The sequence below is a fragment of the Protomyctophum parallelum genome (assembly GCF_964188405.1).
Source record: "Protomyctophum parallelum genome assembly, chromosome: 23".
Lineage (NCBI taxonomy): Eukaryota > Metazoa > Chordata > Actinopteri > Myctophiformes > Myctophidae > Protomyctophum > Protomyctophum parallelum.
This window is the reverse complement of record NC_139715.1, coordinates 16,672,305-16,960,662: the sequence shown is the minus strand read 5'-3', so window position 1 is coordinate 16,960,662 and position 288,358 is coordinate 16,672,305. Positions and strand designations below refer to the sequence as shown.

General features: G+C 43.1%; 6 protein-coding genes across 6 annotated transcripts in view; 4 read left to right on the top strand and 2 right to left on the bottom strand.

The window, feature by feature from the left end:
- LOC310853820 (semaphorin-5B-like) overlaps positions 1-90,810 on the bottom strand; it is a 104,318-nt gene extending 13,508 nt beyond the window's left edge. The window contains exons 1-17 of the mRNA XM_083758295.1: positions 90,709-90,810; positions 56,068-56,180; positions 51,231-51,468; positions 47,461-47,560; positions 47,111-47,156; positions 38,813-38,875; positions 38,198-38,296; positions 36,228-36,441; positions 34,118-34,403; positions 27,402-27,537; positions 26,034-26,244; positions 24,363-24,591; positions 14,394-14,511; positions 12,518-12,702; positions 6,851-6,994; positions 4,087-4,234; positions 12-237 (exon numbers count right to left, since the gene is read on the bottom strand). Coding sequence (XP_083614421.1) covers positions 12-237; positions 4,087-4,234; positions 6,851-6,994; positions 12,518-12,702; positions 14,394-14,511; positions 24,363-24,591; positions 26,034-26,244; positions 27,402-27,537; positions 34,118-34,403; positions 36,228-36,441; positions 38,198-38,296; positions 38,813-38,875; positions 47,111-47,156; positions 47,461-47,560; positions 51,231-51,414 — 2,389 coding nt within the window. The 5' untranslated portion in view covers positions 51,415-51,468; positions 56,068-56,180; positions 90,709-90,810. The remainder of the gene's footprint in view (positions 1-11; positions 238-4,086; positions 4,235-6,850; positions 6,995-12,517; positions 12,703-14,393; positions 14,512-24,362; positions 24,592-26,033; positions 26,245-27,401; positions 27,538-34,117; positions 34,404-36,227; positions 36,442-38,197; positions 38,297-38,812; positions 38,876-47,110; positions 47,157-47,460; positions 47,561-51,230; positions 51,469-56,067; positions 56,181-90,708) is intronic.
- Positions 90,811-108,307: 17,497 nt separating this feature from the next.
- Positions 108,308-129,908, top strand: kpnb3 (karyopherin (importin) beta 3). The gene is made up of 26 exons (XM_083758778.1): positions 108,308-108,512; positions 111,640-111,720; positions 112,762-112,954; positions 113,457-113,559; positions 113,812-113,908; positions 114,258-114,362; positions 114,688-114,810; positions 115,368-115,488; positions 116,013-116,100; positions 116,677-116,783; positions 116,934-117,058; positions 118,085-118,174; positions 118,451-118,624; positions 119,676-119,894; positions 120,441-120,524; positions 121,058-121,190; positions 121,815-121,936; positions 122,368-122,464; positions 122,849-123,021; positions 124,041-124,152; positions 124,793-124,848; positions 125,327-125,449; positions 126,218-126,437; positions 127,620-127,848; positions 128,092-128,233; positions 128,785-129,908. The coding sequence occupies exons 1-26, from the start codon at positions 108,435-108,437 to the stop codon at positions 128,869-128,871; spliced, it is 3,282 nt and encodes a 1,093-aa protein (XP_083614904.1). The 5' UTR covers positions 108,308-108,434; the 3' UTR covers positions 128,872-129,908.
- Positions 129,909-140,657: 10,749 nt separating this feature from the next.
- LOC310853926 (putative ATP-dependent RNA helicase DDX4) lies at positions 140,658-150,116 on the top strand (the record flags this gene model as incomplete). Its single annotated transcript, XM_083758400.1, has 19 exons — positions 140,658-140,681; positions 141,077-141,124; positions 141,479-141,538; positions 142,194-142,280; positions 142,533-142,574; positions 142,675-142,710; positions 143,423-143,458; positions 143,550-143,585; positions 143,679-143,718; positions 143,806-143,948; positions 144,039-144,191; positions 144,747-144,901; positions 145,250-145,379; positions 146,114-146,280; positions 146,369-146,579; positions 146,948-147,039; positions 147,143-147,395; positions 147,503-147,610; positions 150,111-150,116. 19 exons carry the CDS (start codon positions 140,658-140,660, stop codon positions 150,114-150,116), a joined length of 1,827 nt encoding a protein of 608 aa, XP_083614526.1.
- A 101-nt stretch (positions 150,117-150,217) lies between these two features.
- LOC310854222 (ubiquitin-protein ligase E3A-like) lies at positions 150,218-164,221 on the top strand. Its single transcript, XM_083758779.1, has 11 exons — positions 150,218-150,498; positions 151,821-151,865; positions 152,291-152,598; positions 153,070-154,334; positions 154,982-155,126; positions 156,295-156,500; positions 157,592-157,756; positions 158,824-158,979; positions 160,143-160,216; positions 160,604-160,747; positions 161,258-164,221. Exons 1-11 carry the CDS (start codon positions 150,419-150,421, stop codon positions 161,376-161,378), a joined length of 2,709 nt encoding a protein of 902 aa, XP_083614905.1. The 5' UTR covers positions 150,218-150,418; the 3' UTR covers positions 161,379-164,221.
- Positions 164,222-165,613: 1,392 nt separating this feature from the next.
- LOC310853925 (cyclic nucleotide-gated channel alpha-3-like) lies at positions 165,614-170,271 on the bottom strand (the record flags this gene model as incomplete). Its single annotated transcript, XM_083758399.1, has 7 exons — positions 165,614-166,962; positions 167,065-167,171; positions 167,926-168,027; positions 168,312-168,512; positions 168,723-168,776; positions 169,457-169,624; positions 170,246-170,271. 7 exons carry the CDS (start codon positions 170,269-170,271, stop codon positions 165,614-165,616), a joined length of 2,007 nt encoding a protein of 668 aa, XP_083614525.1.
- A 24,730-nt stretch (positions 170,272-195,001) lies between these two features.
- Positions 195,002-243,620, top strand: LOC310854210 (transmembrane protein 131-like). Its single transcript, XM_083758758.1, has 41 exons — positions 195,002-195,236; positions 197,614-197,675; positions 200,296-200,330; positions 205,482-205,550; positions 207,024-207,144; positions 208,773-208,889; positions 209,058-209,180; positions 209,954-210,034; positions 210,744-210,894; positions 213,775-213,831; positions 214,114-214,175; positions 214,310-214,418; positions 214,618-214,726; positions 216,016-216,169; positions 220,444-220,614; positions 221,105-221,215; positions 222,983-223,117; positions 223,243-223,347; positions 223,771-223,857; positions 224,639-224,791; positions 225,144-225,219; positions 226,401-226,527; positions 227,077-227,227; positions 228,184-228,293; positions 228,985-229,051; positions 229,800-229,951; positions 231,700-231,842; positions 232,943-233,129; positions 233,574-233,759; positions 234,039-234,200; positions 234,875-235,206; positions 235,560-235,732; positions 235,863-235,984; positions 236,080-236,210; positions 237,172-237,330; positions 237,937-238,078; positions 239,244-239,365; positions 239,971-240,052; positions 240,165-240,259; positions 241,112-241,287; positions 242,027-243,620. The coding sequence occupies exons 1-41, from the start codon at positions 195,116-195,118 to the stop codon at positions 242,447-242,449; spliced, it is 5,451 nt and encodes a 1,816-aa protein (XP_083614884.1). The 5' UTR covers positions 195,002-195,115; the 3' UTR covers positions 242,450-243,620.
- The last annotated feature ends 44,738 nt before the right edge of the window (positions 243,621-288,358 follow it).

Sequence of the window (288,358 nt, the reverse complement as noted above, 5' to 3'; positions counted from 1 at the left end):
CCCTGACTCACGGTCAGTCTCGCAGGCCCCGGAGCCGTCGTTGGGACAGACGCGGGTCTCCACCTTCCTCTTGCCCAGCTGGAGCTGGTGCGGGTCGGGGAGGAGCGCGCGGCAGGTGTAGCGGGACCTCTGCTCCTGGCGCGCCCCGTCCTGGCTGACGTTGACGGGCATCCAGGGGGTCCAGGGGGTGTTGCGACGCACCTCCGAGCAGGCCTCCAGGTTGCAGGCTTTATATTCCTGGAAGGTGGGTGGGGGGGAAGGGGGGGAATCAAAGAAAGAACCCATTAATAATTCACTTTCCCTCCCATTCACGAGTTACACGAGTTAATTGATTGTAGAACAGCTTCCCTCCCAATGACGAGTTACACGAGTTAATTGATTGTAGAACAGCTTCCCTCCCAATGACGAGTTACACGAGTTAATGATGACGTCATCAGAAAAACATCCTTCGCACTGACATGCAAAGGGTTCTGGGAAATTGAGGCCCAATGCATTGCAATGGCGGCGGAGGTGTGCAGCGGGCGCGGTTCTCCTTAACGCCACTTTGGATTATTTTTCAACACTACGACAAGCGATTACACCATTTTAATTTTTAATTTTCATGAAAAGATCATGTCGGATTTTCATGAAACGATCATGTCGGCGTGGTCGTTCTATCAAAGGTTAGTGAAATCCAGGCATTGCGATTTAATTAATTCCGCAGTCAAACTGTAAAGTCCTGAAGCTGATTATACAAATGCCTTCTAAATCAATAGTTCTCAAAGGTTTTTTGCCAAGGATCCCCCAGATTGACAAATCTGTCATTACGGCGGCATCAAGGCCCTCCAAAATAGTCGACTAAAACACGTCGACGACTAAAACTAGACTAACACTAGACAACATTCCAGGGTGACTAAAATGACTAAATTAAGTTTCAGTTCAAAGACTATGACTAAAACTAAAACAGAAATTTGCTGCCAAAAACAACACTACTCCGGAATCAAACTTGTTGTAATAAATACATAATAAATTACACAAAACGTACACTGTGGGCCGTGTATAAAGTTAACAGCATGAAAGGAAAGGAAAACACAAAAAGCTCCATCTTGGCTATTATGACAGTGGAAGTGGAAGTGTAACAATGGACGTGCCCGCGAGAGCACTTAGAACAACATTTACATAAGAGAGCAGTTGGATAATAGCCCATAAAATACACCGTAGACACGCTTAGCATAAAATGGGACGATAAAAGATGCTCATATTAAAATGTATTCAATGCTATGACATCATTTGAAAAGAGAACATTTCATTTCACTTCGGTGCAGTGCTCACAATGTTGCCGCCAGTAATAAACGACACGATGAAAAGCAATAAAAAGGGCGAAACAATGCATTTGATACTCGTGTCATGGATAATGTAGAATCCCCCCTACCAAATTTCGGACCAATCAACACTGACATCCAACACCCACGCAGGCACAAACAAAATAGTCCAATTTACAAATTGGTGAGCTTGAATGGTTCGCAATATATGAAACCAACTGTACTGAATGAAGAATAACCATTGTCACACTTTGACTCTGGTGCAAACAAACCAAAAAGCTCTCAGGTATTGGGAATTGACAGGGCGTGTAAATGACCATTTGTCTCTTAAAACACATTTAGGCCTGACGTCGAAATTTGAAAAGAAATCTTCTAAATCATGACAGTTTATCAGTGGTGCTCATTATTTCATGTCAAGGACCCCCAGAATAATCTGTATTTTGCCTGAAAAAAATGTGTGTTTTTTAATAGATGTTTTAGTATTTCAAAGTGTCCATGATGTCATGGACGTCCTTCCTGGACTAAAATAGTAAAAATACCCATAATGCTTTGGTGCACTGCTCCTCCTTGTGGAGAGGGCTGTCTTACGGAGGCAACATCCAGTAGTCTAGGAAGTAATGTCCATGACATCACAGACACTTTGAAATACTAAAATATCTAAACACACATATTACCCACATATAAAACCCCAGGAAAGTGTTTCTTATCTCCCAAACATAATAGATCTGGTTGCAAAAGGGGAGAAGTGGCCCTTTAAGAGTGGTCGTACCTAATGTTTGACCACTGAAGGCTGTACTCTTGTATCATGAATATGTTTGATCCTGTTACTTGGTGACATTCATGCTTGCCCCTGGGCTTCTGCAATATAAAACCTGCATAAAAAAGAGTTTGAGAAGAAAAGAAAGACGTGTTGTGAACGCTAGGAGATTGTGAAGCACTTTGGAATGGATAAAGGCGCTACATAAATGCACCATGGCATTTGCCATTACTCTGTGTATAAGCGTGGGTGCGTGCGTGTGTTTGTGCGCGGCTTTTCTCAGGTCTAAAGTGGGTTAATTGGCAAGTCTTGCATCCCCCCCGTTGAGAAGCTGTGTCTTATAGGGGCGAGATAACGATCGCACATAATATACCTTTTGGCGCGGATCGTTTCCAGAAAGGCTACAATAATAAAGAGTTCAAACGAGCTCACCAACAGCAGGTGGTCTCTCTCATTTAATCGAAATTTAATACATTTTAATTGAAATAAATAAAAAAACACTTCAAAAGAGAGGTCAACGAAATATCATGCTGTATATATATCTCGGCCGTGTCCTTCTGGCTGCTCCAGAGTATGGACTGAAGGCACAGCGTGACATTTTGAACAACTTGAAAAAGTCAGTATCCTCTTTGAAAAACCAACCTCTGTAGACTTGCTTTCACTGGTTGATTTTATATTTAACTTGATTATTATGATTTAATATCTATCTATCTATCTATCTATCTATCTATCTATCTATCTATCTATCTATCTATCTATCTATCTATCTATCTATCTATCTATCTATCTATCTATACATTTTATTACATTTAAACTTGCCGTGTCTATATTCTAGAGTTTCCATGCGAGAAGTTGGGCAGATTGCCGCAGCCTTGGCTAACAAATGACACCATAATGAATGTAACTCTGAGGCAGGCTGGTGGCGGGGGAGTCATAATGGGACCTTTATCTTCATTTTCCATTTTTGGGAGCTGCTGAACTGTATTATTGGGCTCAGTGAATTAGGAGGGCGGGTAAAATAGCAGGGACACAACTAAGTGGTTTGGTGCCTGAGCATAAGTTATGGAAGGAGAAGACAAAGAAGTTACAGAGAAAGGGGGCTGAATATATTGGCTCTCACTCTGGAAGAGAGAGGCTGTGATGAATGGACAAACCAATGTGTTCTGATGTTGTAATCGATCGTAGCAGTAGCAGCGGTGATGTTTTTAAGCATTCAATTGACACGGGTCTCAAAGTGTTCTGAAGGTATCAGCGTCGCCTCAGTTGGATAATACTGCAGGAGACAAGTTGTTTGGAATAAATGCGCTAACGAACAGCCTGAGTGTATTTCTATTTCTATTTCTGTCATGCTTTTGTATTTTTCCTCCATTGCAGCTTTGTTACTAATTTTATGATATTTTACTTGCTTTTGCAAAGGCCCAATTTCTAATTGAGGATTAGTGAAATTCTTTAATTTCCTGTCCTGTCCTGTCCTCTCCCTGCAAAATATGATGAGGTACAGTATCATTCGTTGCTGCCGGGAGGAAACCTCATAACTCAATTTTTGAGGTTTTAGATTTTTTTTTGGCATAAATCAGTGCTATTGAGCACTCTTTACGTATGTGTGTTGTTTCGAAAATATTGAACCAATGGAAAGTAGTAAAAAGTGTTTTGGTCAAAACTTCTTAACTTTGGACCCTCAAAATGTCTGCTAAAGCAACCAACTCCACTACCTCTCCCCCTCTCATGGAAGCAACTGACAATACATAAAGTTACAACACCAACTTTGATGAGGCAGTATTGCTTTGTTATAAAAATATAAGGTTTTCTTAATTTCCTGAATTTTTTTGAAAAACATGTACAACATGGTACATCCTGGTGGTGAGGTGTAATATTAATACCATGGTACATCCTGGTGGTGAGGTGTAATATTAATACCATGGTACATCCTGGTGGTGAGGTGTAATATTAATACCATGGTACATCCTGGTGGTGAGGTGTAATATTAATACCATGGTACATCCTGGTGGTGAGGTGTAATATTAATACCATGGTACATCCGGGGCAGCTGTTTCCGTTCTCACAGGTCCTGGTCCTGGAGTGGACCCCTCCTCCACAGTCGGCACTGCAGCGGGCCCAGGACCCCCAGGACGTCCACAGCACGGGCTGGGGACACGGGACCTTCTCGTTGCACAGCCTGGACACAAAACACACGCACGCGCACGCACACGCACACGCACACACACACACACACACACACACACACATGGAGGGAGGGAGGGAGGGGATGGGCAGACAGACAGACAGACAGACAGACAGACAGACAGACAGACAGACAGACAGACAGACAGACAGACAGACAGACAGACAGACAGACAGACAGACAGACAGAGAGACAGACAGACAGACAGACAGACAGACAGACAGACGGTTAGGGCAGATGGAGAGGACGGAGAGAAGACGACTCCTTACTTAAAGCTGCAATCCGAAATGTGTTCTCCCACTTGAAAAAAAACAACCTGGGAGCAAATCCCAGGTAGGTTTTCTTTTTACCTGGGATTTGAAGTTGAACCCAGGTTTTTTTTTTTCTAGCGCGAGAACACATTTCTGCCTGGGCCAGAGGATGAATTATGCTTATGTGCTTCAGGCAGTACTGCTTGTAAACCAGTAGGTGTCCTACCAAACAGAGTAGGGAGACCACCACCACCTGCTCCGACCACTGCAGATGTGGTTACAGGAGAATTCCATGCTAGAAGGCTTTCTTACCTTTATTTGTATAGTTGTTATGTCCCCACCAAAGAGGTCCAGGGGTTATTTTGTGCAAAAGCCCATTATTGGCCATTTCCCCTACCATAAGCCCTCAATGAATTGCATTGAATTGCATTTAATTTAATGGGGCGTTGTGCTAATTCGCTTATTTCACACAAAAAAAAGAAAGTATATCCTCTCTTCATAATGTAAATAGTATCCCAAGCGGCACACTTTACTACTAATTGCGATGGAAATAAGCGAATTAGCACAAAAACCCAACCCCCATAGAGCGTCGCAGTCCCGCCGAGAGACACCCGGAAAAGAACTCCCAGTTCATTTTCCTCATAGACTTTTCAGAAAGTATTTATTTAAAGACGTTTACGCCGCGGACAAAGCCAACTCTTGTCGTGACAAATCATGACAACAAACAAAAAAATTCGGGCTGAACAAATAATTAGAAAGAAGAAGAAAACGGCAGGTTACAACACTTTTTTGTTGTTTTTCTTCTTTGTAATTATTTGTTTGGTCCAAAATATTGTGTTGTCACGACAAGAGTTGGCTTTGTACGAAATAAGGTCTTTAAATAAATACGTTTTGTAATGTCTATGGGAAAAATGCATTGGGAACTATTTCCTGGGCCTGGTGTAGTCATGAAAGGGGGCGGGACTGCGACGCTCTATTGAGGGCTTATATTATTGAAAATAGCCAATAATGCACTTTTGCACAAAATAACACCTGGACCTCTTTGGTGGGGACGTAATAATAATAATAACTAGAAAAAGTGCCCTTCTGGGCACAGGTCCACCAGGATTCTTCCTCAGCCTAGTGGGAATATGCGTGCACAGTTTTATCGCAATCGGACGCTGCGTTGAGGAGTTGTGGCGATTTGTACAAAGCGGGCTACTCCTGAAAACTGTAGGAGCCAATCGTGGCCAATCAGGATGGAATATGAGAAATCAAACAAACCTGTCTTGATCACATGACTATGGAGATCATGTGTACCGATTTGCGTGAAATTTGGATAAAATCTGAAGGAGTAATAATAGAAAATGTGTTTTACATATGTGGGCCTCCTGGTGGCGCTATAAAGAGCAGATGTGAAAAATTCCAGACAAAGGTTTTTCCTTGGCCTCTAGGGAGTTGGCATACAAAGTTATCCACAGATCCGTGCAGTTAGAGGTAAAAACACTTTTTGGCCAGTTATAGCGCCACCTTGAGGCTGAGTTGAAATTGTTCATGTGGCATTTCGTCCTCGGCCTAGTGGGAATGTGGGTGCACAATTTCACGGAAATCACGCGATGTGTTCATGATTTGCAGCATTTTGTTTGAAACTGAGCACTCCTGTGAACTTTGGAAGCCAATCTTAACCAATCAGGATGGAGTGTGAGAAATCTGAAAGACCGGTTTCGTTGAATGGCTCTAGAGAGACTGTGTACCAATTTGCGTGATGTTTGGACAAAATCTGTAGGTGTACTGTGCAAAAACGTGTTTTGCACAAAGCGGCCTCCTGGTGGCGCTATAACAGGCCGTTCTGGAAAGTTTGGGGCAGAGGTTCATCGTTGGCATCCAGGGAGTGTGTGTGCAAAATTTGGCATCGACCGGGTTAACGGTGCCGGAGATTAGCTGCTCACGGACGGACGGACACACACACACACACACACACGGACGGACGGACGGACAGAGTGCAAAACATACTCTCTCCCCATGCCTTCGGCCTGGTGGAGACAATAATAATAATAAACTTTATTTATAGAGCACCTTTCATGACAACTACAAATAAAGGTAAGAAAGCCTTCTAGCATGCGAAATTCTCCTTTAACATACTCATCCTTACATATTGGTCAAAATAACAATAAATAAATAAGTTGTTCAACAGATTGCAATTTCAAACGGAAAAGTGTGTGTACCGCTCCCATATTTGCCTCAAGATGTGGCTTTTGACCTTTGAATGAAGTTCAATGGTCAACGGCCAATCTTGACCTGAGCGGTCAGGAGTCACAGTTTCTTCATTGGCCTCAGCATTTGGTGGAGATGCAAGCAGCGGTCAACGGTGTTCTCTCACCTCTCCTCTCGGCCCTGGCCCACGCAGACGCGGCCGCCGTGCCGCGGCGACGGGTTGTTGCAGGAACGCTGGCGGACCTCGAAGCCGATGCCACAGCTGGTGCTGCACTGGCCCCAAGACGACCACGGGGTCCAGCCGCCATTCCTGCAGGGTTGGGGGGAAGAAATACAGAGAGAGAGCGAGAGCGAAGTGAGAGCGGGGGGCATGAGAGAGGAGAGATAAAGAATGAGAGAAGAAAGACAGAAGAGAGGGAGATAAGAAGCAGAGAGAAGGAGAAAGAAGAGAGAGAGATATGAGAGAGAGAGGGGGGGGGGGACATAGACAAGTGCGAGAGGAGATAGCGAGGGTCAGGCCACAGGGAGTATAGGAAGGAGACGGGGAGAGAGTGGAGAGGGAGGGGGTGAGGGAGGGAGAACAAGAGAACAGAGCGCAATTACACCACCAACACAGACAGATCAAGTATGATGGAATGCAGAATCGACCCATGTGTTCAATACACTGACTGAACAAGAGCAGACAGCGTATTATTCCCTCTGTACTTGTATTGCAGCGCACAGTGTCTAGACTCCTTAACGCATTTAGACCTGAGGCCCATTCTACAAAATGCCTTCTAAATCGGTAGTTCTCAAACGTTTATTTATTTTTAATTTTTTGTGCCAAGGACAGACAAAATGGTATGTATTTGAATGCTGAAAGTGTTTTGTGCCAGGAGGCAGGGACCCCCGGAAGAGGTTTGTGGGAAAAAAATGACATTATTTAAAAAAACTCTTTCAAGATTTTACAAAAATAGCACGGCACGAAGTGATCTCTGTGAGCTTGTATATATCAATTTCTATATAATATATAGCTCAAATCTAGAACGACACAGATGCTTTCCCGGATTTAGTGGGTTAACAACTTGACTTTGGTCCAGAGAAGGACAGAGCATTCGACTATTAGTTCTGCGCTCTAACCACTGCCATATGGGTATATTAATATTCACAATGTGTCCCCACGTTTATAAACGAGGCCCCTGATAAGTCAGCTTTGTACAAGTTTTGGGACTTAACCTGGAATCACAAGGCTGCAAAAAAAAACTAAAAATAACAACTGAGCAAATATACGAGGTGCATTTTTAGGGATTAAAAGATAAGACGGTATAGGATGGAGTTCTTCGTCCTTGGGGCTGTGTGGAGTATACATTAAAGATCTGGCTGTGTAATCACAGCAGTCTCCTCTCCACTCCCCCCCCTTGGCTTCACTCCCCATGAGCCGTAAAGCTGAGGTAAAGTCAGGTGAGGACCATTCGTCTGTCTGCCCCCCTACCAGTGGTGTTTTTGGCAGCAAATTTCTATTTTAGTTTTAGTCATAGTCTCTTCAATAGTTTTCATTTAGTTTCAGGCACATTTTAGTCACCTGGAACGTTTTAGTGTTTAGTCTAGTTTTAGTCGACTAAATATCATATGATTTTTGTCGGCTAAATCTACAGGTGATTTAGTCGACTAAAATGTATTTCGGTGGGCGTTGATGCCGTCGTAATGACTGTTTTTACACATCTACAAGCTGATATGCTATTTTCAGCATGCAACCAAGTGTATAATGACTTAAACTGGATCTCTTGTCCACTAGTCCCTTCCTAACATTTTAGTCTAGTTTTTATTTGTTGACGAAATCGTCAGTATATTTAGTCATAGTTTTAGCTTAGTTTGCATTTAGTTTCCATTTAGTTTTCGTCAGTGAAAAAAGGTAGTCAAAAATAGCAGATACTATGTGGCACTTTAGTCACTTTGACATGAAAAAGTTTGAGCACCACAGATTTAGCACCATGTATTTGTGACCAGATTTAACTGAGGGGCTGCCATCGTGCAGCCCCCAGCTTTTTATCCAAAATGAGTTAATGAGCACAGGCAGGCTCTTCACAGACTAGAGCATGTCTGATGTCCATGAAATAAATGCTTAAACATGTAGCTAGGTGTAATTTACACAGAAGTGAACCTTTCAAGCCTGTTTTTTCTCAACTCGCTGTTTTCTGCAAGACATTATTCCTATAATAAGCCATATCTCTGAACAACCAATATGTCAATGTGAAGCTATGATTCCCTGCTTTCATATGACGAAAAACGAAAATGGAAAAATAAAATCCAATGACTTAGACCCGGTTAAGCAGTGTCAATAAATATATTTGCTGTAGCATGTGTGGACCTCAGAAAGAGGGTTTGTTTTCTTACCTTGTTATGAGCAAACTAGTCCATTCCATGAATTATTTCGCTCCGTTGTGCAGTTTAATGAATAGTAAATATTAGAAATAAAGATAGGCTCTCATAGACTTCCATTGTAACGGGGAAACAGCTCTCAAAGTCACTCTTTAGCACATAAGCGACCACAACAAAAGCTGATTCTGTCAGGAATCAGGAAAACTCATTGAAAACTCAACAATAATACATTTCAACGTTGTATTGTTTTGACTAGTTTGTGTAGAAAGAAGATAATGCCTACGCAAACTTCTGTTCGTGTTGAGTAAAAAACGATCTGATTGGTCCAAATCTGAAGCGTATTATTGGATGTAAACAAACGTATTTGATGTCGTCCGCCTGTCGCTAAAAACCATACACAATGGACGTGTTTGAGGGAGACACTTTAGAAGACACTTTAGGAGAAATGTCTGGGACTGCTCGTCTGCGAGGCTGCAGCTGGGTGCATCTCAAACAGTGCCTTTGCCTCACTGTTGGCCCTGTATGAATGAGTGTTCTTATCAATAAACAGAAGATTTTTTTTATTTTATAAAATATAACTTGTTTACAAACGAAACCTCGCAAGCTTGTCCCCGCGAGAGTGGTACTGCTTCAGTATATCTCCGACCAAAATAGACAAAAGATCAAAAGACAAAAATAAAACGGTGTGAGTTTTCCTGATGTCATAAACTGTCACAATCAGCTTTTGTTGTGGTCGCTTATGTGCTAAAGAGTGACTCTGAGAGCTGTTTCCCCGTTACAATGGAAGTCTATGAGAGCCTATTTTGTATTATTTACTATTAAACTGCACAATGGAGCGAAATAATTCATGGAATGGACTAGTTTGCTCATAACAAGGTAAGAAAACAAACCCTCTTTCTGAGGTCCACACATGCTACAGCAAATATATTTATTGACACTGCTTAACCATTTTGACCAGCATTGAAAGCTTGACCAGGATCCTTACCTAGTAACCGTCGCTAACGTGGTATTGGCCAAGAACAGGCTAATTAGTCACATTTGTAGAATTAGCCTCAGTTCTTAATGGGCAAGGATGGAAAGTATGCACTGCAGTGTCCAACTATTTGCACATGGCAGCGAGGAGGTTTCTGAACCAGCCAACATTTCTACATCTGTCAGACGTCTTCGTCAGGTTTAATTATGGATTCTTTGGTGAATCGTTGTCCGTTGAATCCATTATCACAGTAAAGAATCACTGTAGGGAAATTATTCCTATATTTCAGAGCAGTGATGAATGGGGGGGCATTAAAAGAGCTGGCAGGTCAGTCCGTGATGCTTCCATTGGAATATTCGAAAAGGCACATTTGAACGTTGGGAAAATTATTCTAAAGATTAGAGATGATTGAGATGATTGATTCGCTGTATACTTAAGGCTGTCAGGGGAGTCGAGAAATGTCAGGAGATTCAAGGAATATAATAGTGTAAAAGACTAAAGGTTATTAGAAGATTGAACGGATTCTTTATTCTTTATTAGAGATCCATGTAGAAGAGATACAGGAAACCAAGGATAGAGAGAGGGGAGTGACATGCAAGACGAGACAGGCGTAGGATTCAAACTCTGGTCCTTGCCGTCGTGACGAGAAGCATATGGTCTGTAGGGCCTACAGTGTGTACTAACTGGCTGAGCCATCAGGCATCCATTTAGCACAGCTTTATAAAAGGTCATGTCAAGGACCCCCAAAGATATATGTAATTGGCCGTTGACCCCCCCATCTGAAAATATGTTGTTCCAGGGAGGGACCCCCTAGAAGCAATGAGTAGAAGTAGAAAGTACTTATTGTGCGGAATGTCCCATTTGAAGAGTATGGAAATCTTTTGAAAATAGCAGATTGAGCGATTTGAAAAATGTAGCGTGACATTTATTCCTTGGCCAAGTTGTTTTCATGACTTGAGGCATTTTGTTCAAAGCTGGACCAAGCTGGAAACTTTGGAAGCCAATCTTAACCAATCAAGATGGAATATGAAAAGTCTGACACAGACCCGTTTGGTCTAATGACCACAAGGATACTGTGTACCAATTTGTAGTGGTGATTGGACAGGCCTTCGGCCTGGTGGAGACAATAAGACATATACTAACCAGTGGAATTGTACAGAAATGGCCCTTGTTAGATGTGGGAAACGTAAGAATAACAGATATTCTATTGCTGTAGGTCTTGTCCAATCACAAATAATTAAAATGACCATCATCAAAATTCTACAGCCATCGCTCTCATATCTTTCCTCATTGCCAATTTGTCTGCGGAGCCCCTGTGCTGCTCACTCAGCTTTGTAATTGATAAGAAAGAGGGGGAAAAATGCTCAAGAAGCGGAAAATGAATGTCCCAGGAATCCAAATACAGTATTATTATTATTATTAATGAGACGTAGCTTGCAAGTCAGTTCAGGCAGACACACTCGAGGGGGTTCATGCCATGCTCAAAGGCACATACTATACTCAAGGGGTTAACATGCTGCATTATTTGTGGGCGTATAAGTGTGTGCAAGTCCCACACGTCATTCGCCGATGCGGCAGTCAGCTGACCAATTGGGCAGGCTACTTAAGCTCACTAGACTGCATGCTCTTCCTGCCTTCCTCTGCTCATGGTTCCCGTTTGTATGTGATGTTTGCTCCCACCACCACCCCAGCACCATCGGTGGGCTCTGCTATTTATGCTCCCCACAGGGGGGGTTATTGTATATCTATCTCCCTGCTCTTTATGTTTTATGTTGTTGCTTAATCGTGCCGAGCAGGGAGAAATCCAGCAGAGCCGAACGCCAAGTAAAATATCATATGCACACTTGTTACTCATTTCGTAATAAATATTGGTAAATCTATTCGTGAGTTGTCTGACTGAATAATTATTATTATTCCACAGTGAGCCTGTTCCGCCATCACAGTAGATAGAAGCTGTCAATAAATGAGAAACGGAGAGAAACAAAGACTGCCAAAGCAGACAAAACCGCAACACTCTAAATGTATATTACCGTATATCAACCTTCGAGATACAGATTCTGAACAGGAACCCCGTTTGGTGCATTATGTTTAGCTTTCGAAAAATAGCATATCTACAAGCTCGTAGCGCTCGTAGTGCCGCGCTACGAGCTGGAACACATATTGAAAATGTACTTTTGATAAATCGTTAAAATGTGGCACAAATCTTTGAATATATAATCTTTCACAGCGAACGTTTTTAACACAAATCTTTGCTTCTGGGGGGTCCCTGGAACAACATATGTTCAGATGGGGGTCGGCGGCCAATTACATATATTTGCTCCCACCACCACCCCAGCACCATCGGTGGGCTCTGCTATTTATGCTCCCCACGGGGGGGGTTATTGACACATGGGGTTTTTCAGAAAACTGTCAGGATTTAGAAGACATTTTGTATAGAATCGTTCTCGGGTCTTAAACGTGTTTAAAACATGGGTGTGTGTGTGAAGTGAAGTCGAACCTCACCTGGAGCAGTTGGCCACCTGGATGGTCTGACCCGTACAGGCCGCCCCTCCGCACTGAGCCACGGGGCTGTCACACGAGCGAGCACGACACATGCAGCTGCTGCTGGAGCCCTCGCCGTCGTCATGGTTACACGCTCTCCACGACGCCCAGGGGCTGAAGTTGCCGTCCTGAGTCAGGTTCCTCACCTGCGGAGGAGGGGAGGGGAGGGGTGTTAAGCATTATGTTATACTTTGGCAATTTTTTAAAAATCTTGCAAATGTGGCACACATCTTTGAATATACATTATTTCAGAGCGAATGTTTTTAACTCAAATATTTGGTCCCTGGAACAACATATTTTCAGATGGGTGTCGGCGGCCAAATACAGATAATTCTGGGGGTCCTTGACGTGAAAAACGTTGAGTACCACTGACATAGAAACATAGGTTTTTTTTTAAATCCTAAATGGGTTAATCCCATGGGAGAAATTCACTTTGTTTCACCCAGCTGATCGCTGCTCAGATGGTCATGATGAGCATTGGGAGGTTGTTACAGGTTAAAGGGAAACTTTTTTGCAAAAAATATATATGTTAATGACGTTTAGAAGATTTAGAACACTTTCCTGGGGTCTCTATGTGTGTAATATGTGGTTTTAGATATTTTGAGATTTTCAGCAGTGTCCATGATGTCACAGACACTGGGATCACTTACTTCCTGCCTGGACTACACGTTGTCTCAGTAAGACAGCCCTCCCCCCATCCACAAGGAGGAGCAGTGCACCAAAGCAGTATGGGAACTGTAGTCCAGGAAGGAAGTGAGCCCGCAGTGTCCGTGACATCATGGACAATGCTAAAATCTAAAATATCTAAAACCACATATTACACACATAAAGACCCCAGGAAAGTGTTCTAAATCTTCTAAACGTCATTAAGTGTGTTGTGCAGGGACACTTCAATGAGATGGTCTGTATGTGGGCGTATACTATTTTTAGAGTACCGCGCCAGCGTCAATAAGTGTCATTGTCTATTCATAGCTTCAGCCGTAATTCAATGTGTCCTGTCAATGGCTTTATTTATATGGCGTGGCTCTGCAAGAAGCTAGCCGCCTGTGTGCGTGCGTGCGCGTGAGTGCGTGCGTGTGGGTGCGTGTGTGGCAGGGCCGGATCTACCATATGGGCACTTTGGGCACCCTTTTTTTCCTTTTTTTTTCACAGAAAATGTCCCTGCTAATCAGAATGAAATAAATGGTGTCTAAAAAGATTAGTGTTTTATTGTTGCATTTGTTGGTGAGAAGGGCAGCTGAAAAGTGCAAATTGTGTGTGTAAAGCAGCAACAATGCGCTAGATTGGCTGTCACTCTGGGGGGGGGGGGGGGTAGGCGACCGGAAATAGGCCAATATAACGGCATAAAACCGCCCCAAAACGGCTCCAAAAAACAGCAAAAATGTTGCGCGCGGGTGAAGGGGGGGGGGGGCCTTCGAGCTTCAGTGCCCAGGGGCCCTCAGAGGTGTGTGTGTGTGTGTGTCTGGAATTATCTGTCATAGACGACTGATCTCATCTGGGAATTCTGTCCCAGATGCACATGTGACATCAGTCGCCAATTTTTTGTTTTTGTTTGCATTTGTTTAAAAATAATTCCAAGAAATTTGACATTTAGGACAGAATAATTTAGTCAATGTTGACTAAACATCACTGAACTGAAAAATTGTGAAAATGTGCCACAAATCTTTTAATATATATTCTTTCAGAGCGAATGTTTTTAACTCAAATATTTGCCCCTGGAACAACATATTTTCAGATGGGGGGGGGGGGGGGCGGAGGCATATTACATATAATCTTTGGGGTCCTTGACATGAAATATTGAGCACCACTGATACAGAAACAAAGGGTTAAGACTTACCGGGCACTCTGTAATGTTCTGGCTCCATTGGCTCATGTTGGAGCTCTCCTCGATGGTGGTGCATCGCTTCTGCTTCCTGTCCCAGCCGCAGTAAGGGTCACGCGCTCCAAGACAGTCCCTGTACCACCAGGGAACACACTGACGTTATCTACTGCTCCAAGACAGTCCCTGTACCACCAGGGAACACACTGACGTTATCTACTGCTCCAAGACAGTCCCTGTACCACCAGGGAACACACTGACGTTATCTACTGCTCCAAGACAGTCCCTGTACCACCAGGGAACACACTGACGTTATCTACTGCTCCAAGACAGTCCCTGTACCACCAGGGAACACACTGACGTTATCTACTGCTCCAAGACAGTACCTGTACCACCAGGGAACACACTGACGTTATCTACTGCTCCGAGACAGTCCCTGTACCACCAGGGAACACACTTACGTTATCTACTGCTCCAAGACAGTCCCTGTACCACCAGGGAACACACTGACGTTATCTACTGCTCCGAGACAGTCCCTGTACCACCAGGGAACACACTGACGTTATCTACTGCTCCGAGACAGTCCCTGTACCACCAGGGAACACACTTACGTTATCTACTGCTCCAAGACAGTCCCTGTACCACCAGGGAACACACTGACGTTATCTACTGCTCCAAGACAGTCCCTGTACCACCAGGGAACACACTGACGTTATCTACTGCTCCAAGACAGTACCTGTACCACCAGGGAACACACTGACGTTATCTACTGCTCCAAGACAGTACCTGTACCACCAGGGAACACACTGACGTTATCTACTGCTCCAAGACAGTACCTGTACCACCAGGGAACACACTGACGTTATCTACTGCTCCAAGACAGTCCCTGTACCACCAGGGAACACACTGACGTTATCTACTGCTCCAAGACAGTACCTGTACCACCAGGGAACACACTGACGTTATCTACTGGGTCACACGCTCCAAGACAGTCCCTGTACCACCGGGGAACACACTGACGCTATCTACTGGGGGTGCATACTTAGTTTAGACTAGTCATTGGTTAGACATGGGTTAAGGTTTGGTTTAGGTGTGCTGCCCCGTTGAGATAGGTTGTAGTTGTAGGACTAATGACTAACCAAATGACTAGTCTAAACTAAGTACTGTCTGACTCGCAGTCAAGACAGGTAAATTAGGGTATTCACTTCTACTCTTTTACTAGTTGACTAGTTTACTAGTTGACTAGTTTACTAGTTGACTAGTCGACTTGTTGTTTAACTACCTATTATGTAAAAAAAAAATATATATATATATATATTTTTTTTAAACTGTGTACATTGGTGACTATAACTATAATCTACCTGATCTTGAGGCCTACAAAATCGTGGGGAAAAATAATAAAAACTAGACAAAGTGCCAATCGGCACAGGTCTCCACCAGGGCAGGTCAGGTTGTGGCCTCATGGTGGCGCTATAACAGGCTGTTGAGGAAGATTTGGGCCGGAGGTTCGTGTTGGAGGGATGCAGGTACAATGTTTTTCCATGTGTGCATACATAAGTTGTATACAGATCGATGCAGTTATAGCTAAAAACAGGAATTGGCCTGTTATAGCGCCACCGTGAGGCAGATTTTGAGGTAAAAGCACTTTTCAGCCAGTTATAGCGCCACCTTGAGTCTGAGTTGAAATTGTTCATGTGGCATTTTGTCCTCGGCCTAGTGGGAATGTGGGTGCACAATTTCACGGAAATCACGCGATGTGTTCATGATTTGCAGCATTTTGTTTGAAACTAAGCACTCCTGTGAACTTTGGAAGCCAATCTTAACCAATCAGGATGGAGTCTGAGAAATCTGAAAGAGCGGTTTCGTTGAATGGCTCTAGAGAGACTGTAGCAATTTGCGTGATGTTTGGACAAAATCTGTAGGTGTACTGTGCAAAAACTTGTTTTGCACAAAGCAGCCTCCTGGTGGCGCTATAACAGGCCGTTGTGGAAAGTTTGGGGCAGAGGTTCATCGTTGGCATCCAGGGAGTGTGTGTGCAAAATTTGGCATCGACCGGGTTAACGGTGGCCGATTAGCTGCTCACGGACACACGGACGGACGGACGGACACACACACGGACGGACGGAGTGCAAAACATACTCTCCCCACATGCCTTCGGCCTGGTGGAGACAATAAATGTTTTCTTCTTATCAACTAACTAGTACCAACAAGGTCGACTAGTGGATTTACTAGTCGACTAGTAAACTAGTTGCTTAATGCCCTAGTATAAATACCAAGTTTCTTCGTTCCATGGTCAAGTTTTTAGAAAGTAGTATAATTCTATAATGAAAAAAAGGACTCTTATAAACCAAGCTACATACTGTACCAAAATGGTTGCAAATTAATCGTTTCATCATTACCTAAACTTAAGTGCTGTTCATATAAATATTTCAAATGTTATTCCAAAGATAATTTCCCAATTGATGGATATGTAGAACGGTCGTATAAACATGGTAGACGTGTGCTCATGCGACACGTCGTGCGGAAAACACCCCCCCCCCCCCGTCCTTTCCATTAAGCTGCTGCGACTTTAACGAAGTGAAAATGAGTTGAGCCCTGCACTAGTAAACAGATTAGCCAGTCACAAGACAAACACAGTCTGGCTGCAGAGGGTCATTAAATCTATAAACCCACACTGAGAAAGAGGTGAGCTTGTCAGGGTTCCAGGAAAGCCCCTCAGTGGCAGTTGGAGGATGGAACTTTATCGGAAAAAGGCACAGCCTTATAGCACAGCCCTGCCTTGCAAGACTGTAAAAGGGGTCTTTCTCCTGTTGTGATTTGTTTATTGTGTGTGTGTGTGTGTGTGTGTGTGTGTGTGTGTGTGTGTGTGTGTGTGTGTGTGTGTGCGTGCGCATGTTTGTACATGTATGCAATGTGCACATAAAACTGCCTATACATATGTGTCTGTGTAGAAAGTATGTGCGTGCACACGTGTATTTACGTGCGTGCGTACGTGCGTGAATATACAAAAGACTGTCTAGATATATACAAAATAATATGCACAGAATATCAATACAAAGCAACTGAAAAACACGTCATTTCATTGGTAGTGGATGGAGAGAAAGGGTTTTTGTCCAAACAAAAAAACGGCAACCAATGCATGGAAAGAGGGGCACAACCAGGGGCGGGACTTGACAAAGGATGAATTTCTGTTCAGAGGAGACAAAAGACAAGTCACCACACTCGCCATGAACACAACACGGACATGCATGAACACAAGCAGTCAGCCTGTGTTGTGCAGCTTCGCCACTGAATACCACATTGTGACAAACTGCACACAACAACTAACTACCCAACTATAAAACAAACATGGGGAAATTCTCATTCTACTACTCTGCCCCCAAAATGTGGAATTCCCTGACACCATCAATTAAACCGTCTTTCAAAACTGGCCTGAAAAACTATTATTTTTTTATGCTATTCTTTTTTTTTTTTTTGCGGCTTACGCCTTTTATTGATTTTTGAAGGGACAGACAGTAGGCTGACAGGAAACGGGAGAGAGATGGGGGGATGGCATGCAGTAAAGGCCGTGTCGGGTCCGGGAGTCGAACCCGCGGCACACTGCGACTGGATTACCAGTCCGGTGCCCAGACCGTTACGCTACGGCCTGGGCCTTTTTATGCTATTCTGATTAATTGAATACATACAGTAGGACCACAATGGAAACAAGTCGCAAGGACCTCACGTCGCGTGTTTACATTTCTGACCAATGAAGTATTCCATCACTCAAATGTATAGCAGAGTGGCCACACTATTCAAACTATTAGAGTATATTGAAGTACATTTACTCCATGCTCTAAGATGAGTAAACTTGAATGGATCATGATTCTATTATCATTATTAACCCACCTCTGAGTGCAGGAAGTGTGTTTGTTGGACAAATGCCCAGAGAGGGTGTAGTAGTGCTTTTATATATTATAATGAAGCATTATAAAACCCCCCCAAGGGCCCTGCCTATGGTCTTACCACAAATCCTACCAGAGCATGTGGATCTTCCTCTGGGCTACGTACTCTACACCTTCTTCTACCGCTTTTTACGATGCCACACAATGCCATTGACAACTACCGGTATGTAGATAACGTTCCCCTCGGGGCACAGGTCTCCACCAGGCCAGGTCAGGTCAGGTTGTGTGGCCTCCTGGTGGCACTATAATAGGTAGGTAGGTAGGTAGGTGGTAATTATATTTATAAAGCGCCTTTCAAAACAGTTGTTACAAGGTGTGTACAATAAAATAATAGGAATAAAACAAGAACATCACAATCAAAGATAAACCAACAATGAAATAAGAAACAGAGCAGCAAAGACAGTACCTAGAAATAGATTTAAAAAATATATAAGTCTTTTGCAAAAATCCACTTGTTGGTGGCGCTAAAACAGGCCAATGTGAAAAGGGTGGGATATATTCCTCAGTCTAGTATAAAGTCTGTGGAAGATTTCACGTAAATTGCATGCTGCTTTTTGTTCAAAACGGGCCAATCCTGCAAACGACACACACACATCACACACACACACACACACACACACACACACACACACGGACATACTCTCTCGGAGTCTCTCCCCATGCCTTCGGCCTGGTGGAGACAATGAATGGAGAATTTATGTCATATGTGTCTGAGCAAATCGGCTGTCGTTATGTTGGTGGAAACCCTTGGCCAATAAGGGACCACCATTCTTGGTGACGTAACTACGGTATGTTTCAAGGTTGGTATACGGTCAATAATTGATTAGAGCGCCCCTCACTTCACACGGATGTGATTGTTTTTTCTCCACATACTGTATATTTTTACTTTATACATTCATGCAATGTATAGATCCTGAGATCAACATAATGTCCAAAATTAGAAAAACGATACGGCCCAAAGCAATGTGGCAGAAGCAATGGGTAGAGGGGGAAGCAAGAAATAAATTTCCTGGTCAAAACAACAGTGCGTATATAGAGGTCAAGGTCACTTTACACTTGAAACCATCCATGCTGGCCACCGGTCAGTGCCTTCTCCATGTGGCGTCTGCTTCCTTGCCAGCACCAGAGTCGATGAGGAGGATGAAGGGATAAGGAATTGCACACTGGCTAGTTTTGGCACGGAGCCACAAATTAAAGCAATTTCCAAGGCCACATTTCTCATTTGGAAGCAGCGTTGAACAAACCACAGCGGATAGGACTCTCACCTCCAGAACCTGGGCCACGATCAGATTTCTGCCAAAGAGCTCTCTCTTTCTCTCTCTCTTTCTCCTTTCCCCTTTCTCTCTCGTTCACTGTCTTCCTCTTAGCTTTCCTGCTGACTAACTCGATAGACGAACAGAACTAAAGTACAATTCCAATGCCAACTTGCACCTTGCACACAAGTAGGCCATGTATGGCCTACTTGTGCGCAAGCGACTGCTGCTCTGAGTCCTAGAGCTCTCTGCTGTCTGTCTGGGTACGACTGCTGCTCTGAGTCCTAGAGCTCTCTGCTGTCTGTCTGGGTACGACTGCTGCTCTGAGTCCTAGAGCTCTCTGCTGTCTGTCTGGGTACGACTGCTGCTCTGAGTCTTAGAGCTCTCTGCTGTCTGTCTGGGTACGACTGCTGCTCTGAGTCCTAGCGAGCTCTCTGCTATTCTAAATACTTTAGACCCGTTATTGACCTTGAAACGTGCCTTAGTTACGTCACCAAGAACGGTGGTCCCTTATTGGCTGTTGGGAGGACACCGACATACATACCATGACATGCATGCATGCATACATGCATACATACCCCCTGTTGACCTTATACCAACCTTGAAACATGCTTTAGTTACGTCATCAAGAACAGTGGTCCCTTAGTCCTTATTGGCCGGTGGAGTACACCGACATACATACATGCATACCCAGCTGATCGCAGTACTTGCACGCTCTGCTTGCGAAACTAATAACTAAGCAGCGGTTATTGCTCTGTCAGTTCTCTGCTCGTGTCAAATAAGGACAGCAAAAAGTATACAGAATAACAACACCCCCCCCCCCCCCACCTTCCAAACAAAACAAAAAATCGTACATCTTCCGAACCCTCCTTGTCTCCAATTTCTAACACCCTATAACACACCACTCTCTCTCTCTCTCTCTCTCCTGCGATATAAGACAGGTGCAGTGGTATACGCAGGGACGCCGGCTGCACTCAGCTGCATTCATTCAGTCCAATTACCCGGCGAAACGCTGACAAGCGTTTAAGTCTGGGCCGTTGGAAAGCCAGCGACACTTCAGGGAGTCTGCCAGATGATTCGCCACATGAAAACTAGTTCTTCTTTTTATTCTTTCATTGCCCCCCCCCCACGAATGTGCCAGCTGTTGAAAGGAAGAGCTCACATTCAACCTGGGGAGCCAGTTTGTCCTTTTTTTTCCTCCTAGGACCAGACGGACGGACGGCCAGATGGATGTTTAAGAGTCCCCCCCCCCAAATTCCCCCCCTGTTCACGTCAAGCAATTCTAGATTTCAATTGTCGTGAAAGCTGTGAATTGCGTCGAGGGAAGAAAATGAATTGAGGCTCCTTAAAGGAGACCCCCCCCCCCTCCCCACACACACACACACACACGAGTGGGCCCTCTGAATACATTTCCGCAAGAAAATCTAACTTTGCTTTCCGCCCCCGCCCAGAATGCTCTTAAGCTGAGATCTAAGGATTTCCTGGAGATCATCAAAGAGGTCAGTAACACATACAGCCTGAATACCAAAGCGACAACGACTACGGCCGAGGACCTCATGTCATTCTTTCTTTCTTTCTTTTTATTTGTTTCGAACACCATACAATAAAACATCACAATAAAACAATAAAAGTAAAGATACAAAATATCTTTAAATATATCTTAAAAATGCTTTTCTTATATTGATGTTGTTTAAACTATGGCATACTATTGTTTTGTTTTATCTCTTCCGGAAGTTCATTCCATAAAGTAAACCCTGCAGACTGAAATGCACATACTTTTTAGTAGTGCAGATCCAGAGTAGACCCCCCCCCCCCCCCTTCCCCCCAGGCACACTTCCCCTCAGAACCGCCATGCTGGCTGACTGGCGGCAGCCACTGGCCATAAAACCCCCGCAGACGAGAGGCTTCCTGGGGAGTGGAGGAAGCCCTATAACAAACAACATGCTTTCAGGGTTTGCTTGTGGCCCAGGGGGCAGGGTCCTCATAATAAACAAGGTTGGATAGGTCTGGTTAAAGTTATGTTGAACTTTTGGTAGAACCTTGTTGTATACTGTTGTATACTACCTGGTCATCTGAATCTGAACATTGTCCATCATTAGTTTAATAGTTTTACTGCTAGACCCGAGTTTCCCCCGACTTTATCGATGAAGACCTCGACCGAGTCATGTTTTATTTGTTTTATTGACCGATTTCGGTCACTTTTAAGACTTTTTCGGGGCCGATACTTTGTGTGTGTACATACAGACTTCTGATATTCCACAACGAATGGCTATAAATGGCTTCAAAGGTTTGCGGGAAAGAAATCATGAAGGCATCGGCTGATGAACCCCAAATTTGAATCACGTGGATGGAGCTCTACACAATGCAGAGCCCAAAGCAACTTCACTTCCACAAATGCAACAAACGCTGCAAAAACATGATTTTCTCTTTACCAGTCAAAAAAACAGCGATATTCCAGACTATTAATCTGTAAATTTGCCACCGTGTGAGTGACATGTCACTATACTGCGGTATACAGTAGCCAATCACGCCAATCCTATATAATATCCCCCTTTGCCCCTAATTCACTCACATGCTTACACGGATAGACGGATATTATGCACAAGCGTGACAAAAAAGTGAATCTGATCTGAAGCGAACGCACGCGCGCACACACACACACACACACACACACACACACACACACACACACACACACACACACACACACACACACACACACACACACTTTGTAGTAAAGTAAATGTGAATTATTGTTTCTGCCAAGCATTTCCCGTTGCATGAAATGTGCCACTCTCTAATTAAATAAACTTTTGACTTGAGTGGAGTTGCGGTGGTGTGAGTTAGGGGGGGGGGGGGGGGGGGGTCCGGGCAGGGTGGTTTGTGAATTCTGCTGCGTTGGCTCCAAATGAGCGATGGGCATCCATTGTCCTTTTGGCTTCAATCTGACGTGCTTTATAGCCAGGGAGATGTTTCTGTTAGGCTCAGCAGGCCTTAATGGAGACTGAGTATTGCGAGTCTCCCCGGCCCTTTGTTTCATCACTGAGCTTTTTTGTCTCGGTATGTTTTCAACTTTTTCAAAGTTACACTGTACCCATTTTGGCACGGTCCTTGTGACAAAAGATAACAAACAAGGCTATTGATATGTGATAACGACACGATACAACTTCATTGTCAGCTTGCACTGAAATTTGTTTTGCGTCCATGACGTCACCGTTCAAGAAACAGACAAGACATAGACATACATTACAAAATGGTAGACATTACAGGACAAAAATCACAGAAACAATCAGGAACGAGAACATATCCACTGGTTTAACGATGTTGGTTTAGAAGCAAGACAGACTGGTGTACAAACGAGTTCTTTAGTCTGTTTTTCTTAAATGTAGGGACTCTAAACCGCCTCATGGAGGGCAACAGTTGATATTCATCCTTTAAAACGTGTAAGCCAAGGGGTCAGAGGAGATACTCTTCGCAAGTATAAGCATGCTCTTGGTCTGGGCCTCATGAACAAAATGAGCATCACAATCTACAGTATAGTATGCGTATATATTCGCCACATCAGTGATTGATCTCCTGAGGTGTAAAGAAAGAGTTGAGAGAAGAACAACGCTTCGGTTCCTTTTCTCTAGACAGACGCTCATGGACTTTGACTCTGTTTTAACGCACAGCTTCACGCTGCGGCAGGCTGACGGCGCGTAGCGATGTGAAAGCAGTCCCACAGCTCTCCTTTGTAATGTCAGGATGTCTTCACCGCTTATCCTGATGCTCTCTGCCTCGTGAAGGTGACGGATCACCAGCTAAACCTCTACTGGCAACGTACACGGCTGCACGCACACACACACACACACACTAGAGCCCTGCAAGTCCGTTTTGCCCGGGCCGTTTCTGTACCTGACCATTATGAGCGTTATATTAATTTTGCGCAATGAATTTTACCCAGACTGGACTTGCTTCTGCAGCGCGGCATGCCGGCATGCACGCGCTGCTCCATAGTTACGTGACCACGCACACTTTATTACACTTATTTTGGGCTCATGCAGGGCTCTGTGTGTGTGTGTGTGTGTATGGAGCATCTCTGATCACTCTCGTTGGAAGTTGTGTTGAACTATCGAGGCATGCTCATCCTCTGCCCTCCATCTCTCTCTCTCATCTCACCCAATGCTGTTTACAAACAACTCCTCCAGACAGCTGTCTGTGAGTGCTTAGCGCACTATTTGAATTATTTATAAATGAATGAACTCATCTTGATGCCACTTCAAGGGCATTTACAAATTAGACGGAGCCCTCTCCAGCTTGCTGGCATGCTAGGCGTTCTGCGTAGTTCAGTTAACCCATTTTGGGCGGGAACCCCTTTTGGTGTTAGCGTTATGTTATGCTTTAGCTATTGAAAATAATGCTGTCCTAATGGCTCATTTTACACTTGTTGAAAATAGCCGATCTACAAGCTCACAACGCGTCGCAGCCCATGCAACCAAGTGTAAAATGACTTATACTGGACCTCTTGTCCACTAGTCCCTTCCTTTCATTTTAGTCTAGTTTTTATTTGTTGACAAAATCGTCAGTATATTAGTCGTTAGTTTTAGTCGTCAAAGCTTAGTTTTCATGTAGTTTCCATTTAGTTTTCGTCAGTGGAAAAAGGTAGTCGACGAAAAAAAATCGTCTTAAGTTTTAGTCGACAAAAACAACACTTGCTCCCGTGTTTGTTCTACTTCTGCCTCGTGTGCCTGCATGCTTGCTTCGGCAGTCTCATCTGTTCAGAGATCTGATGTAGTGGGGGAGAGTCCTACCGTTCAGACGCGTAGCTGGAGCAGCGCTCCAGCGGGATCTTCAGCAGCCCGTCGTCCAGCCCCACGAACAGCGAGCGGTCGCCCTGGAGGATCTGCAGGCTCCGGATGTGTCGTCGGCCACCACCCTCACCGCCGCCATCGTCGTCGGGGAAGAGTCTCATCTCCTCCAGGTAGCAGCCCCCCAGGCTCTCATTGGTGGAGGACAGAGCCTTCAGGATGGTCCCGTGCTCTGGTATTGGTCAGAAGAAAGATGTATAAGCAATGAGATTTGTAAATGGTCCCAGTCAGAGGTCATCAAACTAAGACTAGTCACACTCAGAAAGACACCTATGATGGAACAAAGGAAATGCAACATGATGGCATAGGTGTCTGTAGTACTGGACCTCTTTGGTGGGGACGTAACTATACAAATAAAAGGTAAGAAAGCCTTCTAGTATGGAATTATCCTATACCCAACACCAAATGTGCTAGTTATATTGTATTTCCATACCATAGAGATTGGTTACAATGTTTTATTCATTAACATAAGTTCTGGAATGCAGCTTAAAATTATTCTGTAGATTCATTTTTGACTTTGCTTAATTTCTAACTGCGCTATTCAGATGATCATGAAGTGAAATAACTGTCCTGTTCTGTCTTGTTATAGATTTGAATCCAATTTAGGTATGCTCGCCGCTCACAGGAATGCATTGAGGGGGTTAATACTAATATTAAAGGCTCCCTTTCAACAGAGGTTTTGCCATTTATGGAAAATAAATCAAAGTTAGCATATCAAATGCACATTGCACCATAATTACTAGTACAAAATACTACCAATTTGTACAATAAAATCCCATCCCCAGCGGGACCCACTCAGTCACCATGCAGTGGGTGACCAGAAGTCCCCCTTTGTGTGGGCCAGTCCCTCATTTCAAAGATTTTTCAGGCGTCCCACAAATTGAGACACTGTCCCACATTGTCACTGGCAGGCATCATCAGTGTTCAAATGCTCGAATAGTTACCGTAACCGCTGGATTTTTCTGTTGTAAAGCTTTTCCTCACAGATGTGTTTTTAAGCTATGCAGTTCAAATAACATGATTAATATCCCCTAGGCTAACCCTAAGTAGCAAGTTGGCCATACCACCCATGACAAAATAAATCATAATTTTAAATACAAAACGCCAGAGGGGTATAATAACAAAAAATCGAATATGACATCAAGGCATTTACTGTAACCCATTTAGGCCTGACATCGAAATTAAAAAAAAATCTTCTAAATTCTGACAGTTTTCAAAAATACCTATGTTTCTGTATCAGTGGTGCTCAATATTTCATGTCAAGGACCCCACAAATGATATGTAATTGGCCACCGACCCCCATCTTAAAATATGTCATTCCAGGAACCCCTCAGAAGCAAAGATTTGAGTTAAAAACGTTATATATTCAAGGATTTGTGCCACATTTTCACGATCTATAAAAAATAGCAGACCTACAAGTTTGTGAGCTTGTAGATCTGCTATTTTTCAATAGCTAAAGTATAACATAATGCTTTAAAACACCAAAAGGTGTAGTAATAAGTAATAAGTTGCTGACCCCCGTCCGTCCCATCCCCCCCTGTCCCACACACAAACAATACGCCTGTCCCCTCTCAAATGAACAGGTTTGGATCTGGTACTGTACGTCACCCTCACCGGTGCCGATGTACATGACGTGGTAGAGGGCGTCGCGGCCCTGCACGATGTCCACCACCAGCTTGGAGAAGCGCACGTTGTCCTGCGCCAGCAGCGGGTCCACGCTGACGGGCTGCACCACGTCGTTCATGAGGAAGAGGCGCTGCGCGTCCTGCAGGCTGCGCTCCGTCAGGTTCTTCTCGCCCGGCTCGCGCTCCTCCAGCGTCCCGCACTGGAGGAGGAGGAGGAGGGGGGAAGGTTATTTATTAACCCCATTCATTAGACCTGAGGTCGATTCTTTCAAAAAATGGCTTTTAACCCATTTAGGCCTGACGTCAAAATTTAACTTTTTTCTGAAATACCTCATGTTTGTATATCAGTGGTTCTCAATATTTCATGTAAAGGACCCCGAAAAGTATATGTAATTGGCCGCCGACCCCCATCTGAAAATATGTTGTTCCAGTGACCCCCCCCCCCCTAGAAGCAAAGTTTTGAGTTAAAAACTGAAACTCTGAAAGAATATATATTCAAAGATTTGTGCCACATTTTCACGATTTTTCAAAAATAGCAGACCTACAAGTTCAGTGTCGCGCTATGAGCTTGTAGAATGTAGATAGTCAATCAGATAGGACTTTTCTGTTTGGATGTATGTGCTGTCAATGGGAAATTGCTGCTAGTTACAACCCTGCCATTAACACCCGAATGCCCAGGGTTATTTAATCCATTAAAACATAGCGCCCAGTGTATAGCAGCAGAGCACATTTAGCGACGGACAGGAAGCTATCCCGGATTCACGTTTTAAGATTTTCGATCTCGTCGGCTAAAATGGGGGGGAACATTTTCGATGACGTCCCACCGGAAAATAACATTGAATGTTGCGCAACAGACACTCCCAGTCTGTGGAGCAATGTGATCGGTTTTGATATCAATAATCTCCGTCCTTTTGATCAATCTCTGTCCTAAATGCTGGGCGTTACTAATTGATAGGGTGGAGAACTTCCTTGCCACTCCCATTTAGACCTGAGCTCGATTCTACAAATACCTTCTAAATCCTGAAAGTTTTCTGAAAAACACATGTTTCTATGTCAGTGGTTCACAAACAGTTTCATGTCAAGGACCCCCAAAAATATATGTAATTGGCCACCGACCCCCATCTGAAAATATGTTGTTCCAGGGACCCCCCCAGAAGCAAAGATTTGAGTTAAAAACGTTCACACTGAAAGAATATATATTCAAAGATTTGTGCCACATTTTCACGATTCTTCCAAAAATAGCAGATTTTCCAATAGCTAAATTATAACGTAATGTTTAAGACACCAAAAGGGGTTTCCACCGAAAATGGGTTAATGGCAAGATATTAAGGTCAATGGAGCCGGTCCAAGGTTTTACCTGGAAGTTGGTGATGGGGTTGGGGGTGGACTGCCATGTGGTGCGTGGATTCTCCTGGTGGAGGAAAGGCCCGTTGAATGCCTGGGTGATGGCGCTCAAGTTGAAGGCACACACAGCGGAGGCCGAGATGCTGTTACTGATGGGGGGAGAGAGAGAGAAAGAGAGATGCATACATTTGAATCATTTGCTGCCATTTTGTCCCACAAAATGCTATACCACGTGAATGCAAAACATGGAAATACAGCTGTACAGCAACTTGTTTCAAAGGTTTTATCCCAAACTAACCTTTCCTATGTTTGTTTCTGACAGCAAATGCACTATTGTAATTCCTTATGGTTTTAAGTAAGATAGTTTTCTAAGTTGCAATGTAACACAACTCTATTTTCACATTTCTTTATTCCATAAACAGTTTTTTTTTTCCTCTTTTGCTTTGGCAATGTAAATGTTATGTTCTCATGCCAATAAAGCCCAGCTGCATTGGATTGAATTGAGAGAGAAAGAGAGACTCCAAGTGTTTTCATTGTGTCAGGGGGCTCTACTGTACTACTGTATTATGCTAGCTCAGTGATTTTAAACTTGGACCCCCAGTTTGGTATGCATTAGATTAGACCATGGAACAGGACAACCATACAGACCAATGAGGGTCCATTTGGGTCCTAGAACTATCAGTCATTTAGCTGGGGACCCCCCTGGAAGACGACCAAGGACTGTTTAGGGTCAGCGGTCCGGTCCCCTCTTTGAAAACCACTGTGCCAGCTCATTGGGCACATCGTGGTGAAATCCTTGGCGCAAATCGGGCACTGAAGCTGTGCCCCCCCCCCCCCTCCCCTTATCACCCCTTCCCTCCCCTGTCCATCTCCACTGTAGAATCCAATAAAATGTAAAGAGCCTTAAAAATATCCCATAAAGTAGTTAATCATGCTGCCCTCGTGGGTTGCATTCTGCAGATGGACCTGCAGGCAGGTCGAGACTCCTAATGAGGATAATAAAATGTACTGCAGATATGGAAGGAAGAGAGAATATACTACACGTGTGTGCGTGTAATTATTTTCTCATACAGTAGTCAGTGTTAAAAGACCACTACATGACTTCACAACTTCCACGTGTCATATAGAGCCTTCTTTTATGCTAGCGGCTTAATGTTTTGATTTGCATTGGTTTGATTTACATTTCCTCTCTAGTCAATAATCACATGGCCGAAATAGGGACGGTTAAAATGTTTAAAATGTTACTGAACTTACCTGAATAATTAAGGTATCTTTAGCTAAACCTTGCGGTTAAAATCGCTCAAATACAACAATAAAATGGCAGACGTTTTCAGGCATATTAAAGTCCTCCTTAACTTTCCTTTGGCCTGTACTGTAGTACAGTGAATTATTGTGGAACATAAACAGCACTGTGGCTTTCACAAAGCTTAAACAGCTATGCCAAGCAAGTTTCAAGTCTCAGGGGCAAATTCACAAAAGCCTTTTGCGGTAGCTAAACCCACACAAAAAAGACACTATAATAATTCCAAAAGGACCAGCAAAGTGTGAAATGCACCCCTAAATGTGCTGCCAAAAAAAAAGCTTCTTGGTGCTCCGATGCTATTTTCCATGTATTTAATTAAAATAGGTAATCATGCATACATTTGGGACCATATTATTATCAACCCCTTTCTTTGCGATGAACAGTTATTATCGTCTTCAGAGAGTTGGTGGCAACTTAAGTGCATTTAAAAGGAGTGCCACATCCAGACTTTCCAGTGAGGATCATGGCAGTAGTGATTAGTTGCGAACGCAGTGAGCCACTTACTATGACAGCAAGGGCTGAATGTCTGTGTGTGAGTGTGTGTGTGTGTCACGCTGTTACACCACCCGCCCGCCACCAGAGGGCGCAGCTGTAGCACACACACACACACACACACACACACACACAGGGCGCAGCTGTAGCACACACACACACACACACACACACACACACACAACCACACACACACGAGCTGCGTTCGCTTCCCGCGTTTGCGCGTCTTACTTGTGATAGTAGTGCCGCCCTACTGCCATAGGGGGCAGCAGTGGCCGGTAGAGCAGCTGGATGGGACCTGTGAGGTTCCCAGTTCGAACCCAGGGCTCCCCCAGAGTTAGGCCCAATCCGCTCCCTTGCTGACTCAATGAGCCCTCACTGACTTAGCTGCGCGTTCATGTGAAGTCTGCGAGGGCTTGAGGGTATGTCCCATTTGAAATTGGAAAGTCAGTGAGGGCTTAGCCCCGCCCCTTTATGTGCCCTTTGCCAAAGTCAGCGTCAATGCTGACTTTGGCTGACTTTGGCAAAGAAATTACCCACAGTTCATAGCGTTACCAGTGGAATGAGGGGGATCCTCCAAACGTCAATCATTTAAGTATGCAAATTAGTTATGTATCACGGTTAGAATGTCAACAAACACAATGCTTTCTCACTGTTCTCAAAAGGAGACGGAATGAAAGGATATAGGCTATATATTTAATAACAATAATAATAATAAGGGAAACATGATGATAAATTACTAATGAGCAAAGTAAAAGAATATGGAAATGAAATGTATAATGAATATTATTATATATGAATATTACAACCCATATCACACAGGAAAGTGTATTTATGAAACTAATAATAAAACGATCAGCTTAAATACTAAAATAGACGTGATAGACATGTATAAATAGGCCAAGCATAGGTAGGCACTGGCTGTGAATAAGGACAGTTTTTATAAAGTGATGCAAAGTGTCATGAATGGCGGACTCATCTTCAAAGTGCTGTTCCATTTCTTTCACAACAATTTGAAGCCCTTGCAGCCTCTCACCCTCAAGCACTTACAGCTGACGTCATTAAAGTCAATGAGGGTCCAGGGCTCAGGGCTTGAGGGAGTCAATTGGGATTGGGCCTCAGTGTCGAAGTGTCCTTGAGCAAGACGCTGAACCCCTAATTGCTCCTGATGTGCAGGTTGCTGCCTTGCATGGTTTTCTCTGCCATAGTAAGCAAAATGTATATAGGGCTGGAGTGGTTAATGGATGTTTTCTAATCAAAATTACAATTTCCAAAGTAACTACTAGTAACTAAAGTTTTCAAATTAATGTAGAGGAGTAAAAGTACAATATTTTGATGTTTTTAGATGTAGTGAAGTAGAAGTGAAAGTATTGGAAATTGGAAATACTCAAGTAAAGTACAAATTCCTCAAAATTGTACTTAAGTGCAGTATTTAAGTACATGTATTTAGTTACTTTCCACCATTGCACAACAAGAAACAACTAACGACGAACCGAAGGCAGAATCTGCCATGGTGGAAGTAGAGCTCGGCGACATCATGATTATTTAAAACCTTTGGCTCCATTAGTGAAGACAGCTGATCTACAAGCTCACAAAGTGTCTCACGACACTACGCACAGAGAGCTATACAGCTATTTTCACTATTTCTGTAAGCGACCATTGTATGAGGATTAACGTAATAATCAGACTGATTGCTTTAGTCGATGATAAAAAAATCGATTCGTTTTTTTTGTGACAATCTGTTTTATATAAGAAAAACATCAATATCAATCTCAAAACGAATTGCTTCTCGAATATTTGACTAACATACAGTATATGAGCAAGATTAAAGGTATATTCAGTGATTTCACTCAAAAAACCTTAGGTTTCGTTTTTGGCTGTGGGACCCAGCCTTTCGTCCAATCAGGATAGAGAGTCAAAAACAAAACCTAAGGTTTTTTGACCCCCAGGGGTTAACTGGGGACAGGGAGGAACTCCTTATATGGTCAGCACACTCTATAGTAGGGAGGATTATCACAACAAAACAAAAAAATAAGTGATATTTGAATTAAGTGAAATCACTGAATATACCTTTAAGTCGGTTATTGCTATTGGTTTAAAATGGTTTTGAGATAGCAAGTTGCAGTGGGAATTGGTCCCTTGTGATGTACATGCCAAGTCCCAGTCAGCTTGTCAACTCTATGCTTTCAAAGGTAAAGTCATTGTCTCCACCAGGCCGAAGGCATGGGGAGAGAGTATGTTTTGCACTCTGTCCGTGTGTGTCCGTGTGTGTGTGTGAGTCCGTCCGTCCATCTGTGACCAGCGAATCTCCGGCACCGTTAATCCTGCAAATCGTTACACACTATCTCTATAGTCATGTGTTCAAGACGCATCTGCCCGATATTTTATATTCCATCCTATTTGGCTAACATTGGCTTTCAAAGTTTGCAGGTTTGGCCCATTTTGAACAAAAGGCCTCAAATCATGAACGCAGCATGTGATTTACGTGAAATCTTTCAGAGACTTTCCTACTAGGCTGAGGAATATATCCCAGTGTAAGAAGAAATGGCACACTTACGCCAGCCGTCCGGGCCTGCATTTTGATGCTCTCATCTGAAGGGTTAGGGTAAATATGTTGTTCCAGGGACCGCGCTATGAGCTTGTAGATCTGCTATTTTTCAATAGCTAAAGTATAACCTGCCCTAGAGTGTATTTCACACACAGACAGAAATAGAAAAAGGCGCAGTCCCATTGGCTTCGCCGGTTAAGTCTTCCAAAACCATTTCAATTACAGCTTTTCCTGGGGGTCAAAGCTTGAGTTCAAACTCGCTTCAGATTGAATGTCTCGTACCATCTCTGTCATGCCGCTGTTTGTGTGAGCACTATACCCAAGAGAGAGGCTCCATTTCTATTTTTAGGTGACAGAGAACAGGCCGAAGGAAGTGTAAACATCGACTAACAGCCTGAGGCAGCAGAGTAGTTGGTGTGTGAGGTCCAGGGCTCTGCTCTGCTCCATATGAGTGGACTTGCTGGGATATATCGATACTAAAAGGAGAGCTGCAGGGCACGCACACACACACACACACACACACACACACACACACACACACACACACACACACACACACACACACACACACACACACACACACACACACACACACACACACACACACAGTCACACACACACACACACACACACGCGCGCGCGCGCACCGACACTTGTCAGTCGGGCATAATGGTCATTGGTCAGTAGAGTAAAAGCATCACCAAAAGCCATTAAGAAAGTTAATCCCTTGATCCTTGATTTCTCAAACTTTCTCAAAATTCTCAAATTGCAGCTATACGCACGGCTGCAATTCAAAACTGGCCCCCGTAAAAATACAAGAAGTCAGAGTCTGCAACTAACCCTCCCCCATACTGTACATGTTTTGCCCTTTATTTTACTTTCTTTATATGATGATTTCCTGTTTTTTCTTTCATAGAAGTTTATATCTGTAAGTCTTTTTAAATGTTCTGATGAATTGAAAACGGAGGACCCTGATGCTTCTCGCTGTCATCCTCAAAGTAGCAGTTTTTTCATTTGTATTGACCTGTGCTTTCGTTGTACCCATTCTACATACTGTGAAATAAAATGTTCAATCAATCAATCAATCTCTCATGATGATGCAACAAGGCAGCTCTCCTCCGCACCAGCCTTCAGACCTCCAGACCGGCCTCCCTTCTCTCTCTCTTCAACAGACCAATTTCCACTCTGCCAAGCATAGCAGTGAGTGTGTATTCATGTGTGTGTGTGTGTGTGTGTGTGTGTGTGTGTGTGTGTGTGTGTGTGTGTGTGTGTGTGTGTGTGTGTGTGTGTGTGTGTGCGTCCATGTGTGTGCGTGCGTGTGTGTGTGTGGTGATGGTGGGGGTCTTGGCAGCATTCAGGGAACAGGCAGGCTTGAAATGACTTGAGCTCATTGCTCAGCAAGCTCACGCTCTCCACTTTTGTAATGCGTTTCCTCAGCAGTGCATGGCAAAATAAAACCTTCGGGGCTCCCCCAGGGCTATACAGTCAGGTCAGTGAGTAAATAAAGAGAAAAAACATAAAAATAAATACGGAAAAAGGCTGGAAATGTGCCGGGGAGAGTCTCTGGAGAGAGAGAGAGAGAGAGAGAGTCTATTTTGCGGTAATGAAGGTAAATGGTGCGTCATACCGTGCACTAGCTTTGCTGCTTATGCGAGACTCCTTCGGTTTGATTGGTTTTGCAGGAGCAGCCGTTACTGTTCCCAAACCTTCATGGGGAATCTGGGTGCACTTCAATTAAAATGTCCTTGTGTCTTGGCAGCAAATTGATCTAGTGGGGAAGTGTAGACTGACTGGTCGGACTTAAAATTACAATCATGTTCTGACGAGCCCAAAAACATCTTCTCCTTTGGTTTCATTCAGAGAGTAACAAGAAAGGGAAATGAAGACGGAGAAAGAGAGACAAAGGAGAGAAAGTGAAAGGCAGAAAGACAGGGTCAGAGTGGAACACAGGGTGAGAAATAAATAAATAAAGAGTGAAAGAAAGAAAGACAAACAAATAAATGAAGCAGAGAACGAAACACATGGATGAAAGCCCAGGAACAAACAAAAGATGGAATGAAAGGTAGACCGAAGGAACAGTGAAAGTTGCCCCCCCCCCCCCCCAGAGCAGTGGTGTAATGTAGTATAAGTACAATTTTGAGGTATTTGTACTTTTACTTGACATTAGTATTTCCAATTTCCAGTACTTTTACTTATAACTCCACTACATTTATACATTTATTTGAAAACTTTAGTTACTAGTTGCATTATTATTACCAAACATACAGAGAGAGAGAGAGAGAGAGAGAGAGAGAGAGAGAGAGCGAGAGATAAGAGATGAAGAGGGGGAGAGGAGAGAGAGAGAGAGAGCGATAGAGAGCGATAAAGAGGGAGAGGATCAACTCACACGTTGGTGGTGAACACGCCATAGATGAGGTCCTGCTCGGGCAGGTAGAAGGTGCTCTGCAGCTCGTTGTAGTAGAACGGGATCTCGCCCGAGCGCGAGCAGTTCAGGCGTGCCTTCATGAAGGTGGTCCAGCTGTGCTCCAGCAGGAAGTGGCCGCCCACGTCGTTCTTGCAGAGGCGCGCCACGCGCGAGAACACCGTGCGGCCGCAGTCGTGCTCCACGGCGTTCTCGCGCAGGAAGATGTAGGCGAAGAGGCCCACGTCGAACATGGACACGAAGTGAGGCTCTGAGGGGGGAGCGGAGTCGATTGTTTTACTTAAGTAAAAGTATACCAATACTGCAATTTAGAACTACTTCGTTACAAGTAAAAGTATACGGAATTTAAGATGTACTGTATTTGAGTTAAAGTACAAAGGTATCGGCATCAAAATGTACTTAAAGTATTCATATTGCAGAATGTCCCATTTCACAAGTTCAAAATGTGTACAAAATCTATTGAAAATAGCCGATCTACAAACGACGTATTGTGAGCTTGTAGATCGGCGTTTGTCGGGGTGGGTCACATACAGTATACTGTATATACACAAAATATATTATTTTGTGTATAATATAGAGGCTGGCAGAACCTTCACTAAAACACACAGGACAACGCTCCACACGTCCCAGACTCTTCTCCCTTCTGGCTCCAAAACTATGGAATGAACTTCCCATTGTTGCAATCAGAACTGCAGACTCACTCCCAATCTTCCGTCGTAGTCTGAAAACCCACCTCTTCTATATTAGCCCGTAGCACTTGCACTAGCCTCGACGACCTTACAGGCGTATAGGCAAAGGCTAAACTTATGTAAATTAGATAGCATTTTATGTAGACATAGCAGCAATCTGTTTGATTGTACAGATATTCTACTGTTAGTCGGATGTTCATCATCATCATTTTTCGACCGCAGTCGAGATCTTACTAAGCTGGGATGACCAGATCTTATGCATGTCATTGCAGGCCGCTGACCAGGACATACCCTTCCTAGTTTGAAAGTCCTTTTGGGAAGAAGATATATATGAACTCAAATACTTGTAGTCATCAACCTGTTTCAGAGGAGTGTTGTTAAAAACAAAAGAAGCCTGCCTGCCGGACCACTGTGCCTTTTCTGTGTTTCAACATTGCTGTTGTCACCGCTATGCCCCCATGACTTTCCCTCCGGGGATCAATAAAGGTTTATCGTATCTTATCTCGCATGGTCCTTGTTGCTACTAAGCCCCACCCTTCATGGTCAGTGGAAGGTGTAAGACGACCACATGCCACCTCTCCTTTTCACTTGACATTAAAGCGGGGAGTTTTCCTCAGGAGAGCGTGACACATGAGGAACAAACTCAGTTCCACACCCTGCCGAACAGGCTCCCAAGCAGACCTCCCCGGCAGCCAATACCAATGCCAAGAATTATGTAAAATTAGTTTGTGTTGTTTTGTCCAAAGACAGAACTTTGTATTCATCACTTGTCACAATATTGTATTTTTTTCTTGCCTGTGCAAAAGCAATAAGAGCACATTCATGCTCCCCAAAGATTTTGGTGACCCTTATAACCTTTCCTCAGTCTAGTGCCACCCTTGGATCACACTATCCACTTGCACAAAATATATCTAGTGGGTAGAATGCTATGAAACTTTTGGAGTGCATTCATGCACCCGGAGGATAATGAATTGCATTTTTATAGCGCTTTTCCAAGTGCTCAAAGCACTTTACAGTGGTTCATTCATTCATACATTGGGAGGCGAACAGTCGAACGTCACTTCCCACATTCACACACCAATGGTGGCAAGATAACACCGACTCATTGGAGGCAATGTAGGGTTCAGTGTCTTCCCCAAGGACACTTCGACATGTGGACAGGAGGAGGAGCCGGGATACGAACCGCCGACCCACGGATCATTGGACGACCTGCTCTACCTCCTGTGCCACAGCTTTGTAGCTTTGTAACTGCACTTTAAAGCTTTTTGGGGCGTTAGGGACGGCGATGTCAGTCGGTTCAAACCAGTTTGGTCTGGCTCAGGTGCGACGAGCAGCAGCGTCCGCTAGCGGGGGGGGGGGAGTCGGGGGCATTGAGAGTAATTTACCGTAGAGCCATTTGGAGTTATATTGGACGGTGCGCAGCGGTGGCATGTTCCCCAGGCTTCGGTAGATGATGGGGTCACGGCTGGAAAAGTCGGTGACCGTGGACGCGTACAGCTCGCCTTTCTCCGTCATCATGGCGGTGGAATTGTGTCGCGGATCGAACGGGCACCGCGCCAAGCCGTTCTCTGTGTCCAACACCCGGCTAATGTTGCCAATCTATGAGAGAGAGAGAGAGAGAGAGAGAGAGAGAGAGAGAGGGAGAGAGAGGGAGAGAGAGGGAGAGAGAGAATGCAGATCAATAGCAGTTGAATAAAGGAGGGATGGAGATAACAATGAACTACGGAAAAGAAAGAAATGAAAGGCCTCTAATGATCAGGTTTTGGATTGCATCTTTGATCCGATAATGGTTCCTTCCTCTTGTACAAAACGATGCTTCCTTTAGTTGCGAGGAAACCTTGAGAGACCGAGGCACTTAGAGACTACCCAATGTTCTGTCTGCGAGTTTCACACAGGCAATAGTTTCTCTCCATCTACGTCTTATCGCCAGAGCGGGCGGCAGAGAGAGAGAGAGAGAGAGAGAGAGAGGGAGAGAGGGAGAGAGGGGAGGCATTGCAATAATGAGGCATACTCTACATTTTCCACCTGCATGGCCAGTGCATTATTCCCCCCCTCTATTAAGAAGGCCCTGCAGAAAGATAATGCTACTTGTTTTAGTTTTCCTATAAAACAAATAAAACTATTCTTAAGTTTTAAGGAAAATCTCATGTACTCATTTAGGTATATGAAAGGATGGATGTTTCTTTCTTTCTTCTAAGGAATAAAACATATATCTTCTTCACAGAGGACTCTGTGTGCCGCTAGGCCTCCTATAAGCAGCTATTAGGGTAAACTTCGTCCTACACAAACATCAAATTCCCATTGACAATGAATGGACAATTTCACGTCATAGTGTCTTTGAGCAAATAGACATGTTACGCCATGATGACAAATTCCCCATAAGAACCTCCCGTCACTTCACACTGATCTTTTACTTTTTAGACTGACCACACCTCCAATTCATCCGTCTATTCAGACCTGTCCATTCAGCTGTGCGTTGAAAGGGGGCAGGGGGAGTTTGTGGGCATCTTTTATAATCTACGCCCACTTCCCCTGTGATTTGACAAACACTTGATTTCCCAAGTCGTTCATCATGTGTTCTTGTATTGAATTCACTTTGTGAAGAGAAAGGGTGGGGGTGGGGGAGGGGGGGAGGAGGATCATGCGAGGAAACAGTGTTAATTCGTTTCTGGCCAATGAAATTGAGAGCTGCCTTGGTGGCAAGAGTGCAAGGGGAAAAAGTCGCAGGTCCCCTACTTGGAAGAAGAACAAAAATGACTTCTCCCCCCCCCCCACCCTAACATGATTTTGGTATTTAGTTTTTTATCCCAAAGTGGAAAACAAAACAAACTAGATTAGCCTATTGTTCCATGCCCCTTTAAGCCATTGAGACCTGAGACCAGATTCTACAAATGTCTTCTAAATGACATGACATCATGACATTTCTCTGAAAGAACTATGTTTCTTTGTCAGTGCTTCTGAAACTATTTCATGTCAAGGACCCCATGTAATTGGCAGCCCGACCCCCATCTGATAAATATGTTGTTCCAGGGACCCCCAGAAGCAAAGTTATGAGTTAAAAACGTTTGCTGTGAAATAATATATATTCAAAGACTTTCACAATAAAATAAAAGAAAAGTGGTTAAAAGCAACAGACCTTGGCCCAGGCCGTAGCGTAACGGTCTGGGCACCTGACTGGTAATCCAGTCGCAGTGTGCCGCGGGTTCGACTCCCGGACCCGACACGGCCTTTACTGCATGTCATCCCCCCATCTCTCTCCCGTTTCCTGTCAGCCTACTGTCTGTCCCTTCAAAAATCAATAAAAGGCGTAAGCCGCAAAAAAATATCTTAAAAAAAAAAAAAAAAAGCAACAGACCTGTCTGGTGGTGCAGACCGGGGTGAAGGCGTTGGTCCCGCAGGTGAACAGCTTCTTGCCGCTGATCAACAGGACGCGTATGTAGTTCTGACAGTCCTCCTGTGGCCGTGAACAATGGAGGTCAGCACATTACTCACTCCCCATGACGTAAGATACTGCAATATCCCTTATATATATACCGGGACTGGGACGTACAGCACATGCAGATACAGTAGTGAATCTTACCTGTGTGTGTGTGTGTGTGTGTGTGTGTGTGTGTGTGTGTGTGTGTGTGTGTGTGTGTGTGTGTGTGTGTGTGTGTGTGTGTGTGTGTGTGTGTGTCGCGGTTTGAAAGTACACTATACTAGCGGTTAGGCTTAACTCACAGTGAATTAAGTCACTTCAGTAGGAAATTATTTGCTGAAAAGGTTTAAGTATACCTAGAATTTGGCTAGTTATCCATTCCTCTGTACCAGTTAGTTGTGTGAACAATGTATACATCAGCTTGCTGAAGTGAAAACCAACAGAACTCCAGAATCCCCATATGGACCATCATTGGAGAAAACAAAGCCTCTGGTATGAATGGGAGTTGTAGTTTTGAACAGACACCCTCCTACCCTGGCAAAAGAAACCTACCTCAGTTTTCCCTTTGGCCTGACACAAGCTCTTGGTGAAGTCGCTAGGGCTCCATTCCGTCGCCTGCATGGGAATGAGAGCGAAATCACAGTCGACGTTGAAATGTTTTAAATTGGTTGACATTTGAACAAGGTAATATCACTCTGCAGATATCTGAAAGACATGATATAGCACTTTAGAATAATGTGTAACCACATAAAGCACAAAGCAATCATAATCCCAAATCCCAGTTTGAATTTAGAGGCAGTGAACAACAAAGGCAACGTGGAGACGTTGTGCTCACAGCCGGCTTATATCCCTGTAAGCACATGAGGGGGATTTAACAAGAAATGCCTGTGAGTTTGGGGGGAAATAAATAATTCACAGCTACAGTATACGGATGAATGGTGTTTTCACAAGACAATGTCATCCGTTTAGTTTAGTTGCCACACGGCATCTTTTTTTTAAACTTAAACTGATAAATACACAAGTTCCACATTGAGAACCTGATCAAAACAGTATACTGTATGCTTCGTTGACCTGCAGGTCCAAAGGGTCAATATGCTTGGCCTCCTCCTTTTTCTCATTACAGCAAATCTCAAGCGAAGAATTGCTTGTCCAGCCCAGTGTCCAGCCCAGAATAGGGACGCAAAGGTTCAAGTGCCTGCCACTCTTGAAAAAAAACGCATGGGGCCTCGGTACTGTAAGGCGTCACAGATCAAGATATCACGCCAGTGACATATACAGTATATTATATTGGATTGCAGGGGAAAAGACAGCAATGTCATTATTCATAGTATAGCAGCCCTGGGGGCGTATAGCTGCAGGGGGATTTATGGAGCGTGTTCTTTTAAGTTTGCTGGCACAGCCCGGTATTCCATTCATTCCATGCCGTCCTTCCTGTGTGCCGCATGTTGTCTCACAGCTGCTGCAGAGGTTTAAACATGCACGGTGGGACTCATAAACGCCTGCGGAGTCCCAACCGCCGCACGGTGAAATACGGCCGAGTGGCGATTTCGCCCACTGAGATCATAAAACGGGGTCATCGTTTCGTTGCGAAAAACAAAAGAAAGAAAAAAATGGTGGGGAAATCTGGATCAGCGAATCCGTCGGGAGAGCACTTCAACATAGAAGGGTGGGAGAGCAGAGCGATCCAAAATGCAGGACAAGTGCTACAGAACCATAAAACCGTGACAATGTAGAACCGCATGGCTCATCTTTACTTCAGAAGAGCCATTTATTTGGACTCAATGTGATGCAAACCTGGGCAAAGTGACGGTATGAGTAACAACTACATTTATCTGAGCAGAACTAATATAATGGCTTTGGTCCTTAATGCTGGCCACAGTCCTGAATCTGAACCTGTCTCCAGTGGAGTCCAGTAAGCGCTAATGGAAGTGATGCTCAATGCTCTGTGCTGCTCCGTGCTAATGTTCATAGTTGGTCATTACAAAAGGCATTGAGGCTTGAAGAACTTGGTCCATTTATTCATTACTCAGTGTGTGGATATTTCTTTCATCATTTCTTTCATCCGCAGCTGAACCCCAGTCGGGGTTAGACGTACACACATCAGCTCACCTGATTTAACGCAGCTGGTATTTGGTAACGCCATGGTGTCACGGTCCGTGACATGTGTTGAAATTGTTTCTTGTGTACCCTGTTCGTGGTTTTAGTTATTACCTTTGTTGTGTTCCTGTGATTTTGAAGTATTTTTGTTTTCCTTGTGTCTTTCCAGTTTTCTCTACTCTTGTTTTGTAGTTTAAGTTTTGTTCCTAGTGTTTCCTGTCTGCCTTGTTTTCTGTCACCTGCCTTGTCTCACCTCCCTGTATAATGTAACCCTAGTCACCTGTGTTCTGTTTGCCTGTTAGCCTATCCTAGTGTGATTGTCAGTTGTGTTCACCTGTGTCCTGTTTTTCCCTGCCTTTATATACTCCCCTGTTCTGTCAGTTCCTTGTCCGATTATTATTGTAAGTCTCGGTGTGTTCTGTTCCTTGAGTCTTTGTTAAATAAATCCGTTGCATTTGAGATCTTCTGCCCCTTGCCTTGCCTACCCTCCTGCCCCGCACACGTGACACATGGAAGATGCTAGCTGCTCATTGGTCATGATTCACTCTCATGGTTTTTTACAGGTGGCTTGACAAGCCAGCTGTCAACCAAACCCCCAGAGGACTAGTGGTGATGTACTGTAGTGGCGAGAATTTCATGATTGGATGGCCTTTTAAGCAATGGGCCAATGGGAGTCTAAGCCCTAAACGCCTCGTACAGGCCAAAAAAGCCTTTGCGCCGCTGAGACAAGCAGCCACCTGTAATTAAATGACATTCCATTTCTTGTTTTTGCCAGGGCATACTCTTTACAATTTACAATTTAGGCATTTAGCAGACGCTCTTAATCCAGAGCGACTTACATTTAAGCAAGAACAAAAGCATGGGAATACATCACATAAAAGCATTTATCAATATCATGAAAAATGTGTAAGCTAGGAAAGTAACAGTGGAATATCTATATAATGAAACTATACATACACTATACATATAAACTATACTCTTTGTCAAGTCATACTCTCTTTGTCAAGTTATACTCTCTTTGCCATGTCATACTCTCTACAATCACCAATATGTTAAAGGGATATTTCACTTTCAAACATATTTGAAAGCGAAATAATTCCGGACTGATGACATGTTTGTCGGCGTGCTTAAGGGCTTGATATACCTTTTGTGTACATGCAGTGTTTGTGGTCCGAAAATAGAAGATGTACAAGCTCACAACACGTTGCAGCATGACACGTTGGGAGCTTGTAGATCTTTGGTGCACAACAAACACCTGCGGAGAACTCTGTACTGTATATAGCCCAGACTTTACTCTTGTCAGTGGTGGTCTGAGAGTGTAGGAAAAAGCTTTCGCACACCTAGAAGAAATCAGGCGTATGTACAGGTGCGTATAGGCCAGTGGACATCAATGAAAGGAATGAAAATACACCCGTGTATCTGGGTACACTGTGTATCTGCTCGGTACATGAGTATTTTCTTTTAAAAATGCAATGTTTCGGTCCCTTCTGACCTTCTTCAGGTCTGAGAGTGTACAAATTGACCCAGATGGATCAATTTGTACACTGAGAGTGTACAAATTAAAAACATTGGAGAACCACTGACTGCTCTACATAAAGCATTGCATACCTCAACATGAAGTGAACCTATTTACATTTACATTTTGTTCGACAATGCCCCAATGCCCAGTTTGTTTGTTTGATTTTTACAGTTGTTTAGTTGCATCTCTGAGTCTTGTTACTTATAATTGTATGCTTGTTCAGTGAATTCAGCCCGGTATACAATGCATACTGCTTTGTCTGATGTTTAAAAAATAAAAAAAGAGAACTAATCCTGAAACTTCAGGATAGAACTAAAAAAATGTTCCAATTACACTATTCCGTGGTTTCCCCGACAACCGTGAACACAAAGGAATAAAAGACTCGTTTGTAAGGCCAAGTTTTGCGAGGCAAAAAATGAATGGCGGAAAAAACGCCAATTTCTACTGTGTCACAACAATGGGCACCGTGCACCGTCGCGAGCAGTTGATTAAACAGGGGTCAGCCCGTGGACGCGTCTTTAAGGGTCAGCCCCCCGCTGTGATTGGAGACAAATTGCTTTCAAAAGTCCTCAATGCGAGAAACCGTGGCGATGGAGCTCCTCCCCCTGCCAGGGATGCTCTATTCACAGAAACACTGATGGATGGGCACTGGTGGAAGAAGAGCTCCAATACCTTTGACTTAAAAAAATACTTACCGGTACTTGACCCATTTAGTCCTGACGTCGAAAAAAAAAAAAAAAAAAATTCTAAAATAATATATATTCAAATATTTGTGCCGCATTTTCACGATATTTCAAAAATAGCAGACCTGAGCTTGTAGATCTGCTATTTTTCAATAGCTAAAGTATAACATAATGCTTTAAAACACCAAAAGGGGTTCCCGTCCAGAATGGGTTAAATACTTTAACTTTCACCTTCTAACCTGAATTTGAACCCGGTTTGTGGGTGCTGACATTTTATTTCTCACCATTAATCTAATAGAGCCTGCCTGCTTGCACAAGGGATAAATTGAATCTCTTGGCAGTCTTGAGGTCAAAATTAGTGTCAGATCCCTGGGTCTTGGTGAGACATGACCTTTGACACGATCTAAATGTATCCATAGAAGAGCAGGGAGACAAAATACAACCAACAATATTGTATAAAGTATGTATAAGATTGGACAAATGTACAAAAGTAATGAAATTACAATATTTTTCAAGTACCAATAGTAAAAGTACCCATTATGAAGAATTATTATATATAGCTGAAGTTGATTAATGTACGTTTTGTAATAATAATCTGCAATAACTTAAATAATTGTAGTGGAATAATAAGTATTCGCCACGGACATTTACTGTAGTGGAGTGAAAGTATAAAGGATTGGAAAATGGAAAGTAAAAGGACATCAGAATTGTACTTGAGTGAACGTTCCATCACTGTGGATGAGCGCCGCGACCAATATGTCCCCTGATGTAGAGAAGAGCAAATTAAATGTCTTGTAAAAACAGAAAAAAGGGGGAGATTGGAATGTCTGTTCTGTAGCTTAGCTTTATTTATTGCTTCGGGGGTTGACAGGCAATGTCCCGCTTTAAATCTACGTGAGACCCATGTTGATTATAGATAGACTCGAACCCGCGACACCAGCCTATAGGTGCCTGGACCGCTCTGCCGGCCCAGGCCATGGATAGACATATATATGTGTTTAAGTCTAACCACCTGGATTCAAACCCTGGTCTCCCGCATCATCCGCATGGCCCCTGGGGGGGGGGGGGGGGGGTGTATTGGGCTTCTAGGCTACAGGCAGGGCTATTCTGCTCCGCGAGCATGGATTTCTTTCCGGGTTTGCGTAAATGACGCCCCTATAAACTGTCTGTGTCGCCACGCAGCAAGACAGGATGCAGTAGCACGCAGTGTCACACACACACACACACACACACACACACACACGTGCACGCACGCACGCATCCTCCCCCTTGGGTCACTCTTAATGATGACATGCCACCAAAGTTCACAGCTCAGAAATACATTTGTCAGAGCTAACCCCCCCCCCCCCCCCCCACAAACACACACACACACACACACACACACACACACACACACACACACACACACACACACACGACAAGTCAAACAATGACACGAGTTTTGTGTGCTATGGGGGGTTCAATTTAGTCAGGTTGGTGCACTTCAACACTGCTTCCGAAAGACTTCTACTAACAATTCCATGAGCATCCTTTTCCAGCAAGACGTGTCGTTTGCAATGTTGGCAGAGTGGAAAAATAATCAGCTCTCTCAAATTGTTTTCTTTTATTTGCCGTCGTCCTATCTTTTCATACAGGACTTTCTTTTATTATTTTTCAGACACATTGCTTAAAGCAAATGACATTTCCGTGGGAGGAAATAGCTCTCCTATTGACAGCATTTGAATAATTGCACTTTCTATATCTTTGAACATTTCAAAGAGTTGCTATAAATGCTTAGTACAAGCAAGCAAACTTAAAAAAAGAACTCCAGCTAGTTCTTCATTTGGTATCCATCAAGTCCACAGATATAAAAGTATGCATGGGCCATAATTGCCCTACTGTACTTTACTATTCATTACTATATACTACAGCTCTCTACATCTCTGAAATATCAGTATATATATTCTCCAGTGCAATTGTTTAAAAACTTAAGTTACTTTGTAGATGTAGATGGATATTACAACCTTTACCTTTACAAATGAAGCCCTATTCTATACTTTGACACATTTTGATGAATATAAGTACTTACAGTACTTTGGTGCCAAGTATATTTTGATGCAAATACCTTTTTGTAAGTAAAGTTTAATACAGGCCTTTACTTTATAACAGAGTATCTATATTATGAATCACAATTTGTGATTGCCAATTGGCAGAGAGAGATATGGTGTGGAATGCACATCGACTAAATTATCAGTTTAGTGGTTTGACAGATGCATCATTGCATCATGCAATTTGGAAAAGTTACAGTAACCCTCGCAAAAATGACGAATGAGGAAAGAAAAAAATCAATGAACATACTGTACTATACTTTACATCTCCCTGTGAAATACTAACACTCCAATTTCACCGGAATAATTCAGGCAAAGACGCAAAACAAGGGTAACCAACGATAGAACTCAAGACGGAGGTACAGAAATCTATGGTATGCGTCCTTCCATTTCAATGAGTTTTACCTAAACTTATTCAGACAGAGATGCGGGACTGGAGAGGAAAAGTCTGCAGAAGGAGAAGGGGAGAGGAGGAGGGGTAGGTAGAGGGAGAGGAGGGGAGAGGAGAGAGATCTCGTTCCTGTGTGATGTTGGCGCATACAAACAGCAGGCCAGCTAGCCCAGTGAACTGGTTGGTTTGTGGACACTGCTGCACCACTATAGCCTTTTATGGTCGCTTTCCTCCTACGACTCTTTTAGAGACCAACTCACACTGACTACACCCACAGCCTTTCTTACTGCCACCTGCTGGACGCAAAGCCAACCTCAGACTGCCGAGGGCTCCCGAGGCGAGTTAGAGGGTGAACAGTGAACACACAGGACGGATATCCTGTTGTGGGCATCCATCTTGATGCTAAATAAATAGCGTCAATGCTAGCGAGCTAAAATAGCCATCCTTGCTCTAGAAAGTGCCAATGTTTCCATCTAGACCACCGGATAATCAGCAAAGACCTCCGAACATCGCACGTTTTATCCAAACCGCGGAGAGCTCGGTAGATTAGTTATTCAGCCTTTAGTCAGCCTGTATAATGTTATGCGGGTGGGGGTGAGGTTGCCCAACCCGGTCTAGGATCGCTAAAGAAGGAAAGGCCAAGCCAAAATAATAATTATTTTCAGCTATCCGGTTTGATATCAATAATAAAGCTTATCGGAGCATTCCGCCAGAAGCGGAAGCTAATTAGATTCCTTATGGCAGAGCGTTACGTCACAAGCAGTAAGTCTGTTAAATGTTTTACCATTAATGGTAAAATGTTTATTTTAATTTTTTTCACTGTCCTTCAAACCCTCGGTCTCAGTCCATGATCTTGAATCTTGTAACAATTTGCCACAAAATTGCTGAAGATAATATATTTAAATATCTTAAATATCTGGCTCCACGTTCCTGCAGGACGTCGATAAAGATCGATCTCATACAATGTGCACAGCTTGCAACAGTCACGTTCTCCCTGTTCATTCTATCTCTTTCTATTTCTATCTCTCCCCCTTCCTCTTCCTCTTGCACTCTTCGCTGCATCCCCAAAATTAGCCCCATTTTCAACAGTGCTCCTGAGTTACGGAAGACCTCCCACCCTGCTGAACTCTCCAGGCTCTCAGTTAATTAGAGCAGTGGTTCCCAAACCTTTTCATGTCAAGGACCCCCAAATTGACACTAATTTGCCCGCGGACCCCCATTTAAAAAGGTATGCCAGGGACCCCCATAAGAGAAGACTTTCACGGCTCTAGCAGTGATTCTCAACCTGTTTAAGTTCAAGGACCCCCAGTTTGGCACGTCTACAGACCCCCCATTTAATGGCATTTCTATCCCTGGGACCCTCAACTTATATTGTAAAATCAATGTTAATTTAAATTTCAATGTTACATTTAATAAGTGTTCAAATTGTACACTCTCTGAGTTACAGACCGATAAGGGTCCATCTGGTTTCTAAATGATCATTTAGCTGGGGACCCCCTGGAACTCCCTCAAGGACCCCTGGGGGTCCCCAGACCCCACTTTGGGAACCACTGAATTAGCATGTTGCTGTAGAGATGATCCTTGTGTTTTGCAACGGCCACTGTAACTGAGATCTCCTGTACTCACAGGGAGCTGTCAGTGGGCTGTGTAAGAGGCTCCGTTTGAGGAGGTCTTATAGTTTAGACTTTAGAGGATCTGTCTGTATCTTGCCTTAGGCATTGGGGGGAGAGAGTTGTGAATGATTAGTTACTTGAGCCCAGTGTTCTAGCTAGGTACCTCCTTCTTATTACTCCAAATATCAACTCACAACATAGGATACTTACTGAATGACATATTTTACCTGTAGTATTGTTATATTATTAATCTTGTGACGTCATGGCCTGGCGTCATGCTGTCGACCGTTTCCGTGACAACCAGTCACAGAACAACAGACAAACAAATAACATCCCGATGGGATGATTACATTTAACAGTGTACATTTTTACACTTTCTGAGATAACTCTCACAGCTCCCAGGAATTCATCCATATGTCATTGGCAGCAAAAACACAAACACAAGAGGATGTTTTCTTACCTGTATGAGGGAGACGTTGTTCAGACTCAGCCTGAAAAGATAGTTTCTGTGAAGAAATGAGAGAGGGAGGAACAAAGCATTACAACCCAGCGTTCCACACACACACACACACACACACACACACACACACACACACACACACACACACACACACACACACACACACACACACACACGATTGCCTGCCTGAGGTCAGAGGTGGTCAATATTGTAATTACTGGTATTTAAAACCTTTGGCTCAATTATGATTAAATGAACGATTAAAATGAAAACAGCCAATCAACAGGGTTAATTGGTTAATCAGACTAATCAATGTAGTCGGATTATTATTAGTCGGGGCGGGTCGTCACCTGGCTCCTACAACGAGTTGGTTCCTGGTGAGGTCCAGGGCCAACTGGGAGAAGTCCTTCACACCGGGATGGGAGAACTGGGACATCCACAGCCTCAACGCTGCATGGAAGAGAGAGAACGTGAAGGGAGGGAAAGAGAGCAAGGGAAGAGGAAGGAAGGAAGGTGGAGGGAGAGAGTAGAAGAGGGAAGAGTTGGATCAATGGATGGATGAATGGATGGACGGGCAGAAGTGAAAGGGAGAGAGGAGGAGAGAGATTGGCATGAGGAGAAGGCGGCGTGGGAAGAGTGAGGTAGGAAAAACCGATAGGAGGAAGAGAGGGGAAGAGAGGGGAAAGGCAAGAGGAAGAAGAATGGAGGAGAGGAAAGAGACCAAAACAATAACGTCAATCACTGACGTTTTTCCATGCAGGAATTATACCACACACACACACACACACACACACACACACACACACATGTATGTATGTGCACGTGTGCGTGCGTGTTTAGAACTGTAGTGTAGGATGTGCCACATCTCTCCACTGACAGGCCGAGCTAACCTAAAGTGACAATCTGGTGACAGTTTCTCCCACAGACCATAATCCTCTCAGCCTGCAGAGCCTGCGCGTTCCAGGTTAAAAACCCAGAAAGTGTCAAACCTCCTGTTTGTTTAGTATTCCGTTTTGAAGGCCCTGAGCTGGAATCAGCTACGTACACCATGTGTGGAGAAGCTGGCACTTGTGAAGTGTTGTTTCGTCGAGCCGCTTTCTGAGAGACCTCTGAGTGCTTAATTTTTTAATCTCAGCTGTCCCCAAAAGTGTGGCCTGCAGACTCACGACGAAGGATTGGAAAACATAATAATGTTCCAAATCAAAATCCCTGTTTGCGGAGGTGCAGGGCGTTGTTTGGCAACTAGGAACAATAGGGAAGGCAGGCATTACAAACCCTTCCAGAATTGAAATCTCTTTGGATCGACACAACTCACGTGCGGATTGCATATTTAGTATTCAGTTGTTGCATTTGCTTTATTGGTTTGATTAGCGGGAGAGCTTGTTATATGGAGGAACACAGCCAACCGCAATCAACAGCAACGCTTAAAACAGGCGGAGTGTGTTGATTGCCCAGGAAAAGCAACTCCATCCCTGTCGAATCCTGTGTCAGACTACAAGAGGAATAACAGACGGCAAATTGTCTGTTTCATGCATTGCAGGGAAAAAAACCTTTTCAAATCGCATTTAATCCTCATATTCTCATTAACCCCAAGAGCCAGGGTTTTTTTTATGACATCTCTGCCATAGAAAGCACAGCCTTTTTGCCATTACATTGCGGCACATTAAAAGTGAAATACATCCTGAAAATGTGCAAGCAGTGCTGTTAAAGAATGAATAGACACAACCAATGCCCCTTTAGGGGATTATGCTATATCACACTGCTTATACTGGCAGCAGTGCTTAATGTATACCAATGAAAGCAATGGTGAGTGAAAACAACGCCTCTGTAGTACGCACGGATTGTTAATCACCTTCAACCTGTCGCCTCAATATCGGACACTTAATAGTCGAATAATAGTCTGAATAAGGGCCCAAGTGGAAAATCTCACCCGTCCGACCACATTTTTTGCCAATTATTTGAGGGCCCACTCGCAATATCCCGACTGGCCCACCACCTGGTTTATCATCCATATAATGCCCCATCTTTTTGGCCAACAGTAAACCAACCGGCAATCTCCTGTACGATTATGCTGTGCTATTGAAAGGTTAAGGACGGACGGGGGCCACTCCCGTGAAAGTTCCCATGCAGCAGATGAAGGTTATGGCAGGGTAATAGTGAAGCATTATTCATCCCACTACAGCAGGCAGCGCTGCGAATGTCAGCAGCACGCTCCTCGTTTCAGCAAGGACAGCAAGAGTAGTGCGGGTAGAACACGCATATGAAGCTTGTTGAACAGAGAACCTTGCAGGGCAACGTGGCTGTGGTTTGCATTCAAACGTGCATACTTATACACTTGCGACCGCACACACACACGCACGCACGCACGCACTCGCGCACGCACGCACGCACGCACGCACGCACACACACACCTAGAAGTCACAGCGCACAGTAGCATGCAGACAGCCTCGTCCAAAAGATGACTGACAGCTTCCTGACAGGATGTGGTTTGAGGGGCCGTACGTGGCCAGTCGTTTTCTAGTCCCTTCAACTTTGACCTCTAGAGAAAACTGCAGGGAATGCAGAAGTCCAAGGTTCTCTATGTTAAAACAACACAACACTGTCAAACGGAAAGACAGAGACGTCTGTCTGTCTGTCTGTCTGTCTGTCTGTCTAATCTACTGTATCTATCTGTCTTTACTCTTTACATATTTTATACCGCTCGTTTTGACATTGACTTGTTTTCCTTTCTTTCTCTTCTTTCCCCTTTCTTTCTTTCTTTCTTTCTCTCATTTTTAGGCTCACTTACGGACTCTTGATAAGCAGTTTGGCAGTGGAAATGCCTCAATGATAATTTAACTTTATCTCTCTTCATCTAACTATCTCGACTCAGAGAGAGAGAGAGAGCCCCAAGATTGAGGAAACATGGAATAAATGTGAGTGGACGTCTAAGAAGCTATACATGAATGGAGGGACGCGAGCGCAAACGTTCGTCTGACCTAAGAGGAGGCTGAGAGGATGAGATGAGGAGCAGGTCGAAAGAAGGAGAAGGGCAAAATTTACATTTTAAAGAGCAACTTAATGCCCGGATTTTGGCTCGAATTCTCCTTTCAAGAACACATCTGCAGAGGTCCCCCTCAACCCCCCTCACCCCCCCGTGGCGTGCGTGCCTCATTTAACCCGTTCAGGACGAGAAGCCCCTTTTTGGTGTTTTAAGCATTGTGTTATACTTTAGCTGTTGAAAAATAGCAGATCTACAAGCTTGTAGCGCAAATCTTTGAATATGTATTCTTTCACGGTGAATGTTATTAACTCATATCTTTGCCTCTAGGGGTCCTTGAACACATTTTCAGATGGGGGGGGGTCAGTTGCCAATTTCATATCATTTTCGGGGTCCTTGGCATGGAATAGTTGGAGAACCAATGACATAAAACATAGGGTTTTGTTTTCAGAAAACTGCCATGATTTAAAAGACTTGTTGTATGGTGTCTCAGTCCTAAATTGGTTAAGGACACCGAGGAGCCCTCCCGGTCACATGGCGAGTGGAGAGAGGAGTGTGTTGTTGTTGGAAAGTACAGGCCGCGTGTACAGATTCCATAGCAGCGGCAAGACAGACTCGCCTCTGTTGTTGGTCTTCCACCATGTTTTGATTTGCAAAAGGCCACTTCTCACTGCTGATTCACATGCAGGGTCTGACGCGTTTTAACCACGTATACGCCCCAGCCGTCAATACCAGGCCAGGGTTTCCCAAACGCTTGGTCGGGAGTACTTCCTCCGGACCCATGTTTTAATTGGTCTCCGACACATTTTTATGGTATAATATCCCTTTTTTGTTTGTCTACTACAAAATAATTATACTTTTTTTTCTCCAAAAGACCTTCAGAAAGTATAACATTTTCAGAAATCAAACAGAAATGTCAAATATTTTTTTAAAGATAATTTAATTAAAGGACCACTTCGCCATTTTTCAACCTCACTAATGTTCATGATAAAATGCCACCATTTTTTTCAACCTCACTGATGTTCATGATAAGGTTTGGGAACTACTGTTCCAGCACCACCAGGAGGCATAACTTTTAGATTTGGGAGCAAAAATCAACAACTGCTAGAAAAGAGACATCTAAAGGGGTAGAGCACCTACCTTGGTACGAGACCACAGGGTGCTCCTTCCTGGCGCATTCGCTGGAGCGCAGAGGCGGGGCGCTAGGGGGCGCTGGTGAGGGTGTGGGCGTGGGCTGCTGGGCGGGACAGACGGACAGGAACAGCACGAACACGAAGCCAGAGGCGGGGAGGGACGTCGTCCCCCGCCCCCCGGACGTAACCATGGCTACAACCAACCACGCCCCGGCTTCCCTAATCTGGTCCTTGATGGGACACACCTGTGGAAACAAAGGAGGTCGTCTTGTTTAATGTATGTCAGTGGTTTTCATCAATTTTTTATATCGACGTCCATTATTTATTGGGTATTTATTTGAGCCACGGACCACTAGTTGACGTTTAGCCTCTCAGACCCAAGACTAAAGGATATTTTTGTTATCGTTGGATAACGTTTTGTCCACAATTCCATGCTGTATTGATGTTGGTACCATATAGGTGAGATGACGATATAGGAGAGATGGCAAACGTTGGTCAAAATGACAATTCTTCTACATTCTCTAATTGTGTGGACTTCATTGCAAATGAATAATGCCGATGTTTAGCAATAACTTAACTCTTGAGAGCAAAATGAAATGAAACCAAATTAAAATGAAATGAAACCAATGCAATGAATTTCATTTTACGGTCTCACGAGTTAAAGGTCTTTTAGGGGTCCATTTGGTTACCAACTCTCCATCATTATAGCTGGGGACCACCTGGAACCCCCTCTCAAGGACCACCAGGATTTATGTCAATTATGACAGCTGCCATGTCAAGGACACGCACATTACTATGTATTTTATTGTGGGGCGTCTATGTACCTTTATTTAAAAGTGACACGCACACACCCATACTGCTCTCTCGTGATTTCTGCCGAAAGTACGGAACCTTGGAACACTGGCCAGACGCTAATGGCTAATGTTGCGTTATAATGTGTCTATGGTGCAGAAGGAATGAAATTCTATGCGAGAATCACAAAGAAAGAAGCGAGAAAGACGATGAGAAATAGAGAGAAAGAATGAACAGGCAGTGTGGAACTGCATGAGCGAAAGGTCCAAGGTTTAGAATTTCTTGCAATCCCGCTTGTAGGATCCAATTAAATAAAATACATCACGTATGTATGTATTCAACCATGTCTTACACTGTTCCTGCAACACAGCACGCACGCACGCACGCACAGACAGACAGACAGACAGACAGACAGACAGACAGACAGACAGACAGACAGACAGACAGACAGACAGACAGACAGACAGACAGACAGACAGACAGACAGACAGACAGACAGACAGAGTAATACATTGTCTGCTGAGTATATTATACATACTGTATGCTTAGTTAGGCTTCAAATAGCTCAGGATAAGTGTTTCTAATTGTGTTATATGCACAGTACCGGAGTGTTCATTTACAATTTACAATTTAGGCAGAGGCTCTTAATCCAGAGGGACTTACATTAAGCAAGAAGAAAAAGCATGGCAATACATCACATAGAAAAGTAGTTATCATGAATCATACGTAAGCTAAGAACGTAACAGTGGAATATCTACAGTATATAATGAAACTATGCATGTATACTTTATAGTGCTATATGATTACATAAAATGCTATCCACGTCTACATAAAATGCTATCCACGTCTACATAAAATGCTATCCACGTCTACATAAAATGCTATCCACGTCTACATAAAATGCTATCCAAGTCTACATAAAATGCTATCCAAGTCTACATAAAATGCTATCCAAGTCTACATAAGTTAGGCCTTTGCATTCGCCTGTAAGGTCGTCAATTAACTCATTTAACACTCACCTCACTTAACTCATTTAACATTCACCCCATTTAACTCATTTAACATTGACCTCATTTAACTCTGAGAGTATAAACATTCCATAAGGGACCCCTTCCAGTACTCTACAATAAATGTATTCAGTTATTCATTCATTCATTCATTAGTGCAGTGACCGTGGGCATTTGCTTGAAATTTCACTACTGTAGCATTGACTATATATATACTCACAGAAACACCAAGTATTGGAAGATAAATTAGGCAAACATATTGATCAAACACCCATTAGGCTGCCCCTGCGTTGCTCATTTGAGAGCGCAATGCGACCCAGATGTAACGAGGTTAGAACGTGGAGGTCTCAACAAAGAACTTCCTATTGTTTTCGTTGACTAATACTATGACAAAAAAAAATCGTCAACTACCTTTTTTCACTGACAAAAACGACATAAAACTAAGCCATGATGACTAAAACTATGACTAAATATACGGACAATTTCAGCTGAGACGCGTTGTGAGCTTGTAGATGGGCTATTTTCAGCAAGTGTAAAAACAGTCATTACGATGGCATCAAGGCCCGCCGAAACACATTTTAGTCGACTAAATCAACTGAAGATTCAGTCGACTAAAGTCTTATGATATTTAGTCGACTAAAACTAGACTTCCAGGTGACTAAAATATGACTAAAACTAAATGAAGTTTCTGTCCAAAGAAAATAGAAATTTGCTGCCAAAAACAACACTGAAGAAATGCAGTGTTGATTTTGTCGACTAAAACTTAGGCAGAAAAATGTTTTTCACTAATAGAAACAAAATATGCACCCGTTTCCAGTGTCCAATGAGCCTTTGTGTTTTGTGTGTGATGGATGTCCGTGGACAATATTAATATTAATACAATATTAATCTGGGGTTCCTTGATATGAAGAAATGTGGGTACCACTGGTTTAAACAACATTAGGAAGCAAGCCCAAATAGGCAACTACTGTACACTTTAGGAAACAAGCCCAACTACCAATATTTACAAGCAACTTTACAGAAAAACAAGCCAAAGGTTGCTTATAATAAGCAACACTGGCTGAATAGGAAGTGTGGAGGAAGTGAAGCACACACAAGTACACCCAGTACATTCCCACAGAAACAGGTGAATAAAACAACATGAAAACTAAGTTATGATGACCACAACTATGACAAAAATATATTGACAATTTCTTCAACAAATTAAAAAAAACTAGACCAAAATGTTAGGGAGGGACTAGTGGAGAAGAGATCCAGTTTTTTGCTAGGTTGCATTCCGAAAATACCAGATCTACAAGCTCACCAGTTCACAACGAGCTGAGGACTTTCGATTGAGGACTTTCAATTTGATTTTCATTGACCACATGAATTGGCTAATGGCTAAGCCTAAAACATTAGCGTCAATACAGAAACACAGACCGCAAACAAAGGCTGCTCTTAGTTGCACTGCTTGCCTGGACTGCATGTAGGGAGCTGAGAGAGACCAATTAAGACCACAAGACAAACCTTGGAACCAGGCCTGTGCGTGCGTGCGTGCGTGCGTGCGTGCGTGCGTGCGTGCGTGCGTGCGATAGAGTAGGGGTCTGGGTTGCATCCATCTGCCTCTAACCGCCAACACATTTTGCGAGTGATTGAGGCCAACTGTAAACATGGTCCATCCCTGGCACCAGAACACTGGGTTATCTGATCCACAATCTAGTGCGATTTGGCTGTGTGTGTGTGTGTGTGTGTGTGTGTGTGTGTGTGTGTGTGTGTGTGTGTGTGTGTGTGTGCGTGCGTGGATGTTTATGTGATCATGCAGGAGGTTGTGTGGGAATGTACAGTGTACTTGTGTACGTGTGTGTGTGTGTGCGCATGCGTGTGGCATGCATGTTTGTGTTACACCATTACTGACAAAAGGAACAGAGGTAATTAAAATGCTAATTCAAAGTATACTGACAGAGAGAGAGAGAGAGAGAGGGAGAGAGAGAGAGAGAGAGAGATAGAGAGAGAAAGAGGGCAATAGGTAGAGAGAGAAGCAAGAAAGAGCGGGGGAGACACTGAAACAGTAAGTAACTAAATACAGATGGAGAGAAACGGAAAGGGAAAGTAATCTGTAGAATCTGGCTTCATCTACTTCACGTTCGATTAAGACAGGAGATGTCGAGCCCGGTGAGAGATTTTCATAACCCGATGTTTTTTTGTATGATTTACAAACACAAGCGTAAGCTTCAAAATCTAACCTCCTCAGCAAAAATGTCTGTTCAACAATGCCATGTGTGAAAAAAAAAAGCCAAATCACTTTTGACTCCAAAGCCCTCTCTCCCACCCCTCGCACTTACAGCAGGAGGGCTTGACCCCGTGACCTCAAAGCCTGAGGGAGTCTGACTGACAGACAGAAAGACAAACACACGTCTGGAGAGGATTTGGAAGAGGTTGACACTACTATCTTAAAATCCAGACTTACATGTTTGGGCCATTTTAACCAATTTAGACCCACTTTGAAAGAATATATATTCAAAGTTTTGCTCCACATTTGTACGATTTCTCAGAAATAGCAGACCTACAAGCTCGTAGCGCACCACCCACTCGGTGGCGCGCTATGAGCTTGTAGATCTGCTATTTTTCAATAGCTAAATTATAACATATATTTAAAACACCAAAAGGGGTTCCCGCCCCAAAATGGGTTAAAGCCACAATCCAAAGCAAGCGCCAACTAGGGCATTAAGCAACTAGCCGACTAGTTTACTACTATACTAGCCAAATATCTCTAATACGGCCGTGCCCAACTTTTACAAATGGAAGGGACCTCCTGCCCTGCCTCCCTCAAGACAGAGAATCAGCCAGAATTAGTCCCGTCAGAGTTGTGAGCTTGTAATGTATAGTTATTCCATTTGTTTCTTAAAACATCGTTTTCAACAACACAAATTTTGTATGGGGATCGCTGGCACCAAAACGCTTTCAGATAGAGATCTGTGGGCCAAAATACATATTCATTTGGCGGTCCTTAATTATGAACAGTTTGAGAACCACCGCTCTATTCTATGTATCTATTCGCACCCTTACTTGTTTTAATGGCGTCTCATTCCGTTCTACTCCGTGGTTTTGTGTGTTGGGCCGTCTCTGGGCTGTCCCTGAAGGAAGGTCCTCACTACCACCACTCAGCGATGCCAGGACACCTGTGAAGGAGCAAGCCGAGGCCAGAAGGTCAAGACTAGAGACATCATTTAGCTCCTATAGTCGATCACAGAGACTCTCGGCAGATGCTGACTGAGGCTCAAACATGTGGATAGTACTACCAGTGGTGGAAAAACATACTCAAATGTGTTGCTTAAGTAAAAGTAGCAAATTAGCAATACTGCAATATAGAAATACTCTGTTACATGTCTGGAATTCAAAATTCACTTAAAATTACTTACTTAAGTACAAAAGCAATACTCATGCCCCTATTTCAAGCCGATCAACAAGCTCACAATGCGCCGCGATGTGGTGCATAGATCGGCTATTTTAATTACCTAAATGTTTATAGGGCCGACGTGGTTAGTGTACGTTTTGTAATAATAATAAAAATCTGCAAAGTAACTAGTAACTAAATAAATGTAGTGGAATAAAAGTACTTTGTCATTTGAAGTACTCCAGTAAAGTAAAAGTACAGTACCTCAAATGTGTACTTAAGTACAGTACTTAATAGCACAGTGGAAAGATGCAGAAAAGAGCACATATAATGCACATATACTATGTACAACCGCCTCGATGCAAACCAGGAAAATGTACTGCTCAGCCCAAAGGGGAATGAATGCCCACAGGCCATGGGAGATATTTGGCTCCTGGTAAATTCACCCTCCTTTGACTTCCACCCCCACTGCGGACGGAAACCCATTCCAGATGGAGCCCCCAGTGTAAAACCACCTGGATTCCAAGTATACGCAGGACTCCCCCCAACTGGGAATTCAATCCCAAGACGTTGAGTTTAGCTCAATAGCCAAGTTATACAAATGCTGAGTGAATCAGTTAATTCCACCAGGGGCCCCGCAGAGCCGACATCAATCCCTAGCTTGGTGACCTAGCCCTGGCTGCAGGTGTTGGCACGATGCTCTATACCTACTGAACAACAAGGATTACCTTTTGTTCAGGCTCAGTTGAGAGAGGCTCTGCACAATGTACACACACATGCTGGCCCATTCCCCCCACCACTACCACCAGGCCTCACACAACATCTCAGAATGCCAACAATTTCCTTAGCAACCAAATTCTCGTGAATGTGTGTAATTTTTCAGTCTATTACGACAGTTGTAAAATCTCATTCGCAATGAGGCGTCGTGGAGTTCTGATAGTCCGGCGGGTCGAGGTGGACGGGTGTGGGAAACTTTGCCCAAATGTGCTGACCTCATCACATTTTGTGCTGACCCTCAACACATTTGTGATGACGGCTATGGCCGTGTTTAGCCCAAGGAGTGCTTTTTGTGCAAAACTAATGCTTGGAATGGATTCATGAAATCATGAAAACCCCCTAGTTTGACATGTCACATGCTACTTAAAGCATAAGGAAAGTTTGACATTTTGACAATTTTGTCCTGCCATAGGATGTTAATGGTAGGGTCACAAGAAACCCCTATAAAAAAAATTGCCCAATATAGTGACAAGCCGGTCAGCAAGTGGATTCATGAATGTATGTATATAGACAATATTTAAGGCCAATAAACTATACGAAATGTCCCACTTTAAACAAAAGAAGCCTGTCGGCTGCCAGACTTTAATTACTTTAATTTAATTTGAGGAGATGGAGACCTCAGCTGACATTCCCACTGTGCGTGTGTCTTTGAGAAAAGGATTCTTGATATTGATTGAACTGAGAGGACGTCGTACTGAAGTGACAACCTCTTAAAACAACTACACCGCCACTGCAAAGACAAAGTGATTATTACCCCAAATGTTTAGCCACAACTAAAATCACCTGATTTGCGTGTCCAAATCAGGTCTTCAACTACTGCTGGTTTCCTATTATTGTACCATTGCATTCACTGGATTTCCCAGCTCTAAATTAGTCTAGATACAGACAGTTACAATGAAAAATTAAAACCAGCAATACTCACTGTACAAGAGACTCATTCCGTTTTGATACAGTGTTATAGTATATGTTGGTCCAGTTTGATGTATTGTAATGGGTTCTGCTGAATTATCTTGCATGCCCTTGAACAGGGTATATGCTCACGATCAGCACTGAGAATTGAACTGAAAACTCTTTAGCCCATTTTGGGGCGGGAAGACCCTTTTGGTGTTGAAAAATCGTGAAAGTGTGGCGCAAAACCTTGGAATATTCTTTCAGGGCGACCGATTTTAACTCAAATCTTTGCTTCTGGGGAGGTCCCTGGAACAACATATTTTCAGATGGGGGTCGGCAGCCAATTACATAAGAAACATAGGTATTTCAGAAAACTGTCAGAATTTAGAAGACATTTTTTAAATTTCGACATCAGGTCTAAATGGGTTAACAACTATACCGTAAGTGGCCCTCTTAATTAATCTGCTATCTCACTGTCAAACCTGGTGAATTAAAGCTGTCTGTGTGTGTGTGTGTGTGTGTGTGTGTGTGTGTGTGTGTGTGTGTGTGTGTGTGTGTGTGCAGGGACTGTATGCACTGTACGTCAGGGGGCCATAGGGTCTACTCAGTATGTGCACACGTGTACTGTTGTCTGTGCGGCGTGTGCGCAACTGCGCATGTGTATGCATGCTCATTCGTCCGGTTGCGTGCATGTGGTGTGCATCACTGAATGCTTATGTGTCGGTGGGCATTGTGTGTGTGTGTGTGTGTGTAATGAATGTGTGCATCTGTGTGTGTGTGTGTGTGTGTGTGTGTGTGTGTGTGTGTGTGTGTGTGCGTGCGTGCGTGTGTGCGAGAGAGAGCACGCATGCATAATGACTATAGGTGTATTGATTGATTTCCTTTGCCACTCTGTCAGATATGTTCCTGCTCTTAGCGGCAGCAGCTCAGGCGTATAGTGACTCTCGCCTCACGCTCAGTCTGCTGTGGAATTGCTATAGCTCCTGCTGCCACTGTGGCTTCAACAGCATGCCCTATACAAGTCAATATGTCACCCTGACCTGCATATACCTCTCCAAACTAATTCTTAAAGACACTCCATTATGCTTAAATCAGACGACTAAAGTCAATATCATTTCAGCTGTACTTTCTTTTTTTTTTTTTTTAAGATATTTTTTTGCGGCTTACGCCTTTATTGATTTTTTAAGGGATAGAAAGTAGGCTGACAGGAAACGGGAGAGAGATGGGGGGATGACATGCGGTAAAGGCCGTGTCGGGTCCGGGAGTCGAACCCGCGGCACACCGCGACTGGATCACCAGTCCGGTGCCCAGACCGTTACGCTACGGCCTGGGCCCAGCTGTACTTTCTTGGCATAGAAATATTTAGATTTTTTTTGAAACAAGAAAATAAATAACAGATCTTCAAGCTCACAACACGCAGCGCATTGTGACCTTGTACTTCTGCTAGTTTCGTTATTTAAAAAAATAAATGTTGACCTCTTCTTGAAAGGTTATTATGAAACTTTTTCAATTAAACACTATTTATCCGCTACCCTTTGCTATAATAGCCATTGCACATAAATGTGTTTTTGACAATGTCTTTAAACACTATTTTTATTTGTGTCTACCATACACACAGTTTTTTTACTTTCCACTTTTCCAAAATATCCTCAGACAATCGGAGCCTGTACATTCTTTTTTTTGAGCGGTACATCCGTATAGACAAAAGGTGGTGAAAAACAACCGTGCTGTTTTCGTGCTCATACCCAGCCAGGCAGGCAGGCAGGCAGGCACCCACCCACCCACCCACCCACCCACCCACCCACCCACCCACCCACACACACACACACACACACACACACACACACACACACACACACACACACACACACACACACACACACACACACACACACACACACACACACACACACACACACACACACACACACACACAGCTCCGTAAGGGAGTGGTTGCACCACTCAAAAAAGTTTTTAAATACAAATGTATTCTATTAGTATTCTCTGCATAAGCATCCTGGCGGAGCTGGACTGCAGATGGAGGGACAGTGATCAGCTGGTCTCTCATGGCTCTCAGGACCCTCAGAGGCAGACCCTCTGCAGACTGGAGCGTGACGCTCCTCCAGACTCAGGGGCAGCGGTGGGAAAAGGCACTCAAATGTTTTACTGAAGTAAAAGTATAAATAATGCAAAGTAAAAGTCCCGCATTCGAAATGTGCTCAAGTAAAAGTACAAAAGTATTGGCATAAAAATGTACATAAAGTACTAAAAGTAAAGGTACTCATATTGCAGAATGTCCCATTTCGCAAGTTCAAAATGTGTACAAGATATTGTGAAAATAGCAGATCTACAAGCACACAATGCGTCGCATTGTGAGCTTGTAGATCGGCTATTTTCAAATGGCCAAAAATGTATATATAGGGCTGGAGTGTTTTCTAATCAAAATTACAATCTTCAAAGTAACTAAAGTTTTCAAAACAATGTAGTGGAGTAAAAGTACAATATTTTGATCCAAAATGTAGAAGTAGTAGAAGTGAGTAGAAGTGAAAGTATTGGATATTGAAAATACTCAAGTATAGTACAAATTCCTCAAAACAGTACTTGGGGGGGGGGGGGGGGGGGGGGGCATTTTGCCAACTCATGAATTCTTATGAAGGACACAGATAACGTTTTATTTTTGTTGGATTAGCATTGTCAGGATTTGTCCTCCATTTGATTTGCTTTGGTTGATGTTGTTTCGCTGTCAGGTTATACCTCAATTACATTTTGAAACGTAACTGTAAACCAAAGTAAACAAAGCCAAGATTGAACAGGAATTACTCCCGCAGTTGCCCTTTTGCCATATCACGTTTTGGTTTTGTGTGGGGATACAGTGCTTAATTTGCAGAAACACCAAGAAAACACCCCATTACATGTCAGAAGAAACTGTAACTGAATTAGTTCTATTGTTAAGTCCTTCATAATGAGTTCGCCAAATGCTCTGGACCTAATTAGACTATAACTATGACTATAATATCAATTACTTCTAGCAGGTTCCATATATAGTACCCATGTTGATGTTTTTTCTACTTGTGTTTTACATTGGAAATTGTGTGTGTATATATTTTTTTCTGCTGCAGTGCACACACACTCCAAATATATGTTCATACTGTATATGCTTTTTTGTCAATGAGAACATGAATCAATCAATCAAACAAACAAAACAAACAAACTGATCTGGAGACATGCAGGCCTCACTCTAGCATGACTTCTTACGTACTCAGTCAGTATGACACATTAAGATATTTTGTATTACTTTCTGGCCTGATTAGAAAGCCAGAATCAATTTTCACTGTAATGATGAAACTCATTTTCCTTGTTATTGATGGTGAAATTGCTTTTCTAACCGCTCCCAGGGAAAAATGGAAACGGTGGTCATGTAGTGTTCACAACAACTGGTCGTTAGTGTTACAACGTTAGTGTATTATATATATATACTGTACCCAGCTAAATGGATTAATATTTCATCAAAATCAGTAACTGCTTTAAGTTAATAGGGTTCTATTTCACAGTAAACTTCAAAAACAACAAATGTGGTTCTGTGTGAGTGTTCATCTAGGTGGGTGTGGAGACTGAGGCAGCATTGCTATACTTAACCAGTAAAACCCATAGACTTTGTTGACTGGCATCCTGCAGGGGATACTTGGTCTCCTCCCCCCCCCCCCCCATCCCCCCCCCTCCTCCGCCCCCCCCCCCCCCCCCCCCCCCCCCTCTACACCAAATCTAGTCACTGAACGTAGCCAATCTGGCTACGTGACACGTTTGCGATGCATTGTGACTTGTGAGCCGATATATATTCTTTCCTGCATGCTCGCCTATTATGAGAAATAGACACTAGAGTTTGTGTGGTTAATGAAGCGATGGGGGCTACAGAGTCTCCACGGCTGGCCCCATGCCTTTGTGCCTGTGGTAACGTCTCCCACAGTGCAGGGGCCGGCCCACTGTCATTGGGGAGCACAATGTTCTGGTGCGCCGTGGCAAAAAAGAAAGCAAAAAAGCACACTTCGACGAAAGTGACACAGAGGTGTCACTCAGCGACTCCGCTCTTTTCATTCCTGCCAGAATCCTATATGTGACTTGCACCACGATTACTTCTAACTTTTTTCCTCGATTTGATTGATAAATGATGTATTTATTTTTCGTAGTGAAAATAGCTGGTCATTTAAATATATATATATATACACCACCATTGTACAATAAAGTATAAAGTGGTTAAATCAATGTAGTCGATGATCAACTTTTTGGTCAAAAAAGGTCAAAGGTAAACATCATACTCGTGAGACAGAAGAAGAGCAGTTTGGTGAAGGCTAGTTTGTCCATCGTTTTGCTATAGTTACAAGCCTACATCTATTTGATTTACTAATTAGAGAATGCTGGGCTTATTGGACACACAGTATAATAATGTATTACTTATTGGCTTTACCGGATTCAGTATTTCATTGGTCGAATCGGAGTCAGGATTTTTAAAGTGAATATTGTAAAGTTTGTTTTTTAAGGTCCATAAGACTGAAGACACTTAAGTGTTTCAGTGCTGATTAAGACCATGTTAACATAGTCAAGTGCAACAGAGTCATATGAACATTAAAAAGAAAAAATCAATAAATCCATTACATCAACTACAATACTACATACGGCAGCAGACAGCATATTTCAATTGCCATCAATGCAATAAGATTTGCGTGTAGTAGTACTGTTTTCCCCTCTATGGTTGGGGAGAGGAGCGCTAAGCGACTGTTTTCCCCTCTATGGTTGGGGAGAGGAGCGCTAAGCGACTGTTTTCCCCTCTATGGTTGGGGAGAGGAGCGCTAAGCGACTGTTTTCCCCTCTATGGTTGGGGAGAGGAGCGCTAAGCGACTGTTTTCCCCTCTATGGTTGGGGAGAGGAGCGCTAAGCGACTGTTTTCCCCTCTATGGTTGGGGAGAGGAGCGCTAAGCGACTGTTTTCCCCTCTATGGTTGGGGGAGAGGAGCGCTAAGCGACTGTTTTCCCCTCTATGGTTGGGGAGAGGAGCGCTAAGCGACTGTTTTCCCCTCTATGGTTGGGGGAGAGGAGCGCTAAGTGACTGTTTTCCCCTCTATGGTTGGGGGAGAGGAGCGCTAAGCGACTGTTTTCCCCCTCTATGGTTGGGGAGAGGAGCGCTAAGCGACTGTTTTCCCCTCTATGGTTGGGGAGAGGAGCGCTAAGCGACTGTTTTCCCCTCTATGGTTGGGGAGAGGAGCGCTAAGCGACTGTTTTCCCCCTCTATGGTTGGGGAGAGGAGCGCTAAGCGACTGTTTTCCCCTCTATGGTAGGGGAGAGGAGCGCTAAGCGACTGTTTTCCCCTCTATGGTTGGGGGAGAGGAGCGCTAAGCGACTGTTTTCCCCTCTATGGTTGGGGAGAGGAGCGCTAAGCGACTGTTTTCCCCTCTATGGTTGGGGAGAGGAGCGCTAAGCGACTGTTTTCCCCTCTATGGTTGGGGAGAGGAGCGCTAAGCGACTGTTTTCCCCTCTATGGTTGGGGAGAGGAGCGCTAAGCGACTGTTTTCCCCTCTATGGTTGGGGAGAGGAGCACTAAGCGACTGTTTTCCCCTCTATGGTTGGGGAGAGGAGCGCTAAGCGACTGTTTTCCCCTCTATGGTTGGGGGAGAGGAGTGCTAAGCGACTGTTTTCCCCTCTATGGTTGGGGAGAGGAGCGCTAAGCGACTGTTTTCCCCTCTATGGTTGGGGGAGAGGAGCACTAAGCGACTGTTTTCCCCTCTATGGTTGGGGAGAGGAGCGCTAAGCGACTGTTTTCCCCCTCTATGGTTGGGGGAGAGGAGCACTAAGCGACTGTTTTCCCCTCTATGGTTGGGGAGAGGAGCACTAAGCGACTGTTTTCCCCTCTATGGTTGGGGGAGAGGAGCGCTAAGCGACTGTTTTCCCCTCTATGGTTGGGGAGAGGAGCGCTAAGCGACTGTTTTCCCCTCTATGGTTGGGGAGAGGAGCACTAAGCGACTGTTTTCCCCTCTATGGTTGGGGAGAGGAGCGCTAAGCGACTGTTTTCCCCTCTATGGTAGGGGAGAGGAGCGCTAAGCGACTGTTTTCCCCTCTATGGTTGGGGGAGAGGAGCGCTAAGCGACTGTTTTCCCCTCTATGGTTGGGGAGAGGAGCGCTAAGCGACTGTTTTCCCCTCTATGGTTGGGGAGAGGAGCACTAAGCGACTGTTTTCCCCTCTATGGTTGGGGAGAGGAGCGCTAAGCGACTGTTTTCCCCTCTATGGTTGGGGAGAGGAGCGCTAAGCGACTGTTTTCCCCTCTATGGTTGGGGAGAGGAGCGCTAAGCGACTGTTTTCCCCTCTATGGTTGGGGAGAGGAGCGCTAAGCGACTGTTTTCCCCTCTATGGTAGGGGAGAGGAGCGCTAAGCGACTGTTTTCCCCTCTATGGTTGGGGAGAGGAGCGCTAAGCGACTGTTTTCCCCTCTATGGTTGGGGAGAGGGAGCACTAAGCGACTGTTTTCCCCTCTATGGTTGGGGGAGAGGAGTGCTAAGCGACTGTTTTCCCCTCTATGGTTGGGGAGAGGAGCGCTAAGCGACTGTTTTCCCCCTCTATGGTTGGGGGAGAGGAGCACTAAGCGACTGTTTTCCCCTCTATGGTTGGGGGAGAGGAGCGCTAAGCGACTGTTTTCCCCCTCTATGGTTGGGGAGAGGAGCGCTAAGCGACTGTTTTTCCCCTCTATGGTTGGGGAGAGGGAGCGCTAAGCGACTGTTTTCCACCTCTATGGTTGGGGGAGAGGAGCGCTAAGCGACTGTTTTCCCCACTATGGTTGGGGGAGAGGAGCGCTAAGCGACTGTTTTCACCTCTATGGTTGGGGAGAGGAGCGCTAAGCGACTGTTTTCACCTCTATGGTTGGGGGAGAGGAGCGCTAAGCGACTGTTTTCCCCTCTATGGTTGGGGAGAGGAGCGCTAAGCGACTGTTTTCCCCTCTATGGTTGGGGAGAGGAGCGCTAAGCGACTGTTTTCACCTCTATGGTTGGGGGAGAGGAGCGCTAAGCGACTGTTTTCCCCTCTATGGTTGGGGAGAGGAGTGCTAAGCGACTGTTTTCCCCTCTATGGTTGGGGAGAGGAGCGCTAAGCGACTGTTTTCACCTCTATGGTTGGGGGAGAGGAGCGCTAAGCGACTGTTTTCCCCTCTATGGTTGGGGAGAGGAGCGCTAAGCGACTGTTTTCCCCTCTATGGTTGGGGAGAGGAGCGCTAAGCGACTGTTTTCCCCTCTATGGTTGGGGAGAGGAGCGCTAAGCGACTGTTTTCCCCTCTATGGTTGGGGAGAGGAGCGCTAAGCGACTGTTTTCCCCTCTATGGTTGGGGGAGAGGAGCGCTAAGTGACTGTTTTCCCCTCTATGGTTGGGGGAGAGGAGCGCTAAGCGACTGTTTTCCCCTCTATGGTTGGGGAGAGGAGCGCTAAGCGACTGTTTTCCCCAGAAGAGGCTGTACTTCATCAGGCAGCTGAGGAAGTTCAGACTTTCAAGGACCATGATGGCTCAGTTTTACACAGCCATCAATGAGTCCATCCTCACACACTCCATCATCACCTGGTTCCCCGCTGCAGCTGCGAAAGATCTCGCCAAGCTGCAATGGGTGATACGCTCTGCAGAGAGGGTTATTGGCCGTCCTCTGCCCTCCCTCAAGTCCCTGCACGACTCCAGGGCATTGAAGAGAGGAAGAAAGATAATGGCCGACCCCTCCCACCCTGGCCACGGCCTCCTCACCCTGCTCCCCTCTGGGAGACGGTTGCGGCTGCTGAAGGCTACAAAAGTCCGCCACAGACTGAGCTTTTTCCCCTCAGCCGCCAGGCTGCTAAATTACTCTGGTTTCCCTCCCACCCCTGCCCCCTAGGGAGTGTCACCAGACATGTTTTGCACTATTCCATAAACTCTGCACTTTATATTTATACTTCCTGCTCGGTGTTGTATTTGTGTTGTTGTTGTTTTTTTTTTCCGTTATATGTGAAAAAAGGAAAAAGAAATGCACACATGTCAAATGTCAAAGCAAATTCCTATGTGTTTTACACACTGGCAAATAAAGGTATCTGAATCTGAATCTGAATCTATGGTTGGGGAGAGGAGCGCTAAGCGACTGTGGTCAGCATGAGATAAAACAACTTAGACAGAGAGCACACATCCGGTACACACCTGCATGGTTTTCAATCTTTTCACAACGTAAAAAAAAAAAAGTTTAGCCAAAATCCTAGGTTATATAAGGTAAGGTTACTGTGCAATTTATATACACGGACCTGCTGAATCGATTGCTTCCCCCCCCCTTTTTTTTTCTTCAATCCACTACAAAAATAGTATTTTTTTAAAGGACGTTGTCAGCGTGGATAATGGATAGTATGGATGAGCAGCCTTGTGGCGTACTGAATAACAAACAAAACACATTTTTCCATAATGTTCGCTGCAAACTCTATGCCGCTGTTACAGTGACAACTTTTAATTGGTGTGATCTGATAATGTAACTCGATCAGATCACACTACTTCATGAATGATGGAAGCTTATCCAATACAGTTGTTATGGACAGTAGGCCTAGTAGCCGTTCCCACAAAACTCCATTCAAATGAGAGGACTTTAGTCAACTTGTGCTCTCTGACTGATGACACAGGCCACTGACTCAGGCCAGCCCTAATGTCTATAACAGTAAATAGCAAGTATGCATATATGAGCTACGGTTCATTTGCAATTGCATAAGTCGACTCGTAATACTTCATTACATACTATATTTTTGCTACACTGGCCTGTCTTTGGGCATGGCACATACAGTATAGGAGTAAGAGACTCACCAATTAATTTCCATGTAATGAAGTATGTAATGGGAGAACACAATTAGGCGTTGTGAAAAGGAATACATTTCGTTTGTCGACAAGCTATGAAAAATAGCCAAAGTTGGGATTTAATGGAGACTGAAACCGGCCAGCCATATCAGACGTCCACATACTAGTGTAGGTCATCTAGCAGAACTATAACACCACCGGCCATGGATTCGCAAACTGCGTTTCACTTGACTGCAGTTTTCGAATGAAAAGAATGAAAATGGTGCAAGGATGAAAATGTGCATTTAAAACAAAAGAAAGGCTGCTGGCACCACCACCTCCATTGAGAAACTCTATCAGGGTTCCCACAATTTTTTACCAATGAATTTCTAAAACCTATCCAGAATATTTAACTCAATTTCCAGACCTATATAACAATCATTCAGCACAATAATGACTCAGGGCTCCATTTTCGTCACCGCTAAACCCCTTATCCCTAAAGTTCTGAATAGTTAAAATAGCCAGTCTACAAGCTCACAACGTGCCAATGTAGATAGGGTAGTTGAACTATGTAAAAAGGTTTTTCAAAATAGTAAAAAAATGCAAAGATGTTTAGGGATAAGGGCTTTAGCGGTGACGAAAATGGAGCCCTTCAGTCTCTTACTCCTATGTGCCATGGTGAAAGAAAGGCAGTGTAGCAAAAATAAAGCATAGAATATAGAATTTCGTGCCAAATGTTTTTCTACAGCACCTATCCTAGGCCATAGGATCACGCTGCAGCACGTTGTGAGCTTGTAGATCTGTTATTTTTGTCACATCTGGTACACATGGCGAAAAACTACTTATGTTCCAAATTTCGTGTTCAAGGTTCATTATAAAAAAAATATATCCAAATATTCTTTTTCCAGGACCTTTCAATTCTTTCAATTTCAAAATATTTCAGGACCGTGGGAACCAACCCTGCACTATTTATCAGACAATACATGTTGGACTTTTGCTTTATAAGGGCTATAATTGTTGTATATGATTTTCCTCATATATATATTAATGTAAGACTTGTAGTTGTAGTTTGCTATTGAGCGGTCCACTTTTCCAAATTGCTTGTGTTATTGTGTTCACAAAAACAAGAGTGCAATAACACCATACCATGATAGACGTAAGAATACGCACATCGACAGGCTAAAGAAAGCTGGGCTAAAGAAACTTCAGCAGATGATGGATGGAGCCCGCACACATTTTTAATTGGTGTGCACTGAAACATTTCTGAACAGATTAAATATTAAAGTGTCTCAAGAGATTTAAAGTGTCTGAACAGATTTAAGGATGTAATGGGTTCCCACCTACTCACTTAGGTTCGACGTGTCACACCTGCAGTGAAAATGTGGTGATTTGATTGGATAATGGGGGGCACTTATTATAAAAGTACAAACTTTTGTGTATGTTGTTCACATGAACCGATGAAGATCAAATAGATCGAAACGTTGTCAGATTTCTCGATAAAGAAAGTATTTTTGTACCTGTGGTGTGCGGGCTCCATCCATAATACCAGTGGCGTGCACAGACATTTAGAGGGGCAGGTGCTCAAGTGAAAAGCAGCACGTGGAACCTTAATAGTGTGAGATTTATAGATGTCGGGGCCTAAATAATATATTAGAAGCTTTTTATCAAGAACTGATCAATGTCACCAATAGCAGATCTACAAGCACATAGCGCGGCACTCATTGTAGGTCTGCTATTATTTTTTTTATCGTGAAAATGTGGCGCAAATCTTTGCATATATATTCTTTCAGAGTGAACTTTTTTTTAACTCAAATCTTTGCTTCTGGGAGGTCACTGGAACAACACATTTTCAAATGGGGGTCGGTGGAAAATTACATATAATTTCTTCTGGGGTCCATGACAAATATTGAGCACCACTGATATAGAAACATATAGTGTCTCTCAGTATTTCAGAAAACTGTCAAACTATAAAAATCTGTGAACCTGAGCTAAAATTCTTGTATTTGTTTTTCCTCCGCAGACACGTTGTGAGCTTGCAGATCGGCTATTTTCAGCATGCAACAAATTGTAAAATGACTTACGCTAGATCAATTGTCCACTAGGCCCTGCCTAACATTTTAGTCTAGTTTGTATTTGTTGACAGTATATTTAGTGTTCGTTTTAGTCATCATAGCTTAGTTTTCATTTAGTTTCCATTTAGTTTTTAGTCAGTGAAAAAAGGTAGTCGAGGGGCATTTTTAGCCTTAGATTTAGTCGACGAAATCAACAGTGGTGGAATGACTACAACAGGCTAATCATGGGGGAGCGATTAAGGACGGCTGTGCATTGGATCGTGGCAAACAGCTCCGGGTTTCCCACACTAGAGAGTGAGCCAGTGTTCCTGCCCGGCGGGATTAACCAGTTAAGCCCTGGACTGGTGCCCCTTTTCTGGTCCTTCATGTCACAACAGGCAAAACATTCTGGGAAATATTCTGTGAAAAACAGCAGATATACGAGCTCACAACGCATCACGCTATGTGACGCATTTGTGATCTTGTAGATCGGCTATTTTCAGCAAAGAGATTTGGTGTAGACAGACGGGGAGGGACGGGGGGGGGGGGGGGAGGTGGCGACCAAGTATCGACGTCGACCACTGATGGACCCCGGGTCAATGAAGTATACTGTATAAGGGGTTAAGTGGTTAACCCATTCTGGGCGGGAACCCGTTTTGGTGTTTTAAAGCATTATGTTATACTTTAGCTATTCAAAATAGCAGATCTACAAGCTCATAGTGCGGCACTGAGTGCCGCGCTATGAATTTGTAGATCTGCTATTTTTTTAAAATCGTGAAAATGTGCCTCAAATCTTTGAATATATATTATTACAGAGTGAACATTTTAACTCAAATCTTTGCTTCTGGGGAGGTCCCTGGAACAACATATTTTCATATGGGGGGGGGGGGGCCTAAATGGGTTAAGTGGTTAAACAGTGCCTAGAGCAGACAGACTACTCAACTTGCCAGGCTTGAAGAACCACCCTGAACTTGACCGTGATCCCCAAGCCATCGAAGAGAGAGAGCGAGAGAGAGAGAGCAAGCGATTAAGGTTGTGACCGAGTTAGCGAAAGCGTGTGTGTTGGGGCGTCCACCAGCACAAAGGCGCACATACACAGACAGCTAAATGCCTAAAATGTCAAATGTCAGGCCTGTGCGTGCATCAGATATCTTTGGGCCCTGATTAAGGAGCGAGGAATTATTTATTTGGACATTCTGTCTGTGATGTAATGATCTTACTCGGCAAATAAATACACAATAATAATATCCAATAAGTTTAGTTAATTATTAAGGCGAGTACATCAGCTCAGCCCATGAATGCAAAACAGCTGATCAATTGCGTATTGGGAATAAACACAAGATATTACATTTGTTCGGATGCAAAAGAACTTGGCCAATCATTTCAAAATCTCGCTTATCTCCAGAGGCACAGGCTGCATTCTATATTCGGAGGAGGGGTGAAGGGTTTATCATGAGTTATTACCAGCTTAAGGCAATCCTGCAGAGGTGTTTAGAACCCTTCTAAATAAAGGTCGTATATTTAAAATTATCGTGGCCTCGATCCTTCACAGTGTGTTTGCTCCATGTCCAGCTTGGTGGGTGGGTATTAATCCATTCTGGGTGGGAACCCCTTTTGGTACATTATGTTTTAGTTTAGCAGATCTACAAGCTCGATGTTTTCTAAAACATCAGTGATGTTTTAGAAAAATCGTGAAAATGTGGCGAACATTTTTAACTAAAAATATTTGTTTCTGGGGGGGTCCCTGGAACAACATATTTTCAGATGGGGGTCAGCGGCCAATTACATATAATTCTGGGGGTCCTTGACATGAAAATGTTTGAGAACCACTGACATAGAAACATGGGTTTGTCAGAAAACTGTGGATTTAGAAGACATTTGTAGAATCAAACTCTAAATGGGTTAATGTGATGCTGCTCCATGTCCAGCTTGGTGGGTGGGTATTAATGTAATGCTGTGAACGTTTTGGAACAATGGAATGGAATAAATATCGTGGAACGCGGGGTATGCGTTCAAAGTGCGTCCCCAGGGGTCTATACATACAAGGCCCCTCTTATTTCTTCCCCTCAACACCAAATCGCAGATCTATACGCTCAAAGAACATAGATCTCAGGCGCCCGCTGGCCAAGTGGTCAAGGCACATGCCACATATCAGGCTTTGGCCTGAGAGCTCGTCGCATGTTCGAGTCCCGTTCATGACGACCTTTGCTGCATGTCTCTCCCCTTCTCTCGCTCTCTCCCTCTTTCATGTCTATCTTCACTTGATACTATATCAATAAAGGCAGAAAAGCAAAAAGAAAACAAACAAAAAAACATAGATCTCATAGATCTGCCACTGCCGCCCAAATGTTCACCCCCAGAATTGGGACGCTAGGGTTCATGTGGTTACACGTAGCTGAGGCGCAGAGCCTAGCGGCTACCGTTGTTATAACTTATCGGAGCCCAAGAAAAGTGTCTGGGAATAACTGGGTTCTCACACCATGCGTGCATCCAGACCCAGTTAGGCCTGTAAACCATCACCTTGTCAGCTTTAACAGAGCATACAAATAAGCCCGGTCACTCCTTAACCTGGCCCTGCAATAACAGCCGGACCGCTGCTTACACTCTCAAACCTAAACACACATCTTTTCCAACCCGTTAAGGCCTGTGTCCATATATAGAATAGAAGCATGGTTCAATGTGCTGGGGGAGGGAAATACGTGTTGATATCGACCCCCTCTGGTCAAGGGTTTTATTTTTATCGCTGTTTTTGTTTTATCCCTGCTTCGGGTCAGACGGATTTAAATACATGCATTTCCTTTTGGGAAATGTAGACTGTCTGACATTCAAAATAGTTTGATCATTGTGTTTCATAATATCACACTTTAATAATCCGTGTGAAATGAGGGGCGCTCTTGTCATCGTACATCAATTTATGTTAGCGGACATTTGACATTGCTACATAAGGTAGATAATGTTGTCCCTTATTGGCCAGGCGCTCCCACCAACCAATTTGATTGGTTAGCCGATTTGCTCGTCTACATATGACATACATTTTCCCTTCAATGTCAATGGCGTTTAATGTTTTGATGTTTAATTTACGTCATATTTAGCGGAATTCTGACGTAATTTCTCTGTTCATTGTCAATTCCCTTTTCATTGTCAATGGCAACTCTTGAGATGTGTGGCCTGTGGGGACAAATATGTTGTGTGTATTATGTAAGTGGAATTTACAAGCTCACAACGTGTCTCCGTGTGATGCGTTCTGAGCTTTGTAGATCTTTCTATTTGTTAAACAAAGACGTACAGGTTGGACTTCAGAGGTTAAGAATAAGAAAACTCGGGAAGCTACTGGGCATACCTACCTCTCTGTCTCACTTTGAAGTTTATTACTGGTGGGATATGGGCTTGCTCTATTTTGCTGTGGTGTTTTGATGAAAACAAACTTCAGCAGCCCTGTGCAGTGATGACATAGTAGAGTATAAACAGTGGCCCTGCTTGGCTCCCTTTGTGCCTCATTCACTTTAGCCTCCGACAGTAGATCAATAGAAGGATAAGTGAATCAATGGCACAGTGGAATAAGGCTGTGTGCCGGACTGCCGGTCTAACAGCAATGTTAACTAGTCTCCACCTCGACTTGAGAAACTTTGACATATCTATTACCGTTTATGTTTGCATGACAAAATTCTGTTTTGTAGCAAAGCGACGCCTGGAAATGAAAACTGTGAAAAGAAAATGTCCTTTTAGGGCCTATTGCAATTGCATGGGTAATTTGACTAACTTCGTTATTTCACACACCAGCTTGCCTCCTCAAACTACATCAGCTTTCATATACAGTTAGTATAATCATTGACTCTGAGTCTGCACATTTACCATAAAAGCACAACTTGTAAAAGGCCTAAACTACAATTCCGTATAAGATTCCCCCACCAGACCTTGTGTGTCCAAACAAAAGAAAAGAGTCTTTGGGAGGCGAATGAACGAGCCTCCATTAAAATCCAGGCCAACTGTCTTTTACCCCAGGTGATAGATGACAGGGGGGCAGGGGGGGGGGGTAATTATGTGTAATTATTTCTCCATTGAGAATCACTTTCATTTGTCCCTCGTCGTCTGCATCGCAAACACAGTGTCTGACCTCGTACATCAGTCTGTTGAGCAAAGTCGTCTCCCCTGCAGATAAAGACCTGGACTCTGTCCAGATGTCATCAATGCATGACTGCAGTCGACAGCCCTGCGAGACTATATGGAATTATGGATGGATAATATGTCCAATCCATCGCCACTCTCGTTGAGTGCGTGGAGCACCTCGTGGTTTGTGAGCAACATCGGACATTTAAGAGGCCTGTCCAGGGAGGCTTTCCGTCAGAAATATACCGCGAGGGACATTTCCGAGGCGGTGGTATTCTCAGCTCCTTCCTATACCCACACACCCCCACCCGGGAAGGTAGGGGGGGGGGGGGGTGAATGGTCTCTCTGTGCCGCCTGCCAACTATCTGCCAATGGCCGCTCTCTTTTTCCAAGTGAATGGACTGAGTTGAGCCCACAGTTAAAAAGGACACACTAACGTGCCATGGCCCCCGCCACAATGGCTGCGCGGGTTATTTGCCAAGGCTAATGATACCGCCTTGGCCCCGGTGAGAGGAGGTGGAGACAGAGAATCTTAAATAGGCACGCAGCTGCACCAGCCCCTGTCTGACTCTCTTCCTATCTGTGTCCCACCAATCTCTCCCTATCTGCCCCACCACACTCCTTATTCTCTCCCTATCCATTCCTACCTGCCTTGTTATTACACCACCTCTCTCTTCCCACCAAACTCCTTCTGTCCCTCTATATTTCCATCTGCTCCACCACACTCCCTCTCTGGAATTAATGATCAGGTTCCCAGATTATTTGTTTTTTGGTTTAGTTTCACATTTTTGCATCTGTAACAAAAGAATAGAAGGAAAAAACCATTGTTCAATTGTTCAACGTGAAGAAAGTGAAGCAGGCCGTACAAAACAAAAACTGCCATAACCATTATTCAGCAAGAATAGCTAGCGGCCTTGCCCTCATTTCTGGCTGTGAACATCGTTTTGGCGTTATCTGCGCCCTGCTATCACAACACTTTCCAAGTTGTATCGCATATATTATTGCTGAAGAAGAGCATTCAGTACAACTATAAATTCCACTGTAAACTGTTAAGGCATGAAAAGTGCCCCTCCGCTCCCTCAGGTCCAGTGAAAGCCAACCTCCTGAAGGTCCAGTGAAAGCCAACCTCCTGAAGGTCCAGTGAAAGCCAACCTCCTGAAGGTCCAGTGAAAGCCAACCTCCTGAAGGTCCACAAGGCCAAGTACCCCATCTGGGGGGACAGGGCCTTCTATACGTGTCGACCCCCAAACTCTGGAATGAACTCCCCAACCATCTCAGAGTTGCTCCCTCTCTCCTCTCATTCAAAACCTCACTCAAAACCCACCTCTTCAGGATAGCTTTCCCCAGCTGAGGTCTGGTTAGGATGTCCCACCCTTCCCTCGTTTATCCTTTTATCTTTTTAACCTTGCACTGTTGTTGTCTCCACCAGGCCGAAGGCATGGGGGGAGAGTATGTTTTGCACTCCGTCCGTCCGTCCGTGTGTGTGTGTGTCCGTCCGTCCGTGTGTCCGTGAGCAGCTAATCTCGGCCACCGTTAACCCCGATGCCACATTTTGCACACACACTCCCTGGATGCCAACGATGAACCTCTGCCCCAAACTTTCCAGAACGGCCTGTTATAGCGCCACCAGGAGGCCGCTTTGTGACCGTTAACCCGGTCGATGCCAAATTTTGCACACACACTCCCTGGATGCCAACGATGAACCTCTGCCCAAACTTTCCAGAACGGCCTGTTATAGGGCCACCAGGAGGCCGCTTTGTGACCGTTAACCCGGTCGATGCCAAATTTTGCACACACACTCCCTGGATGCCAACGATGAACCTCTGCCCCAAAATTTCCAGAACGGCCTGTTATAGCGCCACCGGGAGGCCGCTTTGTGCACAGTACACCTACAGATTTTGTCCAAACATCGCGCAAATTGGTACACAGTCTCTCTAGAGCCATTCAACGAAACGGGTCTTTCAGATTTCTCAGACTCCATCCTGCTTGGTTAAGATTGTCTTCCAAAGTTCACAGGAGTGCTCAGTTTCAAACAAAATGCTGCAAATCATGAACACATCGCGTGATTTCCGTGAAATTGTGCACGCACATTCCCACTAGGCCGAGGAAGAAATGCCACATGAACTATTTCAACTCAGCCTCAAGGTGGCGCTATAACTGGCCGAAAAGTGTTTTTACCTCTAATTTACTTTTGTTGCCCTTTTATCCAACCACCAGATGAAGGCAAGCTGCAATGTCCTATATTCCTATCCTGGTGGAGACCTGTGCCCAGAAGTGCACTTTTTCTAGTTGCATCTGTTATGTTTTGCTTTGTTTGTTTTTCCGATTAAAGTCTGTTCCTGTGTTCTTTGCGCTTTGGGTATTTAGAAAAGCGCTATATAAATTTGAGCTATTAATATAATTATTATTAAGTCTCGTCTCTTAAAAGTGGACAGCAGTTAAGACAACCTCTTGAATGACACACGCGCGCCTCTTCCGCCAGCCCATGAATCAACACCCGCCTGCCCTGCGGCTGTGTCTACAGTATACTCTCTCCATTCTGTATCGCTCACAGCCTAAAAGTGGATATTTTTGGCCTACAGGCGGCACAAGAAGAAAGGCCACGGGGGTCACCAGAATCGGTTCATCCTGCTGGGAGCATGTTCTCCCCGTGTCCCCTAGGGTAGGTACCCTCACATGTTCTCCCCGTGTCCCCTAGGGTAGGTACCCTCACATGTTCTCCCCGTGTCCCCTAGGGTAGGTACCCTCACATGTTCTCCCTGTGTCCCCTAGGGTAGGTACCCTCACAAAAACATGCAGTAATCCTGGTCTCTAAAATGAAGGTGCACAGCTAATCAAAACTTTGAATATATATTAATTCTTTCAATGTTTTAACTCAAATCTTTGCTTCTGGGGGGGGGGGGGGGGGGTGCCTGAAACGAAATATTTTCAGATGGGGGTCTGCAGCCAAATACAGATAATTCTGGGGGTCCTTGACAGGTTGAATACAGATCATTCTGGGGGTCCTTGACATGAAATAGGTTGAGCACCACTGACATAGAAACAAATGGTTTTTCAGAAAACTGTTAGGATTTAGAATATATTTTTTAAAGAATTGGCCTTAGGCTCTAAATGGGTTAAAGGACCACTTCACCACTTTTCAACCTATCTTCATATAATAGGTCCTCACTAATAATCATGATAAAATGGCACGATCTTTTTCTACTCAGTCTGTGTCTCATAGGAGGGTTGTGGGCAGTTTAGAAACCGTCTTCCAGTGATCATTAGGCAGATTATTTTTTAAACAAGATTTTTTTACAAAAATGTTTAGATTTTCATTATCGTGAGAGCGATGGATTCCATTTTCGCATTGAAACTTTTCAGGACTAGAAAGCCTGCAGTTTTTATTAGCTTGTAATCCCCATCGATGATGTCACTGGAAGACGGTTTCTGAACTGCCCACAGCCCTCCTATGAGACACAGACCGAATTTTTTCAAGATTTCAAGATTATTAGTGAGGACCTATTATATGAAGATAGGTTGAAAAGTGGTTAAGTGGTTCTTTAACAGTTGGGGTCAGTAGACTCATTCTGAGAGCAAGTTCAGAGTCAGACCAAATCTACTCCATCAATCTCCTTGCTTCTTCTTCTTTCTGCTGTCTCATTGTCCTTCCAATCTTCTCCTCTGTTCATCTCATCTCTTCTCCTCTCCTCTCCCCTCTACCACCTCCGCTCTCCAGCCGCCACTCTTCAATCCCTTTCACCTCCACCCCCTAATCTTCACTCTTTTCTCCAACCTCCTCTTTTCACCTCTACTACCTCTCTCTGCTGCTTCAACTCGGCTCTTGCGCCGTCTTTTCTCATCTCACCACTCCTCTCCATCCACATTCTCATTTCCCTCCTTTCCCCTCACACATACTATCCTCCTCATCCTCTCCTCTCCATCAAATTATTTCTCTGTCTCTCCTCTCGTCTGGTCTTTCTTTTTTTTTTCTCGTCTCTCCCTCTCCAGCCCGTTCCTGCACACATGCCTGAGAACAAAGACAGAACCACCACACAATAGACCCCCCTCCCACCAGGCAGATGTTAATCAACACGTGCACGCACGCGTGCGCACACACGCACGCACGCACACACACCCTGATCCCGACCCACCTACTTGCACACTGACACACAAGACGTGTCCATTGACATACCTCTGCTGACAGACGGAGTGACTGAAAGAGACAGATCGATATGTGGTTCATTAGGAGAGGGATGACAGTGATAGAGAGAGAGAGAGAGAGAGAGAGAGAGATGGAGAGCACGTGCAGCCAGGTAATGGGTCAGTTTGAAAGACAGACAGACAGACAGACAGACAGACAGACAGACAGACAGACAGACAGACAGACAGACAGACAGACAGACAGACAGACAGACAGACAGACAGACAGACAGACAGACAGACAGACAGACAGACAGAGTATAGGAACTGACGGAGGAACAGCACGTGAGAGGAGAAAGAGAGAGGAAAAGAGAGAGGAGAAGCAAAGATAATTGAAATAAATTACTCATAAACACGCAACTGTCCACAAGACACACATGCACAGATGACTGCCAAAGCGGAATACGTAAGGGGATACTCACCAAACACGGCATGGTTAGATTATTGCGGAGATGAACGAGGGCTCAGTGTGGACAAAAAACAACATAGAGCAAGGAGAGAAAGGGAGAGAGAGAGAGAGAGAGAGAGAGAGAGGAGGGAGAGAGAGAGACCTTACTATCCGTCTGTAAACACTGACTAGCCGATCACAGCGTGGGAAGGGAGTGTGTGTGCGCGTACGTGCGTGGAGGGTAATGGAGTGGTAAGAGGTGCAGCGAGCTGCAAAGCATTCCTGTCTGTGAAAAACAAACCGTTAACTTTCTGAATGGCGAGAGGAGAGTGCATTTTGTGTGTGTGTGTGTGTGTGTGTGCGTGTGTGTGTGTGTGCGTGCGTGCGTGCGTGCGTGCGTGCGTGCCAACCTCAGGTTGCCCAACTGTGTCCAACACCCAGACAGAGAGAAGTTTGGGGGGCTGGCTGAGAGGAGGAAGGCATCTCTCTTTCTCGCTCTCTCGCTCACTCGCTCTGTCTCTCATAGAAAGTGAGACTGTTGCGTTTCCCCCTGGCTGTTCTTCAGTCCGGTTCACATCACAGACAAAGGCTGAGTGAGATCACTAGCCTGTTGCGCTACAGACCAAGCCACTACATTTCACACTCTGTCGCCTTCTCCTCCTCCTCCTCCTCCTCAAACAGACCAGTCATTTAAGGAGGAGAACGATCCATTTGAATTCACAGAAAATAGAAATCACTATAGAAATGATAAAATGATTGCAACGAAGGGTCAGCATGTTTAGTCCAGTGATTATTATGACTCACGGTTATACTTGACAAAGTTGAGGTTTCTCCAAACCATTTTTCAACTTTCAGAGACTTGAAACATGCCCGAGATAGGCCTAGAGATGACCTGTCATATCCAGGCCAACATAGGCTGTGAGGTGGAGATTATGTTTCTGCCCCTGTCCGTGTGTCCACTGTTCATTGTGTCACGTGTCCGTCCATTTGTATAGAGCGTCGCAGTCCCGCCCCCTACCTGGGCCCAGGAAATGATTCCCCGTTCATTTTCCTCATAGACATTTCAAAAAGTATTTATTTAAAGACCTTTTAAGTGTCGTACAAAGCCAACTCGAGTTGTGAGAAATCATGATAACAAACACAATTCTTTGGGCCGAACTGATAATTAGAAAGAAGAAGAAAACGGCAGGTTACAACACTTTTTTTTCTTGTTTTTTTATTATTATTATTATTAGTTTGGTCCAAAATATTGTGTTTATTGTCATGATTTGTCACGACTCGAGTTGGCTTTGCACAACGCTTAAAAGGTCTTTAAATAAATACTTTTTGAAATGTCTGTGAGGAAAATGCATTGGGAATTATTTCCTGGGCCTGGCGTCGTCATGAAAGGGGACTGCGACGCTCTATACAGCTAATATCAGACACTGCTGGATCATCAAACGCATTCACACTCCCAGTAGGCTAAAGGTGGCCTTACACTAGCCGATCTGAAATCACACTACAGAATAATCGCGGGCCCGAATATCTTATCAGATTATCTTATACGGCACACACTACACGATTTTAAAACTCGCACGCAGCTCACACCACACGATTATCGGCCCTGAGCGTCAAAATTGATATTAAAAGCAATTTGGAGTATGTGGCGTGGCGTGAATCAAAGGGGAAATTATTTCATAATGGAGCTAAAGGTATTACAATTATGAATATATTGGTTAATGGTGAATAGAAACTAGCAATGTGGGATGACATTCAGAGCAACCCACTTGTGGAATCCACCATTTAGGAGCAGAAACACGCAAAGCAAAACTCATCACCATCATGCATGCAACATCGCACCTCAATATTTAAAGATGCCAATACAAAAAACATGTGGTACAGACAAAACTTTAGCCTAATAAATTCAAACCAATCAGCTTAATTTAATGGTGCACACACAGCTGCTAACCCGTTTAGGCCAGCTGCAGTGCAGACAATGCAAACAATGCATCGAGTTGCTAAATTCAACACCATGACGGTATACAGTAGTATAGGCAAATTCTAAGGTTTCATGTGTTGTAACCTTTGCCGAGCCATGAGGCATGATAGCAGGACAGGACTCGGGTGCCTATCTCCTGTTTCTGTAGCGTGAGGCAGCTTGATGTACAGGTACACTCCCTGGATACCCCCAATCCAACCCTTGATGCTGAGTGTCAAGCAGGGAAGCACTGAGACTTTGGGCCAGGGATCGAACTCCAACCTCCCAGTCTCATGGCGGACACTCAAACCACAAGGCCACTGAGCTTAATGTGTTGGGGTGATGGGAAATTAATTGTAAATTAAATATAGAAAAGGAAGACATTCTCACTAGAAGCCATTAGTCTGGCTGATTGACTTTGAAAGTGGAGGGAGGGGTTTTTAACACTTAAAGCTGCTATAAGCAATAATATGTCAAGATGTTAATGACCTTTTTTTGCCAGCAATGGGTAGAACGCTCCCCCCCAAAAATTGTCTCTGTGACACATCTAGGGGCCGCAATCTGCATTCAAAGATGTTCCTAGAAGCTTTGTCATTGGTTGGAGAAAAGAAAATGACAAAGCTTCTATAGGTAAATCTTTGAATGCAGTTTGCAGCCCCGAGATGCGTCACAGAGACTAAATATTTGTTTTTGGTAGCATTCTACCAATTGCTGGCTGTCTGAATACCCCAAAGGTTTTTGCCATATTATTGCTTATAGCAGCTTTAACGTAAAAACCCCCAACTGTGTTGGAACTGTGTCACCACGGAGGGGTGACAAAGACATACAGATGACTGTATTTCACTGGAACATGTGGCGAGCACATTTGCTGATATTGTTTTGATGTGTGTGAACGGGGCTTTGATTTGGGGGGTTTTATGCCTATGCACACTCACAATACTGTAAGGACAAAGCCACACAAAAAGGGCTTTAACCCATTTAGGCCTGACGTCGAAATTAAAAAATGTCTTCTACGTAAATCCTAAAGGTTTTCTGAAAAACCTATGTTTCTATGTCAGTGGTACTCAACCTTTTTCATGTCAAGGACCCCCAGAATTATCTGTATTTGGCCCCAGACCCCCATCTGAAAATATGTTGTTCCAGGGACTCCCCAGTCTCCTCCCAGAAGCAAATATTTGAGTTAAAAACATTCACTCTGAAAGAATATAAATATATATTCAAAGATTTACGCCACATTTTCACGATTTTTCTAAAATAGCAGACCTACAAGTTCATAGCGCTATGAGCTTGTAGATCTGCTATTTTTCAATAGCTAAAGTATAACAATGCTTTAAAACACCAAAAGGGGTTAATACTAACTACTGTACATAGTAAAAGTGTTTATTGTGCCTGCAGGTCGAATTTACTATGAAAACGTGCATTTCCCATCAGTCAGTTAGACCGTCCGTCCCCCCACGTCTCCATATATGGTCATGCCTTGTGGCATCACGTGACATCACGTGACATCATCAGGGATGGAGATCCATATTAAACCCATATATGGACATTCCATTCCATTCCATTTCATCAATGTTGGCCAGCAACTCAAACTCAAACATCTGACCTCAAACCTCAAACCCTTAGATCTCCATATATGGATCTGACCTGTTCTGACATTCCATATGTTGATCCTTCCCCATCCATCCATCGATGTCTCCCTTTTGACTGATACCTGTCCATTCAAACTCTAGACGGGCCCGCCCCAAAGTTATTAGTGCAGCTGCGCCCGGCAGCTGCAGGCCCGAAAATTAAGGACCAGGCCTACCTGGGCCCTCATCAAACCCTGTACACTCAAGACACTGCCCCCGCTGCCACCCCTAGATTTCCATATATGGAGCTGACCTGTTCCGAGTATACTGACAGATGGATGACAGACACTATTGCAACCAACTGTAATCTGCCTCTCACGTTTCTCTGGCGGTTCCTGTCAACGTTAGTTATTCCATATACATAAAACATGAAAAAGCTATTAAAACCTATTGAGTGTTGAGAAATTAAAACCAGGAGCTACACTGCCGATCGACCATCAATTTCCCTGATTGATGTGAAAGCTGGCCGTTTTTCATTTCCGCCCATCGAGAGAGTGAGAATAATGGAGTGGGGTTGAGCGCCCGAAGCGCCTGTGTAGTTGTAATTAGTTGTGCGATGCGGAGCTCAGGGTTGGAAATTATAAAAAGCATCCGGTTTAATGACAAAAGCTGCTCGCCGGTTGCGGGCGGGTGCCGCGAGTCAACAGCCACGCGGTACCTTTCCTTGTAAAACAACAAGGTCAATTATTAGTTGTAATGACAGGGTAGCAGTCATGCAGGTTGCTTCAGAGCACCACCGAAACTCAACTCCCACTGTCTCAATACAGATAAATATTCTGTGTCATGGTTGCTTTCCTTATCACTGTCACTGAAGCTGTCATGATAGAACACTTCTTACAATAAATGCCTCACGACACTGTATGCAAGCGTGCATGTGTGTGTGTGTGTGTGTGTGCGCACATGCGTGCGTGTGTACGTCTGTAATCCACATAACTAGAGAACCGTTCGCCCCACCGACTTCATATTCAACACACGCGTGCCACACCACCACAGGGAGTACAGTGCCCGGCATTGAGTCTGGCAGATACACTGTTGTCAAGAACCGCAAGAAAAGGTTCTGGTCAGAGCTTAAGTCCCCTCACCTTTAGAATTCCCAGCCTCTGCCTGAGCCACCAGCCTACACCTGCCATTTGATTTGGTCAGTCCATGTACTTTTCAGTGTCAGTTTGCAGTTGCACTCTTCAGACATTCTCCTCCACAGACATTTACCACTGCACAAGAACTTACACAGACAGACAGTTCAAATGGGTTCTATGACAATGGACACACACACACACACACACACACACACACACACACACACACACACACACACACACACACACACACACACACACACACACCACCTTCTACTCCCTACCCCTACGGAGGAGGGAGAGAAACTATCTTAGATTGCCATAGATGTGGTCTTGAACCAAACCATTTAAAAAACTGGTATATATCTTTAGAACGATTCTGCAATTATCATTACTGTAAATATGAAGATGAGATGGTGAGTTGAGTGAGTTCTGCTTTGATAGCTATGCTTTTATCAAACTTTTATAGATAAACTTGTATCAATGCGGGCTATTCTGTCAAATTGGCAACACACTTTCATTTCAGAATAAACCTCACATTTCTAAAATGACAATATAAATGGTGCATTTATATAGTGTCTTTATCCAAGTGCATTAAATTCACCCATTCACACACACATTCATACACTGATTGCGGTGGAAGCCAATGCAAGGTACCAACCAGCACATCGGGAGCAATTTGGGGTTCAGTGTCTTGCCCAAGTACACTTCGACATGTAGACAGGAGGAGCCGGGATTCGAACCGCCGACCCATAGATCATTGGACGACCTGCTCTACCTCCTGAGCCACAGTCGCCAATGGCACAGAGCATATACAACCATGGCACAGACTAAAGTTGAAATATGACATTACAATATTTGCGCAAGCGTGTGAATAACAAACCCTGTACCTTCTACAGTACAGAATGTTGACTCTTCACATGGCCGAGTGCACTCAAGAGTGCCACACAGTCGGGAGACTTGGGCCTGCCTTGTGAGTTACTGCTCTTGATGTTTATGGTCTTTTAAAATTTCGGGGCTCATGCAACAAATCTAGTGACCAGCTTCTCTTACATAAAGACAAGGTTCTTAGTGCGGAGGGTTAAAAAAGATACTAAGAAAAGTGAAAAGGGAATCCATACATGAAGCATCGAGCATCTGGTATCTCTACAGTTTGAGGTTAGCTTTGAAGGCATGTGTGGTGGTGTTATGTGCGCGTGATAGAGTGAGACAGAGAAAGAGAGAAACACTGGAAAACAGCTCAATCTGACCTGTTCTCCAGATGAATTCTGAGGGTCATTCATCTCGAGACCACCAAAACACAGCCGTCATCTCCAGATAGATCTGCCAGATCAGTAATGACAAATCACCAAAGACATCTCTCTCCTTTCACCTAACACAACTAATCATCCATGCCACTGTGTGTGCGCGCGCGTGTGTGTGTATAATCATACAAGTGAAGGGACAGTATGTAACGTAAACAAACACCAGTGTTTGTTTAATGGCCCAACTGTGTTTTGTGTGCTCCGGGCTAACAGTAATACCTGGCTTCCTTACACTTTCAAATATTTGAATAAGTTGAGGTGTGTGGGGATGTGTTTAGCTGGCTGAGACACTTACAACTGATTACAAAGTTTACATACCCTTTAGCCAGATAAGGGAGTTCATAAGTATAAAATCACTCCCTGTGTTCTGTGAATAACTCGAGGGCTTCCAGCGTCCTCACCGGGAGACGTGTTTGGCTTTCCTTCTCCACAGCAGTGACTCCTAATTAATTTCTCTGCGAAATGAGCCTCGCATTACCATGCTCGTCGACGAACAGCACTGGCATCATTAACGGGCAAATAGACAATGTCAATAAAGACTACCGTTAACCATGGCTAATATTTGTTCACCTATCCAAACAGCTTTGAGATGTGGCATCCAGGGCAGGACAGCAGAGACAGTCGACCCCAATTCCTCCGCTTGGAAGCACACCACTGGACAGCCTGACTGGCAGAGTGACAGGCCAATGACAGTAAGCCTAAATGGAGTGGGGTCGACTGTGATTGATCCTCTTAGAATTAAAGATGTTAGATCACCAGTGTGCATTCTCCCATAAACAGCCAGGCGAGCATGGAATACTCTTCGCGTTTGAGTAAATGGTCACACTGCTAGTAGTAGGGAATAAAGTAGTTTTAGACCGTGACGGAGGGGCGCCGTCTCAAGCGAACTTGAGCCACGAGACACCACCGACGCGCTAAAGCGTGCGAGTTGCCGCATCGAACGTTGCAATGACAGCTTGACAGCGTCTCGCGGGATTCAAATCCCGATCCCGACGACCTTTGCTGCGTGTCATTCCCCCATCTCTCTCTCCTCATTTCCTGTCAGTCTACTGTCCTATCAATAAAGGCATAAAAAGCCCCAAAACAAATCTTGGCTACTGGCCAATCACAGCGCGTCCTTACACAAGTGCAATGGCCAATCATGGCGCATCCTTACACAAATGTGAAGAGGGTTCCATGCTCGACGCGGCAGGCCCTGGTGGACTTTAGGTGCTAATCCAAGATGAGATTGGAGAAGCTAGGGCAAAAAAGCGAATGACCTCCGTTCAGCTTCACGTAATGGCAATTAATGACGGTCATAAATCATACATGGAGACAAAAAAAAGAAAACAGGGGGGGGGGGGGGGGGTGAGGTACCATTTAGCTGCCGGTGTGCCCAGCGGAGCGTAGGAGACAAATAGCTCTTCCCTTGTGTGTCGTCCCCCAACCTTTTTACAGACCAGGCGATTCATCTTTCTCAAGCCTCTCTGTTGCCACTGAGCACTGACCCGCCTCTTCGCAGCCCCCTGGGTTGGGGGGGGGTTAGGGAGGGGGCTCTGTCTTCTGTGCAAACTTTGTGATGACCCGCGGGTCTGCTTTCATTGGTCTCCTCCGCCTGTCATCGCTACATGGCTAGAAGAGTGGGGGGCGGAGACAGACGGAGGGGAGGGTTGAGCAACGAGCCGAACATGCAGGTATAGAAAGAAAAGAGAGGAATGGATTTCAGTCATGTTTTCATGACCCCTAGGAGGTTTAATGACATTGTGGTTTGAGAGAGAGAGAGGGAGAGAGAGAAAGACAGAACAACATACTTTTGTTTGTTTTTACTATGAAATTAGTTAAATTAACAGTCAGGACTGTTTTTACTGTGCATGCAATTGAGAGAAAGGAGCTATTTGAGTCAAACAAAGGCACAGGGCCTTCATAGCAGTGGAAATGAAAGCATAATTACCAAGTACAGCTCTTTTGCTGAACAATTTGAATGCCAGTAACACCTTTACCGTGACGCAAGTTAAGCCCAACACACACCACGCGTTGCCACGCGGCGACGCCTGGAAAATAGAACTGGTTCTATCGGCACGTCAGGCGAGGCGCCAGTGCGCGTCGGACGCCGCCCGTGTGCGATAGGTTCATTGAAAATAACGGAGGCGGCTGTTTTGACGCGCGGCGTTCGCAGACGGTGTGGGAGGCCCTTTAGTTACTTGTTAGCATGGGTGACTCCCCTGGCAATTGCAGTGCCCGACACTAAACCCCTAGCAGTGAATTCAAAACCACGAAACCCTTAGTTGCAAAAGGCAGTGGTTCCCAAACCTTTTCATGTCAAGGACCCCCAAATCGACACTTATCCATCCATCCATCTTCAACCGCTTATCCGTAGTCGGGTCGCGGGGGCAACAGCTCCACCAGAGAGCTCCAGACTTCCCTCTCCCGAGCAACATTAGTGACTTCCTCCTGGGGGATTCCGAGACGTTCCAAGGCCAGAGAGTCGATGTATTTCCTCCAACTGCGCCTTGGTCTGCCCCGGGGTCTCCTCCCAGTGGGACATGCGTCGAGGACCTCCCTAGGGAGGCGCCCGAGTGGCATCCTAACCAGATGCCCGAACCACCTCAGCTGGCTCCTTTCCAGGCGAAGGAGCAGCGGTTCTACTCCGAGTCTCTCTCGTGTGACTGAACTTCTCACTCACTATCTCTAAGGGAGATGCCAGCCACCCAGGGACCCCTATAAGAGAACACTTATACAGCTCTAGCAGTGATTCTCAACCATTTTAATTTCAAGGACCCCCAGTTTGAACTGAATTAGGCTACGGTACCTAATGTTATTTCTATCTCTGGGACCACAATGCATATTGTAAAATCAATGTTAATTTAACTCTGAGAGTGTACAAATGGAATAAAATGGATCCATTAGGGTCCATTTGGTTCCATTTGTACACTCTCTGAGTTACAGACCCATAAGGGTCAATTTGGTTCCTAAGTATCATTTAGCTGGGGACCCCCTGGAACTCCCTCAAGGACCCCTAGGGGTCCCCGGACCCCACTTTGGGAATCACTGGCAAAACGGACCCGCAGATGAGACCACGGAGACAACCTATTGAACCTATGCCAACATTACATCTTCGAGATAAAAACCCAAAACATTTTCAGCCCGTCAACACTTGTTGGCCCCGGCCCGTAGCCCCGTACCATGAAACACTATACCTCCTCCTCCTCCCCCAGATCCATACCAGGTAGTGCACGGTACTACATACATGCCTTAGGACTGAGCACCGCCAAGCCTGGACATTTGCCAGATATCTGCTCTGCTACCTATAGCCATCAGCTTGAAGTTCTCTAATGGAGCTCTGACAAATAAGTATAATGCACGTGTCTACACAGTGGAACTTGGAAGCCTTGCGTGCTTGTTGGACATTTCTGTACCTGTTGCAGCAGAGTCCGGAACGTCTAACCAATCCTGTCTGTGGGTTTTATATTGGACATACAAGGTTTCCACCTGACAGCGACCCGAGATGGAAACCTAGTATATGTCCAGAACCTACCTGTCTGTCTGTCTGTCTGTCTTTGTTGGGGTCTACTATCTACCATTCTGCCTGTGAGATCATCTTGCCCGTGACCCTGAGTGCTCATCAGCCGTGCTATAGAATGCCAATGTACAATCCTTAGACAGCCATTAGAGGCCTGTCTGATATGGAATTGGATTGAAACACACTTAGCATTGACCAAAGAAAATGAACCTGCGACTGACCGTTTCCATGTACACCAATCAGTTCAAAAGGAACAAAGCCATCTGAGGTACATTCTATTCTCATAACATCGATGTGTTATGAGAGCGTACTGTATGTGTGTGTGCAATGCATCTCCTGAAATAGCCGAGATGCACCCGATTCATCATGCGAGAGACTTCAACACCCAGAAGTTGACACGTCATTACCAGGACATGACAAATTAAGTGTTACACTTATTTTTTTCACCTCAGATTTTGTGCTTACTACTAAATCCATGCAAAAGTTGTTATTCATGAAAACTAAACTAAACGTTGTCTTGGAGTCAGTCTCAGTCGTTATATTATATTGGCTGTTTGAATAAAATAAAAACACAAAACATACAAAAGAAAAGAGGTGTGGACTACCCGCTCTCCTTAAAATTAGTCACAGTCATACATATCAAATCACATCTGAACCACGGAAATGGTCAAAGAGAATTTCCGTACACAACACACACACGTCGCACACACACGCACACACACACACACACACACACACACACACACACACACACACACACTCCCCCCCTCTGGCTGACCCCCAACCCATGCTGGTCATCAATGGTTGCCTTGTCCGCTACATAGCGCTCCACTGTGAGCTGGTGGGGGGGTGGGGGGTGGCCTGGGTGGGTGCTGCCACGCGCAGTGCAGAAATATTGACTTTATATACATCAGAAGACAAGCATAGCAGTGTTGCTTTTGGACAACCCCACACATGATGGACTCACTGGGGTACACCTTTCTGCTCGGGCGATAAAGTAATGCTCACAAGAATCTGTAGAAAATACACACACACACACACAGGCCAGGAGGTGTGTTTTTGCACACACACACACACACACACACACACACACACACACACACACACACAAACACACACACACACACACACACACACACACACACACACACACACACACACGGAGCGCATGCAAACACTGGGGCCACTGAGCAGCAGCAAACAAGCCACTGCCACTCACGGAACCATCAACATCCACCCAAACAACCATAAACCCCACCTGCCACGCTGCCCGCTATGAGGGTAAACCCCTCTCTCTCTCTCCATCCATCGCTCTCTATCCCCTTTTCCATTTCCCTCCCTGACCTCATCCTGAGGGGAAAGGTGTGTGTGTGTGTGTGTGTGTGTGTGTGTGTGTGTGTGTGTGTGTGTGTGTGTGTGTGTGTGCGGTCAGCATGGGTGTCAGGTTTGGGTGTCTGCGTGTGCCACAGGGCAGGTCAATCAAATGATATAAGGGCCACTGTGGGAGAGGTGCTCGTATATATTTTCGGCTGTCGCTTGTCTGGCAGCGAGGCCTTGGACCTTATACGTATCAGAGACTGCCACTGTTTGCCCAGGGAAGTTGTGTTTTAAACATTACTGTATGACATGTTATAATTTAGCTATTGAAAAAAAAAAGCACATAGCGCGCCACAGAGTGGTGGGCTACGAGCTTGTAGGTCTGCTATTTTTGGAAAATCGTGAAAATGTGGCACAAATCTTTGAATATATATTCCTTCAGAGTGAACGTTTTTAACTCAAATCTTTGCTTCTGGGGGGGTCCCTGGAACAACATATTTTTGGGGGTCCTTGACATGAAACTGTTTGAGAACCACAGGCACAGAAACATAGGGTTTTTCAGAAAACTGTCAGGTTTTGGAAGGTATTTGTATAATCGAGCTCAGGTCAGAGAGTGTAAAGAAGAGACCCAGATGGACCCTTAAGAGGGAACAGAGAGGGGTGAACAATTGGAAAGGGATCTCAAGGGAGAAGGGACTCTGAGCTGACAAGGGAGGGCCATCAAACAGATACCAGGGTTAATAGGTTTTATTGTTTAGTATATCTAGGTGGGGGTGTTGGGATTCCAAATGACCCCTGAACTAACTCTAACCCCCCCCCCCCCCTTTCCTTTTAAATCCTGAAGAAACAGTGAGTGCCTGAGAAATAAAATATGCCACGTGAACTGAAGTCATTCCTGCAGTGCAGTCTGACATTTACCAGATTATTAGCCTTGCAGACGTATTTACCTGTGCAGCGTTATACATCTCTTCTACATATAAATGCTATGAGGGGCAACAATGAAATGTACACCGTGTATACACAATACACATACATAATACAGTAACAGTACCAGTACTGTGTAGCACCTATAATATATCAGAAAGTGAAGACACTAAATACCATAATTACAACACGGTTTAAAATGTAAGTGCTGGTATTATAGGACCAGGTGCAGTGGTGCACTGAAGCTACTGTTAACAGCTATATTAATATTATCGATAGTGAATAACCTCGCAAAATCATTAGAACATGGTAGTGGTTTTTTAAGTGCTGTTGATATTCATAGGCTGTTTAATATGTGTGTTGATGAGAAAACAAAGCAATTGAAAAAGCAATCCCACTGAAAAATATGGCAGAGACATAACAGAGGCAGACAGAAGTCTTCCCCTCAGGACTTTTACAGCTTTCTAACATGCACAAACACGCACCTAAAGCTATATCTACTGTACCAATCACAGTGGTCTATTAAGCAACTAAAATATTGTACAGTCAGTATCAGTAGTTTCAGTACAATGCAGGTTTCTCACTGGGACCCATTTGCAGGTTAAGTCAGCACGTTAAAGTCAATAAAAACACACCAAACCTATTAAAACTAAGGTCCAACCCTTGGTCCATTTTAATACCCACTGGCTGAGACACGGCATGCTGTTCTCTAGTCACAACTGGCCAATGCAGTTAATGTTTGCGCTGTACGCGCTGTACAGAAGGTCTGTTCGTCATTATCCCCCCCCCCCCCCCCCCCCCCAATTTTCCTAAAATCAATACCAGTCGGCAACACAGGCTAATAATATAATGTATTTTATGCGAAACTAAACTTGCAATGAAAACAACATAACTTTTGATGTTGTCACCACAGTAGCCTAAAAGAAGCCAGGGTGATGGATAATGTGACCATGTGATGAATCTGATTGCAAACGCGACAGGGGGTGATATGGGAGGAGAAAGTGACCAACAGTCTTATATCCTGACACAAAATCCTTTTAACTTACAAAGCTCTTAAGAATGCCTACAACAAGCCAATAACACACAACAACAATTCTCTGATAGTAGGCCTATAACTCACTGATTTCAGAATGTAGACAACACCTTAGGCTCCTTCTGCAAACTGATGTAAATGATATCCAAAGTGCGATTCGCTGGCAGCATACATGTTTATTTACAAATCCCCAAAGCGGTCAAACTTTCCCGAATATTTGCGGCACAGTCTGCATGCGCGCGCACACACACATACACACACACACACACACACACACACACACACACACACACACACACACACACGCACTCACACCGTTTAAAGCTTCGGTGCAGCACGCACAGGAATACAACAACATAACATAAACATATAGCTTACCTGAGACGACGCGCGTTTTAATTCAGGGCTTCCAGCCGAAATTGGTCGCAGCTGTGTAAATTGCAGACAGACAGTCGACATGCGATGGCGCACAGAGGTACACAGGCACGGAGAACACTGCAACTCCAATGCGCGCGCGCTCTCTCTCTCTCTCTCTCTCTCTCTCTCTCGACTCCCCCCCCCCTCTCTCTGTCTCCCACCCTCTTTCTTTCTCACCGTTCAAGCTTTTGCGAAGCAGACTATGTCCGACGGGTTCAAGAGAGTAGCAGTGGTGAACTTTTTGGGCTACTAGTAATACTACCACGACAGGGCTGCCAACACTCGACCACATCGTCTGCACTCTGCAACCTGCAGGAAGGAGAAGGACCCCTGTATGGGGACCGAGGACACCAGCGCGTGTGCCTAGAATATAGGTTCACAAAGTGGGGTGACGTCCAGCCTAGCTCTGGTCCATAGCCCTATAATGCTGAATTCTGCCCTATAATGCATTGCATTGCAAGGCAGAATTAAGCATTAGGGCTATGGACCAGAGCTACAGATAGGTCCAGCCTATAATGGAACCAAATTGGTCTTGGAAGGTTTAGTTGAAATTAAAACTTTTTGAGAATGACGTGAGCTAGTGTAATATTCAATATTTAGCCTGCCCTACAACAACGTTTTTGCAGCAGCATACGTTTCAGTGCTCAATCTTTTCTGGAGTAGATACATATTACGTACAATAACGATACATTGATTATTTCAAATTATTAAGCAGCAGTCTAATGGTGACGTACTGGATCCTACATTTTTGTATAGGCCTTCATCTATTTATATTCAGTATTATTGTATATTCTGTACATTTTGTTTTGTATACATAAAATATACACAGTCACACACACACACAGTCACACACACACACACACAGTATACTGTATAGGACTATTTATTTCATCAGTCAAGCTAATTACTAGGCTATAGTGCTCACTAGCACACAACTGTTCCCATCGCTCTCTGCCCTGACGTGATAACCCATCATTACATAGATAAATAGCCATAGATCATGTCAGTGACAGGTGGTGAACATGTAAACAGAATGTAATCAAAGGGTCACCAGTAATGTGTCTGTAGGATTGGAGGTAATTGTCCAGTAAATAGTGAATTGTGCCATGCATGCCTGTAGTGGTTTATGCGTTTGTCTGTCACCTGGTTAACAGAGATGATGCTTTATTTATTTAAGTGCTTCGGGATATGGGGATTAGGCAGTTTGCTCACAGCTCTTGGTGGTGCATGACTCAGCGACAGCTAACGGGTGCTTGTAAATACCACCCGATACCCACGTTCTCATCAAATACACAGCAAGTGGCGCTTGCTTTCTGCTGACTTAGCTCAATGCAACGCAGCACCGGTGACTGCTGGACCAGACACAGTTTATTGGACATGAGCCGTCCACGGTGACAGCAGACCTTCCTGGTGTGTACTAGGGCAGGCTACTCCCTATCTCCTCCTGTCAGCCCTCGCCAATCCTCTTTGCTTGTTTCACTTAATTGAAACCCGGTCCTCCTGAGATCTCTGGAGTTTGACCTGCATTGCCCTGCCAAGTTGCCAACCAAGATTAATCGATTGAACAGTGAAGTATATCCATTTTTAGACTGTTCTCTCTTCTTAAACTCTTGAGAACAGACATTTCAGAATATTCAGCGGCACTGCTTAAATGATTAAATAGCGGGTATAAATAAGGGCACAAATACAAAAAAAAATTGGTTTATGTCCATGCACGGCACCATCTTTGGGCACATTTCGCATTTTATCTTATGGGTGTGTCACACACTCAAACTTGATTCTGAGGTCATCGAGATGTTAAGACCAGAATCAGCGGTTGAGCTGCAAAGTACCATCTGCTCACTTTCAATTTGCTTACTGTTGACATTATGTTACATTCATTCCAAACTAGACGTAGTTACTTATCTAATGCATATTACCCCTCTTGGGGCATATAGGCTAGTCAAAAAGGGTTCTCCAAGCATCCTGGTCCTGAGCCAGCCAAGACTTCTTTCCATTAGTTCTATAATGTTTCCACCCAGTTCTATGCCCTACACTGAATTTAGATGTCACCGCTAGCAAGAGATCTCCGATACCTATGGAAATGCGAGACTAGGTTTTTCGTGGTCAGTGTCTCTTACTTTTAGCTTGGGGACAAGCTGTCTTGTGGTGTCCGGGGGGCTGGTTTGCTGAGAGTATGATATATGCATCTGCAATGCCATTGGAGTATCTATCTTGCTTTTGTTGCCACAGTTCTTTGTTCTTTCCCAATCTTGGTTGTGCAAAGACACAGATGAATAAAAACGTAGCATAAATGTGGATTGACCTGCCACCAGGCACTGACCGCCGATCAACACTCCCAGACCTGGCTTTCTAGTTTTGTCCTCATTTCCAGGTGGGGATTCAAACATACATTTTAGTTATTTACTGTCTGTTTAAGAATGAGGATTTTGGCAGTAGGACTGTTCTTAAACAGATGAAGAATGAAAAGCAATTTTAGCAGGAAATGCTTTAGGCAAAAGTTGGACCTTCACTGTACAGTGAACACATTAAAACAGTCTCTCTCACTCACTCAATGCCCCCCCCCCCCCCCTCGTGTTTTCTCTCAGCATAGAAAATTAAAGAGAGAGACAGAGAATAGCAGGGGGGAGAGTTTGGCATGGTGACAGTATACTGTAGGCTGGCATTGCCCACCTTGCCAGGCACCATGCAAGCTGCTCCACTGAACTCATTGAGCCCTGATAAGATGTGCTAGTGAAACACCATTCATCCGTGCTTCTCAAAATGCCAGACACAAAGATATAGGTTCCATACTTTGCATTTGTTTGATCTTGCTGGAGCCACAGGAAGGATGAGTATAGTTCGCTACTACAATAAGTGCCAGGACGTTTTGCAGATTTCATTTAAATACATTAATCCTAGTATTCCCACATTTTATTCTTTCTTTTTTTTTTTTTTTTTTTTAATAAGGTCATGATGCATTGTGAACTTGTAGAATGGCAATTTTTGCTATTTGTTATACGGCAAAACAGAGGGCTTAGTATAATCTGCAAAAAGTAAGACAAGATGTGACATGCAATGCAAAAAAGAAAAGAAAGAAACATGCTGTACGTATGCTGGTTGTGAGATGAGGTTAAAACATGTGATGGTATTAACTAGGCCAGCCCAGTACCCACATGGTGCTACAAGGTTCTAGGACACAACAATCAGTACATTCCTCAATGTTTATTTAACAGTGTAAAAAATGGACCCGTAAGGATTTTACTTTGTGAGAGCTTATGTGAATGCAGAGAAGTTTAAGGGGGTGTAAGTGATATGTTTTAGTAAAAAGAAAAAAAGACCAAAAAAAAGAAAACTGAAAAACGGGAAAATATTTTTCAGTTTACTAAAGAGTTGGAGAGATGTGGAGACTAGGGAGACCCCTTACTTACCCCGCATTTAATGTTGGAAGAAACCATGCAAGGCATCAAACCTTCGACATGCACTCTACCAATTGACTCTACTGTAAGTCCTGAGCCACCTCTAATAATAATACGAAAGAATTAGAGAATAAATGTGTTCTTCTGTGAATGTCCCAAATGTACACCCGAGCCCACTGGCACGCCAGACAATTATAAAAAATAACCCACTGACTATTTTGCAAAGAAGATTTGACTGAATTTTGTTACATACCACCTGTAGGCTATTTGCTCCAGAAAATGCATTGTTTGAAAAGTATAAAAAAAGTATACAAACTAGAGTTCAGCTCCTCTTGAACGTGTGTTTCTGAAAAACATGTGTTTCTATGTCAGTGGTTCTCAAACATTTTCATGTCAAGGACCCCCAAAAATATATGTAATTGGCCACCGACTCCCATCTGAACATATGTTGTTCCAGGGACCCCCCCCCCCCCCCCAGAAGAAAGATTTGAGTAAAACGCTCTGAAAGTATATATATTCAAAGATTTGCGGCACATTTTCACGATTTAAAAAAAATAGCAGCTCGTAGCTGAGCTTGTAGATCTGCTATTTTTCAATAGCTAAAGTATAACATAATGCTTAAAACACCAAAAGGGGTTCCCGCCCATGATGGGTTTAATATAGCATCAAACTCAGTTTAACTCCTTCTGTTTTGTGGTTAGCGGTTAGATTCTATACATAGGATATTCAAAAATAGCCGCTCTCCAAGCTCACAACGTGCCTACATAATTCACAATATGACGTGTTGCGAGCTTGCATATCTGGCATTTTCAAAGAATGACGAAGAATCTTGGAAAAGATTTAACACACAAATGTTCTCTGATGGGGTCTCTACAAAACCTTTTCAGGGTCTGCGATCAAATAAATACCAATTCAGGGGTCCTTGACATATATAAATGTTATATATGCACACTTGCCATAGGCTGGCAAGGGTGCAGTGCACGTGAGCGTTGCTATCGATATGCACTTACTGTACGCAGATCCTCATTGATGAGTTTGGAAATTGTGCAAAACCAGTGAGAACAGAAAATACAGTGCGGGCAGCAGTGGATCAGGAGATAAGAGGCCATTTGGGCTCCGTTTTCAGTATGATGTCCTTGAGCATCATACTGAACCTGCTCCTGATTGGTGCTAGCATGATTGTCTTTTACCATGTGTGTTCTGAATGTGTGTGTGAAATATATAGGCACATTGTGAAGCACTTTGATAAAGGTGCCATAGAAATGGTAGTAAATCTGGATGAAACTGCATCCAGTGACTGTTGCACCTGTTAACCCCCTGAGAATAACAGCAAATCTGGATCCAATTCACTCTCTGCATCTCGTTCTCTGCATGTGCCATGTATTTTGTACTATATGCCAACAGGCCTTGCTATCTCTCTACCATATGTCTGTGTTATGCTCCCAGCATCTCTGCAAAAATCACCCACAACCTGGATCCACATCTCTCTCTCTCTCCCCACATGTTTTTTTTTATATTTTATGATTTACGACATTCTGTTATAGTGGACAGGAGAGCAGAGAGAAAGGCAGAGCAAGCCTACCACAGGTTTGAACCCATGACCCTTTGTTGTTTGTCTGCGTGGTACTGCACAGTAAGATCCAGTTAGTGTTAATTTAACTCTGAATAAAGTGCACAAAATGAAACCAAATGGATCTATTTGGTTTCATTTGTGCACAATGTTTACTGTGTACACTCACTTAACAGGCTGAACAGCTGCGACGAAGCCGACCAGATGACGTAGTGTGCTGTGCGGTGAGGTTCTGTTAACCGTGCACACTACAAAGGTGTTCACCTGAAGAGTGTCAAAACCTGACCTTAATTTCTCTCAATCCCCCCCCCCCCCCCCCCCATATCTCTCTCTCTCTCACACACACACACTTTCTATCTCTCTCCCTCCTTCAACATCTGAAGCCATGCCAGAGGAGGGGGCCCATGTGGTTCTGAGCACAATGAGCCCACTGAGCAAAGTAAGATAGTGCAAGCATTGTGGCTCTTCCACCACCACCAGTATCTCCCTCCCGTCTGCCTGCCGTCTCCACACACACACACACACACACACACACACACACACACACACACACACACACACACACACACACACACACACACACACACACGCACATGCGTACACACACACACACACACACACACACACACACACACACACTCTCACACACACACACACACACACACACACACACACACACACACACACACACACACACACACACACACACACACACACACACACACACACACACACACACACACACACACACACACACACACACCACACTATAATATAAATAACCAAGATTATAAATACCTTGACTATTTCTATTTTGTATAGTTTTTTTAGTGGAGACTGACACCTGCTGGTGATATAAGGGAAGTATAAAATCAGAAAGCTGATGTCTTCTACAATCTACAAGGAAATCTGCTCTGGGAGATTGCTAGCAAAACATGTTTCAACATGAGGATATATATGTAGAGTTGTTAGTTTAGGGAGCATGGGTTCCCAGTAAAAGGCTGCCCTGTCACTAGAATGTTGTCATTCTCAATAAGTCAAATCTCTGCCTTTGAGCAAGGCACTTCATGTGGTATGGAATAGTATGAATGCAGACCTGGGTGTGTAATGTGTATGAGTGTAATTGTACGAATGTGAAAACATTGTGTGAACTTGTGTGCCCATTTTATTCCTGCATGAAAGGTGAACAGACATAGGCTAGTATGTCTGACAGTTATAGAGTTGAGGGTTTACTTATACCAGACACAGAGCCAGCCCAACAGGGAAACAGATTCCTTTCAAATGAACACAAACATTGTTTTTCAGCTATTCAAAGTGTATTAAAAAATTACCTAGCCAGGATTGGATTAGCAATGCCTTAAGAGTTTTGCATATTAAATGAAACCTTGCGTGACCCTGCACAATGCTCTTTCCATCTGTCCTCCGTCTTTCTCTGATAGAAACAAGTAAAGCAAGAGAGTGGGGATTGAGAGAAAGACAGATGTCTATAACTGTTATTGCAGTATCCTCAAGGCAGACCAACACCCGAGTGGAATAGTAAGAGAGTGGCGACACTAGCATTGACTCCCATTGTAACAATGGAATGCGGAAAGTGCTCATTCTATCTCAATGGGATAGTTCCAATGTTTGGAACTATAGCCCATAGGTACCCACTTTGCGGCGAGATCAAAGCATGTCGCTACTCTCTTACTAGATTACTCTGACGTCTGACCAACACAACACGAGTAACCTAAACAATTTACCACAAAGTGGACTACAGGCTGCACATCAACTAAAATTGCAAAACATCCCCCATTCCAACTATAGACATCAAACAACAACGGTTATAACTTCACATTCACAACAGGAACAGCACATATTGTGAACAAAAAGTTGATGCAAAACATTACCACTCCTGAACTGCAGACAACAGATAATTAAGAGTTATGCTAATGCTAACTGTGCCTTAAGTTGAAATCAGGATATATAAAGAAAACAAAATATCTCATGTTAGAAATTGAATGTCTTAAATGTAGAGAACCGTTGACGTGGGGAATTAAACTAACGCCAATGAACAACATAATAATCAAAAAGTCTCATGTTGAAACCATAGAGTAGACCAGGGGTATTCAACTGGCGGACCGCGGTCCGCGACCGGACCGCGGACCACCTCTTTGCGGACCACCCAAAGTTAATAATATAAATAACATCAGATGGCATACATTTCTCATGTGAAATTGCTGCAAAGGCCCCCAAAATGTCCCCCAAGGGCCCCCAAAATTCTGGCGCGCGCTACGCGCGCACAGTGTGGCCTGCCAGGGCATATAACTCCCGGCCTGATTTGGAGTTCCACTCCGGGCCTGCACTCTGCACCCCATTATTAGTTGGGTGGAAGGGGATCTGATTTGTATAAGCTTGGCTTGACCATACTAAACGGGCATAGAGCCCCGCTCTCCGATGGACGCCGCGCATGGGACCGGACCTCTGTCTTATTAAAAAAAAAAATTGTGGACCTTCATCATTTCTAGTTGAGGACCCCTGGAGTAGACTGTAAAAGGGTTGAAACTGAATTGGCTGAGAAGATCATTGATTAGTCCTTCATTGCCATCTAGTGTTATATTGTGATCACTGCATTATAGGAAGGCAATCTCAATTCAGTGATGATTCACAACAACTGTTGGAATCAATAACTGGCAATATGTCTGCCACAATACTGCATCACAGAGAATAATGATGAAGTGTGACTTTGCAGGCATTACCTTTTCTTTTATTATTTGAGCATACACTGACCATACCCAGCCTAGATGATCTTCTATACTACCTGCAGTCCTTATTCAACTGAATAGGGACTTTCTTTGTTGGGTTACTGAAGATGTGGTGGTTTGTGAACCACTGATCTAACACTCATCTTGGAGTACTTTGTAGTTTGTTTCAGATAAATTATATATTTGATGTATCTTTGCCTAGACCTGGACTCAGTAAAGATATAGTTTCACATACCCAATTTGTAAATGCATTGCACTCTCAATTAAGACACTCGCTGAACATAGTCAGATTACATGGATGTGGGTGTTGCCTCCAAATAAATTACATCTTACCTTTTTTATAGTCATGGATAATTAACATTTCAATGGGTTTTGCTAAGTAAAAGAAACGTTTCCTTTTTTCACAGTGGTGGTTTTATTTTTTACAGTGATCAACCCACCCAGTAAACAGTTGATTTATAATAGGCCTGTTGAGGGACACAACCAGTAAAATACATCTACACCATTAGCCTTGGTCTGCTCACAGGACTTTCAAACAAAGCTCTTCGTCAACTCCAACTGATTCAGAATGCTGCTGCTAGAGTCCTGACAAAAACTAGGAAATATGACCTAGTGACACCAGTCCTAAAATCTTTACATTGGCTACCAGTGTCCCAGATAATTTATTTTAAAAAGTTGTTACTTGTTTATATGTTGTTACTGTCTGTGGATTTGGGCCCAGCTACATCTCAGACATGCTGAAGTCATATGAACCCTCCAGAACCCTTAGGTCATCTGAGGCTGGCCTACTGATAGTTCACCCGATAATTGGAACAAAACATGGTGAAGCAGCATTTCACCATTATGCACCACAAACCTGGAATAACATTCCAGGTTACATTAGGAAATCCCCAACCATAGCCGTTTTTAAATCCAATTTAAAAACGTATTTATTTAACATTGCATATCCCAGTGATGTCTAATAACAGCTGGGTCTTGCCTGGACTTTAAATTAACTGTATTTTCTGTTTCTATTAAAGGTGGTATTTGTTGTAATTTATATGCTCCCATATCTTATTTTAATTGTATCTATTATAATCTGTATTCATTTTAAAGTGCACTGTTGCATTGTATTTGTTTTTATTCTGTAAAGCACTTTGAATTGCCTTGTGTATGAAAGGTGCTATATAAATAAAATTGCCTTGCCTTGCCTTGCCTAGCCCAAGTGAATTACTTTCTAATGATTCTTAAGAGATATTTACTTCCACTTGGTGATAGTGCAAGTGCAACAACCACAGAGAAGACATATTACACGTACAATTCAGTTTAGCCATTCAAACACTTAAAGGGGCATTCCACTCATTTTCAACATTTTATTGAAGTTGGTACAACGCATGTTCAGGAGGAAGACCACGCTTACAAGCTAAGATCGTTGGCCTCCTCTGCCACCATGCCACGCTAACTCTATTCCTAGCCACAGGTACCAAGCTCAATCATCTACACCATTTACCTGCCATGGTTACCAATGCCAGCTCCACCCTCACCACTCACCGAGACCTCACCGCCATGGCAACCACCAGCTCTCTGCCCTATCGCTGCCCCTGCTGCATCAAGGGAAGAGTATATATGCCAGCCTGTTCCACCAGCCACTCGTGCATTGTATCTCGTACGTCTCGTACCTACACAGCACACGCTCTAAAGCAATTCTAGCTCACCATGGATAGTATTGATCTCTTTCCCTCTGATGATGACTTCCCCATCCCGGACTCGCCTGAAACACCGCTCCTCCAGAGGCTTCTGGCGACCGGCGTGTTGCCTCGGTCAGCTCCCGGTCACATCTCCGTCTCAACGGTAACCCGGGCATCGCAGGCAACCCGGCGGGTAGCCGCCTCCGCGTCCAGTAACCCCGGCTCCAGAACGGGCCAACGGCTCCGCCAACTACCTCCACTCCCTCCGCCCCACCAACGCCGGGCACACAGCGATCTTCCACCTCCACCTCCTCCTCGTCGTGAGTCCACTCGAACGCGCGCCGTCTCAGGTCCGCCGTCCTCTTCAACGAGGCCGGCCATGCCACCGCCGAACGAGTGGACAGTCGCCGGGCTCAAAAGAGCGCTCCGCGACAAAAACATCGCCTTTCACAGAACATTAAATAAGGGGCAACTGTTCAACCTGTTAGCCCAGTGCTCACCTCCAGCCCTTCCGGCAACATCCGCGGCGCTGCTGGATGACGTCATACAGGGTCCTTCTCAACGCGACGACCGGAGAGAGGACTCATTGCCGCCTGTCCAGAACCGCCGAGGTGAGCAAGCCATTCCATACGACGATTACATTAATCAATGTTTCATTATACCAAACAATCTCACTACTGGACAATTACCTCTACCTGTACCCCCAGGCCAGACCGTGCACAGCCGCCTCGGACCCTATACAACGCAGTCCAGGCGTGCCATGCCTCCCCCCCAGCATACCTCCCCCCCTGTGCCTGCTCCCTTCCCCCCCCTCCCCCCCCCCCCCCCCAAGCCTCCCTCGGAATCCCTCCTTCCCTCCTCCCTACATCCCTGTCTCTGCAGGCTGCACTGTCATCCCACCCCCCTGCACACTCATCCCACTTCCCCCCCCCAGCCCTCCCCCTCCCCCCCTCAGTTCCTCAGGCCGCTAGCCAGCCCTGCGCTTGGGCCACCGACCCAAGCTGGCTAGCACCTCCCCCACCTGCGGGTGCCCAGTATCCCTCGAGCACCCTCCCCCCCCCCCCCCCCCCCCTCCCTCCCTCCCCCCTCCCTCTTGTCTCTCCCCCACCCCTTTTCTCTCTCCACCGCAGCTGCCGCCACGATGCCACCACACGCGCTCGCCCTCAACCCACCTCCAGTATCCTGCAACCTCCGCCATCAAATCCTGCAGGGTAATGATATAGACCTCGCCACCATCCTCAAACCCTCCGCTCACACCTTTCAGCCACGCTCGGTAGACTGCGGGGGGTTCTCAATAACCCTCCGCGACCTCACATCCTGCTCATCATCCCACTCCCCCCTCACTCACACAGAATTCACCCTGGCTTTCTCCATATTCCGTGAGGTCATTTGCGCCCAATTCCCCAACAGAAGGCTAGAGCTAGACCACTATTTATACATAGTCACAGACCTCGCAGCGCGCTTCGGCGGCTCCCTATTCTATGAATATCACAGGCAATTTGCAGCCAGAGCAGCAGCTCGCCTCCAGCAGTGGAACCAGACCACATACTGGGGCGCCCTCGATGTCGAGCTATACTGCCGGCTCTTCGCCGGCAGCGCCGCTCTCACCTGCTCCGTCTGTGGCTGCCCCTCCCACCCCACCTCCGAGTGCGTCCTCTCAGCCTCCAAACCTTCATCCAGACCCCCCCCAGCCCCCTCTCACTCATCTCACTCCCACCCATTTCACTCCCAGCCAGCCCCCGGCAAGCAGCCAAAGCCCCGCCCCTCTGGCCCGACCGCCTTCCCCTCCTCCTCTCAAGCCGTGGACAAGCGGGGCAGAAAAATTATGTTCATCGGCTCAAAAATGCTGTGCAACAATTTTAATGACAAGGGGTGCCTAGTTAACTCCTGCAGAATGCTCCATGTTTGCTCCTACTGCGGCGGAGCACACACCCGGCCCACCTGCCCCCACAACCCCACCAAACCAGCCAGCAGCTGACTGATAGAACACCTGGCCACCCCCGTCAACATCCCCGCCCTAGCCAAAGCGCTAACCCACCACCCCGACACCCCATTCATCCTTTTTTTCATCGACGGTCTCATAAACGGATTTTCACCAGGCATTTTTTCACTCCCAGTCATATCCCATTCCTGCAAGAACCTCCAGTCCGCCCTATCAGAACCCGACATCGTCACCTCCCTACTGGAGAAAGAAATTCACCAAGGATTTATGATAGGACCATTCGATTCCCCCCCGTTCCCCTCATACCGAATCAGCCCCCTGGGCGTGGCAACCAGGAAATATTCAGGAAAGAAACGACTCATCATTGACCTATCCGCCCCACACGGTTCATCCATCCCCAGCATTAACAGCCTCATCCCCAGCGCCGACTACTCCCTCAAATACTCAACTATAGACCACGCCATCACCCTCATCAGACGCGCCGGGCGTGGTGCCTGGCTGTCAAAAGCCGACATCACGTCGGCATTCAAAATCCTCCCACTACACCCAGACTCATGGCACCTTTTTGGCGTTCACTGGAACAATAAATTTTATTTTTCCGTCAGGCTAACCTTCGGTTGCAAAAGCTCCCCCAGACTGTTTGACAACCTATCAGAACTCCTCTGCTGGATAATGCTCAACAACGACCACATCCCCCACCTAGTCCACCTCCTGGATGATTTCCTCACCATAGACCCCCCATCAGCCCCCCCCGCCCGCAGCCTAACGTGCCTAAAAACCACGTTCGCGGCGCTCGGCATCCCCCTCGCAGAGGAAAAAACAATGGGTCCCCAGACAAAAATTGAGTTCCTGGGCATCGATCTGGATTCTGTCACATTCCAAGCCTCACTACCCCCAGAAAAGTTAGACCGCATCACACTACTCATCTCCAACTTCCTCGAAATCCCGTCATGCACAAAACAACAACTCCTACAGCTCCTAGGCCACCTCAACTACGCCACCAGAATCATCCCACAAGGCCGTTCATTCATCTCCCACCTCCTCCACCTCGCCACATCCGTCCCGTCACTTCATCACCACGTCAGCCTAGACCTGCCATGCCGCATAGAGCTCAGGCTCTGGCACCTCCTGCTGTCCAATTGGAACGGCGTGACATTTTTCATCAACGACTTCCTCTCCTCTCCCGAAGACCTGGACCTGTACACTGATGCGGCACCCTCCGTCGGTTACGGAGGGTATCACAGAGGGAGGTGGTTTGCAGAGAAGTGGCCAGAAGAGCTGTTTTCACCACCCTTTTCCTCTGCTCACTCCTCAGCCCTCTTCGAGATGTACCCCGTCATAGTCGCGGCCTCTCTTTGGGGTCACGAATGGACCAGCCGCTCAGTCCTCATACACTCTGACAACCAAGCCACCGTCCAAATCATAAACAAAGGTCGCTCCCCTTCACTACCCCTCATGGCGCTCCTCAGACGACTCACATGGATCTCAGTCACCCACAATTTCCTCATCCAAGCAGCCCACGTCCCCGGTCATCACAACGCAATAGCAGATTCACTTTCCCGCTTCTCATTCCAGAAATTCAGGCTATTGGCCCCATCCGCAGACCTCCACCCGACTCCAGCTCCTCCGTTTTCACAGATGACCTTCCCATAGACCATCCACTCTACAACCTCCGGACCATCTCCAGAAACCTCATACTCCAAGGTATTTCCCCATCCACACTCTCCTCCTACTGGACAGCCTGGCGCTCTTTCCAGTCATTTCACACTACCTTCGGCCTACATTTCCCCTCTCTGGACCTCATCACCCTCACCTCCTACATCAGCCACTGCCATTCATCTCGGGCCATGCTTCCCTCCACCATCCGAGTCTACATATCAGGTATCAATTTCATTTCTAAACTCATAACAGGAGCCCCTCACCCTTTTTCCCAGCACGCACACGTCACACTGCTCCTTAAGAGCCTGAAACGGAAGGAGCCTCACAACCCTCCTCTCCGCCAACCTATCACCTACGACATCCTCTCGGGATGCATCAATACACTCCGCTCCGGATATTCAAGCCCTTCCACGGATTCCACCCTGGAAGCCATGTTCCTCCTAGCCTTTTTTGGTTTCCTCAGGTGCTCTGAGTTCACTACACCTAACTCCACATTCATCCACAATAAACACCCCTGTTTATCCGATCTGAGCATCATAGATTCCACCACCATCATTTTCACTCTAAAATACAGCAAAACGGACCAATATGGCAAAACGACACCCATCTACCTGTTCAAACTCGACTCACATCTCAGCCCCTACGAACCCCTAACCCGTCACCTCCGTGCTAGGCTCTCCTCCCGTGCCTCTCCTCTCGATCCTCTGTTCACTACAGATTCCGGCTCCGTAGCCACCAGGCACTGGTTCCTCTACCACCTCCGCCAGATCCTGACCAAGGCCGGATACTCTGCATCCGACTTCTCCGGCCACTCATTCCGGATCGGTGCCACCTCCACAGCCTCCAGACAAGGTATAACCGACCACACAGTCCAACTCCTTGGGCGCTGGTCTTCACAAGCATACCATGCCTACATACGAACCAGCGTCCAGGACCTCAGAGCCGCCCACGGCTCCCTGGTCCAGCAAACGCTCCATAATTGATCCTCAATCATCCGATCCATTTTGGGGTCTCGTATTGGGGGCGTGTCCGTACACAGCCAGAAGGACGCCCCGCTACTCAGACCCCATGCCAATACTCAGGGTATTCCACCCCCCCGGAACCGGGCCCTCGACACCCCCCCCCCCACAGGGCTACGCCCTACCATCCTCCACTTCCCTCCCAGGGGCCTAGTCTCACTAACATCCTCCATCCCCTCACTCCCTCAAGATTCCCTCTGTAGCTCCAAATCATCCTCTCATCCTCACTCCCCCTCCCCACCCACTCCTCTCACTCATTCATCCGGCCCCTCGGAAACCTCCATCCTCACACCCCCTACCCTTCCCCTCTTCCCAACCCGACATCCTCCTCCCTTCCCCCCTTCCCGAACGGGACTCATCCTCACTATCAGTCAAGGCCCTCCAATGCATATCAACTATGCATCAATCTACTCATGCATCATTCCAAATGCATCATTCATTCAATGCATCTCATTCCTATGCATCATTCCTTCTCATGTTCCACCTTTTCTAAATAAATGCTAAACCATGTTAAACGATGTTCGATTGTGTGTGTGGTCTGTACTAGTGAATTGAAGTTGGTACAACGCATGTTCAGGAGGAAGACCACGCTTACAAGCTAAGATCGTTGGCCTCCTCTGCCACCATGCCACGCTAACTCTATTCCTAGCCACAGGTACCAAGCTCAATCATCTACACCATTTACCTGCCATGGTTACCAATGCCAGCTCCACCCTCACCACTCACCGAGACCTCACCGCCATGGCAACCACCAGCTCTCTGCCCTATCGCTGCCCCTGCTGCATCAAGGGAAGAGTATATATGCCAGCCTGTTCCACCAGCCACTCGTGCATTGTATCTCGTAACCCTCCCTCCCTCCCGCTTCTGTTACTAACTCTCGTTCTCCAGTTTCAGGTTCCGACGGGGGTCTCGTATTGGGGGCGTGTCCGTACACAGCCAGAAGGACGCCCCGCTACTCAGACCCCATGCCAATACTCAGGGTATTCCACCCCCCCGGAACCGGGCCCTCGACACCCCCCCCCCCCACAGGGCTACGCCCTACCATCCTCCACTTCCCTCCCAGGGGCCTAGTCTCACTAACATCCTCCATCCCCTCACTCCCTCAAGATTCCCTCTGTAGCTCCAAATCATCCTCTCATCCTCACTCCCCCTCCCCACCCACTCCTCTCACTCATTCATCCGGCCCCTCGGAAACCTCCATCCTCACACCCCCTACCCTTCCCCTCTTCCCAACCCGACATCCTCCTCCCTTCCCCCCTTCCCGAACGGGACTCATCCTCACTATCAGTCAAGGCCCTCCAATGCATATCAACTATGCATCAATCTACTCATGCATCATTCCAAATGCATCATTCATTCAATGCATCTCATTCCTATGCATCATTCCTTCTCATGTTCCACCTTTTCTAAATAAATGCTAAACCATGTTAAACGATGTTCGATTGTGTGTGTGGTCTGTACTAGTGAACATGTCATTAATATACCTTATTAAAGCTGAAATAATAAAAAAGTACCCCCATTCTGTGTTTCCTAGAACTGGAGGTCTGAAAAAAAATCATTAACATGGTGAATCACATCTTGATGATGTCATCAAGATGTGATTCACCATGTTAATGATTATTTTCAGACCTCCAGTAGGATATAGGATTAAATGTGAGATAGCTATGGGTGGAATTAAATAATAATAATAATCTCTCATAACAGTGTAGTGTTGTTGTTAGTAGGAATAAACACAGAAACACCCAGAAGGAACTTATTAAGGAAGTGAACTAAGAAAGGAGAGGAATTCCTGTTTCTATACACATAAAGGAGGGAGGGTAGTGCCCCGAAATAATATATCTAACAGAATGGGTTCCAAGATTGTGAATATTGTGATGCTGCTTTCATGTACCTCTTGAATGCTCAAGCAGTCTCGCTCTATCTCTCTCTCTCTCGCATGCACGCACGCACGCACGCACGAACACACACACACACACACACACACACACACACACACACACACACACACACACACACACACACACACACACACACACACACACACGCACACACATACACACACTCAACTGCTTGCTTTTTGTATTTATCACAGGAATCGTGCATTTCCCGTCAGTGTGTGTGTTGGTTGGTCGGGGTGAGAGAGCACGTGACATCACGTGACATCATCAGGGATAGAGCATGTGACATCACGTGATATCACCTGCAGGGATGGAGCATGTGACATCATCAGGGATGAGGATCCCTGATGTCATCAATAAGCCCATATATGGAGATCCCTGATGTCGTCAATATTGGCCAGCAACTCTACAACGGACCTCAAACCCTTAGATCTCCATATATGGAGCTGACCTGTCTTCCCTTTTGACTGATACCTGTCCATTTAAACTCTAGACGGGCCTGCCCCAAAGTTATTAGTGCCGGAGTTCTCAACAGGCCCGGAAATTAAGATCTTAACCCCCATGCCAAAGCGCCAACGCTCGCCCAGCAATCTGCTGTCTCCCAGGCAGATATGTTGATGTGATGTGACCCCCCATTCCAAAGAGCCAGCGCTCGCCCAGCAGTCTGCTGTCACCCAGGCAGATGCGTGCACGCGACCTCGCTTGCCCTCAGGCGTCTTGCTGGTTTTCTATTTTTGGCTTTCTGAAATTATGTAAAGGAAAGGAAAGGTACTATGTTTACCCAGGGTAACTGGACTAAGCTCAAGAACTTGTTTACATCCAGGCCCTGCTCATAGAACATTTCATGGTAGGGGTTCAATGCCTTGTCCAAGGGCACTTCAGCGGTGGTAATTTTAACGTGCCGGTCCGGGGATACGAACTAGCGACCTTCCGATATCAAGACCGCTCGGCAAACCGTTCGGCCACCGTTGCCCCAATGTAATGTACCAGCAAAGTCTATGGACTTTAATGTTTGTTTAGGGCAGTAATTGACAACGTAAGAGTCATCTCGCTGATATATCATATAAATCCATCTTGTAATACATTTATTTCATTTTTCATTTTTCACAGATATGAGAACATGAGAACAGGCCACCAAGAAGAATCTGGGCGCCCCTCACTTCACACAGTGTGTTTTAAAAATATATATATTGTATTCAAGTATCTTATTATAATGTGTTTCGTATTCAAGTGTCTTATAATGTGTTTTTGCACAAGTGTTTGTGTCATCATAATGCAACATATCTCGTGTAAATCACTCTGAAAAGCCTTGTTATTGAAATGTAATGCACAAATAAACTTGCCTTGCCTCCTGTCATGACGACAACGCAGAATCACCATCAACATGCGTATCAGGCGGGCTACATTATGGCTGTATTGAATGCTTTATATTGTTTTCTATTTTCCTCAACATGTGTCCATTTCCCGCGTTTTGGCGATTCACGCGGTGGACCAATCGGGGGAACCCATCCGCCTTTTCCGTGTGGATTCCCACCCAATCGTCTGGCGGCGAATCCGTGGGCCAACCGGGTGCGTTTACCGCAGCACAGAGCAGCCAACGAGCGGCGAGTGCGGCCGTGAAGAGAAGCCAATGGGGCCGCGGCAGCATTGTGTGTGTCCGGTGAGAGGAGCAGCAGAGAGGCGGTCGATCGGCATAACGTTGTGTGTGTGAGTGCCGGGTGGTTGGTTTATCTCACGGCCCTCCTCCTCCTCCCCTGGTCCTTCTTCTTCTTTCCACACATCGCGCTGCAATGGCGGAGCAACAGCAGTTCTACCTCCTCCTGGGCAACCTGATGAGCCCTGACAACAACATCAGGAAACAGTCCGAGGTGAGAGCCGATCGCCGTGGTTGTTTGGTTCCTCCCGAGGCCGGGGGCAGGAGGAGAGAGTGAGCTGCCTGCTGGCTGCCCCGCGTACGTCCCTGGCTCGCTTGCTTAGCCTGCGTTAGCACGCCCCATGCTATCCGGGAGCGATCATCTATCCTTAGCAGTAGCACAGCCCCGGTAGCAACACGTGTGAGCTCGCTGAAGCCTCACAGACGGCACTAGTCACGCTAACCACCGCTAGCTCCAACGCTAACCACACAAACACACTGACTCAACCATGTTGCGTAGTTTGGCACCGGCAACCATCTTGAGGCCGACCCGGACCGGACGCCGAGACCACACGAGTGGCGCCCGCCGAGGCGGCGTGCTGCCCGGGGTTGACCAGATCATTGGACCCGGTCCTTCGTATAAACCCCCAACTTCTCAATACTACACCACAGTGACACACATAGATGTTAGCGTCTACCCTGCTAGCTCATCGTAGCGGCTGGGCTGGGCTAGCAGGCTAATTTGTGTTGGCCAGCACTAATAAAGCGACGATGAGACAGCTTGAAATGGAAACACGTTTCACTGTGAGACGTGAAAGAGGCTTTCACTGAGTGGTCGTTCAGTTTGGGGGGACGGGGACTGATCACTATGCATGCAGACCACACGCAAAGCCCCTGCTGTGGCCTGGATTTGGTTCATTGAAGCATAAATATTCAAAAACAAAACCCGAAAGACCAAATTAACTACCCATCGGCATCGTGTCCTTATAGTTTATGATATGATTACAGCTAATCTGTGTGGTTGATTAGCTCCATTTGGCGCGTTCCGTTCCTCCCCTGCCGGACACTGTCTGATGATGTGAGTCAGTGGATTAGTCGGTCCCAAGGGATTTGAATGTCTAGTTGTCTAGTCTAGCTGGCCTATTCACTTTCTCTTGCCCCCACCACAGACACCGCGATTAGCCTCTCATCCGCGGATACATGGCATTGTTGTTAACCAAACGCTTTCCCCTCACGTTTTTGGATGGCAGGCTGCAGCTGGGTGAATCTTATCGCCCTCATCCCTCACCCAGTGGTCAGCACTTTCCTTTCTAATACACAACCACTGGCCGCGATTGCTAAGCTCACTGGAATCCACCCGGTTGAGCGAGAGAGAGAGACACACACACACACACACAGATCCCTGATGTCATCAATATTGGCCAGCAACTCTACACCTGACTTCAAACCCTTAGATCTCCATATATGGAGCTGACCTGTCTACCTTTTGACCGATACCTGTCCATTTAAACTCCTAGATGGGCCTGCTCCAAAGTAATTAGTGCAGCCTCGCCCGGCAGTCGGCGAAAACTAGAGTTCTCAACAGGACCGGAAATTAAGATCTTACCCCCCCCCATGCCAAAGCGCCAGTGCTCGCCCAGCAGTCTGTTGTCACCCAGGCAGATATGTTGATCTGACCCCCATTCCAAATCGCCAGCGTCGCCCACTAGTCTGCTGTCACCCAGGCAGATATGTTGATCTGACCCCCCCCCCCCCCATTCCAAAGCGCCAGCGCTCGCCCAGCAGTCTGCTGTCACCCAGGCGTATGCGTGCGCCCCTCCAATGCATGAGTTTGGAGGCCCAAGATTACAAAAACAAACGAGACATCCCAACATTTCTGGTCAGATGTCTGTATGTCGGAGTATGTATGTAAGGTCAGGGGAGGTGGTGGTGGTGGGGGGGATGCCCCCTCAGACATTTAATACCCCACCACGTTGAGCTAGTTGAAGTAAGCAACTGGCAGCTGTACAAAAGTGTGGGCTAGCCTAACCTAGCACACCCCCCAAGGCTGCTCTCATGGCTGGGGCAGGAGAAACGACCATTACATCACCAAGCATCCCAGCCTCACATTCCTTGAATATTCCAAGAAGCGTTTGAATTTAAAGCATGTATATGTGTGTTATTAAGCTCATCCTCAGGCATGGCTCCTCTCTCGATTCGCTCTGGTCCAGTGAAATGTGTTGTTTCTCGGTAAAGCAAGGCTCTTGTTTTTCACAGGCATACAATATGCTGTGTAGCTCAATAACAGTAATGGTATTGTTTGTTTCTATTTAACTGGCTGCGTCTCATAGTTGACGTAAATGGTCTGGGGGTTGAGGGTTCTTGTATTCCATATCAAGCCCAGAGATACGCTGCACTGAAACGTGCTTCGGGGGCAGTGAGTTTAAAGGGCCACTTCACCCCTTTTGCAACCAGATCTTATTTTAATGATTTTAGGGAGCAGTGTTTTCTTTTTCTCCCCCTGGTACCACGGCATGTTAATGATGTCATGCGCACGTGTGTACTCATTTGCACACGCCTACATGTGCACATGGCATGCGTACAGAACAGCTGATGGCCTAAGCCTATATTGTTTATAGTGTATAAGAGTTTAGAAACACAAAAGTAGACATAAATAATCAGACAAACTTGTATAAGAGACATGCATTCAGGTAAACGGTTAATGCAAAGTAGTAGCCATTTCATTTGGGCACAGTACTTTTTGACACGGTGTGAAAATAAAGGGCCACGCCCACTGCCAGAAAACCTAGCATGCACGCTCGTGTTCATTTCCTGCCGTGTGCACGTCACATTTATTTTGGGTATCACGGCGAGCATGACACCACTGTTTGGGAGACAAACACTTTCCTGCGGTTTTTATGTGGGTAATATGTGTTTTTAGATATTTTAGTATTTCAAAGTGTCTGTGATGTCACAGGCCCTGTTCTCAATTCCTTCCTGGACGACATGTTGTCTCAGCAAGAGCCCCTCCACTTCTCCATAAACATGAGCAGTGCACCAAAGCATTATGGTCATTGTTGTAATCCAGTCAAACACACAGACTACATAATTTTTCTGGCCATAGAGTGCAAATTTCAAATTGTGCTACTGTTATCTACTACGATACGAATACTATTAACATTGAAGTGACTGGAGTTTGTTCCAGCTGTGAAATGTCCCTTTAACTCTCGGTACAAATCAACAACACTTTCGGCTACACGCTTGTCGCTTGGGCTCGCTTTGTGAAAGCGGCTTGCACCAAAATGGGCATGATGATGTCGTACGCGGTGTGTAGTTAATCATATCCAAGAAATCTAATTTCCTCCCCAATTGTTTTTTTGCAGGAGACCTACGACAGCATCCCTGGCCAGAACAAGATCACATTTTTGCTGCAGGCCATCAGAGATGCAGCCGCCACAGAGGAGGTATGTATGTACGGCTCGACAACATCATCTCTGGTCCCCCTAGGGCCCTTAGCTATTACCAGTATACGTGCACAGGGCCTTTTATCCATTTGCGCCTGTTCGACTCGAAAGGAAATCAATCCACCGCAGAGAATTGGATGTCGGTGTTTCCAACATTCTTATTGTTTATCTCCTCTTCTCCCCTGTAAAGTTGGTGGGGAATCTTTTGTCCCTGCATCTAATTTGTAAGATGACTGGCAGGTCATGACTCATGAGCTGCTTTCGTGCAACCTGATGTAATTATGTGGTGTGCATACACGCCTCTCGACTCGTCACATTTGATGTTAAGCATTTTGCATTCTTACTTTTACATCGCACCACAATTCCTGATTCGTTGCCAGCCTGCCGTGTCACGCGGTGAACTTGTAGATCTGCTATTTTTTTATACATGACATGACATGCATGCAAGAAGCTAAAGTGTCAATCTGGTTTAACTTTGCTTTGAAGTATGCCCGTATTGAGCTGAGACGTTATTAGGAAATGCGTGTACATGGCCCCCCACAAGAGTATTGGTGCGCGTCATGATTTTGGCGAGTGACAACTCGCTGTCGTCCACGGGGCAGCCTGGCCCTTTCGTGCCTCTCTTCTTCCTTTTGCCTCATGACCGATTATTTTAGAGCTTTGAAACAGGAGCAGCTAAATGGATGGTTGTCCGGCAGAGTGTGACTCTGCCTTTTTGTTTTGTGAGATGCTGCAAGACAGTTATTGTTGTTGGAACTGTCAAAGCACTCCTGTTTTCATAACAATCCATATAAAACCTGTGTTTTTTACTTCTGGTACTGATTAGTGATTACAGTTTTAAATTGGCTACATTTACCTGTTGACCCAGAGGTCTAAATGACAGTTAGAATGACATGGAGCCATTTAAATGCCCTCATCGCCCCGGTATGACTAGAAAACCATTTGGTTATGCTTTGATGACACAAACTACCCCAACGTGTATTTAATTTTTTTGGAACCGCACATAACTGTAACATCAAATCACCCCTCCATCTGGTCCAGGTCAAACAGATGGCGGCAGTGCTGCTCCGGCGGCTGCTCTCGTCGTCGTTTGAGGAGATCTACCCCGGCCTGACGCTGGAGATGCAGACGGCCATAAAGACAGAGCTGCTCTCCAGCATCCAGCAGGAAACCGCGCCCACCATCCGCAAGAAGGTCTGTGACATCGCTGCCGAGCTGTGTCGCAATCTCATCGGTAAAGACCCTTTTTTTTCCTCTTCCTCCTCTTCACACACGTCCCCCTCGCTCCTCAGGGAGTCATGCTTTTAGAACAGTGGTTCCCAAACTTTTTCATGTCAAGGACCCCCAAATTAACACTTGCACCTTCAAATGGGGTGCAAGAGAAGATTTTTATAGCTCTAGCAGTGATTATCAACTCATTTCATTTCAAGGACCCCCAGTTTGACATGCAATAGGCTACGGACCCCCATTTAATGGCATTTCTATCTCTGAGACTCTAATTTATATTGTAAAATCAATGTTAATTTAACTCGGTGTATGCTCAGTTACATACCCATAAGGGTCCATTTTGTTCCAAACTATCATTTAGCTGGGGACCCCCTGGAACTGTCCATAAGGGACCCCACTTTGGGAACCACTGTTTTAGAAGAACATAACGGAAGATATTAGTAATGTCAGTTCTGACCATAATGATTGAAGTTCTATTTTCTGTCAATTCCCCCTCCTCCCATCTCTAGATGACGATGGTAACAACCAATGGCCAGAGTTGCTCAAGTTCCTGTTTGACTCTGTCAACTCTCAGAACGTGGGCTTGCGAGAGGCTGCCCTGCACATATTCTGGTAAGCTCCACCTAAAACATTGTCTTTGCCACAGCAGTTAAGATATTTGCTTTCAGAACCTCCAAATGCATGCAGATGGTATCAACCTTAGATCGAAATCATGATGACTTTTCCAAGATATTCTGCCAATTTGTTTTTACAGACATTACAGCAAGTGGGAGTTCTTAATCTTTTGTTTATATTTGTTGTCTCATATCCGCCACATGTCACTGGCCACTGACACGTGTGTTATTTTTCTTGTGTGTGTACCAGGAACTTCCCTGGGATCTTTGGCAACCAGCAGCAACATTACATGGAGGTTATAAAACGCATGCTGGTCCAGTGCATGCAGGACCAGGAGAACACGCAGGTAAAGAGTCTTCATAGGGCACTTGATTGTACTGATTTGATTTAGCAAATCCCTAATAATCATACAAATACAAATTTGTTTTTCATGTGACCACCGTGCTCTGACTGTAGGTGCGCTTAATTTTTTGAACGGGGACAAACGTTTCGGCTATCCAGCCTTCATCGGTGTCGAGCCGAAAACATTTGTCCCGGTTCAAAAATGAAATTAATGTTTTGAACTGAAGTCTTGGTGTGTGTGTGTGTGTGACCCACTATCGTTATTTTGATATGTTTTTCAAAAGCTGAAATCAACCAGTCAAATCACTAGAACTCAACATCTTGCGTAAAAAAAATATTTGTTTACTTTTCAGATCCGTATGCTGGCGGCACGCGCTGCGTGCTCCTTCGTCTTGTCCAACGAGGGGAACACGGCCCTGCTCAAACACTTTGCTGACCTGCTGCCCGGCATTCTGCAGGTCAGTGGAGAACCCTGTACACATTTTTAAAACTTGATCTTCAATGAGTCATGTCACAGTGGGCGACGTGGTCGTATTTCACTTGACTTTTATACATGCATCGTGATGAGCATATTGGACTGTCATTTTCACTGAATGTTCTCCCCAGAATAGGGACACTAGGATTCACATAAATTGAATGGATCCATGTGTGTGGAAAATAAACCCTTATGCAAAGTGTGAATCTTGTTTTGAGTACCGGTACTTATGCTTTTTTTTTTATTGCAGTCAGCTACCATGTATTTTCCACACGCTTGACTAACCACAACGTAATGTCTCCCACCAGGCGGTGAACGAGTCGTGTTATCAGGCAGACGACTCTGTGCTCAAGTCTCTAGTCGAGATTGCAGACACGGCGCCAAAATACCTGAGACCCAACTTGGAGGCCACACTGCAGCTCAGTCTGAAGGTGAGTGCACATGTTCCCTTTTTCCTGGCTGTTTTTTTTAAAGTGCATTTCTGCTGCATGAGTCCAATTCAAAGAATTTCGATTGATTGCAGCTTAAAGTTAGTTTTTTTCCCCTTTTTTTTCTTCTTGCAACTGGCTGGAAATTGGAAATATTAGTACACATACTGTAGTGCAGGCTTTAGTTCCGACACTATTATTGGTCCAACAATCATTAGACGACAACCTACCTCTCAAACCCCAACCTAACCATAACTGCAAGCACGGGATCAGCACATGTTTGAGCGCTAGTCCGACCGTTGTTCCCGCATGTCGGACTAATGCTCCGTCGGAATTCAGGTCCCAGTGCATGCATACCACTTTCCTTAACCCATTTAGACCTGAGGACGCTTCTACAAATCTGAAAAACCCTATGTTTCTATGTCAGTGGTGCTCAAACATTTTCATGTCAAGGACCCCCAAATATATATGTAATTGGCTGCTGACCAATTAAATCATTTCACGTTGTAAATGCATTAAGATGAATAGATGACCTGTTTTGTTAATTGTCCCCTCTAAAGTTATGTGCAGACACCAACCTCACCAACATGCAGAGGCAGCTGGCCCTGGAGGTCATCGTCACGCTGTCGGAGACGGCGGCGGCCATGCTGCGGAAGCACACGGCCATAGTGGCTCAGAGTGGTGAGTGAGGGAGGAAGGCCGGCAGCAGCTCTCGCGGCACAACACATGAACTGTCCTTTGCATCACTGCCCTCCACCTGCCTCCTGAACTCTCCTAATTAGACTTGTTATGTAGATTTCATTTCAGGCTTTGCCTTTTAATTTAACCACATGAACCCCTAGCATCCCCTATTCCGGGCCAAGCAGTCACTGAAAATGGGCTGGAAAGTATCATGGATTTTACACATGAAATACTGTTTTTTTTTTTTTTTTTTGAACGAGACCTTCAAAATCTCTTCCAAATCCTGCCATATGCACTGGAAAAATGTGTGTGAATTTTTTTTTTAAACAATTTTCTATCGTATAGGAAAACTATTGGAGGAGAGGTTTGTCTAACCCGTGTTATGCTTAGCCGTGATTGGACCATAGCAGTTTGTGGAGGGGCTTTGCTATAGGTCAATTGTATAGGGTTTAAGTCAATGATTGTGTTTTAACCAAATATAGTATTTGTACCAATGCTAACCATGGTTTTGTGTGTGTGCTCAGTGCCCCAGATGCTGACCATGATGGTGGACCTGGAGGAAGACGAGGAGTGGGCTATGGCCGACGAACTGGAGGATGACGACTTTGACAGGTAACATATTTTCAACAACGTGGCCAGGAATGATTGGCTCTCTGCCCTTGTGTAAGTCTGTGCAATGCACTCACTCACTGTATGCCGTGCTAATGTGCAGCAAGGATGGCACTAGTACTCCGCTTCAAAAAGTTAGGAATGGGAATTAGGAAAATGTGTTTTGTGTTCTGACAGTCTGTTTAAAATTGTGCTTCCTCTTTCAATCTCTCCCTCGTTTGATTTGAATGTTGAAAGAAAGAAAGCATTCATGCGACTTCACTGCCACGTCATTCCAACGAGCAAACTGTCTCCGCACTGCAGAGCACCTACTGTCATACCAAGAAGACACTCTAATGAATTTACTAGAATCTACATACATACAGTGTACTCTCTAGACTGTACAATTATTTGCACTCACACAAATGCTCCCGGTTATATTTCAAGCTTGCACGGGAGAATATGTGATCAAAACTATTCCAATATCAAGCCCTGCATAATCAAAGGTGTTGAGCCAAGTGGTTCGGCTATGCACACCTCTGGGTGGCAATGTTCTTTTACGGTAATGTTTGAAAGGTGTTTTCCGCTGTGTCCCAATAGTAACGCAGTGGCAGGGGAGAGCGCCCTGGACAGGATCGCCTGTGGGCTGGGAGGCAAGATTGTCCTGCCGATGATCAAACAGCACATCATGCAAATGCTGCAGAACCGTACGTTTTCACATGATGCACACACACACACACGCTCTTTCGAACAACATTGACCATATTCACATGGCAGCCATCTTCTCATGACATACGTTTCAACAATTCCCTTTTTTTATTCAAATATAAATATTTTGTTTCGTTACCTGCCTGCAGCCGACTGGAAGTATCGCCATGCAGGCCTGATGGCTCTGTCGGCCATCGGAGAGGGCTGCCACCAGCAGATGGAGGCCATCCTCAACGAGATAGTCAGCTTCGTCCTGCTCTTCTGCTCTGACCCTGTAAGACATGCATGTTTAAGTCATGCTGTTTGAATAGTGCTTTGTGTCTTTTACTGGTTTGAGTATAGCCTAACCACACATAAACACTAAACAGCATGCAGATTATGTCACTTAAACTAAAATTTTAAACCTTGGATTTATGTTTCACTTTGTGTTGCTTCATTTGCAGTTTTGCAATGGGCTATATTATAGCCATTTTACTATATGCACACAGAATAACTCTTCCTACTTCCGGGGCGCTTCCCTACTACGTTCACAGGTGTTTCTGTTCCATTTAGTGTGCAATGGTTCTTGAACTTTAATTTCAATTTGTACAAATTGAACCAAATGGACCTGTACGGGGCCATTTGGACCCCACTCAAGGACACTTTGAGAGTCCCACTGGTGTAGCAGAGTGTTTCCAGTGAACCAACATGCACAAAGCAGTGGTAACGTCTGTAATAGCCATTTGAATAGAATGTGGGAGTGTAACCAAATGGACCCGGTTGTTCCATTTTGTGGAACAACTCAAAACACCTTTTAGGCTACTGTGTGCATCATGATAACGCATGTTAACGTTGCGGCTGCTAATTCCCATGTCCAGGTGTTCTGAGACTCAAAAAACCCTGTTGTATTTGTCTTTTGTCAGGATAAAAAAATGCCGCATTTTTTCCTTAACGGTTAATTAGCCGTCAAGGCTAATAAAAGTCTCCATTTGGCCAGCCCTGGAAGGAAGTGGGGAAGGGGTCCAAGTTCTTTCCAAAACGGCGCGTGTGCATAGATGGAGTCCATTAAATGATAAAGAATGGTCAAATGTACTTGGGACTGGGACAATGGGACATGCTTAATAGCTTTGTCATGATTTGCATGCACAGCAAGTTCAGCTAGGTCCCTTTGTTTGTCATTCCACACATCCCTTCACACAGTGAACCAAAATGTTTTAACGTGTGTGTTTACCCATGAGCCAGTTTTTCAGGATTTGAATGTACAGCAATGTCTGCCGCAGGTCTTGTAGTGTTTTTGACTCTGCTCTTCTCTCCCTCTCAGCACCCCAGGGTGCGCTACGCGGCCTGCAACGCCATCGGCCAGATGGCCACAGACTTTGCCCCCACCTTCCAAAAGAAATTCCACGACAAGGTTGGTATGAAATCACTTTTGAGTTGTTAAACGAGTTAAACCGCTGTGAAGGCCCCCTGCTTTATATGTACTTAGTCAAATAAAATCATCGTTATGGGTTGATCAGCCAATCGAATCACTGCCAAAATTCACACAAACGGACCAAGTTGGGCATTGGGAGTGGCCACACGCACAAACTTGGCCACACACACACACACACAAATGACATACTAGTAAACTGCGGTACACATTTCTCCACCCCCACGCCTTTTCCCCTCCCTCTGTTTGCACGGCCAGGTCATCTCGGCGTTACTACAGACCATGGAGGACCAGAGCAACCCCCGGGTCCAGGCGCACGCCGCGGCCGCCCTCATCAACTTCACAGAGGACTGTCCCAAGTCGCTGCTCCTCCCCTACCTGGACAGCCTGGTGCAGCATCTCCACGTCATCATGGTCGCCAAGCTTCAGGAGGTATAGATGCGCCAGTGTTGATTTCGTCGACTAAGTCGAAAAATGTTTGTCGACTACCTTTTTTTCCACTGACGAAAAACTAAATGGAAACTAAATTAAAACTCTGCTATGATGACTAAAACTAAATATATATTGACAATTTCGTCAACAAATGCAAACTAGACTAAAATGTTAGGAAGGGACTAGTGGACCATTTTACACTTTGTTGCATGCTGAAAATAGCCAATCTACAAGCTCTCAACGCGTCGCGCTGAGCTTGTAGATCGGCTATTTTCAGCAGGTGAAATTACGACGGCATCAAGGCCCGCCAAAATACATTATAGTCAACTAAATCACCTGTAGATTTAGTCGACTAAATATCATAACACTAAAACATTCCAGGTGACTAAAATGTGACAAAGAGACTGACTAAAATCTCAAGAGACTGACTAAAAACTACACTGATATGCACACACACACACACACACACTGCCAGTTTCTAATGCAAATGGCACAAGGCTTGAATGTTCATGTTTTCAATTCGTTGTTTTGTTTCTCTGCATCTTGTTCATCTAAATGAGTTGAGCTGCAAAGCACTGCAAAACTATTGACGTTTGTTTGGGTGTCATAACTATTTGTAGTCATTTGTCCAAGTGTGCCGTCTTTTGTTTTGCTAGCGCTTGATGTACTGTATTCCATAAAATGGTGAAAATTGCATAGTTAACGTTATTTTTCCATGGAAACTTGACCATAGTAAGTCTTGCCGAGCCGTGAGGCCCGTAGCGTAGGTTGTTTCTGTAGCGTGAGGCAGCTTGATGTCCAAATACACCCTCTAGACATGACGCTAGTATGTCGCAGGGACTTCCCAGGGACCCCCAATCCAACCCGTGATGCCGAGTTCCAAGCAGGGAGGCACTTTTTTTCTTTTTTCCAACTATACTAGACAGTAGAAAGACAGGGTAGTGGTGTCCGGCCAGAATCAAACCGTACCAGGGTTGTTGTTGTAACCGTTTAGAACCCACCGTGCCTGCCTGCGTACTAAGCTCCGTACACACTCCTTTCTCTTCCCCAGCTGATCCAGAAGGGCACCAAGCTGGTCCTGGAGCAGGTGGTAACGTCCATTGCCTCCGTAGCCGACACGGCGGAGGAGAAGTTTGTGCCGTATTACGACCTGTTCATGCCGTCGCTCAAGCACATTGTGGAGAACGCCGTGCAGAAGGAGCTGCGGCTGCTCCGTGGCAAGACCATCGAGTGCATCAGCCTCATTGGCCTGGCTGTGGGCAAGGACAAGGTATGCTGTTGGAGGCAACTCAACCAAAACCTGTTAAACATCGGCTACTGGAGAACCGTTGACCATGGATGCCGAGGTCAAACATTGCCGATGGAAATCCTGCTTCCATCTAAATATTTGTAATATGTATTATGTACGTGGGGGCAATAGGCCGTCGTATGTGATTATATCAAAATTAAAAAGATCAAAATATATGTAAAATGGTTGCCATATGTAGCGATTGACCAGTTTTAGACAATGAAACTGCTTTGATACACTCACATTCAGCTGGCAAATTGGACACAGCACCTTTGTTTTATAATCCATGGTTCTATTACAACCATCTTGGAGTTACTAATCTGTATGTGGCTTTGAAGTAGGATGTAATGGGATGGGGCAGGTGTGTGGTTGTTGTTGTTGGTGTTTAAGTACCCCACAGCACCCTCCAGTGGACTGAAGTATAAGTGGCACTCCCAGATCACATTACATGCACTCCTTCAACCCTCCTCTTGTCTTCTGTGTGTGATAGTTCATGCCTTGATGCCTCTTGTCTTCTGTGTGTGATAGTTCATGCCTGATGCTTCGGCCGTGATGCAGCTGCTGCTCAAAACCCAGACGGACTTCAACGATCTAGAAGATGACGATCCTCAGGTAGGAAGCAGGAGAGCCCCACACACACTGTGGTTTCATTCTTTAGCACATTGAGACCTTAGACCCGATTCTACAAAATGTCTTCTAAATCATGACGGTTTTTCTGAATAATAATAAATAAATAATAATGTTTCTATAGCGGTTCTCAAACTATTTAAGATCAAGGACCCCCAAAATTATATGTAATTGGTCGCGGACCCACATCTGAAAATGTTTTTGTTCCAGGGACCCCCTCCCCCCGTAGCAAATATGAGTTAACGTTTGCTGTGAAAGAATATATTCAAATATTTTTGCCACGTTTTCACAACTGGCAGATCTACAAGCTCTACAACATGAGCTTGTATATTTGCTATTATTCAACAGCTAAAGTAATTAAAATAATGGTTAAAGAAGTAAAAGCTAAGGTGTCACACATGTGTTCCAGATGTTAATGGGCTAGAACCGTCTATATTCTGTTCAGTTCTGCAAAACTGCTATTGTGCATGTTCACACGTGTGTGTGTGTGTGTGTGTGTGTGTGTGTGTGTGTGTTAGATCTCCTACATGATCTCCGCATGGGCTAGGATGTGTAAAATCCTGGGTAAGGAGTTCCAGCAGTACCTGCCTGTGGTGATGGGTCCCCTGATGAAGACGGCCTCCATCAAACCCGAGGTCGCTCTCCTGGACAGTAAGTCCCCCGAATTATTAACTGTTGGCCTTGTCGATCGATGCATGTGCTGGAGTTGAATTTCCCTCATGGTATTTGAATCCAGACCACTACTGCACCCAGAGAGGCCATTATTTAGAGCCTGTGCAAAACCCGTTTGTGTATGCCGCTCCGGCTGCAAGATCTGTCTGTTGAATGCCGATACTACGTTTTGGTTGCTCGGTCCTTCATTAGGCAATTTATGTATTTGTAAGTGAAGACTGTGCGCGCCCCCTTTTTTCTCTTAAGTTCGTTACTCCTACGTGCCTGTCCATTTCAGTAGCTCCTGTCCATTTCAGTAGGTGTGCAAAAGGACTTTTTCTACTTTGCACTTTCTACTTTTACAGTTTGAAATGCATCACAATATGCCAGTTTGTTTGCTGTTTTTCCATAATACTCATCATAGTTGTGGTTGGCCAATCTACAAGCTCACAAAGTGTGGTGTGTGTGTGTGTGTGTGTGTGTGTGTGTGTGTGTGTGTGTGTGTGTGTGTGTGTGTGTGTGTGTGTGTGTGTGTGTGTGTGTGTGTGTGTGTGTGTGTGTGTGTGTGTGTGTGTGTGTGTGTGTGTGTGTGTGTGTGTGTGTGTGTGTGTGTGTTAATTTTAGCCCAGGACATGGAGAACATGTCGGAGGACGATGGCTGGGAGTTTGTCAACCTGGGGGACCAGCAGAGCTTCGGCATCAAGACGGCAGGCCTGGAGGAGAAGGCCACTGCCTGCCAAATGTTGGTGAGTCATCACTGACTAGAAACTTGCATAAGACTTTACTGTAAGTACCTTATCAGTACGGTGTAGCTGTCAATGGCCATTACCAGTCTGACTACGAGACTGATACAGGTTCCTGCTGTGATAGAAAGGCCAGTCTCATTCCAAGACTTATACAGGTTCATGAGCTGTGATAGAAAGGGCAGTCTCATTCCAAGACTGATACAGGTTCATGAGCTGTGATCGAAAAAAGCTCACACATTTTGGTTTATTGTGTTACGCTGATGTGTTGCATTCTGGTTGAGCTCAAATGTTTTGAATGGGGAATTCAAATCTAGGCCACTTTCTTGACATTTGCTTGAGACACTGCAACACAACGCTTCATACAATAGCCAATGATTGTGTTGGATTCATTTGCAAAGAGTTGATGGTATTATGATATTTTTCTGTTGCAGGTATGCTACGCCAAAGAGCTGAAGGAAGGTTTTGTGGAGTACACGGAACAGGTGGTGAAACTGATGGTGCCTCTGCTCAAATTCTACTTCCATGATGATATCCTTCTCTCACTGTTTTTTACCCCCACATGTGTTATTATTCTCGATGTTCCCAGATTGTTGTTAAGATCTCTCAGTGTTATCCATTTAAAGTCTATACAGTACTTCGCTGACTGGGTACCTCAAGGTGTCTTTACTTGAAATGCCTAAAATGTTCGCTCTGAAAGAATGTATGTTCAAAGATTTGCGCCACATTTTCACGATCTGTCAAAAATGGCTAAAGTATAGCCTAATGCGAAACACAAACGGGTTCCCACCCAAAATGGGTTAAATATGCTTAAAGGGCTCTCGACTCTCTCGAGTGACACACGGCTGGGTGTTTAAGTGAATAGGCTTTTGGAATGCTGTAACTGTTCGGCCATGTTCCTTGACTGTGACCTACGTGTCCGGGTGGCAGCCGCTGAGTCCATGCCACTGCTACTGGAGTGTGCGCGGGTTCGAGGCCCCGAGTACCTCACCCAGATGTGGCACTTCATGTGCGGCGCCCTCATCACAGCCATCGGCACCGAGCCCGACTCGGACGTTCTATCAGAAATCATGCACTCATTCGCCAAGGTAAGGTGTTTTATGACATTTTGTTGGAGACTGCTATTAGTCTATCGCCACAAGATGGCCTCTTTCCCTATTGTAATGTATTGTCATGTTTCGCTGTCCCTCTGTGCCTGCTGTATTGTTGCTCTGCTCCCCTCTGAATAACGCACGTCTGATCTGCTAGTGGAGCTCAGTGATTTTATCCATTACACAAGTATCTTATGGAAATGAGTCAAGAGAAGAAACCTAAAATGAACAACATTTGACTGGGAGTCAACTAAGAGCATGGCAGCAGAAAGACTCGTGTCCTCTCGTCTGTTCATTTTATGACTAGCCTCGGGAGTCGGGACGGTAGATCTCATGAAACCGTATTAAACCGCAACAACCTTGGTCTGCCCACCACCACAGAGGTTGTGGGTTCAAATCTACCGTGGTGTCTATAGGGGGGAGGAAGCCAGACGGCAAGGGTGACATCACTGCATGTATTCCTACAGGCTGGGGCGGCACATGTCCGCACGGGAGTGTTGGCGGGGCCTTCAGTAGGTGAGCCAGTAGGATTCAACCGCAGTGATGACACACAAAGGTGTCAGGAGGAATCGATTGAATTGACATAATAACTAAATTGAGGACACGTGCGTTTAAAAAAAATGGTATTTAACCCATTCTGACCTGAGATCAGATTCATACGAGGTTTCCACTGGACACACACTGGTCTGATGAACCCATTCTGACCTGAGATCAGATTCTAAAAATGTCAGTCGCTCTTCGATTTTTCAAAAATAGCAGACCTACAAGCTCGTATCGCGCCACTCGGTGGCGCGATATGAGCTTGTAGATCTGCTATTTTTTAAATAGCTAAAGCATAACATGATGCTGACACCAAAATGGGTGCCCGGTCAGAATGGGTTAAAAAGGACGTTTTAAGACATGCTACCAAGGTTGTCGTTTGTTCCTAGCGTGAAGATTATGCTCATCCCTAAACTACTCTATTCTCTACTCTGCTATTGCGTTGCTAATTCATCTTTTTTTTCTTCCTTTGGCAGTGCATCGAGCTGATGGGAGATGGCTGCCTTAACAACGAACACTTTGAGGAGCTGGGAGGCATTCTGAAAGGGAAACTCGAGGAGCACTTTAAGAACCAGGATCTCAGACATGGTGTGTCCTTTGTTCCTTCAGCCGGTCCTTAGTAGGGATTAGTTCCGAAATGTTCGATACTGGTGTTGATACCGATACCTTGACTAATACTATAATAAGTAAAAGGCAGTATTGTCCTTTTTTATTATTTATGTATCAGTCTTTGCACACATGACGTCCTTTTCTCTGTATGTGATGTTTTCACTACATGCAACTTGGATTTCATACAGGCTTGTTTATTGGCTCACTGACCCTGAGATTCACTCCCTTAGGTATCCACATTTGGTGCAGATGTTTCAATGCGAGGTGTTCAGTCATTGCCATGAAAAAGGCTTTAATTTCAGTTCCCAGCCCCGATTCATTTAGTTCTGGTGAATTTTTGTTTCTTCTTTTTGAGTGGTGCAACCACTCCAAGGAACAGCAATGTCCGTATTCACCTATGACGTCGGTTCACCTATGTATGTGACGTTAATGAGCACCAGTATAATGAGCACCAGTAGGGGCGCTGTTTGCCAGAAACGTGGAGAGAGAGACAGTGCTGCACTGTTGCCTGCTAATGAGGGAGAGAAAGGGGGTGGGGGGGAGAGAGAGGAGTTGCACCACTCGGTTCACACGAGTGTGATTTTTATTTATTTATGAACCTTCATCTGTTTCCCCACAGCCAAGAGAGAGGATGAGGACTACGATGAGCAAGTGGAGGAAACGTTACAGGATGAGGTAAGAATTCTCTTACCTCACTCTGTATAGTGGTGTTTTTAGCAGCAACATTTTATTTTAGTTTTAGTCAGTTTTCTTTTGAATAGTTCTAGTCTACTAAATATCATAAGATTTTAGTTGTGAGCTTGTAGATCTGCTATTTTCAGCTTGCAATCAATATTGTAAAATGACTGGATCTCTTGTCCACTAGTCCTATCTAACATAGTCTAGTTTTTATTTGACGATTGTCAGTACATTTAGTTTTAGTCGTCGTAGCTTAGTTTTCATTTAGTTTTCGTCTGTGGAAAAAGGTAGTCGACGAACATTGACGAAATCAACACTGGTATAGACTATCTGTCCTGAGTCCTGACCAAATCCTCAAGAGAAACTGATTCCTACTACGTACTATTCAAACTGCCTGCCTTACTGCAGGCAATTGCTTTTCGTGTGTCATCCGTTCTACCACGGCTTAATTGAGTTTGTTTTTATTTTCAATCAGGATGAGAATGACGTGTACATCCTTACCAAAGTGTCAGACATTCTGCATTCAGTCTTCAGCAGCTACAAAGAGAAAGTACTGCCTTGGTTCGAACAACTCCTGCAGCTAATTGTCCAGCTAATAGTGAGTACTTGGTGGAGGAGTACTTGTCACTTAAGTAGTGGGAGGTCGTTTTTGTGTTGAAATAAGTGAACTAGCCCAAATTCCCATATTCTGCTATAGGGTGGAAGTGATGAGCTAAAAATTGGAACATGCAGCAGGAAGCAGACATTTTATATAAAATATTGTATGCGGGGGGAAAATGTAAAGACAGCAAAGAAAGTCTCTTTCTTTCTCTGCACTGGCCACATTTCATGGTGCTAAGAAACGCGCTCTTGCAAGATCAAAAGGATGATTGATACTACAGTACTTTTATTCTAAATATTGTTTAGATTACAAGCCCATAGGCCCAAAACGGAGCTGCATGTGCTCATTGTGCTGTGATGGAAGTTAAAACAATCTTTACCTCAACATGAAACGAGAAATTATAATCATTATTTCATACAGAAGGATGGTCTTCCTGCTTTCTTTGTCGCACCTCCAATGGTGCCGTGGCGGACTATGCATGGCAGGGACGTCCTCTTCCCTGAGCCTAGCCTAAATAATGTATTTGTTTTTGTTTAAATCAAATGGAGGTGCAAGATAAAATGTGACGAGGAAGTTTTACCATAAGGGACCATCCATATTTATTTTTTCTGCATCGCTTTTTCGGTCGAGTCTCGTTCTCGAACTACACGTGACTTTTATATATTTATTTTTTAACTGTCAGCCGGTCCGTGGTGATAAAATGGTTGGAACTCCTGCCCTGCTTTAAGTTCTAATGTTCTAAATATTCCCCCTCTGCTCCTCCAGTGCCCCAGCAGGCCGTGGGCAGACAGACAGTGGGGTCTGTGCATCTTTGACGACGTGGTGGAGCACTGCAGTCCCACCTCCTTCAAATACGCAGAGGTCTTCCTTCGACCCATGCTCCAGTCCCTGTGCGATACCAGTCCCGAGGTGCGGCAGGCTGCGGCCTATGGCGTTGGGGTCATGGCCCAGAATGGCGGCGAGAACTACAGGCCATTCTGCACAGGTAGCTAACCCCCCTCCCCCAGTTCAAAGGATGTTAATTAGTTTTTTACTATCTGAAGTAAAAATGCATTTATCTGGTTTCCTGGGACTCCAGGTGAATGCAGGTACTGTCCTGGTAGTGTGCACTGTGGGTACCTGACAACCAGGGTTTAATTGAACTCTACTATCCCTATTCTACGCATCTCTATTCGGTGTGAGCTTGTAAATACTCTTAATTTGTTAAATGTCAGTGATCTGGCCCACCTTGCCTTGTAGGTAGACGCAAACCTCCTATTATAACACTATTATCGTAGGTAACGCAGACCCCCATCTTATCCTCTAAACCAGGGGTTCCCAAACGGTCCTTGAGAGAGTTCCAGGGGGAGCCCAGCTAAAAGATAATTAGGAACCAAATGGACCCTTATCGGTAGGTAACTCGAGTGTACAAATGGAACAAGAGTCCATTTGGTTCCATTTGTACACTCTTCAGAGTTAAATGAACATTGATTTTACAATATAAATCGGGGTCTCAGAGATGGAAATTCTATTAAATGGGGGTGCGTAGACTAATGCATCTCAAACTGGGGGTCCTTGAAATTAAACTGGTTGAGAATCACTGCTAGAGCTGTAAGATTCTTATGGGGGGTCCCTGCCGTATCTTTGCCGTTAACTCATTCTGGTCGGGAACCCTTTTTTTGTGTTTTAAGCATTATGTTATGCTTTAGCTATTTAAAAATAGCAGATCTACAAGCTCGTAGGTGTGCTATTTTTTTTTTAATCGTGAAAATTTGTTGCAAATCTTTGAATATATATATATATATATAAATATAATAAAATATATTATATATATAATAAAAAATTATATATATATATTATATATATAAAAAAAAAATCTTCTTCTTTCAGAGCGAACGTTTTTAACTCAAATCTTTGCTTCCGGGCCCTGGATATATATATAATATACGTTTTTTTGGGGGTCCTTGACATGAAAATGTTTTGAGTGACTGACATGCAACATGAAACATGCACTTTCCAGAAAACTGTCAGGATTTACAAGTCATTTGTAGAACCTACCTCAGGTCTAAATGGGTTAAGTGTCAATTTTGGGGGGGGGTCCTTGTCGTGAAGAAGTTTGGGGAACCATTGCTCTAAACCGTGGTCTCCTACTACTGTGCCCTCTCTCTCTCTCCCTCCCTCCCTCCAGAGGCCATCCCGCTGCTGGTGGGAGTCATCCAGTCTGCAGAGGCTCGCTCCAAGGAGAACGTCAACGCCACAGAGAACTGCATCTCGGCCGTGGGCAAGGTGATGCGGTACCGGCCCGAGTGTGCCAACGTCAACGAGATCCTGCCCCATTGGCTGAACTGGCTGCCGCTCAACGAAGACAAGGAAGAGGCCGTGCACACCTTTGACTTCCTGTGTGATCTCATTGAAAGGTAAGGTGGGAAGTGCCAATCACAGACAGGTGTTGGAAGGTTGTCTCTACTGTGTTGTCTACAACGCCTCATACTGAGTGTTCAGGAAGGCATTCCCATCATTAGTGCAGCGATTAAAAAAAATAAAGGACAAAATTAAAAAGGCCATCGCCATTCACAATTACATTGCCACCTAAATTATTTTCTCATAAGGCTTGCAATCCTTCCTCACAATGTTTAACTTTTTGTCCCTGATCCTCATAGCAACAATCCTATCGTCCTCGGACCAGACAACTCGAACCTCCCCAAAATATTCCTCATCATCGCGGACGGAGTAGCCAATGAATCGGTGAAAAGTGAGGATCCATGCAGCAAACGGTTGGCAAACGTCATCCGTCAAGTACAGGTACAGAGAAATGCACCTTGAAAATGTGTTTGTTTGTTTTTCCCATTGCTAGAAATGTGTAGTAAGTGGTCATGATTCTGCTCAGAACATTGTCTTGAAAAGACTGAACTTCTTTTGGCTAAACTAAGGTTCCATGAAAAGACGAAATCCCGATTCCTGCGGGACCTTAATGTCTTAAAATGTCTTAATTTAAGGTCTTAAATCTATCTTTGCCTACTACTGGTATTTCTCACGTTCTGTTGTGCCAATACTACAGATTAATATACATTTTATGTATATGTATTTTTTTCCCCAGTTAGTGAGTATGTCTTGAGAAGCAGAACGTTATATCGTGTTTAAAAAAATAAATAATATATATATATTTAACATTAATTTGGGTCTTAAATTACTTTTGTCGAGGTCTTAGTTAAAATGGTCTTATAAAAAGTCTCACATTTTACGTTCAAAATTGTGACAAGAACCCTGAAAATATAGTACCGGTATATTGAACCCTGAAAATATCTAAATGCTGCTCCCAAATCAATTGACCATATTGTTCTCTGCCCCGCCAGATGTCTGGAGGACTGTGGACGCAGTGCGTGTCAACATTGAACGAAACTCAGCAAAAAGCCATCCAGGATCTCCTCAACACGGCTTGAACCATCATAACCACCCACCCCTTCCTCACCTCACCTGCAAACAACCATGTAATCAGACCATGACTGACATCTGGCTCATAGAATCCCTCCTGCTCTGACCTGTAGTGAGCAAGCGTGTGTATGTATGGACTTCTTTGTAGCCTGGCTCTGGTTTCACACACTCCCAACCCCCCTCCCCCCCCCCCCCCCAACCCCAACCCGAAATCCTTCCTTCCACTCCGATAAGTCAATGAAATGACCTTCTGTGAAATTGGGTGTACCGGAAGTGCTGGATTAGATTGGACTGAGCGACAAGGAGGGCCCCCTCCCTCCCTCGCTTTTGGTTTTCCATGGACAATATCCCTCCCATCTCCACAGCCACAACCCTGCCGGGCCACGCCCGCCATCCTTTTACTGAGCAGACTTGTCTCTCTACTTCCGGACAGAAGTGATGTTGGTTCTCAACATGGCGCCGAGGGAAAAGCTAAGAGTATATCACATTATTTGCCCTCAACTCCAAATGAAATGATCTCATATCTGGGCATTTCACTTTTCTTTTTCTTGGAGTGCATTACCTGACGGTTAGCTGTGTCTTTCATGGGGATGTTCTTTATATATTCTTTTACTCCAATATTTCCCAGTGAAAACTAACTGTTGGAATTATCAGTGCTCTGGGTGGCCAGAGATGGTGAAACAGGGGGATGGGACTCGAGACTTTGACTGCTGAATTGTACGAGGTGGTGGGGGGCGTGTGCACTGTGCACATGGGGTGATCACTGCCTGCCTCCTGTGAATCATTTTATTTTTGTTTAATTTCATTTTATTTTGTTCTTTTTTTTTTCTTGATCTGTAATTCCTAGTGTGTGACCTGGGGGACAAATGGCATCTGTTTGCCCCCAGCTCACGGGGGGGTAATGTCAGAAGACTTAACAGCATGTGTGTCAGTGGCTAACTCTCACTCCTTTTTGGGGTGAAAAACAAAATGATATAGTTAACGCACATCATTGTTGTCTGGGAGATTTGCCATCGACCAACTAATAAAATTCCAGCTGAGAGAATTTTGAAGAATGTGTCATCTTTTAACGTTTTAAAGGCTGCTGCAGGCCATGTTTGCTAGTTGGAACTAAAACGAGTAAATCAATATTGGAGCAGCATTTTGAATTATAGTTTTACATTATACATTTAGGACATTCAATAACAATCAGGCTTTTGAAGTTTGTTATGGATAATGTGTCCTGGGACAACAGGCAAATAAGAAAGTGAATGCCACATGCTGGACAGGCAAATCAGAAGGTGTGGGATGAAAAGGTGGGATGATCTACATCTCGATGGTCAATCTACAGTAATCTAATAATAAAACACCATTCCACTTGGATAGTTAAAGGGCATTCTGCTTGTGAAGTGCAGTATCTGCTGGATTCTTTGCAACAATATGATGTTCCTCTTAAGACAAAAGCAAAGGGCACTAAAGTTGGTCATCCGGTAGTGGCTACATTTGTGTTCATACATGTAATGGCAGTTCATTCTCTTTATGAATGTATTAAATTCCAACATACCATACCAAAATGCATAGGTACCTCATAATTGTCAATAAATTAATAATTATTGTACAGTACATCTTATCTGCACATACATATAATTTGTGCTCTACATTTACCCATCATACATATCGTTGCTGTCGGGAGGAAACCTCATAACTCCATTTTTGAGGTTTTAGATTTCTTTTGGCATAAATCAGTGCTATTGAACACCCTTTGCATCTGTGTGTTGTTTCGAAAATATTGAACCAATGGAAAGTAGTAAAAAGTGCTTTGGACAAAACCTCAACTACATTGGACCCTCAAAATGTCTTCTAAAGCAACTCCACCACTTCTCCCCCTCTCATGGAAGTAATTGACAATATATAAAGTTACAACACCAACTTTGATGAGGCAGTATTGCTTTGTTTAAAAAAATATAAGGTTTTCTTAATTTCCTGAAAAATGAACATTTTGGAGTTATGAGGTTTCCTCCCAACACCAGATATATATTGGGAGCAGTGGCTGCCATTATTACAACACCCGGTAGTTGGGGGTTAAGTATCTTGTTCAATGCTCAGGCACACTTCGACATATAGACTGGGCGAGTCGGGGTAAAGTGCTTCTGAATGGTCAGTTATCTTGCTCATCATGAGATTAAATTTGGTGCATGTGTGTTACTGTGTAGAAGTCATCCTTCCGTTTCATGAAATCCATTATGTATTGTTTATATCATGTAGATATATTTTATTTATACTATGACGTTCAAATGATTGCAGTACAAAGATAGATATCATCAGCAGCAAAATGCAGGACCTGGTTTATGAGGTCAACAAGACGATGAAGATGATGGACAGCATTAAGGACATGATTATGGCGAAGGTGACATCAACTTTCTTTTGTATATTTCTTTTGTAAATATTGAAAATGTGGCGCAAATCTTATATTCTTTAATTTTACTCAAATCTTTGCTTCTGGGAGGTCACTGGAACAACATATTTTTGAGATGGGGGTCGGTGGCCAAATACATATAATTCTAGGGGTCCTTGACATGAAATAGTTTGAGAACCACTGACATAGAAACATAGGGTTTTTCAGAAAACTGTCAGGATTTAGAAGACATTTGTAGAATTGTCTTCAGGTCTAAATTGGTTTAAGTAAGCATTTTTTCCCTCCCTGTCTCCACTCAGGTGACAGACAAGTGCGAGGAGATGAAGGAACACATGTACGCAGTGTATGAGGTGAACAGCCATGACATGAAATTCAAACTGCAGGAGCTGTCAGAGGTGCTGGAGAGCTGCAGTAAGCTCAATGAAGAGCTCCAGGAGGTCAGCCAGGCGCTGGCGAGTCTTGACCTTGTCCCGACACCAGAACAGTACTGTTTTTATGTTTCTGAGTTATGAAATGCACATTAGCTGTGCTTTTTCTGTACATGGGCATGATGGGCTTCTTATGCCAGATAAGTTTCTGCCTTTTTGAATCTTTTAATTGACCTCTCTCGCTCTCTCTAGTGTTGTCACTGCACAGCAGTAATTTGTTTGTATACAATGTTTTATACACTACCCCTTACTGATCTTATACTGGCAATATGATTTTGTTTTATATATACGTTTGGCCTTTGTCTTGTGGTCACGGTTTAAACTAATTAAAGTATGCGTTAATGTACTTGAGTGTAGTACTTTATTAAAAGGAAATGCACTACAACTTGTAAGAACACACTATGTTCACCCCTGCAACAAATAATAAGTCCCAGCCACTCACAAAAGTATCAGGAGGAGGAATGTGAGTAGCCTACAATTTTTAAGAGCCTTCATTGTGAAGAGATTACAAAAAAAACACCAAGCTGAATCTTATGCTGCACATGATGGCCACAGATGGGATAAACTTAACACAATTAAAGTTTGTATTCAATGTGCAAACTCAAAAAGAAACTCCAATTCGGTCTCATTTAGAAGTCATATTTATGCACTGCCATATTCTACTAAAGTTGATTAACTTTGTCATACAGTTGAAAAATAATGATCCACACATAACCATATAGGCTACAGTATCTCAGCTACATTCACTTAAACTTTTCGCATCCATTAATCTACAGTAGGCTACAAAGAATTACATAAATCAATAAAACTTTCTCAATCAGTATGCCACACCTTTGAAATGCACCTTGTTTTAACCCTTGACTCAAATGACACTACAAAATGAATATCACGCGTGGACCCATTGCCTTGTAGATTGACCCCCTTTAACATAAATAGAGGACAGTACACACACCACACGTAAGGATTACACATCTCCAACAACAGCAGCTTGAAAATGCACAACTGAGGTATTGTTTACATATCCCAGGTAACATTTGCCCAACCAGGCCATGCATTACACCCATTGTGTATCTCAAGTCCATTGGAGATTGGAAGGATTTACTTCCCGACAGTGAAAGACTGCAGTCCAGTGATGGCTCTGCCCAGAATCAAGGCATGAATGTCATGCGTTCCTGTGGAAATAAGACAACATAATGATCAGGTTACATTTTTAGTACATAGATACAGAGATCATACATTTAAACATGCTTTATTCAATCGTAAAGCTATCATCTTCATTTCTACAGCAGCAAGTGTCAGCCTTCAATATTTTGAACACTGCTGACCCCTAGTGGATCTTGTACTACACTGGTATGATGACGGTTTGATTAAGAATTTGACAGATATTGACAAAATTATATAGATTCATCCAGGGGTCTTCAACAGGGGGTCTGGGACCCGTCCTCATAGTACAATACAAGAGGGTCTCCAAATCTCCAAAACTTTTGTGTGATAGGAACTTTATTTTTTGAACCCTCGCATCCCTATTTTGAGGGCAGCATTAGCTGAAAATAGCAGATCTACAGAGACGTGAGCTTGCAGATCTGCTATTTTCTTTAAAGTGGCTTGGTGTACAAGGTAAAAAGAGCAGACCAAGTACCAAGCCAAAGGTCAAGTAGGCCTATTGAGGGTTTAAGTGGTTTGAAAACGTTGAAAACCCCGGACTAAAATGTGAATAGATGCACTTGACTACCGGTAAATGATAAAGATGGTTAATATATCATTATTCCATGCATTAGTTTTTTGCATACCCTCGTATGTGTTGACGGCCTCTAAGTTCATCACATGTCAGATGATGTGGTACTCGTCTGCAATGCCGTTTCCTCCCAGCATGTCTCTGGCGGCCTGGCCTGTCTGGCAATGTCCAGAGACTTACCACAGCTGTTCCTCTTAAGCATGGAGATCATGTCTGGAGCTGCTCTGTTTGAAGTGCAGAAAGCAAGGTTCATTTATTGCAGTGGTTTTCAACCAGTGGTCCGTTGGGTTCCATGTGGTCGTCAGCTAAATGATGGAGAGTTGGTAACCAAATGGACCCGTTCCTTATAGATCTTTAACTCTTGAGAAGTGTAAAATCAAAATGCAACTAAATGGACCTGTTATATTTCACGCTCTCAAGAGTTACATTATTGTTAAACATCTGCATTACTTAACTTACAAGAATTGTTATTTTGATCAATGTTTTGCCTGTTATCTCTCCTACTGGTACCATTCCAACATCAATACAGCATGGAATTGTGGACAAAATCTTATCCAACGACAACAAAATAATCTTTAGTTTTGGGTCTGAGAGACACTAAAGAGCCCATTTCATAAGATTCCATTTCTGAGCAAAACGTTAACCACCCGTTGCCCGGCGACGAATCTAACCAATCAGGGTGCGATCAACTGGCCGGGGTATGGGATCACCAGAGCCATTGAAGCTCTGAGCCTCTATGCTCTGAGCCTATGCTCTGAGCGAACCTAGTCGGAACACCGTTTCTGATTGGTGGAGCTGCCCGTTGTAACCATGGTAGCGCCGCAGCGCGTTATTTAAATTGGGCCAGAGCGTCACTGTCTGGTCGTCCCGTGTTGGTTATGACGTGGTGTCTGGTAGGTTGTGACTTGGCGGCCCCGTGTCGGTGTGACGTTGCCGTGTTGACAGAATCACCGTTTCTGATTGGTGGAGCTCGCGGTAACCATGGTAGCGGCGTGGTCACAATGTCACATCGGTGTGACGTTGCTTTGTTGACAGAATCTTCTGGTTGGTGGAGCTGCGCGGTAACCATGGTAGCGGCGTGATTTGTTTACACTGAACCAGAGCTGGTCTGGAATAAAAGGGCTCAGCCTGTCACAGACAAACACCTGTGATTTAGTGTTAATGGAAATCCTGTCTACTAGTGCTAGCAAGCAGAATAGTCACACAAGTTTTACCAGCTGTATTATGGTGGAAACAACTGACATGGAATCCTCCAGAATGGATCACAATCACAGCACTGTCACTGCTCCTGGTTCCAGCAAGGGGAGGACAGGAAAAGCAGCCTGTTTCATTAAGGCGGTGAAGCATTTCTTTGGCAAATCAAAGACTACAGCTGATTCACATATCACCACCTCACCTCCATCACCTCAAGTTCAGAGTCAGGATGACCCCCAGACGGCTGAAGATAAATGGTTCACCTCAAGTTCCTCAATTGAGCTGTGGGAGAAGATGGAAGACAAACTGTTTGAAATCCAAGCAGACAAATTTAAAAACATGGAGAAAGAGATGAAGACCATGGACACAGTGATCTTCAGAATGAGACGGGAGATAAAGCGGCTAAAAGCTGAGAATTCGCAGATGTCCACCACACTGGAGAGTAAAGATGAGCAGCTGAGAGACATCATGGAAAAGGACAAGCTGGAGAGTCAGAACAGACCGTGTGTGTCAGATGCAGCAGCTCTACACCACATTGAAGAAACAGAGAAGAGCAGCGGCTGTAAAACGACATACACAGTTACAATCTGGCTCCAGCCAAAGCAAAGGGCAACCTGGACTGGGCAAGTGGGATCTGTGGCGGTGCAGACTTGAAGAGGCTTCAAAAAGCAGGCAAACATCCTGCATTCTCACATGAACAAGCCAAGGCCATCTCCCGCCAGCAATCAGGAGTGTGCCTGCTTTTCAACAAGGGCTTTGTGGAGATCCAGATCCCCACGGAAATCTCAGAAGCTGCGTCGTCCTTGACAATGTCTGTGTGGGACTAGTTCTGAGCAGAGGATTCTAACACCCACCAGTCACTTGACAGTTTGTGGGTCTGAATATTGAGTTGGCCTTCAATTACCACTACCACGAGAGGTCGACAATCTATGAATTGCCATTGCAACTATGAACATTAATATTAGAGAATCATAACAATAAGGCTGAACTATATATGGTGACTTACTTGAATGTGCTGGTTGTATGACACAAAATACATTAATAAGGAAGAGGTATTTATTTTATAAATATGAATGTGATTTAGGGATGTGATTCTACTGAAGCACATACAATGATGTGCTGGCCAGACTAGGTCAATAAATGTATATACTAATCTGTTTTACCACTTTTATAAATATTGTTATAAAAACTTTGTTGTTTGAATTATAAAATAAAATTGTTGCGTTTTATTCACGTCTGTCTTTGCATTCTTTGTATTTGTATGAAAGATATTTTATACATATTTATTTACCAATGCACCCTCAATTAAATTCAATATTATGGTCTTCAAACCGTCTTATCCATCACAGTGAACATATTTTAATTATAGTCAGATAGGTGTGTTACTGTGTTAGGGGGCTGTGGTTTTTCAATGATGTTTTTCATTTTTTCTTTAAATATATTTTTTACATTTAATGTGTTTATTTTATTTGAAAGTGAGTAATTAAGTGTTATTGTATATAGTTGTGGTACCAATAAATAAACCAAGTTCAGTGAACTTGCCAGACTACACCCTAAAATCCTGAATCTTAATTGAACTCAACCTATAGGGGTACATTTGCAAGTGTATGACCCAGAGGGTCCTGTTACATGTAGCTAAAGCAATCACATGGGTTATCATTTCTATAGTGCAGTAGTGGAAGAAGCACTCAAATTCTTTTTTGTAGTTAAAGTAGTAATGTTGAGGTACTCTGTTACAGGTAAAAGTCCTGTAATCATAATTTGACTTGACAGCTCTACAAGCACACACAACATTGTGAGGTGCTGTGAACTTCTAGAACATCTATTTTTGAAAAGTGCTTAATTGAGTATGTTTTGTCTTTATAATTTAAATCTTCAGAGAATCTAGTAAAGCCGTTTGAAATAATTGTAGTGGCGTTAAAAAGGGTACAATATTTGCCTCTGAGATGTACTAGAATAGAAGTATAAAGTGTCAAAAATAGAAATACTCTGGTTAAGTAAAAGTACCTTAACATTGTACTGAAGTACAGTACTAAATGTGCATAGTTACTAAATAACCAGCCACAGTTTGTCTCAGAAGGTTTCAGCTACTGTGAAAGAGTTCTGATTTTTCTTTTATGTGACTGAGGTTTGTTCTACCCAAGCCTCAGCCACATATTAAAAGCATAAAATTGACTACAGCAGTATAGAGGGTATGCACATGCTTAAAGTGAATGGCACATCGAGTGGCAAAGCAACATGCAAAGTGAGATTAACATTGTTTAACGCAATCAGATAGCCTTTTAGACCTTTTCTGTTTGGATGCATGGGTTGTCAAGGCTAGAAAGTAGTTTTTTGCCACTCAGTAGGCATTCCTGCGTAACTTCCGGGTTTGATGATGATGTCACGCGCATACCCTCTATTAAAATATTAGATGTAGTTACGGTTAAGTTACATTTGGAATAATATTTCCATTTACATGTTTACATGAATTAGCCTAGAACTGAAAAAAAGGAAACGGTTACAACATGTTGATAAAAGAAATCTCCAATTTATTGGCTTATTTCTCATTCACAATTTATTATTTGTAACTTGTTGAGCGCAATACATTGTGGTGTATTTCGACTATTCAACATTGACTAGTATGGTGTAAATAAAAAATTATTAAACATCAATCAGCATCAATCAAAACTAAGTACATATAATATTATAATATAAATATGGCTACTGTGAAAAAAGCTACCAAAACATAAAAATAAAAATAAACTGCCACAAAATAAACACTATAAAATATATAATATAAAATGTATATATGGCTTTTAGACTTTTGCAAAGCACCCCATGCTGGCTAAAGTGTGGAAAAGTTTCAGAGGAATCAGATTCTCAACTGTCAAACATGCGTTTGACAGGGGTTGAAAGATTGAGGTTGTTGTCTGACTTATCTCTCAAGGAGAACTTCTCAGTACACCAGGTACTTGAGTTCAGAATAGATGAGGGGGACATGGCTGTGAAAGCATGGTACAGGTCCAGGATGGCTCCACTCTGGTAAGGCTCAAGGTTTTGTGTTCCAGGACTCAGACTTGAGTGTCCAATAAGAGTCACCGGTTTGGGCGACAACCTGGTAAAGGTAAAGAAAAAAGAATCAGAGTCATTCTTTAGGATTTTGATGCAAACTACGTAACTGTTGATGAAACAAACTTTCAAATCAGAACATTATACAATTCTGGTGGGAGAACCGAAGCAGGTATTTAGATAATTTATCTGTGTAAATGAGGTATTTATCACCGTAATATGTTATATGTTATTCAGGTATATCTGCGCATCTGGTGTACTACAGATGCATAGTAGGTGTGCAGAAGATTCCATGCATGGACACGCATTGATGCGTCTGGTATTAGGGTTAGGGTTGCGAATCCCTTGACTCCTTCAAAACCTCTCTCAAAGGGCACCTACGGACGGCTACAATTCGAAACTGGCCCCCGTAAAATCTGAACCCCCCGTTCTGATGAATTGAAAATGGTGGACCCTATTTTAAACAAGTGTAATGCTTTATGGTGTCGTCCCACAGTTAACAGTTTTTGTATGGAGTTGTGGTTGAAATGTACTGTAATTCTGCAGAATACATACTACAATCAATCAAACCCCTTTCCCATTTCCACTCTGGACCTCTTCAAGGCAGCACATTTGCTTCAGCTACCACAAAAACAGATTACATTTTGAAAGGAAGGTTTATATTATATTTTACACTAGTATTTTGGGGATGTAATGAGAGCATTATTTATTTCTCATGCTACAAATTTCCTCCCCTCACTTTAATGACTCCAGTTTCACACATCCATCCTCCTCCAAGCTGGTCACAATGCCTTCTACTATTGTGACACTAGGGGGAGTAAAGTGCTGCTAAAGAATATTCCAACTTTATTTTAGATTATTTCCAATGGGAAACACTGAACAGATACCGATGTTGAACCATAACCACAGTGATTTCAGTCTATGAAACAACTTTCCACCCAACACTACATCATTTACATTAGGCATCTTCCTCTGAATAATCAAAACCACCATCTGCACTGACTTACTTTGGTTCAGCTCAGCTGCTAGAGCCCTCAGCCCAGGGCAGTGTGTGTGTGTGTGTGTGTGTGTGTGTGTGTGTGTGTGTGTGTGTGTGTGTGTGTGTGTGTGTGTGTGTGTGTGTGTGTGTGTGTGTGTGTGTGTGTGTGTGTGTGTGTGCGTGCGTGTGTGTGTGTGTGTGTGTGTGTGAGATGATCATCATCATGATCCTCATCCTAGCAAGATAATCTAGAAGCTCCAGTGCATTCTTCAGAACAGATGAAAGTTCAGAAACATGATGGTGCATTGGTACACCTACCTACACCTATACATTATACTCCAATCTCCAATTCAATACATTCGCTACCCTGGCGTCGGTAGCGAACTCCTCAAACCCCCAACCTCCACCCGCCCCCTTCACAAACAAAACGAAACCAGCGACCACCCGTTGCCTGGCGACGTTCTAACCAATCAGGGTGCGACCCACCGGCCGGGGTATGGGAGTCTTATCGCCGCGATTTTAGGGGCGTGGCAGGGCGGGTCTAAAGGCTCTGTGCTACCTGTCACAGGTCAATCAGCCTGTCAATCATCTCCTCTGCTCGGTACGCGCAGTCTACGCACACGTGCAATCGTGCATTAATCGTCCTTTTTCTTCTCAACTTTGAAGAGGTAAGGTCGGCGAAAAGACGAAGAGCACAATTTATTTATGTAAATGTATGTGTTATAATATGCGTGACTTGGTGTCGAAATACTTACTGTAGTTACAAACAGCAGGGTTTTAGTTCGGAGTTTGACTGTTTGGACGTGAATGTAAAAGTTGATTGATGTCATGATAGACTAAAGAGGCCGCACCATGTGGAATGGCGGCCGCCTGCAACACGACTTTTAATAAAAAATAAACCTGAATGTATACATGATTGAGAACACAATGTTAAGTTAACATTATAATAATGTGTAAGGCGAGGGGAGGAGCACACTTCGATGTTTAGAGGTTCCATGACCACGGCACGTTCAACGTTTAAAAGTCGGAACCCTTCGTCATGATACGATGTGGATGGATTTAGGCCTATATATTAAACACAAACCAACGTGGTAGCCCCTTTCGGGGCTCTCGGTATAACCGAGGGCGAGGGTCCCGAGAGGAGCTAACCAATGTGGTTTCGAGGGTAATCATTGAGGCTGAGTGAATGAGACAACGCACCACGTGTGGCGACTTTTACACGACATTTTCTTTTACCCCAGTAAAAAAAAAGTATTTAGTTTGGTTTATGTTCAATAAATGCATGCTTCGTGGGTGACTGCGGTACTTTTGCATAGTATTTCGATAAAATGACACAGGACGTCCACAATGGAAACAAGCCATAGCCTAACGTATTCTAAATGTTTGGGCTAAGCCTAACGCTTTCTTGGTTTATCGACGTTCTAGCGTCCTTTTGTAAAACTTAAAAGTATTCAATCACTATAAGGGACAACAAACTGAACTAAGTTATATTAACATGACAACTGTTTTAACTCCTTGATCTGAAATTCAAATAAAATGACACTTAAAGCTCAACGACATGCAAAGTCGTCTTTTTGTCTTCTAACTTGAGTTGATGTTGTGAATTGTAATAAACAGTTGCGAAACATCGTGTATTCAAAATTAGTTAATCCAGGGGACCCCTTGAGGAAGTTCCATGTGGGCCCTGACTCCTGAGCAAAACTATGAAGTTGAATTCCACTATTTCACCAGTTATAACTTATAAGTTAACCTGCAGTGAGATAATGTATTAAAAGATAATAGGTTCCACTTATCTCCCCACAGACAGTAGAATTCTACAATACAACAAAATGTTCTTATGGGTGCATCTGGTACTAAAATCTTTTCAATTGGCGGGGCCACTGCCTAATATCAATGTGGACGTTCTCGACATTTAAATGTTAGACATTATGCTCTATGAATTCACTTTACATGTTTGCCTTAAAGATTGCATTTTTATTTATTTATTATAGGCTATAAGACTGCTGACAACCATGGCCGACGAATGGGAGGAAGAGGTAACCTCAGAGAGGGAATTTAACTGACCTGTTTAAAACATTGAGAGACTCCGTTGAAGTCATAACACGTTTAATGTGTCCATGTTTACAGGGAACCAGCACCGGTGGTGCAGTCACCAGCCAGGCTTCAAGCAGTGGTGGGTTTATGCATAGCTAGCTACACAGCAAAATCCTGACTGTTCTTTTAATTATGACTGAAAATGAACCCTTTGCTATAACACTCATTTACAGTATATTGCCATATACTGTTTAAAGTAGTCATAAAAAAAAGAACATTGCTACCAGTGACTTGATGGTGTACCTTTATGTATGTAACAGTGGGCTCAACAGACAATTAATATTGTTATCAGTTGAATTATGTTCATATGGGTGACTGTGATGTATGTGTATTTTAGGGAGCTCCTGGAAAGGAGGATCTGGAGGAGGGGATGACAATGACAGAGGTAAGTGTATGTTATGGGAAATATGATTCCTTAAATTTGTTCTCCACCACTGGTACTGGGCCTGATAATAGTTGCATGATGTCTGAATCGGCTCAATTAATTGCTTTGGTAGTTGAATGTCTTACACTTTGCTCTGACTTTATGGTAAATGCAAGATGGGGGGGGGGGGGGGGTCCCACATTTCAAACCATTGAACTACTGTCTCAAGGGGCAAGTTAATTGCATTGGACGCTTCGTTAACTAAAGTTACACAGTGCAGATATGTCAAATAACACACATAGTTAATAACTTAAGCACAACAATAAACATCCAGCATTAGATTTACCAAATTGAGGTTGCCTGTGTTTTATACAGGTCGTGGAGGAAGAGGAAGAGGCAGAGGAGGACGAGGAGGAGGATTTAGGAGCGACTCGGGTAAGAACACATTTGGGCTGCATACAAATCTGTGGTATACTATCAATATTACTGCGCATGATAAGTAAAGACAGTTGTCAAGGGATGCCCGCTGGCCAAGAGGCCCAGGCTCATGCTACATGGGCTCTGGCCTGCCAGGGCGTCATGTGTTCGAGTCCCGTTCATGACGACCTTTGCTGCGTATGTCTCCCCATCCATCTTCACTTGATACTGCCAAAGGCAGAAAACTCTTCATGCACACATGAATGCAAAAGAGAAAGGTGCATTTCAGAATGAATCAAGTAAACATACATTTTTATGTGCAAGCCTGTCAAAACAGCTCTGCTTTCACCATACAGTAACATTAACTAATTGTACCGGTAGTTTTACTCAAACCATTAAACCCTTATACATGCTTGTAATGTATGCAATGTAAATTAAGATTACATTATTCTGGAATTCTATTTTCAAGTCTCATGAAGCCCTACCATACTGTACATGTGTCTGTGACATTGTTTCACAACACATTGATAGCTTAAATATAGCTAAACTTTTGACCTTATTTTTCAGGAGCTGATAAGGGGAATGTTAAGTACTTGTAGTATTATTGGTGTTGCACTCTTAAAAATGTACATGTTTATATTATACTATGTCTGAGTTGTGTATTGTGTTTTAGATGAAGCAGGTAGCAGCTGGAACAGTGGAGGAGGAGGCAGCAGCTGGAACAGTGAAGGAGGAGAGAGAAGAGGACGAGGAGGCAGAGGTGAGTCTGGCTGTGGCTGATCTACATATAATTCATACTGGTGAAGTAGCTTATTGAAAGAAATCCATGTGAAAACATGCTTTAACAAGACAGCCATTGAAATCAGTGGCTCTTATGTCACCTCTCAAACGAGCCACAACCAAAAATAGAAATTGAAAGGAAATATAAAGCAAGGAAGAAGTTAAGTATACACAGTAAAATAATATGTATTGGGTTCTTACAGCTTATGACGGTAATATTTGTACTTGACAGGAGGCAGCAGAGGAGGTCGAGATGATGGAGGATCTACAGGAGGTAACGAAGGAGAGAGGTGGATTAAACTAGATGAACTGGACCACTGGATTGTCCATAAAGTATTTGCTATTGAACTGATTGTATTATTTCTTCTTCCCAGGGTTTGGAGGTGGAGGCAGAGGTGGCTTCCGTCAAGGTATACTTTTATTAAAAATCCAACTTAAGTTCTCTGGTAATGTTAGTAAATATTGGTATAAAGTTTGTTAAAGTCAGCTCTATCTGGAAAATTCCACAACAAGCTTGTAGAATCCCAACATGTCAAAATTGACTGTGGAAAAAAGACAGTCCTGAAGTGTCTTACATTAATCATGGTGTATTGCACCTGCACCACCGACTCGCTAGACTTCTGATGTCCCACCTGCGCCACTTCAATTCACAATTGCAGCTGCATAAATAAGTCCTGTATTGAAATTAGTTGAAGCCTATAGCTTGCTTCTTAGCAGAAATGGAAATTCAAAAATATATGTCAAAAGATATTTAAAAACATTTTCGTGACCTGAAATTACGAACGGATGAGCGCTTCCTGTGCAGGAGTTTACGGAGGCGGATGGTTGTGGAATGGTTGACTATCGACTAGCAAACAGGCAGCTGCAATGTTTGCTCACTGCCATCAATCTTTATTTTGTCTCAAATCAATATTCCTTGTTCTTTTCACTTTGGGAAAAAAGATTATGCATTTGAAAATAGTTGTATGTGTGCAGTTTCATTTTTTAGCTTTGTGCTTTTACTGTGCTCTACTTGCCTGAAAAAGGCAAGAGAAATAATTAAAATGTATTCCTGAAGTAATTCTATGTTAGTGTAACTGCAAAGATTTGATGTAAGTGTAATGACATGACATGTCTTTTTAGGTGGAACAGAGGGTGAAAGAGAAGGTTCTGGAGGAGGTAAATTTATCATGATACATAATTGTAAAGTGAATTAATGAGTCATGTTCATGAGTGAATGTCAACTGATCCTTCTTGTGTAATGCTGCAGGATATCGTGGCAAAGATGAAGAAGTCTTTTCTAAAGGTAATTTGTGTGGATAAGGTTCCATGTTTGAGTTGGTTAGCTTCAGCTTGCATTGGGTACACATGCTAAAAATATATATTTTATCTGTAATAGGTTCAACAGAAAACACTGAAGATGGAGGTGAAGAGAGTAAGTAATTCAAATAAATGCATCCATTGTGATACATTTCTTGTGTACTTGTCCAAAGGTCATTCTAACTAAACATTATCAATTTCCCTAGGACCAAAGGTGACCTATATTCCTGAAGCCCTCCCTGAGGATGAAGAATCCATTTTTTCCCACTACGAATCTGGCATTAACTTTGACAAGTATGATCAGATCATGGTGGATGTTAGTGGCAGCAACCCACCAAAGGCCATCATGGTAATGATCTGTTACCAGTGTTCTCATCAGTTAGTAGTCGTGAGTAGTTTTCTTGGACGGCAATGAAACCCTGTTTGTATCCATTTTCAGACTTTCGAGGAGGCACAATTCTGCGAGTCCCTGAAAAGGAACGTGAGCAAATCCGGCTATCTGAAGCCAACTCCAGTGCAGAAGCATGGCATCCCTATTATCGCTGCGGGCAGAGACCTCATGGCCTGTGCCCAGACTGGTTCAGGCAAAACGGTGAGATTCAGCTGATGCTTTCATCTAGAATGACTTATGGTTCAGGACAGGACACATTGTTCAGATTAAAAATACATCAAGTGGCGTCATCAGTGCCCATACCCGAGGCGGGGGTTGGCGATAGGGCCTTTCTGTGTGGAGTTTGCATGTTCTCCCCTTGTCCCCTAGGGTAGATACCCTCACAAAAACATGCCGTAATCCTGGTCTCTAAAACTACCTCCCCCTGGCCAGCCGGGGCGCCTGATGGAGGGGAAAGGAACTGGTCGGAATAACGTGTCCCTTCCACGCACTACGTCCGGCCGGGGAAATTCCCCTCTGTCAGGTGAAAAGAAGCAGCTTGGACTCCTCATGCATAGGCATGAGGTCAGTCCGCTGCCCCCCCAGGTTGGCAGAGGAAGTGTAGCGTCCAGGATTAGATAATTGGCACTGGGTGAAAAGAAAACTGGGTTACAAAATCGTGGGATAAAAATTTTAAAAAAAAGAAAAGTGGTGTAATGAACCACTACATATGGGTGTAGTGGAGGTGAGCTTGGTTTTCTGTTTTCCTCCCTACAGGCTGCCTTCCTGCTGCCAATGCTCCAGAAGCTGATGGCAGACGGAGTGGCAGCAAGTCAGTTCAGTGAGCTGCAGGAACCTGAGGTCGTGATCGTTGCCCCAACCAGAGAACTGATCAATCAGATCTACATGGAGGCCAGGAAGTTCGCCCATGGGTGTGTATTGTCACAATAGTTTGAAGTTCTGCAGTAGCACATGGTAAAACATAATTATCTGCAAGCTCAGATGAACTTTCAGGAGATCAGCAGCAGTCTAATATGAAAAATGTAAGCTGTCCTCTGCATTTTGAACTACCGGTACTATCAATTAGTGGCATTTTGAACTATATCTATTAGCAGAAGTGACATCAGTTTAGATCATACAGCTTTGTCATTAGTGTAGTAGCAACACGGAACATAATAATTTGAGTGTAAAAGTGCACAATGGCCAGAGGCCAATAAAACACACCAATGATGCCATAGTAGTATATTAATGAACACATTTTTCTCATCTGACCTGTGTAGGACATGTGTGCGTCCTGTTGTGGTGTATGGTGGAATCGCAACTGGACACCAAATCAGAGACATCTGCAGGGGATGCAACGTGTTGTGTGGGACTCCAGGAAGGCTGTTGGATATGATTCAAAGAGGAAAGGTAAAGGAAGCCTTCAATTCAGTAATGGTGGTTGCAACTATAAATTATTTTCTTAGCGATTACTATATCGATTGTTTAAAAAATAATAATTAGAAGCATTTTGTTTATATATATATACTTTATTAAATGTATGAAGTGTTATTTTACATTTATATTAACAAATTGGTTTTTTGTCTATAATTACATAACCAAAATAGGGACTAATTGGTTATTTTACGAAATTATAGATAATCATTCATAATCAATTAAATCGATTCGTTGGATTAACCCATTCTGGGCAGGAACGCCTTTTGGTGTTTAAAGCATTATGTTATACTTTTAGCTATTGAAAAATAGCAGATCTACAAGCTCATAGCGCGGTGCCGTGCTATGAGTAGTTCTGCTATTTTTGAAAAATCGTGAAAATGTGGCACAATTTTGGAATATATATTCTTTCAGAGCGAACATTTTTCAATCAAATATTTGCTTCTGGGGGGTCCCTGGAACAACATATTTTCACATTGGGGTTGGAGGCCTATTACATATCATTTTTGGGGTCCTTGACATGAAATAGTTTGAGAACCACAGATTTTTTTTTAAACTGTCATGATTTAGAAGACATTTTGTAGAATCCAGCTCAGGTCTAAATAGGTTAACATTAACCCCTAACATCAGCTCAACATCTATTACTATGTTGAGCTTAATTTGCTCCCAGGGAGAATAATACATGCCATAATAACTGATGTTCCTTCAAGGTGGGTCTCAGTAAGGTGCGTTACCTGGTGTTGGATGAAGCAGACAGGATGTTGGACATGGGCTTTGAGCCTGACATGCGCAAGTTGGTGGGCTCTCCTGGTATACCACCAAAAGAGGAGCGTCAGACCCTGATGTTCAGTGCCACCTTCCCTCAGGAAATCCAAAGGTACACTGCGTTATGTATCTTCTATAGGTTGTCTTTATGTGAAACTCCTCAATACTGATCCATTTCTCTGCATGGTGTTTTTTTACAGGCTGGCCGCTGAGTTCCTCAAGACTGACTACTTGTTCCTGGCTGTGGGTGTGGTGGGCGGAGCCTGCAGTGATGTGGAGCAGAAGTTGATTGAGGTCACCAAGTTCTCCAAGAGAGATCAACTTCTTGATGTCCTAAAGACCACTGGTAACGTCTCCAACCTCACTACCTCCAAGTATACTATTAAGCCATTTGAGGGGGTTGGGGGGGCAGTGCATTGAATTAAAAGCTACAGTTAATCCTGCCTTTAACACATTCTGGACGGGAACCCCTCTTGGGGTTCTGTATTCAAAAATCTAAAGATTTTGATGCTATATAAATATGAAGTTTTTCAGAAAACTTCAAAAAGCGTTTTTATAATCTGCCTCGTCACTGGCTCCACAGGTTTTTGTTTGTATGTGTCCTTGACGGTTTACAACGCAGAATACACTTGTAACCACGCAATGCATATACACTGACACTCATCTACATTTACTTACAACTTAATAAGCCTACTGTGCCTGTGTCTCCCCTTTTTGTTAGAAATACCTGGCAATAACTAAATGCGTTGTTTTTTGTTGGGGTTTGTACAGGAACCGAGCGTACAATGGTGTTTGTGGAGACGAAGAGACAAGCCGATTTCATTGCAACATTTTTGTGTCAGGAGAAGGTTGCTACCACTAGTATCCATGGGTAAGTGGTGGCTTGATATTTCATATATATATATATTGAATTTGTTTATTCCAGCATGATCTTTAGCAGAGGAGCATTTGACCTGTACTGTGTCTTTTGACAGCGACCGTGAGCAGCGTGAGCGAGAGCAGGCGCTACAGGACTTCCGCTCTGGAAAATGTCCCGTCCTGGTGGCTACCTCTGTGGCTGCAAGAGGTCTGGACATACGCGATGTGCAGCACGTGGTCAACTATGACCTCCCCAAAGCCATTGACGAATATGTCCACCGCATCGGGAGGACCGGTCGTTGTGGCAACACTGGGAAAGCCATTTCCTTCTACGATCCTGACAACGACAACCATATGGCTGGCTCCTTGGTTAAAATTCTCTCTAGTGTAGGTTACCTGACTCCTCAACATGCTGCTCTGACAATGCCTTAAAAATACAGCTCTAATGGTTCCTGTTTCTTTTGACTGATCGATAGGCTCAGCAGGAGGTGCCTAAATGGCTTGAGGATTCAGCGATGGGCGGCGGTGCCGGTGGATCTACAGGCTTCAACTCAGGAACCTTTGCTTCCACAGACTCTAGGAAGGTAATTGTGAATTCATTCGACCTTTGTTGTGACCCTAAGAGCTATCATCTATTAAGTTGGTGGCTTGTCATTCAGTAGAATTACCCTGATGAAGACAGTATATGGTAGTGTCGCAGCATGTTATGAACTTTATTTAGCACATGAAGAGACTATACATTTGCAGAGGTCATTTACATGTGGCCAGAACCTATATTAGTCAGGACAGGAACACTGTTAGCCGCAATTTGCAACTCTAGATTTTTTTATAATGGGATGAATCTAGAGTTGCAACAAGCTCCATCCACTTCCTATTCATCATTTTTGGTTTGTGATCTGCTTGTCTTAAATGACGTTAAACTCACCAACATTGCAGCTGCAGTCCAAGCTTGAATTATCCTCTTTCAATCTGCCGAGCTTGTTTTTCATAAAAATCCACCGTAGAGATGTTATGAGCTACTTTCTGTCAAGACATCCTCTGCAAATGATTATTTTTTAAAGTGTTGCAGTTTGGAAGCACTCGTTTCTGTTAACGGGTCGCGCTGCTGCCTCCTGCATTATGTGCAAATTCGAAACGGGTTGAACGCAGGGCCGTTCAGTGACATACGACGAGTGCTTCCAAACTCCAGCACTTAGAAAAATAATCACTTGCAGAGGATGTCTTGACAGAAAGTAGCTCATAACATCTCTACGGTGGATTTTTATGAAAAACAAGCTCGGCAGATTGAAAGAGGATAATTCAAGCTTGGACTACAGCTGCAATGTTGGTGAGTTTAACGTCGTTTAAGACAAGCAGATCGCAAACCAAAAATGATGAATAGGAAGTGGATGGAGCTTGTTGCAACTCTAGATTCATCCCATTATAAAGAAATCTAGAGTTGCAAATTGCGGCTAGAACACTGTATGCTGGTGTTGAAAGATATTGGATATTTCTGATGTGAGTAAAGTATGTATAAAAACACGTCAGAAATTGGAACAAATGGAAATTAAAATGACATCACATGCTAACAGAATATACTTTTTACTTTTTGATTGAATATTTGTTTTATTTTAGAAGTACAGCAGTATGATACCAAAGCCAAATGGGTTAATCACAAAAGCCAAAGGATCTATGGTGATCCATGTGAACGTTTAGTATACAGACAACAAAATGTGCACTTCAATCAATTTATGTTTATAATGCAAAATAGGTGCACCAGATGGCGTGCAGCAATAGAATAGCAACATATATAGAACACACATCTTTGTGCATATAGGGTGCGTTTGGATATGTGCACTCACAGATTCATTATATCCAAACAAACCCATTGTCTGGAGGCAAGTGCAATATAGCAAACCTAAGCTTGACAACATGGCTTCTGTTTTTGCCCTCAGGGGGGAGCTAACTCTGCATCCAGCCAGCCAGCAGCTTCCCAGAATGAAGATGAGTGGGAATAGATTGCCACTCTCCTGCTAGTTTAACGTAGTCAGACGATCTCCACTTAATGATACATCTGGTGACATCTAAATTCAGTGATTAGGCTAAAACTGGGTGGAAACCATTTGGTAATGTGAAAAACCATAATGGGATAGTATCGGGATCAAGTGGGCGTAGGTTTGTTACGGCTGGGTTTCTCCGGCATCCTAATCCATTCCATGAATTTAGTTTTCCCCAGATATATCATTAAGCGGAGAACTCTGATCATCTGGCTACACCAAGACTACTTATCCTGCAGTTTCTTTCCTTTTTTTAAAGTTTACTTTGTCAAATTTTTAATGCATTAACGTTTAATGCATCAAGTGTTTGTTTTTACATTTTGTTTGCTGAATTTGGATTCAGTATGAGGCCATGGCTCTTGTTTGAAAATGTCCCTTTAAAAAAAGTTATAGAAAATTTGTATTACTTATTTGTCAATAAGTATCAGTCTACTTTTATTTGATATGCTGTGGCCATCTCACAGCGAGTTCTTGTTGATAATATTTACAGTTTAGGTCAATTCATGCTTTGTGTGGCTAGTGGACATTCAAAGTTCCAGTTGCTGTGTTGCTTAACTGGAAATATGTATAGTTGCGGACGCTTAAAAAGAAAAGGTCACAGGCCTACTCTGGTTTGGAATATAAAGTAAGCTCTACTATTATGACGCACAAGACTACTTTTACATTGTTATATTGTCAGCACGTTGAAGACATTGTCGTTCGACACTTGTAGCTCAAAGCATAAATTGACCTGTTACTCGTCTTGTTTAAATTAACCAAGATGCAAGGAAAGTATGCAACGTCTCCATACTTGGTTACATTTCAGGTATGTCCAGTTGTCCACCTTAATAAGATGCAAGGAAAGTATACAACATCTCATGTTTGATTACATTTCACATCGCATGGATGTTCATTATGTTCTGCAATAAAAGGCCAAACCTTTGAACAGTGTTTGATTTCAACCTTTGTTCACAATGTAAATAAACATGGTTCAGTTCTAGTGTGTTTAGCCTGGTTTGCATGCTGGAACACAGATTTCTTGCAGTGTGAGACTCATCTGTGTTTCTAGAAGTGAACCAGAGCCCTGCAGCTTTGCTTTGAACAAAACATTTACTTGGCAGTGGCAGTGGACAGCAGTAGTGCATTGTGGGATGTCATGTCAGTTACTGAAGTCAAGATGGCTGTAAACAGCAGAAAGAGGAAAGAGCATGTAGCAAAAAGGCCTTGAATGAAGTTAAATATCGAATATTGCAGAGCGTCTTGGATCAGAACGAAGCCCGTGTTTTGCGGCCGTTTGCACTGGGCCTGTGGAGGGAGTCCTGCGTTCATAAATACTCAAAAGAATAACAAAGACAACAGAGGGATATAAAGTCTCGTATGAATCCCGACGAGAAGGAGGACTGTGAGTGTGCAGCGCCACCACAGGCCGAGACCAACCCGGCACGAGGATACGACAGGTGGGCAACGGAGCATGGAGAGGACCGGGGATTGAATCATATAGCCTGTATGTAGCTTAATGCTAACTGTCAATTGAGTTGTGCGCCGTCGTTGCGCTCCAGCGGCCAAGTATAAGCCGTTTTTATATGAGGTGGTAACGGTTTACGCAACGTGCGTCTTGTTGAACATCGTTGAGTTTTTTTTGGAGGAGAAAGTAATGTTATGGTTTTTTAGGTTAGTTTAGGATTTCACCGTGTTAGCTTAGGATGCTAATCTCGGTAAACGTCATTAATACGAGCAGGCTGCTAAGCGAGCAAGGAGTTGACAGTGACGTCACAATACAGTTTTTATTTATTTATTTATTCACTTCCCTCCTTAAAAAATATGTATTATGCATAATGGTTTTAGGTTTCAAACAATTCTTTATAACACCAACTAGTTATAACTAGAGTAAGAAGGAAAAAAGTTATATGGGGTATCAGAAGTGAGCTGATTGAATTTGTATTGTATTTGTATGTATTAATAGTTAGCAGAATTACAGTAACAGTACATTTCAAGCACAACTCAATACAAAAAAACGTAACTGAGTGGACGACCCACTACACTTGTTTACAAGAGGGTGCACCTGTTCAATTCATCATAACATTTAACGACATACAAATATACACTTCTTTATAGCCAAAAAACAGGAAATCATTATAAAGGGAAAAGAAAACATACAGTACGGGGGGGGGGGGGATTCAGATTTGACTTGGGCCAGTTTCGAATTGCAGCCGTCCGTAGTAGGTGCCCTTTGAGAGCCGTTTTGAGCAAAGTACTTCTGCTTGACGGGTGCTTCTGGTTGTGACATCCCTGCTGAATCCTTGGTGCTGTTATCCTATTAGCCAGCTAGCTCCGGCTCTACTGCTCTATGAAGCTCCTGCAAGACCAGCCATCTGATTGTTGAGGAACCGGGAGCATTTCCTGCTCAAATTCCCTGCTAGGTTTTGGGGTCTGTATAGTGGCAATTGTCTTTAACGTTTGGTCTGTATTAAAGTACAGTACACGCGCCAGTCAGTTCCCATTTAGCATGGTGCACTGTCATCCTTAGGCTGGTCCTGATCAGGACATGGGCTGACCCGGGCTTTGCTTGCACGAGACACCGGCTCTGGCATAGCCTGCTAGCCGCCTAGCCCGGTGCCGCAGTGTTGGACTGTACACCACTGTATTATTTAACTGTCTGATAAGATGAGACATCAACCGCCACCCAACCTGAGTTTAATTCATATCTTTGTCCTGAATGTCATGCCAGCGACTCGGAACAAGCTTGACCATTGCAATCATTTTGTTGTTATTCAATTAGAGAATACGAGGAGCCCGAAGTAGAAAACCCAGAAGCAAGCCGAATGTAAGTTATATTTTAGACCTATTGTCAAACTAATCTCATGCTAGTATACAGATGTGCATGCATGTGAATATTAACTTTCAACCAGTAAAACCCACAACACAGAAGCATGACCAGTTTTGTAGTTCTCTCTTTAACTCCAGCAATAATTGCATATTCTCTGTTTCTGTACATTTACCTTTATCCATTTCTACCTTTTGATTGTCACTGAATTCCCAGCAAATTACTGGATGTTTATTATGAGCATGATTCCTTTTTTGTGTTTGAGAGCATGAGAACATGGTATTTCTAATACAAATCACACTATCGTATATAAAGAGTAGTCCTTAACTTCTAACGAATAAGTGGACACTTTTGGGAGTGGGACTGACTGAGTTTGATCTGATCATAACCCCTGGTGTTTTGACCTCACCCCCCTGATAACGCAGGAAGCGTGCGGCCGCCAAGCATCTGATAGAGCGCTATTACCACCAGTTAACCGAGGGCTGCGGAAATGGCTCGTGTTCCAACTCCTGGTGTGCCTCGTCGACGGGCTTCCACCGCATGGACAACAATGCTGCGGCCGTCAAGGCCCTGGACCTGTACAAGATCAACGCCAAGCTCTGTGACCCCCACCCGTCCAAGAAGGGCACCACCTCTGCCTATCTGGAGAGCAGCGCCCACAACAACTCGGCGTGCAGCAACAGCCAGAAAATGAACCACAAGGACGTGCATTCTGTGAGGGACGACTTTAAAGGTGAGCATGTTATGAAGATTATTAAGCGCTTGCGACTAAATTGGGAGTACAGTCCATAAAATGGACAAAGTATGATTCTTGCCACCAGGTGGCCCACCTGGTGAGCGCATACAATTAAGGCTCACACTCTCCTTCCTTCCTTCCCGTCTGTCTCCACTATAGCTATTAGAGATGCTCCGATAATTGGCCGCCGATCGGCCATATCGGCCAATATTCACTCCGATCGGTGATCGGAGTGAATACCTATCTGGAGAAACCGATCTTTTACACCATTTAAGTGGTATAAATGTCAGATATATATACTATCATTTTTCATCTTTGTGAGCTATCAAAAAAAGGCTTGAAAACATGATTCTTAATTTTCTAGTCGGTCTTCGGCAGAGGTGCACGATATTCATGAAACATTCCCCAAGATCGTAGGCCCTTTTCTTTCTTTGTTTATAACCAAATACCATCCGATCTTCTCCTTAGATGTGACCTACCTGACGGAGGAGAAGGTGTACGAGATCTTGGACCTGTGCAGTGAGAAGGATGACTACTCCCCTCTGATCCGGGTAATAGGCCGGGTGTACTCCAGCGCCGAGGGCCTGGTGCAGAGCTTCCGGAGGTCCAAGCCCCACACCAAGGAGGAGCTGAAGTCCTTGCAGGGAAAGGACGAAGACAAAGACGAGGATGAGAAGGAGGCGGCCGCCTGCTCCGCCACGGCCATGGAGGAGGACTCCCCCGCCTCGTCGTCCTCGTCGTCCTCCGCCTCGTCGCGGCTCGGCGAGAGCTCCGCGGGCGACGACGCCCAAAAGCTCGGGCCCGACGAGGTGACGGTCGACATCGACGCTGTGCGGCGGGTCTACGAGCGCCTGCTCTCCAACGAGAAGGTGGAGGCGGCGTTCCTCAACGCGCTGGTGTACCTGTCGCCCAACGTGGAGTGCGACCTGACGTACCACAACGTGTACTCGCGCGACCCCAACTACCTGAACCTGTTTGTCATCGTGATGGAGAACACGAACCTGCACAGCCCTGAGTACCTGGAGATCGCCCTACCGCAGTTCTGCAAGGCCATGAGCAAGCTGCCGCTGGCCGCACTCGCCAAGCTGGCGCGCCTGTGGTCGTGCCACGGCGCCGAGCGCATCCGCCGCATGATGGAGACCTTTCAGCAGCTCATCACCTACAAGGTGATAAGCAACGAGTTCAGCAGCCGCAACCTGGTGAACGACGACGACGCCGTGGTGGCGGCCACCAAGTGCTTGAAGGTGGTCTACTATGCAAACGCGCTGGGCGGCGAGCTGGACACCGGCCACACCGACGAGGTGGACGAGGAGCCCGTGCCGGAGTCCAGCGAGCTGACGCTGCAGGAGCTGCTGGGCGAGGAGCGCCGCAACAAGAAGGGGCCCCGCGTCGACCCGCTGGAGACGGAGCTGGGCGTGCGCACCAACAACTGCCGGCGCCCGCTCGTGGCCTTCGAGGAGTTTGTCAATGAGCCCCTCAACGAGGTGCTGGAGATGGACAAGGACTACACCTTCTTCAAGGTGGAGACAGAGAACAAGTTCTCCTTCATGACGTGCCCCTTCGTCCTCAACGCCGTCACCAAGAACCTGGGCCTTTACTATGACAACCGCATCCGCATGTACAGCGAGCGCCGCATCACTGTGCTCTACAGCCTGGTGCAGGGCCAGCAGCTCAACCCCTACCTGAGGCTCAAAGTACGCAGGGACCACATCATTGACGACGCTCTGGTCAGGGTATGTGTGACCCTTCAGTTTTTTAACCCATGGAAGCCCATTACCACCACTGAATACAAATTAGAAGGCTTAAACTGTGAGAGTTGACGCGTTTCGACTAAAGTTCTAATTCTCAGTTCACAATTGTAACTTATATGTTAGAATATCTGAATTCTGACATTCCCTTTTCTCTCACATTTGCGAGGAAAAAAACCTACAACTAACAACTGCTGTGATATAAAGTCAGTTTAGCGAGAAACAAACTCACAAGTAATTCAGGCTTTTAAAATTGTTCTTAGTGGTGGAAATGGGCTTCCATCTAAACCTGTGTGGTACATTCAAGATTGTTGCACTCGCAACTACTGTTTCTCTTTTCGAGGGAGAGACAAAACAACTCAAATTTTGCAGATCACCAGTTTATAACAATATATGAAACTGTATTCAAATTGGTTAATTTCAACAGCAAGGTTGGAAATTGCTACATAAGTGATGAAATGGCAGCAGTCCAGTAGCAGTGGCCAAGCCTACTGTACAGTTAGTATATAAATCTCCTTTAAATGAAGTATAAACGGTTCCATGTGCCAGTTCCTCATATGCCATCTCATAATAATTATGTTGAAGCTTAATGCACGCATATTCTTATACTACATGGGCTTTGCTCCATGCAGTTGGAGATGATAGCAATGGAGAATCCTGCAGACTTGAAGAAGCAGCTATACGTGGAGTTTGAAGGAGAGCAAGGCGTCGACGAAGGGGGAGTTTCCAAAGAGTTCTTTCAGCTCGTGGTGGAGGAAATCTTCAACCCAGACATCGGTAGGGAAACGATGTTACAAATGTTAAAAGTTCAAATTGATTGAAATTTGTATTTCACAGTATGTAGAATGGGTACAATTCGAATGAAAGCACAAGTCAATACAAAAACTGTTACTTGTGGATGAACCATGATAAAGCATTTACACAACAGGGTCCACCATTTTCAATTCATCGGATACATTACATTACCCTCAGTCATATTATATGAAGCTGAAAACTACCATTGCATTGGACTCCACTGTAGTTTGAAACTTTAAACTATATGTTCAACTGCCGACCACACCCTAAACATGATGTAATTGTACCTGTGTAACCATTGACACCTGAGGGCAAAACGGGTACTGTTACATTGCAATTGTAGCCACCAGAGTAGTGCAACCTACAGTATTTGTCAGTTTCACTTTCAACATGTGCAAGTACAACACTAGTACTTATCTGTACTAGTGTAACTAACATTGGCACTGGCAGCAGACTCCAAACAAAGTCAAAGGTTTTGCAGCTTGTCAAAATTATCAAAGTTCTTAAAGGACAAAACTGTCTCATACTCGCTGATTCGTTAAACCCCCTGAGCGTTAAACCCCGGCCATATGTACACTGCTGGAATGGTGATTTAACGTCTAATCTCCACTCTTCGTTCTTGTTTTGCGCCTTAGACATAATTTGTCTCCGAGATTTTGACATTTCTGATGCCTGACACAGTCGACCAATGTGTGTGCTCTCTCTCCATTAAGTAATTCCCATCACTTTGTGTTTGTTGTCCCCGGAGAGGGATTATAAAAGTGTACTAGTACCTCCAAAACTCCTCAGACAATCTTTCTTCAGAACTGTCGTGTCCATGGTGCTGAAATAACTTGCGCATTGAATACATGCTGTTCACATTGGTGTCTCTGCAGTGATATTCGGCTGGTTAGAAATTCTTGGAGGTACAAGAACTGTGGAAGCAAACAGTTTTTTTTATTATTTATTTTTTCTCGCAATGATGACATTTTGTTCTTATTGACCTGCCGAAGCCAATAAAGAAGTTTGACTTTGTTGGAAGTATGCTGCAGGCTTCAGCATGAAGTTGCGCTTTCATTCTGCACATAGGTATGCAGCTTCTTACCTGACTCCACGGTGAAATAAAAAGCCCAATTTGCCATGTTTGCTTTTTTTTCTTCTCCAAATGAAGGAATGTTCACATACGACGAGCGCACCAAGCTGTTCTGGTTCAACGCGTCGTCGTTCGAGAACGACGGGCAGTACACACTGATTGGCATCGTGCTGGGCCTGGCCATCTACAACAACTGCATTCTGGACGTGCACTTCCCCATGGTGGTCTACAGGAAACTCATGGGCAAGAGAGGCACCTTCAGGGATCTGGGCGACTCCAACCCAGTAAGGAAGCTCACCTCTTTGATCTTTTCCCCTTCTTTCCTGTCCTCCGCTCCTCTCCTCACCAGAGCTGGGGGATTAAAAAACAACTCACATTTTCATAAAGCACCTGCCTCCTCTGGAACCACGCAAGTCGGGGACAGACGCATGCCAACATTGACATTTCTTTGATTCTCTGAAATCATTGGTTCAACCAAATTGCTGCTCTGGGTAATGCACACACCCCTGGGTCATTTCGCCTGGGTTATGCCTGGGACAGACAAACACTCAAGTTTTGTGGAATTCCTTTAATAGATTTACATCGGTAGCCTGCTGCAAATGTGATTTATCTTGTTACTAAAAGGCAGGCACTAGGAATGTGATGATTCTCTGGTTGTCCAGACACATTTCGACACCACGGTAATTAAGTGAAAAACTAGCAAAAATAGCCTACAAGTTCACAACGAGTTACGATGTGTTGTGAGTTTGTATTTGTTTTATTTTTATTTTTTATTTTGGAAAGTGAAAGTGCTTATTTGCATCTGTCTACTACATGGATCTTTTATAAATACTTAACCAATGAAAAGTATAAACAAGAGCTTGAGACTAAACTACTTTGGATCCATTGGAATCTTGTTTTGTTTTTTGTTTTTTTCACCGGTTTTGTACATACAAGGTTTTAGTTATAGTATATTAGCCCATTTTGGGCGGGAACCCCTTTTGGTGTTTTAAGCATTCTGTTCTACTTTAGCTATTGAAAAATAGCAGATCTACAAGCTCATAGCACGCCACTCTGTGGCCTATTTTTGAAAAGTCATGAAAATGCAGCGCAAATCTTTGACTATATATTTCAGAGCGAACATTTTTAACTAAAATATTGGCTCCTGGGGGGTCCCTGGAACTACATATATTGAGATGGGGGTCCGTGGCCCAATAGAGATAATTCTGGGCGTCCTTGACATGAAAAAGGTTGAGCACCACTGACATAGAAACATGGGTTTTTCAGAAATGTTAGGATTTAGAAGCCTTTTTGTTATCGACCTTTGTTATCGACCTCAAAAATGGGTTAGTAGACACCCTAACTGACAGTCTGGTTGTGTGTGTTGCTCCTCCAGGTTCTGTACCAGAGCCTGAAGGACCTGTTGGTGTATGAGGGCAGTGTGGAGGAAGACATGATGATCACCTTTCAGATCTCCCACACGGACCTGTTTGGGAACCCCCTCAGTTACGACTTAAGGGAAAATGGGGACAAGATCCCTGTCACAAACGAAAACAGGAAGGCAAGTAGCGTGATTCTCACACACACACACACACACTGATTGATTGCACTGGAGTCAATAGAACAGCGATTAACACAAATACCTTCAGTGGATTATACGTCTACAGGGAGAATAAAATTTGTGTTCGCTTACACCCCTCAAAGTATATGTCTGAAATTGACTTTGAGAATGTTAGCTGTGGACTTCAATCACATGATAGCCTGGGGTCCACCTATGCTTTCTATGGCATAGGCAGTTCCCGGCCGGATCCGCCGGGAGAATCTAGACACAGCTGCGCGACATGAGACTGAGAGAGGAGTGTGTGTGTGTGTACATGTGTGCGTGTGTGCGTCAATTTAACAAAGATGCAGACAATCCGAAATCAGCAGAGAGTGATCGACGTTTGCGCTACTCTATGCCGAATTGAAGTGGACTCGGACCCAGACTTTTTTTTTCCTCCCTGGAAATAAAAACGTCTGGGTTTCCGAAGCTAATCACATGATAGAACCAGTCCTTAATACAGTGTATTTAGAACACAGGCCATGTTTTACAATAATGTATTAAAATGTACTGAATACAGTGCAATTCATTTTATGATAGTAAGGTTGATCAATTCTCTCCCGTTGAATTTTAATCTAAAAGGCAGAAGTAGGTCCCTTTATGTTTTATTCTCAGTTGCATATTATTTAATTTCCTTTACATCCGTCTCCTGGTGTGGTTTGATGTGTTGTCTGACGTCATATTTTTTAAGATTTCAAGAAAGATTTTAAAATAAACATCGGAAAGCTCAAAGTCTTCATTTAGTTGGTAGCAATTTACAATCAAAATGTCTCAAACATCACGCATGCTAGGAAATTATAGGAAATAGGCAGGACATGGTTTTAGTAGAGATTTCCTATAGTAATCGGCTGTTCTGCATTGAAATGCATACAGACAGCAGAGCGACCGCAGCAGTGTCTTAATTACTAATGCATATTCCAGCACATACTTACTTGGCAAAAAAAAATTAGAAGCACGAGAAAGTGCAATTCCCCGTTCTGGAACAGAAACTTGCCTGTAACAGAATTGTTGTTCCTCTTCTGGTGCAGGAGTTTGTGACCCAGTATGCAGAATACATGCTGAACAAGAGTGTGGAGAAGCAGTTCAAAGCCTTCAGGAGAGGCTTTCACATGGTGACCAATGAGTCGCCCCTCAAATACCTGTTCAGACCAGAGGAGATTGAGCTCCTAATCTGTGGGAGCAGGGTGAGTGAGCCTTTGGTTTGATTCTACAAATGTCTTCTAAATCCTGACGGTTTTCAGAAAAACCCATGTTTCGGTCAGTGGTTCTTAAACAGAAATATCTGTATTTGGCCGCCGACCCCCATCTGAAAATATGTTGTTCCAGGGAAGGGAAGCAAAGATTTGAGTTAAATAATAATAATAATAATAATAAATAATATATTTTCAAAGATTTACGCCACATTTTCACGATATTTCAAAAATAGCAGACCTACAAGCTCGTAGCGTGGCACTCGGTGCAATATGAGCTTGTAGATCTGCTATTTTTCAATAGCTATAGTATAACATAATGCTTAAAACACCAAAAGGGGTTCCCGCCCAGAATGGGTTAAGCTAAGCATTTTAAATCGGTCATAGTAATCACTCACCCTCTTTCTGTCGGTCCATCAAATATATGAATGTCATAGCAATCACTCGCCCTCTGTCTGTCTGTCCATCACATTTATGAATATCAATACAGTGTACTGCCACTTTCTTTTAACCATAACCTCTGTGTAAACTGTTAAAAGCTACACAGCCTTTAATGATTTAACCACTTAAATCCTATATACTTAGTTGACCAGGGTTCCCCAGGGCTTTATACTTTGCTTTTTACTTTGCTTTTTTCAGTGAAGTGAATTGAAGTAGAGGGAAAAAGAGAACATCTACAAGCTCACAAAGCGTTGTTGCAATGTTTTGTGATCTTGTAGACTTGCTATCTTTGCTGAATGTTCGCCCACAGAATAGGGACATGTGATTAAACTTCACCACAAATAAATATCATCCATAATAAATATAAAAATAAAATAAAAATAATACGACAAGCTTACATTAATTGTAAAAAAAGAAAAAGGAGAAAAAAAAGCATCTGAACATGTTGATGTGTCACTACACTTAACAGTACATTAGATCACAAAGAGAGGAAAATTCAAGTCGGTTGGTCGGTAAATTCAGATAAACAGGGTCTGGACTCTCTGGTGAAGCGGGATTCTACAGTAAGTACACGTTTCACACAGATTAATTCCTTGACTTCAGTTTCAGATTTCTGAGGGGGGCCCCTTCCGTACCTGTACATTTTTTCCATTGTGTTTTCATTTTGTTTCACAATCCTTAAATTCCATCCTTCCTGTCACACTGTGCGCACACAGAATCTAGACTTCCTAGCACTTGAAGAAACGACAGAATACGACGGCGGTTACAACAGAGATTCTCGAATCATCAAGTAAGACACTGCATGTATGACTTTTTCACTCTGTGGCTTCACTATCGGTTGTAATGTCACTCTGGATGAGTACAAGTGATGCACAAAGACATTCAGCATCGGTGTAGCAGTGTTATACACCCATGTGTGTTGGTAAATGTTTGAGATCTTTGTAATGTAACACTTAACCAAATGGTCTTTGGTACTTCTTACTACCCATTGTCTCCTAAATAAATGGTATGAAATGTATACTATACCTAAACAAACTGCTAACTTACTACATTTCCCCCGAATGACTTGCAACAGCCACTGGTTGAAAGTAATCCTACTTTAAAACCGTTAACAAAACCATTGGAATTAAAGCATCACCCACTCAACCCTCAAACCTGTTTGTGTGTGTGCCGACAGAGAGTTCTGGGAAACGTTGCACTCGTTTGGTGAGGAGCAGAAGCGACTGTTCCTACAGTTCACCACAGGCACGGACCGAGCACCTGTGGGCGGTCTGGGAAAGCTCAAAATGATCATCGCAAAGAATGGCCCAGACACAGACAGGTAACCCCCTCCCGCCCCCCAAGCAGAATTGCCGGTTGTAGTTCTCTCGCTGGGTGCAGAAAAAAACCTGAACGCGAGTATCACAGCGGCTGTCGGCCGTTTGGAGATAAAAGCCATTGAAAGCAGCACATAGAACGCACGTAGATGCGTGTGGAACTTAAGATGGCGCCGTCCAGTGTCACACTCAACACTAGCATGCTAACGGGACTCGGCTGTCGACTTGATCGGATTAAAACATGGATTAGTTAAATAAAAGACCCGTATCACGTAATTTACAGGATCGGCAGGCGGCCAGACTAAAGCTTATTTACGTGATTTTCGTGAACGGCGGGTTTTGTGTTAATCTGTGACATTTCACTGTCATCTAAGTTTGAGTCTTCCATTGACATCCACAGTTGATTCCATTGTAAATGTAAAAGTAGTAATATACTGTGTGTATATACTGTATATATATACTGTATCTCTTTGTCCCACTGTCTTGGGTGTACATCTTTCTCTCTTGTGCCGCAGGCTACCCACGTCTCACACCTGTTTCAACGTGCTGCTGTTGCCCGAGTACAACACCAAGGAGAAGCTAAGAGAGAGACTGCTCAAAGCCGTCACCTACGCCAAAGGGTTTGGCATGCTCTGAGGCTTGCCACCCAAATCCCCACCAACACACCTAACCGCCCCTAACTCCCCCCCCCCCCCCCCCTTATCTGTACCCATCTAAAAAGCTGACAGAAACACAGGTCACGGGGGGAAAAGTACAAAAAAAAGAAAAGAAAAAAAAGGATCTGAGTAAAAAGCGAACTTAACAAAAAAAAATAGAAAACAAACAAAATAACTCCACGGTAATGTAATGAAATGCGAGACGATGTGGTCATGATGGTTCACGTGATAGAGCGTTCTAGCAGTAGTCCTTCTGGCCAATCCTGCATTGTAAAAAGCCACATCCTCTCTGTGCGAGCGTAGCAAACATGCGATCAACCCCCTCCTCTTACACACAGTACATGAATGTGCTGCAGCCCCTTCCCATTCCCCCTTTCTTTTTTTTTCTATGTACAGAGAGGAATTGTCTTTCCTTATTATTTATTTTATGGTTGAAATCGGTTATTTTCCATGCCTGTGACTGGGGTGACTCCTTCTGTGGGAATGGGACAGTCGAGCTTATTAATGCATATGAATCCGGACAATGCATAATCAAATAAATACACACCTTGACATTTGATGATAGAATGAAAGTTTTTTTCCTTTTTTTTTGACAGCTCTCACAGTCATTTTAGAGTGGTCTTGGGTTACTTGAAAACAACTTCTCCTCAACTTTCCTCCCCCAGCCATTCAGCTCACAACCATTGGTCAAGATTGTGGATTTTTCTAAATTATTATTATATTGTCAACTTTTCATGAAATTACAACATTTGGAAAGTGATTGTCATTTTTGTCAAAAGAAAAACATAAAGAAATGGCACATCTTCATTTTTCTTTATTTTCACCATTCGGAATACCGCGGGTTAGACTGAAATGTCAGAGCTGTGTAAGTGCACTTAGACCTTTTCAGAATGTTTGTTTATTTGGTTGTTTTTCGGCCACGGGTTGCCATGATTGTTTGTTTTTAATTTTCTTGCGTCTTCCTGTGTTGACAGTTATCAATAAACAAAAAGAGAAAAACAGTATCGTGTAGATCTCGGTGTGGTTGGGGGTAAACGGATTCACACAGGCGCACTCCTCCCAATGGAGGATTTGTACCCCTCTAGACCACTCCAGATGGCAAAACATAGACTCAGCAGTGTGACGTAGCGCTTTTAGAGCCAAAGAGTTTGTACCGAGAGATACAGCATGCACTTGTTGTGCCAACTAATATAGCCAGTTGACTGGCTAATCCCTTCCCTATCCGCTTCCCTGCTAATTGCTCGGTGCAGGCGCGTCGTGTCGTTTTCTATGAATAGACACCATCACACTGCAGAGCCTGTTGTAGAATTATGAATGCCCTCCTTCCCCCTGTTTAGTTGTAACCCTCCACCTGTAGAATCAAGGCGTTGTGTGCTTTCTGTTAAAAAGGAATCGACTACAGACGTTTGTCACCTACAACCCCCCCCCCCCCCCCCCCAGCAAACCAATGGACCTCTATCTTGACTGTGTAACAATTCTTTAATGGCATCGATTTTGTTTTGTCGGGGTACCTCGATTTGAATGCCAACTGTGAAAATAGCCCGCACCCCCAAACACCCATCAGTTCCCCTTTTTATTTGGGTTTATTAGATGTTTGTTTTTCTTCCAAGAATAGGTTTTGGACAGTTAAATAGGGGTGTAATCACTGTTTTATAAAAGGACGCAAATAATAAGGACACTAGTGACATCCGCCTACATGCTGTCCTTGCACAAAGCGTCTGGCCACTGTCACATAACTTGACTCTCCCGACTCCTGTTGTCTCCTACCTCATGCCTGCTCTCATCGGACTTGAGCAAAACAAACTTCCAGACTTCTGCAAGGTGGAAAAACCCTTGCGCCACAAGGTAGTAGTGAGTGTTTCACTTCACACCCATACACACACACACTCGTATGCACACAACTGGAGGGGGAGGTGGGGGTTTTAGTGCTTTGCTCAAGGGCGCCTCAGCAGTATACATTTGAGGGATGAGAGGAGAGAGCATCGTGCCTACCACGTTTTCTCTAAACCCTGACCCCAGCCTTGTAGTAGGAGACAAGAGGAAGAGAGGGATGTCGTCTGGAAAGTTGAAGCACTCTTTGTCCGTCTGAGATGCTAGCTCTGTTCGCTCACAGTATGCCACTAAACAAAGGTCGCTCGGGGTTGTGTGTGAGACGAGAGCCAATGCAACAGTACACAACTGCCCTGAGCCTTCCTCTCTGTGTTCCATTGCTCTTGTGTTTGTTTTTTCTTTGCCCCCTTTAGTTCCTGGTTTCAGCCAGACCACGGTGGTAGACCATTTCTAAATCATTTATAGCGTTTTTTGTTTTTTTTGCTACTGTCTGTGCCAGACAAGGGGAGATTTGCCACATGGGACAGCAACAGCACATGCCTGGGAAGGTTAGCCTATCACAACAGAAGTATTTCACATTTCAATGTATTATTGGTTTCCACAATCGGGAACTTCCCTCGATAATATCTGAGCTGTCCCCCGTTGTCTGCTACACTCCCTGGAACACTGAGGGCTAAAAAACCCAACGCAATTTCTGTTGAAGCCCAGGTCTGGCCTCAGCTGTTCTTCTTTACTTTGTACCTCTTGTTTTGTACTGCTGAAAATGCTGCTCACCTAGCTATGTACAAAGACTCTAGGGCCCAGTGAAGGAAAAAGGTGAAAGGTTGAAACCTGTTCTCGGGAAGGGAAGCAGTTCTTTGTCTGTAGGTTGGTTTGAGCCGACAGTTACATTCTAAAGGATACAAATTGATTAAAAGGTTAAAAAAAAAAAAAAAAGTATTGTGTTGTGAAAAAAAAACATGCTAAATAAAAGTGACTGCTTTTTTTTCCATCTCTTGTTGCCTGACAATCCTGCTTTTTAGTCCACGGTAAAATGGTTTCTCGTTCCCTCCTATCCCCATGCTCTTTCTCTGACTTTCGGTGTCTTTATCTTCCCTTATCGACTATATTTTGATATTTATAAATAATTTGATTCTGCTGTAAAGGTGGTGTGACAGAAACTTTGCCACTAAATAATACATTACATGGTTGAATTGACTATACTGCCTGAATTAATTTGGTATTCAACATAATGGCTTCAATCAAGGAACTAAGTTATTTTGGCCACTGTGGATAATCGATTCATATTTTATGGTTTTACCAGCCAAATATTTTGAGAATAAAGGGGACTTCCAAAGATAGCTGTTTATCTGGTTTACCGGCTCATTGAATAAACAAATATAACATGGAAGTATAGAATTTGAGATTGCATGTATCTTTCTGGCTTTGTTTAGACCGGACAGTGAAAAGAGATGAGGCTCAGGTGTGATGACAACACGGGTCCCTAGTCAGAGTTGGACCCGGGACCTTGCATTTGTGTCAACACACTATCTATGGTCAGCTACTGGTATGTCCCTGGCAGTTAAAACTGCTGCTTCTTAGCAGTTTGGTATATAATGTCAACTCTTAGGAAATGTCCCTGAGAAACACTAATATAACTCCATGGATATGTTGTTTTATTAAGAAGATCCTTGTTTTATTATGAACATGAAAATGTCTTAAACAATTGATCACTATTATATTTAATTCTGTTTTCATCAAAAGCACACCATATATAGTACTGTATGTGACTTACAATCTGATATACTGTAAACTTAAAATAGTGTTTTGAAATAGCATAGTCAATTATTCAAAAGTTTATTTTAAAGGGTAAAGAAGTCACAAATGATGTAATTGTGCGAAACTTTGTGTTACGTTAATGTGTTTAAAATGATAGTTAATATAAGCTATATTTGAAAAAGCAACTATTTTTACACCAATATAAATATTTACAACAATACAACATTGCCCGATCAATATAGTATGCTACTATGCTGTAAAATAATTACAACAATGCATAGTGTGGTTTAGGAAAATACAGTAGTCAGAATTGTGGGGAATCACACTATTCTATAACAGTATATTGGATAGAAGGAAACATTCAGTGTCAATACTAAATTACACTGAATGTTACCTAGCTGCCTTTTAGAGGATGCTTGTTATCCAAAACACATTACAGTACTGAACTCTAAATGCATATAGCAGGGCTGAGCTGAAAGCTAATTATTAGTGCCAGGTTCTACCCATGGAGTACATATCTTGTGATGAAAAAACAAAAATATACAAAGTACAGTATATCACAGTAATACTAGTATATTTGCCATTTCACAATTTTGTTTTTAAATATTGTCCTATGTCTGGGATATCCTAATCTCTTACAGTGAGGACCTCGTTCTCGATATTTGTGAGTCGTTGCTTGAGCTTCCGTTGGTGGGTTTCATAGCTATCCGTTATCTTAGAGACCTTGGACATCATGAGGTCGATGTGGCGCTCCATCAACTGGACCTTATCCTCCAGGTCTTTCATATCGGTAGCTTTGGCAAGATTCTCGTCAATGAGATTGTCTTTCATCAGAATGGACTTGCCCTTCTCATACAGAGCGGTCTTGGCGTCTGGATACTCGAGCAGCGCTTCCACCAGGTCGTCCTTGGACAGAGCAAAGAGGTCCGAGTATCCCACGCTCCGGATGTTTGCCGTTCTCCGGTTGCCCGCCTTGCTGCCCTTTATGCCGAGGATGCTGAGTTCCCCGAAGTACGCCCCGTCGCTCAGGACTACAAATTGAGTGACACCGTCGTCTGCCACCACCGCAAGATTCCCTGCCTTGATGATGTACATCTCCCTGCCGATGTCACCCTTCTTGCAGATGTAGTCTCCGGGGCTGAAGACTTGTGGCTGAAGCTTGAGGACCAACTCGATCAGCAGACCGGCCTCGCAGTCCTGGAAGATTCGCACTTTCTGGAGCGTCTCCAGGTGCACGTTGATGGCAATCTCTGCCTTCAGCTTGTCTGGGAGGTTCCTCAGCACCTGCTTCTCGTCACAGTGCTTCTGCTCGGTCCAGAGGTAGTCGAACCACTTGACCACTCTTAACTCCAGATCTTTGGTGACATTTCGGAATATCATGTACTGCTTGATGGAGTCGATCTTGGCCTGAAACTCGACGCGCGTCGCGTTCATGTTGGAGATCATGGCACCAACATTACCGACGATCGTGGCAAAGATCAGGACACCGGCGAGGAAGTCGCAAACCACAAAAAAGTACTCTATGTCTCGGACAGGGGGCGGCGTCTCGCCGATTGTGGTCAAGGTGAGTGTGGACCAGTAGAGGCAATAGACATACTGTCTGGTCAAGCGTCCATACACAGGGTGGTTGACTTTGGGATACACCCAAGTGTCTGACCCAAAGCCTAATGTCTTAGATATGGCAAAGTAGAGGCAGGCGTTCCAGTGGATGATGATGATGATATAAAGCACAAGGTTAGCGATTCGAAAGAGGTTGGGGACGTTGGTTCGAGTCTCGGTGCGGTCAAAGAACTCAAAGAGGCGACCTATCTTGAAGAGCCTGTTGAATCTCCACTCTGGGTTATGAATGCCAATTTGTAAGAATATAAAGTCAGTGGGAAATATCGATATCACGTCCAATTTGAACTGCCTTGTCTTCATGTATCTTTCTCTCAGGACCTTCTCATCCTTCACAAGCAGTCCTTGCTCCAGAAAACCTGTTCACACAGGACGATGGGAACCCATGAATGATTAATCAAACACGTACGTACATTTTTATTTAATACTGCATGTGTTCACATATTCAACAAAGTACTTACCTGTCCTGGTTCTCAGAAATGTGTCTATGTAGTACATAACATCCGAGCAGTAGTCGAGAACCAGCCAGAGTGTTAGATTATTTTTCTGAAGTTCATTGAAACAAGACCTGTGGTGGAAGCATAAATACAAGGGGATGCATCACAAAAAAGAACACTCAGATGAAAATGTTTAAAGACGAAAACCACCACATGAAAACCTGCCATGTGATTAAAGGATTATAACGGTGTCAATACTTGTATGTCATTGTTTATTCACAACTTTGGCCAAATATTGTATTGTAATATTGTATCATTTACATGGACCATTTATGGCTTTAGTTTGAGATTAAAGTCATCATAAATGTTACAGAACGTACCTCAATCATCGATTCAATATTAGCCTAACAGTACATTGGTAAATATTCAAATTGTATTTATAAATCAATATTTTCTCCAGGGACTAGTTTAAGTTAAACTTTTCAACTTAACCTGCTCTTAAAACAAATTAAAACACAGTGATAACTGCCAAGTACAAAAGGGCCATAATGTTCACTATGTTGGCTATCTCAAGCAAGTTTACAGTCTGTGCAAATTGATTGTCATACCGTAGGCTATGATAGCCTACCGCAACTATGGCTTCCTTGAAAATCAAACGAACCACGGTTTGCTTAAGCCTTCACAAATTATGTTGGGGAAACTATAGGTTTCAAGTTACTGTACTTGTTTAGTACAGTGAATAACGCTGTAAAAAAATGTATTACAACCAAATATAATAATCTCTTCTATTACACAGAAGGCTAGAATCCAGTTGAGTGTATGGTGATGTGTTATGGGTAAAATTCCCATTTGTTATTGAATAAATAGTATGGAATGGAATGAGACCTTGTCACCAGAATCATCAGGTTGTAGAAGATGGGAATGGAGATGACGCCCAGCATGTAGTAGTATGTGTCTGTTGCAGGGTCCAAAATCCACACCTCTTTCCTGGAAGAGAAAATGTAGTTTTGTTCCACCAAAACGTTGTATCCACAGTCATTTGCTCAAAGAACAAATAGATGGAATATATAAAGTGTTAAGAGAGGTTCTTATATTATGTCTGCTATGGTGGTTACAGATTAGATGATTTACACAAGTACAAGCAACTTCCCCTTTAGCTAAGAATGCAAGAAGCAATTTAGATTTCCAATTAGGAACTGGAATTCTAATTAGAAACTAGTGAATGACTTATTACAGCATCATGTTTACTATTTTCATGCGGCCATACTCACGGGGGCTCTTCCTTTTTCTTGTCATCCTTTTTCTCATCTTTCTTGGCATCCTTTTTGTCATCTTTCTTCTCATCTTTCTTCTCGTCTTTTTTCTCATCTTTCTTCTCATCTTTTTTCTCCTCTTTCTTCTCGTCTTTTTTCTCGTCTTTTTTCTCATCTTTCTTCTCATCTTTCTTCTCATCCTTCTTGTCATCCTTTTTGCTGTGAACAACATTCACAAATGTTCGGCAGCAGTTCATAACCTCACTTCATGTGGAATGCATTCACAGACCACATGGGGGCAGTATAATACGGTTTTGTGATGTTTTGCTCTAACAGAGTAGACTAAAAGAAACCATCAAAAAGAAATACATAAATGTTATTATTATTATTATTATTATTATTATTATTATTCAATCATACTCCACTTACTCAGTATTATTGCAGTTGTTCATGTTCAGTGCAGCCAGTGGAAACTGACCATTGCTGAAATGGAAGAAAATGGACTCATCAGTTTATATTATATATGTTTAAATAAGTTAGTGTGTGTGTGTGTGTGTGTGTGTGTGTGTGTGTGTGTGTGTGTGTGTGTGTGTGTGTGTGTGTGTGTGTGTGTGTGAGAGAGTGCGTGCGTGCGTGTGAGCGTGCGAGAGATAGATAGGTGTGTGGGGGTATCGACTACTGTAACAGTACATTGATCAAAGAGTAAAACTTAGAGTTGCACACTATAGCTCCCTTTGCCCTTTTTTATTTTGCAGTTACAGATTTGAGTCCAGTTTTCTGATGAATTGAAAATGGATGGCCCTTATCTAAACAAGTCTTAGTGCTTTTTCTGCTTTTTCCTCGTAGCAGTTTTTGTTGTTGTATCAGTCTGAAGAAGAGTATGGGTCCAAACATTACTCTCTTATTCTTTGATCTCAGTTCACATGGGTTCAAAAGGTCGGACTACTCTTTGACCCCAGTCAGTATGTTGAGTCACATTTTGTTTACTAAAATCACAGACAACGTACACTATGAGCTGGTCCTCAAATGCGTTATCGAAACTCTCTCATTCGTTTGTGTTGTCATATATACAGTATCTGAGGCAAAATGCCAGCCAGTGTCGCTTAAACAAACAAACCAGGAAACGCAGACAAAACACTGTTTGACCCGAGAGCTGAACTCACTTCCCGCAGAGGAGCTGCTCTGGGCTCCTTGGGGAAGTCGTGCTCTCAGCCCTCCAAGCCTGTCTGAACTCAGTGTGGCTGGCCATGATGGAGCCTGCAGGGACCACCCGGGAGTCTCTACCCTGGGAACCCCAGCCCCTCGCAAAGGAAGGCATGAAGCGGGACAGCCTGGAGGTACAGATGGAGATATGCAGACATTAGTTTAGTTTTGTATACCCAGCACGTGTTAAACTTTTATTTTGAGATTAGGTCTAAAACATTATTCCAAAACGTCACATAGTGTCTTCCTTCATCCTTCAAAAATGTTAAACCCATAACCCTGACTAATACACGCAGACTTAAAGGACCACTTTTCAACCTATATATTCATATAATTGGACCTCAGTAATGTTCATGATAAAATACCACAATTGTTTTCCTACTCGATCTGTGTATCAGAGGAGGGCTGTGGGCAGTTCAGAAACCCGTCTTCCAGTGACATCATCGACGGGGAATCAAGCTAATAGAAACTGCAGGCTTTCTATTCCTGAAGTTGCAATGTGATAATGGAAACTATCGTTCTCACGATAATAAAACAAATCTGCCTAACGATGATATCACTGGAAGACAGGTTTCTGAACTGCCCCTAGCCCTCCTATGAGACAGAATTAGTAGAATTAGAATTTTGGTATTTTATCATGAACATTAGTGATGATCAATTATATGAAGATGGGTTGAAAAGGGATGAAGTTGTCCTTTAATGGCACACTTTGATCTTCTATGTATGTAAACCTTCTACATGGCTCTAACCTGCTGCCACCTTCCATTTCCTGCATGTCCTCAGTGCTGTGGGCAGATGGAGGGGGGACGGGGGGGTCGGGATGCGAGTGCTCCGTGCAAATCTTGGGCATGTCGTCGTCTCACTGGTGAGTCTCACTGGCCTTTCTCTGCACCAGGATGTCAGGCTGACACACAGCTGGGGGACAGAAGAGGTACGACGATGGGCACAAGATAAAAAATAATGACATTTACCTCGGTGATATTGTTCCACGTTCTTCAATGCCGATGTCAATGTTTCGATCGGATCTTCATAAGGTTTCATGGGGCTCAACCGACAATTCTATTACCCACTCTGGTGTGACCACGTGTGGTGTGGATATGGCCATCATCATGGGTGGCCATAACTGAGTGGATGGGTAGCCATATCTGAGTGGTTAGTGATATAGCTGCATAAGCAAATTGATAACCATGACATGATGATTGTCTACTACTGCATCAGAGGGACTGACTGTACGTATGATATGAGATGCCTGCGTGTTCCTGCTCATTGTGTTCTCATCATGGTTTCAATAATCTACTAGGGACGACGTAGATCCACTGTATATATTCCTCTGTGTGTGCTCAATAAACTTTAGAATGTATGTGTAACGCATCAGTGTGTGTTGGCATGTGTTCTCTGGCGTGCCTGCGACACGATGGATCCTCGCCCCACCACCCCAAAGGTTTAGAATGAAGACTTCTAGAGGCCTTAGAGATGGTCGCCACCTTGAATCATTACACCGCCTGGGGAGCCCAGTGCCCCTGGTTGTCCCAACGTACGATTCCAGGCCAGGTCAGCAATGTGTCGATGATGTGTCCCTGAGCAAGACTCTTAACCCTGAATTGCTCCCTGAGAGCCAGAATGGCTGCTTACTGCTCCTAGTTGTTATAGGATGGGTAAAAAGCAGAGGACGAATTTCACCTATATGCATACTATTGTCTACAGTGTGTACAGTATATACATAATAATAATGTGACAAAATAACACCCCAAAGGAGTGGGGAAAATAGAAATGCCAGCACTCAATATATGTCCTTTTCACATGATTTATTTACCCCTGACTGCTCGTCAGAGGTAACTAAATCATGTGAAAAGGACATACGTATATTGAGTGCTGGAATTTCTTCATTTTATCATGTATCATCAAGCCTTGCACCTAGAAGCATTGCTTCTCTAACCTGGAGTGGTTGTCTGCTTCGGCAGTACTCTCTTCTTCTCAATGATGGAAACAAGCCTATGGAACATGTACTGTAGGTCAGGACATACTGTATCAAGGAAGCTGTTTGGAATTTGACCCTTTGTCTTACTTTACATCTGTCCCTTGTTGCAGTGGTTCTCTAACATTTTACAATTGTACAATCGTACAATTGTACAATCAAGGACCCCCAAAACGTATTTGGCTGCATGAAAACAGTTTGTGCCATGCCGGGACCACCCATCTTACTGAAAACTTGTTTGACTCAGGGCACTCGGAGGTTATCAGCATGGTGTGATGTTACACAATCCAATCCAAGCATCATCACAAGCATGTGCGTTTGTGCGTGTGTCCACTGTCCATGTGTGGGTTTTTTCTTAGTCCAGTACACACCAATGATTTGTGATGCAACTTTCAACATACAAACATTATCCCAAATGGCAGTAACGGTTGCATTCTGCATTGGTGTGGACCGGCCTTTATACATCACACACCCCGCACACTCTGCATTGTGCCCTGAGTCAGGAATCAGGGATAGCTGATCTTAAACCAGATGTTGGTGGTAAAAGAGATATACAATGCAGAGTGCAAGACACCACCATGCAGGGTTGTCATTCAAGCTCCAAACATCAGACCTGTCTGAAGTGAGTGTTGCAACAGCGCCCCCTATTGGTACCCTAAACATACATTAGGTTAGGGACACCAAGACACCGCACGTGGACGGACAAAGCTGGGCATTGGAGTGGCTGCACAATGTTTGCACCACCATCAATCACACAAAGATTTTTTTGTGGAGAGGGGGTCTCACTCTCAACTATCAATGTTACTGTATAGCCTATAGGCCAACCAGCTATAGGACACTGACTGCTTCAAGAGGTCTAAAGATGCCTGACCACCAACACTCACTGCATGTGATATTAAAACTTAAACTATCGTTGTGAATCAAGCGATTATTGTAGAACAGGTTCAGAATTAACAGATCAAATCATATACAAACTATATAGCTAACTGGTGCTGTGATGAGGGGACGAGCATTTAAAATTGCCTAATTTAACTATAAAACGTATTTATATCAACGTGTCGCAGTGGGCGGCTAGTATGAATGGTGTGTGTTCGCAAAGTCAAATGCAGCATGCATGGGTACATATATAGGTCTACCTATTTTTATAAATTATATGGTTGTTCATCGGTCTTGATATCCATTCCGTACACTGTTTTCTGTGCATTTCCCTGGACATGCTTTAATATTCAACTCACAACCTTTATAATTCTGACCTGGAGCAGTATTTTTCAAACTATTTTAGTCCTATTAGCTTGCAGAGCTTTAACTCAAATCCTTTTCGCTCAGATTATGCAGTCTAAATTTAGATCGCCAGGTCTGTGAGACCTGTTGATCTCCAAGCTTTAAGTGTATGATTCTTGCACACAGATTTAACAAACATATAGCCTACCAGTGCACCACACATCGACACATCACCATAGCCTATACAAATGCGATTCAGCCTACCTTGATTTTGTTGACGAGGCCATGGTAAACCGTGACCCTATCCAATTAGTCACGTTGAAATTTGAATTAATCTCAACATAATAGTCAGCTATAGTTCCAACCTCCGCTACCCCGTCCGTATACCAAAGAAAGTTCGCGTAAAGAGAGACGGGGGGGAAATCACATCCTTCTCGAAATCCAACAATGTGTCATTTTTAACTGCATGGTTAGCGTTTAAAGTTGCGCTCCTTCAGCACACTGTTGCCTGGACAGCGCCGCTCCGCGCGTGTTGACGCATACCTGATCTGGGCAGCAGTGCGCGCGGCCGCGCGCGCTTTGTAGTCACCAGTCCAGAAGGTACAAAGGGTAGGGGGAGGGAGGCCAAGACTAGCCTATCACAGTAAAATACTCGGTGTGCATTTAACTCCAAGAGTGTAACTGGAACCAAATCCGTTTGCCGGCTACACTCTCGGAGGAGTCGGAGCAGAAGGAGCATGTTGCAGTCAGAGGAAATTACTCATATTTTTATGGCACGTGTTGTCTGGGGAAGCAGTGTAGGACACGTTTAACCCAGTTGTTCCCAAAACTTTTCATGTCAAGGACCCCCAAATTGACACTCATTAGCCCGCGGACCCCAATTTGAAAAGATATATACCAGGGACCCCATAAGAGAAGTTTTTACGGCTCTAGCAGTGATCTAGCCCTGAAACATGACTGCCATGATGACATGAACCATGGCTAGCAGTGATCCTAACCCGTTTAATTTCAAGGACACCAGTTTGACATGCATTAGTCTACGGACCCCCATTTAATGGCATTTCTAACTCTGGGACCCCCAATTTATATTGTAAAATCAATGTTAGTTTAACTCTGAGAGTGTACAAATGGAACCAAATGGACCATATGTTTATTGATTTCTTTTACAGTACAAAGAAGTATTTTCAAAACAATTGACATGTATTTTTTCCCCCCCACATCCCCATGGCAGCACAAATACAAATAAAATATCACGAAATGTTTTGACAATAATAAATACAGAACACAAAAATAAATAAATAATGACAAAACGAAAAATAAAACGAAAATAAAACACATTACATACAGTTAACCAAACAAATACACAATATCCGTCACAGTTCCCTACCCCCACCCCACAGCTTCCAAACTATCATTTAGCTGGGGACCCCCTGGAACTCCCTCAGGTACCCCTGGGGGTCCCCGGCCGGACCCCACATTGGAAACCACTGGTTTAACCCACCCAGATCTCATCTATATACTTGCTGGAGTCAGACATTTATCTAGGAAAGCAATACAACACAATTACTTTTTGCAGAGCTGACTTCCCAAAGGAAGTCTAGCCTATATGTATGGTGCCACTTGCATTATTTTGCATAGCCTATATGGTTCATGTAAATGTAGTAGGCCTACTAAAGCCCAGCCCAGCTGACATAGGAGAGACTACAGAGTCTACTCTACACCACTCTCACCAAAGCTTTTTTTGGTGGCTGGATAACAAAACAAAAAAAACTGCCACAAGGCTCCAACCACCAATGGCAGAAAATACGAGGGAAATCCTTCTGGGCAACCTGCAGGCTGCAGCTCAAGAGAAGAAGCTAATCTTAGATCAATGTGTGGTGTATCCCTGAGCTCTGCTAATACCACTGGCTGGCTGTCTGCCTCAGCTACTGTAACTGCAAGCACATGGTGATTGTCAGGTTGTCAGTTCAGAAATCTGCCTACCAGTGACATCATCGGTAGGCACTGGCAGGTAAAAATAAGAAAAAAGAAAGATATATCCTGTTACAGTTTGACATTTTCTTCCTCCACATCATAAATTATTATATTATTATATTATATTATTATATTATTATATATTATCTTAAGTACAATAAGGGTTTGTTGTACAAAGCTACACAGCTGTACACAGCTGAAAATGACATGCTTGTGCATTAGGGCTGCTGGGGTTGTGCAATAACAAGAAGTCATGTGTTTTTGTTTTATCTTGTACAGTATGTTTTGTGATATGATGCACTGATTGGTTGGCACTTTTAATTTCGTTGTACACGTTGCAATGACAAATAAAGATCTATCTCTATCTCTATCTCTATCTCTATCTATCTATCTAAAACCAGCACACACACACACACACACACACACACACACACACACACACACACACACACACACACACACATCTCAAATACTAAATAGACAGAACAGCATCCGTCATGCCTTTCCAGTGACTTGAGATGCCAAGGCAATGAACACCTTATAGCATTGTCAATTTTGGGGTGACATCCTTCCCCTTTGAATGTCTTGGTTAGCTCCTTGGAGACAGATGACGTGAAGAAAAGTAAAGAACACCCTTTCCAAGTCCTTCTGGGTCATTCGTTAGATTGTTAGTTATCAAGTATGTTACAATACAATGCATACCGTACATGGCAATCAGTGCTATTATCTACATTATTATGCAAAAAGTTCCCTATAGCTATCACCCATACATGCACAATCTCAGTAATTAGTTACAAACAAATGTTCACAGCACGTTGAAATATGTCTGACTTCTGATTCCCGAGGAGGGCACGAGGCCTTTTTCTTACCAGACTGTCAAGAGAGATTAGTGACTACAAATGAGATTGGAACTAATCTTCTGGCTGAGGGCGATGTGCAGCCATGACGATCATAACATGATTAAAGAAGTTTAATCTAAATTAATAATACTATTATAATTAATGGCAAAACTTTTTTTATGTCTGTTGTCAGTAATCATGTAAAGCGTTTGTTTACCTAATAAGCAAGAAGTACAGACTTTCCTGAAACATAAACACAATTAATGACAACCAGTAAGACGCCCTGAGGGCGAGAAGCGACCTCCGCCTGGGTCACCCACGCATCCGCCTGGATGACAGCAGACTGCTGAGCGAGCGCTGGCGCTTTGGCACGGGGGGTCAACATATGGAATGAATTCTGTACTGGACATATATGGAGTGTACAGTACAGGGTTTGATGAGGTCAAATCAACACATGAAATGTCAGAACAGGAGGGGGGAGGAACAACATATAGAATGTCAACACAGGTCAGCTCCATATATGGAGATCTAAGGTTTTAGAGGTTTGAGGTCAGATGTAGAGTTGCTGGCCGGCTCCATATATGCAGATCTTGATGATCCAGTCTTCTCCTGGAAGACTGGATCATCAAGTTATTTTAACCCTGGATACACATGTATCCAGGGTTAGCTGAGGTCAGAGCCATGGATGAGGTCAGTGTTGTGATCTGGATGGAGGCGTGATGTCACGAGGCATGACCATATATGGAGGTGTGATGACGGGAGATCATGTTTTCATAGTAAATGTGATGTCTGCATGGCTCAACTTCTGGGCATAAGGCAGAAATACTGTAATTGTTTTAGACGTTGCATGTATTTTTTCTTATTGCAGCTTCATTACACCATAATTCAAAGCACCAGCCTGTTTTATACTTTCTCCAGGGATATGGAAAATATAGAAAATGTTGTGCAATGCTATTCCAATTTGTGTTTAGCGCTCGTGCATACAGTTTGTGAATTGTAGCAACAACAACACAAATCTTTATCCGTTGTTTCAAGCCATGTTCGGAGTCTCCAACCTCGCCTTACCTGTGAGAGCATCAGAGCAACCTCTTGTTAGTGTGGTTGCCCGAATGGGCAACCAGACTCTTGTAACTGTGATACTTTATTCTTTCACTGGAGTAGTCTTTATTTTGACGCTTTATACCTCCCACACTGTACGCTGTACGCACTTGAGCCATATGTCAAATTGACCGGAAAAATCGGGAATCGTGTGCTTGTATTTTGTTAAGAGAAATGTTGTATAGTTTAATTGATATGAATTTATTAGTGAATTAAATTTCCCCATTGACATGAATGGGAAAAGGCAAAAATTCACATAAAAGTATTTGTTCCTCGGAGACTGTAATCACTATAGTTACAAAACTTTTTTTTTTTTTTAATACTGTTTTTATTAGGCATTTTTTGTATAAGTTACAAAACTTTTAGGGATAATTCAACATTATCCCTAAAATTATTTAACCCTAAAATTTTATCGGTCGGCCTCATGGTGGCGCTATAACAGCCCACTTTACCTTTTGGCTTATAACTCTTGAAAAATTATTTTTTCCCTGGATTCCTTGAGTCATGACGCATCTCCCCATATAGGCCACGCCCATTTCCGCCATGATAGATTTTCCGCCATTTTGAATTTTGTCCAAAACACACTTTTTGCTTTTCCTCCTACAGATTTTGTCCAAATCTCACAGAAATCGGCACACGTGATCTCTGGACCCATCCAATTAAAACTGAGCCGCAGAATTTTGAAAGTGCGTATCGTTCGGCCGTAATCGTCTTCCGAAGTTAGTAGGAGGGGCCTATATCACAAAAAATGCCATAAATCACGAACGGAATGTCCAATCCATCCCAAATTTCAATCACATGTCCGGGGTGGTTCAATCAACCAAGTTCTAAAAGCAAGAAAAGAAAAGTAACCGTTTGTCGCAAAAACATGAATTTCGGGGGTTAAATCCCCTCCGAATGACTTACGCATGATCTAAGGCGTGACTTGAAATTGTAATTGGCTGGCAATACTAGTGGGAGGGGCATATGTAAGCCACTGCGGCAACCACACTCTGCAATTTTTTAAAATTGCGAATTTTCTAGTTGTTACATCATTTTGTAATTAACCTCTTAAGTCCTACATAATATATACACTTAGTCGCACAACAATGTTCAATTGTAAAAATGGCTGATCTACAAACTCACAACACAGCATTGTGAGGCTGTTTTTGAACATTTGTAAAGGATAATTTCACATTTCAAGTGATTAAAGGATGGATGGCTTTGCCGGCATTTAATGTGAATCACCACCAGCCCAGGTGAAATGTATGCATAGTTCTTGTGAGGCTGGAATCTATTTTACAGTATGGCTCTAGATGCGGAACATAGAAATGTTATGTCAGATTTTCACATTCAGAACCGTGTTAATCAGACCAGTGTGTGTCCATGTGGAAACCTCGTATGAATCTGATCTCAGGTCAGAATGGGTTAATCAGACCAGTGTGTGTCCATGTGGAAACCTCGTATGAATCTGATCTCAGGTCAGAATGGGTTAAATACTACTGAAGTTTCACTTGTAAGTTTGGGTAAACTTTTTTTTTATCAGCTTGCAGAGACTTTTTGTCTAATCACGTGGTCTGGTTCTTTATTTTCTTTACTTTATACATAAAGCGTCCAGTACAGGAGTTATGTACAATTTGTCAATTTGCAGGTATTTAGAACAAAATTATAGACTCAAAATCTATACATGCTGCAATTAAGTGCTCCGTCTTCCAATAAATAAGGTTTATCAAGTAGAAATACATGTTTGGTTATGGTGACATACATTTTGTGCGTTGTACATTTACATGACATTGGCAGTTATAAATAAAATTGATATCAATTAACATGTTTTGAGTACTGAGTTATTTCACCGAGCTGGTTCAGTTCAGGTGAAGAAGTTTAAATGGTTTAATGTTTGAAATTATGTTAATTAATTTATTATTAGCCAAATTTGTTTGATACATATCAAGTAGTGTCTAATGGAGGTCTAATGGGGGCTCAACAAATGTGGATTTGGGAACAACTGCAGACTGCAGTACAGTATTAAGTTATTAACAGATCCCTGATTGATCTAAAAACGAATCCACAAATCACCAACAACACAGCAATAAGGCATTAAAACGTTTCCTTTGGAAAGTCAGAAAGTGACGTGCAAAATAAAAAATAAAATCTGCCAATTTATACACACTATGTTACACGTATACCGACGGTAGGATACCGTGTCTTTTAGGGGCGTTTCTGTGGTCAAGATAGGGCTTTTTTTTGGTACTGTAGCCTACCTGTCAGTTCTGCTGCTGGAGTCGGGTCTTCATGTAGGCTATAGCCTATGTGGTCTTCAATGTATAGCCTATGTGGCGTGAACACTAAATCCAGGCTAAAATCGCGAGATAGTCAGCAAGTCATTAATTACAGAAGTATTTCACACACCTTTGATTCGCTGTAATAAAGGAACTAAAAGGTGATCATGAAGCAGAGGGAAACACAAAAGTCAGTTGGCAGCGCCACAGCCCAGCGACACCCACGTTGCGGCCAGAAATGTCACTCCGTTTGTAAGCTAAAGGATCCCACATAATGTACGTTTGTAATAATGTTGTTTTTTGATGAATTGAACAATGTGGACTTTTGATGAATTGAACAATGTGGACCCTCTTAAACAAGTGTAATGCTTAATTGGGTCGTCCACTCACAGTTAACAGTCTTTGTATTGAGTTTGTGCTTGAAATGTACTGTAATTCTACAAACTATTAATAAAATATTTAAATCAATCAATCAAACCAGAGCTAGACTACACCATGATATATTATTAGGAGTACAATAACTTGGCATTGTGAATAAAAAGATATTAGCCACAGTGGGGTTGCAGTGTAATGTAATGCTGAAGGTTTAATCACAGGGCTGTCTGCTTTATGTATTATGATTAAACGTGCATTCTGGTATATTGTGAATCAATGATTGAGGAAAAACATCAAAGGGGTTTGAACCCGTGAAGTTCTATAAAGTTGTATTAAGATGTCGGGCGTCTAGAACGCTAGACCACTGAGGACGCTGCCAGGAAAGGGACTCATGTCTGTATTGACTATTTAAGCCGTGACGTAACCCGCTTCCGGCAAAAGACTCGCGGGCGTGGCCTCACGTCACACCCGGAAGGAAGTGCCGCCCCCCCTCAAATACGGAAGAGACGCGTGGAGGGGGTTTTGCTCAGTGTTGTTTTGCCACGTCACCATGTCGGTCGTCGTCGTGTCCGCAGCAAGCAGGTACGTTCAATGTTATTTAATACTTAACGTTGTTGTTGTTCAAACATCTGTGATCACTTTATATGATGTTAACTTGTTGTGATGTTTATATATTATGTTCGTGCCACTCAGTAAAACCGAGTTCCAGTAGCCCAATGGTTACTCTCGGCGCTTAGTAGACAACAGGGCCCGGGTTCGAGTCCCCATCGAGGACTGAGAGTTAGCTTCATTCTTACCAAACTAGCACAATTGTTTTAGCTTTTCTCGTCGAGGTCCATTATTCATTCAGTATTTGAGCCTAAAAATGGTGGTCCCGTGGCTCAGATACCGAATGAATAAAGGACCTCGACTTGATGCAAACAAACAGTGTTGTGTTTGTTAAGAAGAAAATAAACTCGGTCATCGACCGGGAAGTGAACCCGGGCCCACCATCGACTGAACCATTCGGCTACTGGATCATGGTTTTATAAAGTAGTAGTAGTAACATATATCAACACAACACAGTAGGAACAGAGCATTCTGGGATGCACGCTAGTTCGTTAGCTAGCTAGCGTGCTGCCGTCGTGAACGTGCACAATGATAGTCAACGGACCAGCGCGTTCATGTGTTTGGGGCCAGGCTGCAATACCTTCATTCGGCCACTATGTCCATTTGGCCTCAGGGTTTCCTCTGGGTGCCTTTTCTCTATTCATAATATACTCTATGCTCACAATGGTGGTCAGTGGCTCAAATGGGTCTGAGAGGCTAAATGGCCTCAAATGGTGGTCCGTGGCTGAATAAATAATCGACTAGAGGAGAACAGAGTAGTGTTTAGATGGTTCTGTTATGACTGCATGCTGTAGTGTTTAGATGGTTCTGTTATGACTGCATGTTGTAGTATTTAGATGGTTCTGTTATGACTTCCCCTCTGCATGTTGTATTGTTTAGATGGTTCTGTTATGACTTCTCCTCTGCATGCTGTAGTGTTTAGATGGTTCTGTTATGACTGCATGTCGTAGTATTTAGATGGTTCTGTTATGACTTCTCCTCTGCATGCTGTAGTATTTAGATGGTTCTGTTATGACTTCCCCTCTGCATGCTGTAGTGTTTAGATGGTTCTGTTATGACTTCTCCTCTGCATGCTGTAGTATTTTGATGGTTCTGTTATGACTTCTCCTCTGCATGTTGTAGTATTTAGATGGTTCTGTTATGACTTCTCCTCTGCATGCTGTAGTGTTTAGATGGTTCTGTTATGACTTCTCCTCTGCATGCTGTAGTGTTTAGATGGTTCTGTTATGACTTCTCCTCTGCATGCTGTAGTGTTTAGATGGTTCTGTTATGACTTCTCCTCTGCATGCTGTAGTGTTTAGGTGGTTCTGCTATGACTTCTCCTCTGCATGTTGTAGTGTTTAGATGGTTCTGTTATGACTTCTCCTCTGCATGCTGTAGTGTTTAGATGGTTCTGTTATGACTTCTCCTCTGCATGCTGTAGTGTTTAGATGGTTCTGTTATGACTTCTCCTCTGCATGTTGTAGTGTTTAGATGGTTCTGTTATGACTTCTCCTCTGCATGTTGTAGTGTTTAGATGGTTCTGTTATGACTTCTCCTCTGCATGCTGTAGTGTTTAGATGGTTCTGTTTATGACTTCTCCTCTGCATGTTGTAGTGTTTAGATGGTTCTGTTATGACTTCTCTTCTGCATGCTGTAGTGTTTAGATGGTTCTGTTATGACTTCTCCTCTGCATGTTGTAGTGTTTAGATGGTTCTGTTATGACTTCTCCTCTGCATGTTGTAGTGTTTAGATGGTTCTGTTATGACTTCTCCTCTGCATGTTGTAGTGTTTAGAATGGGGGTGGGCAACTTTGACGATGGAGACTATATTTCCACTATATTTCCCCTCTCACTCCAGAGACGCGTTTGGGGCTTATTGATCAGCTATTTTTTTCCCCCCAAGACGGTGGATTGTGGCCCATGCCTTCCTGCTGTTATTTGTCATGTTGGTGTTCTCTATATCTTTTCGTCCTGGGCATGACGTTAAACTGTTCCGTTCGAGAGGACCGGCGACCCTCGAATGTAAACAGCCACGAAAGGAAACTATGTGTGTGTGAGGTGTTCTATCATTTCATTCCAGTACTACTACTTTGGGTAGTGGCTGGACGTTTGTGTAGATATTGAAAAGGAGGGGGCGAGCAGGCTACCTTGTGGTAGGCCGTTCTTTTGGGCTTTCCATTTACTCCTCTGGTCATTTAACTGGACATAGAAGCGCCTGTTGTTGAGGAGGCTTTTCCCGACCATTGTGCGGTGTTGGACAGTGTCATAGGCAGCAGAGAGATCTCTGAATGCTGCTCCAGTTATTTGTTTTCCCTCAAACCCATCCTCCATGTGTTGGGTGAGGTTGAGCTCTGTCCAGCACAGGAGCGGCCAGGACGGAAACCAGCTTGGTCTTTAGTCAGCTTGGTGTCTGTGAGTGGTATGAGGCGTTGGAGTAGCAGCCTCTCTTGTAGGTGATGCAGAGGAGGTAAATGGGTCGGTAGCTCTTTGGGGGTGATGGGTCTTTGCCAGGTTTGGGGATTGCAACCACTTTGGCCTTTCTCCAGACAGAAGGGATGGTTTTCTGTGCCATGCATTTATTCAGTATCCCCACGAGCCAGGTCTTTGCGTTAGGTCCCAGGTGCTGTATCATTTCTGCCAGTATGTCATCAATCCCTGCTGCTTTTCCGGGTTTCAACTTTCCCATTGCAGTTTCGAGTTCTTCTAGGTCGAAGGGTTTGGTTTGAGGGCTGGCTGATTGAGGTTGGTCTGATACCACTGTGTGATGGTATTCTCCTGTGGGTCGGTGGCGGTGTTGGTCACAACTGGTGGCCAACAGTCGTAACCAACACCGCCACCGACCCACATAGAATACCATCGCACAGTGGTATCAGACCAACCACAATCAGCCAGTCCTCAAACCAAACCCTTCGACCTAGAAGAACTTGAAACTGCAATGGGAAAGTTGAAACCCGGAAAAGCAGCAGGGATTGATGACATGCTGGAAGAAATGATACAGCACCTGGGACCTAGCGCAAAGACCTGGCTTGTGGGGATGCTGAACACGTGCATGGCACAGAAAACCATCCCTTCTGTCTGGAGAAAGGCCAAAGTGGTTGCAATCCCTAAACCTGGCAAAGACCCATTATCCCCGAAGAGCTACCGACCCATTTCCTTCCTCTGCATCACCTACAAGCTCTATGAGAGGCACTAACATTTCTGAACAGACTATATTTACATCAATATGTCTGGGTCCCCACATACTCACTCAGGGTTGACGTGTCACACCTGCAGTGATGGGAGGGGCACCAAAATGTGGTGTTTTGATTGGTTGATGGGGGCACTCCCTTAGTATAAAAGTGTATGTTTTGTGTACACATGACCTGATGAAGATCAAATAGATCGAAACGTTGTCAGTATTTCAATACAGAACGTTTTTTTTTACACCTGTGATGTGCGGGCTCCATCCAATACCTACACCAGTTGTGATGCAACAGAGTTTGCTGTGACCGTTGTGAATTATGGGTGGTGTGGTCTTTGCCAAGACGGTGGATTGTGGCTCATGCCTTCCTGCTGTTATTTGTCATGTTGGTGTTCTCTATATCTTTTCGTCCTGGGCATGACGTTAAACTGTTCCGTTCGAGAGGACCGGAAACCCTCGAATGTAAACAGGAGTAGCAGCCTCTCTTGTAGGTGATGCAGAGGAGGGAAATGGGTCGGTAGCTCTTTGGGGATGATGGGTCTTGCCAGGTTTGGGGATTGCAACCACTTTGCCCTTTCTCCAGACAGAAGGGATGGTTTTCTGTGCCATGCATGTATTCAGTATCCCCACGAGCCAGGTCTTTGCGTTAGGTCCCAGGTGTTGTATCATTTCTGCCAGTATGTCATCAATCCCTGCTGCTTTTCCGGGTTTCAACTTTCCCATTGCAGTTCCGAGTTCTTCTAGGTCGAAGGGTTTGGTTTGAGGGCTGGCTGATTGAGGTTGGTCTGATACCACTGTGCGATGGTATTCTCCTGTGGGTCGGTGGCGGTTTTTCGCGTCTCGGTTCCTCAGGTGCAAGCTGCATAGTTGGGTTTGTGTGTGTCTTTCTTTTTCTGTCTTTCTTTCTAAGGACGGAGATCAAGGTAGACGCCGTTGGAAGGCTCAACACAAGCCGATGCCCCTAGAGATCCATCCCAAAGCTTCCCTCAGGGAGTTCAGCAAGCCAGCTAGCCAGCAAGCCTGCCCAGTCAGCGAACGCAGCCAGTCGGCTCCGCCAGTCAGCCAGTGTAGAAAGTCAGGCTGCCAAGCCAGAGCATATCAGCCGTTGCAGTCAGCCACTGCAGCCATACCAGCCTTGCTCAGTCAGCTCAGCCAGGCCTCTCTCGAGGCCTGGCTCTCTGTCTGCCTGGCCCGGTCTGCCCTGCCCTGCCTTGCAGCAACAGAACCAGCCTTTCTGGCAAGCCAGCCAGCTCAGAATGCCAGCTGAGCAAGCCAGTGCAGCAGCAAGCCCAGACTAGGTTACCGCAGCCTTACTGTGCAGCCACAGCCACTCAGCCAAGACCAGCAGGAGCTGGCCAGGCTCCAACCCTTGCAGCGCAGCCTTAGGCCGGATAGTCCCCCTGCCTGCACTTTGTTGCCTTCCTGGCCTGTCTGCCTGCCTAGGCGCCTCGGTCTTCCTGTCTGTCTGCCTTGGCCTGCCTGTCTGAAACTGGTTTAGACTAACTGCGTGCTTGCCAGCTGCGTTGGCTTGCTGAGCTCGTATTCTGAGCTGGCTGGCTTGCTAGCAAGGCTGGTTCTGTTGCTGCAAGGCAGGGCAGGGCAGACCGGGCCAGGCAGACAGAGAGCCAGGCCTCGAGAGAGGCCTGGCTGAGCTGACTGAGCAAGGCTGGTATGGCTGCAATGGCGGACTGCAAGGGCTGATATGCTCTGGCTTGTCAGCCTGACTTTCTACACAGGCTGACTGGCGGAGCTGGCTGGCTGCGTTGGCTGACTGGGCGGGCTTGCTGGCTAGCTGGCTTGCTGGGCTCCCTGAGGGAAGCTTTGGGATGGATCTCTAGGGGCATCGGCTTGTGTTGAGCCTTCCAACGGCGTCTACCTTGATCTTCATCCTAAGAAAGACAGACAGAAAAAGAAAGACACACACAAAGTCAACTATGCAGTTTCCACATGAGGAAGGCAGGCAGGCACGCAGGCAGGCACAAGCTGCCTGCGTGCTTGCTTCGCCCTCCAGTTGCTGCTCCAGTTATTTGTTTTCCCTCAAACCCATCCTCAATGTGTTGGGTGAGGTTGAGCTCTGTCCAGCACAGGACGGGACGGAAACCAGCTTGGTCTTTAGTCAGCTTGGTGTCTATGAGTGGTATGAGGCGTTGGAGTAGCAGCCTCTCTTGTAGGTGATGCAGAGGAGGGAAATGGGTCGGTAGCTCTTTGAGGATGATGGGTCTTTGCCAGGTTTGGGGATTGCAACCACTTTGGCCTTTCTCCAGACAGAAGGGATGGTTTTCTGTGCCATGCATGTGTTCAGCATCCCCACGAGCCAGGTCTTTGCGTTAGGTTCCAGGTGCTGTATAATTTCTGCCAGTATGTCATCAATCCCTGCTGCTTTTCCGGGTTTCGAGTTCTTCTAGGTCGAATGGTTTGGTTTGAGGGCTGGCTGATTGTGGTTGGTCTGATACCACTGTGGGATGGTATTCTCCTGTGGGTCGGCGGCGGTGTTGGTTACGACTGTTGGCCACCAGTTGTGATGCAACAGAGTTTGCTGTGACCGTTGTGAATTATGGGTGGCTCCCTGAGGTCCTTGATCGCCATTGGGTCCAACAGTGGTCATTGAAGCGTGCACACACACATGCACACATGCACCTACACACGCACAGGCGCACATGCGTATGCACACCTGGACCTTTAAATGAACAACAACACAAAAACTAAGGCACTGGTGTCGGACTTCTGGTTTACCGGAACGGGGTTCAACTCCCTGCAGTGCCCTGCTCAATGTGTTGTATTTCATTCATTGGTCCATGGTCTCAGGTCATTGAGCGGCACGCTATAGTGCGCGATTCTTCATCATTGTTGAGGATTTTTTAAAGGTGAAAATCAAGGAAAAGCAAAAGGCTATAGTCCATGGTCACGGACTGCATACTGGTCAAGGTCATTTATACTGGTGAAGATCATTTACTAGTCTTATAAAGGTCATTTATACTGGTCAAGGTCATTTACTAGTCTCATGAAGGTCATGTATACTGGTCACAGTCATATACTGGTCACGGTCATTTCTACTGGTGAAGGTCATTTATACTGGTCAAGGTCATTTGTACTTGTCAAGGTCATTTATACTGGTCAAGGTCATTTACTAGTCTTATTGAAGGTAATTTATACTGCTCAAGGTCATTGATATTGGTCAAGGTCATTAAGTGGCACGCTATAGTGCACGATTCTTCATCATTGTTGAGGATTTGAAAAAAGGTTAAATCGCAGAAAAGCGAAAGGCTAAAGTCCATGGTCACGGAGGGCATACTATAGTATGTTGTTTTTCTTTTTTTGGTGGTGTGCGGGCTCCATCCAATAACTACACCAGTTGTGATGCAATAGAGTTTGCTGTGACCGTTGTGAATTATGGGTGGTGTGGTCTTTGCCAAGACGGTGGATTGTGGCCCATGCCTTCCTGCTGTTATTTGTCATGTTGGTGTTCTCTATATCTTTTCGTCCTGGGCATGACGTTAAACTGTTCCGTTCGAGAGGACCGGCAACCCTCGAATGTAAACAGCCACGAAAGGAAACTATGTGTGTGTGAGGTGTTCTCTATCATTTAATTCCAGACTTTCCTTCGTTCATTCCCAACTTCACTGTCTATCTCCTGTGTTCTCCATTCATCTTGAGCGATACACAGTTGTCTGATGTGCGGGGGGAGGTGCCGGCTAGTGCATAAAGGCACGGGACAGGTGTTGTCTTGACGCATCCCGTGTTGATGCGACAGGTGTCATTTAGGGCTGTGTCGACCAATTTGGTGTGACGTGATCGGCTCCAGCTTGAGCAGGCATACTCTGCTGTAGAGAAAGACAGGGCCATGGCAGTTGCACGGATTGTTTGTGGGTCTGCGCCCCTCTTGGAGTTCACTAGTTTTCACAGGATGTTATTGTGGGTGTTGACCGTGGCTTTTGTGTTCTCCAGGTGTTTTTTGAAGAAGAGGGTCCTGTCCAGTGTAACTCCAAGATACATGGGGTGGGTATGGTTGGAGAGTTTGTGACCATCCCAAGTGACGCTCAGTTCTTTTTTCGCGTCTCGGTTCCTCAGGTGGAAGCTGCATAGTTGGGTTTGTGCGTGTCTTTCTTTTTCTGTCTTTCTTTCTTAGGACGGAGATCAAGGTAGACGCCGTTGGAAGGCTCAACACAAGCCGATGCCCCTAGAGATCCATCCCAAAGCTTCCCTCAGGGAGCTCAGCAAGCCAGTTAGCCAGCAAGCCTGCCCAGTCAGCGAACGCAGCCAGTCAGCTCCGCCAGTCAGCCAGTGTAGAAAGTCAGGCTGCCAAGCCAGAGCATATCAGCCCTTGCAGTCAGCCACTGCAGCCATACTAGCCTTGCTCAGTCAGCTCAGCCAGGCCTCTCTCGAGGCCTGGCTCTCTGTCTGCCTGGCCCAGTCTGCTCCGCCCCGCCTTGCAGCAACAGAACCAGCCTTTCTGGCAAGCCAGCCAGCTCAGAATGCGAGCTGAGCAAGCCAGAGGTTGGGTGAGGTTGAGCTCTGTCCAGCACAGGAGCGGCCGGGACGGAAACCAGCTTGGTCTTTAGTCAGCTTGGTGTCTATGAGTGGCATGAGGCGTTGGAGTAGCAGCCTCTCTTGTAGGTGATGCAGAGGAGGGAAATGGGTCGGTAGCTCTTTGGGGATGATGGGTCTTTGCCAGGTTTGGGGATTGCAACCACTTTGGCCTTTCTCCAGACAGAAGGGATGGTTTTCTGTGCCATGCATTTATTCAGTATCCCCACGAGCCAGGTCTTTGCGTTAGGTCCCAGGTGCTCAACTTTCCCATTGCAGTTTCGAGTTCTTCTAGGTCGAAGGGTTTGGTTTGAGGGCTGGCTGATTGTGGTTGGTCTGATACCACTGTGCGATGGTATTCTCCTGTGGGTCGGCGGCGGTGTTGGTTATGACTGTTGGCCACCAGTTGTGACGCAACAGAGTTCGCTGTGATCGTTGTGAATTATGGTTGGCTCCCTGAGGTCCTTGATCCCCAATTCCCCATGGGGTCCAACAGTGGTCATTGAAGCGTGCACACACGCACGCACACACACATGCACCTACACACGCACGGGCGCACATGTGCATGCACACGCTAACCAAATGTAACTCTGAGAGTGTAACACATGTAACCAAATGGACCCTTACAGCTCTAACTCTGAGAGTATATATGGTGGCCGACGGGCACGTACAGGTCTAGTGTAACCAAATGGACCATTTGGTCCATGTCTGTAAGTCTGAGAGTGTAACACATGTAACCAAATGGACCCTTACAGGTCTGTCATTCTGAGAGTGTAACACATGTAACCAAATAGACCCTTACAGGTCTTTAACTCTGAGAGTGTAACACATGTAACCAAATTGACCCTTACAGGTCCAACACTGGTTATCGAAGCATGTACACACGCACGCACGTGTAACCAAATGGATCCTTACAGATCCAACACTGTTTTTTGTTAATCATCGAATGAAATGTGGGAGGTCGGCAAAAGAGAAAGTTTAAAAAAGCAAAGCAAAGGTAATTCGAAAATGTTATTTTTGTGCTTTTGTGTTTCTCTTCTTTATACATTACTTTACTGTTTGAAATGTAAAATTTACATTTCAACGAAAGGACCTGTAAAGGACAACACAAAACCTAAGGCACTGGTGTCGTACTTCTGGTTTACCGGAACGGGGTTCAACTCCCTGCAGTGCCCTGCTCAATGTGTTGTATTTACATGGTTCATTGAACGGGGTTCAACTCCCTGCAGTGCCCTGCTCAATGTGTTGTATTTACATGGTTCATTGGTCCATGGTCTCAGAGGTCATTGAGCGGCGCGCTATAGTGCGCGATTCTTCATCATTGTTGAGGATTTAAAAAAAGGTGAAAATCACGGAAAAGTGAAGGGCTATAGTCTATGGTGTCGGACTGCATACTGGTCAAGGTAATTTATACTGGTCAAGGTTATTTACACTGATCAAGGTCATTTATACTGGTCAAGGTCATTTATACTGATCAAGGTCATTTATACTGGTGAAGGTCATTTATACTGATCAAGGTCATTTATACTGGTGAAGGTCATTTATACATGTCAAGGTCATTAATCCATGGTCTCGGAGGTCATACAATAATAGTATGTCGTTTTTTTTCGATTTCGGAGGATTTGAAAAAAAAAAGGTGAAAATCGCGGAAAAGAGAAAGGCTATAGTCCATGGTCACGGACCGCATACTGGTCAAGGTCATTTATACTGGTCAAGGTCATTTATACTGGTCAAGGTCATATATACTGGTGAAGGTCATATATACTGGTGAAGGTCATTTACTAATCTTATGAAGGTCATTTATACTGCTCAAGGTCAGTGATTGATTGATTGATTGTCGAATTACAGTACATTTCAAGCACAAACTCAATACTAAAAAGTTCCAGCATGTGTCTCCACAGTAAGCTGAATAACAAAGTGTGAATGTAGTTTCTAGGTGAAAGTGATTTTTAAATTTCCCCATTGACATGCATGGGAAAAGGCAAAAATTCACATTCAAGTATTTGTTCCTCGGAGACTGTAATCACTATAGTTACAAAACTTTTAGGGATAATTCAACATTATCCCTAAAATTATTTAACCCTAAAATGTTATCGGTCAGCCTCATGGTGGCGCTATAACAGCCCACTTTACCTTTTGGCTTATAACTCTTGAACCGTAGGTCGTAAAATAAAAAATATTTTTTCCCTGGATTCCTTGGGTCATGACGCATCTCCCCATATAGGCCACGCCCATTTCCGCCATGATAGATTTTCCGCCATTTTGAATTTTGAAAGTGCGTATCGTTCGGCCGTAATCGTCTTCCGAAGTTAGTAGGAGGGGCCTATATCACAAAAAATGCCATAAATCACGAACGGAATGTCCAATCCATCCCACATTTCAATCACATGTCCGGGGTGGTTCAATCAACCAAGTTCTCCAATTCCATTTTCATCCATAGGGGGTGCCGCAAATGCGAGAAATGTAACCGTTTGTCGCAAAAACATGAATTTCGGGGGTTAAATCCCCTCCGAATTACTTACACATGATCTAAGGCGTGACTTGAAATTGTAATTGGCTGGCAATACTAGTGGGAGGGGCATATGTAAGCCACTGCGGCAACCACACTCTGCAATGTTTTTAAATTGCAAATTTTCTAGTTTGGCTTGTTTCCCAACTAATTTGGTTATGTTGTGGGTTGAGCCCAGGCAGGTGCCCTCATAATTGGCCACCTCCTTTGGATTCACCCTGCTGACTCCTGAGGCTCCCAGCAGGTGCACTGGTCTATGTTGTTCCCTAATTCTATTATCTGTAGGATTAGGAAGACAGTCTTTCCTCTGAGGTGAAAAGCCTGGTGATGCAAGGTTAGGAAGACAGAGTGATCTGTGGGCCAGATGAGTGACAAAGTGAATTTAACGTTGTTTAAAGTCATTTAATGCAATCAAATATGACTTTTCTGTGTGGATGTATGGGCTGTCAAGGCCAGAAAGTAGTTTTTTGCCACTCAGAAGGCATTTCCGCATAACTTCCTGGTATGATGATGATGTCACAAGCATCCCCTATTACTAATCCTCTGTGACATAGATTTCGCCTCTTTGTCTGCAATGAAACGATCAATTGACTCACTACTATCAGTGGGTTTGTTGCGTAAGCCTTACGTAAGTCACTCAAAGTAGAGTTCAATAAAGCCAAATAATTATTCATAAATGCTAGGCTAGGGTAATATAGCTCTGGTCCATAGCTCTAATGCCATTGCATGCAACGGCATTAGAGCTATGGACCAAAGCTAGGGTAATGATAGTGTTTCAGAATCGTATTATTTCATTCCTTATTTAATACCTTTCTTTAAATAAATAAAGTTATGGATTAGAGGTAGATTAATTGTTTTTAAAGTAAAGCATACAGGCTCAAAGAAAGACCTTGTTTTGAAACCTCCAGTAAAACACTCTGCCCTGATGAAAAACCGAGTCACCTGACAAACACTGTGACTGCAATGCAGAAACAGCACGCAGGGCTCTCCTGAAGAGAGTCTCAGTGGGCCGTGCTTCTATCATCACCATGTCTAATCAATTCCCAGTGTTGCTGACGTGCTAACAAGACGGTGTCACAGCACACCTACCACCCCTAACAATTAAATTCATTAGAAGCATCATGTTCTTCCCCCTTGGTGGAACATTGATAACAAGTCACTGGCAATCTTTACCATCGCCAGCACAGAGGCGCAAAGGGCTGGTGAATAGTTGAAAATAGTTGTTTAATAAATAATATAGTTTAGAATGATTATGAGTAGGCTATAGTGTGGATGTTAGGTGCAAGCATTATAGTAGCCAGTTCTGCTTGAACTCCTTGTCTATCTTAAGTTGACACATCTTCCTTGTATGTTCTTGTATGTGACAAGTCTCTGTCCAGATATGATGGGCATACACAGGGCAAGTGAGTGTTTAAATTAGCAACAGTTGAACCTGCCATGACCTTCTGTTCAAGACTTGACAGATTTATAGGGTCCTCCTGTCTGCATGGTTCTAATCATTATCATCATAGTATGCTCTCATTACCATATATGGATACAATGGCACTAGAGGAAGGAGATATTTCTCATTCAGTCCAGACTGTGTTCTGTTTCTGCAAATGAACAAAATAAACTCCTCCTTAAAATAGAAGAAATATAGCAATTGCCTCTACAAGTAGCAGAAGTTACCTACAAGTTTGTAGATCTGCTATTTTTTTAAACCTAAAACATATTAGTGTGGAATGGATGTAACTTGGACCGGGGAAATGTTCTTGAGTTGACAGGGATCTTTAAAGATTCCATAGCTGATTGTCTGACCTTGTTGGGGATTGATTGTCATGTGGACCTCAATTCCAATTTATTGTAGGGTACATCTCCTGTAAGTAGCACAGTTTGAAACGTAAGACCAATCAAATCTGAAAGACTCACAAACATTCCTGGAACTTTAGGTAGTAACACTGAAAGTGTGTTTGGTCACATGAAACAGACACTATTAGCCTATAGAGGTACCAACACTTTATAAGCCCCATATTGAGGAAAACACCTGATTTAATATCAATACGCAGTTAGTTAGGATTTAGGAGGTTGTTGAGGGAAAGATCTTGGTTAATGGTCTGGTAGTTGTAGAATATGGCCATGCAGATTACGGCATTAGTGCTTTATATGACAAGCCTTGCACGGGGATGAGGAGAGTGTGGAAATCAGATATGGGAGAAGGCCTTAAGAGGCGGCTGTTCATAGCTATTGTGGAGTCAGTACTGCTGTATGGGGCCGAGACATGGACCTTTACAATACAACAGGAAAAAGCCCTGGATGGAGTATACACAAGAATGCTACGAATGGCACTAGGTGTCACATGGACTGCATCAGAAATGTGGACCTCTATGGGGACCTACCACGGGTCAAGGACAAAGTCAAAGAGTGAAGGATGAGGCTGACAGGGCACTGCGTCAGCCACCCAGAACTTGACCCTATGGGAGCCAACCCAGGGCAAAGCCAGGAGGGGAAAGAACCGTACCACCTATGTAGACGTGCTGCGGCGCGACAACTTGGCTGACAACACTGCAGAGCTCAAGAACCTGATGTTGGATAGGAAATTGTGGAGGGCAGCGATCCAGGAATCCTGAGTTGGTGATGGCCAGACCTCACTCTCGCAGCAACTACAGCAATGACAGGCAATAGGCTATGCTACAAATATGCATGCTAATAAGCGACTAGTTAATGGGACTGGGGAATGTATACCTACCTTAATAAAAAGTGTCACCAAACTTTCTCTTTACATTTTAGGAAACATGGGAAATGTGGGCTACAGGGAAAATAAATGCTCTGCTAACTTTACTGTACATTCCTGTGTTGTTCTGCTGCCCTCTTGAGTTCAACCAGAGACATACATTACTAGTAGACTAGAGTTTTGATTGATTGATTGAAATATTTATTAACAGTTTGCAGAATTACAGTAGGCTACATTTCAAGCACAAACTCAATACAAAGACTGTTAACTGTGAGTGGATGACCCAATTAAGCATTACACTTGTTTACAACAGGATCCACATTGTTCAATTCATCAAAACATTTAGAGACATACAAATAGACACTTCTATGTAGCTAAAGAACAGAACAGGAATTCATCATATAGGAAGCAAAAAGGAAAAAGATACATATACAGTGAGGGGAAATGGGGGGGGTGGGCGGTGGGGGGGATTCAGATTTTACAGAGGCCAGTTTCGAATTGCAGCCATCCGTAGGTGCCCTTTGAGAGCGGTTTTGAAGGAGTCAAGGGATTCACATGTCTTAATGACTGTTGGTAGGGCGTTCCACATTTTGGTGGCATAGGAGCGAAAATAATTTAGTCCCTTGTTTGTGCCGATCTGGGTTGTACATGGTTTGTTGCACTCCCTCTGGTGTTGTGGGTGTGGACTTCGTTTACATTATTAAGGAAGTATTTAGACAGGTACATGGGTATCTTGGTGGTGTATCGAATCTTGTGGACCAGACCCATTGCAAGATGCTGTACTCTGTCGTCGACCCTATAAGCCATCCCAGCCTGTCAAAGTGGGCAGGGGTGAGGGGTGAGGGGTGAGGCCAAGTAGGAGCCTGACCAGTTTGTTTTGGGAGGTCTGGAGCCTTGTTTTAACTAAGGGCCTTTGAGGTGGCCATTTTATTACCGGGAAGATTGGCCTCCAGGATGGAACCTAGGTAGGTAATTTGATCTTTTCGTGTGATAATATTGTCACCCACTCTAACCAAGAAGCCATCTGCCTTGCTGAGATTACTATTTACTACTCAATCCACACTCACATGGAGCCTGTGTGCAAGGTTTAGTACCTACCGTACTGTACAACATCTTGCCAAACAAAAACATCGTTGGTGTTGGATAGATGACTAAACAAAGTGTACTGGCTTGGCGCCCAGCAGTCAGGCTTTTGCCAAGTTGACTCAGCACAACACAGAAATTAAAAATCACACCCGTGTGAACTGAGGGGCGCTAATATATTAAAGTCTAACTCATGTTGATTAGGTGATGTAAAACAAACGGTGCCAACACAAACATTAAATGCCATTAACAATAAAGATACAATATGACGTACATTTTCCCTTCATTGTCAATGGCATTTTTAAAACAAACATTGAACTAAAAACAATAGGCAAAAATAATAATAAAAAGGCAGGGTTGTTTAATTCTACATGCACAAATAATTCAGCACAATAGTTCAGTTGTGAGCTGAATTCATTCATTCACCTGGGCCTTGCCACTGGTACCGTATTATTGGTGATAAATGTTTAATCTCATGCAATTATACAATCTGAATACAGACAGTGGACTACATTACAGTAGGCCTAGGCCTACATGCAGTGAAGTCTCCATTGTGGAATCCAATGGCAACTGTGTACTTGTCACGATCGTGAGAGAGTGAAACGTTTTTGGAGCATGAGAAAGTCCATTCTGAATTGGTATGTGTCAAAGTTTGAGTGTTAATTGATTCTATAAAGTCAAGAGAGGAATAATCTAGTACAGTGGAGCCCTCTATACTGCTGGTGCTAGGGTTAATTTATTGTATTAAACGGTGAGTTAAACTAACTGGTGAACAGGTCAGGGGCCCCTTAATTACCATGAGGGATCTCTCTGAGAACCACTTATCTAGCGTTATTAAAATGTAGCCTGCTCAGTCATCACATTTTTAACTTTATATTAATGATAATGTCTCTGTAGTCACTATTCAGCTACTATATTAAAATGTAATACACTCATTAACTCTCATTATTGGCTCTATTTTCTGTCTGGCCGGGCCCCACCACCGACCAGACCAGTCAAGGACGGTTGTCGTGACATAAAAAAAGAGATGTGTTCTGAAACGTTGGCCCATGGCCCCCTGCTGTTCCAGCGCGTCCACGTGAGCCTATGTCACAACTGTTGTCCCCACTCCGTCCGTCCCCCCCCCCCACACACACACACAGACAAACCCGTCTTGTCATGTTTGAGAAACACGCGTCTGCTGCTGAGCGCACACACATCACATCGGAGGCAGTCCGAGGAGAAGTTAGAAGAACGGCAGTCAGTTACTAGTCAGAAAGAAGAAGCCAGCCAGGGAAGGAGAATGGCGCACAGAGGAGCAACGAGTCCCCCAGAGTTTTTAATGTCGAGAAGGACGCGTTTTTTCGTCCTCGCGCGGATTCTATTCGTCGCTCTTTTCCACGTGGCGCAGGCGAACAAGAAAGGTGCGTTGTTGTTGTCGTTTTGGGTGTTGTTTGTGGGTTTTAATTTGACTGTAAAGTAAGAAAGTGTAAACTCCAGAGGGAGGGAAGGAGGAGCAGCAGCCGAACTGCCAGCCAGCCAGCGTGTCTAGTCATCGAGCCTTTTAAATGGGCAGCTATGGGAAGTTAGCCTCCTACAAGTGGCTTTAGTTTGTTTGTTTTGTTTTTTTTGTCTGCTTATTTGGGTCTTCTTTAAAAAACGGCTTTGGTCGTTGGTTGTATAGCTCGGGTTCACGGCGAAATGTTTCTTCAAACGACAAAACTGTCCAAAGTTTGACCAGGACGCCCTCCCTTATCTACCGCGGTAGCGACACGAAGTTAGCCGCAGAGCTAGCGTGAAGTTTTAGTGCAAGTTAGTTCCTACACAACCACCTTCATTTTACACTCTGCGGCCGAAAAGTTAAGACATTTAACTCAGAGTACACCATTCTCATATAGCCTTTACACTTGTATCCTCTCAGTTACTAATTGATACCTTTTTTATAATGTATATATATATATATTAGAAGTTTTTCTTTTCGGCAAGCGACACCGCCTCCACCCAGGCACCCACCACCAAAATAGATATTTGAAAGTAGATGTCTATAGTTCCTACACAACCCAACCACATTCATTTATTCTCTGCGACCGCAGGCGTCCCTTGCCCGAAAAGTTAACATGTACTGTAAATTGTTCCCTTTTTGTTTAACTTGTCTTGTACCCTCTCAGAGTTACACATGGTTGGATACATTTAGTACAAGATTGAATATTCTACTGTGTTTTTGGCCACCCAACACCACCACCACAAATAAAACATAGCCATGGAGACAGACATGTTTTGATTCTCACGGAAGGTTGACTGATCAGCTCTATGGAGACAACGGGGAGAAAACAACTTTCTTTGCTTATGTTTGTAGTCGGTGAATAACTTATGTATAGGCAATTATTTTCATAATTATTCATAGCCGTAGAATCAATACTATCATAGATGTATTTGATAGATTTTCATATTTGCATATATGATAGATATGCAAATGTAAATCTATCAAATGCGTCATATTATTATTATTAATTGAATTGGATAGGTTAATAAAGTTCCATATGGAATATTTTCAATCTGCCATACAAATCCAAGCTCTGTTATGTGAATCAAAACTGTAATACTTACAAACAGCAAAAACATGTATGCTGTTGTCACTTGTAAGTTGTCACACACACTTTGTAGCAGCTATTATAACTAAGCCTGGTTGGATGTCTCATGAGAATAAAATGCAATGTTACCTGGAGAAGAGAGTTAAGTCAACATCACAAGCCTATATATTCACATACCTTAGATGACTTTAAGCCAACTTGTCTTACAGGTAATACTGCAGTACAAAAACAAAACAGTTTTGTTTCCCAGAATGGAGTAGGATTTTTAAGGGCAAGAAGGCTAGGTTCCAGTTAGCCTCGGTAACCAGGCTTTTAGGCTCCAGTCCGTGTTACTGTTACAGTGACACTGAAACTAGGTATGAATAAGTTCTGGACAGATGGTTGCAGTACTGTTCGATGAAGAGCCCCACTTCCTCTTTGATAGAAATACATGTTTGCTTCCACTATTCCTTGAAAGCAATCAGAGAAAAGTTGTCATGAATGTTTAACTTTAAGCAGTGTTATCAGGGATTGATTGATCGCAGAATGGGTACATTTCAAACAAAAGCACAAGTCAATACAAAAACTGTTACTGTGGATGACACCATGATAAAGCATTACACTTATTTACAACCGGGTCCACCATTTTCAATTCATCAGAGAGATGCTTAAGTGGCCTTGGCCTAGGTAATTTTGGTGTGTGTGTGTGTGTGTGTGTGTGTATACTGTATATATGTGTGTGTGAGTGTGTGTGTGTGTGTGTGTATACGTACATACATTCATACATACATACATACATATATACACACACACACACACACACACACACACACACACACACGTGCAAGCCTGACCCATATATCAGTCTTCATGACTTTCTTTTTTTGGTATCGCAGTAGCAGACGATGTGTCCTGATTTTTAACCACTTTCATCCTCATTCTTAAGTCAAAATGTTAAAAAGTTTACAAAAAATAGCAGATCTACAAGACAATATACGCGTGTATTTGGTATTTAAGTGATAATGAATGGCTTAAGAGTTTAAATACAATTATAGTTAAATGTTCTCTTTATAAATTAAAAACGTTTGCACCTTTTTGATAGAATATTGGTAATTGGTGCTCGCATCTGACAAAAAATGATTAAAAAAAATCAACTGTACCTAACATGTATGTATCATGTAGGCTATGTATATATTTATAAAATTGACTGCTGACCATTCTCTCTCCACAGCTTTTATTCAGACAGACACAATCTTAGAGGTGTTTCACTTTGGGGATGAAGGCCTCTTGCAGGTAAGATGAGTCTCATTTCTTGCCTCCTGGTTAGTCTGGCTGATAAACCATGGGGTGGGTGTATGATAAACTATCAGGACCTATGCATGCATTGCTAGGTCCATGTGGGAGTGAAGTTCAGATCGGTATCACCTGCGTTACTTCCTCTATAAGACCGTTATCAGTAGCCATTTGTCAGCGGCAGGGTCTGTTGCATGCCAAGCTTTCAGATGATGAAGGGGCAGCATGATCGCGGCGCTTTGTAACTCTAGTGCTAGTTTAGTAAAGTTCTATAGCTGCTATCAACTATACTCGGCACCCCCTCTGTTGAGATCATAGACTGTAAAAAAAATATGGACAAAGCGTTCCCCGGGTCTAACATGGACGTAAAATGAAGCCTGTTATTCCTGCACTGTAAGTCGCCATCTTTCTAGATCCGTTTGGGCCCAGCTGGCCATTGGCTGGCTCCGTTTTGGCCCAGCTGGCCATTGGCTGGCCCAGACACGAGGCGGGACTTCCCCCCCTTCTTCTCTGTTGGTTTTTATTTTGACTAGGGGAATCCCGATCATAGACTGTAACGGTAGCCACGCCCCTCAGAACATGCGCGACTTTATGGTCATTTTTTTAATTAATGGGACCATAATTTTCCAAAAAGAATATTATGACATTAGAAATGAGACTTTAAACTAGTGACTGGAAGCAGAAAGTATTCATGACCATGTTTATTAAGGTAATACAGTCTAGGTGAAGTTGGGCCCAAATACATGGACTTCTATGGGGCTATGGGTTTTTATGGGTCCAATGCATAGACTGTAAAAAATATGGACAAAGCGTTCCCCGGGTCTAACATGAACGTAAAATGAAGCCTGTAATAATATGCTAATTCCTGATGTAAGTCGCCATCTTTGGTACCAGCTGGCCATTGGCTGGTTCCGTTTTGTATACCAGCTGGTCATTGGCTGCCCAGACAACGAGGCGGGATTCCCCCCTTCTTCTCCGTTGGTTTTTATTTTGACTCGAGTGGGAGGGGAATCCCGATCATAGACTGTAATGGTAGCCACGCCCCTCAGAACATACGCGATGGTTTTTTTTCTTTATGGTCATTTTTTTAATTAATGGGACCATAATTTTCCAAAAAGAATATTATGACATTAGAAATTAGACTTTAAACTAGTGACTGGAAGAAGAAAGTATTCATGACCATGTTTATTAAGGTAATACAGTCTAGGTGAAGTTGGGCCAAAATACATGGGCCTCTATGGAGCTATGGGGCTTTTTGGGTCCGGTCCAGCGCCACAACAGGCCATTATATGAACTACCGATTTCAAATGAGGCTTCACGAAATATCTGGCTGACTGCCCCCCTGGTCCAATGACAGCGCCACAACAGGCCATTATATGAACTTTCAGGAGTTTCAGGCTTCACAAAATATCTGTCTGACTGCCCCCCTGGTTGAGATAAACAAAAATATGTGCTGCCTGATGCCCTGCTCTTCATCCCTCCGAAAGAGACAGGGGGAAAAAGACCAAAAACATATTTATTTACTTCACTGGTGTTCATCCTTATTCAATGCTAAAATGCCCTCTTAGTATAACTGAAATGTATTATTAATTATTTATTAAGACGTGCTAAAGGCATGCAGAAACCAATAACCACCGATTTTGCTCAAACGACAAATAGAAGGACACAAAATTCTGTGTTGAGGTGATTGAGGTGTTGACTTGAAACTCAATGTTATTAATCTTATGATTTCATATAGCCAAGCTGTCGGCGGATGCGCCTGATTTCAGCTTTCAGTCATATTATTAACTGCAAAAAATGGCAGAGCAGCAGTGGCTGGCAACACAATACTGTAGCTAGTGGTGCTGAAACCTAACCTCCTCACTTGCTACTTCTTGTTTGAGCCAGAGAGTCTCTAACGTGAGTGTGAGTTGACCTCACGTGCACTGCTGAAGGCATCGTTCAGCAGCACCACAAGTTTTTCCATTATTCATTGGCCGCTTTCTCACTAAACTATCCTATGACAAGCTCGTAATCCTTATAACAACTAACATGTCGGGAGATGTAATGTGTGCGTGCACATTCAAGGGGAAGGAGCCAGAAAATTTGACTTTCTGACTAGCTTTATTTTTTATTTGACTCAGGACTGTGAACGATGACAGTACTTGGTTTAGACTAGTCATTGGTTAGACCAGTCATTAGTCCTACAACCTATCTCAAACCCTAAACTCCCACGGGGCAGCACACCTAAACCTAACCGTAACCCATATCTAACCAATGACTAGTCTAAACTAAGTATGCACCCCCTCTGTCTTGCTAGATGCCCTCTGACTTTTTTAGATGAGTTATGCTTTATTGATCCCTGTGGAGAAATGTGTCCTCTGCCTGACCCCACCTAACTTTTTGGAGCAGTGGGCAGCCACTGAGCAGTGCCTGGGGCCCAGCTTAAATATTATGTTCCAAAATATTTAATATATAATTAAGTGCATTCTGAATCGCATCTCTTAGCCTATGAGTAATACCTCAAGTTAAGCACTTTAATCATGTTTTTTTTTAACTGCAAAGGTTATAGCTTAGTTACATTTGTCACTTGTCTATTTCCTGTTATGTCCAATGAAACTATTCTTACTTTCTTTTACAGACAGAGTCTGACATAAATTCATATCATCAAAAAAGGTAAGACTTGATTATGTTTACTATTGCATTATTGTCTCTGACAGGCGTTGGACAGTTTTCATAAATAATCCTTGGCGTTTTGTAATCTAAGATTAGATTAGACTTTATTGTCTAGACTCGGATGGGAGAGGAGATTTTGTTGTTGGAGGACAGACACGTATGTGGCATTTGCATCGCATCAGTAGTCCAGGACGGAACAATGCAATGTCAGGCAAGTTGTCACTTGTCAGGTATACAGAAATGTGTTGTCGAGCTGCCTTTTCAAAGTATTTCTGGCATGGTCTACATGTTTACTCCTAATGTCCCATGTGACAAACGCCTCACTTTTGCATTTCTAAACAGCAGGTGGAAACGATTCAATTTCTTTTTCCTGATCTTTACAAATATGATTATGTAATACGTGCAACTGCCTATTTTATTCCGTCCTAAAAAGCCTTCCTCTCTGTGATGCAGATATGGATTCCCATCTCTCTCACACGCATGCAAGCACGCAAGACAATGGATAACTTTGAAGGGTTTAATAATGGCACAATAGCAGCAATTGCTTCCATCCTGAAACATATTTTCAGGCTACAGTCACTAGAAATCTCACATAGTGCATGCATGCTTTTGTAAGCTGAGCTTCAATGCAAGGATTTGTTGATTTTCCCAGTAAAAAAATCCCAAATGGCAACATGCCCGCAGCCCTGCAGTGTGAATATGGTCCATGGCTGTAGCGAAGAGGCTTGGCATTTGGTAGGTGTGGCAATGAAGCATGTCACCGTTTGCAGTATAGCACACCTTGTCCTAGTTTCCAACCTTGCTTTCCTGCAGCCTCTGTCGGCTAGCCGATTGCCCAGGGGCGGGAAGGACACTAGATTCGTCAGACTTTCATGAGAGATTTGTTTCAATTCTATTTGAAGATGCATCGTCATCTAACTAATACACATAGGGTTATAGGTAGCTCTGGTCCATAGCTCTAATGCGTTGCATTTAGAGCTATGTTACTCTCAACTTCCGCCGCTCGCATGAATGCAGACCAGCCTCTCCTCTTTAGCGTAAATAAAAATAACGTTTTTGCTACTCACCAAAACAAAGGCGGGTTGTGTCATTAGAAAGCTTACTTTCCTTAGTGGGAGCACTGGGAGCACTCTGAGCGGCGGCCCCCCACCACACGTATAAACGGTACTTTTTGGCCAAAAGGGGATTTTGTTTCCACCGGAAAAAAAATACTTTTAGTTACTCCACTGCGCCTTCTACCGATATTGCCCAGAGAATTGCCTCATAGACAATATTTTTCTTCCGGTGAAAAAAAAATCCCTTTCTGGCCAAAAAGTACCGTTTTACCGTGTGGTGGGGGGCACAGAGTGCTTCCACTAATGAAATGACACAACCCGCCTTTGTTTTGGTGAGTAGCAGGTAGGTTAGGGCGAATGTCTGGACTTCTTGAAAATTAAAACGACAATGAAAAACTCTGGCAAAGTTCGAAGGTATTTTAGGCATGTGATGTGTGTTTACACGTATGCACGTTTCAAGATTATTGACCACATACACGCACATTCTACGCAATTGTTTTCACCCCCCCTCCTGGTGGTTTACATCCCCTAAAAGCGAGTCCAGCTCTCATGCTCTGGAATTCGTCCAATCACAGTTCTCCAGATCAGAGGCCTGCGCTGCTTGGCCTTGTTGTGAACACGCCCATAGAGACCCACGTGTGAATCTGGCTGGGTGAGAGCTGTATGTCCTGTGTGTGTGTGTGTGTGTGTGTGTGTGTGTGTGTGTACACTCAACTCTGCCCTGCACCAGTATCCCTTTTGCAATGGGATGCGTCCCTCCACACGTACCCGACACAGCATGCCTTAGGAATGACATCACCTTGGGCATGGGTTGAAAGAGAACATGCCCCTCCCCATCTCCGGTCCCAGTGAAATAGCCACTATAGTATCCACAGCTAAAACACAACGTAGAGTCACAATGTTTAGGATGGGGGGGGGGGGGAATCCAATGTTATCCAATCAGGACATAGAACCCCACACAAATAATTTATCAGCTTCAATATGATGGAATTCTATTGTTTCATCATTTAAAATTGTACTTGTTTATCCTCTATCCTTTATCCTTCAAAACTTCAAAATGTGGTGTTGCACAAGGGCCCTTGGGCTTTTGCTGTTCTTCTCACCATAAAATATAGTTCAGCCTGGTCATATCATTAATTTGAACTTCAATATCGAAGCGAATGATGCACAATTGTACTGTTCATTAGTAGGCTGTTAAACCTAACAACGCAGATGCCTTAAGCTGCCTGACACCTGTCTGTCTGATCAATGTATAATGGATGAATAATTAGGGATGCACCGATCCGATACTCGTATCGGAGATCGGCGCCGATCCAGGCTAAAATTCTAGATCGGGTATCGGATCGGTGGCCGATCCATTATCCGATCCGATAATTATGTGTAATTACAGTATGAAAACAACTCTACCTCCTCTGTGACACAGCAGTGTAGTATTGACAGTATACTGTAACATGTGGAATGCAGCCAGGCTAGCCTGCTCACACATTAACCTGGTCTAATTGTTGCACAGTTATTTAATAAATAATTCAGTGCATTTATGTTACATTTTGTTTTACAAAGTCAAGCCTTGATGTTGCCTTACACAAAATAATGATTCCAGACTCCACACAGCTTAATAGGTTATTACGTTTCTTTGTGGGGGGTATCGGATCGGTACTCTGTATCGGCAGATACTGGACCCCCATGTATCGAAATCGGTATTGAATGCCAAAAAGCCGGATCGGTGCATCCCTATGAATAATAACTTTCTAAACATTAACATTCTTGGCAACCTGACTCCCTTGATCAAACCACAAATAATATGCCCATGTGTTATTTAGTTATATGTCTGATTTGAAGTCCTTTATAAACAATGTGACCTCAACAGCATTGTTTTGGAAATATTGCCAAGGTAGACATTAAAAAATCAGTTAATGCCCTCTCGTTTTTCTCACCCTATCTTAACTTTTATTTTTTTACCTCTTTAATGTAATGCATTTTGGGCTTCATATTTTGTGTGAAAGGTGCTATACAATTAAAGCTGATTACTATCAGGGCTCATAAGCACACACAACTGACTGTAGCTTCTATCGAGAAGATGTCACCTGTTTTCATTGGCAAAGCTTTGAATTCAGTTTGCATACAGTAGCTGTAGTTTTACTTGGTAATATGCCACTACGTCGCTGTGAGCGTACTTCACTGTATTTGTAAGGGAGGACACTGTAGCCTAAGTCATGTGTTTGAAAAGCTAGCTTGATGATAATAGGAGGTCAATGTCCGCCGACTGGATCAGTATGTGTTTATTAGTTCTTGTGATAAGGTTACTGTATCACCACCGCTGCTGCAGTTGAATGGGCTAATACTGTACAGACCCCCCTTTCTATACAGCCCTCAAAGATGTGTCTATATAGTATGTCTGGATTTTCTGCATTTGCCTTACCATTCTTGCTCAAATGTGTATCTCGATTTTCCTCCACAAGAAATTAGATCACGATTCTTTCACGAATCTCATTGTTTCCATGAAAATATTAGTTTTCTTTAGTCTGTAGTTACTGAACATTAATTACTACATTAAAAATGTGGCACCTCAGACCTGGAGCCAACTACTACTGTGGCTTTAAACAGATATCATCAAAGTGCTCGACTTAACCCTCTCTCAAAACATAAGAGTAACTAAAATGAATTCGACAGCCAACTAGTGCTGCACAATTCTTGCTAAAATTTAGAATTAGGTGCCAGAATCTAGATCTTGATCCTTTTTCGATTAATTGTGCGGCACTAATTTGCCCATTGCCTCGGGAGGAGCCGTGACTTTTAAACTCTGATTTGGTCATTATTGATTTAACGTAATAATGCTTATTACGTGGCTTGGTTGAATGCTTGATTCTGATGGCTCAATCACTGAATTAACTATCGGGTCGATGAAGACCCCTCCAAAATACACATTGGGGTCTATTATCACCCTGTATAGGCTTAGTTCTTAATAATGACTAATGATTCTACAGTATCAGCAATCTGTTTCTTTTTTGTAATCCAAAACGGCAATATACCGGTAGTGTAGTTTGCAGAGCCCAGGCAAATTTCCACATGCACTTAAACGTTCTGTGTTTTTGTGTCAATATTTTGGATGGATGGAGCAACAAAGGTTTCCTCAACAATCAGAAACCCAAATTAATTGCCAATGTGTTGCCCCCCCACCTCCCACGGAACTGAAACACTTAGTTCGACTTTTCGTTGCATTTATCATTGAGCCCCTGAAACATTTCTGAGTTAAAATTCTCATAGGGTATTTCTCTCTCGCTCATCTAGAACAGGAAGCTGCTTGTGGTCAGCCTGTTGGTCGCTTTGCAGTGCTGATGGATCCCTCTACAGATAGTGGGCCATTTCACACCTTCCTGCCTTCTGCTAGCACTTTTTACACCAATCATCTACTGCCATCATACGGTTTGTGTCTTGTGTCACTGTGCTGTCGTGGGCCAATCAGAAAATGACATGATTAAAAATGTTAACATGACGCAGAGCAACATTTTTGCTCCCCCAGGAGGAACTCTGTGTATATATACTCTCGCACAGTATTTATGACTTAACCTTGCAAACCTTACCCTACAGCTCTGATGCACTGTTTGCAGAAATCTGGAGCTTTCAAACTGCTTGTGTTCTCAAATCTATTTACGCTGTAGGACTTCTTGCAAACACTCATGCAAAATGTGAACCTCCAGGCTACCTTTTGCGGACTGATTGTGGCCATTAGTGTTGTGCAGGCGTCTCAATAGTGAGGGGCCAAGCAACATTAACCATTGCGCTGCCTCCAATGTTTTTGGCACTCTCTTTTTAATGAAACTCATGCTCGTGAGCTATAGAAGTGAATAATCTGTAACGGGAGAGAAATAATATGCACTGCCCTGTCGTCATCCTGAGCAGGTTTGACAGGTTTCCTGTTAACTGTGTTACACACGCACACGCACGCCGAACACACACACAAAACCCCTTTAACTTCCGAGGTATATCTGTTTTGACAGTGCCACCACCACCACTCACACTGTGGCACTAACATGAACACACAACAGTGCACCGCTGTCTGTGTCCTCCTAACCTGTCTCATTGTCTGTCCCTCCAGCCTGCCTCTGCACAGAGGGAACACCAGGCCCATACGCTTCGAGCCACCTATGCTCGACTTCCATGAACAGTGAGTACAAAATCCTTAACGTTCAGCCACTCCCAGCAAATCTGTCTGTCGTTATCTCCCACGCACTGTAGGTCAGAGCGTTGCTGTACTGTATCATCATGTAGAACATGCAGATCTTTGTGTATCGACTGTATGTTCGTGTTTCTTTTTCCGACGTAATGCCATGCTGCTAAATCTGTGAAATCAGCCTGTGCAACATGAATGGAATGTCTGGAATGACAAAACATAGGAAAGTGTGACAGTGTGGACTCTTGATGTGTTTCTGACCACCTGTTCACGATGCCATCACTGGCCACCTGGCAACCAGAGGAATCTGACAAATGTAAAACAACTGCAATATATGAAAAGCTGAAAGGAATATCTCTTAACTCGGATGATTTAGGTTATACTGTATTCATTATTTCCTGTAATGGAACTAGCACATTATGCTGGCTCTAACCTTGTTTTCAGTACCATTGGTTGCTTATAAAGTTGCTGATTTACCATTTGAAGCTCATTGCACTTTTAAGTTTCTCAGACTGTATAAGTATAATGTGAATTCGATCTCTCTGGGATGCTGCTGCTAAGTGGTCTCAGTTTAGTATAGATTGTATTGGACTGTCAGTCATGGACTGCCTTAAGAGTTGGCTAGACTCCCAGAAGTACTAATTGTATAATTACTACCTTTCGTTCTAATAGGGCCACTTGACCCAACAAGCGCACACGTTTGCAGCACCTGCCGAATGCATTTAGATTTATCTGTTAGGTGTTTTCACCACAGCGCTCTAGATCAGGGCTGAGCGGAAGACTAGAGTGGACCAAAAGGAAGCTTTAACTCGCACCGAGATTGTACAATCTCGCAGGCCGACCTAAAAATACGGAAACCAAGAAATTTAAAAATGTACCTTTCAACTCTCTTTGCAGTCAATGCAAAGTGTTGTTTTCTATAGGCCTACAGGTATGTCAAACCTTTGTAGCCTGTAGTGTTTCACACCGTGTCCCTTATTCTCATTCATCCGGAATCTTGTCTCGGCATTATTTACCTCCTGTTTTTCTCAATCGACAACTCTTAATACAAAAATTAGTTATTTACCACGTTGGATCCTGAGACTGTCAAATTCATGCTGCTTTCGCCAAACTCAACAATCCTTTTCTAGACTTCACTGATAATATCAAGTTGTTACAAACAGCATTGGTCTCTCACAGCATTGGTTACGAACATGCACTGCTCCCATGCTTGCGCTTAGGGTTAGGTTAGGGTTTGAGGTAGGTTGTCTGTCTAATGACTAGTAATAATAATAAAACTATTTGTATAGCACCGTTCATGACATGAAATGCAGCTCAAAGTGCTTTACACTACAGAGCAATAAAGAAAAAAGCTAAAGCATAAAACAACATTGCTTTGCCTCACCATGTTGGTGACACTATTGACATGTTTGTGTGTGCTTTCTTTGTATTTGTCCCTTATGTGATGCCCCACACATGTATGCCCAGGCCTGTTGGCATGCCAAAAATGGAAAAAGTTTACTTGCACAACCCAAGCCAAGAGGAAATAAGCTTAATATCGATATCAGCCACAACTGCGCATTTCCATGCGTCATTCTTTCAAAACAGGGTAGGTGATTTTTCTTTATTTTATTTTCTGTACATCAAAAGTCATTGTCATGCCCTGGTTTTTGAATTTTGACAGGAAGTCCTGTGGCACCAGCAGTCTTGATTTATTATTAACCATAATTAATTTACAATTTGGCCAAAAGTGTCTTCTGACCTGAATGTGTCCACTGCCTGGGAGAGCTGGTTTAGGACACTATTGACACGTGTTTGTATTTGTGGGTATTTCTGGCACAAGGCTAAATGCCAACAAGTCCCTGGTTCGATTCCAGGCTGGTCGTACCATTTGCTGCTTGTCACTCCTCTCTCTCTCTCCCCCCCCCAACCCCCCTACCAGTCAGGTGGAGGCCCAAAAATGAATGTGTGCTGTGAATGTTTCTTTAAATTTTATCCCACGATTTTGCAACCCTTTTCTTCACCCAGTGTCAATTATCTAATGTAATCCTGGGCGCTACACTTACTCTGCCAACCTGGGGAGGGCAGCGGACTGACCTCATGCTTCCTAATATGCATGAGGAGTCCAAGCTGCTTCTTTTCACCTGACAGGGGAGAGTTTCCCCGGTTGGACATAGCGTGTGGAAGGAACACGTTATTCCAACCAGTTCCTTTCCCCTCCATCAGGCCAGGGGGAGGTAGTTTAGAGACCAGGATTACGGCATGTTTTTGTGAGGGTACCTACCCTATAGGGGACACGGGGAGAACATGCAAACTCCACACAGAAAGGCCCTTTCGCCAACCCCACCTCGGGTATGGGCACTGTTGTGAATGTTTCATTAACAGTTGAAGCATCATTGGCTGTTTAATTTTTTTCTCAAATTTAAAGCTCAACATTTTCATTGTGATATACAGTCACTGAGCATAAATATAACCCGTAACCCTTTAGTGTCATTAGTTAAAATTGTGTGATGTATGTGGTTTTCTGGGTCAAGGCTTTCTCCTCTTGGGACACACTCACACACCGTCCGTGACCTATATACCTTCGAGCAACACTTGTCGAAAGGGACGTTGTAATGAAGTATATAAATGATCTAAAGCAGTCTAAAGTCAGTGACCTCACTAGGTTTACTCTGTAGGTGTACATTGAGAGTAGCAAATTAAGTCAGAGTATGTATCTAACATGAATCGCATAGTCAAACTCCTAGGGTTCATGGGGTGAATTTTATTCATTTGAAATTGGAACAATACAGAAATCAGACTTTTCTAACATTATGATTCATTGTCCCCAGCTCCCCACTATGAATCAATTGCTCATGCTTTAATTTAAACCAAATCATCATTTCAGTGTTCCTATGACGGAATGGAAGAATGAAAATATATTTGGGGTACATTGACATGGAATAGCCCCTTTTATATTGTGCCTGATCTGCAAATGGCCCAAAACACAATTATTGCAGACTTTAGCAAAATGTTAATGTCTACGTTAATGGTATGTAAATGAAGGCGCAAATGACTGTAGTAAGTGCCTTCCAAATGTAATGAAAATCTCCCTTGAGAATTTATACCATAGATCTAGTTCATAATATTTATCTGTCCAGTAACCTCACCAAAACAAATGACAAGCTTGCATTTTGACTAATGAAAGAAATATTCAGATTTCCCTTTTTCTTTCTTTTCTCTTTCCTTTCTCTACAGATAATTCATCCGGGGGGGAACACGTCGTTTGACGTCGTTTTCTTGGCACGAGTAGTCGGCAACGTAGAGAATACTTTATTTATTAATACCTCACATCACGGAGTGTTTACATATCAGGTTGGTGTGAAGTAGATAAATAGATAAATGAATGGAGAGCCCTGGCTATTGTGCACTGATTGCATTTTCTTGTTGTCTGAACACTAACAAAGTTCTTCTAATGCAGTGAAGAAAAAAAGTGTGGAACCTCAAATTGGGAAAATTTAATTTGTCCAAATTTCTCTCCAGGTATTCGGAGTGGGCATACCCAACCCATACAGATTACGGCCCTTCATTGGGGCCCGGGTGCCTGTCAATAGCAGCTTCTCTCCTCTTATCAACATTCACAACCCCCACAGCGAACCACTACAGGTAAACTCAACCTCACACCTGGTACTTGCTGTCAGGAATGGTACGTTCTGCACTGTTCCTTGGTTGTTGGTTGTTGGGTAATGATGATCCATGATCTTGTCTCTTTCATTTGCTTTGCTTTAAATTTTCTGGAAACCACATTGACAGCCGAAGCAAATTTTAACATAAAATCATCTTTAAGTGTTCCTCTAGTTTCCTTAAGTTCTGACCCAAGTCATGAAAGACTCCTTTCAGCGATGACTTCCGTCACACAAATGTTCTTTTGTTTGACTGAAATAACTGCAAAAAATAAAATCCCTCACGAATCAAATTTCTGAAATAACTCCAGGATGTCTGTGAAAAAGTTGTTGCCCCAGCTTTTAATGAAATGCCCGTGACTCGCCCCCTCTGCATACCCGATTCGCAGTCTCCTCCTTGAACAGCACAATGATCAAAACAATGAAAATGTATCCAATGATGATTTGACGAGATTATAGCCTTTCAAACCCAAAACTAAAGAATATTTAGCCTCAGACCCAAAACTAAAGAATATTTTTCAATACATTCTGTATTGATGTTGGTACCATTAGGAGAGATAACAGGCAAACCAAAGATAACAATTCTTCTACATTCTCTAATATTGTAGTGTAGACTTCTTGTAAAGTAAGTATTGCAGATAATGTAACACTTGAGAGACTAAAATGAAACCAAATGGACCCGGACCACTGGTTGAGAACCACTGCTCTATGACAAGTGACTATGCTTTTTGTCTAATTGCCTCCTGCTCTTCACAGGTGGTGGAAATGTACTCCAGTGGGGGTGACCTGCACCTGGAGCTGCCCACAGGTCAACAGGGAGGCACCCGAAACTTGTGGGTGCGTACAAGGATAGGCAGGAATTATGAATCATAAAATATGTGTTTTGTCATACCTTCTTCGCTACACATACTCAGTGTGTACTAAATACTAATAAAGCTCAGCGGTGGTGGTGAACCAACTAGGGCTTTAAGCAACTAGTCGACTATTCAACTAGTCGACTAGTAAATCCACTAGTCAACCTTGTTGGTGCTAGTTGACAATTCTTTTCTGAATTTGTAGGCCTCAAGATTAGGTAGATTATAGTCACCAATGTACATGTTTTTAAATGTACAAATATTTATTTGTAAACTAGGCAACTACCGGTAGTCAACTAGTAAAATTACTAGAAGTGAATGCCCTAGAACTAACGATAGTTAACTGTAAATAACAGCAATGGAGTAGAGACACTGAAATGAAACTGGTGCATACAAATTGGAGAGAAAAAATAAATAAAAAATAATATATATATATATATATATATATATATTTTTTTTTTTTAGTTTATTGAATGTAGGAGACTTATTTTTTGGGAGTGGAAGAAATTGTACCCCATCTGGATTTGAAGGTGTTGTGTTGCTCAAGTTCAGCAAAGAGTTAAGCGCTTGAAAATGGTTTAGATTAATCGGTGCAAGTACTAATCACTGCTTTCTCAAAATGCAGATCATAAATTGGAAGGCACATTTCTGAATCCGAGAAATGTCTTTTATAATGTCCTTTTCCCTCTCAGGAGATACCCCCCTTTGAGACTAAAGGGGTGATGCGGGCGAGCTTCTCGTCACGAGAGGCAGACAACCACACTGCCTTCATCAGGATTAAAACCAACGCATCAGACCCGGACCAGTTTATTATCCTCCCTGTGGAGGTGGAAGTCACCTCAGGTACACACACACACACACACACACACGGCCTGTTCTCTTTTATTTTTTCAATGTATTTTTATTGAGGCTCTGAAATTTCACAGCTGTTTCGATCGCAATACCATGCATATAGAACCACCCATTGTTTTAACACAACATAGAAAAACAACAAATACCACAATACGGACATTACACAGTCAAAAACAAAACAAAACAAAAATCAAGACAAACGAGTACACCACAGTCTTGACATGATTGTACATTCCAAGTTACTAGAGTCTTTTTGTTTTTCTCAACTGTTCAATAAGGTACATTAAAGCGCAGTCTAGAGGGGTCCGGTCCACTGTATCTAAGACCTACCTTCGTGAACCCTTCCATGTTATCGCGGAGGAGATAAGTCCGTTTCTCTAGACAGAGGAACCACAGTCATTACCTCCTTGTACCAATCACCCAGTGTAGGAGTGTCTCTATGAATCCAAAGCTTGAGTATAGTCTTTCTCGCTATGTAGTATTCCAACTAATTTGTTGTTGTCTGGTCCTTGCACTGGATACCGTCCTTAGCTGCTAGTACACACTGGAGAGGTGACAAGTTCAAATTATATCCAATCAAGGTGTCCAGCTCATTCTTCGCCTCATTCCAAAACACCTGTATCTTTGTACATTTGCAAAGCATATGTGCATACGTACCAACTTCTGTGTCACATTTATTACAGTTAGGAGAGCTGAGACCACACGGCCTTAATAAACGTATCACATTGACAGTCATGGTCCTGAATTGTCATGGCTGTGGATTAGACTCATGACCTTTGTCATGTCATCCTTTTTCTCTTTAATCTTAATGTCTCACACTGCTGCTAAATGAAGCAGAAAAGCAACGCATGCCATCTCAGTAAGTGTATTTTCCCCATTGGCTTTCGCCGCTTGTCGGGGCAGGACAGTCGAGCTGCAGGCTCGGCTTCGAGGCTGAAATTACTGCAGGGGCAGTTGAAAATGGCGATGGGCACATCTCATTTTTATGTAGTAAAACTTTCATTTTTTTTAGACCAATTTTAACCCATTTGTGGAAAGACGTCTAATTGCAGACTATAGCTCAGTGGGGATGGTGCAAGGCCCCCTCCGGGGGGCGTCAGGCCTTTCGAGCTGGCTAAACACTATGCCATCTAAGGAGGAAGGCTACTTACTGCCTGTCCTGGCTAGTAGGCTACCAGAGATGGCAGACTGATGTCTGGCCTGGGTTTCAGATTGATCGTAAAGTATACGGGTTGAAACTTGAAAGAGCATGTTTTACCTGAAGCCCAGATGAGTGCACCACTCTGCCATCCATTAACTGTCGCACAATCATCATTGCATGGAGATAAACGCTCATGTGAACATGTGGAGATAAACACTCATTCATGTGTAAGTGCTTTCCCCATTTATTACACATGACAGCTCTCGCATACAACCCACGACCCTCTGTCAACTGTTGAGCAGCATTCCAATGCAAGTCCGGGGATTGAGTTCCTGGAGGTTCCTTCCTCGAATTCACCTTGGTGTAATTGGATGAGACAGAAGAGACGGATGCCCTTTTTTCTTTTTAGCTCTGCCTGCCCGATTTCTTCCCACCATTTGATACCAAAGACCTTTGGCACAGTTTTGATATTCTCAAGTGTTTTCTTGTTTTGCTTGTTTTTTGGCTGGACTGCTAGATTGGTGCCAGTGTGTCACTGACTAATGATTAAGATGCACAATTGGGCAGTAGGCTGGCCTAACAACGATCTAGCCAATCACAGAGCCCTCCAGGCTATGGGATGTATTCTATCCCTATAACTTTTCTTTTGATTAGATGCCGGGGCTGGTTCAATTTGCAGAGACATACAGTAGTTGAGTACATATCTCAATTGCTTGGTTCCAGTCAGCTTGGAAGATCTATTAAATTGGCGTGAGTAAATTGATTGAAGTTACACTGGCTGGAGTGTCACAGCCTCCAGTATCCATGCAGGGTAGAGCGTAGATTTTGATCTAGTCTTGTTTTTGCATGGTCTGTCTCAGGGAAATCAAATGCGACACCTCTTACCAGTGTCACCGCAGAAAGTTTCTGAATTCTTCCTTAAGACATCAGCATCTTCTCTGCAGCTGCTAACTAGCAGTGGCGGTTTAGGGTATGTGTGGTGTGGGCTGATGTTTCCTGTGTAATGTCAAGGCAGTAAAGATCTGCACTGTATGGATGATTTACTGATTCGAATTGCAATGTTCCTCAGTTGATGATTATTTTACAGTGAAAGCTGTAGACACTTTTCCTAGACACTGGCCTTAAAATGTGTTTTAAGCTTGAATTAAAGTGGATTTGTGTGTGTGTGTGTGTGTATATATATATATATATATATATATATATACCTGTGTGTGTGTGTGTGTGTGTGTGTGTGTGTGTACACACACACACACACACCTTGTTGACTGGGGTACACCAGGGCTATACAGGGCCAATTTTTGAGGGGTGCTAGGTGCTAGCCCCTCCTATACCAAGCTTTGTGCATGTGAATTTTAGCGATGATTTGATTGGATGAGCAAATTACATATTGAGGATTAAAAAGTGAGGGCATAAAATTGAAGATACCAATTGTGATTGGCCAGAATGACAGAACAGTGAGGATGCCAATTGTAATTGGCTGCAATGTGATGATGTATGATGATAACAGCGCCCCTCACTTCACACACAGGTGTGATTTATCGGAAATATCCCAATGCCCACTATTTTCGCCAAATGTTCACCTATGTTGATGTGCCCAGAAAAGGGACGCTAGGGTTTATGTGGTTAATTTGCTGTGTCCATGAATGCTTTTCTGAGGAGTCACTGTTGATTCCTCTCCAGGAATTTCCTCACCGTTTCTTATTATTTTTATTTGTTTTGTGCACACACAGCACCAGGAATCTATTCCTCAATAGAAATGCTCGACTTTGGCACCCTACGCTCACAAGGTAAACCTGCTTTCTTTAGTCCACCTTTATCCTTTCACAGAAGAATGTTGTTTATGCTGTATATTTGTTACACGTGTGTGTGTGTGTGTGTGTGTGTGTCAGTCAAGAAGGTCGATTTAGCTTGTTCCATGTCCATGAATGTACTATTATGATTTTCCAGCACAAAAAAGCATGCATCCATCTTCTCAACGGAAAGACACCATTTTTTGTTTTGTTTTTTAAGAGTCATTTGTCAGCTCTGAACTGAATGGGGAAATAAATGTATCTTCTCCCTGCTCACAGACAAACCAAAGCTATTGAATTTACATCTCCTAAACTCGGGGACAAAAGATGTACAGATTACAGTGAGTACCTTCTGATGAACAGTACACACATTAGTATGATCAGAATCACAATGTATCTTTAACTATAGTGAAGAAAATTACATATACTGATACTGTATGCACATTTGGTGAATTTGTCACTTGTTCTTTTTCAGAGTATTCGAGTGAGTCCATCAAATGATGCTGTGACAATAGATTTTAAAGCGGTTACGCTCAAAGCGGCCGAGCATAAATATACCAAAGTTGCGAGCATCAGTTTTGATGGTAAGTTGTTGAGAGGTTCAGGAGATGCAACAATTTTCACTTTTTGAACAGTGTTTGTTAACATTAACATTAAACTAAATATAGTCCTAATATGTCCATCTTCATGCTATGATTTGTATTTTCGATTTTTATTTCATGGCTTTTGAATGTACCTGTTCCGCTCAAATGAGAGAGTGCTCATAATCTCTGCGTTTTCCAGCTTCCAAGGTTCAAAAGACCTCCCAGTCTTCAGGGAAAATTACTGTGAAAGCGAAAGAGAAAAGCTACTCTAAGCTTGAAATCCCTTATCAAGCGGAGGTTTTAGATGGGTATGTCTCTTTCACTTTTACATACATGTGTGTAAATCTTGAGTGTCTATGAACCTGTCTGCATATACCTGCACAAATGTGAGCTTTTTAAACATTTGAGACTTTCTGGCTATATAATTGTACTGTCTCTAGTTTAGGGCGTTAAACTAGTGCACTCAGCTCAGAGCTTTCTACCCCAGACAGTTTGAATATAGCTTATCAAACTGTCAAAATGAATTCATCCTGCATTTTTCCAACACTTCCCCTACTTGACTTCTCGTTTCTATGACTGATGAGAGTAAATGTTTTTGGGCCCAAGGCACCAACCTCGGCACTGCACAGTTCTCCGCACATCGCGTAGTACTGTACCCAAGTCCAACATCCATGTTGATCACATTTAGTGGACAGTATGTTTTATATGTATAAATGAACATTTTCTTAACAGAAAACAAGATATTCCTCCATGGCAATCCAGACAGTAGTTTTCATAATATCATGTTTAAGACCAAATTGTTAGACAGATCGATTGACGGACCAACATTGCAATAGAGTCCCACAGCCATTGGAGCTAAACGCAAACAACAGCACTGTGCAGTCATCTACTCTGCTACTTGACATTCACATGCACAAGCTGACCATGCTGAGTCATGACTAACGCTTCGAGACGACTCAAGCTGTGAACGCTTTCACAGGCCTCACCACCACACTGGGTGTCATATTGAAGACTGCAGGCATGGCCACTGTAAATACTACCACTAATACGTTTACTATGTTCATTCAATAGTGGTGGATTGAGCCGCACCGTAAAGTAAGTAGGGATGGAGCTTGATACACGGAAAAAAACATGCGGTATCGATAAGCTTTGGGCATATATCAAACCTGTTATGGAGCATAGCCCATGACATCAGGCGATCAAGAAATATCTGTAATCATCCATGCTGTTTAGTGTATTGATACTTGCCAAACAGTGCTGTCCGGGTAAACAAATTTACGCGTTTAAAGTGACTGTACACACATATTAACCAGATAACAGTTTCTTCAATAATATTGTCAAAGTAAAATGGTCAATTGCCTTCCATCTGTTAGAAAATCACTGTATTTGAAGGCCCTAAAATATACCGTTTCTGTTCATAATGTATTGTCGTCTACGTCTACCGTCTTTCCACAAAATGCTCGATAACGACCCGGCTCGATAAGGTGCTCGTTATCAGTAAAAAAATTAACAAGCTCCATCCCTACCGCAACACCCCTCTCCGCCTCTCGTCTTGTCTCACTTTTGACGGTGGTTCTTCCTGTGTCCTTTGTGGCAGGTATCTGGGCTTTGACCATACGGTCACGCTCTTCCACATCCGGGACAGTGTGACGGAACCTGTGGTGAAGCCCATCCACCTCACCAACACCTTCCATTTTGACATCAGCGTCCATGACGTGGCACTGCCTGACGAAGCCCACGCCATGTTTAAGGTGGGCTTTGTTTAAGCTCACAACTTGACCTGCTATTCTCACTATTTGTCATAGGACAAGTTATATAGTATATATATATATAGAGTGTATATATATCACTCATTCTTGAGATGAGGGACAAAAGTGGAAAAAACATGTCCCACACATAAGAGCCTTATTATTGTTAAAAATAAATTAATTTAATAAAAATAAAAGCACTTGCAAAGTTAAATGTAATACAGTTGTGTATTATTATGCCATTAATTTCATTATAATTGTTTTCATATGCCATCTGAATTAGTTAAAAGCAGGCACTGTACCCAAAAACGCCTGTATTTAGCCTGTCCCCAGCAAGTGGTCATAATTTCAAACTGCTAAAAAAGTGTCTAATACTGTCACAATCACATAAATATACATACTAAATTAAAGTAGATTGTCAACAACATAGCGAACAATATACACAATAATTTTAATTTATATTTTCCATTAGATAACTCATATCAAATGTGTGTCCCACGTCTCCCGTCAACTCCGTCAGGTTTTTTAAAAGTCTTAAATTAATCAGAAAATATTGTCGACAGATTTAGCCTGAAGACTCCTTTTCCAAGTCCCGTTTGTATTTGTTGCAACTGTGGAGCACCTGGTCTGAAAAGCATTCAATTGTTTGATATTTTAAACAAACAATGTTGATATCAGGGTGGTCACAGCTTTTACATGTCAACTCCGTCAGGACATTATTATGATCTTTGTTAAGAATTCCAAAATAATGTTTATTATAAAAGTTTAGGGTTAGGTTTAGCTAACAAATGAAGCAAAAACAAAATGGCTACATTGTACTACAGAGGGTTAAGATGAAAACAAATGACATTTTGTCAACTCCGTCAGACGTCAACTCCGTCAGGTTTTGTGTCTGACGGAGTTGACATGTATCTGACGGAGTTGACAAAAGTGTTCCTAAAACAATAAAATTATAGTTTTTGAATAATGGGACGTATTCTAATTTGGCACACAGTTAGAGCATGCCTTAAGGAACATTTTTGGCTATAGGGCCATCACAGATTTGTCTCGTGGTGACCATGGCAGCCATTTTCCAAAATTGCCGCCACCTGATGTTATTTTACAATAACTCAAGTTCTACACCACCTAGGATCTTGATTCTGGTGACTAAGACTACATTTTCAAGGATGAGGGATACATTGGTACTATTTAGATTTGTCCTGTGACCATGGCAGCCATTGTTTTTCAAAATGGCCGCCACCTGCTGTTATTTTACAATAACTCAAGTTTTAGACCACATAGGATCTTGATTCTGCCGACTAATAATACATTTTAAAAGATGAGGAATACAGTGGTACTATTTAGATTTGTCCTGTGACCATGGCAGCCATTGTTTTTCAAAGTGACCACCAACCTGCTGTTATTTTACCAATAACTCAAGTTTTAGACCACCAAGGATCTTGATTCTGGCGACTAATCATTACATTTTCAAGGATGAACTTTCTCTGGGAGGGGTCAGGGCTTATTTCAGGTGCAGGTTGAGTTGCTACTGACAGGACATTAAAAGGAGGTGGGCTTTCTGGCCTTTGACTTGTCTCTTTCAGGTACAGACGCACAGTTTGACTTCACTGGCCACTGCAGTGTGGCGTTGTATCTTGGTGGCCTCCTGCCAGTGTTTCTCCATCCTTCTCATGAGCTCTGTGTTCTGGGGCTCTGTTATAGTCAACTTACATTGTCTTGGCTGGAGATTGCTTTCCTGCAGGGTCCAGCCCAGTCTTGTGCAGATGGCTACTGGCCCACCTGGAGGCCCCAACCTCACTTGTTTGGTTGGTGTGATTAGGTGGGGTGGTCTTCCCCAATCAGGATGAAGGGTTTGACCCTTTCAAACGGCAGTCTGGCCAAGTGTCTGTATTTAGTTGTGAGGCTAGATACAGGATACGATTGCTCACCCAGCCCCAGGTGACTTGAGGTGAAGGCTCCTTTGATTTGGTAACATTGCTTTGGTTGACATGCTGGGGACACAGAACGACACTGATGCCTTCAGTGTCTGCACATCCTGCCTGATAGTCCTGAAGGCAGATCTTCTGTCTTCAGTCTTTCGCTCACTGTTCACTGCTCACTGTTCACCTCAAGCAGGTCTTCAAGGTGTTTGCCTTTGCACAGGCTATATGGCTAGGACTCATGCTTCAACCACTCAGAGAACTCCAACAGGGTGTTGGTTGCTCCTGGGCCGCAGAGCATTGTGCGGCAGAATTCAGCTCTCATCCCTGGTGGCAGCTTGTTGAGGAGTCGTGCAACATGTGAGCCGCATCTAAGTTCTGTGTCTCCCTCTGGGCCTAGGGTAGACACTTGCTATTTTCCGTAACACTAATTGGTGGGGCTGTCCAAACTTGTTGTTTAGGTGTCAATCGGGTCTCTGTTTGTGAAGTCGGGTCTAGGTGGTCTAGAAGATGAGTTATTTAGTCAGGGGATATTAATACAATCTGGTAATAAATTCCTTATCAAGAATTTTCTTCACCAATGTGTTTGGAAGGGTGTCTACTAACATATCCCACATTGCTTTATATTCAACCACCCTAGGGGACCTTTTGACAGCTGCTGAAAGTTGGGGTACCATCAACAACCTATATAAGGCAAAATGTTCATTATGCTTTAAGTAGCATGTGACATGTCAAACTAGGGAGTTTTCATGATTCTGAATGCATTCCAAGCATTAGCTATGCACGAAGAACACTCCTTGGGCTGAAAACGGCCATAGCCATCATCACAAAATGAGGTCAGCACATTTGGGCAAGTGGATATATGGCCGAATTTAGCCCAAGGGGTTTGACCCCTAGTTTGGCCATAGACTCCCTAGTTTTGCCATAGCCACTTGGTATGGTACCCAACTTTCAGCAGCTGTCAAAAATGCCTCTAGGGTGGTTCAATAGAAACCAATGTGGGATATGTTAGTAGACACCTTTACAAACACATTGGTGAAAAAATTCTTGGTAAGAAATGTATTCACAGATTTGACATTATTCTGATAATAGGCCTATTCCCTGACTAAATTGGTAAAATAATAGCAGGTCCACCATTTTTTTAAATGGCTGCCATTGTCACAGGATAAATCTAAATAGATAAAACTGTATTCCTCCTCATTGAAAATGTAGGATTAGTCATCAGAATCAAGATCCTAGGTGGTGTAGAACTTGAGTTATTGTAAGATAACAGCAGGTGGCTGCCATTTTGAAAATGGCTGCCATGGTCACAGGGCCAATATAAATAGTACCACTGTATTCCTCATCCTTGAAAATGTGGGATTAGTCACCAGAATCAAGATCCTAGGTGATCTAGAGCCTAAATCAGTTAAACTTGTCAACTCCGTCAGATGTTCGTCAACTCCGTCAGATGTTCGTCCCGTGATGTTTTTGTTAATTTCCAAAGAAATAGAAAATGTGATGTTAAATATTTTGTGCATATGTATTGAAACACCAACTGAAATGATACGTAATGATGATTATTATTTTTTTTTACATGGTTTTCATGTTATAATATTGAAAATAGAGGTTGAAATGACGGATTTGAGAAATTGGATATTTCATAATAGTGTGATATTGGAAAAAAACAATATTAAAATAATTGTATTACTTAACTTGATTACTGAAAGCCATTATAAGAGAACTGAGGACTTTATATTATTGTTGAAATTATCAAATTCAATTAAAAGGTATTTTAGTGTGTCTGACGGAGTTGACATGAATCGGGTATTAAGTGCATAAATGTCCCATTTTAGAAAGAAATGTTATGCGAAAAACCTGTTCCTTCTCAATATTGGTAGTTGAGACCTGTGTCTACAAATACATCCATTTGATTTGAATGTATCTTAAAAAAAAAAAAAAATCCAGTTTGAAAAAGGTTTTGTCCCTTATCTCAAGAATGGGTGATATATATATATATATATATATATATATATATATATATATATATATATAGGTCTTAAGTGGTTACATCATTAGATGGCATAAATAATTGCTTTTAGATTCATGCATGTGTACGTGGTACAACCTTGTGGTCACAGCTGGTGATTCAAATTATCTTTTAATTAAGCCATAAGGTCAGGAAGCGTGTGCAAACTCTCATGGTCAATTAGTGTTTCAACAACTCACCTCCTTGGGCATTAACTTATTTGTATCCTACCCATCCTTTTACCTTCTTGTCACATCACATTAATTACCCATTAACAGCATCTTAACATCCCAGGGAGTCCACGGAACGATATACTGAAGTTGTCGTTTGACGCATTTGCCCCCTCTCAGGTGCTGAACTTCACAGATCCGGTGCTGATCCCTCCCCAGGCGTCGCGCTATATCTTCTCCTTGGAGTTCAGTCCGCTACGTCCCTCCACGCATATCGACAGCAATATCTTGTTGGTGACGAATGCCTCCAAGTTCCACCTGCCCATCAGGGCCTACACAGGCTTTCTGGAGGTAATTGTGGGGCAAGATTGCTTGTTTGTTTTTAACCTTTTCAAAAGCAGACGCTATGCGATGAAGTTTGTTCTTTCCTTTTGTCTCTCTCTGCAAAATGTTCTCTTTAAGGGACGATATTGTCGATCTCAAACTGATCTCTCTATATTTGCTGTAATTGTATATATATTTGTTGCATTAGTAGTCATAAATCTGCGGAGTACTTTGTCTAAAATGCAGGCTGCAGAACAATCAGCAGCCAAAGACCATAGTGGTAGCTTTGTACTTACCTGTGAAATGCATTCTGGGAATTGTAGGAACAAAGAGAGCCTAAAACTAAAATTCCCACTGTAAACAATATTGTATTGTAAATATTGTTGTTTCTGTAGACTATGATAACATCGACAGTTAACTGAAACGTGTCAAAAGCAAGATAGTGTCCCTGTTAAAAATGCATAGACAAGACATGTTCGTGGATGTAATGTCTGTTTTTTCTTTCCACCCCTGCCAGCCCTTGGTTCTGCTCCCCAGTCTGAGTGAGCGTTTCCTGGATTTCGGTGTGCTCAGCGCCACAGATGCTAGCAGCATCCTGTTCGTGGTTTTCAACAGTAACCCCATTGAGGTATGCAGCCGTCCCAATATGAAAGTTTTATTACACAATGTTGCGCAAATCTCGCCAGGGGAGTGTCCTTCAAGAAATTGTATTGAAAAGTAGATTTGCAATGATGCATCACACAAATAATGCCTGATTTATACTAGTTTGCCTGCTGTATAGTGCTGCTGTATAGTGCACCGAATATAGCTGATTTACAAACTCGCAACACATTGTGATGTGACGCGTATAAATCTGGCTTACGGCAAAACTGCCACATACTTCTTGCTAAGTGATATGAGACTAACCTGTTTTGGCACGTGAGGGCATGCAATACAGGAAGTCGAGATCCGATATCTTTTTGCACAGATACACATCATGAGTAAGCCCACAAGCTAACTAAAAAATGGTTAGCTGCTTGAAACAAAAACAGGTGCAATTGGCAGATCTTCTGCTGCGTTTGCCAAGCTCAAGAGGGAAGTGCCACTTTAAATTGACGGGGCCATTAGACCTAGTCCTTTCAAGTGTGTGTGTGTGTGTGGGTCAAATTTAGTTAAACTGTTCTATTGTCAAATAGTATGTAGCTGGCTCAGTGATTTGTAGAGCCACTGTCGCCCACTTACTTTACTTACACCTTGCATTAAGCAATACTGCCTCAACACCTTTATACCTATAAGTCTCATACAAACACAGAAATATTATTGGGAGAAATGTAATGGTGAAAGCGTCTAAGAAACACTTTTTTGACCTGGAACGCATCTGTCACCTTAGCTTTTGACCACTAACCAAACCATTATTTTCAACTTTAGCTGTTGAAAAATAGCACATATAGTCATATACAAGCTCATAGCTCGAGCTTGGAGAAAATGTGTCTAAGTCTTTGGGGTGGGGGGGGGGGGGGGTCTGCGGCAAAATACCGATAATTCTGCAGCTCCTTGACATGAGTTTTTCAGAAAACTGGATTTAGAAGACTTTTCTTTTTAGAAGCGGTCTCAGGTCTTAATAGGTTAAAAGGAAGAGAGTCATGCTGTTTTGAGCTGAAAAAGCCACGCGACAGGATGTCTACAGAGGCTTCAGCTGTGTCCCAGTTCAGGGGCTGCGTCCTTCGAAGGTTGCAGAATTCGAAGGCTGCTTAGGCCACCTTCTTTGAAGGATGCAAGAGCCGGAACCAGGCCTTGTTATTATGTGACGCTCCAATGACCTGGGTGTATGTTGCAGTCCATTTGTCTGTATGTGTAGTGCAAATTAAAGGCTGATATACAATAAAGATATTTAAATAAATATTAATTAACTCTTGAACTCTTAATATCATTGGCTCGTATTGACAAAAGGTTAACAGTGATAACGTGAATGCGCATAAAAAAAGGCTCAAAGTAGTTCCAGTGTGTTCTTTCACATTTGCTGCTGCGTCACACTCTCACAACTTGGTTGAGGTTTCTTCTAGTGTAATGTTAATGTTTTCCTCCTTCATTGCTGCCCTGTCTGCCGCTGCTGTGGTTGGAAGTAGGCTATCTCGAAGCATACATCAGATGCAGCCTTCAAATTCGGGAAAAGAAGGACAAATTTGAAAGCTGCATGTGAAGGTAGCCTTCGAAATAGAACAGCCTTGGTTGCAGCTGTGACGGTAATCAGCCTTCAAATGTGGTCTTTGAAGGATGCAGCCCCTGAAAATTTGGGACACAGCTAGTGTCTGGTCTGGTCAATTTAACACCCCATAGTGTTAAATTGATTCTCTTTCACTCTCCCTCTGTCTGTCTGTAATTCTCACACCTTTTCTCCTCCGTTCCATTTTCTCAGCTGGTGCTGCAGCCGTGGCAGGTGACAGGTGAGAGTGTGAGTGTGGAGCTGTTGAAGACAGAGCGAGGCAACAGGACCAATCTCTTTTCCAGGATGAACGAGTTAGATAACATCTCCTCCTCCCCGCATAAAACGGTACCACCACCCCCTTTACTGGTTTCCATGAATCCCCATCAGTACAGATCATTGTTTGGTGAAAAAACAATGACACATACACTTATTGGACTTTATGTTGATTTTCTGCCCACCCCACACCCAAGGTGATCCTGGCCTCGGGTTACTACGCTGTGTTCCGTGTCACACTGTTGGCGAAAGACCTGGAGGGTCTCTACAATGCAGCCATACACATCACCACAGACTTTGAGGTATGTGTGTTAGGAGGGAACATACAGGTCTCAGTTATGTTATCCTGGCTCTGGACATGCACTTAAGCCTAATATATACTTCGGTCGTTCGACCAACCTATTATTTTCAGCAACAACACTTTAAACTGAAAATGGAATATCACATCAGCCATTTTTGCCCAGCAACAAAGTATAAATTATGAATTAGCATGGACTCCCTTCCAGTGTACTTCTTAACTGCCTTCTAATTGCCCTTTCAAAGCTGCTCTAATATCACAGAGTGTGTGAAGAGCTTTATAAAACCAGGCAAAGCATATAACGAACATCTAAAGTGTTCATTTCAAAAGGGTCTACATTTTATTGGGCAACAGTACATTGTTTACTGTGTGTTGGTGCGCGTCTCATTTATGTTTATGCAGTGTGTGTGTTATTTCCAATCCACAGATATTGACCATACCAGTTAAAGCGGTCGTTGCAGTCGGCACACTGACCAGCTTCCCAAAGCTCATGGTGCTGCCTCCATCTTTCCCGGTAAGAGTACTACTTACTGCAGCCAAACTTGATGAGGCATTATGTGGGCACTTGTTCATGACTGTTTGGCCACAGCATATTTATTTATTTTATATACTGTAGAGTATGCACTGTAAAAGCCCAGTCTTCCACCTACTAGTATGGTGGTGGAACTGTGATGTAGTCTGTGTTTAACCTGCTTTGCAAGAAAATCGTCTCTTCCATTCAAGAGGATATATGAACCTACTAAAATGATGTCATGTTGTAATGTTTGCATGAACTGTCCATTGTTGGAAAAAGGTTTCTTATTGAATCATAATGTGCACTTATTCTCTGAGGCAGAGAAGAGGTACAGTCTTATGAATCTTCACCCTGCTACATGTCTGTGTCAGTTATACTTGCATGTGCCTATTATACATGTCTTTAATATATATTCCAAAAGCCCCTTTATATACTTGGTACAGTCTTTAGTGTCTATACTATATGTAGTATACTATACAAACTATTTGTTTCATCCACCAGCATCTTTGCTTGTGAAATAGGCTCCTGTAATGTGTCCCTTTTGTATTTACTAGCCTATAAAAAGCAAGGCGTTTGCACACCTACAGGTGTGTAGGAGAGGGTAAAGTGCCCGACAATGAAAAATGACAAACACCCGCGCACTGTCTTCAAATGCAGTGAAAAAACCTTAATAGGGAAACGGCAACGTTTCGGCCTATGCGGCCTTCATCAGGCTATCTTTATGTTGTTGTTTTTTCTCGTATTTACTAGCCAGCCTCATCTCTTTCTCTCCCTCCTCCAGGGTAAAATTGTTCACCAGAGTTTCAGCATCATCAGCACCTTCTCTCAGAGCGTCAGACTTCTGCGCATCCACTCGGTGAGCAACGATAAGCGTTTCTACTACAGACGTCTCAAGACCAGCAGAGATGAGCTGGAGCCCAAACGCAAGTCAAAGGTAGCGCCTGCACACACAAACCTGCCATAACACCTCCTATGACACGCACCTTGCATTTCTATAGTTTAACCACCCATACCAATGTGAAATGGTCTTGTTGTTTTCTAATTGTTTTTTTTAATATAAGGAGGAAATAATAATTCTATCTATCTATCTATCTATCTATCTATCTATCTATCTATCTATCTATCTATCTATCTATCTATCTATCTATCTATCTATCTATCTATCTATCTATCTATCTATCTATCTAACCATCTATATAATTGTGTATGTATAATAACACATGCACCCACACAGTGTATTTGAATTATTTTATTCTTTTTTATAATTATTATTGCTCTTTTTGTAGGTGGCCAAAATTTATTTTGATGCCAGCCTTGCCTGCGGTGACTCCTGTTATGTAGGAGTTCCATTTATTACAAAATGTGAGTATTTGGATTATTAATGAAAGGTGTGTGACTGTGAATATAATGTTTTCGAGTACTGCACATGTATGTAAGATAAGTTATATATTAAACAATAATATACATATCTAGTATGCAGGTGAGGTGGAATCCTTGGATTATATTGAAGCCTCACTTTCAGCATTTTACAGAATTGCCTTCTTGAGATTGATACATAGTGCATGTAACATTAAGAAAAAACAAAATTTGTGCTGCAATCAATTACATTGTTTTGATTTAAATGGATTTCCAAACACAATTAAACTAAAATGGAATTGTATCAGAACATAAAAGGTGCAAACAAAAGCAAATATGGGGCGGTAGAGTGGCCGGATGGGAACCGCCAGGTTGCCAGTTCAAACCCGGGCTCCCCCAGAGTTGGTGTTGAAGTGTCCTTGAGCAAGACACTGAACCCCTAATTGCTCCCGATGTGCAGGTTGGTGCCTTGCATGGTTCCCTCGATCATCGGCGTATGAATGGTTGAATGTAATGCACAATCTATGTAAAGCACCTTGGATAAAGGCGCTATAAGTATAAATGCACCCTTTACCATTTACCAAATAAAATATACATGGAGAATCTCACCTATACAGTGATCTGTAATCTGAGTAATTTTGAAAGCCACACCAATTCTGCCATTACAGAATTATTGGTGCCTTCTTGTTATTCCCATAGTGCAGGGGTTCCCAAACTGTGGTTTGTCACACCCTCTAGGGGGGGTGTGACATGAAAAGGGTAATGGCGGTTTTATGGTGTAATTTAACACTAAATCCGGTAAACCGCTGTTGTAAGGCGATGTATAGAGCAGCTGCGGGAGTATACAGCAGCTGCATGTCTCTCAGTGCAGTGACATTCTGTGATTATTGGCCTGGGCAGTGGCTCAGCGGTCCAGGCACCTTGGCCGGTAGCCCAAGTCTGGCAGTGTGCCGAGGGTTCGACTCCAGATCCCGACGGCCTTTACTGCATGTCACTCCCCCATTTCCTGTCAGCCTACTGTCTGTCCCTCTATATAAAATAAAGGTGAAAGCCGCAAAAAAAAAAAAAAAAAACACATTCTATGATTATTTGCCATAATCATAGTATATATATGTATAATTTCCGGGTGCACGGCCAAACACGTTTGAGAACCGCTGCGTTTAACCATTTGTGTGCCTTGTTTACAGCGGAGGCACGGCCACCAGGGATAGGGATGATCATGGTCATGCAGGAGGACTTGTGGGACACAGATGTTGATTTATTTCAAACGCTGAGCAAAAGATGGGCAGAGCTGGACGAAAGCCAACAATATACGTATGTATAAATGTAAAATGTATTTATTGTTGTGCGCTTAAATGATTCTTTTTGCAACGGAGAGGGTGAGGTATGTTGTCATTTGGAAATGAGTAATTTAGAATGGTACCAGTCAAAAGTTTGGAGAACTTTGGACACACCTTTCCTTTCATTATTTTTTCTTTCTTTATTTTAATTATTTTCTGCATTGTAGATTATATACTAGGCCCTTCCTTTTTCCCTCTACACCAAATCTCTCTAACAAAACTCTGCAGGCTCACAGGCAGCGTCATGCATTGTGAGCTTGTAGATTGGTTCTTTTCACCAATGTTCACCCACAGAATAGGGACGCTAAGGTTTTTGCGGTTAAGAATTGATCTACTGAAAGTGCATTCCATTTCTGCTTTCTATATGTATGATTTGTTTAACCCAAATGTTGAACGTGGCAAGAAAGCATTGGATTCTAGTATTCTACAATAGACTTTGTTCAGCAACCCCAAGTTCTGACCACTTTTTTCCCAGTGCAAAACTCTATTCTCATCCCAGACCTTCCTTCCACCCTCTCACCAGGGCCGAGGCGACGTTCGAGGCCAACGCAGACCTCCAGAAGAGTGTGCAGACCAGAGTGTCTGCTCAGCTCAAGTGGCCATCCATTATCAAATCCTCTGATAATGGAAGGCTTGGTGTGTTCTTCCCCCTCACGAGTGTTAACAGCTCCTCGGTAAGTGAGTCACCCCAATTGAGCCTCTTATGAGATTCACATTTTTGTGTGCTGAACCTTATATAAAGTGTTATGTGCTAAGAAGCCCAGAGACAAGAACACAACAGAAGTCACAATCTTTACGTTAATGTGATCTCACAGAACGTACAGTAGTCTTTTCATCTTGCGGGAGTCATCGTACGCTAATGTGAACGCATTGATTTGTTCAATGCTTGTATAATAGCCCGCTCCCCTGGTTATGTAAATGTGTGTCATTTGGATAATTATGGTTCATGTTATGATTCTTAGTCAGCTGAAAGTTTTTCAATGATTTTAGTGTTGATTGTTCTTAGTGGTGTGTCTAGATTAAGTTTGGCTTGATGACAGGTTTCAGGTCCCGTGGGAAGAAACCTGAGAGAACAGATGTGTTTACAATGTGTAGTTCTGAGGCCATGCAATTTGAAACATTTAAAATATACTGTTGGAACAATTTCAAGGCAATAGTAGGGGGATTTCAGATGTATAATATCCTCTGTTTTTATGGCTGATTAGATGAAATGTATTTGAAATGTATTTTTAAGTGGACTAGACACACGACACATCCTGTACCCGATATGGAGACAAAGTCTTTCTTTGATCTTGAGGGAGTCGTACTGCGTACGCTAATGGGAACTCAGGAGTTACAGTAGTCCTTCCTTCTTGAACCTTGAGGGAATAATAGGCCTTTGCTCTGCCCCCGTTGAGAAGAGCAGAGTTTGAACAATGCTGAGTGTTCTAATCTAGTCACGTCAGCCTTCATCTGTCAAGGTCACCTCAACTTACAACTGGTGTTGACTACATGAATTCTACACCGTACCTCCACAATTTATGTTCTTTCATTACTGAAAACAGGAAATACAATAGCCCAAGTTGAAGGGGAAGGAAATTGGGTGAAAATCAGTTTGGTTGAAATTATTCTTTTTCTCTATGCTGTCTAGGAGGTGGAGGTTGTGTTGGAGAATCCATCTGATAGCCCTCTCTACATTCAGATCCTACCTCTTGCCCACTACCCCAACCTTTGCTCTGTCACTGCGAAGCTGGGACAAATGTAAGTGACGAGATTCTTCTCATGGCGTACAGTTGAAGAAGCTGCTGCTGTATTTGAGGAGGCACATGCCATGGTAGTCTACACCCTCCCTGGGCCAATTGTGTGGGGGTTGGCCATGACAGGAACCACAGTACACATTGAGTATTGTCTAGGGAAGATAAGGGGGGGAAAATGAAAATGAAAATCTTTCCAGCAGTGTATGTTGCACAGTAAGGGCCTCCCTACCAAAAGGAAACATTTTCCAGTGATGTGTTTGGCAGAGAATGGGCCCTTGTGTTTCACTTGTAACACCTGGTTCCTCTCCGTATCTAAGAAGAGACCTTGAACAAATAGCTTCAGATAAAATCTTATTTTTCACTTTTTAATGAACCAAATGTCCTTGCAAGTGCAACATTGAAAAATGTGGCCTGCACTTGGAACATTTTGATTACACAGTTATAGCAGTATGCAGTTATACCACACAGATCTTTATCAACTTTCATAGCTTTGGTATATAGTTATTGACATTGTATATACCTGGTGGTCAAATTATATTTCTTAAACTAGCCGTTAATTTTATCTGGCCCGCCATCTAATGGTTTAGAAAAATATTGGCCCGTGGCCAAACTTACTTGCCAAGGCCTGCTTTAGACTGATCATGGAAGTCTGGTATGTGGCCCTTTACATTTGTTCTTTTTACACTACATGCCAGGTTCCCATTGGAGAGGCTACCCCACTTCAGCCCCAGAACACTGGAGTTTCAAGTCGTCGGAAACCAGGTCTGTCTATAGAAATCCTATCAACTTTCAATTCCCGGCAGCGCTGGAGTTTTTACTTTCATGTCAACACCACAATATCTCTTGCTTAAATCGTTTTCTTAACTCATTTAGGCCTGGCGTCGACATTTAAAAAATGTCTTCAGTTTTCTGAAAAACCTTGTTTCTGTATCAATGGTGCTTCATGTCAAAGACCCCAAAAAATATATGTAATATGCCTCCGCCCCAACATCTGAAAATATGTTGTTCCAGGGACCTCCCCAGAAGCAAAGATTTGAGTTAAAATGTTCATTCTGTAATAATATATATTCAAAGATTTGAGGCACATTTTCACAAATTTTCAAAAATAGCAGACCTACAAGATCATGCCTATCTAAATGGGCCTAGGCCTTGTTTCAGATCAACCCAACCCTATTTTGTCAGCCCATTGTGTTATTAGCATAATATGGCTCTTGTGGAATGTGGATACATGTAGGCACTTTGGAAGAAGGAAGAAGGAAGTAATGGACTGTAATCCAAAAATCAAATATAGAGTAGGCAGTAATTCAAGTCTATCTGTGTATTTGATCAATATTTAAACAATGAAGCATTATCAAAGGTTTATCCATTGGACCACAGGTTCTTTTTCCATTTGTGAAAAGCAACCGCTTTGGACATTCAAGGTTTTCCGCTCGGCAGAGACGACATGCAAAGATGCAGAATGTCCCACCGTCGATATGCACAATTTCATCAGCATTCTCTTCCTGCACAGGGAGCTGTGCCCAGAAGCAAGACGGGCTTTGTGGAGGGGTCCCGTATGCCCTATGTTTATAACCTGCCCCTGCAGCCAGACGAAGTCAAAACCCTGAGGGTGAAGTTCTCTCCAATCAGCAACCACACGGTCACCTCACTGCTCATGTTCAGGTAACAAATACTCTCTCCTCCTGAGTGTGCTTGGAGTTCACCTAAGTGCTTTCATCTATGAACGTCTGGACCGGTGTTGTCACCTTTTGAACTCTGAGAGCACTCATGTAGCCTTTGTTCCTTGAGCAAATAATAGTAAGGGCATTTTATCAGGTATTTGACCAATCTGGGAACTAAATCGTTACCAAGAAATTTCTTCACCAATGTGTTTCTAAAGGTGTGTAATAACATGTACTAAAAGTTTGAAATTCAACTCATGTGGGAAATTGAGTTATTAGCATAATATGTGACCATACCCATAACATCCTATATAAAGGAAAAAAGTCAAAATTTAATCATTCTTTCAGTAGCATGTGACATATGAAACTAGGGGGTTTTCATGATTCTGAATCCATTCCAAGCATTAGTTTTGCACAAAAAACACTCATTGGGAGGAAAACGGCCATAGCCGTCATCACAAACGTGTTGAGGTCAGCACATTTGGTCAAGTGGATAAGATATGGCCTAACTTAGCCCAAGGAGTGTTTTTTGTGCAAAACTAATGCTTGGAATGGATTCAGAATCATGAAAAAACCCTACTTTTTTGGCCTTATATATAGGATGTTATGGGTATAGTCACATATTATGCTAATAACTCAATTTCCCACAGGAGTTGAATTTAAAACTTTTAGTACATGTTATTAGACACATTTAGAAACACATTGGTGAAGAAATTTCTTGGTAACGATTTAGTTCCCAGATTTTCATAGATTTCTCTTACTATAGTCTGTTCTTGTGTCTTAGCTGATTATACAACTATGTCTTTGGTAACTCGAAGCAGGATTTCCATCATAGGTCACAGATGGGGTCATTTATGTCCACTAATGTTAAATGAACACAGTCCTTACACAGATGCTGGAGATCCTTGAATATGCTTGCAAGTTTAAACGCGTTTAAAGACAGGATATTACTTGATTTTTGTGTACAGTGTCCTCTCGCAAAGCATCGCCAAATGCCATAGCACAGAAAACACTGTTGTGCAAATGTGACAACTCCAGTGAGTTAACTCTGTGATAACCAAAACAATGGATTCCGGAGACGAGGTGCAAAGTGGTAAGGGGGATTTTATAATCAGCTGATGTCTCCAGGTTGCATCAAACATAATAGGTTGAGGACACTCAAAGCACAGATTACAGTACAAGTCAGGAGTTTAAACAAGTTATAGACAGTCTCTGCATGTCATAGACTACATCCTGCTCTTCGCCGACTGCTCCAACTGCAGGTGCATCAGAGCAGGAAACCCGTTACCAGGGCCCTGGATTTGAAACCGTTTGTGGTTTAAAGAGATGGAGAAAAATACAATTGAACTAAATCCTAGTTGAAGACTCCATAAAGACTGATTTAAAAAGGATACGAAACATTATTAAATTTAAGGTCAACTGAGGTTCGACTAACTGGTGCAAAGACAACTCTGTCTACACGGGCGTGAGACACTGACAGAAACACATCCACACGTTGTTTGGTTAAAAGTCCATCAAACCAAAGCACATAAGGTTGAACGGAGCACAGAATTGCTATTTAATGACTTTAGAGAATAATGTATCTAAAGACTGCGAGGCACTGGAGAAATTCACTCAACTTGGAGGTGCTTGTAAAGTAGTTGTGTATGTAGAAAACCTGTGAACAAGAAAAACTCGCTACAGAATGTTGAGTGTTTTATCTTGATTGTGTGTGTGTGTGTGTGTGTGTGTGTGTGTGTGTGTGTGTAGGAACAACCTGACGGTACTGGAGTTTGTGGTAGTCCAGGGCAGCGGCTGCTATGAGAGCATAAAACTGGGAGGCAAGTCTCCTGGCCCTGGGGGGTTCCTCAGGTTTAAGATGGTGGAGTCCCATCTAAAAGAATGCACAGACAGTAAGTATCTCCGCCTTCAGGGGCTACTCCTCACAGTCCATCACACCAGGCAAATATTTTTGTGATACACTACATAAAGAATATTTAAAAACATCTCCAACTAAACCGATCCCTAATAATGTACAAAGTCGGGCGTCGATGCACGGAATTCTCAGGGTTAATTTAAAACGGAGGGTTAAACTAATGCTAAGGCCATTTGCTATAAGCATTAGTAGCAAATTGAGATTTTGACTAGTAGGTAAAATATTTTGGATTCACACGTCTGCATGTGTGGCACTGGTCACACTGAGACGGACCATTCACACTGGAGCACAAGGGATATTTACTCCTGCCTTTGCCACTTAAACTTAACTTGCTCTGTGAAAAGTTAATGTGGATGGAACGGTGTGTTGAATGCATCTTGCTGTTGGTAAGATGAAAAGATATAACACGCCTAACACCCCACAAGTGTTGTCAACTTCGACCCGTAAGTGAGAGGCTCACAGTGGGCAAGTTGAGGCTGAGCATTGCCCCACTGTGAACCTCACAGGTTCTGACACACAAAAGCCTAACGACAGTGAAAACAAAGATTGATAAATTGATAATCAGGCAAATTATACATTGATAAATCAGTGGAGTTTATCAACATAAGAGGTGGAATTACAGTCGGTGGCCACTGGCCAGTGCCATTGGCTACTGGAGCTGTGTGAAGAGGTGCGTATATTGTCCTCTCGGATGCAAGGTTCGACTCTACTGTTTCTCCTTAAGTCTTAACGATGAACTAATGTAGTTATTTTAATCTAGTATAGCAGTCTCAGTCGGTATGTGTGTGCAACCTGCACGCACGTGTTTGTTCAGTCTGCACACACCTGTTTGTTCAGTGTGTGTATGTTGTTAGATTGGTGAGTAGCTGGGGGTCGCCGGCCAAAAAGGTTGAGAACAGCTGCACTAGATGGATATCCACTTATCCAGTACCAAAATAGAATAAAGTTGTTGACAACATTGGCTTGTAACACCCTTCATTCAAACACTTTCCGCCAATACAGGCCTGTCATTTTGATTATCAAGTTGCAATCTCTGAGCACGCGAGACATGTGAGACAATTTGTTTGTTGTCCTCAGAAAGTAAACCAAGGGAGCCCAACCTCACCCTCAGGAGATCGTTCAAGATGGAGAACACGGGCCAGCTGCAAATAGATATCCTATCCATAGAAATAAACGGACGCCCGTGTGAGGGATACGGCTTCAAAGTGCTCAATTGCCAAGAATTCTCCCTACAACCAAATGCCTCAAGAGACTTGCTCATTCTGTAAGTAACACGCTTGTTATCATGTGTAGTCTGCACTTGGGGATTTTTATTCATACACCACACCACCTTATAGAGCCAATGTGCTTAATATGACTCACTCACTGGCGTTGAATTCCTTGTTGTTGTTTACATGAGCCCTAGCATCCCTGTTCTGGGCATGTCGTAATAGGCGAACATTTTGTGGTAATTGTCAATCTACAATCTCACATGTGAAGATGGGAACCCTGGTAAACGGAGTATATATGGGGGCGCCTGCTGGCCTAGTGGTCCAGGCGCATGACACATATAGGCATATTTCTTTATATACATTTCTGCATATAAAGAAATGTATATAAAGAACTTAGGTTGTGTGAACACCTCTTGTATGCGCGAACGCCACTCGGTGAATCCTCCATTTTCTGAGTTCCGGGTGTGATGGTGTGCTCCCTCTCTGCCCCCCCCCAGCTTCACGCCGGACTTCACGGCCTCCAGGGTGATCCGAGAGATGAAGTTGACCACGGCGGGGGGCTCTCAGTTCGTCTTCTCCCTGAACGCCTCGCTGCCTTACCATATGCTGGCATCCTGCTCCACCACCCTCCCCAGACCCACCTGGGAGCTGGAGTTGTATGTCCTCATCTCTCTCACCATGAGGTCAGGACAAGCACACACACACACCACACTTTTTTTTCTCTCCAAGTTTAGCGTTATTTATCCATTTGTAACTCATAGCATGTACAAATGTAACCAAATGGACCTGTACCTTTTTTTTATGAACACTGAAAATGTTATTCTGTGCATTCTTTTTGTATTTTTTTCACCGTTTGGGTGGTGCAATTAAATGGGATCATCAAGACGCCGTTTCTGTTGTTTTTTGGATGCAATTAGCAGCAGTTCCTCTGACTCCCTCCCCATATCTTTCCTTTGCTGTAGCTCCATGTTCTTGCTGGTGGTGGTGACGGCGTACCTGGAGGCTCTGGGTATCTGGGATCTGTTCCAGAAGCGCCTGTGTTTCGAGTCGTCCGCCACCTCCATGGAGACGGGCAAACCGTTTGACCTCAGGGAAATAGTGCGGCTTCAGAACAGCAACGCACAGTAGGTGTCCCGACCCTGTTGTGGATGAATAACTGGTATCTCCTGTTATCTGGGATCTCCTTTTTAAGTTTACTGTCAATATTATAGAATATATATAGTACATATCGTTGCTGTCAGGCAGAAACCTCTTATCTCCATATTCTAACAGTTTGTGTTTTTGCGTACATTAGCGCCCTACTTGATAACACTGCAGCATCACACAAAAGTATCACAAATAGCAGATCACCAAGCTTGTCGATCTGGTGTTTTTGCTATTTTTTTTATTTGAAGGTTTCCATCCGATAGATGATATGTTATATATTAAAATCTTTGTTTGTTGAGCCCAAAAATGTATAAAATTGGGACGTTTTGCACAATAGAATGTCATGCATGAATGCAGCGATCTCATGTTGAGATAGTCATGTTGTAGTGATTTAACTAGTTGCAGCTGATTTATGGGCCTCATAGCGCGCCACCGAGTGGCGCGCTACAAGCTTGTAGGTCTGCTATTTTTGAAAAATCGAACTGAATTTTTTAAAATCTGATCTCAGGTCAGAATGGGTTAATCAGACCAGTGTGTGTCCAGTGGAAACCTCGTATGAATCTGATCTCAGGTCAGAATGGGTTAAAGGACCATACCAGCATTTTGGTGTTTTTAAGCATTTTATGATGTCTCATCTTCCCCCTCTCTCTAGGTCAAGCGCAAGAAACTCCAGAGGAGGCGGTAACCGCTCCGCAACCCAAACCCCGGTTTCCTCATCTCAGCTAGGGCTTAAAGCCCCCGAAGGCACCCAATCCCCAAACCAGATCACCAACCGCAAGGCTCGAACCACAGCCTCTAAACAGCCCCAGCAGAGCTCCAGCTCTACAGCCAGCCAACAGGGTCCGATTCTCCTGGCCAGAGCTTCCAGCCCTGGGCAGGAGGAGCAGGAGTATGCCAGCCTCGTGGAGGCCATGGACAAGGACCTGGACAGACCGGAGATCACAGCCGAAGAGCTGGAGTCCTCTTCCGGTGCTCAGGGCAAAGGTACTGCAGGAAGTGTATGTACTGGTTAGCAGTACACTTTCTCTCAAAGATATTTTTTTCAAACATGCACGTGTGTGTGTGTGTGTGTGTGTGTGTGTGTGTGTGTGTGTGTGTGTGTGTGTGTGTGTGTGTGTGTGTGTGTGTGTGTGTGTGTGTGTGTGTGTGTGTGTGTGTGTGTGTGTGTGTGTGTGTGTGTGTGTGTGTGTGTGTGTGTGTGTGTGTGTGTGTGTGTGTGTGTGTGTGTGTGTGTGTGTGTTCAGACTCGTGTCAGAATTAGTCTTGTTAAGCTCAACCATTTAACTTCACTGATTTGGACTCATTCAGCATAACCGTTCAACTTCACCCCTCTTCAGGAGCTAAAGGGAAGGTACAACGCAAGCCAAAAACCCCAAAGAGGGCAGAGGAGGGCGACGGGAGGCCAAAGGGAAAGGCTCAGGGAGAGGAGGCACAGCGGGATGACAATGATGACAGCTCCTCCACCACAACAGAAGCCTCCTACACGGACACGGAGGCCAGCCTCAAAGAGGTAACGCTGGGATGCAACACAAGGCAGCACTTTGTTTTGTTTTGAACATCTGCCTACATCGTTTAGGTAGGGGGTTCTTGTCAGCCATTTGCATGGATGCACTCTACAAAGTCTCTTTTACTCCATATAGCTGACTAACAAGAAGGGCAGACCACTCACACTGGAAAAGGACAAAGAAGAAATGACGGAGCACAGAATAAAGTCCAAGAACAAGAAGCCAGTCAATACAAAGGAAAAGAGCCAAATGTCAAGGTTGGCCTCAATTTGACTTGATTCAGCTTTCTACCAATGGCTAAAGACTGGATTATTATAGACTGTCTTCTTTAATGTATTTGTCTTACTCCCAGTTCACTGGAGCTGCCATACGTCACCCCACTGGAGAACAAGAGAAAAGCGTTTACCTCCTCCAAGAGTGTTATTAATGCACTAGCCAGCACTTCATCAGCAAATACCAAAGTTTTACCTTCAATACCAAGAGGTCAGTCTCTCTTCTCTCTCTCTCTCTCTCTCTCTGTTTGTTTTTAAGTCGTACGTGAACAGAAAACCAGGAAGCTGTTGTTTCTCTGAAAGAAAATAGACTGTATTTTCTTTCAGAGGAACAACACAGCTTCCTGGTTTTCTGTCTGATACTCTGATGTGGTTACAACTGTCTATATGTCTAAATGTATCATTTTCGGCCAAATACTGAGACTGAGCGCTGGGGGGTGCGTCAGCTAGGTCAGGAGGTAACAGGGGGTGCAGGGCCAATAAAGTTTGGGGACCACTGGTCTATACCATTAAGCTAGAGCTGTCACAATTTTTTCATTTTTATTACGAGGCCTTAACCCATTCAGGGAGGGGGCCAATTCTAAATAAAATGTCTTGTAAATGTTGTAATCGTGACAGCCCTACATTTAGCCTCTAAATGAAAAGCTGTGTATGTATTTCAGAAGTGTCATTGAATCGTTTCCCTATACTTCCATAATACTATATGTATTATGGAAGTTTTCCAAAGTTCAAACGGAGGGGCTGTATGTAAGAACGCAACATTCCGTATCGGTAGCATCGGACATGCAACGGATTTTCTGCAGGCAGGACCCTTGACCTAAGTCGCTTTGGTTCAAACTGTTCTATATCTGAATGCACCCGGTGATTGTCCAGTAAATTTACATTCGCCGTGTTTGGAGAGCGATACCGTAGTTAACTGAAATCCAATTTCGGTCTGCTTTTTATTAGTGTCTGCGTGGGCAATATTCACTGATCGAACTTACATAAAATGGCTCATTAAGGCGACGCAAAACAAAAAAAGGATGATTAATTGACATTTGCATTGCAAAATGCATCATGATGTTGCAGCTTGTGCAGCTGTTCTATCACCTTGGCAGTACAGTAGACTCTCTTCATGAAGAACCTGAACAGTACATATTGGTGACTGTTTGCCTCACGCCAATTTCCCCCAGTGCCTCGTGGGAAGTTGGACGACGTTCGTCCTTCGCCCCTGTCCAAGTTCCTGGCTGGGGGGCCCCGAAGCAGCAGTAGCAGCAGCGGATCGGAAGGAGAGAACAACATCTCCCCGCCTCCGGAGTGGGACTGCGTGCCGCTGTGTAAGAGCAGCAGTGGTGAGTGTGTGAATGCTCCATCGTTCACAGTTTGATCAATAGGTCAAAACCCTGCAGCTGCAGCCGTCACACTTTGAATACCAATCGCTCAGCTGAGAATTCAAAGAAAGACGCGTTATCACAGTGTGTTTACAAAGTTGACTGACTGAATGACATTAATGAATGGTGGGCCAAAATAAATAGTCAGCATCTTGAATCACTTAAAACCCTATACCTCGTCCCTCTGGGGTCTGTACTTAGGGGGGCCCCCTCCTTTATTCCCTCTGCACCAAATCTCTTCCACAAAAATAGCCGATCTACAAGCTCTCAGCGCGTTGTGAGCTTATAGAGCTGCTATTGTCGCTGAATGTTACGGAATAGTAAGAGAGTGGCGACACTCTTTGATCTCGCCGCAAAGTGGGTACCTATGGGCTATAGTTCCAAACATTGGAAATATTCCATGAGATAGAATGAGCACTTCCGCATTCCATTGTTACAATGGGAGTCAACGCTAGTGTCGCCACTCTCTGGACACGCCTAGATTAGGGATGATTGGGTTCATGTAGTTTAGACTATTTGTTTTAATGGCAGCGTCGGCTCTGTCAGTGACATCTCTCTCTCCCCCAGGCTTAATGGACAGTTTGCAGCAGATCTCCATGCAGACGATAAATGCAGACCCCTTCCTGAAGAGACCCATCGGGACCCCTTCGCCAAGCTCTGCCAGAATCTCCACCTGTGCTTCAGGCAGCCCTTCAAGCTACAGCCCAATGTAAACCCACAACAAACATTTACTGTATGCTAATTGGACTACATTGACTCCAGTTCACATTGTATAGTATTCATTACATGCTGAACATTTTCCAATTTTTCCATTACCATCATTTTGATATACATTTGCCTAAATGTTCAGGAAGTCATTGGATTTCATTCATTTCAGTACTATGAAGCAAGTAGTTTCTCACAGACAATTCAACACTGAACTTTATGCTGCTTTTTGGGGGGCAGTCAAAATTACATTCTTGTTACGTGGTAATTCCTTTAAAAGCATGGATTGGTTTGAAAAGAGAGTTTCACAGACAAAATTGTAATGCCCTTGGCTTCTCAATGGTGACATGAATATCATCAGGTTGCTCTTCCACAAACAAAAGTCACACCCGTGTGAAGTGAGTGGTGCAACTCCGTGTAGAGTGCGGAATTTGGCCAGGGTGCCGGGCCGGGCCTGGGCCCTTTGAGAAATGGTGAAAACCAACCAAGCTATTTTCATGCTTGGACAGACAGACGGACAGACCCAGGGACATGCAGCTGTGTAATGGAGTGGTTGCACCACTCAACAAGAAATCCAAACGTTGGTATTCTTGGTAAAATGGTCAACAGTAATGTAAAGTATACATGATTTGCAGTCACTGGGCTAGAACATGAAAAAGCACGGTATGTTCCTTGTAAGCCTTTGATTAAAACATCTGCAGGGGTCACGTGTTTTAGGACTTGTGATGTCATTCAGCAGATCTGGCCCAAAATATGTTTTAAATGGAGCTCCTCCAAGTTTCCCTGAACACTGACTGGTTACTATTTTTGGAATATGAGGCCAGATGTTCTTAAATCTGTCCTACTCGTCCACTAGTAATGTTGTTGTGAGACAACTGTTTCACAGACAATGTTAATGTCCTTGACTTCTCAATGGCGACATGAATGGGGAAGCAGATAATTTAGATTTGTTCATCACATTTGAATAAAATATATGGGGGAATATTGGTTGGTACAAAAATACAAATGTTGGTAATGCTTGGTAAAATGGCCAGCAGTAAAAAAAAAAAAAAAAAAAAAGAAAAATCCATGTCAACCATTGCTTTTTCAAGACACATGTGTAAACATTTACACACGATCATCATCCATAATCACATCTACCTTGTAATTTATTTTTTATTTTTTTACAGTGAAATGGAGCCTAAATCTGCTGTGGGCAGTAAAAGCAAACTCATCAAGTCTGTTTCACTTCCCGGTCAGAATGGGAACCCCACATTCGCTGCTGTGGCTGCAGGATACGACAAAAGCCCAGGTGAGTGGCATGCCTGCCGATAGGATCCGTTTTCCTGGTCTGTTCTTTTTTTTTACCCATTTAGGGTTAAACCAAAACTGGAAGAACACGTAATCCAAACTATTTGCAGGGATTTTCATTAGTGTTCATAAGAAAGAAAAAAACACCATTGTTTACTGATGTTTTCTGATGTGAATGGTGGGATCCGATCGCAATTCCGACGGAGCATTAGTCCGACATGCGGGAAGAACGTTTAGACTAGCGCTCGAACATGTGCTGCTCCCTTGCTTGCGGTTATGGTTAGGACGGGTTATGGTTTGAGGTAGGTTGTCGCTCTAATGACTGTCGGACCAATAATAGTGTCGGAACCAAAGCCTGTACCCGTGAATGGTCAGGACACATCTCAGGCTTCCCATGTAACCCCGTCTTGAGGTTGAAATTCGCCTCTCGTTTGCTCCTCCCTGCCTCTTGCTCACTGACTGAAGTAAAAAACTAAAATGTTCTTGGAGAAACCCTGCTTAGTCCCGTCTCTCATTTTCCTCCAATTCGTCTTGTCAACGTCCCCCACAGTGGAACGGAACGAGTGCGTGAATTGTATTAAAGTGTGCCATGTTGTTGTCCCACAGGGGGCAGTAGTTCCAACCGAGGGGCCATGTGTAGGACCGGGCTCAGCCACGTGTCCTCTCTGGACAGCGACTGTTCAGACAGGTGACTTCAAGGCCGTCCTCACAGCTCAACACATGCTAAAATATATCTATATTGTAACGTCAATGACCTTGTATGTTGTTGTTTTTATTTATTTTTTGCTTGAATCTGTCAGTTTCCTCAGTCCTGGACTACTCAGCCCGGTTGAGAATGGAAGGAGCAACCCCTTCTCAGCCTTTGGGACCAGTCCCCTTTTCAACCTGTCAGGAGGTAAGATTTGTCACTGAATAGAATTGCTGTGCCTGCACTTTGATACTTTGATGTGCTTACACTACCATCTAGTGGGCATACAGTGGTCTTGCATGACACTGTTGTCTCCACAGTCCCCACACTAATAAATTAACTGGCCACTTCTGTGCATGCACAGTGTGACTGTAATTGAGGCTTTTAAGGTCACTGCAGGATTTTGGCCATATTCATTACATGAGTAGAGCTTCCCTATCACATTGACAGACGTACAGTATGCCGGGCCAATTGCTTTACTTTAATATAGTAGGAAGGGTAAGAAAGGAGATTTTGAACCCGATCCTGATGAAAACAGGTTTGCAATTCTCCTAAGGGATAATATTATCTTGAGCTATGTTATATGAAACTGTCCGTAGACTAGCATAGTAGCATATAGTCATTGATTCTTATTAAAAAAAAATATAGTAAGTTTCCCAGTAAAAGTGGCAGATTCTGTAACACAAACCATAATATAGACAGGTAGCACCTGCCAAAACTGCAAACATGGCCCAAGCTTTCTGTCACAGCCAGAACGTGGCTGCCCTTTTATGTTGTCACACTGTATGACCCAAGATGAAGGTACTAGGACTGCTGATATCGTATCATGTATGGTCCCATTAGATGGTGATTTATTTAGTTAAGCATATCCACAAACATAGTGGGAATCACTGATATATGTGTTCAATGTGGATGTTGTTAATAGAGTTGAGTGCACAATTTGTCAACTTGGTGTCAATACATTGTATATTTCCAGTGTTGTAAAGCACCTTGAGATGAATTTGAGGGCTAACTTATTCTTACTCAATACTAATTATGAATGTCCTCTCTCTGTCACAGTGTTCAGTGGGATCGCATCTTCGAGGAACTCTGAGCCCCGGCAGGGTTGGCCCGAGTTTGGCCACGGTGGTTCCCGCCCGGCGCCCACCTCCACCTCCCCCACCTCCATGTGGCCCAGCGACCCTCTGGAACCATGGCCCCCCAGGTCCACCACCACCACCACCACCGCCCCCACTGTAAGAGACACACACACACACACACACACACACACACACACACACACACACACACACACACACTCTCATTATGTAATAGCTTGTCATTTGGTAAACAACGTCTACCATAAGACAGACATTTAACCCATTCTGACCTGAGATCAGATTCTAAAAATGTCTTCTACATCCTGACAGTTTTCTGAAAAAGCTATGTTTCTATGTCAGTCGCCACTCGGTGGCGCACTATGAGCTTGTAGATCTGCTATTTTTAAATAGCTAAAGCATAACGTAATGCTAACACCAAAAGGGGTTCCCGCCTAAAATGGGTTAAAAAACATAGGTTGTCATCCGTCAGTGAGCAGTGTCATTTCCCGTGTTGACAGTGCATGGATTGTGAATATTCTGTGTTACCATGACCATTTGGTGTCTAGTTTAATCAGTTGGCATAGCCACTTAAGCCTGAATTATACTTTTATTAAATTGGCAATTTACAGTAAAACTACACGTCCCAATGCGACATGTGTGGTGTTAAATCAGCTATTCTTGCAATGCGACTTTTTGGATATGCTAGGTTCGCCAAAGAGATTTGACGTGGAGGGGGGAAAAAGGAGGGAACCAAGTAATAGACCCCTGGGGCATCCCAGTCAACAAAGTATATAGGGTTCTTTATTATTATTATTATTATTAATAGTGTTACGTGACGGTTCAATTGAAACAAAGCTGTTATCTCTTGTCCACCCCCCCCCCCCCCCCCCCCCAGTCCATTCTGGGCAGCAGTAGCCTATGGTCTACCAGTCCTCCCTTCAGCCCCTCCATCTGGTCCACGAGCGTGGACTCCGCCCCACTGCACTCCTCCTTCCCATCGCCATCCACCGCAAGCTCATTCCCTCCACCGGGGTCCGTTTCCACCTTCCCACCGACACCCTCCGTGTCCTCCTTCCCGCCGCCGGCCTCTGCGACGGTCTTCGCGCCGGTGCCCTCTGCGGCGTCCTCCTCCGCCTCCTCCCACCTGGCCGACCTGATGGGCTGCGTGGGAGACAGCAGGAGTCCCGCCCCCTCGCTGGTGGCGCGGGACTCCGCTGGCAACCTGAGCCCGACCTACAACCCCTGGAGCACATGGGGACCCACCTTCGGCCGACGCAGCTCCGAGCCGTGGCCCAGCTCCTCAGACAACGGCAATTAAATGAGCTCACGTGCTTCCCTTCGTGTGTTTGTGTGTGTGTGCGTGCGTGTGCGCCTGTATGTGCATTTGCGTGTATGAGGCCAATTTGTGGCCGAATGTCTCCGTGCTACACGTCTGGTCTTTGTCCACTCCTCCATGTCAATCTAAACAAAAGCTAAAAAACAAAGGCGTGTTTTTTTCCCCACGTAAATAAGTGGTGAATCGGCCCTCGCCCGTTGAGGAGACGAGTGCGTTGTAGGATATGGGGACATGAACGTAATTCCTCTCCCCACCGATCCAGGTTCAGATGTTTCTGCCTCCTTTGTAGTGACGGGAGGTGATGAATTTGATTTGAACCTGCTATTATTTAAGTCTACCCAGGGAGTTTACGGCATTCAACTGTCAGGTAAAAACGGGTACCTGACAAGCTATATTGAAGACCTTCAGAATTCTGGGTCCACAGAGTTTGAGAAACTCTGCCTTTTGTTTTGTATGTGTTTTACATTTGTAAACGACTACCACTTCTGCTACAAATGCAGGTAGAAAGAAAATTCAAATTTTCTAAAGACAAAAGTTATTTATTCATTTGACACCGTGGCAAATTCATAGCTATACAAAAAAACTTATTTGACAGCAATATAGTTCTGGTTGCAGCCAGTTCTGAATTGAAATTCTAAAGTTTTAAGATATTTCTCAATGAATTTCAATTCAAAAGGGCTACAAGTGAATCCAACTTTTGTTTAGAGGATGTGTGCTTGGCAGCAAGCTAAAGCAAAATGTAAAAAAGAAGAAAAAAGAAGTATGTAAGATGTTGACATGAAGATTGCTTTTTAAGAACTTGTGTTTTGAAGTCAATGTTATTTGGACAAAAGTTTGGAAAAGAAAAAAGTTTTAAAATACATAGTTTTCTTTTGTTCATGTCCACATTGCTGCTGGCATTTCAAGTCTCAAATAATTTAAAAGATAATATAAAAGCCAAAGTGCATTTTTAAGTTTTGTATGTTCGCCCAAATTGGTTGGAGAAGTTATTTTAAAGTTGACTCTTTTAAAGTTGACATGGTTTCATGTCATGGTTATTTTAAATTTTTCATGGGATTTTGTTAAGTCCTTCCAATGTTATTATTTCTGCCACAGTCTCAGCTCCTTGTCATGGCTTAAAAAGTTCAAATTAAAACACATCAAACAAGGAAAATGATTATATTCATTTGTATTCTTAAATATAAATACGGTACCCTGAAGCCTATATATTTGTGTGTGTGTGTGTGTGTGTGTGTGTGTGTGTGTGTGTGTGTGTGTGTGTGTGTGTGTGTGTGTGTGTGTGTGTGTGTGTGTGTGTGTGTGTGTGTGTGTGTGTGTGTGTGTGTGTGTGTGTGTGTGTGTGTGTGTGTGTGTGTGTGTGTGTGTGTGTGTGTGTGTGTGTGTGTGTGTGTGTGTGTGTGTGATGCTTTAGAGTCCACTTGGGACTATTCACACAACCCTTCCTATAAAACTTGAAAATGAAAAGCTTGCATGAGATAAGCATCCACTTGTACCAACAACACTAGTAGGCCTACTACTAGTCTTGTATTGCTAATTCAGCAATATTTTACTACTGCAGTAATGCAGGGGTTTTCAACTAATTGTGAACGAGGGAGACCACCACTCTGACTTAGAATCGACCTGGGGACCATTGTTGTGTTGGGTGGGGATATGAGCTAAGCTTAGTGCTCCAACTTGTCAGAAAAATGACTACATTGACGGTCATCGGGTCATTCAGTTCACTGTTTCTCAACTAGTGCAAGCGATTTATTTTTATTTTTAATCAACAGATCCTACATTACTAAATGAATGGTCAGGGACCACTTTCAATTCTTCCATGGACCACCTGTTGAAAACCCCTGCAGTAAATGGTAATGCAATCAGTCAAGTGCAGCTCTTGTGGAATGCATTGCATTCTCAACATGTCACTCCTCTTGTAGGCCACAAGGTGGTAGTATTAGTCTGACACCAGTACATTATGAAATGGCTGGGGTCATAATGTAGCCTTTTGGAGTCTTTAAAAGTGAGTGGGTATATAGGCTTACTAAGTTACTAGGCTATGCAAAAAGACATTTCAAACGTCTTATCTTGATTGGCCACCTACTGTATAACCTAATGTTCAGTCACTATGCCATTTGAATTTATCTTACAATAAATGCAAGGAATCTCTACTTCGTCTGTAATGCACGTATCTTGAGATCCGTCTGACTTCAAACTCGGCACGCGCACTGCCACCAACCCGAGGGAGTGCTGTGCCTGGTGTCGAGTCGGATAGGCCTAGGTGGTTGTCTAGAATCAGAACCCCCGGAAAAAAGGCTCAGCCTCTGACTATGCCCAAAAGAGCCCATCGATTGCCATGGCAACCAAACCCTTGATTTGGCTAAATCCCCACATCCGCCATTTGATTACTTAGTCACTCAGTCCACTTCTCACAGTTTGCACTCTTCAGACATTGTCCATAGAAATTTAACCACTGCAAAAGGACTTTCCAGAACCGCCGATCCCACCCCTATATTATGGTCATATACTGATATAGAAATATCCATATATGGTCATGAAATGGATGCAGACATATGGGCACAAGAGGGACACACAGACAGACGGTTACAAGTTACAACTGGTACTCACAGCGGTATAACCAGGAATTGTATTGCATAACGGTGCTGTTATATATTTCCCTATTTGCATCATTCCCCACGTATCGTTCCCGATTAGGCCGGTGCCTCAAAAAATGAGTCACATTAATACTGTACTTACTTCTGATGTGTCTGACGCTCATACATACGCTCATACTTCATAGATGCATTATGAATCTTCTGTAGGTCAGAATTCATTCCTAATGTGAATGACGTACAGAAGATATTGATGTCACTCAGTCAGAATAATGATCCAATTTGTCAACCAGGCCCTTTGCCAAATTGCCAACCACTCTTGTCTTGTGTACTTCACCACGATACAACTGAAGAAAAAGGGAAAACGGAGACGTGGCTCAATTCTAGTTAATGCTCATTTTTACAAATGCATTAAGGAATGTATTTTCCCCTGCAGGCCTCCTATTGCCATGATCTACCCTATGGTCCAATTCTGATTAGGAATCGGATTAAAATAATCAATCCATATTGTTGGGAATGCTTTTGCCGGAAATACCACATCGACAAACGGTGTCGATCACGCATTTCAGCATAGATTTAATGTAGAGCGAAATTGGAAAGGTCACTGGTATAGTCAGCCCTGATGGAAAACGCATGAGGTTTAAGGGGTTAATGTGTTGTCAAATCTGTGCCTTTTTTAAATGGGATTAGAGGGCTCATCTTCACCCAGGCGTAAATGAGTTTCTGCACGGTTGGTGGCTATAATAGGATCCCCAGCAGTAAGTGGAACTGCTGTCAGCGATATGTTCTTATCCTGTGGTTCTTGGGCTGTATATTTCGTCCTCACTTTTGTGATCATCTGTCACGTCGTCGCAACTATTTTGCAGTGTTGATCCACTTCCAGGAATATGTGGGACATGTCTGAAGTGTGCCTTCTTTACTCGCAAACCAGTGAGTCTTTGAAAGAGAGGGTGAGACGAGGACTAGCCTATATACTGTATCCTCCTACCTTGTCCAGTTGGCACTGGCAGCAGAATCCGAGTGCTTCTCTGGCTATTACTATATTCACACCCCAAAGACCCAGTAAAACAGAAGATAAGCCCAGTCATAGTAGGCCTACCATTTCAGGATATTGTTTACTAATGAATTACATTGTTTAGGTACGGTGTTTAAACTTTAGCATTCCTACTTCATCTAGTGTAAATAAACTCTAAACAACTATCTAATCCTCTCTCTCTCTCTCCCTCTCTCTCTCTCTCTCTCTCTCTCTCTCTCTCTCTCTCTCCCATGCAATTTAAATGAAGGTGAAGTAAAACTAAAATGGTCTAAACAGCGGCGAGTTCCCCCTTTAGAAAGCAGGCGCTACGCGCCACCTCAGATCATCCCATTAGCCTATCCCACAGAGGGCCCTTGATAGGAGAACAGCCTTCAGTTCATCATGCTCCCTGCTAAGCTAGAATGGTGTTTTGTATCGAGCCAATTTATGTGAGGCGATGGTGGATGGGAGAGTTGGGACCCTTTTTAGCGTGACAAGAGGCTTGGCAGAAGGTGACCTGGCCATGAAATCATCCTTGGGCGCCGCTAACAAGCTCATTAGACTTGCTGCCGCCTGTGACATTGTCGGATCCCATGCTCTCATCATAGTGCGTGTCGTCAATCGAGCGGTGATTCCCAATCTGTGGGGCCAGGGACTCGGGGAGGCCCACTGGTGGGCCGTGAGGATATGTCGAGCGGACCCCCAAATGTTTGACAAAACACTACGATTGTATTGATATAATATTACATTTAGGAGTTTTATTTCATAAAGTAGCTGTGACGATCCAGATTGAGTTTTGTGTTATGCTCTAGGTGAAACAGTGGCTTAAAAAGTTAAAGTACTCTTGTGGTGGGGGATGAGTCATGACGTGTGTGTTCCAAACACTGGTTCTCTCTGAATACAGAGCAGACCTATTTTCCGCAAGGCGTCCCTGGTGTGTATTAGATTAACTGTCCCTTACCTTGTTGTCAAGTTATTAAAGAACTAACAAGACACCTTCGCCATGACAGCTGGACTAGACTGGCATTTGGCACATGCCGAACGCAGCTTGTTGTACGGTATGCACCTATAGCTCTCTGAAGTTTATGCCTTGATCCGGAGAGATTGCAATTATAATCAGTCAATTTAGGTTAGGAACTGCGACTGGGACTAGCATGAACTGCGCCTGCAGTGCCTGCTACCCAGGCATGGATCAAGAGGGTATGGCGAATCCATTGACTAAATGACCAATGAATTAATCTTGTCACCCGCATTCTGCATGGCAGGATATATGGAGTGTTGAAACACTTTATCACATATCTCTCCTGGGAGGGGGGGGAGGGGAGGGGAGGGGGGGGGGGGGAGGAGAGAGAGAGAGAGGTCTCAGAGAATGGCAAGGAACTCAGGGTCCCCCATAAATCATAGCAGAATAATAAATGGCTTCCATTCAGAGGATGGTGATGACTTGGATTGGGGTATTTGGGGCCCTCTTATTTCGTCAAGCACACTGGCTGTGTCCTTGTGTGGTTATTTATATCAGCGATTACCAACCTGTGTAGGTCGGGTCAAACTGGTGGGCCGTGAGGATAATGCAAGAAGAGGGCCCCCAGATTGGCAAAACACAAATACTTTATTGATGACATATCTTATATCGATAAATGCACCAAGCCTCTGTCTGTACGTCTGTCTGTGTGTAATCCACGTAACTCGAGAACCCTTCGGCCCACCGACTTCAAATTCGACACACGCGCTCCACACACACCAAAATGCAGGCGACCCACCCACCTGACCGCAAATAGGTGGTCCACGGGAGCGTTTGAGATTTTCAAGTGGGCCCTGGTCCACAAAGGTTTGACCGCTGCTTTATGCGTTAGAATAAATGCATTACAACTAACCACTGATGCTATCAGCAAGAAAACAATTTGTAGTTTACCATTGTGCCCCTAAGCGTGACATTTCCTTTGACCAATCACACTAAATGAGGTCCCCCATTACCTAGAAAATATTTACAGGATGACAAAAGATTACATCCCACGGAAGGTTAATGGCCCTCGGCGCTTGGTGCAGTGACATAACTCTTCCCTATAACCTAAAAGAACAGTCTTTTCACCTGCTATTTAGTGACCCTTGGTGTAGGTCCTCCTCCCACAACTCTCTATCCAAGGGTTTGGACTTGTTGGAGAGTGTGTGTGGGGTCAGCGGGTGACCGGTGTGCAGTCAGCAGAATTGCGGGCCAGTCACGGACTGATGTAGTCAGACTAACGGAGCACAGAGAATGCTCATTTTAACCCATTTAGACCCGAGGACGATTCTACAAATGCCTTCTAAATCCTGACAGTTTTCTGAAAAACCCATGTTTCTGTGTCAGTCGTTCTCAAACATTTTCATGAAAATATATGAAATTGACCACCGACCCCATCTAAAAATATGTTGTTCCAGGGACCTCCCCCAGAAGCAAAGATTTGAGTTAAACACGTTCGCTCTGAAAGAATATATTCAAAGATTTGCGCCACATTTTCACGATTTAAAAAAAATAGCAGACCTACAAGCTCAGTGGCCACGCTATGAGCTTGTAGGTCTGCTATTTTTCAATAGCTAAAGTATAACATAATGCTTGAAACACCCCGGGTTCCCGCCCAAAATGGGTTAAATCTTCCCAGGGGTGAACGCTGTGGGCTCAAATTTCCACCTTTTCCCGTGTTCAGCAAATAATGATATCTGTTATGGCCTCAGGTTTTTTATCCAAATGCAAACACTGGATGTATTATTCTGGCTGCACTCTTTATTTGGAAAGCATGACGCTGGATTAGCAAGATAGTCTAATCAACAGATCGTGCTATCGTTTATTAAACATTTACATTAATTTACAACGTATAAAGAGATTAAAGATTGCGGTTCTTACATTGAGTCAAGAGGAAATGTTTGTTAACTGTAGCCTATGTGTGTTATAATGCCCATCATGCATGCAGAAATTGACAGTGTGGCCTGCGCTATGGCTCAGCGGTCCAGGCACCTTGGATGGTAATCCAGTCTGGCAGTGTGCCATGGGCTCGACTCCCAAGCTTGTAGTGGCACGCGTGCCACGCTACAAGCTTGTAGATCTGCTATTTTTCAATAACTAAAGTATAACATAATGCTTAAAACACCAAAAGGGATTCCCGCCCCAAAATGGTTTAATAAAATATAGGATTAGTGTTCCCAAATGGCAAAAAACGTCATCATCAAAACTTTAAACCTATAGGTTCTCATCCGTTTTGTATAGTTTTGGATCTGAATTTTAACCATGAAGTCAGAACAAATTAACCCTTTCAGCCCAAGTTACTATATAGTATCTTCCAGGGTTGAATGCATCCAAACGCCCGGAATACACTCATCCCTTTGTGCAATATTTCAATAAAGAGCACAATGTTCCTGTTAGAATCAGTAATATCACCTGTCATCAGTGACCCAGCCAGGACATCTCATCATGACCCAGTAACGCACTGGTTGAGAGTCATTGCATTTATGCAGAGTCCTTCCCAAGCAACGCATTCTCACTTCACTTCCAAACTGTAATATATACTGTTTTCGACTAAAACGAAGGCGAAAAATGTCCCGTCGACTACATTTTTTCACTGACGGAAACTAAATGAAAACTAAGCTATGATGACTAAAACGGAGACTAAATATATTGACAATTTCGTCAAACAAATGAAAACTAGACTAAAATGTTAGGAAGGGACTAGTGGACAAGTAAGTCATTTTACAGATTGTAGCTTGTAGATCAGCTATTTTCAGCAAGTGTACTAAATCAACTGTATATTTAGTCAACTAAAATCTCATGACATTTAGTCGACTAAAACTAGACTAACACTAAAACATTCCAGGTGACTAAAATGTGACTAAAACTAAACAAATTTTAATTCCAAAGACTATGACTAAAACTAAAATAGACATTTGCTGCCAAAAACAACACTGCAACCATGTGGCCCTTTAAGAGTCTCCATCGAACTAAGTGAGTGACGTTTCAGTTGAGGAGGACAGTCACCAGGCAGTATCACAGCACTGTCGCACAACTTCTGAAGTTTAATACCCCCCCATAGAGAATAACAGTATTGGTCACAGTACACCACGTGACCAGAAGATATGAGACGAGGAGACTAGAACAGATTGAATTGGAATAGAATCATGCATCTCGTACCATTTGTGCACAGACGTCAGTAAATCTGATAAAGTATAGTTCAAGGTCAAGGGTATATCAATCATGCTTTATCCCATTCTGGACGGGAACCCCTTTTGGTGTTTTATAAGCCTATTGAAAAATAGCAGATCTACAAGCTCTAGGAGCTTGTAGATCTGTTATTTTTTTAAAGATCGTGAAAATGTGGCGCATATCTTTGATTATATATTCTTTCAGAGCAGGATTTAGAAGTGATTCACCACATGTACTGTATGTACTGGGTCAAGCAGATAGGCCTAATGGTCAGAATTCGCACAACAATTATCTTGATGACTTGGAAGTGAAAAAGTGTTGTCCCCACCCCAGCCACGTGTTTCTCCTGATGCTCTAGAATTAGTGGTTCTCAACCAGTGGTCCAGGGACCACCAGTGGTCCTTGAGGGGGTTCCAGGTGGTCCTCAGCTAAATGATGAATGATGGAGAGTTTGTAACCAAATAGACACTTATAGTTGCAATAATGTAACTCTTGAGAGTGTCAGAGTTAAACATCTTCATTACTTAAATTACAAGAAGTCTACATAATTAGAGAATGTAGATATATATATATTTTTTTTTCCATCAACGCCTGTTATCTCTCCTATGGTACCACATCAATCAATACAGCATGGAATTGTGGACAAAATCGTATCCAGCGACAACCAAATATTTGTAGTCTTTGGTCTGAGAGGCTGAATCTCATCAAAGGGTGGTCTGTGGCTCAGATGCCGAAGAAATAATGGGTGATAGCCATGAGTAATAGCCAAGGACACAGGAATCAGGAAGTGTTATCTGATAGCCACTATAGTCTCACAGCTTCCCCTTTAATTGTACCTGGACACCCTGTGCCAAGCTTGGCACAGGGTGTCTAAAGTTCACTCCAAGTACAATTAAAGGAGAATTCTCCTTCAACTGTACCTGGGCTTATAACTTTAGACACATGTACTGTCCTGTGCCAAGTACCATGGATGAATACCAATCGCTACAGAGGGCAATTGGTTCAAATCCACTCTGCTATATTGCACTTTCTACATGAACCCTGCTTTAGTTCAGACACTATTATTGGTCCGACAGTCATTAGACCGACAACCTACCTCAAACCCTAACCTAACCATAACCGCAAACACGGGAGCTAGTCCGACTGTCTGAGCGTTGTTCCCGCATGTCGGACTAATGCTCTGTCCTAATCGGACCCCAACCCTAGTAGCCGCAGTGTCCCTATTCTGGGGTGAACATTTGGCAATTTTTTTATTAAATGGTTCAAAATGATCTGAAGATTTGTTATGTCTGTCCTGCCTTATATATAATATTATATATTGAAGGTAGAGTACAGTGTTGATAGCATTTATCTTATCGTCTGTTCGCATATCTCTTGATATGCTTGATACTTTAGTACTTTTACTCAAGTACATTTTCATTTTCCGTACTTTTACTTTACCGACTTCCAACTGAGTGCACGCTTTGGCGAGGCAGAGAACTCGACGGCAGATCCAACTTATAGACATCCAGATCCACAGATATATGATATAATCGGCTTCAAGCTCACAAAGCATTGCATTTCTATATTCAACTTTTGTCCAACACCATCCTATGAGGACGTATAAAATAGCATACTACAAAACAGGGTTTAAGTGGTTAAGCCGTTTAAATGTCTCAACGCTCAAACTTGACATTTAAATGTCCTACACAAATGCCTGGGTTTGCAAAACCCGCCTTTCTCTTGTTTCTATACGTCTCTCCACTCTTGAGATATAATCGATCAGTGGTTCCCAAACAAAGACTAATGGTGGTGGTGCTATGGTTTTATTTGAACCCATTCTTACCTGAGATCAGATTCTAAATAGTCTTCTACATCCTGACAGTTTTCTGAAAAAGCTATGTTTCTATGTCGGTCGTTCTTCGATTTTTCAAAAATAGCAGACCTAAAAGCTCATAGCGCGACACTCGGTGGCGCGCTATGAGCTTGTAGATCTGCTATTTTTCAATAGCTAAAGCATAACGTAATGCTAAAACCAAAACGGGTTCCTGCCCAAAATGGGTTAAATATATTAACATATTATGACAATAATATGCAGAATATAGCCTATGCTGCACATATATTCAATATTCAGGCTCATACTGTATGTGCAAAGTGCATATATGTAGATATATAGGGAATGTCTCTATATAGCTTATGCAATTTGTATTTCCATGTGGGGGGGTGCGTCAGCTAGGTTTGGAGGTAACGGGGGGTGCATGGCCAAAAAATGTTTGGGAACTGCTTGATTAGGCCTGTGTAATAGAACTTTTGACATAAAGATAATCGTCTTTTCGGGGCAGTTCCTTGAGAATCCCCCAATCTGTTCTCTCTTTTTTTTTTAAGGAAGACGCTCTTAATCCAAAGCGACTTACAGTAAGCAAGAACAAAAACATGGTAATGCATCATACAGTATACAGTACATAAATAATAGTCATCATGAATCATACATAAGCTAAGAACAGTGGAATATCTATATAATGAAACTATGCGTATAGTCGTATACTAGTGCTATGTCTACATAAAGTGCTGTCTAACTTACATAAATTGAGCCTTTGCATACGCCTATATGGTCGTCGAGGCTAGGGCAAGTGATACGGCAAGTGCTACGGGCTAAGATTGAGTCTGAAGAGGTGGGTTTTCAGACTACGGCGGAAGATTGGGAGAGCGTTGTACCGGCGTTCATAATAGTGAAGGTACGTCCAGCTTCCTTGCGTGGCCTGGCTGATCTGAGCGTGCGGGAGGGTTTGTAGGGTTCGATCAGACTTGCAAGATATGGGGGTGCCATACCTTTGGTTGCTTTGAAGGCCAGCATCAGCGACCGGGAGCCAGTGGCAGATGCAGAGAAGGGGGGAGACATGTGAGAATTTTGGCTGAGAGGAGAGGAGATGTGGTTAAGATAGGGTTATGCGGTTGATTTTGATGCTGTATTGACTCATTTTGTTGGAACCCCCCCTCTCAAGGACCCTGGGGGACCGGGTGGTCCCCCAGGGTCTTCTGAGAATGAGTTTATAGCCTGCTTGTTTTCTTCTCCTTTGTAAAGAAACTGAATAGCTGGTTCTCTGGCGGGCCGAGTGACTGCCTGGCCGTCTTGAGTGATGGACTGCCTGCCTGCATGCCTGACTGTCATCAGCGTTTCCGTTTGACATTGCAGTGACTTTGCAGTATAATAACAGCCACACGAGTCCCCCTGTCGACAGTGGCGAGCCAGTGCAGGCACAAACTGCTGCTCTTAAAGCCCTCTCTACAGTGAAAACCTGGTACCAAACTGCTGCTCTTAAAGCCCTCTCTACAGTGAAAACCTGGTACCAAACTGCTGCTCTTAAAGCCCTCTCTACAGTGAAAACCTGGTACCAAACTGCTGCTCTTAAAGCCCTCTCTACAGTGAAAACCTGGTACCAAACTGCTGCTCTTAAAGCCCTCTCTACAGTGAAAACCTGGTACCAAACTGCTGCTCTTAAAGCCCTCTCTACAGTGAAAACCTGGTACCAAACTGCTGCTCTTAAAGCCCTCTCTACAGTGAAAACCTGGTACCAAACTGCTGCTCTTAAAGCCCTCTCTACAGTGAAAACCTGGTACCAAACTGCTGCTCTTAAAGCCCTCTCTACAGTGAAAACCTGGTACCAAACTGCTGCTCTTAAAGCCCTCTCTACAGTGAAAACCTGGTACCAAACTGCTGCTCTTAAAGCCCTCTCTACAGTGAAAACCTGGTACCAAACTGCTGCTCTTAAAGCCCTCTCTACAGTGAAAACCTGGTACCAAACTGCTGCTCTTAAAGCCCTCTCTACAGTGAAAACCTGGGACGTGATGACAAACTGCTGCTCTTAAAGCCCTCTCTACAGTGAAAACCTGGTACCAAACTGCTGCTCTTAAAGCCCTCTCTACAGTGAAAACCTGGTACCAAACTGCTGCTCTTAAAGCCCTCTCTACAGTGAAAACCTGGGACGTGATGACAAACTGCTGCTCTTAAAGCCCTCTCTACAGTGAAAACCTGGTACCAAACTGCTGCTCTTAAAGCCCTCTCTACAGTGAAAACCTGGTACCAAACTGCTGCTCTTAAAGCCCTCTCTACAGTGAAAACCTGGTACCAAACTGCTGCTCTTAAAGCCCTCTCTACAGTGAAAACCTGCTGCTCTTAAAGCCCTCTCTACAGTGAAAACCTGCTGCTCTTAAAGCCCTCTCTACAGTGAAAACCTGCTGCTCTTAAAGCCCTCTCTACAGTGAAAACCTGCTGCTCTTAAAGCCCTCTCTACAGTGAAAACCTGGTACCAAACTGCTGCTCTTAAAGCCCTCTCTACAGTGAAAACCTGCTGCTCTTAAAGCCCTCTCTACAGTGAAAACCTGCTGCTCTTAAAGCCCTCTCTACAGTGAAAACCTGCTGCTCTTAAAGCCCTCTCTACAGTGAAAACCTGCTGCTCTTAAAGCCCTCTCTACAGTGAAAACCTGCTGCTCTTAAAGCCCTCTCTACAGTGAAAACCTGCTGCTCTTAAAGCCCTCTCTACAGTGAAACAAACTGCTGCTCTTAAAGCCCTCTCTACAGTGAAAACCTGCTGCTCTTAAAGCCCTCTCTACAGTGAAAACCTGCTGCTCTTAAAGCCCTCTCTACAGTGAAAACCTGCTGCTCTTAAAGCCCTCTCTACAGTGAAAAACTGCTGCTCTTAAAGCCCTCTCTACAGTGAAAAACTGCTGCTCTTAAAGCCCTCTCTACAGTGAAAACCTGGGACGTGATGACAAACTGCTGCTCTTAAAGCCCTCTCTACAGTGAAAACCTGGGACGTGATGACAAACTGCTGCTCTTAAAGCCCTCTCTACAGTGAAAACCTGGGACGTGATGACAAACTGCTGCTCTTAAAGCCCTCTCTACAGTGAAAACCTGGGACGTGATGACAAACTGCTGCTCTTAAAGCCCTCTCTACAGTGAAAACCTGGGACATGATGACAAACTGCTGCTCTTAAAGCCCTCTCTACAGTGAAAACCTGGGACATGATGACAAACTGCTGCTCTTAAAGCCCTCTCTACAGTGAAAACCTGGGACATGATGACAAACTGCTGCTCTTAAAGCCCTCTCTACAGTGAAAACCTGGGACAAACTGCTGCTCTTAAAGCCCTCTCTACAGTGAAAACCTGGGACAAACTGCTGCTCTTAAAGCCCTCTCTACAGTGAAAACCTGCTCTTAAAGCCCTCTCTACAGTGAAAACCTGCTGCTCTTAAAGCCCTCTCTACAGTGAAAACCTGCTGCTCTTAAAGCCCTCTCTACAGTGAAAACCTGGGACAAACTGCTGCTCTTAAAGCCCTCTCTACAGTGAAAACCTGGTGCTCTTAAAGCCCTCTCTACAGTGAAAACCTGCTCTTAAAGCCCTCTCTACAGTGAAAACCTGGTGCTCTTAAAGCCCTCTCTACAGTGAAAACCTGGGACAAACTGCTGCTCTTAAAGCCCTCTCTACAGTGAAAACCTGGTGCTCTTAAAGCCCTCTCTACAGTGAAAACCTGCTGCTCTTAAAGCCCTCTCTACAGTGAAAACCTGGTACCAAACTGCTGCTCTTAAAGCCCTCTCTACAGTGAAAACCTGCTGCTCTTAAAGCCCTCTCTACAGTGAAAACCTGCTGCTCTTAAAGCCCTCTCTACAGTGAAAACCTGCTGCTCTTAAAGCCCTCTCTACAGTGAAAACCTGCTGCTCTTAAAGCCCTCTCTACAGTGAAAACCTGCTGCTCTTAAAGCCCTCTCTACAGTGAAAACCTGCTGCTCTTAAAGCCCTCTCTACAGTGAAACAAACTGCTGCTCTTAAAGCCCTCTCTACAGTGAAAACCTGCTGCTCTTAAAGCCCTCTCTACAGTGAAAACCTGCTGCTCTTAAAGCCCTCTCTACAGTGAAAACCTGCTGCTCTTAAAGCCCTCTCTACAGTGAAAAACTGCTGCTCTTAAAGCCCTCTCTACAGTGAAAAACTGCTGCTCTTAAAGCCCTCTCTACAGTGAAAACCTGGGACGTGATGACAAACTGCTGCTCTTAAAGCCCTCTCTACAGTGAAAACCTGGGACGTGATGACAAACTGCTGCTCTTAAAGCCCTCTCTACAGTGAAAACCTGGGACGTGATGACAAACTGCTGCTCTTAAAGCCCTCTCTACAGTGAAAACCTGGGACGTGATGACAAACTGCTGCTCTTAAAGCCCTCTCTACAGTGAAAACCTGGGACATGATGACAAACTGCTGCTCTTAAAGCCCTCTCTACAGTGAAAACCTGGGACATGATGACAAACTGCTGCTCTTAAAGCCCTCTCTACAGTGAAAACCTGGGACATGATGACAAACTGCTGCTCTTAAAGCCCTCTCTACAGTGAAAACCTGGGACAAACTGCTGCTCTTAAAGCCCTCTCTACAGTGAAAACCTGGGACAAACTGCTGCTCTTAAAGCCCTCTCTACAGTGAAAACCTGCTCTTAAAGCCCTCTCTACAGTGAAAACCTGCTGCTCTTAAAGCCCTCTCTACAGTGAAAACCTGCTGCTCTTAAAGCCCTCTCTACAGTGAAAACCTGGGACAAACTGCTGCTCTTAAAGCCCTCTCTACAGTGAAAACCTGGTGCTCTTAAAGCCCTCTCTACAGTGAAAACCTGCTCTTAAAGCCCTCTCTACAGTGAAAACCTGGTGCTCTTAAAGCCCTCTCTACAGTGAAAACCTGGGACAAACTGCTGCTCTTAAAGCCCTCTCTACAGTGAAAACCTGGTGCTCTTAAAGCCCTCTCTACAGTGAAAACCTGGGACAAACTGCTGCTCTTAAAGCCCTCTCTACAGTGAAAACCTGCTGCTCTTAAAGCCCTCTCTACAGTGAAAACCTGGGACAAACTGCTGCTCTTAAAGCCCTCTCTACAGTGAAAACCTGGTGCTCTTAAAGCCCTCTCTACAGTGAAAACCTGCTCTTAAAGCCCTCTCTACAGTGAAAACCTGGTGCTCTTAAAGCCCTCTCTACAGTGAAAACCTGGGACAAACTGCTGCTCTTAAAGCCCTCTCTACAGTGAAAACCTGGTGCTCTTAAAGCCCTCTCTACAGTGAAAACCTGGGACAAACTGCTGCTCTTAAAGCCCTCTCTACAGTGAAAACCTGGTGCTCTTAAAGCCCTCTCTACAGTGAAAACCTGCTCTTAAAGCCCTCTCTACAGTGAAAACCTGGTGCTCTTAAAGCCCTCTCTACAGTGAAAACCTGGGACAAACTGCTGCTCTTAAAGCCCTCTCTACAGTGAAAACCTGGTGCTCTTAAAGCCCTCTCTACAGTGAAAACCTGGGACAAACTGCTGCTCTTAAAGCCCTCTCTACAGTGAAAACCTGCTGCTCTTAAAGCCCTCTCTACAGTGAAAACCTGGGACAAACTGCTGCTCTTAAAGCCCTCTCTACAGTGAAAACCTGGTGCTCTTAAAGCCCTCTCTACAGTGAAAACCTGCTCTTAAAGCCCTCTCTACAGTGAAAACCTGGTGCTCTTAAAGCCCTCTCTACAGTGAAAACCTGGGACAAACTGCTGCTCTTAAAGCCCTCTCTACAGTGAAAACCTGGTGCTCTTAAAGCCCTCTCTACAGTGAAAACCTGGGACAAACTGCTGCTCTTAAAGCCCTCTCTACAGTGAAAACCTGGGACGTGATGACAAATGTTCAGGGAATATGGGAAGGTGGCTGTGTATGTGTGAGTGAGTGTGCGTGTGGGTGTGTGAGTGAAGCTATAGGGTGAAGTACGGTAAGAGAGGGGCGGAGATAATTGCTGAGTCATGGTCATATGAGGTGTGTGTGTGTGTGTGTGTGTGTGTGTGTGTGTGTGTGTGTGTGTGTGTGTGTGTGTGTGTGTGTGTTACAAGTAGAAGTCTGGAATTCAAAATGTACTTGAGAAAAAGTACTGGTATTGGTATTTGGTATTAAAATGTACTTATGCTTTAGTTACGACATACTGTTGGTCCTATTAGACCGACAACCTACCTCAAGTCAAACCCCAACTTAACACTAACCGCAAGCATGCACGGGAGCAGCGCATGTTCGACCGCATGTCGGATCTTTGCAGTGGTGGAAAAAGTACTCAATTGTTTTTACTTAAGTAAAAGTACCAATACTGCAATTTAGAACTATTACAAGTAAAAGTACAAAAGTATCGGCATCAAAATGTACTTAAAGTACTAAAAGTAAACGTACTCATATTATAGAATGTCCCATTTCACAAGTTCAAAATGTGTACAAAATCTATTGAAAATAGCCGATCTACAAGATCGGCTATTTTCAAGCGGCTGTAATGTATAGGTTTGAAGTGGTTAATGTATGTTTTCTAATCAAAATCGCCAAAGTAACTAGTAACTAAAGTTTTCAAATAATTGTAGTGAAGTAAAAGTACAAATTTAAGTACTGGAAATTGGAAATACTCAAGTAAAGTACAAATACCTCAAAATTGTACTTAAGCACAGTACTTAAGTAAAAGTACTTAGTTACTTTCCACCACTGGATCTTTGGTGTGTCGGATCTGCGTGTGCATCCGCTATTTTCAAATGGCCAAAATGTATATCGGAATACGAGGGAGGGACCGTGTGCGTGCACGCACGGTGCACATTCATACACACTATTCTTAAAGGGCCACTTCACCCCTTTTGCAACCAACCAGATCTTATTTTTAATGATGTCTAGGACACACGAAACACTTTCCTGGGGGGGGTTTTATGAGCGTAATATGTTTTTAGATATTTTAGTATTTCAAATGTCTGATGATATACGTCAGACATTATTGGTCTCACTTCCTTTCCTGGACTGAATGTTGTCACGCCTGAACGTTGTCACGCCTGCTCCACGCAAACCTTCCACCTCTCCACGAGGAGGGGCAGTGCACCAAAGCATTATGGTAGTTTATTATTGTAGTAATTCATACAGTGAAGAAGTGGTCCGCACACAGGCTTTGCTACACTCAGAATAGCCAAATGGCATTGATCACGCCTCCAGCTCTTAAGTTAAGTAATAAGACCTTAAGACAAGTAAAATACAGCCCTAAGTGTCTTCATTTATAATGGTGTTTATAATAAACACTGTTGGAGAAAAGCCTGTGTGCGGACCACTTCTTCACTGTATGTATCTACCTTTGTCCAGCACCAGCCAGGAACTGGATGTGTGCAAGCCACCTGCTTTTTAAACATTATTGTAGTAATTCAGTCAAACCCTATAGTCAAACAGACAGACTTCATTATTTTTCTGGACAAATTGTGCTATCTACAAAATGACTATTAACATTGTGACTGCTGTTTCTTCCAGTGGGTGAAATGTCCCTTTAAAGGCCTACTAACTAACATGCACACGTTTTTTTCTGTCCATCCCTCAGAGGCTCAGACTGTTGGCGCGCGTGCGTAGGCATAATATACAGTGCAGGTCACGTACACACCGTGGTCAAAACGGTATTGTTTGTGAGCCGCAGCAGTAGCCGTCGTCCACCTCCCCCCCCCTAGACCTCTCTCTCTCCCTCCCTCCCCTCTTGGATTGTTCCAAATCCCCACAGTGAGCGGAGTGATCGTGTCTGGCCAAAAAGCATACCAGCGACCAGGTGACCTGTGAAATCTGAAATCCACGGAGGCGCGGCGGGGGCTCAGTGGCCCGGAGAGACGCTAAGGGGGCATGACAGACCGGTGCGTATTTGTACGCCCCTACACTCGCCAGCGAGAGTGTGACGCGCACGCACGTGCGTGCACAACACACACACACACACACACACACAGACACACACACACACTCTCTCTTGTTTGTGAGTGCTGCATTTATTTTGTATAGCTAGTTTGTTTTTTCTCCTGCCGTGCGAGTGCATTTTGTGTACCTGTTGGCGTGCACAGCCGTTTGAACATAGCCATGTATGTATGTATGTTCAGGGTTTTCTCGCACCTGTGTGTGCACGCGCACGTATGCATTGATTTAGCAGGACAACACAATGAACAAGTTCTTGTGCCCGCTGCGACCCCCAACTAGCTAGAATGTACGTTGTGCTTCACTGCCTCACAACATATACGCCTGATATGTAGATATTTGGTAGCGCGGCCGGCCGGCAGTGTCGCTCACCGCAAAATATAGCCAAGCTGCAGTCAACATAACCTGACGCTGCCAGATCCAAGAAGCTTGCTACACAAATTTGTTTCACAGCTTATTGGGATCTGGGATCGCGGAAGCAAATTCGATGACGGGGCTGTTCCTTTTTTTCAAGATACTTGGTAGATGATTGGATGGGACCGTCTGTCTATCACCGTGTGGGCGTGCAAACACAACCAATCATATTGACATGTCTATATAGCTTCACATCCGGTTTCGCACATATCCCGCCCTTAGCTCACGCTGATTGGTCCGGTACGGAACGGATTTTTGTCAGCTCAACTCCCTGAGAGATCCCAGATGAAGGCTGTGTTGGGGAACATGGTTACCCAATACCGCCCTCATCTGGCAGCGTCAGGTTACAGTCAACACTCCCAGTCCATATACATTACATTACACAGTCAGTTCATTCAGTTCAACAAAGCCCTCCCCAGTCAGTCCCCTATGCTCCCTACAGTATTGTGTTGATGGCATGCATTTGTATATAACATGGCAGTGAAGGGCCAAGGGTCAGTACACAGAGCAGAGCACTGCTTCTTACAGTTGGTTTTTCCGTGAAAAAGAACAAGCTGCAGGCCTGTCAGTCCTGATTGAATTTTAAAGATTGAGTGCCGTGATTTTTGTACTTTTACTATTGTGTATATGAAGTTAACATTACTCTAATAGACCACCAGGTGTGGAACTTATAACTTATAAGTTATAATATATGTCTTCCCTACATGACTATTTTTGGTTTCTTCCTGAAAGCTGAAAGCCTTTGAGTCGAAAGGCCCAATCGAACTACACCACTTTTAGTGACATCATAACCCTTAACCCCTGCCCGGTTATTATGTACAACAACAGATGTGGGCGAGACTTACGTTCAGGTGGTTGGCGTTAGTGAACTGGTGGGTGTGGCCACATAAAACTACTTCTAGTATAGTGAGTATGCGCGTGACATCATCATCAAACCCGGAAGTTATGCAGGAACGCCTACTGAGTGGCAAAAAACTACTTTCTGGCCTTGACAGCCCATGCATCCAAACAGAAATCTGATTGCATTAAACAACATTAAACAATGTTAAACTCACTTTGCCTGTTGCTTTGCCACTCGATGTGCCATTCACTTTAAGCATGCGCATACCCTCTATTCATACTACCTGATGATCATGGAGTCACGGCACTCAATCTTTAATGTGAACTTATTACAAAGAAGTGATAACGCACAAATGCATTGGAGTAAAACCAGTCTGTACTCCCTCCTATCTCAAAGGTAACGATGCTTTGAACTCCCTCTCACCACGCAAACACTTCTCACACTCGCAGCTCTGTAGGCTACGGTGGTTTCCTAACATCACTATAAAACAAGTCAGTAGAAATGGACAAGAAAACATCTTCTCAGACAATTTCAGCATTGTTTCACACTTGCAATTCGACATTCATTCGCGTGCAAATCTGAACTATCGATGCTCTGTTGTTCAGAAGGTCGACTTGTGTCGTGTGTGAGTGTGAGCTAGAGGCTTGGCTCTTATGCATTCATGTAAACCTCGCGTTTCTGAGTCGATGGTGAGTATTGGTCTGAACCCTAGTGCTGAGGCCAACCAGAGAGGGGGAGAGAGAGAGTTTATTATGTGCCCTGTATACCCTCTACAAGCCCACACTGACCGCTCTGTTGTTGTCGCTGTGTCAGGTCATGTCCGTGATGTGGAGGTGCGTGCGCGCGAGCGTGTGTGTGTGTGTGTGTGTGTGTGTGCACGCGTGTGTGTGCATGTAGTATCTGGTTCTAACTGTGTGTGAGTGGTTGTGTACATACTGTAAGTGTATAATCTCTTTGAAGTGGGGCCACTTCACCGCTGATGGCCATCATCTGTAGCCCCCATGGTGACTCACTGGTTGCACGCAACAAACAACCTCTTTGTCTCGATCCCTGTCTGACCCCGCTTTTATACGCTAGCTTTAATCTTTAAAGTAAACTCCCAGAAAACACAGGCCACAATTTCAGTCAACATAAAAAGACTCCAATCTGCACTGTCAAATCCTTAGTATCAATTTAACTCAGAGTGGAACTGTCACTTGAGTTACAAACCTGTAAGGGCCCATTTGTTTCCTAACTATCAAACATTTAGCAAGTGATTTAATGACACATGTAATTGCCTATACTCACAGCTTTGGCCATACTAGATATCATGCATAAACAAACATACTGTAGACCAGTGGTTCCCAAACCTATTTATAATTATATTTAATATTATAAGAGGTGCACGCACCACAGTTTGGGAACCACTGCTCCACAATTTTGGTGTTAACTGCTTCATACATAAATTTGTTTACATCTGTTACCTGAATATTTCAGTCAATGTTAGCTTAACAAATCTCGACGGTTAATAAGTCATAGATGTTTGAATTTTGTTCATAAATCAATCTTTTCTCAACAGGATATTTGCAGCTAGCTATTTTCAAATCGACTTGCACTGAAGGTATTTTGATATAACCTCTGACTGGTATATTTTTCATAATAACTATAACTCAAAATAGAAGTTCTGCAAGGAAGGTATACGTAGGTCAGGAAAACATACACACAGCTGTTGCCGAGCATCCGTAGGGACAGCCGGCGTCTCCTAGCAACCGGCTTTACACCTGCAGATGCTGGGCATTACGTCACCGGGGGAAGGGTGTGTGTATGTGTGTGTGTGTGTGTGTCATCTCCATGTGACACCCTGTGCTGCAGTGCTGTGTGATTGCGGTGACGTCAGCAGCGGAGGGGAACTCTGGGAAAGGAGACAGAGGACGAGTGAAGGTGTGCTTCATCTCTCTCTCTCTCTCTCTCTCTCTCTCTCCATCTCACAGACACACGTCTGTCTGTCTGTCTGTCTGTCTGTCTGTCTGTCTGTCTGTCTGTCTGTCTGTCTGTCTGTCTGTCTGTCTGTCTGTCTGTCTGTCTGTCTGTCTGTCTGTCTGTCATTTCTCTCCATCTCCCTCTCTCTCTCTCTCTCTCTCTCTCTCTCTCTCTCTCTCTCTCTCTCTCTCTCTCTCTCTCTCTCTCTCAGGAATGCAGGAACAAGCTGGAGGACTAGATGCGTATTATGGATCTATAAATAACAGCTTATGAATAGATCTTTGAATGAATGATCGTCATGTCGCTGCTGTACAGCGCGCCAGTGGTGTAAAGTAACTAAGTACATTTACTTGTACAATTTTGAGGTATTTGTACTTTGAGTATTTCCAATACTTCTTGTAGATCGGCTACCTTTTTGCCCCTTTCGCATAACACTCTATGACAAAGTAGGGCATTAATTTACATTAAAAAGTTATTTAAAAAATGTGAAGTTTCTGCCCGACAGAGTGCCGCAGTCCCGCCCCCTTTCATGACAATGAGAGACCCGGCCGGAAAATAATTCCACGTTCATTTTCCTCATAGACTTTTCAAAAAGTATTTATTTGAAGACGCTTGCGCTGCTGCGGACAAAGCCAACATGGAGTTGTGACAAATCATGACAATAAACACAATGTTTTGGGCCAATCAAATCATTTGTAAGAAGAAAAACAAAACAAAAAGTGTTGTAACCTGCCTTTCTTCTTCTTCTTTCTAATCATTTGATCGGCCCAAAAACACGTCATGATTTGTCGCAACTCGAGTTGGCTTTGTCCGCGGCGTAAACGTCTTTAAATAAATGCTTTTTGAAAAGCCTATGAGGAGAATGAACGGGGAATTCTTTTCCGGGTGTCTCGTTGTCATGAAAGGGGGGCGGGACTGCGGCGCATCTATAGCCTACTCCGATCCTTGTTTCCCTCTACGCCGTGACCCTCTTCGTCAAAATTAGCAGCTCTACAAGCTTAGCGTAGATGGGCTATTTTCACAGAGCGCTACACCCAAGAATAGACGCCAGGGTTCATCTTATTAACACTGAGGATATTACTTGTGCACGCGCCAGCCTGTCATTCATAATTGATGCGAGTCTCTGTCTCTGTGTGAATCAGAGCGTGGGTGAATCTTAAGAACTCGCTGTACCGCACCTCGCCACGCTGAATCCAAATATATCAGCACATCCGGTCTGGACGTCATGCGCTTTCCCAATCCGACCTGCCTGAAGTATAGAAATAGCAAAAATAAAAAGCAACGCATGCAGGGCTTGTTTCAGCATGGACTATATGTTAAAGAAAATGTATATGGAAAGAATTGCTCACTATATGAGGTGATGAGGTCACCTCAAGGTGGTCACCTCAAGGTGGTCACCTTATCACTGACAACTATGAATAGGCCTTTACTTTAATTCTAGTTACTGCTATAATATAATAGCCTTACACACACACACACACACACACACATACACACACACACACACACACACACACACACACAGTATACTCTCTCTAAAATTAGGAGATCAATGCAGGCCAGGCTCGTACTCAGAGCACTGGGGGAATGGGTGAGTCAGTAGTAGGCCTACACCTGACTCTCTGGGCTGTGGAGAACACTCCAAAATTCACTTGCATCTCTGCATGCCTTCAGCTCGCTACAGCCCACACACTGATTAATTCCGTCGCAATCAAAATGCCCTTTTGTGTTTTTGAGTGGTGCAACCACTCCCTTACGGAGCTATGTGTGTGTGTGTGTGTGTGTGTGTGTGTGTGTGTGGGTGGGTGGCTGGGTGGGTGGCCCGAAAACAGCATGGTTGTTTTTCACCACCTGTGCGCAACCTAACACACACACAAACACACACATGCACATGTTAACTGTATATATGGTGATTTTTGGGTGTGCCAGTACAGTACAGTGACAGTACAGTACAGTAGAAGGTACATGAGTAGAGGGACCCCCACACGGTAATGCTGTCATTTCTCAACTGTTTCGGATGCGGGGCGGCTCCGTGTGGGACCCCCAGTTTTGGTTTTCATTTGACAGTGGAAAAACAGGGGAAAAAAAGAAAAATTGTTTTTCTCCTCTCCTGAACAGTTAGTAGTCTTGCCGACCATGACTGTCTATAGTCACGTTGGCAAGGAGTGGAGCACCCAGAGGGAGTGTGGTGCCCACCGGTGTCAAGGAGTGGAGCACCCAGAGGGAGTGTGGTGCCCACCGGTGTCAAGGAGTGGAGCACCCAGAGGGAGTGTGGTGCCCACCGGTGTCAAGGAGTGGAGCACCCAGAGGGAGTGTGGTGCCCACCGGTGTCAAGGAGTGGAGCACCCAGAGGGAGTGTGGTGCCCACCGGTGTCAAGGAGTGGAGCACCCAGAGGGAGTGTGGTGCCCACCGGTGTCAAGTCAGTCAATCCCACAATCCCATTATAGGCATGGAGCTCCAAAACCGCCCATCCGATTTATATGCCCATACATGCCCAATTGCCCATACATGCCCATACATGCCCATACACAGACAGTACACCTACTGTACTGTACAAACAGGTCAAATCAGACCTGTCTGAACTGAGTGGTGCTGTACTGTGCTCAGTCAGTACTGTATTGTACTATCCCATACTGTAATGTACTGTACTACCCTGTACTGTAATGTAGGCGTACTGTACTGTACTGTACTGTACTGTACTGTACTGTACTGTACTGTACTGTACTGTACTGTACTGTACTGTACTGTACTGTACTGTACTGTACTGTGTGTGTGTGACACTGCTCAACAGTGCCATCCAGTGGTATTAGCGAGGTGGGCACAGGGACAGGGACACAGGGACAGACACAGAGACAGACATGTGTATATAGGAGTGGCTATAGCACCACTCAAAAATGTGTATTGTATTCCCAACTTGCATCGTTCCTGAGTAGGCCACGTGCCAGTCTAGTTACTTTTAAAGTCTGTGCACACTGCTGCATTTTTCAGATTTGTTTTGCAGCATTTTTCCACCGGTTTTCAGAAAAACGTGTGTGTGTGTGTGTGTGTGTGTGTGTGTGTGTGTGTGTGCGTGTGTGCGTGCGCGTGTGCGTGTGCGCGTGTGTCTGTGTGTTAGGCTGTGCAACAGTGACACTTGGTGGTGAACAAACGCTATAACTCTATTTTCGTGCTCGTACAGAAACACATATAGCTGTCTGGAGTGGTAGTGATGTTATGTAGACAGCACTATAATTGCATTGTATGTAGTCATAGCATGTCATAGTACATATGTATAGCATAGTAGTATTCGTGTATAGTTTATATGTATAGTTTCATTATATAGATAATCCACTGTTACTTTCTTATCTTACGCATGTTTCATGATAAATGTTTTTATGTGATGTATTCCCATGCTTTTTTTGTTCTTGCTTAATGTAAGTCGCTCTGGATTAAGAGCGTCTGCTAAATGTCTAAATTGTAAATTGTAAATTGTTGCACCACTCAAAAATAAATCGGAGCCCTCCTCAGATTGCTTCAGTCCCTTCCCGCTCAAACCCTGGAACGTTCCCTCTCCAGTCTGTTGCTTAAGCCCGTTGCTAGACTAATCCCGGCTAAAGAACCGGGGAGACTTTCTCTGCATTTCATAACACAAGATTTGAGTGGCTGACAGAATCAGATCTGCCCTCGTCTGCTGCACCTGTTAAGTAGATTGAGGACAGATTAATGAGTGGCAGCCAGCTAAACCTGTGTTGTTTTCCCCCCCACAGCCGTGATATGAAGTCAATGGACATCCTGGTTTGATTTCTTTTTTTTTATCAAAGTTTCTTTATTCATTTTCACATTTTTTTCCTCCCCTCCCCCCAGAGTTCTGAAAGAGCAACAACCCCGGTATCTTGTACCATAATAAAGGCACATACAAATATACATAATAGACAAATCAAATATTGGACACAGTATGCAAACAAATAATAATAATAAAATAAAATAAAATAAAATAAAATAAAATAAAATAAAATAAAATAAAATAAAATAAAATAAAATAAAATAAAATAAAATAAAATAAAATTTATAATAATAATAAAACATTATATAAAAATAAAAACAATTACAGTAGGGTCAGTGTAATAAGTTAAAGGACCACTTCACCACTTTTCAACCTATCTTCATATAATAGGTCCTCACTAATAATCATGATAAAATTGCACAATTTCTTTCTACTCAGTCTGTGTCTCATAGGAGGGATGTGGGCGGTTTAGAAATCGTCTTCCGGTGACATCATTATTAGGCAGATTATTTTTTAAACAAGATTATTTTACAAAAATGTTTAGATTTTCATTATCGTGAGAACGATGGCTTCCATTTTCGCATTGCAACTTTTCAGGACTAGAAAGCCTGCAGTTTTTATTAGCTTGTATTCCCCATCGATGATGTCACTGGAAGACGGTTTTTGAACTGCCCACAGCTCTCCTATGAGACAGAGACAGAGTAGGAAAAAATGGCACAATTCTTTCATGATTATTAGTGAGGACCTATTATATGAAGATAGGTTGAAAAGTGGTGAAGTGGTCCTTTAAGGATTGTTGATGTCAGCTGCGTTCATCCTCTCAAATTTTTTAAAGCACCGGCGTACCGTCTTGTGGAGTAGCGAATCTTCTCCAATGTCAGATGATGTAAAACATCATTAACCCAAGATTTAAAGGTTGGTGGAATTTTCTCCTTCCATTTAAATAGTATTAGCCGCCTAGCCAAAAGAGATGCAAAGGCTATCATATTCTTGTCTTGCCGGCTAAGATGTAGATCTTGGGAAATAACTCCAAACACTGCAATAGTGGCAGAGGGTTCTATGGGCACTTCTAATACATCTGAAAATGTTTTAAATATTGATTGCCAAAATGTATTTAGCTTTGGACAAAACCAAAAAGCATGTGCAAGGGTAGCTTGATCTTGATTGTAACGATCACATATAGGATCCATGGTAGGAACGAACTTCGATAGTTTTACTTTGGACCAGTGGAGGCGATGTGTAACCTTAAACTTAATTTTAATACTTTTTAATCTGCATAATAAAAACCTGAGGGACATACTTATTAAGCAATGCTACTGGTGAGTCATAAATGTAATTTTGGGGAGGCTGTTGATTCAGGTAAAATTTTAAGTAGTTTAAGTAGTAGTATACTATACTACGCAACACAGCTGCATCTATTCAAACTAATTATGGGTGGGTAATTAGATGTAGGTGTGTACATGATACTGACCAAAGTCTTTCTACATTTACCTGACTCTTAATTGCACCTTTCTATTCTTTCTGCTGCAAATGGGACTTGTTTGATGAGGCTACTTACACCTGACAGGGAGACCAGGCCACACCCCAAATTACTCAGGTGTAAGTAGTCACTGATTAGCCCCTCCCCTATAAAGCCTGGTGCCCATGCTCCATTTCCTGTTTGGTCTTTCTTTGTTTGCACTGACTGAGCAAAGTAGGAAACTGCTTGTAGCACTTTTTGAGTTTAGGCTATTCACTTTGTGGTCCTAATTATGTTTCTCAGGCGTCCCCTCTCTACGCATCAGTGTCGAAATGTTGCCTTTGACCTTCATATTGTGGTTCTTCTAACAAGCCTCTGCTTATAGGCTTGTCTACTCTCACCATTGTGTAATGCATAAGCAGTGTGGTTACCTTAGCACTTTTAATGGTTTCCCAAGATGGCATACCATCAAGTTGAATTTAAGACATGGTCACACATACAATTCCACAGTACTTAGTTCTTATCCCAAATTGTTGTTTGTTTTTGTTTTTTAATTGATTGGTGTTTGTTGTAATAAATACATGAAATGGAATTTGTTTGATTCAATTAAATGTATCCTTGAGTCACTTCAAAACAGAATGCAGTTCACAAGTATGGAGCTCAGCCTATACTTGATTTGATTGACATGCTGCATGCCATGAGTGTATAAAGTGTTGTTTTTTCTAAATGAATTGAGCTACTCTAAGATGAGCTGTGGTCATAACAGCACTGTTTCAGAAACTAGTTGAAAACACTTTAAATGCCGTTTTATTGTGACAGTCTAAAGTGAGAACAGAAAATGTACTTTAACAAAATGTAAGTGTAAAAAGATATATATACTAATCACAAAAACTTTAGTTTTTGATAAACAGACTACAGTACATTTGTTGTTCTCACTTTAAAGTAAAAGTCTTAAGTGAGAACAAAATGTAATTAACTTTTGATCATCTGAAACTAATATGATACAAAGGGTATGAATTGTAATGACATTACTTATGCTGAAATGAAACTTCTCACAGTCACAGCACTGTTTGAGAAACTAGTTGAAAACTTTATATCCAACGTTTTAAAGTGCAAAAGTTTTGGTCATCTAAAACTAAGACTAAGATGACAATAACTGGTATGCAAACTGGTATGCAAACAATAACTGGTATGCAACTGGTATGGCAAACTAAACATCTTGTTTGCTCAATGAAAGAGTAAATGTGGGAAACAGAGTAAAAATGTTCCCACAGATGGTTTTAAACAATAACCTAAATCTCAGTTGAGTCGTCATGAACCCTGATCATCACCTTTAGATTCAATCATTCTGGCAAGGGGTAGAGGTGTCTGAAAAGGATTTTCATCCCTTGACCTGTCACCTCTGCCTTCAACCTTAAATACAACCTCCAAATTCTTATTAGTGTGAAATGCCTAGTGGTGCAAGAGGAAAGCATAGGTCTCCCAAGCTGAAGGTGGTGGGTTTGAATCTTGCTCAGAGCAAACCTTCATTTTCTGGCTTTTTAAGGCCAAAGTGCCGAGGCAGGCCGCCTCCCTCCTCACGCCCTCTTTTGGCTCCGGTGGGAGGGGGAGGATCTTTTTTGGGAACCCGCCTCTGGGGCGGGATTTTCTTTATGAGCCTGCCTCCTGGGGGCGGAGCTTAAGAAATGTACATATTAAGCAAAGTGATTTTTGTACTTTTCACATTAATTTGATTGAACCAGTTTGTTTTTATTGAGATATTTCAGTTTTTTTATGACACTTTATTTCAGCTGTTTTGTTTGATTTTTTTTTTCTTTTGGTTTTTGTTTTTGTTTGACCTTTTGGTTGAGTATTGGTTTTCTTTGAGGTTTGAACCTATGACGTTTGGTTTATGAAGCCTAGTTTTTATCTATTGAGCCACACTGGCATGTAAGGTATAATCGGGAACTTATATTTAACCAGCCTTTTAGAATTTAGATGGACAGTGAAAATGTTCTTCAGGGGATTTGAACCCAGAATGTTCTGTTTATAAACCCCAGGCTTATCACCTGCGCCACAATGGCATGTAAGGTATAATCGGGAACTTATATTTAACCAGCCTTTTAGAATTTAGATGGACAGTGAAAATGTTCTTCAGGGGATTTGAACCCAGAATGTTCTGTTTATAAACCCCAGGCTTATCACCTGCGCCACAATGGCATGTAAGGTACAATCGGGAACTTATATTTAACCAGCCTGTCAGAATAAAGAATGGACAGTGAAAATGTCCTGTGGCAGGTTCGAACTCGCAACCTTTGGTGTACAAACACTGGATTTTACTCATGAGCCACACAGGCATAAGTGATGCAGTTGAGAATGTCTGACTTAACCCACCTTTCAGAATATAGAGGTTCTTTAGGAGTTCCATTAGGAGGTTAAAAAACAATGCACACTTTAGGAGGTTCAAACACTGCACCTTTCAGAAGGACAGTGGAAATGTTATTCAAGAGGCTTGGAACCTCTAATTGTTTGATTTGTTGTTTCAGTTTTTATATTGAATATTTTTTGAGTTTTTTGTTGATTGTTAGTTTTGTTTGAGTTTTTTGTTGATTATTAGTTTTGTTTGAGTTTCTTTTTGTTTTGTTTGAGTTTTTTGTTGATTATTAGTTTTGTTTGAGTTTCTTTTTGTTTTGTTTGAGTTTTTTGTTGATTATTAGTTTTGTTTGAGTTTCTTTTAGTTTAGTTTGAGTTTTTTGTTGATTATTAGTTTTGTTTGAGTATTGAACCAGGAACCTTTGGGTTGTAAACCTCAGAATTATCTTTTGAGCCACGCTGGGCTGTAAGGGACAATCTGGGACTTATATTTAACCCACCTTTTAGAATTTAGATGGACAGTGAAAATGTTCTGTCGCAGAAATGAACTCTGGATTTTACTCTTCAGCCACATATGCATGAGAAATGCAGTTGAGAACATTACATAAATTTTGAGTCAGTACGTTTTTGTTGAAAATTATTTTACTCATAAATTGGAGTTGTTTGACATCTTCAATGGTATTGTTTCTTTTAGTTTTAATATTGAGTCATGTTTGAGTTTTGAACCTATCACTTTTGGTTTATATACCTTTGTTTTTATACTTATGCCACAAAGGCATGGAAGATGCCTCTGATAACCATACACTTAACCTTTCCCCCAATTACCCAGGTGTAAGTAGTCACTGATTAGCCCCTCCCCTATAAAGCCTACTGGCCATGCTAGCTTTCCTGTTTGGTCTTTCTTTGTTTGCACTGACTGAGCAAAGTAGGAAACTGCTTGTAATTGCTTTAGCACTTTTTGAGTTTAGGCCATTGATTCTTTTTGGACTTGGTGGTCCTAATGTATGTTTCGCAGGCCTCCCTTCTCTACACATCAGTGTTGATGACCAAATGTGCAGAAATGTTGCCTTATCTGTACCTTCATATTGTGGTTCTAACAGAGTTCTACTTATAGACTTGTCTACTCTCGCCATTGTGGTTCTAACAGAGTTCTACTTATAGGCTTGTCTACTCTTGCCATTGTGGAACACATCAACAGTGTGGTCACCTTAGCACTTTTAGGATTCCCAAGATGGAATACCATCAAGTTGAATTTACTGAGCTGTTCTTACTCTGCCATGGTCACATGTATACAATTTCCATAGTCCTGTTCTTACCCCAAATTGTTGTTTGTTTTTGTATTTAATTGTTTGGTGTTTGTTGCAATAAATACATGAAATGGAATTTGTTGGATTCAATTTAAAAAAGGTATCCTTGAGTCACTAGCTCAAAACAGAATGCAGTTCACAAGTATGGAGCTCAGCCTATAATTGATTTGATTGACATGCTGCATGCCATGAGTGTATAAAGTGGTATTTCTTTTTAAATTAAATAAGCTATTCTAAGATGAGCTGTGGTCATAACAGCACTGTTTGAGTTGAAAACTTTAAAGACGTTTAACAGTCTAAAGTGAGAACAGCAAATGTTCTTTAACAAAAAAACACTTTAGGTTTTGATAAACAGGCTATAGTGCATTTGTTCTCACTTTAAAGTAGTTTATTTTTTATTTTTTATTCAGCTTATCAAAGAAGTGCTGTGGTCACAGCACTGTTTGAGAAACTAGTTGAAAACTTTATATCCAACTTAATTGTTTAAATAAAGTCTGTAGTGAGAACAGCAAAAGTAATGTATTAAACAAAACAATTATATTTCTGGTTGATTAAAAGTGCAAAAGTTTTGGTCATCTAAAACTAAGACTGAGAGTAAGAGATGACAATAACTGGTATGCAATGTAATTACATTATGGCAAACTAAACATCTTGTTTGCTCAATGAAAGAGTAAATGTGGGAAACAGTAAAAATGTTCCCACAGATGGTTTTAAACAATAACCTAAATCTCAGTTGAGTCGTCATGAACCCTGATCATCACCTTTAGATTCAATCATTCTGGCAAGGGGTAGAGGTGTCTGAAAAGGATTTTCATCCCTTGACCTGTCACCTCTGCCTTCAACCTTAAATACAACCTCCAAATTCTTATTAGTGTGAAATGCCTAGTGGCGCAAGAGGAAAGCATAGGTCTCCCAAGCTGAAGGTGGTGGGTTTGAATCTTGCTCAGAGCAAACCTTCATTTTCTGGCTTTTTAAGGCCAAAGTGCCGAGGCAGGCCGCCTCCCTCCTCACGCCCTCTTTTGGCTCCGGTGGGAGGGGGAGGATCTTTTTTGGGAACCCGCCTCTGGGGCGGGATTTTCTTTATGAGCCTGCCTCCTGGGGGCGGAGCTTAAGAAATGTACATATTAAGCAAAGTGATTTTTGTACTTTTCACATTAATTTGATTGAACCAGTTTGTTTTTATTGAGATATTTCAGTTTTTTTATGACAATTTATTTCAGCTGCTTTGTTTGATTTTTTTTTTCTTTTGGTTTTTGTTTTTGTTTGACCTTTTGGTTGAGTATTGGTTTTCTTTGAGGTTTGAACCTATGACGTTTGGTTTATGAAGCCTAGTTTTTATCTATTGAGCCACACTGGCATGTAAGGTATAATCGGGAACTTATATTTAACCAGCCTTTTAGAATTTAGATGGACAGTGAAAATGTTCTTCAGGGGATTTGAACCCAGAATGTTGTGTTTATAAACCCCAGGCTTATCACCTGCGCCACAATGGCATGTAAGGTATAATCGGGAACTTATATTTAACCAGCCTTTTAGAATTTAGATGGACAGTGAAAATGTTCTTCAGGGGATTTGAACCCAGAATGTTCTGTTTATAAACCCCAGGCTTATCACCTGCGCCACAATGGCATGTAAGGTACAATCGGGAACTTATATTTAACCAGCCTGTCAGAATAAAGAATGGACAGTGAAAATGTCCTGTGGCAGGTTCGAACTCGCAACCTTTGGTGTACAAACACTGGATTTTACTCATGAGCCACACAGGCATAAGTGATGCAGTTGAGAATGTCTGACTTAACCCACCTTTCAGAATATAGAGGTTCTTTAGGAGTTCCATTAGGAGGTTAAAAAACAATGCACACTTTAGGAGGTTCAAACACTGCACCTTTCAGAAGGACAGTGGAAATGTTATTCAAGAGGCTTGGAACCTCTAATTGTTTGATTTGTTGTTTCAGTTTTTATATTGAATATTTTTTGAGTTTTTTGTTGATTGTTAGTTTTGTTTGAGTTTTTTGTTGATTATTAGTTTTGTTTGAGTTTCTTTTTGTTTTGTTTGAGTTTTTTGTTGATTATTAGTTTTGTTTGAGTTTCTTTTTGTTTTGTTTGAGTTTTTTGTTGATTATTAGTTTTGTTTGAGTTTCTTTTAGTTTAGTTTGAGTTTTTTGTTGATTATTAGTTTTGTTTGAGTATTGAACCAGGAACCTTTGGGTTGTAAACCTCAGAATTATCTTTTGAGCCACGCTGGGCTGTAAGGGACAATCTGGGACTTATATTTAACCCACCTTTTAGAATTTAGATGGACAGTGAAAATGTTCTGTCGCAGAAATGAACTCTGGATTTTACTCTTCAGCCACATATGCATGAGAAATGCAGTTGAGAACATTACATAAATTTTGAGTCAGTACGTTTTTGTTGAAAATTATTTTACTCATAAATTGGAGTTGTTTGACATCTTCAATGGTATTGTTTCTTTTAGTTTTAATATTGAGTCATGTTTGAGTTTTGAACCTATCACTTTTGGTTTATATACCTTTGTTTTTATACTTATGCCACAAAGGCATGGAAGATGCCTCTGATAACCATACACTTAACCTTTCCCCCAATTACCCAGGTGTAAGTAGTCACTGATTAGCCCCTCCCCTATAAAGCCTACTGGCCATGCTAGCTTTCCTGTTTGGTCTTTCTTTGTTTGCACTGACTGAGCAAAGTAGGAAACTGCTTGTAATTGCTTTAGCACTTTTTGAGTTTAGGCCATTGATTCTTTTTGGACTTGGTGGTCCTAATGTATGTTTCGCAGGCCTCCCTTCTCTACACATCAGTGTTGATGACCAAATGTGCAGAAATGTTGCCTTATCTGTACCTTCATATTGTGGTTCTAACAGAGTTCTACTTATAGACTTGTCTACTCTCGCCATTGTGGTTCTAACAGAGTTCTACTTATAGGCTTGTCTACTCTTGCCATTGTGGAACACATCAACAGTGTGGTCACCTTAGCACTTTTAGGATTCCCAAGATGGAATACCATCAAGTTGAATTTACTGAGCTGTTCTTACTCTGCCATGGTCACATGTATACAATTTCCATAGTCCTGTTCTTACCCCAAATTGTTGTTTGTTTTTGTATTTAATTGTTTGGTGTTTGTTGCAATAAATACATGAAATGGAATTTGTTGGATTCAATTTAAAAAAGGTATCCTTGAGTCACTAGCTCAAAACAGAATGCAGTTCACAAGTATGGAGCTCAGCCTATAATTGATTTGATTGACATGCTGCATGCCATGAGTGTATAAAGTGGTATTTCTTTTTAAATTAAATAAGCTATTCTAAGATGAGCTGTGGTCATAACAGCACTGTTTGAGTTGAAAACTTTAAAGACGTTTAACAGTCTAAAGTGAGAACAGCAAATGTTCTTTAACAAAAAAACACTTTAGGTTTTGATAAACAGGCTATAGTGCATTTGTTCTCACTTTAAAGTAGTTTATTTTTTATTTTTTATTCAGCTTATCAAAGAAGTGCTGTGGTCACAGCACTGTTTGAGAAACTAGTTGAAAACTTTATATCCAACTTAATTGTTTAAATAAAGTCTGTAGTGAGAACAGCAAAAGTAATGTATTAAACAAAACAATTATATTTCTGGTTGATTAAAAGTGCAAAAGTTTTGGTCATCTAAAACTAAGACTGAGAGTAAGAGATGACAATAACTGGTATGCAATGTAATTACATTATGGCAAACTAAACATCTTGTTTGCTCAATGAAAGAGTAAATGTGGGAAACAGTAAAAATGTTCCCACAGATGGTTTTAAACAATAACCTAAATCTCAGTTGAGTCGTCATGAACCCTGATCATCACCTTTAGATTCAATCATTCTGGCAAGGGGTAGAGGTGTCTGAAAAGGATTTTCATCCCTTGACCTGTCACCTCTGCCTTCAACCTTAAATACAACCTCCAAATTCTTATTAGTGTGAAATGCCTAGTGGCGCAAGAGGAAAGCATAGGTCTCCCAAGCTGAAGGTGGTGGGTTTGAATCTTGCTCAGAGCAAACCTTCATTTTCTGGCTTTTTAAGGCCAAAGTGCCGAGGCAGGCCGCCTCCCTCCTCACGCCCTCTTTTGGCTCCGGTGGGAGGGGGAGGATCTTTTTTGGGAACCCGCCTCTGGGGCGGGATTTTCTTTATGAGCCTGCCTCCTGGGGGCGGAGCTTAAGAAATGTACATATTAAGCAAAGTGATTTTTGTACTTTTCACATTAATTTGATTGAACCAGTTTGTTTTTATTGAGATATTTCAGTTTTTTTATGACAATTTATTTCAGCTGCTTTGTTTGATTTTTTTTTTCTTTTGGTTTTTGTTTTTGTTTGACCTTTTGGTTGAGTATTGGTTTTCTTTGAGGTTTGAACCTATGACGTTTGGTTTATGAAGCCTAGTTTTTATCTATTGAGCCACACTGGCATGTAAGGTTTAATCGGGAACTTATATTTAACCAGCCTTTTAGAATTTAGATGGACAGTGAAAATGTTCTTCAGGGGATTTGAACCCAGAATGTTCTGTTTATAAACCCCAGGCTTATCACCTGCGCCACAATGGCATGTAAGGTACAATCGGGAACTTATATTTAACCAGCCTGTCAGAATAAAGAATGGACAGTGAAAATGTCCTGTGGCAGGTTCGAACTCGCAACCTTTGGTGTACAAACACAGGATTTTACTCATGAGCCACACAGGCATAAGTGATGCAGTTGAGAATGTCTGACTTAACCCACCTTTCAGAATATAGAGGTTCTTTAGGAGTTCCATTAGGAGGTTAAAAAACAATGCACACTTTAGGAGGTTCAAACACTGCACCTTTCAGAAGGACAGTGGAAATGTTATTCAAGAGGCTTGGAACCTCTAATTGTTTGATTTGTTGTTTCAGTTTTTATATTGAATATTTTTTGAGTTTTTTGTTGATTGTTAGTTTTGTTTGAGTTTTTTGTTGATTATTAGTTTTGTTTGAGTTTCTTTTTGTTTTGTTTGAGTTTTTTGTTGATTATTAGTTTTGTTTGAGTTTCTTTTTGTTTTGTTTGAGTTTTTTGTTGATTATTAGTTTTGTTTGAGTTTCTTTTAGTTTAGTTTGAGTTTTTTGTTGATTATTAGTTTTGTTTGAGTATTGAACCAGGAACCTTTGGGTTGTAAACCTCAGAATTATCTTTTGAGCCACGCTGGGCTGTAAGGGACAATCTGGGACTTATATTTAACCCACCTTTTAGAATTTAGATGGACAGTGAAAATGTTCTGTCGCAGAAATGAACTCTGGATTTTACTCTTCAGCCACATATGCATGAGAAATGCAGTTGAGAACATTACATAAATTTTGAGTCAGTACGTTTTTGTTGAAAATTATTTTACTCATAAATTGGAGTTGTTTGACATCTTCAATGGTATTGTTTCTTTTAGTTTTAATATTGAGTCATGTTTGAGTTTTGAACCTATCACTTTTGGTTTATATACCTTTGTTTTTATACTTATGCCACAAAGGCATGGAAGATGCCTCTGATAACCATACACTTAACCTTTCCCCCAATTACCCAGGTGTAAGTAGTCACTGATTAGCCCCTCCCCTATAAAGCCTACTGGCCATGCTAGCTTTCCTGTTTGGTCTTTCTTTGTTTGCACTGACTGAGCAAAGTAGGAAACTGCTTGTAATTGCTTTAGCACTTTTTGAGTTTAGGCCATTGATTCTTTTTGGACTTGGTGGTCCTAATGTATGTTTCGCAGGCCTCCCTTCTCTACACATCAGTGTTGATGACCAAATGTGCAGAAATGTTGCCTTATCTGTACCTTCATATTGTGGTTCTAACAGAGTTCTACTTATAGACTTGTCTACTCTCGCCATTGTGGTTCTAACAGAGTTCTACTTATAGGCTTGTCTACTCTTGCCATTGTGGAACACATCAACAGTGTGGTCACCTTAGCACTTTTAGGATTCCCAAGATGGAATACCATCAAGTTGAATTTACTGAGCTGTTCTTACTCTGCCATGGTCACATGTATACAATTTCCATAGTCCTGTTCTTACCCCAAATTGTTGTTTGTTTTTGTATTTAATTGTTTGGTGTTTGTTGCAATAAATACATGAAATGGAATTTGTTGGATTCAATTTAAAAAAGGTATCCTTGAGTCACTAGCTCAAAACAGAATGCAGTTCACAAGTATGGAGCTCAGCCTATAATTGATTTGATTGACATGCTGCATGCCATGAGTGTATAAAGTGGTATTTCTTTTTAAATTAAATAAGCTATTCTAAGATGAGCTGTGGTCATAACAGCACTGTTTGAGTTGAAAACTTTAAAGACGTTTAACAGTCTAAAGTGAGAACAGCAAATGTTCTTTAACAAAAAAACACTTTAGGTTTTGATAAACAGGCTATAGTGCATTTGTTCTCACTTTAAAGTAGTTTATTTTTTATTTTTTATTCAGCTTATCAAAGAAGTGCTGTGGTCACAGCACTGTTTGAGAAACTAGTTGAAAACTTTATATCCAACTTAATTGTTTAAATAAAGTCTGTAGTGAGAACAGCAAAAGTAATGTATTAAACAAAACAATTATATTTCTGGTTGATTAAAAGTGCAAAAGTTTTGGTCATCTAAAACTAAGACTGAGAGTAAGAGATGACAATAACTGGTATGCAATGTAATTACATTATGGCAAACTAAACATCTTGTTTGCTCAATGAAAGAGTAAATGTGGGAAACAGTAAAAATGTTCCCACAGATGGTTTTAAACAATAACCTAAATCTCAGTTGAGTCGTCATGAACCCTGATCATCACCTTTAGATTCAATCATTCTGGCAAGGGGTAGAGGTGTCTGAAAAGGATTTTCATCCCTTGACCTGTCACCTCTGCCTTCAACCTTAAATACAACCTCCAAATTCTTATTAGTGTGAAATGCCTAGTGGCGCAAGAGGAAAGCATAGGTCTCCCAAGCTGAAGGTGGTGGGTTTGAATCTTGCTCAGAGCAAACCTTCATTTTCTGGCTTTTTAAGGCCAAAGTGCCGAGGCAGGCCGCCTCCCTCCTCACGCCCTCTTTTGGCTCCGGTGGGAGGGGGAGGATCTTTTTTGGGAACCCGCCTCTGGGGCGGGATTTTCTTTATGAGCCTGCCTCCTGGGGGCGGAGCTTAAGAAATGTACATATTAAGCAAAGTGATTTTTGTACTTTTCACATTAATTTGATTGAACCAGTTTGTTTTTATTGAGATATTTCAGTTTTTTTATGACAATTTATTTCAGCTGCTTTGTTTGATTTTTTTTTTCTTTTGGTTTTTGTTTTTGTTTGACCTTTTGGTTGAGTATTGGTTTTCTTTGAGGTTTGAACCTATGACGTTTGGTTTATGAAGCCTAGTTTTTATCTATTGAGCCACACTGGCATGTAAGGTATAATCGGGAACTTATATTTAACCAGCCTTTTAGAATTTAGATGGACAGTGAAAATGTTCTTCAGGGGATTTGAACCCAGAATGTTGTGTTTATAAACCCCAGGCTTATCACCTGCGCCACAATGGCATGTAAGGTATAATCGGGAACTTATATTTAACCAGCCTTTTAGAATTTAGATGGACAGTGAAAATGTTCTTCAGGGGATTTGAACCCAGAATGTTCTGTTTATAAACCCCAGGCTTATCACCTGCGCCACAATGGCATGTAAGGTACAATCGGGAACTTATATTTAACCAGCCTGTCAGAATAAAGAATGGACAGTGAAAATGTCCTGTGGCAGGTTCGAACTCGCAACCTTTGGTGTACAAACACTGGATTTTACTCATGAGCCACACAGGCATAAGTGATGCAGTTGAGAATGTCTGACTTAACCCACCTTTCAGAATATAGAGGTTCTTTAGGAGTTCCATTAGGAGGTTAAAAAACAATGCACACTTTAGGAGGTTCAAACACTGCACCTTTCAGAAGGACAGTGGAAATGTTATTCAAGAGGCTTGGAACCTCTAATTGTTTGATTTGTTGTTTCAGTTTTTATATTGAATATTTTTTGAGTTTTTTGTTGATTGTTAGTTTTGTTTGAGTTTTTTGTTGATTATTAGTTTTGTTTGAGTTTCTTTTTGTTTTGTTTGAGTTTTTTGTTGATTATTAGTTTTGTTTGAGTTTCTTTTTGTTTTGTTTGAGTTTTTTGTTGATTATTAGTTTTGTTTGAGTTTCTTTTAGTTTAGTTTGAGTTTTTTGTTGATTATTAGTTTTGTTTGAGTATTGAACCAGGAACCTTTGGGTTGTAAACCTCAGAATTATCTTTTGAGCCACGCTGGGCTGTAAGGGACAATCTGGGACTTATATTTAACCCACCTTTTAGAATTTAGATGGACAGTGAAAATGTTCTGTCGCAGAAATGAACTCTGGATTTTACTCTTCAGCCACATATGCATGAGAAATGCAGTTGAGAACATTACATAAATTTTGAGTCAGTACGTTTTTGTTGAAAATTATTTTACTCATAAATTGGAGTTGTTTGACATCTTCAATGGTATTGTTTCTTTTAGTTTTAATATTGAGTCATGTTTGAGTTTTGAACCTATCACTTTTGGTTTATATACCTTTGTTTTTATACTTATGCCACAAAGGCATGGAAGATGCCTCTGATAACCATACACTTAACCTTTCCCCCAATTACCCAGGTGTAAGTAGTCACTGATTAGCCCCTCCCCTATAAAGCCTACTGGCCATGCTAGCTTTCCTGTTTGGTCTTTCTTTGTTTGCACTGACTGAGCAAAGTAGGAAACTGCTTGTAATTGCTTTAGCACTTTTTGAGTTTAGGCCATTGATTCTTTTTGGACTTGGTGGTCCTAATGTATGTTTCGCAGGCCTCCCTTCTCTACACATCAGTGTTGATGACCAAATGTGCAGAAATGTTGCCTTATCTGTACCTTCATATTGTGGTTCTAACAGAGTTCTACTTATAGACTTGTCTACTCTCGCCATTGTGGTTCTAACAGAGTTCTACTTATAGGCTTGTCTACTCTTGCCATTGTGGAACACATCAACAGTGTGGTCACCTTAGCACTTTTAGGATTCCCAAGATGGAATACCATCAAGTTGAATTTACTGAGCTGTTCTTACTCTGCCATGGTCACATGTATACAATTTCCATAGTCCTGTTCTTACCCCAAATTGTTGTTTGTTTTTGTATTTAATTGTTTGGTGTTTGTTGCAATAAATACATGAAATGGAATTTGTTGGATTCAATTTAAAAAAGGTATCCTTGAGTCACTAGCTCAAAACAGAATGCAGTTCACAAGTATGGAGCTCAGCCTATAATTGATTTGATTGACATGCTGCATGCCATGAGTGTATAAAGTGGTATTTCTTTTTAAATTAAATAAGCTATTCTAAGATGAGCTGTGGTCATAACAGCACTGTTTGAGTTGAAAACTTTAAAGACGTTTAACAGTCTAAAGTGAGAACAGCAAATGTTCTTTAACAAAAAAACACTTTAGGTTTTGATAAACAGGCTATAGTGCATTTGTTCTCACTTTAAAGTAGTTTATTTTTTATTTTTTATTCAGCTTATCAAAGAAGTGCTGTGGTCACAGCACTGTTTGAGAAACTAGTTGAAAACTTTATATCCAACTTAATTGTTTAAATAAAGTCTGGAGTGAGAACAGCAAAAGTAATGTATTAAACAAAACAATTATATTTCTGGTTGATTAAAAGTGCAAAAGTTTTGGTCATCTAAAACTAAGACTGAGAGTAAGAGATGACAATAACTGGTATGCAATGTAATTACATTATGGCAAACTAAACATCTTGTTTGCTCAATGAAAGAGTAAATGTGGGAAACAGTAAAAATGTTCCCACAGATGGTTTTAAACAATAACCTAAATCTCAGTTGAGTCGTCATGAACCCTGATCATCACCTTTAGATTCAATCATTCTGGCAAGGGGTAGAGGTGTCTGAAAAGGATTTTCATCCCTTGACCTGTCACCTCTGCCTTCAACCTTAAATACAACCTCCAAATTCTTATTAGTGTGAAATGCCTAGTGGCGCAAGAGGAAAGCATAGGTCTCCCAAGCTGAAGGTGGTGGGTTTGAATCTTGCTCAGAGCAAACCTTCATTTTCTGGCTTTTTAAGGCCAAAGTGCCGAGGCAGGCCGCCTCCCTCCTCACGCCCTCTTTTGGCTCCGGTGGGAGGGGGAGGATCTTTTTTGGGAACCCGCCTCTGGGGCGGGATTTTCTTTATGAGCCTGCCTCCTGGGGGCGGAGCTTAAGAAATGTACATATTAAGCAAAGTGATTTTTGTACTTTTCACATTAATTTGATTGAACCAGTTTGTTTTTATTGAGATATTTCAGTTTTTTTATGACAATTTATTTCAGCTGCTTTGTTTGATTTTTTTTTTCTTTTGGTTTTTGTTTTTGTTTGACCTTTTGGTTGAGTATTGGTTTTCTTTGAGGTTTGAACCTATGACGTTTGGTTTATGAAGCCTAGTTTTTATCTATTGAGCCACACTGGCATGTAAGGTATAATCGGGAACTTATATTTAACCAGCCTTTTAGAATTTAGATGGACAGTGAAAATGTTCTTCAGGGGATTTGAACCCAGAATGTTGTGTTTATAAACCCCAGGCTTATCACCTGCACCACAATGGCATGTAAGGTATAATCGGGAACTTATATTTAACCAGCCTTTTAGAATTTAGATGGACAGTGAAAATGTTCTTCAGGGGATTTGAACCCAGAATGTTCTGTTTATAAACCCCAGGCTTATCACCTGCGCCACAATGGCATGTAAGGTACAATCGGGAACTTATATTTAACCAGCCTGTCAGAATAAAGAATGGACAGTGAAAATGTCCTGTGGCAGGTTCGAACTCGCAACCTTTGGTGTACAAACACTGGATTTTACTCATGAGCCACACAGGCATAAGTGATGCAGTTGAGAATGTCTGACTTAACCCACCTTTCAGAATATAGAGGTTCTTTAGGAGTTCCATTAGGAGGTTAAAAAACAATGCACACTTTAGGAGGTTCAAACACTGCACCTTTCAGAAGGACAGTGGAAATGTTATTCAAGAGGCTTGGAACCTCTAATTGTTTGATTTGTTGTTTCAGTTTTTATATTGAATATTTTTTGAGTTTTTTGTTGATTGTTAGTTTTGTTTGAGTTTTTTGTTGATTATTAGTTTTGTTTGAGTTTCTTTTTGTTTTGTTTGAGTTTTTTGTTGATTATTAGTTTTGTTTGAGTTTCTTTTTGTTTTGTTTGAGTTTTTTGTTGATTATTAGTTTTGTTTGAGTTTCTTTTAGTTTAGTTTGAGTTTTTTGTTGATTATTAGTTTTGTTTGAGTATTGAACCAGGAACCTTTGGGTTGTAAACCTCAGAATTATCTTTTGAGCCACGCTGGGCTGTAAGGGACAATCTGGGACTTATATTTAACCCACCTTTTAGAATTTAGATGGACAGTGAAAATGTTCTGTCGCAGAAATGAACTCTGGATTTTACTCTTCAGCCACATATGCATGAGAAATGCAGTTGAGAACATTACATAAATTTTGAGTCAGTACGTTTTTGTTGAAAATTATTTTACTCATAAATTGGAGTTGTTTGACATCTTCAATGGTATTGTTTCTTTTAGTTTTAATATTGAGTCATGTTTGAGTTTTGAACCTATCACTTTTGGTTTATATACCTTTGTTTTTATACTTATGCCACAAAGGCATGGAAGATGCCTCTGATAACCATACACTTAACCTTTCCCCCAATTACCCAGGTGTAAGTAGTCACTGATTAGCCCCTCCCCTATAAAGCCTACTGGCCATGCTAGCTTTCCTGTTTGGTCTTTCTTTGTTTGCACTGACTGAGCAAAGTAGGAAACTGCTTGTAATTGCTTTAGCACTTTTTGAGTTTAGGCCATTGATTCTTTTTGGACTTGGTGGTCCTAATGTATGTTTCGCAGGCCTCCCTTCTCTACACATCAGTGTTGATGACCAAATGTGCAGAAATGTTGCCTTATCTGTACCTTCATATTGTGGTTCTAACAGAGTTCTACTTATAGACTTGTCTACTCTCGCCATTGTGGTTCTAACAGAGTTCTACTTATAGGCTTGTCTACTCTTGCCATTGTGGAACACATCAACAGTGTGGTCACCTTAGCACTTTTAGGATTCCCAAGATGGAATACCATCAAGTTGAATTTACTGAGCTGTTCTTACTCTGCCATGGTCACATGTATACAATTTCCATAGTCCTGTTCTTACCCCAAATTGTTGTTTGTTTTTGTATTTAATTGTTTGGTGTTTGTTGCAATAAATACATGAAATGGAATTTGTTGGATTCAATTTAAAAAAGGTATCCTTGAGTCACTAGCTCAAAACAGAATGCAGTTCACAAGTATGGAGCTCAGCCTATAATTGATTTGATTGACATGCTGCATGCCATGAGTGTATAAAGTGGTATTTCTTTTTAAATTAAATAAGCTATTCTAAGATGAGCTGTGGTCATAACAGCACTGTTTGAGTTGAAAACTTTAAAGACGTTTAACAGTCTAAAGTGAGAACAGCAAATGTTCTTTAACAAAAAAACACTTTAGGTTTTGATAAACAGGCTATAGTGCATTTGTTCTCACTTTAAAGTAGTTTATTTTTTATTTTTTATTCAGCTTATCAAAGAAGTGCTGTGGTCACAGCACTGTTTGAGAAACTAGTTGAAAACTTTATATCCAACTTAATTGTTTAAATAAAGTCTGGAGTGAGAACAGCAAAAGTAATGTATTAAACAAAACAATTATATTTCTGGTTGATTAAAAGTGCAAAAGTTTTGGTCATCTAAAACTAAGACTGAGAGTAAGAGATGACAATAACTGGTATGCAATGTAATTACATTATGGCAAACTAAACATCTTGTTTGCTCAATGAAAGAGTAAATGTGGGAAACAGTAAAAATGTTCCCACAGATGGTTTTAAACAATAACCTAAATCTCAGTTGAGTCGTCATGAACCCTGATCATCACCTTTAGATTCAATCATTCTGGCAAGGGGTAGAGGTGTCTGAAAAGGATTTTCATCCCTTGACCTGTCACCTCTGCCTTCAACCTTAAATACAACCTCCAAATTCTTATTAGTGTGAAATGCCTAGTGGCGCAAGAGGAAAGCATAGGTCTCCCAAGCTGAAGGTGGTGGGTTTGAATCTTGCTCAGAGCAAACCTTCATTTTCTGGCTTTTTAAGGCCAAAGTGCCGAGGCAGGCCGCCTCCCTCCTCACGCCCTCTTTTGGCTCCGGTGGGAGGGGGAGGATCTTTTTTGGGAACCCGCCTCTGGGGCGGGATTTTCTTTATGAGCCTGCCTCCTGGGGGCGGAGCTTAAGAAATGTACATATTAAGCAAAGTGATTTTTGTACTTTTCACATTAATTTGATTGAACCAGTTTGTTTTTATTGAGATATTTCAGTTTTTTTATGACAATTTATTTCAGCTGCTTTGTTTGATTTTTTTTTTCTTTTGGTTTTTGTTTTTGTTTGACCTTTTGGTTGAGTATTGGTTTTCTTTGAGGTTTGAACCTATGACGTTTGGTTTATGAAGCCTAGTTTTTATCTATTGAGCCACACTGGCATGTAAGGTATAATCGGGAACTTATATTTAACCAGCCTTTTAGAATTTAGATGGACAGTGAAAATGTTCTTCAGGGGATTTGAACCCAGAATGTTGTGTTTATAAACCCCAGGCTTATCACCTGCGCCACAATGGCATGTAAGGTATAATCGGGAACTTATATTTAACCAGCCTTTTAGAATTTAGATGGACAGTGAAAATGTTCTTCAGGGGATTTGAACCCAGAATGTTCTGTTTATAAACCCCAGGCTTATCACCTGCGCCACAATGGCATGTAAGGTACAATCGGGAACTTATATTTAACCAGCCTGTCAGAATAAAGAATGGACAGTGAAAATGTCCTGTGGCAGGTTCGAACTCGCAACCTTTGGTGTACAAACACTGGATTTTACTCATGAGCCACACAGGCATAAGTGATGCAGTTGAGAATGTCTGACTTAACCCACCTTTCAGAATATAGAGGTTCTTTAGGAGTTCCATTAGGAGGTTAAAAAACAATGCACACTTTAGGAGGTTCAAACACTGCACCTTTCAGAAGGACAGTGGAAATGTTATTCAAGAGGCTTGGAACCTCTAATTGTTTGATTTGTTGTTTCAGTTTTTATATTGAATATTTTTTGAGTTTTTTGTTGATTGTTAGTTTTGTTTGAGTTTTTTGTTGATTATTAGTTTTGTTTGAGTTTCTTTTTGTTTTGTTTGAGTTTTTTGTTGATTATTAGTTTTGTTTGAGTTTCTTTTTGTTTTGTTTGAGTTTTTTGTTGATTATTAGTTTTGTTTGAGTTTCTTTTAGTTTAGTTTGAGTTTTTTGTTGATTATTAGTTTTGTTTGAGTATTGAACCAGGAACCTTTGGGTTGTAAACCTCAGAATTATCTTTTGAGCCACGCTGGGCTGTAAGGGACAATCTGGGACTTATATTTAACCCACCTTTTAGAATTTAGATGGACAGTGAAAATGTTCTGTCGCAGAAATGAACTCTGGATTTTACTCTTCAGCCACATATGCATGAGAAATGCAGTTGAGAACATTACATAAATTTTGAGTCAGTACGTTTTTGTTGAAAATTATTTTACTCATAAATTGGAGTTGTTTGACATCTTCAATGGTATTGTTTCTTTTAGTTTTAATATTGAGTCATGTTTGAGTTTTGAACCTATCACTTTTGGTTTATATACCTTTGTTTTTATACTTATGCCACAAAGGCATGGAAGATGCCTCTGATAACCATACACTTAACCTTTCCCCCAATTACCCAGGTGTAAGTAGTCACTGATTAGCCCCTCCCCTATAAAGCCTACTGGCCATGCTAGCTTTCCTGTTTGGTCTTTCTTTGTTTGCACTGACTGAGCAAAGTAGGAAACTGCTTGTAATTGCTTTAGCACTTTTTGAGTTTAGGCCATTGATTCTTTTTGGACTTGGTGGTCCTAATGTATGTTTCGCAGGCCTCCCTTCTCTACACATCAGTGTTGATGACCAAATGTGCAGAAATGTTGCCTTATCTGTACCTTCATATTGTGGTTCTAACAGAGTTCTACTTATAGACTTGTCTACTCTCGCCATTGTGGTTCTAACAGAGTTCTACTTATAGGCTTGTCTACTCTTGCCATTGTGGAACACATCAACAGTGTGGTCACCTTAGCACTTTTAGGATTCCCAAGATGGAATACCATCAAGTTGAATTTACTGAGCTGTTCTTACTCTGCCATGGTCACATGTATACAATTTCCATAGTCCTGTTCTTACCCCAAATTGTTGTTTGTTTTTGTATTTAATTGTTTGGTGTTTGTTGCAATAAATACATGAAATGGAATTTGTTGGATTCAATTTAAAAAAGGTATCCTTGAGTCACTAGCTCAAAACAGAATGCAGTTCACAAGTATGGAGCTCAGCCTATAATTGATTTGATTGACATGCTGCATGCCATGAGTGTATAAAGTGGTATTTCTTTTTAAATTAAATAAGCTATTCTAAGATGAGCTGTGGTCATAACAGCACTGTTTGAGTTGAAAACTTTAAAGACGTTTAACAGTCTAAAGTGAGAACAGCAAATGTTCTTTAACAAAAAAACACTTTAGGTTTTGATAAACAGGCTATAGTGCATTTGTTCTCACTTTAAAGTAGTTTATTTTTTATTTTTTATTCAGCTTATCAAAGAAGTGCTGTGGTCACAGCACTGTTTGAGAAACTAGTTGAAAACTTTATATCCAACTTAATTGTTTAAATAAAGTCTGGAGTGAGAACAGCAAAAGTAATGTATTAAACAAAACAATTATATTTCTGGTTGATTAAAAGTGCAAAAGTTTTGGTCATCTAAAACTAAGACTGAGAGTAAGAGATGACAATAACTGGTATGCAATGTAATTACATTATGGCAAACTAAACATCTTGTTTGCTCAATGAAAGAGTAAATGTGGGAAACAGTAAAAATGTTCCCACAGATGGTTTTAAACAATAACCTAAATCTCAGTTGAGTCGTCATGAACCCTGATCATCACCTTTAGATTCAATCATTCTGGCAAGGGGTAGAGGTGTCTGAAAAGGATTTTCATCCCTTGACCTGTCACCTCTGCCTTCAACCTTAAATACAACCTCCAAATTCTTATTAGTGTGAAATGCCTAGTGGCGCAAGAGGAAAGCATAGGTCTCCCAAGCTGAAGGTGGTGGGTTTGAATCTTGCTCAGAGCAAACCTTCATTTTCTGGCTTTTTAAGGCCAAAGTGCCGAGGCAGGCCGCCTCCCTCCTCAC

Bases quoted from the DNA above. Each gene is read 5' to 3' on its own strand.
- kpnb3 (XM_083758778.1), top strand. From the start codon at position 108,435: ATGGCGGAGCAACAGCAGTTCTACCTCCTCCTGGGCAACCTGATGAGC. The intron at 124,153-124,792 runs GTGTGTCCTTTG...GTTTCCCCACAG, and splicing joins GAACCAGGATCTCAGACATG to CCAAGAGAGAGGATGAGGAC. The intron at 128,234-128,784 runs GTACAGAGAAAT...CTGCCCCGCCAG, and splicing joins ACGTCATCCGTCAAGTACAG to ATGTCTGGAGGACTGTGGAC.
- LOC310854222 (XM_083758779.1), top strand. From the start codon at position 150,419: ATGAATCCCGACGAGAAGGAGGACTGTGAGTGTGCAGCGCCACCACAG. The intron at 156,501-157,591 runs GTAAGGAAGCTC...TTGCTCCTCCAG, and splicing joins ATCTGGGCGACTCCAACCCA to GTTCTGTACCAGAGCCTGAA. The intron at 160,748-161,257 runs GTAACCCCCTCC...CTTGTGCCGCAG, and splicing joins AATGGCCCAGACACAGACAG to GCTACCCACGTCTCACACCT.
- LOC310854210 (XM_083758758.1), top strand. From the start codon at position 195,116: ATGGCGCACAGAGGAGCAACGAGTCCCCCAGAGTTTTTAATGTCGAGA. The intron at 227,228-228,183 runs GTAAGTGAGTCA...TATGCTGTCTAG, and splicing joins CGAGTGTTAACAGCTCCTCG to GAGGTGGAGGTTGTGTTGGA. The intron at 241,288-242,026 runs GTAAGAGACACA...CCCCCCCCCCAG, and splicing joins CCACCACCACCGCCCCCACT to TCCATTCTGGGCAGCAGTAG.